Source organism: Desarmillaria tabescens (genome assembly GCF_030435595.1).
Source record: "Desarmillaria tabescens strain CCBAS 213 chromosome Unknown EV420scaffold_49, whole genome shotgun sequence".
Taxonomy (NCBI): domain Eukaryota; kingdom Fungi; phylum Basidiomycota; class Agaricomycetes; order Agaricales; family Physalacriaceae; genus Desarmillaria; species Desarmillaria tabescens.
In genome coordinates this window covers 21,164-284,128 of record NW_026848348.1, presented here as the reverse complement: position 1 = coordinate 284,128, position 262,965 = coordinate 21,164, and the positions used below count along the sequence as shown (strand labels likewise).

General features: G+C 47.1%; 85 protein-coding genes and 4 non-coding genes across 89 annotated transcripts; 50 read left to right on the top strand and 39 right to left on the bottom strand.

The window, feature by feature from the left end:
* Positions 1-3,527: 3,527 nt before the first annotated feature.
* On the top strand, positions 3,528-4,896 carry EV420DRAFT_1484303 (uncharacterized protein; the record flags this gene model as incomplete). Its single annotated transcript, XM_060470057.1, has 10 exons — positions 3,528-3,567; positions 3,808-3,851; positions 3,903-3,968; positions 4,047-4,202; positions 4,324-4,337; positions 4,386-4,452; positions 4,587-4,601; positions 4,630-4,759; positions 4,812-4,840; positions 4,882-4,896. The coding sequence occupies 10 exons, from the start codon at positions 3,528-3,530 to the stop codon at positions 4,894-4,896; spliced, it is 576 nt and encodes a 191-aa protein (XP_060325578.1).
* A 616-nt stretch (positions 4,897-5,512) lies between these two features.
* EV420DRAFT_1648387 (uncharacterized protein) lies at positions 5,513-6,624 on the top strand (the record flags this gene model as incomplete). Its single annotated transcript, XM_060478152.1, has 7 exons — positions 5,513-5,749; positions 5,837-6,005; positions 6,053-6,087; positions 6,147-6,229; positions 6,308-6,349; positions 6,411-6,559; positions 6,608-6,624. The coding sequence occupies 7 exons, from the start codon at positions 5,513-5,515 to the stop codon at positions 6,622-6,624; spliced, it is 732 nt and encodes a 243-aa protein (XP_060325577.1).
* A 544-nt stretch (positions 6,625-7,168) lies between these two features.
* EV420DRAFT_1245817 (uncharacterized protein) lies at positions 7,169-7,414 on the top strand (the record flags this gene model as incomplete). Its single annotated transcript, XM_060466689.1, has 1 exon — positions 7,169-7,414. A coding segment is annotated over one exon (246 nt), but the record flags the coding sequence as incomplete, so codon positions are not given.
* A 4,112-nt stretch (positions 7,415-11,526) lies between these two features.
* EV420DRAFT_1717429 (uncharacterized protein) lies at positions 11,527-13,500 on the top strand (the record flags this gene model as incomplete). The annotated part of the gene is made up of 18 exons (XM_060479715.1): positions 11,527-11,582; positions 11,638-11,716; positions 11,763-11,776; positions 11,827-11,928; positions 11,981-11,990; positions 12,047-12,064; positions 12,118-12,143; positions 12,211-12,225; positions 12,300-12,318; positions 12,373-12,397; positions 12,453-12,628; positions 12,689-12,795; positions 12,847-12,906; positions 12,961-12,988; positions 13,039-13,096; positions 13,154-13,178; positions 13,227-13,341; positions 13,400-13,500. 18 exons carry the CDS (start codon positions 11,527-11,529, stop codon positions 13,487-13,489), a joined length of 1,023 nt encoding a protein of 340 aa, XP_060325575.1. The 3' UTR covers positions 13,490-13,500.
* A 2,100-nt stretch (positions 13,501-15,600) lies between these two features.
* EV420DRAFT_1572133 (uncharacterized protein) lies at positions 15,601-15,910 on the bottom strand (the record flags this gene model as incomplete). Its single annotated transcript, XM_060474345.1, has 1 exon — positions 15,601-15,910. Exon 1 carries the CDS (start codon positions 15,817-15,819, stop codon positions 15,601-15,603), a length of 219 nt encoding a protein of 72 aa, XP_060325574.1. The 5' UTR covers positions 15,820-15,910.
* A 2,322-nt stretch (positions 15,911-18,232) lies between these two features.
* Positions 18,233-22,469, bottom strand: EV420DRAFT_1484300 (uncharacterized protein; the record flags this gene model as incomplete). The annotated part of the gene is made up of 16 exons (XM_060470056.1): positions 18,233-18,430; positions 18,511-18,653; positions 18,816-18,852; positions 18,978-19,133; positions 19,479-19,544; positions 19,694-19,772; positions 20,275-20,294; positions 20,348-20,427; positions 20,625-20,644; positions 20,702-20,785; positions 20,961-21,139; positions 21,468-21,513; positions 21,679-21,751; positions 21,955-21,973; positions 22,105-22,151; positions 22,298-22,469. The coding sequence occupies 16 exons, from the start codon at positions 22,467-22,469 to the stop codon at positions 18,233-18,235; spliced, it is 1,419 nt and encodes a 472-aa protein (XP_060325573.1).
* Positions 22,470-23,162: 693 nt separating this feature from the next.
* EV420DRAFT_1648384 (uncharacterized protein) lies at positions 23,163-23,456 on the top strand (the record flags this gene model as incomplete). Its single annotated transcript, XM_060478151.1, has 2 exons — positions 23,163-23,252; positions 23,304-23,456. 2 exons carry the CDS (start codon positions 23,163-23,165, stop codon positions 23,454-23,456), a joined length of 243 nt encoding a protein of 80 aa, XP_060325572.1.
* Positions 23,457-24,318: 862 nt separating this feature from the next.
* Positions 24,319-26,677, bottom strand: EV420DRAFT_1648383 (uncharacterized protein; the record flags this gene model as incomplete). Its single annotated transcript, XM_060478150.1, has 8 exons — positions 24,319-24,582; positions 24,631-24,762; positions 24,813-24,989; positions 25,038-25,364; positions 25,412-25,679; positions 25,733-25,857; positions 25,910-26,309; positions 26,391-26,677. 8 exons carry the CDS (start codon positions 26,675-26,677, stop codon positions 24,319-24,321), a joined length of 1,980 nt encoding a protein of 659 aa, XP_060325571.1.
* Positions 26,678-26,800: 123 nt separating this feature from the next.
* Positions 26,801-30,064, top strand: EV420DRAFT_1622636 (uncharacterized protein; the record flags this gene model as incomplete). The annotated part of the gene is made up of 10 exons (XM_060475832.1): positions 26,801-27,113; positions 27,164-27,669; positions 27,764-27,935; positions 27,993-28,107; positions 28,273-28,408; positions 28,461-28,636; positions 28,742-28,784; positions 28,833-29,132; positions 29,181-29,361; positions 29,415-30,064. The coding sequence occupies 10 exons, from the start codon at positions 26,801-26,803 to the stop codon at positions 30,062-30,064; spliced, it is 2,592 nt and encodes an 863-aa protein (XP_060325570.1).
* Positions 30,065-30,137: 73 nt separating this feature from the next.
* On the top strand, positions 30,138-30,785 carry EV420DRAFT_1648381 (uncharacterized protein; the record flags this gene model as incomplete). Its single annotated transcript, XM_060478149.1, has 1 exon — positions 30,138-30,785. The coding sequence occupies one exon, from the start codon at positions 30,138-30,140 to the stop codon at positions 30,783-30,785; it is 648 nt and encodes a 215-aa protein (XP_060325569.1).
* A 403-nt stretch (positions 30,786-31,188) lies between these two features.
* EV420DRAFT_1648380 (uncharacterized protein) lies at positions 31,189-32,790 on the top strand (the record flags this gene model as incomplete). Its single annotated transcript, XM_060478148.1, has 9 exons — positions 31,189-31,347; positions 31,408-31,421; positions 31,470-31,642; positions 31,695-31,720; positions 31,769-31,875; positions 31,927-32,163; positions 32,217-32,284; positions 32,345-32,446; positions 32,492-32,790. The coding sequence occupies 9 exons, from the start codon at positions 31,189-31,191 to the stop codon at positions 32,788-32,790; spliced, it is 1,185 nt and encodes a 394-aa protein (XP_060325568.1).
* A 2,504-nt stretch (positions 32,791-35,294) lies between these two features.
* EV420DRAFT_1484297 (uncharacterized protein) lies at positions 35,295-38,316 on the top strand (the record flags this gene model as incomplete). The annotated part of the gene is made up of 10 exons (XM_060470055.1): positions 35,295-35,376; positions 35,670-35,818; positions 35,992-36,007; positions 36,105-36,203; positions 36,267-36,380; positions 36,993-37,141; positions 37,205-37,228; positions 37,494-37,532; positions 37,641-38,234; positions 38,293-38,316. 10 exons carry the CDS (start codon positions 35,295-35,297, stop codon positions 38,314-38,316), a joined length of 1,290 nt encoding a protein of 429 aa, XP_060325567.1.
* Positions 38,317-41,658: 3,342 nt separating this feature from the next.
* EV420DRAFT_1484296 (uncharacterized protein) lies at positions 41,659-44,344 on the top strand (the record flags this gene model as incomplete). Its single annotated transcript, XM_060470054.1, has 5 exons — positions 41,659-41,876; positions 42,051-42,710; positions 42,989-43,347; positions 43,501-43,688; positions 44,000-44,344. The coding sequence occupies 5 exons, from the start codon at positions 41,659-41,661 to the stop codon at positions 44,342-44,344; spliced, it is 1,770 nt and encodes a 589-aa protein (XP_060325566.1).
* An 857-nt stretch (positions 44,345-45,201) lies between these two features.
* EV420DRAFT_1648377 (uncharacterized protein) lies at positions 45,202-45,813 on the top strand (the record flags this gene model as incomplete). The annotated part of the gene is made up of 1 exon (XM_060478147.1): positions 45,202-45,813. One exon carries the CDS (start codon positions 45,202-45,204, stop codon positions 45,811-45,813), a length of 612 nt encoding a protein of 203 aa, XP_060325565.1.
* A 5,553-nt stretch (positions 45,814-51,366) lies between these two features.
* On the top strand, positions 51,367-51,975 carry EV420DRAFT_1648376 (uncharacterized protein; the record flags this gene model as incomplete). Its single annotated transcript, XM_060478146.1, has 1 exon — positions 51,367-51,975. The coding sequence occupies one exon, from the start codon at positions 51,367-51,369 to the stop codon at positions 51,973-51,975; it is 609 nt and encodes a 202-aa protein (XP_060325564.1).
* A 117-nt stretch (positions 51,976-52,092) lies between these two features.
* EV420DRAFT_1648375 (uncharacterized protein) lies at positions 52,093-53,440 on the top strand (the record flags this gene model as incomplete). Its single annotated transcript, XM_060478145.1, has 4 exons — positions 52,093-52,535; positions 52,585-52,602; positions 52,945-53,083; positions 53,135-53,440. 4 exons carry the CDS (start codon positions 52,093-52,095, stop codon positions 53,438-53,440), a joined length of 906 nt encoding a protein of 301 aa, XP_060325563.1.
* A 9,231-nt stretch (positions 53,441-62,671) lies between these two features.
* On the top strand, positions 62,672-62,946 carry EV420DRAFT_1648372 (uncharacterized protein; the record flags this gene model as incomplete). The annotated part of the gene is made up of 2 exons (XM_060478144.1): positions 62,672-62,719; positions 62,788-62,946. 2 exons carry the CDS (start codon positions 62,672-62,674, stop codon positions 62,944-62,946), a joined length of 207 nt encoding a protein of 68 aa, XP_060325562.1.
* Positions 62,947-64,119: 1,173 nt separating this feature from the next.
* EV420DRAFT_1572096 (uncharacterized protein) lies at positions 64,120-65,134 on the top strand. The gene is made up of 4 exons (XM_060474344.1): positions 64,120-64,570; positions 64,622-64,721; positions 64,773-64,918; positions 65,030-65,134. The coding sequence occupies exons 1-4, from the start codon at positions 64,481-64,483 to the stop codon at positions 65,069-65,071; spliced, it is 378 nt and encodes a 125-aa protein (XP_060325561.1). The 5' UTR covers positions 64,120-64,480; the 3' UTR covers positions 65,072-65,134.
* Positions 65,135-65,677: 543 nt separating this feature from the next.
* Positions 65,678-68,940, top strand: EV420DRAFT_1717414 (uncharacterized protein; the record flags this gene model as incomplete). The annotated part of the gene is made up of 1 exon (XM_060479714.1): positions 65,678-68,940. Exon 1 carries the CDS (start codon positions 65,782-65,784, stop codon positions 68,938-68,940), a length of 3,159 nt encoding a protein of 1,052 aa, XP_060325560.1. The 5' UTR covers positions 65,678-65,781.
* A 789-nt stretch (positions 68,941-69,729) lies between these two features.
* EV420DRAFT_1717411 (uncharacterized protein) lies at positions 69,730-71,624 on the top strand (the record flags this gene model as incomplete). The annotated part of the gene is made up of 8 exons (XM_060479713.1): positions 69,730-69,913; positions 69,966-69,991; positions 70,040-70,083; positions 70,136-70,147; positions 70,204-70,446; positions 70,500-70,567; positions 70,628-70,737; positions 70,796-71,624. 8 exons carry the CDS (start codon positions 69,730-69,732, stop codon positions 71,252-71,254), a joined length of 1,146 nt encoding a protein of 381 aa, XP_060325559.1. The 3' UTR covers positions 71,255-71,624.
* Positions 71,625-75,414: 3,790 nt separating this feature from the next.
* EV420DRAFT_1249217 (uncharacterized protein) lies at positions 75,415-75,795 on the top strand (the record flags this gene model as incomplete). Its single annotated transcript, XM_060466711.1, has 1 exon — positions 75,415-75,795. A coding segment is annotated over one exon (381 nt), but the record flags the coding sequence as incomplete, so codon positions are not given.
* A 993-nt stretch (positions 75,796-76,788) lies between these two features.
* EV420DRAFT_1572081 (uncharacterized protein) lies at positions 76,789-79,504 on the top strand. Its single transcript, XM_060474343.1, has 15 exons — positions 76,789-76,901; positions 76,953-77,012; positions 77,071-77,364; positions 77,424-77,506; positions 77,631-77,725; positions 77,846-77,863; positions 77,956-78,028; positions 78,085-78,122; positions 78,174-78,198; positions 78,359-78,426; positions 78,474-78,580; positions 78,641-78,701; positions 78,827-78,889; positions 79,043-79,132; positions 79,187-79,504. Exons 3-15 carry the CDS (start codon positions 77,282-77,284, stop codon positions 79,259-79,261), a joined length of 879 nt encoding a protein of 292 aa, XP_060325557.1. The 5' UTR covers positions 76,789-76,901; positions 76,953-77,012; positions 77,071-77,281; the 3' UTR covers positions 79,262-79,504.
* A 236-nt stretch (positions 79,505-79,740) lies between these two features.
* Positions 79,741-80,863, top strand: EV420DRAFT_1572072 (uncharacterized protein). Its single transcript, XM_060474342.1, is given in 4 exon segments — positions 79,741-79,868; positions 79,922-80,423; positions 80,480-80,535; positions 80,552-80,863. The coding sequence occupies 3 exon segments, from the start codon at positions 80,202-80,204 to the stop codon at positions 80,661-80,663; spliced, it is 390 nt and encodes a 129-aa protein (XP_060325556.1). The 5' UTR covers positions 79,741-79,868; positions 79,922-80,201; the 3' UTR covers positions 80,664-80,863.
* Positions 80,864-83,609: 2,746 nt separating this feature from the next.
* Positions 83,610-84,397, top strand: EV420DRAFT_1648366 (uncharacterized protein; the record flags this gene model as incomplete). Its single annotated transcript, XM_060478143.1, has 4 exons — positions 83,610-83,914; positions 83,968-84,001; positions 84,045-84,173; positions 84,221-84,397. The coding sequence occupies 4 exons, from the start codon at positions 83,610-83,612 to the stop codon at positions 84,395-84,397; spliced, it is 645 nt and encodes a 214-aa protein (XP_060325555.1).
* A 1,337-nt stretch (positions 84,398-85,734) lies between these two features.
* EV420DRAFT_1717390 (uncharacterized protein) lies at positions 85,735-88,354 on the top strand (the record flags this gene model as incomplete). Its single annotated transcript, XM_060479712.1, has 14 exons — positions 85,735-86,146; positions 86,198-86,297; positions 86,349-86,490; positions 86,549-86,558; positions 86,621-86,634; positions 86,683-86,855; positions 86,908-86,933; positions 86,982-87,025; positions 87,076-87,087; positions 87,145-87,387; positions 87,441-87,499; positions 87,559-87,668; positions 87,727-88,122; positions 88,166-88,354. The coding sequence occupies exons 1-14, from the start codon at positions 86,057-86,059 to the stop codon at positions 88,352-88,354; spliced, it is 1,608 nt and encodes a 535-aa protein (XP_060325554.1). The 5' UTR covers positions 85,735-86,056.
* A 774-nt stretch (positions 88,355-89,128) lies between these two features.
* On the bottom strand, positions 89,129-89,946 carry EV420DRAFT_1648364 (uncharacterized protein; the record flags this gene model as incomplete). Its single annotated transcript, XM_060478142.1, has 3 exons — positions 89,129-89,510; positions 89,561-89,636; positions 89,688-89,946. 3 exons carry the CDS (start codon positions 89,944-89,946, stop codon positions 89,129-89,131), a joined length of 717 nt encoding a protein of 238 aa, XP_060325553.1.
* Positions 89,947-93,620: 3,674 nt separating this feature from the next.
* Positions 93,621-95,695, bottom strand: EV420DRAFT_1768012 (uncharacterized protein; the record flags this gene model as incomplete). The annotated part of the gene is made up of 19 exons (XM_060480949.1): positions 93,621-93,843; positions 93,892-93,992; positions 94,051-94,165; positions 94,213-94,237; positions 94,295-94,352; positions 94,405-94,432; positions 94,487-94,546; positions 94,598-94,704; positions 94,766-94,811; positions 94,861-94,876; positions 94,936-94,947; positions 95,011-95,035; positions 95,090-95,127; positions 95,183-95,208; positions 95,265-95,290; positions 95,344-95,361; positions 95,424-95,433; positions 95,486-95,587; positions 95,652-95,695. 18 exons carry the CDS (start codon positions 95,693-95,695, stop codon positions 93,903-93,905), a joined length of 846 nt encoding a protein of 281 aa, XP_060325552.1. The 3' UTR covers positions 93,621-93,843; positions 93,892-93,902.
* Positions 95,696-100,572: 4,877 nt separating this feature from the next.
* EV420DRAFT_922266 (uncharacterized protein) lies at positions 100,573-101,507 on the top strand. Its single transcript, XM_060484001.1, has one exon. It carries the CDS (start codon positions 100,803-100,805, stop codon positions 101,463-101,465), a length of 663 nt encoding a protein of 220 aa, XP_060325551.1. The 5' UTR covers positions 100,573-100,802; the 3' UTR covers positions 101,466-101,507.
* Positions 101,508-101,657: 150 nt separating this feature from the next.
* On the top strand, positions 101,658-101,813 carry EV420DRAFT_1277031 (uncharacterized protein; the record flags this gene model as incomplete). Its single annotated transcript, XM_060467998.1, has 1 exon — positions 101,658-101,813. The coding sequence occupies one exon, from the start codon at positions 101,658-101,660 to the stop codon at positions 101,811-101,813; it is 156 nt and encodes a 51-aa protein (XP_060325550.1).
* Positions 101,814-101,909: 96 nt separating this feature from the next.
* On the top strand, positions 101,910-103,183 carry EV420DRAFT_1571983 (uncharacterized protein). The gene has a single exon (XM_060474341.1). The coding sequence runs from the start codon at positions 102,169-102,171 to the stop codon at positions 102,769-102,771; it is 603 nt and encodes a 200-aa protein (XP_060325549.1). The 5' UTR covers positions 101,910-102,168; the 3' UTR covers positions 102,772-103,183.
* Positions 103,184-104,877: 1,694 nt separating this feature from the next.
* On the bottom strand, positions 104,878-106,625 carry EV420DRAFT_1571981 (P-loop containing nucleoside triphosphate hydrolase protein). Its single transcript, XM_060474340.1, has 8 exons — positions 106,588-106,625; positions 106,160-106,535; positions 105,930-106,110; positions 105,650-105,875; positions 105,530-105,593; positions 105,379-105,471; positions 105,180-105,328; positions 104,878-105,120 (listed from the first exon to the last, which is right to left on the bottom strand). The coding sequence occupies exons 2-8, from the start codon at positions 106,365-106,367 to the stop codon at positions 104,947-104,949; spliced, it is 1,095 nt and encodes a 364-aa protein (XP_060325548.1). The 5' UTR covers positions 106,368-106,535; positions 106,588-106,625; the 3' UTR covers positions 104,878-104,946.
* Positions 106,323-107,623, bottom strand: EV420DRAFT_922223 (uncharacterized protein). The gene is made up of 5 exons (XM_060484000.1): positions 107,490-107,623; positions 106,929-107,438; positions 106,803-106,873; positions 106,588-106,749; positions 106,323-106,535 (listed from the first exon to the last, which is right to left on the bottom strand). Exons 2-4 carry the CDS (start codon positions 107,423-107,425, stop codon positions 106,673-106,675), a joined length of 645 nt encoding a protein of 214 aa, XP_060325547.1. The 5' UTR covers positions 107,426-107,438; positions 107,490-107,623; the 3' UTR covers positions 106,323-106,535; positions 106,588-106,672.
* Positions 107,624-108,059: 436 nt separating this feature from the next.
* On the bottom strand, positions 108,060-109,651 carry EV420DRAFT_922138 (uncharacterized protein). Its single transcript, XM_060483999.1, has 5 exons — positions 109,559-109,651; positions 109,311-109,508; positions 109,209-109,257; positions 108,885-109,155; positions 108,060-108,831 (listed from the first exon to the last, which is right to left on the bottom strand). The coding sequence occupies exons 2-5, from the start codon at positions 109,503-109,505 to the stop codon at positions 108,411-108,413; spliced, it is 936 nt and encodes a 311-aa protein (XP_060325546.1). The 5' UTR covers positions 109,506-109,508; positions 109,559-109,651; the 3' UTR covers positions 108,060-108,410.
* Positions 109,652-113,141: 3,490 nt separating this feature from the next.
* On the top strand, positions 113,142-113,773 carry EV420DRAFT_1277025 (uncharacterized protein; the record flags this gene model as incomplete). The annotated part of the gene is made up of 3 exons (XM_060467996.1): positions 113,142-113,339; positions 113,391-113,445; positions 113,505-113,773. The coding sequence occupies 3 exons, from the start codon at positions 113,142-113,144 to the stop codon at positions 113,771-113,773; spliced, it is 522 nt and encodes a 173-aa protein (XP_060325545.1).
* Positions 113,774-115,040: 1,267 nt separating this feature from the next.
* EV420DRAFT_1484279 (uncharacterized protein) lies at positions 115,041-116,157 on the bottom strand (the record flags this gene model as incomplete). Its single annotated transcript, XM_060470053.1, has 6 exons — positions 115,041-115,077; positions 115,134-115,303; positions 115,388-115,551; positions 115,611-115,714; positions 115,806-115,828; positions 115,966-116,157. 6 exons carry the CDS (start codon positions 116,155-116,157, stop codon positions 115,041-115,043), a joined length of 690 nt encoding a protein of 229 aa, XP_060325544.1.
* EV420DRAFT_922058 (uncharacterized protein) lies at positions 115,954-116,926 on the top strand. Its single transcript, XM_060483998.1, has 6 exons — positions 115,954-115,998; positions 116,071-116,331; positions 116,385-116,413; positions 116,537-116,617; positions 116,666-116,718; positions 116,767-116,926. The coding sequence occupies exons 2-6, from the start codon at positions 116,208-116,210 to the stop codon at positions 116,792-116,794; spliced, it is 315 nt and encodes a 104-aa protein (XP_060325543.1). The 5' UTR covers positions 115,954-115,998; positions 116,071-116,207; the 3' UTR covers positions 116,795-116,926.
* Positions 116,927-117,548: 622 nt separating this feature from the next.
* On the bottom strand, positions 117,549-117,713 carry EV420DRAFT_1252007 (uncharacterized protein; the record flags this gene model as incomplete). The annotated part of the gene is made up of 1 exon (XM_060466732.1): positions 117,549-117,713. A coding segment is annotated over one exon (165 nt), but the record flags the coding sequence as incomplete, so codon positions are not given.
* Positions 117,714-117,842: 129 nt separating this feature from the next.
* EV420DRAFT_1277029 (P-loop containing nucleoside triphosphate hydrolase protein) lies at positions 117,843-120,340 on the bottom strand (the record flags this gene model as incomplete). Its single annotated transcript, XM_060467997.1, has 10 exons — positions 117,843-118,007; positions 118,063-118,211; positions 118,261-118,353; positions 118,416-118,479; positions 118,530-118,755; positions 118,809-118,989; positions 119,051-119,367; positions 119,449-119,636; positions 119,696-119,765; positions 119,817-120,340. Coding segments are annotated over 10 exons (1,977 nt in total), but the record flags the coding sequence as incomplete, so codon positions are not given.
* Positions 120,341-120,970: 630 nt separating this feature from the next.
* Positions 120,971-121,055, bottom strand: EV420DRAFT_t235. The gene has a single exon. It is a non-coding gene; the product is annotated as a tRNA-Ala (tRNA).
* Positions 121,056-123,764: 2,709 nt separating this feature from the next.
* On the top strand, positions 123,765-126,047 carry EV420DRAFT_1622635 (oxalate decarboxylase; the record flags this gene model as incomplete). The annotated part of the gene is made up of 19 exons (XM_060475831.1): positions 123,765-123,845; positions 123,868-124,085; positions 124,138-124,211; positions 124,265-124,288; positions 124,338-124,380; positions 124,436-124,463; positions 124,527-124,544; positions 124,595-124,651; positions 124,706-124,795; positions 124,847-124,888; positions 124,941-124,974; positions 125,030-125,107; positions 125,174-125,366; positions 125,428-125,472; positions 125,527-125,603; positions 125,662-125,682; positions 125,735-125,794; positions 125,850-125,878; positions 125,937-126,047. The coding sequence occupies 19 exons, from the start codon at positions 123,765-123,767 to the stop codon at positions 126,045-126,047; spliced, it is 1,323 nt and encodes a 440-aa protein (XP_060325540.1).
* Positions 126,048-126,405: 358 nt separating this feature from the next.
* EV420DRAFT_1571956 (uncharacterized protein) lies at positions 126,406-128,240 on the top strand. Its single transcript, XM_060474339.1, has 2 exons — positions 126,406-127,643; positions 127,695-128,240. Exons 1-2 carry the CDS (start codon positions 126,480-126,482, stop codon positions 128,073-128,075), a joined length of 1,545 nt encoding a protein of 514 aa, XP_060325539.1. The 5' UTR covers positions 126,406-126,479; the 3' UTR covers positions 128,076-128,240.
* A 488-nt stretch (positions 128,241-128,728) lies between these two features.
* EV420DRAFT_1622634 (uncharacterized protein) lies at positions 128,729-130,503 on the bottom strand (the record flags this gene model as incomplete). The annotated part of the gene is made up of 9 exons (XM_060475830.1): positions 128,729-129,088; positions 129,143-129,214; positions 129,246-129,317; positions 129,413-129,473; positions 129,511-129,681; positions 129,733-129,953; positions 130,012-130,231; positions 130,285-130,324; positions 130,374-130,503. 9 exons carry the CDS (start codon positions 130,501-130,503, stop codon positions 128,729-128,731), a joined length of 1,347 nt encoding a protein of 448 aa, XP_060325538.1.
* A 1,485-nt stretch (positions 130,504-131,988) lies between these two features.
* Positions 131,989-134,225, top strand: EV420DRAFT_1622633 (glycoside hydrolase family 79 protein; the record flags this gene model as incomplete). The annotated part of the gene is made up of 11 exons (XM_060475829.1): positions 131,989-132,042; positions 132,071-132,263; positions 132,319-132,398; positions 132,427-132,498; positions 132,549-132,636; positions 132,695-132,831; positions 132,993-133,075; positions 133,125-133,450; positions 133,560-133,839; positions 133,892-134,010; positions 134,038-134,225. 11 exons carry the CDS (start codon positions 131,989-131,991, stop codon positions 134,223-134,225), a joined length of 1,620 nt encoding a protein of 539 aa, XP_060325537.1.
* Positions 134,226-135,024: 799 nt separating this feature from the next.
* Positions 135,025-135,442, bottom strand: EV420DRAFT_1571948 (uncharacterized protein). Its single transcript, XM_060474338.1, has one exon. It carries the CDS (start codon positions 135,430-135,432, stop codon positions 135,238-135,240), a length of 195 nt encoding a protein of 64 aa, XP_060325536.1. The 5' UTR covers positions 135,433-135,442; the 3' UTR covers positions 135,025-135,237.
* An 88-nt stretch (positions 135,443-135,530) lies between these two features.
* Positions 135,531-136,825, bottom strand: EV420DRAFT_1648351 (uncharacterized protein; the record flags this gene model as incomplete). Its single annotated transcript, XM_060478141.1, has 5 exons — positions 135,531-135,953; positions 136,007-136,244; positions 136,299-136,314; positions 136,367-136,739; positions 136,796-136,825. The coding sequence occupies 5 exons, from the start codon at positions 136,823-136,825 to the stop codon at positions 135,531-135,533; spliced, it is 1,080 nt and encodes a 359-aa protein (XP_060325535.1).
* Positions 136,826-139,184: 2,359 nt separating this feature from the next.
* Positions 139,185-140,830, bottom strand: EV420DRAFT_1571936 (uncharacterized protein). The gene is made up of 6 exons (XM_060474337.1): positions 140,637-140,830; positions 140,410-140,587; positions 140,079-140,356; positions 139,946-140,024; positions 139,566-139,894; positions 139,185-139,516 (listed from the first exon to the last, which is right to left on the bottom strand). Exons 2-6 carry the CDS (start codon positions 140,504-140,506, stop codon positions 139,400-139,402), a joined length of 900 nt encoding a protein of 299 aa, XP_060325534.1. The 5' UTR covers positions 140,507-140,587; positions 140,637-140,830; the 3' UTR covers positions 139,185-139,399.
* Positions 140,831-141,827: 997 nt separating this feature from the next.
* Positions 141,828-142,438, top strand: EV420DRAFT_921783 (uncharacterized protein). The gene has a single exon (XM_060483997.1). The coding sequence runs from the start codon at positions 142,011-142,013 to the stop codon at positions 142,359-142,361; it is 351 nt and encodes a 116-aa protein (XP_060325533.1). The 5' UTR covers positions 141,828-142,010; the 3' UTR covers positions 142,362-142,438.
* Positions 142,439-142,562: 124 nt separating this feature from the next.
* EV420DRAFT_t234 lies at positions 142,563-142,649 on the bottom strand. Its single transcript has one exon. It is a non-coding gene; the product is annotated as a tRNA-Ala (tRNA).
* On the bottom strand, positions 142,609-145,535 carry EV420DRAFT_921769 (peroxisomal oxidase). The gene is made up of 14 exons (XM_060483996.1): positions 145,226-145,535; positions 145,094-145,172; positions 144,894-145,048; positions 144,516-144,839; positions 144,421-144,462; positions 144,215-144,372; positions 144,144-144,163; positions 144,055-144,089; positions 143,849-144,006; positions 143,590-143,801; positions 143,173-143,539; positions 142,946-143,118; positions 142,795-142,891; positions 142,609-142,743 (listed from the first exon to the last, which is right to left on the bottom strand). The coding sequence occupies exons 1-14, from the start codon at positions 145,302-145,304 to the stop codon at positions 142,693-142,695; spliced, it is 1,950 nt and encodes a 649-aa protein (XP_060325532.1). The 5' UTR covers positions 145,305-145,535; the 3' UTR covers positions 142,609-142,692.
* Positions 145,536-146,981: 1,446 nt separating this feature from the next.
* On the top strand, positions 146,982-148,577 carry EV420DRAFT_1751550 (uncharacterized protein; the record flags this gene model as incomplete). Its single annotated transcript, XM_060480373.1, has 9 exons — positions 146,982-146,999; positions 147,056-147,293; positions 147,348-147,430; positions 147,485-147,545; positions 147,596-147,715; positions 147,768-147,885; positions 147,939-148,017; positions 148,070-148,175; positions 148,224-148,577. 9 exons carry the CDS (start codon positions 146,982-146,984, stop codon positions 148,337-148,339), a joined length of 939 nt encoding a protein of 312 aa, XP_060325531.1. The 3' UTR covers positions 148,340-148,577.
* Positions 148,578-149,941: 1,364 nt separating this feature from the next.
* On the top strand, positions 149,942-151,844 carry EV420DRAFT_1648347 (uncharacterized protein; the record flags this gene model as incomplete). The annotated part of the gene is made up of 18 exons (XM_060478140.1): positions 149,942-150,006; positions 150,067-150,145; positions 150,204-150,217; positions 150,271-150,375; positions 150,423-150,432; positions 150,488-150,505; positions 150,559-150,584; positions 150,641-150,666; positions 150,716-150,723; positions 150,773-150,872; positions 150,926-151,032; positions 151,087-151,187; positions 151,236-151,295; positions 151,352-151,379; positions 151,451-151,508; positions 151,562-151,586; positions 151,635-151,743; positions 151,803-151,844. The coding sequence occupies 18 exons, from the start codon at positions 149,942-149,944 to the stop codon at positions 151,842-151,844; spliced, it is 981 nt and encodes a 326-aa protein (XP_060325530.1).
* A 3,096-nt stretch (positions 151,845-154,940) lies between these two features.
* On the top strand, positions 154,941-156,525 carry EV420DRAFT_1717322 (uncharacterized protein; the record flags this gene model as incomplete). Its single annotated transcript, XM_060479711.1, has 5 exons — positions 154,941-155,207; positions 155,263-155,701; positions 155,762-155,863; positions 155,892-156,046; positions 156,099-156,525. The coding sequence occupies 5 exons, from the start codon at positions 154,941-154,943 to the stop codon at positions 156,216-156,218; spliced, it is 1,083 nt and encodes a 360-aa protein (XP_060325529.1). The 3' UTR covers positions 156,219-156,525.
* Positions 156,526-157,466: 941 nt separating this feature from the next.
* EV420DRAFT_1648345 (uncharacterized protein) lies at positions 157,467-158,749 on the top strand (the record flags this gene model as incomplete). Its single annotated transcript, XM_060478139.1, has 4 exons — positions 157,467-157,733; positions 157,796-158,234; positions 158,283-158,566; positions 158,624-158,749. The coding sequence occupies 4 exons, from the start codon at positions 157,467-157,469 to the stop codon at positions 158,747-158,749; spliced, it is 1,116 nt and encodes a 371-aa protein (XP_060325528.1).
* A 344-nt stretch (positions 158,750-159,093) lies between these two features.
* EV420DRAFT_921349 (uncharacterized protein) lies at positions 159,094-159,900 on the top strand. Its single transcript, XM_060483995.1, has 5 exons — positions 159,094-159,194; positions 159,245-159,377; positions 159,430-159,652; positions 159,702-159,827; positions 159,883-159,900. Exons 1-3 carry the CDS (start codon positions 159,164-159,166, stop codon positions 159,623-159,625), a joined length of 360 nt encoding a protein of 119 aa, XP_060325527.1. The 5' UTR covers positions 159,094-159,163; the 3' UTR covers positions 159,626-159,652; positions 159,702-159,827; positions 159,883-159,900.
* Positions 159,901-161,918: 2,018 nt separating this feature from the next.
* EV420DRAFT_1717306 (uncharacterized protein) lies at positions 161,919-166,452 on the top strand (the record flags this gene model as incomplete). Its single annotated transcript, XM_060479710.1, has 24 exons — positions 161,919-162,406; positions 162,455-162,771; positions 162,811-162,823; positions 162,876-162,944; positions 162,991-163,163; positions 163,218-163,328; positions 163,392-163,467; positions 163,521-163,593; positions 163,646-163,654; positions 163,711-163,743; positions 163,799-163,816; positions 163,865-164,169; positions 164,225-164,415; positions 164,470-164,502; positions 164,556-164,568; positions 164,618-164,634; positions 164,687-164,726; positions 164,780-164,828; positions 164,860-164,866; positions 164,924-165,292; positions 165,347-165,527; positions 165,578-165,848; positions 165,904-165,949; positions 166,005-166,452. 24 exons carry the CDS (start codon positions 161,919-161,921, stop codon positions 166,058-166,060), a joined length of 2,958 nt encoding a protein of 985 aa, XP_060325526.1. The 3' UTR covers positions 166,061-166,452.
* Positions 166,250-168,462, bottom strand: EV420DRAFT_1648342 (FAD/NAD-P-binding domain-containing protein; the record flags this gene model as incomplete). The annotated part of the gene is made up of 11 exons (XM_060478138.1): positions 166,250-166,412; positions 166,473-166,678; positions 166,737-166,942; positions 166,993-167,134; positions 167,184-167,264; positions 167,319-167,391; positions 167,445-167,492; positions 167,545-167,852; positions 167,905-168,095; positions 168,130-168,182; positions 168,239-168,462. The coding sequence occupies 11 exons, from the start codon at positions 168,460-168,462 to the stop codon at positions 166,250-166,252; spliced, it is 1,695 nt and encodes a 564-aa protein (XP_060325525.1).
* Positions 168,463-169,222: 760 nt separating this feature from the next.
* EV420DRAFT_1276989 (uncharacterized protein) lies at positions 169,223-171,185 on the bottom strand (the record flags this gene model as incomplete). Its single annotated transcript, XM_060467994.1, has 4 exons — positions 169,223-169,579; positions 169,636-170,441; positions 170,497-170,871; positions 170,918-171,185. The coding sequence occupies 4 exons, from the start codon at positions 171,183-171,185 to the stop codon at positions 169,223-169,225; spliced, it is 1,806 nt and encodes a 601-aa protein (XP_060325524.1).
* A 2,418-nt stretch (positions 171,186-173,603) lies between these two features.
* Positions 173,604-177,759, bottom strand: EV420DRAFT_1622626 (glycoside hydrolase family 115 protein; the record flags this gene model as incomplete). The annotated part of the gene is made up of 21 exons (XM_060475828.1): positions 173,604-173,659; positions 173,715-173,760; positions 173,815-174,085; positions 174,137-174,317; positions 174,372-174,880; positions 174,934-174,973; positions 175,027-175,049; positions 175,155-175,189; positions 175,212-175,428; positions 175,491-175,702; positions 175,737-175,796; positions 175,921-175,953; positions 176,074-176,146; positions 176,201-176,276; positions 176,331-176,453; positions 176,507-176,679; positions 176,727-176,795; positions 176,898-176,960; positions 177,020-177,220; positions 177,269-177,600; positions 177,718-177,759. The coding sequence occupies 21 exons, from the start codon at positions 177,757-177,759 to the stop codon at positions 173,604-173,606; spliced, it is 2,835 nt and encodes a 944-aa protein (XP_060325523.1).
* Positions 177,760-179,665: 1,906 nt separating this feature from the next.
* On the bottom strand, positions 179,666-180,306 carry EV420DRAFT_1751541 (uncharacterized protein; the record flags this gene model as incomplete). The annotated part of the gene is made up of 3 exons (XM_060480372.1): positions 179,666-179,968; positions 180,040-180,175; positions 180,275-180,306. The coding sequence occupies 3 exons, from the start codon at positions 180,304-180,306 to the stop codon at positions 179,666-179,668; spliced, it is 471 nt and encodes a 156-aa protein (XP_060325522.1).
* Positions 180,307-182,330: 2,024 nt separating this feature from the next.
* On the top strand, positions 182,331-183,684 carry EV420DRAFT_1648338 (uncharacterized protein; the record flags this gene model as incomplete). The annotated part of the gene is made up of 9 exons (XM_060478137.1): positions 182,331-182,348; positions 182,398-182,635; positions 182,683-182,765; positions 182,817-182,877; positions 182,926-183,045; positions 183,099-183,216; positions 183,270-183,348; positions 183,401-183,506; positions 183,569-183,684. The coding sequence occupies 9 exons, from the start codon at positions 182,331-182,333 to the stop codon at positions 183,682-183,684; spliced, it is 939 nt and encodes a 312-aa protein (XP_060325521.1).
* Positions 183,685-184,199: 515 nt separating this feature from the next.
* Positions 184,200-184,602, bottom strand: EV420DRAFT_920882 (uncharacterized protein). Its single transcript, XM_060483994.1, has one exon. The coding sequence runs from the start codon at positions 184,516-184,518 to the stop codon at positions 184,300-184,302; it is 219 nt and encodes a 72-aa protein (XP_060325520.1). The 5' UTR covers positions 184,519-184,602; the 3' UTR covers positions 184,200-184,299.
* Positions 184,603-185,591: 989 nt separating this feature from the next.
* Positions 185,592-187,366, top strand: EV420DRAFT_1767988 (uncharacterized protein). The gene is made up of 9 exons (XM_060480948.1): positions 185,592-185,800; positions 185,851-186,088; positions 186,140-186,222; positions 186,277-186,337; positions 186,391-186,510; positions 186,565-186,682; positions 186,736-186,814; positions 186,869-186,974; positions 187,030-187,366. The coding sequence occupies exons 1-9, from the start codon at positions 185,783-185,785 to the stop codon at positions 187,143-187,145; spliced, it is 939 nt and encodes a 312-aa protein (XP_060325519.1). The 5' UTR covers positions 185,592-185,782; the 3' UTR covers positions 187,146-187,366.
* A 630-nt stretch (positions 187,367-187,996) lies between these two features.
* On the bottom strand, positions 187,997-188,519 carry EV420DRAFT_1648336 (uncharacterized protein; the record flags this gene model as incomplete). The annotated part of the gene is made up of 3 exons (XM_060478136.1): positions 187,997-188,023; positions 188,074-188,221; positions 188,278-188,519. 3 exons carry the CDS (start codon positions 188,517-188,519, stop codon positions 187,997-187,999), a joined length of 417 nt encoding a protein of 138 aa, XP_060325518.1.
* Positions 188,520-189,812: 1,293 nt separating this feature from the next.
* EV420DRAFT_920715 (uncharacterized protein) lies at positions 189,813-190,868 on the top strand. Its single transcript, XM_060483992.1, has 4 exons — positions 189,813-189,888; positions 189,943-190,296; positions 190,348-190,600; positions 190,657-190,868. The coding sequence occupies exons 2-4, from the start codon at positions 190,066-190,068 to the stop codon at positions 190,659-190,661; spliced, it is 489 nt and encodes a 162-aa protein (XP_060325517.1). The 5' UTR covers positions 189,813-189,888; positions 189,943-190,065; the 3' UTR covers positions 190,662-190,868.
* Positions 190,869-194,152: 3,284 nt separating this feature from the next.
* Positions 194,153-196,329, top strand: EV420DRAFT_920792 (uncharacterized protein). Its single transcript, XM_060483993.1, has 3 exons — positions 194,153-194,350; positions 194,413-194,502; positions 194,552-196,329. Exon 3 carries the CDS (start codon positions 194,564-194,566, stop codon positions 196,175-196,177), a length of 1,614 nt encoding a protein of 537 aa, XP_060325516.1. The 5' UTR covers positions 194,153-194,350; positions 194,413-194,502; positions 194,552-194,563; the 3' UTR covers positions 196,178-196,329.
* A 152-nt stretch (positions 196,330-196,481) lies between these two features.
* On the bottom strand, positions 196,482-198,942 carry EV420DRAFT_1648333 (palmitoyltransferase AKR1; the record flags this gene model as incomplete). Its single annotated transcript, XM_060478135.1, has 7 exons — positions 196,482-197,176; positions 197,226-197,338; positions 197,392-197,519; positions 197,570-197,703; positions 197,753-198,011; positions 198,063-198,773; positions 198,823-198,942. 7 exons carry the CDS (start codon positions 198,940-198,942, stop codon positions 196,482-196,484), a joined length of 2,160 nt encoding a protein of 719 aa, XP_060325515.1.
* A 1,002-nt stretch (positions 198,943-199,944) lies between these two features.
* EV420DRAFT_920627 (uncharacterized protein) lies at positions 199,945-200,980 on the top strand. Its single transcript, XM_060483990.1, has 4 exons — positions 199,945-200,226; positions 200,295-200,659; positions 200,724-200,868; positions 200,925-200,980. Exons 1-4 carry the CDS (start codon positions 200,224-200,226, stop codon positions 200,949-200,951), a joined length of 540 nt encoding a protein of 179 aa, XP_060325514.1. The 5' UTR covers positions 199,945-200,223; the 3' UTR covers positions 200,952-200,980.
* Positions 200,981-201,725: 745 nt separating this feature from the next.
* EV420DRAFT_1484253 (uncharacterized protein) lies at positions 201,726-202,525 on the bottom strand (the record flags this gene model as incomplete). The annotated part of the gene is made up of 3 exons (XM_060470052.1): positions 201,726-201,968; positions 202,016-202,305; positions 202,363-202,525. 3 exons carry the CDS (start codon positions 202,523-202,525, stop codon positions 201,726-201,728), a joined length of 696 nt encoding a protein of 231 aa, XP_060325513.1.
* Positions 202,526-202,782: 257 nt separating this feature from the next.
* On the bottom strand, positions 202,783-204,770 carry EV420DRAFT_920597 (uncharacterized protein). The gene is made up of 9 exons (XM_060483989.1): positions 204,398-204,770; positions 204,108-204,348; positions 203,971-204,053; positions 203,853-203,913; positions 203,684-203,803; positions 203,509-203,626; positions 203,375-203,453; positions 203,214-203,319; positions 202,783-203,156 (listed from the first exon to the last, which is right to left on the bottom strand). The coding sequence occupies exons 1-9, from the start codon at positions 204,413-204,415 to the stop codon at positions 203,041-203,043; spliced, it is 942 nt and encodes a 313-aa protein (XP_060325512.1). The 5' UTR covers positions 204,416-204,770; the 3' UTR covers positions 202,783-203,040.
* A 3,179-nt stretch (positions 204,771-207,949) lies between these two features.
* On the top strand, positions 207,950-209,844 carry EV420DRAFT_1571813 (elongation factor 1-gamma). Its single transcript, XM_060474336.1, has 5 exons — positions 207,950-208,063; positions 208,114-208,285; positions 208,441-209,113; positions 209,167-209,521; positions 209,578-209,844. Exons 1-5 carry the CDS (start codon positions 208,013-208,015, stop codon positions 209,584-209,586), a joined length of 1,260 nt encoding a protein of 419 aa, XP_060325511.1. The 5' UTR covers positions 207,950-208,012; the 3' UTR covers positions 209,587-209,844.
* A 1,828-nt stretch (positions 209,845-211,672) lies between these two features.
* EV420DRAFT_t236 lies at positions 211,673-211,762 on the top strand. Its single transcript has one exon. It is a non-coding gene; the product is annotated as a tRNA-Ser (tRNA).
* Positions 211,763-211,992: 230 nt separating this feature from the next.
* On the bottom strand, positions 211,993-213,441 carry EV420DRAFT_920401 (uncharacterized protein). Its single transcript, XM_060483986.1, has 2 exons — positions 213,243-213,441; positions 211,993-213,195 (listed from the first exon to the last, which is right to left on the bottom strand). The coding sequence occupies exons 1-2, from the start codon at positions 213,290-213,292 to the stop codon at positions 212,028-212,030; spliced, it is 1,218 nt and encodes a 405-aa protein (XP_060325510.1). The 5' UTR covers positions 213,293-213,441; the 3' UTR covers positions 211,993-212,027.
* A 1,161-nt stretch (positions 213,442-214,602) lies between these two features.
* Positions 214,603-215,245, bottom strand: EV420DRAFT_920458 (uncharacterized protein). The gene is made up of 2 exons (XM_060483988.1): positions 215,148-215,245; positions 214,603-215,095 (listed from the first exon to the last, which is right to left on the bottom strand). The coding sequence occupies exon 2, from the start codon at positions 214,991-214,993 to the stop codon at positions 214,697-214,699; it is 297 nt and encodes a 98-aa protein (XP_060325509.1). The 5' UTR covers positions 214,994-215,095; positions 215,148-215,245; the 3' UTR covers positions 214,603-214,696.
* EV420DRAFT_920435 (uncharacterized protein) lies at positions 214,920-217,097 on the bottom strand. The gene is made up of 15 exons (XM_060483987.1): positions 216,808-217,097; positions 216,617-216,752; positions 216,544-216,564; positions 216,454-216,492; positions 216,358-216,403; positions 216,299-216,308; positions 216,247-216,249; positions 216,105-216,193; positions 215,845-216,050; positions 215,742-215,797; positions 215,611-215,692; positions 215,448-215,554; positions 215,316-215,398; positions 215,148-215,259; positions 214,920-215,095 (listed from the first exon to the last, which is right to left on the bottom strand). The coding sequence occupies exons 1-15, from the start codon at positions 216,993-216,995 to the stop codon at positions 215,008-215,010; spliced, it is 1,266 nt and encodes a 421-aa protein (XP_060325508.1). The 5' UTR covers positions 216,996-217,097; the 3' UTR covers positions 214,920-215,007.
* Positions 217,098-217,331: 234 nt separating this feature from the next.
* On the bottom strand, positions 217,332-219,017 carry EV420DRAFT_1648325 (secreted arabinase; the record flags this gene model as incomplete). The annotated part of the gene is made up of 15 exons (XM_060478134.1): positions 217,332-217,343; positions 217,394-217,432; positions 217,490-217,515; positions 217,571-217,631; positions 217,681-217,762; positions 217,813-218,004; positions 218,061-218,118; positions 218,168-218,178; positions 218,236-218,249; positions 218,302-218,357; positions 218,409-218,448; positions 218,500-218,535; positions 218,588-218,633; positions 218,690-218,807; positions 218,861-219,017. The coding sequence occupies 15 exons, from the start codon at positions 219,015-219,017 to the stop codon at positions 217,332-217,334; spliced, it is 948 nt and encodes a 315-aa protein (XP_060325507.1).
* A 2,083-nt stretch (positions 219,018-221,100) lies between these two features.
* On the bottom strand, positions 221,101-223,289 carry EV420DRAFT_920282 (uncharacterized protein). The gene is made up of 4 exons (XM_060483985.1): positions 223,163-223,289; positions 222,899-223,107; positions 222,668-222,840; positions 221,101-222,617 (listed from the first exon to the last, which is right to left on the bottom strand). Exons 2-4 carry the CDS (start codon positions 223,095-223,097, stop codon positions 221,346-221,348), a joined length of 1,644 nt encoding a protein of 547 aa, XP_060325506.1. The 5' UTR covers positions 223,098-223,107; positions 223,163-223,289; the 3' UTR covers positions 221,101-221,345.
* A 1,082-nt stretch (positions 223,290-224,371) lies between these two features.
* On the bottom strand, positions 224,372-225,559 carry EV420DRAFT_1571796 (uncharacterized protein). Its single transcript, XM_060474335.1, has one exon. The coding sequence runs from the start codon at positions 225,491-225,493 to the stop codon at positions 224,525-224,527; it is 969 nt and encodes a 322-aa protein (XP_060325505.1). The 5' UTR covers positions 225,494-225,559; the 3' UTR covers positions 224,372-224,524.
* On the bottom strand, positions 225,547-226,864 carry EV420DRAFT_1571794 (uncharacterized protein). The gene is made up of 2 exons (XM_060474334.1): positions 226,071-226,864; positions 225,547-226,012 (listed from the first exon to the last, which is right to left on the bottom strand). Exons 1-2 carry the CDS (start codon positions 226,523-226,525, stop codon positions 225,946-225,948), a joined length of 522 nt encoding a protein of 173 aa, XP_060325504.1. The 5' UTR covers positions 226,526-226,864; the 3' UTR covers positions 225,547-225,945.
* On the bottom strand, positions 226,865-228,153 carry EV420DRAFT_1571790 (uncharacterized protein). Its single transcript, XM_060474333.1, has 3 exons — positions 228,028-228,153; positions 227,797-227,978; positions 226,865-227,744 (listed from the first exon to the last, which is right to left on the bottom strand). The coding sequence occupies exons 1-3, from the start codon at positions 228,103-228,105 to the stop codon at positions 227,000-227,002; spliced, it is 1,005 nt and encodes a 334-aa protein (XP_060325503.1). The 5' UTR covers positions 228,106-228,153; the 3' UTR covers positions 226,865-226,999.
* Positions 228,154-230,636: 2,483 nt separating this feature from the next.
* On the top strand, positions 230,637-232,712 carry EV420DRAFT_1571773 (uncharacterized protein). The gene is made up of 19 exons (XM_060474332.1): positions 230,637-230,735; positions 230,784-230,862; positions 230,926-230,939; positions 230,989-231,087; positions 231,135-231,144; positions 231,209-231,226; positions 231,284-231,309; positions 231,357-231,382; positions 231,443-231,480; positions 231,535-231,559; positions 231,611-231,622; positions 231,674-231,689; positions 231,743-231,782; positions 231,829-231,935; positions 231,992-232,051; positions 232,107-232,134; positions 232,184-232,241; positions 232,293-232,317; positions 232,366-232,712. Exons 1-19 carry the CDS (start codon positions 230,668-230,670, stop codon positions 232,541-232,543), a joined length of 927 nt encoding a protein of 308 aa, XP_060325502.1. The 5' UTR covers positions 230,637-230,667; the 3' UTR covers positions 232,544-232,712.
* A 1,051-nt stretch (positions 232,713-233,763) lies between these two features.
* On the bottom strand, positions 233,764-235,285 carry EV420DRAFT_1751524 (uncharacterized protein; the record flags this gene model as incomplete). The annotated part of the gene is made up of 6 exons (XM_060480371.1): positions 233,764-234,047; positions 234,112-234,187; positions 234,478-234,493; positions 234,602-234,834; positions 234,867-235,023; positions 235,088-235,285. 6 exons carry the CDS (start codon positions 235,283-235,285, stop codon positions 233,798-233,800), a joined length of 930 nt encoding a protein of 309 aa, XP_060325501.1. The 3' UTR covers positions 233,764-233,797.
* EV420DRAFT_919928 (uncharacterized protein) lies at positions 235,186-236,882 on the top strand. Its single transcript, XM_060483984.1, has 6 exons — positions 235,186-235,536; positions 235,591-235,632; positions 235,689-235,939; positions 235,989-236,067; positions 236,123-236,454; positions 236,524-236,882. The coding sequence occupies exons 1-6, from the start codon at positions 235,422-235,424 to the stop codon at positions 236,782-236,784; spliced, it is 1,080 nt and encodes a 359-aa protein (XP_060325500.1). The 5' UTR covers positions 235,186-235,421; the 3' UTR covers positions 236,785-236,882.
* A 230-nt stretch (positions 236,883-237,112) lies between these two features.
* EV420DRAFT_919779 (G protein-coupled receptor 89) lies at positions 237,113-239,127 on the top strand. The gene is made up of 8 exons (XM_060483983.1): positions 237,113-237,269; positions 237,319-237,585; positions 237,638-237,940; positions 237,988-238,090; positions 238,143-238,197; positions 238,250-238,419; positions 238,469-238,681; positions 238,737-239,127. The coding sequence occupies exons 1-8, from the start codon at positions 237,163-237,165 to the stop codon at positions 239,046-239,048; spliced, it is 1,530 nt and encodes a 509-aa protein (XP_060325499.1). The 5' UTR covers positions 237,113-237,162; the 3' UTR covers positions 239,049-239,127.
* Positions 239,128-240,142: 1,015 nt separating this feature from the next.
* On the bottom strand, positions 240,143-240,573 carry EV420DRAFT_1252918 (uncharacterized protein; the record flags this gene model as incomplete). The annotated part of the gene is made up of 3 exons (XM_060466747.1): positions 240,143-240,334; positions 240,395-240,472; positions 240,523-240,573. Coding segments are annotated over 3 exons (321 nt in total), but the record flags the coding sequence as incomplete, so codon positions are not given.
* A 2,982-nt stretch (positions 240,574-243,555) lies between these two features.
* On the top strand, positions 243,556-245,857 carry EV420DRAFT_1571749 (uncharacterized protein). Its single transcript, XM_060474331.1, has 3 exons — positions 243,556-243,816; positions 243,874-245,371; positions 245,424-245,857. Exons 1-3 carry the CDS (start codon positions 243,640-243,642, stop codon positions 245,561-245,563), a joined length of 1,815 nt encoding a protein of 604 aa, XP_060325497.1. The 5' UTR covers positions 243,556-243,639; the 3' UTR covers positions 245,564-245,857.
* Positions 245,858-249,320: 3,463 nt separating this feature from the next.
* EV420DRAFT_1484239 (uncharacterized protein) lies at positions 249,321-250,697 on the top strand (the record flags this gene model as incomplete). Its single annotated transcript, XM_060470051.1, has 10 exons — positions 249,321-249,338; positions 249,389-249,498; positions 249,542-249,630; positions 249,684-249,766; positions 249,824-249,884; positions 249,935-250,054; positions 250,112-250,229; positions 250,285-250,363; positions 250,419-250,524; positions 250,582-250,697. The coding sequence occupies 10 exons, from the start codon at positions 249,321-249,323 to the stop codon at positions 250,695-250,697; spliced, it is 900 nt and encodes a 299-aa protein (XP_060325496.1).
* Positions 250,698-251,790: 1,093 nt separating this feature from the next.
* EV420DRAFT_1484238 (uncharacterized protein) lies at positions 251,791-253,173 on the bottom strand (the record flags this gene model as incomplete). The annotated part of the gene is made up of 6 exons (XM_060470050.1): positions 251,791-251,801; positions 252,061-252,085; positions 252,327-252,404; positions 252,512-252,805; positions 252,925-253,020; positions 253,105-253,173. 6 exons carry the CDS (start codon positions 253,171-253,173, stop codon positions 251,791-251,793), a joined length of 573 nt encoding a protein of 190 aa, XP_060325495.1.
* On the bottom strand, positions 252,147-252,237 carry EV420DRAFT_t233. Its single transcript has one exon. It is a non-coding gene; the product is annotated as a tRNA-Asp (tRNA).
* A 5,602-nt stretch (positions 253,174-258,775) lies between the features above and the next one.
* EV420DRAFT_1314164 (glyoxal oxidase N-terminus-domain-containing protein) lies at positions 258,776-261,319 on the top strand (the record flags this gene model as incomplete). The annotated part of the gene is made up of 14 exons (XM_060468625.1): positions 258,776-258,903; positions 258,957-259,025; positions 259,085-259,247; positions 259,293-259,430; positions 259,489-259,523; positions 259,578-259,595; positions 259,651-259,715; positions 259,769-259,955; positions 260,014-260,314; positions 260,375-260,549; positions 260,610-260,664; positions 260,718-260,848; positions 260,903-261,149; positions 261,214-261,319. 14 exons carry the CDS (start codon positions 258,776-258,778, stop codon positions 261,317-261,319), a joined length of 1,818 nt encoding a protein of 605 aa, XP_060325494.1.
* Positions 261,320-262,965: the final 1,646 nt, after the last annotated feature.

Sequence of the window (262,965 nt, the reverse complement as noted above, 5' to 3'; positions counted from 1 at the left end):
TATTATTCGGTGTTTATATTGTTTGCAGATGGGTTGGATCAGCCTGGATAATGCATCAAACAATGATACAATGATGGCTTTCCTGGAGATACTAATGCAATGTGGAATTGAATTTGATGCAATCAAATGGCATATCCAGTATAACAATCATTCCAGTACTTGCTGCCTTTCTAACTGTTGTTAGCTGCTTCACCCACATCGTCAACCTGGCTTGCAAGGCTGTTTTGACAGCTATCACAAATATTGACTATGCCCATGATGATACCGAGTTTGTTCTGCAACCAGGACGACCAACAAATTTTATGGCCACATGCAGATGTGATCCGATTGCTACTGCTCGTTCCATTGTATGGCTCATGAGTCTTAGATAGACCCATTATAATCTTGGACTGTCTGATGTTTGCTTTTCAGGTTTGTGGCTCATCTATAAGGCATCAAATTTTCTCAGAGATACTTGAATCTCTGCACATTGATAATCTTCAATTACTGCAAGATGTTGTTACATGCTGGTCATCGACTTTGCTCATGATTGAACATGTTCTATATCTGCATCCAGTTAGTTCTCTCCTTACATCATGTTTGTATTGCTCTCATCATTGATTAAAGGCAATTGATAGCTTCCTTAGCTCTCGAGACTTTCCTGAATTTCATAAGTATCAACTGAGTAGTGCAGAGTGGGGTGCTCTTTCTGATTTCAAAGATATACTTGCTGTGCACTTATTTTCATTCAGGAACTTCCCAGCTGACATTGCTTCCCAGGTTCCGCATGCATTTCAGCAAATTCTCTCATGTGAAAAGACGCCATGCATTTCTGACACCATCTCGGCATTTGAAGCAATGCAATTAACATGGGAGGAACTACAGAAGGAAATGCCCCATGCTGCCAATGTTATTGCAAAGGGCCTTGATAAACTTGCTGAGTATTGTAATCGAGTTGGCAATGTTCCGATCTCTTCCTTGGTGATACGTATGTCATTCTCTAGCTTTCAATTCTTTACTCACATCTTAGTAGTTATCCATCCTGCATACAAGCTTCAGTGGTTCCAGAAAAACTTTCCAGAGAAAGTTCTTGAAGTCAAGGATCTATTCATAAATACAGTGCGAGCTTTATGTCATCTATCATTGATCCTTCCTAACTTATTTTGATAGCTTCGGAAATACCACAATATGCCAAATCTTCACACACCAGTGCCACTGACAACCTCAGATTCAGGAAACCTGCTTATTCGTGCTAGAAATATCTTACGTTTGGACAGGCATGCTAATGCTACCAGTCCAGAACTGCAGCACAGCCTTGATGTTGAGGTTGAAAGATATCTCTCGGATCTGATCAGAAGTGATGTATCAATTCTGATGTTCTGGCAGGTAAGCATGCAATGATTTAGCTACTTAGTCTTTAGTATTGATGTGTTATATCAGGAAAATCAGAAGTGTTACCCAACAATCTTTTCATTTGCACTAGATGTTCTGCCTATACAAGGCACTGCTGTGCCCTCTGAGTGGGTATTCTCCAGTGGGAAAGAGACTGATACTCTGTGGCAGAATCGGCTAGGTGCTGATTCAATGGAAGCACTACAGATGTTGAAATTCTCAGTAAGAAAAGGGCAGGGCTTGAATTTTATGGAGGGAACAGATGAAATGTCAGAGATTCGTGAGCTGGAGTTATTAATTGAGCAGCAGACATCAATTCCGGAGGATATGCAGGCATTTGTCAAAGGCCTTGTCTTAGAAAAGGGCAATGACACATTTTAATTTATCAATTGCCTTATTTATACATTAGTCTGAACTCAAGCCAGCTAAAGCCGAAGTCTAGCCTGAGTTCAGGTAATAATTTTGGCTATAGCTGACTCAGCTAAGAGCAATTACCAAAGTCAGAATAAGTCTAGCTGAGCCAAGTTTAGCCGAGTCGCAGCAACACTAGACCTAACATGGATCTTCTCATACATAAAAAGTACTTGCAAACAGCTTGTTACAGTACAGCAACAAGTACTAGTAAATGCAGGTACACCTATTAGGATGTATGAAAGTACTTCAAGTGGAAAAACCACTAGGTGCTTGTTTTAGCAGACCTCTTGTAGTACCTGCATTTTTAGATGAGTCAGAGCTTGTGTTGTGAATGAGAGTAAATCTGCAAAGTAGATGTTAGTATATCTGTAGATAGAGTAAATTGTTACCTTTGCTGATGTATGAGTAAGAGTAGAGAATGAGAATAGAAGAAAAGTTCAATCAATTACCATGTAAGGATTCGCTTGAGTCTTTGAGTCTGATTAACCTATCAAGGTTCAGCAATCCCTTAAGTTCACCTGTAGTAAAGCGTAAAGGGGTTGTAAATTCAAAGTAAGTGAACTAATACAATACCATTCATATATATATACTAGTCATAGAAGGGAAAAGAATATTCTACTGTGTTCTAGCGAAAGAGAATGAGCAAAGGTGACTCAAAAAGGGGAATCATGGCGAAAGAAGATATTGTAGTCAAAGGTATGTAGGTAATACCATAACAGCTTGCACAAATATTCTTGCTCATTCTCCCCATATTCTTCAGGATGCTCACTCATTTTATCAGTGATACAGTCATAGATTCTAGTACATTCTACATATTCTGGTAGTATAAAAGCCTTGTAGTTAGTAGAGTATTGCTAGCATGATACATTGTGTTGTTGCAGTTATTGGGATGTGAAAGGCATCTTTGAAGGATTGTCTTGAGGAAATTCAGGTGCTTGAGCCAAGATTTGGTATGTAATGTGTAAAACACATTTCTTTATCATTGATATAAGACCATGGCAGGTGAAGAGGCAAGTGACACAAGTTCAACTCGAGCTGAATGCAAATGTGACAGGCATGTCACACACTTGTGAGCATTTGCGTTAGTAGTCGAACACTTGCGAGGAACTGGAGAATGCTTGCATTGGCATGTGAATGCATGCGTTAACTTGATCTATGCATGTGTTCTTATGATTTGACTTGCATTAGGACTTGCACTGGTTTTTGTATGAAAAATTTGTGCAGAAATTCCATGCGACAGCCTACAGGAACCTTGTGGATAGGTAATTGAATGTATATTGGGTCTCTAACAATTCATATCACACTATTATCTACCTGTAACAGCTCCCAGATCACTTCAAGAGCTGATAAAACCTTTCAAACAGTTAAGTGCCTAAAGCTTGCTCGCATCCATATATAATAGCATGCAAGTATGATGACATAAATGCATTGATACAACTGCAACTGAACGCATTGGAAATGCAAATGAATGCAAGCTTGCAAATGTCACTCGCAAAATTCTCCTGGCCCACCTGGGAATCATGTTGTTGGGATTTGACAATCTGGCATCATGCCGAAGATGCTTATTAAGGTAGAAGTCTTAGGAAAAGCATGGAAAGTTCTAGTAAAAGTACATTTAGTATAAAAGTAGGTACTTTAGGGTAGATCCTCATGCGTTTGCAGAGCTCAGCCAAGCGCAATACTATTGGCTTGCTACTGCACATGTGATACTGGGAACAAACCGATACCCCATTTTCCAACACATGTCTTGGTGGTTACTATGGAGCATCATAAATTCTACTAGTGCGTATTGCCACAACGGCATAATGTAATGTCCAGAACTGGTATTCACTGTGTGGATATTGCCATGGATTGCTACCATTGATGCCTTGTTTTGCATTGCCACTGCCTGATCTCCATGTACTTTGTTGCTTTGATTGCCATCTTCTGTCTGGCTTGTTCTTCTTTCACCCTCATTATCTTCCACATCTAGTGAAATGCGACCTCTCCACCTTGCATGGATGCTAGTGGTGCCTTTTATAGTCTCAGTTGCTGCACAGGACCTCATGCTCTTTACATCCTGGAAAGTGAATTACGCTTCTCTGGTTGACAAGAGAAAATGCTAATACAAAAACTAGAACCCTAACATCATGTTGTCTAAGGATGGCCGCATTAGCATTCCAAGTGCTGCTCTTGAAAAGGTGGTTAGCATGCTCCAACCTAATGGGAAATTCGGTGGTGCATTCATTCACCCCATATCCAGCATTGAAATTTTTATTTAGGTATCCTTAGATTCCACACACGCAACATCTAGCAGGCTTTACACACAGATAGCTGAATTTGATACACTGACAAACCAAACCAAGTACAAGGAAACATTAAAACAAGGTTTTATGCTGGCAAAGTTGGATAATTCTGAATTTTTGAACACGATGTCAGTATGTTCTCAGTATACTAAGCTATGGATCGCTGCTGACCAACACTTGATTTAGCATTAGTTCCGTTTCCTATAAACACTTTCTGAATCACTGACAACACCATCATTGATATGGATGATAGCTAAACTATGGGCTGTGAGTTATTTTATGTGATGATACTCTTCTGTTCTTCATCTTCCATAGGAATTATGGATATGCTGCAGCTTGGGATTACATCACTTATCAAGACCCAGACTTCCTCAATTTTTCTGTGACTTCATGGACTTCTGTGTTGTGATATTCTGGTGACACAGCATGTCTCAGCATGCTTAGTAAGAGAGAATCTGGAGGAAATGGGGAGAAAGTACTAGATTTAGGTGTAAATAGTATAAATACAAGGCATAGGCAAGGAAACTCCTTGTGAGTTTGTCTACCTAGTGACTAACAGCCTAACAGCTGGAGTGCAACTGCATTCAAATCACAATATTCTGCAAGGCATTACATGATATCTAAGGAACAAGCTGCATCAGGAACCACAGATGTTAAGCAATTCAATCTCAGTACCTCATGTCCAGGCAGTGAGTGTTCTCAATGGCTACAGCTGATATGTTTACTGATCCTGCTTGACAGCAACTTCTTTAGTGGGTGGCACCTATTGGGTGAGTCATGATCTACATCAATGTTTAATTGATTCATTAAGAAACTAGAGCACTGATTCCAACAAGCCAAAACTCGCTAGTCTAGCCTCTGGGTTCGTTTTCTTTTCCTTACCTTCGCTTCATAATTAACACTATGACACCACAAAAAGCAAGGAAAGTTTACCTACCTTTATATACATTTGCTTTGTATATATCCCAATATAAATATTAAGTGGAGTGGTATACCTTAATAAACAAGGTGTAGGGTTACTGTGGGTTATTATGTATTTCAAGGGTCCTCAGTCGGGATTACAAGGCATTTTAACTACAGCATATCTTGAGTAAGATTTGTTTAGAATCATAATGAATTGACAACTAGTTTACAATTCAGCAAAGCCCAAATCTAGTTCCAGACCCATCTCATTGTCATCATCATCACAAACATCATCCAGTTCTGCCTCAGCAGTGGTAATTTTAAGCTAAAACATTCCTGCTATAAAGTGCTGCCCCATGAAAATGTGCTACAGTGCATGTCAACAGCAGCAACAATGAGCGTACAAGGCAAGCACCAGGTGCAAGCAGGAGAGTTATGCTGTGACAGACTGGCCTGTCACAGTGACAGCTATGACTGACATGACTGATGTGTCACAAAGTCACATTCAACAATCTACCTTCCCTTCTCCCAACTCCACCATGCCTGCAATTCTTGCATCCTCTTGCTCTAAGACCTCCAGCTCCAGCAAGGTCTCAAAGCCATCCAGTAAGGTCTCAAAACCTCCTAGCAATGTCATCAAGCCTCCCAGCAACACTGTCAAGCCATCCAGCAAGGTTGTCCCATTGGGCAAGACATCACAGAAAAAGTCAGCTCAGATCAATGGGCCTGTTCAGCATGCACCAACATCACAAGCCAAGCTGAGTGTGACAGTGCCTGTTTGATAAGTATTGGCACCAAAGGATACAAACAAATCATCACTCCAACAATGATTTCTGACATCTCAAACATCCAATGGTATCAAGATCGAAGACCTGGAGGATCATGTAGATGATGCATCTGGGAATGAAGGACAGAATTTTGAGGAAGGTGAGGAGAGCACTAATGAGCTAGGATTTGGTAGCCTCGAGGACGACATCCTAGATGAGGGCAAGAGTGAGGCTGAAGGAGAGAGTGATGGTGAGAGAGAGGATGGTGAAGTTGGACAGAAACAGCACAACTTGAACACTCAACCAGGTCAGAGGAAGAAGAGATACCACCATGGATACTCAAAGAGGTCCATCTATTTCTGAGATATATGTGCATATATCCCGCTGATTTTCACCTCACAGACAGAATTGGGTCCTTAACATGTGCCATATGATTGGCAAGGTTATTCCTCATGTCGTATCACTCTTTACCCCAGTAGATGTCATTATGTGGGCCAGTGCTAAGCTCCAATAAGGCTCTTGCATGTGTACTCATCTTTTCTCTGCTGATTTTCAGCTACTGATTAGTCTTAGTCTTAATGTCAAAATCAAGGACCTCCCATACAAGAGGTGTGTTCTATAAGCTTTCATATGAAGTCATGACTCTTTTACTCACACAGTTTTGTCTCAGTATAAAGGAATCTCGAGGCACCAACATGAACAAGATTCACTATGACATTCTAACACTCTGCCTCAAAGACCCAGTCAATGGTGTTATCACACCTCCAAAATCAGTGCATAAATGCCAACTAGGTTCTCGATGCTCTCACTTAGACTTTTGTATGCTGTTCTCACTCACTGCTATACTCCCTTTCTGATGTCTTCAAGTTTATTTTGCTGCATAACTCCCACTTTCGATCACCTATTTTTCCTGATGATACTGTTATTGCTCATTGTACTTCTATTGCTTCACGTTACTGTATCAAATCATGTCTCCCTACTGTAGTTCATAATGTATTTGCTTGGCCTGTCTATGACCATGATTGAATTGAGAGTACCAAAGAACTCTTCTTGACAAGTGTTCATAAGAGAAGACCATCTGTTGCAATACATTTGTAAACTGCTTGAATGTTGATCAATGGATATTACCTCAAGACCACTGCAGGTCAGGCTATAAGGCTACGTCATTGTTTATTGGGTTTATTAGTGATAATATTCTGGCATATATAACAATTACAAAAAATCAAAGTTACATGGGATAGCTGTATAACTGAAGTCATCGTTGGCTGTGTTTATAATAGTATCCCTCGATTATTTGCCTTTCCGAAGAGTATTCCTGGTATATATGTGTTAGTATATAATACATTTTTTCTGTGGTGGAAATCAGCTCCTTTCTTGTGCAAGCTTCATAACCTTCCTGGATTCGTGCTCGCCTGATTGCTATAAAGTGTTTCGGCTCTGTTGGCAGAAGCAACATCCCATCAGACATATCTCAATGCTACCATCGAGTCAGCCAATTTCATGCAGTCGCATCTTCTCAATCCGTCCAACATTGTAGTTGATTCTATATCATCAAAATTAAATGATTCTTGCTCTGTTGACCCGATGCTGGTTTCGTACAATTCTGGAATCTTCATTGAAGGACTGGTTGCCCTAGTGGATATTACTCATAACACTTCAACTGAATCCTTGTATGTTCTAATAGATTCTGACTGTCGACATAATTGAATCATGACTTGTGCTAAGTTACGCAGCACCATCGCTACAATCGCTAGATGGCAAGGAGAGGGCGGAGTCATAACTAGTACGTGTTTTGTCTGCAACTTCATCTCTGGACCTCATGGAATACCCTGGACAGGACCACCGAGTACATCGTTCTCCAGTGATAACCAAACTGTAGCAATAAGCTCGTTGCTCAGTGCAATACAGCTTGCAGAAGATCAGGCATCGTTGACATCAAGTGATGTTCCCACTTCAAGTGCTACCGCTAGCTCAAGTACGAGCACATCCCCGCTCCCGATAAAGAAGAGCCTGGCTGGAGCGATAGCCGGCAGCATCGTCGGTGGACTTGCAGTTCTTGCAGCAGTAACTGTGGGTATTTTACTATTGCGTAGACGGCGTCATCGAAGCAACAAAAAGAGCCATTCTGTTGTGGACAACTCTTCGCCACGAATGCTCACACCATTCACAGCTACATCTATTCCAGTTTCTTCTGGGATATCATGAGAGTCTCGTATGAACCAGAAGAAACATGCTAGATATACTGTGGGTGCGAGCAGAGCAGAGTCTTCTTCATCTTCATTGCTGGTGGAAAGAGACGTGACGCAGAGAAGGATGGACGTACAGACCGAGTCGACCACTCCAGTTCGTCCACCAAATCCACTGCAGGCAGAGAGTAGGGAGCATATGCTGACGGAGGAACTGGTGAGGCTGCTCAATGAACGACTGCAGCCAGGTTGATGGAATGTCTCTGACGATGAGCCACCGCCAGAATATCACGAAGGACGGACTACGTAGAAATGGTTGTGTGATAGACTCGATACTGGACACTCTTTCGCAAATGCCCTCTATTATAATGGAGTTTCTCCGGAATCCTCACGACGCTCATTTTAACAAGGCGTAAGTATCGTATTATTTCCCAGCACCACAGACTTGACATGGCATTGCGATCATACAAACTAGGTCTATGCGCAAAGTCAACAGGATGATTGGTAAGACGAGTCAAAGCAAAAGGGGGATTTGAACTCTTATGATATACCTCCGTGTACTCCACTCAGATGCTCCCAGAGGAAAGGTGCAGTCCCTCCCAAGATGGCCTAAATGATTTCTTGTACCTGAACTAAGAGTAGGTTTGTAAGCAAGGACTTGCTAATCGAAAGGCTCTTGTTATAATTGGATGATAAGCGAAAATAATGTCCTCACAGTCCACCTGAATCCGCGCAAAGCCTTGAAAACTGAGATATGATTGGTATATGTATCCCGGTAACCATATGATGCCATAATGTGTGGGAAACCGACCCCTGCATTTGGTTCTAGCATCGAGAAAGCAGTTTTATCATCGAGATAACGAGGTTCGACCTGTGATAACCGAGCCCTTTGATAACACGTCCCCCGGTACTAAAGCCAGCAGTTAACAGAAGGTACTACTTTTACTTTGCAAAACCGCAGGATGTAAAGGCCGCAGGTTCCGGCAAGGCAGAGATTTGAAACTTGGTACACATATAACGAGTACCGCAGGTGCACACCTCTCTCGTGAGCAGGCTATAATGGAGAAGAATTCACATAGTAGGTAACCTTTGGCGATGCCAAGTCTTTCAAAGGGACATCAAGTCATCTGCTATCAAAATTCTTTGTTTCCTTTGATGGCTCTCATAGCTGGTCCGATGCATTGAAAGGCCGGCTGAGTTTATAAAATTAGGAGAGCAATGGAACTGATCGTTTTAGATACTCACTGCGGCGACTCGATAGGACGCGTAGGTTTTACTAGGTAGATCGGAAAAGGCGTATCCGGTCACACAATAATAATTGAAAATTTGTTTACATACGAGTCTTCAATGATATGGTTCAGGATATCGGGGCTGCATCGATGTCCTGTGTATTCAGAGGTGCACGCGAGCTAGTGAATAACAACGGCGCTAGAATATAGAATAAGACAGGATAAAAGGATACCGATTTTAGGTGCAGGCTCGAAGATCTTACCTTTCGGCTTCAGAATTAGTAGCAATCCATCAAGAGGGCTTTGTCATTTCGACAAGCCACGAGAAATTATTATGGCCATAGGATTATAATCCATCCAGAAAGTGAAGAGTGTACTTACGATGCCAAGGTTCTCTTTCTCAGAAGAGTCGGCAGAGGAAAACTCATGGGAGATCTCGATCTCGACAATGTGGGAACCGTGGTGATGACCGTTCACTCTTTATTCGGGGATCGGCATGCTATGTCAGAGGAGGAGGAACACCATGGGAATCTAAGCTTCTTTGACAACACATATTAGGCCCGAATTGTTGTATCCGTCCTGAATATAGACCAAAATACATGGCAAAGTCGTGTTATCCAGAGGCCGGAAAGAATAGAAAGTCCTCGCACCCTGACGAAAGTACCCCACGTTTGAACTCTGCAATTGTTTGCTCTTTGTGGAAAAGCTCTGTATAACGCACGAAAAATAAGAGAAATTCAACACAGTACATCGCATCAGGACAATATTCATGCCAGTTACGTGCATATTGTGTCCAGTTTGGAGAGTATTTGTTGTGATCTGGCTTGAATTCAAGCCTGAGGGAGTTGGTCTGTTGTTTTTAGTCCGACATCCGTTACAACGGGTACATCAATTGAAAAGAAATAAAACAAGCAATATTTTTTGTCTATCTGGAAGAAATAAGCAAGAAAGCAAGCATAATGGATCAGACGACATGTTGGTTAGTTGCAAAAGCAATAGAAAGCAAGCTGGGACCGGGAAGAAAATCGGTCGACAACATCAAGCAAGTACAAATACACCGGATTGAATTCCCGGATTCTTTTGCCTTTTGCCATCATCACTGCGCTCGCCGTTGTGAACTTGCCATGCTTTCTCCCTCCTTCTCACCCTCTATGCCTCTGGGATTATTCTGTGTCGTACATTTCTCATCGCTATTCATCGATACTGACAATGTCTACAGGCATCCGCTGTATCGGCCCGTAACGCGTAAACCTGCTAGACTTGAACATCCATGAAGACGACTTGCTTGATGATGCCCTCCTTCCCTGTCACTGATATTCGTCTATTCCACCTGGTGAGACTCTCCCCTCTGTACAGTGCTGGTCACTGAGATTACAGGCATGTAAACAGTTTCACGTACTCACATGATTACACGATATATGGACAAACACTTTCAGACTCGACATCCTTTTCCAACAATGGTTACCCATATTCCCTCAATAACACCAATCTCGACCGGCATACATGTCACGCCTGCTGACTGGGCTATTCCTCTGATGCGAGGGAGACGGGCTGCACCACATCGCCTGTATCTGAGATCAAATTCATCCCAGGTATCAAAGAAGGAGCGGTATTTATTGGGTTGAGCAGATCCAGAGTCTGAAATGTGTATTACCGTGGCGTTGGATAGGTAAGTGCTCATTCGTCTGATGAATGATGGCTAACTTATGTATGTCACAGAGAATCGCATATCTGCATTTTGACAGCTTAGGGACCTTGCATGAAACCATCATCATCAACCTCTGCCAATCAGCATTACCGGTGAAGTAATGTCTCTCAACGACAACATCTCCAGGATGCTCATCTAACTGGAAGACTTGTGAAAATAGCTGCCTCGATGGCATAGGCGACTTGTAGGTAAGTGTCACCGAGTTTGAACTGCCCACGGAATCATCAAGTCGTCACTGATCGAATTGCCAACAAAGAAACAGTGGGAAGTCATGGATTTATCAGCGCTTCACGTTCTCGAGGCAAGCTCATGAAGGGTCTTCTCCCCCTTCTTCTTTAAATGTGTTATCTTTAATACAATATGTACTTCATCATGATATGAAACATCAGCTATCTCAAGGTACGAAATAGTTCGTATGTAAGAAGTGGCTATTTCTAGTACCCCTGATAAATACCTGCTGATGCCCACGTCTTCCAGGCGTAAACATTGTCAAAGTTAGGCCAGGTTTTGGCATCATACCACATGGATCTGATTGTTATCGTAAAGCTGTTGTCAGTTCCAGCGCTAATCGTTGCTATGATGGACACCACGTACACCTATAAAGTTGATATATGGACCTTGAGATTCCTAGTCTATATCTTGTCCTGAGATGCAATATCTGCAATGTCCTTACCACAGACCCTTGGTGCTATCCATATTGGTGCTACATTGGGTGCTATGTGCGTCCCCTTCATTATGCTTTCCTTTTTGTCATACAAGTGATAATGACGGTAGATTGTTCGGTGTCACGAATCTTCAAGCAATTATCTACTACAAGAAATACCGAAATGACCGGTGGTTTCACAAGAGCACAGTATGTTACTCAACCTTTCGATTATTTTCATGCTTATGGGAGTTAGGTAGTGTTACTTTGGTTGGCTCATCTTATGAATCAGGACGAGTACATACTAGACTGTTTAACAGGGTCTTTGATGCTCTTCACGTCGCTTTGAGCACACAGTTGTTATATGTCTTTATGACTGAGTTTGTGGAATTCGACTCATCGTTCCTTGATTCTACTCTGTGGTACGTCTCCGAATAGATACGTAACAACCCTTTCATCCAAAGATTGTGGTAGGAGCTTCCAGGTCATTCATTCCTATTGCTGCCCATCAAGCTTGCTAATAGTTTCCCATGAATTTAGCTACAAATAGCTATCAGCGTATGTATCCAGGTTGTAATTTCAATCGTCGTGCTCAACGGTGTCTCTTCCAGGTATTTGTTTCCGTCGGTGTTCAATTGTAAGATCTTCTCGGACGGTTATTTTTCATGAACTCATCTGTCGCTTTAACCCCAGCTTATATACAGTACGGCTATGGAAATGTCCGTGTATTTCAATGACAATCACCGGCACTAGCGGGACTTAACTGCTTCACAGTTGGCTGTCATTTTCACAGATTTGCCCCATGGTTTACTGTGCGTACTCCTTTCAATGCTCAAGGGTTGCTTCTACTACTTACTAACACCCAGTTTATGGCCATGGCTGCCTCGTTTGGTGAGGTTATTTTCCTTCACATTTCGAGTATCTTGTTTAATTATGTTTGCCTTAGGTGCTGGAATCTGTAAGGCCATGATTGAATTACCAATGATATCGACTCGAGCATTGACGTCTTTGATGCAGTTTTCATTTATGACATGTAGGAAATACTTTATTCCTGCATCAGCGGCTCAAGTTATTCTCTTTAGATACAACGTAGAATTTTGGATGGGTGAATTGGTCACGAAGGTATGTGGTGGTTAGACTTGGACTGCCGGAAATTCTCTGAGTTCTCACGCACATATTTAGAGATCAACCTGCACGTTCTTCGTCACGCTTGCCCTATCGGATTTTGTTATAGCTATCTGCATGTGTTATTACCTATACAAGAGCAAAGCAACTACTGGTTTTTCTATGTGTGTCCTTTCCTCTCAGGAAATATTTCAATGTTGACACCAGTAATACAGCACAGCTAGTATGCTTCTTGGTATAATGCGTCTCATTCTTGTATCGGGATTAGCTACCAGGTAAGCATCGTCTCATAAATATTTCCCGTTAAAAAATCTCAAGGATGAAACAAGCGTATGCTCGCTACTGGTTCTTATTACGGTATTCATTTCCAACACTGATTCTAGCCACGACATTGACTTTAACTACAGTATACTACTTCGCTGTCTTCTCTGTTCTACATAGCAGTAGATTTCATCCTACCAAAACGTCGGTATACAATATTCTGTCTAAATCATCTATGATAACTAACAAGCTACTTCATAGTCTACATTAACTCGTTCCTTGCTATGTATGTTGGTCCTCTCATGTTCATCGCTTAAAGCTCACCTTTAGCTAGGCTGAACCGCCAGCAAGAACATCAAGCAAACAACTCACGCACACAGTATGAAGGTTATTCAAACCCTCCTGTTGTCCACATTTCCCAAACCACAGAAAGTAGTATCGAGGGAACAGTATGTGTCCTGGTCATAGTATTATCGCTGTGCTAACGTTTTCTTGCAATTACCGAAGACTGTCAACATCCCACTGGCGGAGATACAACAAAGCCATTCGTCCGATGAGCTGGATCGAACAAAGAGAACTCTTACTTGCGAAGTTTAACGATAACGACGGTTTGGGACCTCTTTCTTCATACCGATGGCCCCTAAAAAACGGCCAATATTCTCATCAGGATACAATTTATGCCTCAATCTCATGACACGCTAGTACAATAGACATGTTTTGAGGATGTAAAATAGCTAAGTGGTGATTTCATATTTAACGATCTCAAAACGGCCCCATCAATTTGCTGGATCCTTCGATTAGAGCCCGTGATTTGAACTGTCCATATCTCTCCCTCAGTGAACTACAATACTATAGAAGTCATGAACAAATTGAAAGAATGAAATGAAAAGTAACATACTCACTTAACAACCTTGTTCAATGTTTAGACTGTCTTTTCCTAGAGGAGGCGGATGGTTGAAGGAGCCTATGGCATTAACCAAGAGAGAACAGCCGCATTCTCAGCCCATGTCAGAACATAGTCAAGCCAAATTTGTTGGAGTACGCTGTTCAGCTCAGATAAGCGGGACTCCGGGATTAGCAGGGAACCCTCGCAAACGCGCGAGAGGCTCGATTACAAGGTATCCTACTTTATATACTAATGCTAAATTTAGAAAATATACTACGGAAGCGCGGCGCATTTGGTATTTCAACAAAATTCTGGGTTGCCATAGTCATTTACACAAATATGGTAGAATCATTGTAAGACGGCGAGCTATGGTTCTTTTTATAGAAGCAAAAACGAATGCATTGCCGTGACATCAGGGTAGACTTCGGCAGTGAGGATATCTGCCTTTATACTAGATTGTGCTGTAGCCGCGGGCGCTAATGCAAGTAGAAAGAATTCAGAAATTCACATTCAACATGCCATCTTTGTTAGCCGTAGAAACAAGCATTAGCCTTGAATGTAAGTTACGGCATGGTAGAATGATAATGTAAAAGGGAGACTCTGAACCCATCAGATGTACAGGCTGACGATCTGGGTTCACAAGGAAAACACCAGCAGAAACCTGGTGCACTTGTTACAGCAGGTGACTTCTTCCTGTTCTCCACTATCGAGGCCAAATCCTCGCTCTCAGGATAGATAGACGAGAATGTGAGAAATTCATCTCAAACTAACGTAAATGTACCATCCCCAAATCGTCTACTCGAAACAGAGCGTTTCTGTTCTTCCCGTGTTGAATGTAGTCGTATTGAAAAGGATACGGATCACTGCAGAAACTCCCTAGACCTGTGACCGGACCCCTACAATGAGCAAGCGTCGATGTAGGGGACCTGTAAAGCTGACTTTTAATTTATAGGCGACATGGTTAGGCATTTGCTGAGGCCCAAAAAGGCCATTTGAGTCGTTACCATATTGGGGTTTTGGTGGTGATCGCATCCATTTCGTTCAGATACTATCGCGTCTCGATGCGCAGCCATGTATTTTGTCTTCAAAACCTCGTATTACCATCTTTAAACTCGTATAATCCATATGGAGACCTTCTCAATTGTTAAAACATTATCTGACACCCTTGCATCCATCCAAAATGCCACCCTTGAGTCGCTTCACCATCGTATCACACAAACCATTGATTCTGACCGTGTCCCCTTCACGTACATCTGCTCATTACCCAAGGGTCAACAACTCATCTGTTACTGCTTCATTCTCTTGGCGTTTTTCGTGACATGTGGTCGAGAAGCTCCAAGAGAAGTCCAGCTCCGTGCCGCTCTTGCTTCTTATGAGCGTCAAGACTGAGCGGTCATTGCAGGGACAGGACCTTGGTTTTGTGGCTACAGATTTTGACGCAGTCGCCTTCTTGGGCTTTGGATTGAGGATGAACTGGGTTGATGAACTGGCAGCTGTTGGCGCTGCTGAGGATGAAATGGGAGTATAAAAGACATGTGTAGAGCAAAGAGATTCTTCTGGTAATGGATTCGATTGCTGGACCATGGCTAACGAAATGTACAGAGCAAAGTCGCATCGAGACACAATAGTATCTGAACAAAATAGATGCGATCACCACCAAAACCCCAATATGGTAATGACTCAAATGGCCTTTTTGGGCCTCGGCAAATGCCTAACCATGTCGCCTATGAATTAAAAGTCAGCTTTACAGGTCCCCTACATTGACGCTTGCTCATTGTAGGGGTCCGGTCACAGGTCTAGAAACTCCCGCATTCCATTCAAACTAGGGATGTGCACCGTATCCGTAATACAGTGGATACGTATGGCACACACGGATACGGGTCCGTACCGTTGCGAGTGCGAGACTGCAAGGTACCGTACGGTTCACGGTACGGTGAGTACCCGTAACAACCATACGGGACAAGCCGTTACGGCCATATACGGCAGCTGCAACTGATATCAAACCGAAGCCACTTTTGGTACTCCCTTTCCACTTTCTCATCTGAAAATTGCTTGCCACGGTAATCTGTCGAGTGTTTCAACTTAAATAATTCAACCTGGTACAAGGTACGCCAATTACCTGACCAACCTACTCCAATGAGCCATGCGTAGTCCCCCTCTCTCTATGACAATTTGCATTTGTCTCAGCAATGTGCAAGTTCCCGTCGTCAATCTGTTTTTTTACAAATCAAACCAGTACCGTATCCCCTGGCACGATGCAACAAACTCCGGAGTATTAGATGTGCATACCTCACTCATTCCTTGCTTAGGTTCCCATTGTTGTCCACACTCACTGCCACTCTTACGATACAGACCACCAAAATGACTTTGCCCACGCGATTCATGAACACAAGATGTGTAAGTCTCTTTGATTCCCTGAAAGACTTCGAAACTGACTGTTTTTATAGTACATCTTCTTTTCTCTACATGGAGACGACAATGACTATTAGTATTATGCTGCGGAGAGCATGCAGGTCTTTTGAGTGTATTCTACGACCGTAATACGGCCGTTACGTCCGTACATATACCCGTACGTACCGTGAACGTCGCTTTTCTTGCTCCTACGGTACGGACACGGTCCATCCGTATCCGTATCCATCCGTCAGGGGTACGGCCGTATCCGTAACGGTACGGTGCACATCCCTAATTCAAACGTAGGCGCTCCTTTCCTAGCCACCATGATCTTGGCGTTTTCTTGTGGCGGTAACAAAGAGGAAGAGATACTGCTTCCCTGAGCACATCAGAAAATGATGTGGAGGAAAAGAGGCATTTAGGTTCTTGGCCTGATCAGAGCCAGTCGAATACAGTGCCCTGCGGCATTGTGTTTGAGATATATCTTCGGAACGTGAACAAACATCCTGTCTTGACTCGTGCATCGTCTGCGTCATCAGCTAACGAGTCACCGAGGCATCCTGCATACGTGATCAGAAACGCAAGGTGAACGACGAGAAGAAAGCGCGCCTTGAATGAAGAAAAACAGATGCCACGAAAACGACGATTCCAGTGGTCCGGTGATGGCTGTCCTGAAGACACATATTAGGACCCGGGAGGGACTCGATTGGCCCGTCGCTGAACCAAAAGGTGGTTGGATAGACGTGAGCGCCCTTTGACACCAAAGACTCTGCGTATACAAGGTTCCCTAAATCGGCTATCGCAGGCTATAGCCTGCGATGAGAAAGTGCTAGCACATCAACGTCTGCCACGAAAACTGCGCCACCTGAGCCACACAAAGGTCGGCTTCAAGCGCACCGATACTAGATCATGTCGTCACAATGATGGCATCTTATGGGAGTTCTTCCCACTGATGATCTCCGGACAAACATTGCCCCACCCCACAGAAGAGCAGCTGAGACCCGGTCTCTCGTCCGCCGGATATTCAACGAGCTAATGCTTCTCTCCAGGGTGCGGTAGGTTTGCAATCATGAGTGGAGGAAGCCATGTCCAGTAGATATGTTCGTGTTGGAGCCGGGATCTACGAGACGATATTCTGCAACAAAGGGTGATCAGATAATGACAAAAGATAGAGGAAAGATCGTACATTGACCAGAGAGCTGTTCATCCAAATCATATACTATTCGCAATCTCCACCATCCTCAGCAGCAACAGCATTCGTCTGGTTCTTCAGTTGGATATATGCTCCATCAAGATATGATGCTCATGTAGATCCCAAGGCATACCTTGAGCGCTCCTACAATAGGAACCGGCTGAAACCCGCTAGTATGTGATAAACATAGCAGATGCTCTTGGCTGAGAAAGCGCTGATGCGATTTGCGCGGTTTGAACCTGAGGAATGTCACGGGCGCGATGTACACCGGTTTGATCATAACGAAGAGTCGCGTCTACAAAGCGGGTGCTGCTTTTGTAATGAATTTGTAATGAAGGTATGTGGTTCCGAAAAGATGGTTCGTGTTGTATTTGATCAAGCTGACGTTGGTTTCATCAGCAGAATATAAACATTTTCCTATTACCATGACATTGTTAAGTGGAAGGCGTGTGAATAGGAGAACAACGTACTATTTCTAACGTCTTCCCCACAATCCAATGCGATAAGACTTTTTTACCGCCGGGAATGACCGCCGCGGTCGAGGTAGTGGGTCTGGTTCTTGTGCGTATCGAGCTGGTATCCGTCGAAACACGTACATCAAGTGAAAAGAAATAAAACAAGTAATATATTTTGTCTATCTGAAGGAAATATAAGCAAGAAAGCAAGCAGAATGGAACAGACGACATTCCTAGTTAGCGTTGCAGAAGCAAGCCGGGACCGGGAAGAATCGGCCGACAACGGCAAATAAGTTCAAAATACACCGGATCGAATTCCCGGATCCTTTTACCTTTCACCACCATCACTGCACTCGCTATTGTGAGCTTGCCGCGCTTTCTCCCTCCTTCTCGCCGTCTATGCCTCTGGGTTTCTTCTACATCGTACATTTCCCGTTGCTCTGTCTCACGGCAGTAGTGCAGGGCCATTCATCGATAGCGACAACGTCTACAGGCATCCGTTGCATTGGCCCATAAACCTGCTGGACTCGAACGTCCAAGAGTACGACTTTCTTGACAATGCCACCTTTCCCTGTCATGACATTCCTCCCTTCCACCAGGTGAGACTCTCCCGTCTGTACAGTGGTGGTCACTGAGATTACAGGCATGTAAATGGTTCCACGTACTCGCACGATTACATGACGTATGGACAAACACATTTAAAATCGACATCCTCTCCAATGGTTACCCATATTCCCTCAATGACACCGATCCCGACCAGCATACACGCCATGCCTGCTGACTCGGCTACTCCTCTGACGCGAGCGAGTGAGACGAGCTTCACTGGATCGCCTGTATCTGAGATCAAATTCGTCCCAGAAGCCAAGACAAGTGGATACTGACCGTATCAAAGAAGACGCGGTATTCACTGGTATGAGCAGATCCAGAGTCTGAAACAAGTATCACTGTGGCGTTGGATGGGTAAGCGCCCGTTGATTTGATGAACGACGGCTGACTTACGTATGTCACAGAGAACTAGGCCTCTGCATTTGGAACCCTACACGAAATCCACTCCATAGATATCGACCTCCACCCGCGACGCAATATGCGGAGGTGGTGTGGATGAGTGGGTGGGGCGATGTGCGCGGAATCAGTATTATTATATACTAATACCTGTTGTACCTTGCTATTGAATACATGCGCGTCCTTGCTTGCGTCTATAATCCGCCGTGCTATGCCCTCTTCCAAAAACCGCGCGCTTGGGAAAATGACGCATTGACGGTTGCTGGTGCGGATATCAGGTCCTTGTAACCGCGCACTTAGGAATCGATCCCGCATCTAAGTATAGCTATTTATTTTCCTATCTCCGCATTTTTGGCGAACGACCCACAAGTCAAGCTCCTTTGCGTACGTCATCACTCCCTCCTAGCAGAACACCACCCTCCCTTCACCTCTTTCAGGATCGTAAAAAAATAGTCCATCTTTGGACCTGCCCAAGATGGCTTCAGACTATGACGACCCTGCCATCATTCCTTCTGACCGCTATCCACATCCGAACTCACCGCAACACACACAAAACAAAATGATATGAACAGCAAGATATGCACTTCTGACCGTGTTTAGCCAACCTCGACTACGAGCCGTTATTAGGAAAACACGCCAAATTGAAGAATCCAGGCTTACCGTAGATCCCGTAGATTGGCCTTCGCAACGTTTCCGAGTCCAAATTTTTGATGCCGACAATGAGTCCTAAAGGGAAGAGATCGTGAGCGAAATACGAACATGAACAAAACCTTACTGACGTTCAGCGGTACGCGTTTATAGCTTTCATTTTCATAGCTAACAGACCGGAAAAATCAGCAACAAATCAGCGAAAATGATCATAAATGACAACTTACTGAACGCCTCAGGAACAAGGTCTTACCCTCCCCACGAGACTTTCGCTTCGGAAGGTTCGGGTTCTCACAGAACCGAGTCCTAAAAATGAGGTTCCCAGTCGTTCTAAACAGGTGAAATTCGTGGTCACAATGGCAGACTAGCGACCCAGCAGAGGTTTGGTTCCGTGAGGATTGAAGGCACGGTTTCGACTTAAACTTGTAAAAATAGCGCCAAATCAGGGCGTAAGACTTATGACCCGGCTGAGGTTTGGCTCCGCAAGGTTTTGACCTTGGGATTTTCGAGTTTAGATCTGCCAAAAAGTGAGCATTTGCCGCCCTAGACGAAACTCTAAATAAATGCCATACACGGTGTAAATGTGTTCCATTTCCTCCGCAACGGCTTCGTTCTTAAACATGAAACCGAGAAACAATGAATAACAAACTCACTGAAGAAACGTTAACGTTTGCTGACCTTGCTCGCCAGACGTCGATCCGTATACTCAAAGGCGGGGGGGGGGTATGTTTGACAACGTCCAAAAGTCTTCAAGCTAGCTATCGGGGATGGCAACGAGCAGAAAGCAAAACAAACCCACCATTGTTACCTTGGTCTGCGGATGAAGATCTGTCGCCTCAAAGTAAAATTTAGTGAAACTAACGATCCAATATAGTACGCACCCACCCTTGCTCGCGGGGGATGTCGATACATCGTCTTGGTGCAATATCGAGACAATTTAGCCTCCAGGAAAAGTTTGATCCTAGAAACATCAAAATACGAATAAATGAGTAAGACTTCACTGAAGAAACACAAACGGTAGCCTACCTTGCTCACTGGATGTCGATCCATATACTCAAAGACTAGCCCCCGCCGTTAGCTTATCTTCATGCCCAAAAGTCTTGAGCTAGCTATTAGGACGACGAGGTGCAGAAGCCAAAACAAATACACTGCTGTCACCTTGGTCTGCGGACGAAGATCTGTCGTCTCGAAATAAAATTCAGTCAAACTAACAATTCAACGTAGTACACACTCACCCTCGCTCGCAGGACGTCGACACGTGGTCTTGGCGCAACATCGGAACACGTTCGCTTCCCGCAAGGCTTAACGTGTCATCATGTCTGTGTTATGCTTAGGTTAGTGTATGAGATAGGATGAGATGCAAAGATGTACCCAGGGTACTTCAAAGTCTGCCTTCACTTTGAAGCAGTGCACTCATCAGCATGCACGGCCTGAAAAAGTACAGCGCCTGTAGAAAATAAATAGCAATGTCTGCATGGAATCTGGGAAACTTACTTTGACGTATCACACCCTCGATGCTTCCCTCGGGATTTCAGCGCACACAAAGAGCCGTGTTTTGAGGGTCGTGATGTGCTGTCTAAATAAAACATGTCGCTAAGCATAATATGGGGAAAAGACAGACGACCGAGATAAAGGGTGGGTACCAAAGCCAATGATATGTTGAGATTCAATTCCTGAAAGATAATGGAAAGGAGGAGAACGAATTAGACGGAAAACTAATGCACGGTTTGCACGGTCATGGTGGTAGAAAGGAAAGACGCGGAATCACAGAACCGTCCCAATATGAGGGTATCGACGCCAGAGGCCGTGATGGACATCAGTTTGATCAAAATGAAGAGTCGCGTCTACGAATCGGGTGCTGTAGTAATGAAGGTATCTGGTTTCGAAAAGACGGGTTTTGATGCATTGAATCATCCTAGCGTCATCTTCATCAGCGAATATCAAAATTTTCCTATTGCCGTGCTGTTAAGTGAAAGGCATGAGAATACAGGTACAGCATACGTTTTGAATGCCTTTCCCGATCCGGTGAGACAAGTCTTCTTGATAGCTGGTTTCATGGGTGTGAGAGAGACGGTCGCTGGCTAGAAATATCCTCGTCGGGACTCGGCCCATGGTTCTCTGATTCGAATCGATAATAGCCGATGTTTGCATTATTCATTCACTGTGTACTCAATCATGCATTGCAGCTAATGGATATTACGAGAAAACGTACCGTCTCCATAACTCAGATCTCTCCGTCTTAGAAGGCCATGACACTTGAAGGAGCCTCCTGGTGCACACATGGCCTGTAAGAGCAAAGAAGCCCAATTGAGGTTACCCTTGGCGTGTCATCACTACTACCGGATCCCTGTCCATCGGCAATGATGTTGCTTCCCAATATGAGAGGCTTGTGGAGAGCGAAAAAGTTCCAGAAGCGAGCATACAGACGAGTAAGGCCCTACTATGCGAACTGTTCGGTGGAATACCAGTAGAGGAAGACTGTACGCACCTGCTACGTTGGTGTTATACTACAGTAGTGTCCTTGACGTAAAATTTATGTATTCCACGGGTCAGAATTACTGTCGGTGTTTCAGTGTTTCTCCGGTATTAGTGTATACAACTTAGTCGATGGCGCCAATATGCCCAGTGGTCCTCGCACCTGTTCGCGTTTTGAGGCTAATTCGTTGTATGTGTCACGAAGATAGACTAATTATACCGCAAAACCGTGTTAGTCGGAAGGACGCTCATTTACTCCTTGGCTCCTTAACTGATGTCATCTCGGCGCCTCATCAATCCCGACAAACTTTGTGAATATTCAGCTTTATTCAACGTCTCTTCCTCCCCCAGCCTACAATTCGGCATGAAGATACTCGATAGCATTCTTGCTGCGACATTGGTCTCGACTCCAAGCCTGCCGAACTGATGTCTGGTATCATTGTTGTCTTGTCCGGATTCTGCATAAGCCCGGATACTGACGGCTCCAAGTGCTCCAGTGCCGTGATTCGAATCCAGTCTTGTTGCCATTTTGCCGTGATCAAATCCCGTCTTCTTTCCAGCGCATCATTCATCTCGTCTTTCGCTCCGCATTCCCATTCCTTTCCGAGACATTAGTCCATCGACACGCTTCCTGTCCCTCCCATGTGCGCACTGCTAGTGCTGTCTATACTGTTGTGCGATGCAGCCTGTGGGTTCGACCTTAGGACAACTTGGTTGCTGAAACATTGATATACACGCATCTATTTTGCTGAAGATCCGTTCTAATGTCCATTTTCATTGATTATGCTACCAGTTGATGTGCCGGTGAAGATCTTCGACTGAGAGCGATCAGCATCAAACTTGTGGTACTTTATGCGAGTACTCAATGTAGATAGTGTATATCTTTTTTTCCTAGTCCTACTGCTCAGTATAGTCTTCCAAAGACCGGTTGTGCACCACACATGAGGGGCTGCTGTACGGAATTCGTAATACCACTTTCGAGTGCAAGGTGTCAGAATTAATCTTGGCAACATCGACAAAAATATATATCCACTTCCTCGTGCTCTGTAACCAAGGCCTTAGCTCATTGTTGCCTTATATACATAGCCCTAACATATCCCTCAGACTTCGCCGATATCCAAATTACTTAGTGCCTTGATTCCCATCTTCTTGCTGGATTCCTCATCTCCCGCTCACTATTCCCATTATCTTGCCGGATACAGACATCTTTAGTCTCTAGAAATGCCTACTCTCCTTCTTGTATGGATGCTGGTCGCGTCGTTGATAGCATCCGTTGCAGCACAGGATCTCATGCCGTCTACATTCTGGAAAGTGAGTGGCGCTTCTCTGGTTGACAAGGTCAAACGCTAACATAAGAACTAGAATCCTAACATCACATTGTCCAAGGACAACCGCATCACCATTGCGAGTGCTGCTATCGAAAAAGCGGTTAGCATGCTCCAGTCCAATGGGAAATTTAGCGGTGCATTCATTTGTTCCATGTTCAGCATTGAGCTTCTATCTAAAGTATTTTAATTTCTCAGATTCACTACTGTACTATTTCAACCGTAAGTTCACCTAACGCCTAACAGCAGACTCTGAACTGAACTTATTTCATATGCCCTAATGCCTAACACAGGTGTCTGAACTGACATCTGTGCAAACTGAAATAGGGCTAAAATTTGCCTCGTAGATCTAAATTTTCACCTGTAACTACAATAATGTGTGTAAATCTAATTTCCTCCAGCTCCTAGTCTTCCTGCCCCCCAAACTTCATGTCATGCCAGTTGTCCTCAAATTGCTTAAGCGGCTTCTTTTTTCTATGCCCACGGCCCAAGGGTTCATCTTCAGCTGGACACAAAGATTCTGGTAAAGGATCAAGAGTATGGTTCTACAATTCAGCACGCTCGAGGCTCCTACCATCATTCTGTGTCAATACTTCTTTGTCATGATGGTTGGCATCATCAGCAATCTCGCAACTGCTATAGGATGCATAGGATAGCCCTGCCTATGCCACCCTATATTCTATAATGCGGTATAGGGCTATAACGGGGGTGCATGATTTCTATAACCATAATCGTAGGGCTACACCCTGCATATACCACCTGGTCATAGATCTATACCTCGGTTATGCGTCACTCACTGATATCGAATCACTAGTATCCAGTTCTTTCGCATCGTTGCCACGCCGTATGTCAATTGAGACAGGCATTATATTCGTTAAATGATGTACCAACAAAGCACAAAAATAGCAATCTAATCGACTACACTGTCTTTAGTTCGTCCATAGGAGACACTGCGTACTATGACCCCCATTGAGGCTTGAATCTTCACTGGCACTTCAATACTAGTAGCTGCATGTAAGCACTTTGTAGTGAGGATGGCATGGCACATACCTTTACTCAGACATATCCACTTCATCGCTTTCTTCCCCCGAATCTTCATCTGAGTCTTCATCATCCCCTTTCCTGCCTGCGCTAAACTCCCGGCAATGCAGGTAAATCTCATTCCATTTCTCCATTGATAGTGCCCGGGTGTTCTTGTAATGCTGCTTCGCTATTGCGCCCCAAGGATCTTCGCCGAAACTGTCAGGAGAATTCTTGGACTGTTTTCCGGCCAACGTGTTGACCCCTTTCTTCCAGACTTGCAGCGCACGCTTGACCTATGGATCTCATTAGCAACCTTGCAGCAAATATAAGTTCGCACATACCGCTGCGGCAGCAAGTGCCAGTGCGCCTGCTGGTGGTCCAGATGTAATCGGAGTGTGGATGGTACGCTGGACGTGGTAGGCCATCGTTTCAATGATAAGTCGTCCAAGGTAAGCTCCACATCCATTGGCCGCCTGCAAAGACATCTCAGATTGCTGCAGTTAACACATTGGATGCGATGCACAGAATTCTCCGGCTTTTCATAAATGAACCACTTGTTCTTGGCTGCGTTTCGAACCCATGCAGCTCGCTGTTCAGCTGTCTTGCATTCCTTGAACTCTGCATACTTCCAGTTTCGAGATAAAGCCGTCATGGCAGCCTTCCCAATTTCACTGTGATGTGAGCAGATTTGCGTTTGTATCTGGGGCTTGTCAGCTTAATAAGAGACATAGAGACACAGTCTACATACCACACCCATGATAGCCGGATGCTCTGCATGAGGTTCCTTCTTCGCGTCATCGAGATACTTGGGCAGGTGGGCAAACGTGTCAGTCCATAAGCGAATGACGGTCGGCCTCAAGTCAGAGTGGCTGTTGGCGCTGAAGAGGTTCTCAAGTGTTGCAGTCCAATCTAGGATTGGTACCACCACATTCTGTTTGAACAGCTTGACATCAGCAGCAGTGGGAAGAGGCAAGTCTTTGAACTTCCATGCGGTCTTTCTCGACTTGGGTTTCCCATGCTCCGTCCCATCAATTTTGTTGATGTTAGCTAACTCCAGTTCCACCGTGATGGATTTCTGACAAATGATGTCAGTTGCTGTTTGCTCGTCTTCATAGCACATACCTTTTCGACCTTGATGGCATGGTTGGTTGCCTGGGCCTTGACATTACTCTGAGACTTGGACTTTGCCTTTCTTGCTTCTCTGACAACCTCAACATCATCGACTTCGTGAAACTCACCAATAGCCTGGGGCTGATTTTTGTCTTCATTATCCCCTGTACTGGAAACTGCCAGCGAAGTTGTAGATGCCATGGGCTCGCTTTGTTGGTACACCTTCTCCCAATTGGACATGAGGCCACCAATGCTGTTGGACTTGGGACGCTTAACCGGACTGAACTTTGTGAGCATTTTCGATCCTGTGAGCATACTAAGCATACCACTGACATTTGTTCATTATCAGATCCTTGAGGATGCTTTTTAGTCTGGGCAATTGGATAGACAGCTGGCTTTGGTGCAACTGTGCGAAGACCCGTTATACTATTGCGAATTTCCAACTTGTCAACAGAAATCTGTGCAAATGTGGGTGTTCATCATGATAATGCAGGCAGAAGATTCACTTACCTTGGTTACAGGGCGTTTCTTGACCTGCTTCGACTCAGGCTGCACTGGTCCCTCTCGTTCCTTCAGTTTGGAGCCAGCCTTCTTCATCTTGCAACGCCGGAGCAGAAACTTTTGGAATAGAGCTTCCTCATCCTCACTAGGTTCATCACTGCCTGATTGTCCCTCCACATATGCATCATCAGAATCGTCTTCTTCAACCAGTACAGGCATGCTCGAGTCCTCTATGGCGGGTAACTGCTCGCTCTCAGATGCCAAATCAACATCCATCCCATTATCTGCAAGACCATCTGACTCAGACGTAGCCACTACAGACACCGGTGGAAGATCGTCCATAGATTCAGCATCATCTGGCCCCTGTTCATCAGCAGGAGGAAGCTCAGCTGATATACTCAATGGAGAGCTGATTACCAGAGTGATGGCTCATGGGAGAACGTTAACAGCTGTGATGGCTTTTTTGTTCGATGATTTGACTGTGACACACTGGCGGGAAGGAGCAGGTAAGCCTTTCTTCATCAAATCAAGATCAGGATGAAGGGAGTAGATTGCCTTATCCTCTCGTGCACTTGCATCCTCCAGAGCAGCAATTTTCCTTTGTGCCTGCTGCTGCTGCTCCTTTCGCTGTCTCTTTTTCTCTTTGTTAACCTCCTTCTTATGCTCCTTGGCTTCAGTGCATTGGCGTCGAGTGTCAGCCAGCTCAGCACGAGTGTGGGGTATTAATTCTGAGGGAACCATGCTGGCTACACCATGGGTAGACATATGGGAGGCCATGGGTGAGGGGAGAGATAGAACTTGCGCGATCGCCTGAAAAAAAAATTGGTAAGCTGAATCTCCTGTTCCACATTGGTACTAGACATCTGCTCATAGGTTCTCTCTCTCATTTAGCTATAGACAATGGTTCGGCATCAATGTACCTGGCCAGGGTGTATTTGTACATTCAAACGAGCTGGTGACCTCACTAAACACATCAATTCAACTCATCATCGAGCACCGCAAATCTCACCAGCGGTTCAAACTGATCCAGACAGCAAGTCATCTGACTCTGAACTGAGACTGATCTCCCCAACCATCTTGCCAATAATCAACATTGATGAGGGCCTGGACATAGACGGGACCACCTTCGTCTCACCACTGCCAACTTCTCCTACACTGCCTGGACAGCCACCCGAGTCACAGGAGAAAAAACTTTACCATCCTTATCTTTCTGGTATGTTATCACTTTGACCTGGCTACCAGCACACTCATTGATCTGTCCAGGTGAAAAATGTGATAAAGACAGTCAGCCTTTGCCTCCAGATAGTCCACCCCCACCTCTCGCTGCCATTCCAAATGTCTGGGCCCTGTTTGATGGAGAAGTTCAGTTTCATCCGGCCGATTTCCTCTTCCGCAAAGTCAAGATGTCACAGAGAGATATCGATGAACTTATGGACTTGTGGGCCCTTGACCTGCACAAGCATGAGGATGATGCACCATTTGATAACCATCAAGCTCTTTACAAGGCTATTGATGAAATTTGTGTTGGAAGTGCACCATGGAAATGCTTTCAGACCGTTGTACCACCCAATCTCGGTGCAGATGCTCCAGACTGGCAGAAGCAGCCATATCAAGTATGGTTTCGTGACCCCGATCTGGTCATTGCCAACATACTGGCGAATCGGGACTTCGAGAAGGAGTTCAATACAGCACCCTACGTGCATCTCGATGCTCACAATCAATGGCGGTGGAGTGACTTTATGTCTGGGAATTATTCATGGTGGCATGCAGTATGTACCTCATTCTTATCTATCTGAGTTCTTCACCTCATTTTGTTATTGCACCTTTCAGACCCAGATTTATGAAGCAAACAATGATACTGAGGGTGCCATGTACATTGGTGTAATTCTCGGCAGTGACAAGACTACGGTTTCAGTTGCGACAGGCAATGTGGAATATTACCTGGTTTATCTTTCCATCGGAAACCTCCACAACTCCGCTCAACGAGGCCATCATAACGGGGTTATACCAATTGCTTTCCTTGCCATTCCTAAGTGTATGCTCTTCCATTCAGCTGCCCTGGTTTGTTAGCTCACCAAGACGGCCATTGTAGCGGATCGGAAATACGACCGTGACCTTGCCTTCTGGCTTTTCAAGAAGAAATTGTATCACCAATCTCTCACAGCTATACTCCACTCCCTGCAGCCTGCAATGACCGTACCAGTAGTGTGACAGTGCCCTGATGGATTTTATCGGTGGGTAATCTATGATCTGGGTCCATACATCGTCGATTATCCAGAGCAAGTTCTTTTGGCAGGGATTGTCCAAGGCTGGTGCGCCAAGTATGTGACCTATCAATGATGTTAAATAACACAATTAACTGGTCCTTGTAGGTGTACTGCTCCTGTGACCAATCTGGATGGATCAGGAGATCAGCGTTCATGCACACATACTGAGGCTTTACTGGAGTCTCTTGCTTGGCAGGGTGATGTGTTATGGGACAATTATGGCATTGATGAGGATATTCTGGTAGGCGTGTTCTGCCATGCTTAACCTCACTGATATCTGACTGGTTAATAAGCCGTTCACCTTCAATTTTCCTCATGCCGATATTCATGAGATGATGTCCTCGGACCTTCTACATCAGATTATCAAAGGGTCTTTCAAGGACCACCTGGTGGAGTGGGTGTTCAAGTACTTGGTTGCCAAGGAAGGAGAAGCCCGAGCAAATGCTATCATGGATGATATAGATCACCGGTATGTGTTTAGACCTGCCCGGAGCCATTCCAGCTAATGTCTGATCCCTAGAATTGCTGCAATGCCTCCCTTCCCTGGGCTATGATGATTTCCACAGGGTCGAAGATTCAAGCAATGGACTGGGGACGATTCAAAAGCCCTAATGAAGGTAAACATTGTTCAATTTCGTGATGGCAGCTTGCTGAAGTTTGGCCAGGTCTACCTAGCTGCGGTTTCAGACTATCTCCCAGAATCCATCATGCGATGTCTCTCAGCATTTATGGACTTTTATTATCTCGTTTGGCATTCAGACTTCGATGAGACTATGTTAAAACAAGTCCGAGACACTATCCAATGTTTTCACCATTACCGTGAGGCTTTCAGAGTGGCTGGTGTGCATGAAGACTTCTCTCTTCCTCGACAGCATGCCATTGTGCATTATCCTAGCCACATTATGGAATTTGGTGCTCCTAATGGTCTTTGCTCCTCAATCACTGAATCGTGGCACATTACTGCTGTCAAAAAGCCATGGCGATGATCCAATCAATATAACACTCTGAGTCAGATGTTACTCATGAATCAACAGCTCAACAAGCTTGCAGCTCTGCATGCAGATCTAGTTCAGCGGGGTCTTCTTGAACCTTTGCATGTGCCTCTGCCAGATCCATTTGATACAGGATTGGAGGATGAAGGCGCTGTTGATGGGGATCGCATCATGGCAGAGGTTTCATTGGCTAGGACCGCAGGTATGAAACTCACTGTGCTACCCTGTCATGCAACTAAGACCATACTATGCCAGAGCGACTATATCCCAGAAATATTGTGCAGCTGGGTCACTATGTAGGACAAGCCGATTTGCATGAGCTTACACAGCGATTTCTCTACGAGCAACTGACAGGAGAATCTTCTGATCATGTCAGTCTGGACGAATGCCCTAAAATCACCATGCTGATATCTGTCTTTCATTCCACCACTGCAACATTCTATTCTCCTAGTGACATCTCTGGCATCAGGGGCATGTGCCATGAACGTATACATGCCACACCATCATGGCATGGTTATCCTCGATATGATTGTGCTCTTGCTGTCACCAATGAGAGGGAGTTGGGATTTCGGGGCATGAGTGCTGTTTGTATTTTGCTCTTGTTTTCTTTCAGACACGAGGGCACAGAGTTTCCTTGTGCATTGGTGCATTGGTTCAAGAGGCATGGTCATAGCCCAGACCCTAAAACGGGCATGTGGATTGTACAACCCAAGTACCAGGGTGTTAGGTGCAATGTGGTCGTCACTGTGGTTCATTTGGATGCACTTCTATGTGGTGCTCATTTGATGCCTGTGTTCAGAGCTAAAACATTACCACACAAGTTTCATTATTCACGTTCTCTGGACTGCTTCAGTGCATTTTATATCAGTAAATATGCAGATCACCATATGCATGAGATTGTTTAATATAATAAAAATAACATTATTATCATTTTTCAGCAGGTTCCTGGCTAGTGCAGCTCTCTCTCCTCCTCCGACCATGCCCGCTGATGACCCATATGCCTTTTTCAATACTCCTGCACGCCCCCACAGACTGGCGCCTTTAACCAAGGAGCATCATTGGAGAGTTATGCAAGCAGCAATCAAAAGTCGAAGATTAGGCAAACTGTACGATACCATGCACATGGTTATTTTCAGCGTAACAGGAACCAAGGCTGACAACATCATACCTAGCTCGACCAAACCAGTGGATGTGCCAAAGAAAAAGTCCTACTTTGTGCAAGATGAAGACTCAGAGGATCAATTTGTAATGGCATCACCAGGAAACACGAGTGGCGATTCAGAAATCGACATCCAATACAACAGTCCTAGCACCTGGGACTTCATGATGCTCGATCTAGAAGTGTCAAATGGCTCAACTCGCATTCTACAAGCTCTTGAGGGCTTTCGTGTGTCATTCGATGTGGGGGTCATCTCACACAACTTGAGGGCTGGGTTGAAGGAGACACGGGAGGCACTGCACAAGCTCAAAAGGCTGGCTGATTGGATTGACAATGCAGACTTGAGGCAGTGGCGAAAGGCAGAAGAAGAGCATCAATGGCTGTGGAAGGGCTGGGAAAGATTTGTAGAAAAGGAGAACCACAAGCCTGAGTCGGAGAAGGTCCAGGAAGGTTATGCCAGTGGCTGAAGATATATACGAGGGCCATATAACAGTGAATTGAATACATGAATGAGAACAATTAACTTATTAACTCTCAAATAAGCGCAGTAGTATACTACTACTACTAAGTGACTAAACTAGTACCAGCTCACATAATGGTATGGTAATTATAGGAGTATAGAGAAAGTAAATGCCGGTGTGACCAAGGAAATACTCTATACATGCTATGGTACCTATAGCCTCTATAGGATTGTAAGATTGCTGATGATGGGCCATGCTGGCTGAACTGAACTGAACTCATAAGTCCTAACGCCTGACATCAGTGTCTGAACTGACAACCGAATGAACTACTGTCCTAACACCTAACAGTGGCTGAACTTACGGTTGAAATAGTACAGTATACAGAACCCCCGGAAAGCTTTACGCACAAATGGCCGAATTTGATAGACTGACAAACCAAACAAAGTACAAGGAAGTGTTGAAGCAGTTTTTTAAGTTTGCAGAGTCGGTGCATTCTAATTTTTTGAGTAATCCGTATGCTCTCACTGTATCCTCTGGGTTGCTGCTCACTGACCTTGATTCGAAAAGTGTTAGACTTGTTTTGCTAAAAGTGTTTTTGTATAATTGACAATGCTATTCTCGACAATAGCTGTACTGTGGGCTGTGAGCTAGATCATGCACTGACATTATTGCCATGCTTACTTTCTGTAGGAATTATGGATATGCTGCAGCTCAGGCTTACACTGTTTATCCAGACACAGACTTCCTCAATCTGGCTGTGACCTTGTGGACTTCTGTGAGGAAATATATGATATCTGATGAGAAAGCTGCCTCGGGTACCACAGAAGTCAAGAACTTCAATCTCTCATCATCATGTCTGGGCGGTGGGTGCCATTGATGCCTACAACTGATCTGTGTACTGATCCCTGTCGACAGTAACTCTAGAAGGCGGCACCTTTTTGGTGAGCTTTGTTTTACATCAATGCCTCATTTATTAATAAACCGACCAGACCAGTGATTCCAATGACCCAATACTCACTAGTCTAGCCTCTGGGTTCGTTTTCTTTTTGTTTTATCATTACCTCATGGCCAACTCTGAGAATTCAGCTTCTTTCTTGTATATGTGTCATAATGTTCCTGGAAGCGGGCATTGCTGACTGCGATAAAGCGTTTCTGCTCTATTGGCAGAAGCAACATCCAATCAGACATATCTCGATGCTGCCATCAAGTTGGCTAATTTTATACAGATGCATCTTCTGGATTCATCTAATATCATAGCTATGTCATCACAGTTAAATGAATCTTGCTCAGTGGATTTGACAGCATGCCCCTACAATTCGGGGATCTTTATAGAAGGGTTGGTCGTCCTAGCTGACATCACCCATAATGCATCCACTAAAGCCTTGTATGTGCTAATAGATTATGATTGTCGACATACTGAATCATGACATTTGATAGATTAAGCAGTACGATTAGTAACGTTACAACTTACCCACAATGGCAAGGATTGGACGGAGTCATCACTAGTACGTTCCTTTGCTCATAACTTTATGTCATGCACTCATTGTTGTTATCTGACAATGAAGCTGAAACAACTGGAGGGCTTTACATTGTATGGGCCCTGGCAGCACTATATGAATGCAACATGACATCCTCAGATCTTCGAGAATATATCAAGGAATACATTGGTGTGTAAGTGAGCCTGCATAAATCTACGCTTCTGACACACATAGCTTATTTCACTCTGGTGCAGTATAATGCTGTCATTAATCAGACCACTTCAGGTGGAAGTAACATCTACGGATTACCCTGGACAGGAGCACAAAGCACCTTGTTCTCCAGTGCTGGCCAGACTGTAGCAATAAGCTCATTGCTTAGTGCAATACAGCTTGCAGACGATCAGCCATCATCGACATTGAGTGATGATCCCACTTCTAGTGGCATTCCAACTGGAGCGATAGTCGGTGGTGTCATTGGTGGACTAGTGGTCTTCACGGGTATAATCGTGGGCATTGTTCTCCTGCGTAGATGATGGAACAATGCTCCTGTTGTTGTGAACCAGCGCTCCCCACAAAGACTCACACCATTCATGGCGACTTCAGTAGAACACCATATGAACTGGTCAGTGGAGAAAGATGCAGCAGGGAGAAGGATGGATGCACAGGCTGAATCGACGACTCCACTTGAAGCTGCCACAAGTCCACAAAATCCGTTACCCAAGAGAAGAGAGGATACACGTACAGAGGAACTGCTGAGGTTTCTCCATGAACGACTGCAGCCGGGCTGATGGAATGTCTTGGAAGACGAGCTGGCACCGCCAGAGTATCATGAAGGACAAACTATGTGAAAGGTGTTGAACTCTACTGGCTGTGACCATATTAATTATCTGTGTGCGCAAGAACAATGTGAATATGTACGTACAATTGGTGAACAAACCGAAAAAAAGGAATGTCAAGTAGTGCACTTGCTTAGTGAGCACACAGTTATTATCACCGCCTGCTTGTCCCATGAAGAAAAACAAAAGCTACCATCAGCCAGATTCTTTGCAAGCTCCGCCTCAATTCTCACCAACACATTGTCCATCAGTTTTGACAGCATCTCCAGGGCTTTCATATTCACTAGCTGAGTAAGTATAATTGCACCCATGTGGGTCAGATTGCTAGCTACTCACACAAGAAGGAGAGGCACAATAGTCGTTCCGAGCTCTTTGGCGATCATCCGGGGGAAATCCCTAACTTAGGCTAGCGAGCCTTATCCTTGAAATTTCTGAATTGAGGTCAAACCAAGAACCAGAAGTATGCTGAGTAGGTGACCACTACATGAGATCTAGAGGCATCTAAGCCAAACTCACATAGAACCCGGGACCGAGAAGTCCAATTCAAACTACACAAGCCGTTATCTGACAGGATACTAAAAAAAAACGGGAAATAAGAATAATTTCAATACGGTGACCACGAATACCTGCAATTTCAGAATGCCCCATCTCTGCACTATCCGCCGATTGTTGAAGAAACAAATTTGAAAGTTCTTTTCATTCATTTTTGAGGGTTTGTGATATTACTGTGTTTATGATACAAGGCAGAGAATGACCGTCATCTGCACAGTAATTGAACTTGGGGAATTGCTGTCAAGATGGCGGTGAGTACTATGGTGTGTTGTTAGCTCACTAATTTTTGCTTTGAGACGACAGATTTTCATCTGCAGAGCAAGGTAACGATGGTGACTTTATTTCAGCATCCACTCATTGGCGGCAGTAGAGTCCTCTTCATCTTCAGGGGTAGTGGTGAGAGACCCGACACAGAGATGGATGGATGTACAGACTGAGTTAACCACTTCACTTGGTCTGCCAAATCCGCTTCATGCAGAGAGTAGGGAGAATCTGCCGGCAGAGGAACTAGTGACACTGCTGAATGAATGACTGCAGCAGGGCCGATGGAGTGTCCTGGAGGACAAACCACTGCCAGAATATAATGAAGGGCAGTCTACGTAGAAAGCGTTGTGTGTCTACAGAGATTCAATACTAGACACTGTACTGGAGATATCATAATGGAGCTTCATGCCTTATTCATGAAACGAACATCACTCTAACTATCGGTTTATTCTCATGTTTACGACGTATATCATGGGTGTCAAAATTCTGATGAAACATCAACTCTATGTGGGAAACAGAAGAAGGACCACACCTGCTCAACAAACTTATTCAATGTTTACAAGTGACCTACCCTTTACCAAAACATTTAAAGGAGGACAATCCTACATGGACTATGTAAATTGTGTCAATGCATGCTGGGTCTGAAAAGAGAAAAACAAAACCCGACAATGCTGGATTATTTGCAAGCTCTACCTCGATTCTTGTCAGCATACCGTCAGCCAAATTTCGAAGTGCCTCCAAGGCCTTCATATTTGCCACCACTCATCCTTCCTTTGTCACATCGAGTATAGCCCAATGCATCCGTGTTCAGATTCATGACTGCTGACATAAGACAGAGACACAAATGTCGTTCCAAGTTTGTCAACAGTTTTATAACTCTGTGAGAGTATTTTTGAAACATTGGAATTGAGGTCGAACTGAAAAACAGGGTACATGATGGCAGCATGTGAGGAAGACATACTTTTCTGGTTACTGGACCGCCAGCTTCTGATGGGCATCTTGCTTGTCAAGTGTACTATGGCAAGTATGAGTAATGGATACATGATCATTGCTGCTCTGTATTAGGAGCATAAAGAACAAGCAGATCTGCAAAGTCTATAGAATGATCAGTAAGGCGAGTTAAGGAGATGGGATGGTACTTACAGCAGGCCTCCTCAAATTCATGCATACTTTACTCAGATGTTGCCCAATAAAAAGCCCAGCCTCATGAAGTAGAAGTGCCGAATGGTTTCTTCTATTGGAATCGGAGAGCGGGTTTACAGGCAAATACTGCATTTGAAATGCTTGTTATTATAGTCATGACAATAGGCAAAAATTGTGTATCAGAAGCTGAGCAAGACTTTCTTGAAAGTCTTCGATGATACTGGGATCTGATTGAAGTCACAATGAGTGAGCATCCTACCTTGGCTGGAATGGTAGCACCTCCATACGTCGATCCTACAACAAAAGTTGGCATGATGTCCCAAAGTAAGAGAAGCGGCACTGAGGATAGCATCTGCTTTGACACAAATTCTGGTGTTGCAGTGGTTCGCAATAATACTACCAAGTCAACAGCAGTCAGCTTTGTTTTGATATATAACAGTGATGTTATGGATCTTGTGTCTTTTCCGGTCTGCACATGAGTCAACACATGCCTACCCTTGGCCTTCTTGGCCTTGACCTTAGCTTACTGGTATTTTCTGTCATTTTCTCTTACTTTCTCTTACTTTCTCCTTCCTTCTTGTGAATACTAGAATAATAATGACTTATTTCCTTACTAGTAGTGATGTCCGGGTCAGGCTTAAAGCCTGCTACCCAGCCTGACCCAGCCCAACCCGACCCTGAAAAGCCTGGCCCTAGTGGAGGGCTTTGGCAGGCTCAAGGCTCAGGTGTCGACTTCAGAAAGCCCAAGCCCTGGGCTTTCGGCCTGGTAATCTGAGTCACTGTTTGATGCTGGACGGCATCCGTTGCAGTGCTGACTGATCCCAGCCTTCTTTACTCTCGTGTCCATGGTCATCTCTGCGCTCTGACTCTCACTGCGTGAAAACAATGAGGGACACCATCATACCAAGTGGTCTATGTAATGAGATATCAGAGATGTAGGTGGAGACTATATCAGGTATGTCCTGTCATTTGAATTTCATCTCTTTGGTGGCTGATAAACTGTACAGTTCTTACATGATACAAATAACTTGTAAAATACTGAAAAATCGTAGTAATTGCTTTGTCCTTCATGCTTGTGCGAGATGAGCCTGATCCTAATCTTATTGTCAATGGAAGACACAATCATCAGCGTCCTCAGCACTATGGAGAAAGTACATCACCACCACCACCCTCATCATCGTGAAAATGTGGTCCTGACAATCTGAACCCATCAGGCGATGATGAGCATACTGCTGTGCCATCTGTACCTCGGCAGTCCAAATGCATACGTACCAATGATGAGACCCTGGAGGAATGTGATGAGCCTGAGGTGCCAGAAAAACAAGCAGGTATGTGAAAAGCCTGGGCCTACTACCCAAGCCTGACCTGACCCAGTGAGGGTCAGGGCTTAGGGCTCGGGCTCCTCAAAATCTCAACCCAGGCCCTGAATTACCCAGCCCAAGCCCACAAAACCCAGCCTGACCCGACCCGCACATCACTACTTACTAGTGGTATATAAGTATTGTACTTGCCATTGTATTGGAATCTTAAGCTAATTTTACTCATCTTCGAAGTCCACTTAATTGTGTGAACTAAGCATCTCTGATCAGTTATGCCAAGCACTTGCCAATCAATTGCTTTCCGACTATGCCTAGCACTTTTCAGAGACCCAATCAGTTATGCCTAGTGCTTGCTGACGCCCTCGTTAACTATGCCTAGCGCTTGTTAGCACCCTTATGGATCTCTCTTGGTGGTTGGAACTTGGCTTATGGACATCCTCACTCATGACTTGGGTTTTACTTGAGTACTCATTAACTTGTGTATTAGCTCAAATACCCTGATTCTTAACATTGGTGGACACATTGGGATCACCTTGTAGAGGGAATCGTTTTATTCATTATTTCCTACTCACTTCAGCACCTTATCACACCTACTCACCCTGAATTCAATTACTATGCTAGGACCCATTTCAACAATCCATTTATCTGCTTCACAATGTTCTCCTCCAACTCAGCATATGCCTGGTGACTCGCTCAGCTTTCCAGATCCTCCAGCACTGCTTGTGTTTCCAGTTGACCCAGCTGACATTTCCAACACTGGTAGCTGGAAGGTTACTCGCTTGTGGCCATCCTGTGTTCCCCTCTTTACCTTCACAGAACATTCATGTTTGCAGGAGCATAAGGATCAGATTATAAAGGTACTTAAGCTCAGCAAGAACAAGAGACTTGGGAATAACCTATGAACCACCAGTGATTGTGTATTGAAGCATAACCAGTACACTGAGACCTTCTCGGAAGAAACACGCATGCTAGATTTCCTTCTTACATCGGTTTTTTCCTCTACTACATTCATGAAAGACATCGTGTACAAATTGGATGAGAAAATCTATCAGGATCTTCACACCCTATTAACAACTTGCCATGCATTAGCTTTCTCATCACTCAATAGCTTTGGTTATTTAGATCTCAGACCACCTGCATGGGCTATTGACACTGCAAAAGGTTTGATGGCCAACAATTTTGAGTTAGTTGTATGCCTTTCAGTATCGCATTTGGGTCAAGCATTTTCTTCATATGCTTGATTATGTCTATGACTGGAATAAACTTCAGACATGTGTATACTTAGACAAAAAACTGCTGGCAGTTCAGCACAATGCTGACAGAGCACATCTCAAGAAAAGGGAGTATTACCTTCCTGCCATTCCTCCTGTATCACATCCTAATCCTTTCAAGTCAAAAACCTCTTTTCAGGCCTCGGCCTCCAACTTGAATGGGGGGAGAGTACACTATGATACTACAAGAGATGAGGAACAGTATTCTAGCAACTCATGGACCACTAAAATACGAGTGCCCCACCGAGCTCAGATTTCTGAAGATTTAGGTAGCCGAAATCCCTCTTTGCACAAGGGAAATTGCCAAGGATGTTCTCTTAGCAATCCTGGCTTGGATCAAGGTAATAATGATGGAAACCAAGGTCCATTTCATCGTGATCCAGGCTATTCACAAATTCTTGCATGCTCTGCTTACTCAGAGTATACCAGCATCGCCTCTGACACTGCGTTCAAAGAGACTGAGGCTAACATACCTACTTTCAACAGTAATCCAAACCCGAGGGATAGTTGTGAGAACAAAGTCATTGATACTCTGGCCTGGAATAATAACATCGGCAATCCAGTCCTTCCCTATTCAACCAATAACCAGCAGGTGAGGGCCAGCTCATACGGGTGGCAATTCAGAGTCCTATTTTGTGTCACACATACAGGCAAAAGATATGAAGAATATCTAAGCTATACTTGGCAAAAGAGTACAGGACATTCATAATTAAGATTCCATATTATCTACTCAGATGTGTTGTATGACAATCCCATCAATTCAGTAGCTTGTGCAAGTCAGAAACTATGATAGAAACAGTGGCAATATGACCTATATCACTGGTACTGGAGCCAAGAGCTTGAATGAAACAGAAGATGTCAGATTAATGATTCCGAAAAATCCGTGTAAAGCATCACCTGCAATCACACTAATATCACAGGACATTATGACCATGACAGTGCAAACAAAGAGGTACTGACCTTAGCAAAAACAGCAGGGATTCCTACAACATCAGATGGCATATTAGCCAGAACAATGATACTAGCCAAACACGATGTACATACCTGCCATCCTCTGGCCTGCCGCCTATTACCTGATGACTTTATTCTTGAATATGTCGAGATGTCATTATATCTCACTGCATGAGAAATACAGAGTTTTAGGTCAAAGAAGGGTAAACCTGGGAAGGAATACGTACCTAGAGTGTGGCAGCATCGATACAATTGAAATTGGAGGTCTTCTGTCACCATCAAACAAGCTAAGAGGAACACTGTCTGGTCAGCACTGATTGTAACCAGGCGACAGAACAAACCCTTACTCAAGGGATGTATAGTGGCTTTACTTGAAATTCTACTGAGGTAGCCTCGAATTTGTACAAGTGTGCACCCACAATTCAGCCTGTCTTAACATCACACAAAGGGGAGACACCACAGTGAAGACTGCAAATGAGATAGAAAGCTCAGGTAAATATTGGTGGTTGAGGTGGGATCCCAGGACTGGGAGGATATATAGTGCCAGTCATAGTCATGTGAAGAGTATTAGTTTCTCCCATGGCAAGTCGACACCCAACAATGATAGGTCGGGACTGACTTCCTAGTTGTGAAGTTCTCATACTAGGGCTACATCTGTGCAGCATAAAGTGCTTAGAGTTAGTATCAGCAGAGGCTATCAAATATATGTGTTGGAAATGCTTACCATGCATACAGACAATCACTCCATCAGGATTCGGGAACCACATGAAGTACTGTCACTTCGATGACCTTCTTTACATGCTCTCCAAGGCAGTAATTAATGAGTGGGTACTGTATGCAGTGCTGAGGAGCGTGACTGTCAGATTATGCTATATATAGGGCAATCATGCATCTGTGTCCTGTTAATGTGAGCTGAAGTTTAGGAGCAGGAGAACTAAAAGGAATTCACCATTCATCCAGAAAAATCAAAGCAGAAGGATTGAGCCCTCTTTGACTGAATGATGCCAGTGTACATGTCTAAGAAGCAGCGAGCTTGTTTGAATGTGCCATGACCTGGACCTCTCCAAAGGAAGTCCTGTCAGTCCATCCCCTTCAAAACATTCAAAACTTGATGCCGCTTCCCACCACCAGTCAACCAATGAGAAAGAGGATAAATGACAGAGCTTCGAGGTGTGAACCTAGTTGACCATCCCTTGAGGGTGCTACTAGAAAGGTCATGAGCATTGCTATGTGGATGGTGCTTGAAGAGACGGCATACCAAATGGTGTGGTAGGATGCAAGAATTATGTGCTTGGCAGATTTGAAAGGCATTGTGGAGCAAGCTGCAACTTAGACTAGTTTGGGTTCGAAGGATGTTTGTGTAGAAATAACAAACCCATGAGTCGTTTTATATACAATAGCGCATAGTGACCTGATGGTCCTGTCAGGGAAATTTATTTCAAGAACAACACAATACATTGCTGAAACTTTGTGTTGGGAGTAGAAACGCCGGATTCCTTGAAAATCACAATCAGCACTCCTGAAACGTTCGATTTGATGAAAATGAGCCCAAGATCTGTGATATCAATCATACATTCTATGCATCGATGGGCTAATCTTTCGTAGCAGGTATAGAGATGTGAACAAATCTAACAGATCACCTGCAAGAGAATCAAACAAGATCCTGACAAATAAAATCAGTTGCCGGGAAGCAGGTGGGTATCACAATATTTGAGGATACAGCACATGATTTAAGCTCAACTCTTTAGTGGCCATAGAAGTAATATTTATATTCCAGCAACAGCAGCAGAAATTTGAAAAAAAAAATCTAGAGGCAGAGCTGCAGTTTATCCCAAGATTCAAGTTGCTGTGGTGGAAGAAACCATGGACAGAACACTGACAATTTCTGTCAAGCTGTTACTGAAAAAGAAAATACAGAACATAAAGGATAGAAAACAAAACGGCAATATGAAGCAGGCTAGAGGGAATGTGATGTAGCACAAGGGCAAAATGTGGAGCCAGAAAAATGCCAGAATTGCCATCCATGAATAGAAAATTTCCCACAGAGTTTCATGACAGCATAATAACCGAGTATCCTATATTCATAGGACTTGGAATGAGATTCGTACCTTCTGGATTGATTCAAATACACCATGTGCACCTTTTTCTAAGAAGGTGAAGTCCAGTTTACCATGCAAAGTGAGACGTTGCATAGATAAGCTGAATGGGTGGCTACAGAGGGTATATTGTCAGCACATGAATTGGCCAGTAGAAAAGAGAAAGCATGTTCAACCGCTATTCAGATATACCTTCTTTTGAAAGAAAGATGTGACAGCAGGAGCAGCAGTAGATGGTTTTTGTCTTGATATCCAAAAATCCATCATACATTCAGGTTCGGATATTACTTTTGTCTCCCAAGCTGCACTTCGGATGATTTCTACATGGCAAAGGGTTCGCTTTATACAGGTTATGGAACAGACTGGTCAAATTGAATGTCAACTACTCAGTCAACTCCTCACCAAAGCCAAAAGTGATAGAGTGCCATCCACTATTGATCTGCAGCATCAAAGCATTGAAGTTTGTGCCTTACCGAAGGCTGTGAATGAGTTAGCCAACCTTGCCAAGTTTCAGTCATATCATCAGACCCATAGATCTTGTCTTCATTCAAAGCATCGACAAATACCAGAAGAGGTCGGAGCCAAAGCCTGGCTTATGATACCTGTTGAGAGTACAAGCCATGACTGCAGGTACAGTCATACAGACTCTTAATTAGTTACTGATTGTAAGGGACCATACGGACTAGAGCATAGATCTTTATATATTTACGCATGTTTGGTATCGTCTTCGACTAATACCCTTATCTACTGATAACTATGCTTACTAAAGAGTAGTTCTATTTCTTGTACCAGCACACTGTAGTTGATCAATATACATTGGTCATAGCTACATCGTGTGCTTCAAGACTTCAGACTCTCTACACTTTTTTAGCTATCCAGCTATATTCAGCAACTACATCTTTCAACCACTGCAATCTCCCAACGAAAATTTTCCTTCGATGCTGTAGAAACTGTACACGTCAGACAGACATGGCGCCAGCTCTGCGATCCCAGACATCACAGGACACAGTCGACACACAGCCAATGACTACAGCAAACACAAACACGAATAACAAGAAGCAAAAGAATAATAACAAGAAGAAGACGCTCGCGTTTGAGCTGACGCAAGCACAAGATAGTGAACACATATTTGAAGGGAAAGTCCAAGAGATGGGCAAGGAGATTGACCCAGAAGGCGAGAAAGATGGGTCATACTCGGTTGAAGGCAGCTGACTACGAGTACGAAGAGGTGTTCCCAGTCCAGGAGGGAATGGTAGGTGATGCCAGTCAGCAAGGGGAGACTCGGATTGACCACAAAGGAGCTCACCGAGGACAGGATTTATACCCTTAATGGGATTCCAACTTAACTCTACGTTCAGCAGTTTACGAAACTCACCAGTTATGAAACGTACACCACTTCCCAGCGATAGCCCGTGGCGACGGAATGAACATCTACCCCTGGCTTCAGAGACCTTACAGCAAGAGAACAATGCGCATACAATGGGAGGTCCTGGCACAGAACGGACAACGGACACAGCACCAGAGCCCGACGTTCCGGAGGAAGAACAACCAACACCATCATCATCAAAGCCCATGGTGGCCATATCAGTATCTAGTGACGACGAGTCGACCTTTGGAGATGCGGCCACACACAAGGAAGTGATGAAGATGCTAGACGACGATGAATGCGTTAAGGCAGAGGTGCTCCGTGACCTAGGAGAGATGCGTCCAGCCGAGATCACAGTGGTGAAAGCATTTGCGCATGGCCAAACCAAGAAGGTGTTTGAACGACTCGGATTTACGGATGTAGCATCAGACTCCAAAGAGTTCATATCGGAATACAATGCTAACCTTGCAACGATCCTGATTGGGAGAAGTTTCTGGTCTGATGATAATGGGACCAATCAACCCAGGCCAAAAGTACACTCATTTGCAGAGCAGAGGGCTGTCATACAGAAACGTATGGAGAAAGGCAAGAAAAAGGCAACAATACAGCGCCTCGATGAGGAGATCGTGCCCAAGAAGGATAATAAGGGAAACACGTCGTCTCCAAACAACACCGAGGGGAACCTAAACATTAAGGTCGAGACGCCCGGAAATACACCTGGAAAGAAAATACCTTCTTAGAAGAGGAGGAGATGAGGGCCATTAAGAACAGAATCACCTATCAGCATATCCGTAACAGCCAAATTAGAGATGGAGTGAATCCCACCATCCCGGACCAAGGCATCATATTTGATGAGAATAACAACCCGTGGCTATGACCCGACTTTGGGGAATGGGAAAACGATGACCACGACAAAGGTAACTGTGGCAACAGTGCACCTGGAGGTGGCAGTGACCCTGATGATGATGATGACCCTGATGATGATGATGATCCAGATAGTAACAAGGGTCCCCAACGGGATCTGTTCACTCCTAGACCATGGCCGAGAGCAACATCTGCCGCGCCCTCATCTCAGGCCATAGAGGCAAAAGTACAAGACCAGGAACGATGGTTCCAAAAGATTGTCGAATTCATAAGAACGAACTTTGAGAAACGTCTTCAAATACCAGATGGCCTCAAACCACCGAGATGGGATGCCAAGACAATGACGAAGTATAATGGATCGGAATCCAAGGATATGTTTTGGCAATGGCTTAAGAGCGTGGTATTTGCGTACAGATCATCACAACTAGGTGGACCGGAGAGAGACGAAGAATGAGTCCTCATCCTTGACCTATTGCTAGAAGATAAGGCAAAGACCTGGTTCCAAGAAAGGATAAGCAGGATTAACGAAGCCTAAGCCAACATTCATGGAAGTCATAGTTGAGATGTACAGACTGATTCAGTTAATGAATCAGCCCAGCAAGATACTCGTGATGCATTTAAGGAGGCCAAGTGGGCTGATGGTGATGGCAGGGTGCAAGGTTGGCATGATGCAATCTTGAGACTGGTTGAAGACATGGATGTCGCCCCAGACCAGTACACAATAAGAGAGAAATTCATGGAGGGATTACCAGACTCGATACGACTAAAGGTCTTTGCAGACAAAATGTCTATCGAATACAACTCTATTGAAGAACTTGTAGAGTCGGCTCTAGACTGCTGAGTACATGGTCCGGACTCAGAAATGATTTTCGAAAACTAATCGCATGAATTGTCAAACCGAAAAACTTGACTGAGACTGAGAAAGGGAAGGCAGTCAGCACCAGAGCAAAGGTTCCGCTTCCATGGATTCCAACAGAACAACGGGAATATCAGATACTCCCAACAACGAGAGATTCGTCATAACTGCTGGAAAGGAGAGGATGAAATATAAACCATGAGGAACCTGGCCCTAAGGCAAAGGCTGACAAGGAACCTGCACGAGATGATCTGAACTCGAGAAGGGTTCCAACAAGGGACAACACAGCAAACCGCCAGAAACTGCGGACCTGTGTGTTACCAGTTGTGGAGGCATCGGACACTGTTGCAGCTAGTGAAAAGTGCCCAGAATTCGGCAAGAAACCGATGCAGGCACAGATGAGAGCAGCCCATACAATAATAATGGGGACTATGGAAGGTTTTGATGAGAGCGAGCACGACAATCTGAGTGAGGATCAGATGTCACCCTGGGAATCGGAGAAGGAGGAGTTTGACACCCTCGAATTCGAAGATTATACCGGGTTCTCTGATGCCAATGATGACTGGTGATATGTTGGGACCCTGAGAGAACACAGGCAATGTACGAGTACACAGCCAGGTGTGGGATCAGACTGATGAGGTCGTATATAAGAGGACCATAATGGCAACAAGGGATGACACTTGTGAATAAAGAGATTCCCCTATCAGAATTTGGGGGTGCTGTACCTGCAAAGACTGAGCAGACCACCAGGACCATCAGACTAGCAGCAGTATCAGAACTAAGACCAGAAGTCCTTGGGGATAAGGAACATACACCTCCGAAACTGGGGATTGAAGACAATGGTACGCGTCCTGAAAGAACCGGGTTCACGACCAAGTCATGTTGAGAAAAGATGTTTGGTCACATACTTGAATGTGAATGGGCTTGACGCACTAACATTATGGGACAGTGGAAGCACATCCACTGCTATGTCCCCATCATTTGCAGATATCTCAAAGGCAAAGGTCTTCCGCCTAACGAATCCTGTTGTATTACAACTTGGTACAGGTGGGGAGCTGATCAAGGATAAATTTCGGAACCAGGTCACACATCGTATCAGAAGGATACACAGGTGAAGGATATTTCGATGTAGTAAACATCGACAAGTACGACATAATCATGGGGACACCATTCATGCATGAACAAAATGTAATCCTGGACTTCAAGGAGAAATGTGTCAGTATTGGAGGGATCACAATCCCAGGAAAAGTCGTCGACAGAGAAGAGGCAGACTTAATCGCCCTGTAGACACCGACTACGGAAACCAGATCTGCCTAGACCTTGACTCCATGGCCGGACTACAGTCGAAACAGTGACTGATGATGAGGACAAGGAGCCTAGAAGGGCGAGAACGACTGAAGAATGCTCAGAAAAAACACAAAACAAAATGGGAGTATGGAAAGGATGGGACATGGACAGGGAGTACTGTCAACCAACATCATCAAAGGTCCTAGTGGAGGACCTAGTAACAGATAAGGATGATGAAAAACATTTTAGAGACTACCACATACACCCAGAGTCGGCAGAAAACCAAGACAATGAACCTGCGAGAAAGGGCAGGAGATTCTGGGATTGGCCTACCATGCAAACCCATAGAGATTGGCCTGGAGACCATAGGATGCCAGACGAGTGGAATATGATGATAAAGGACATGTGGGGACTAAAAGGGGACCAGGCTAGGGGAATCCCGACTGAGACGATTGGACCCATAGAATTCACAAGAACCAGATACCCAAATGAGAGTGAACGGTGCTCAATACAGGACGGATTGAGTATAGCCCCAGATTGGGGTACAGCAGAAAGCACACGGATAGCTGCGATGATTGAGAAGAATGAAGATCGGAATCACCGGAAGCCAAAGAAACCGGACAAGGACCGTAAGGGCAAGCATCGCCAGACGGTTTTCTTGGAGGATGATATCCCAGCACTGAAACAAGCATGGTATGAAGAGTATGAGGAATTGCTACAAGGTGTACCAGAGACAATGCTGCCATTTTGAGAGGTAAATCATGAAATTCCTCTAATCGACCCCACAATGAAATACCACTACCACTTGCCATGCTGCCCCAACTCTTTGAAGGCTGAATTCAATGAGAAGGTAGAAAAATACACTCGCGCTGGGTGGTGGAAGTTAGCATCCACCAGCCAAGCCACACCTATGTTATGCCTGCTGAAAAAGGATCAACATTTATGGACTGTCATTGATTGTCGTCAGAGAAACGAGAATACTGTTAAAGACGTTACACCCATGCCGGACCAGGATGGGATAAGGGAGGATGTCACAAGAGCAAAATACAGATCAAAAATAGACTTGTCTGACGCTTATGAACAAGTCAGAGTAATCGAAGACGATGTGTGGAAGACCGCATTTGCAACAATTAGAGGAACATATGTGAGCGCAGTAATGCAACAGGGTGATTGCAATGTGCCAGCTACTTTTCAAAGATTAATGACCTCCATATTCCAAGATGTGATTGGGGTATTCATGCACGTGTATATAGATGATATATTCGTATTCTCCGACTCCATAGAGGAACACCAGGATCACCTCAGAATCATTTTTGATAGACTGCGAAACCAGCAGTTATTTTTAAAATGGAAGAAGTGCGAATTGTATGCCAAACACGTTGATTGCCTAGGATACATCATTGATGATGACGGCCTCCATGCAGATGAAGACAAGATCACGAGGATAATGGAGTGGAGGATGCCACGGAGTTACCACGACATACAAAGGTTCAGTGGGACTAGTCCAGTACCTGGCGATTTTCTTGCCAGATATCACTGCATATACTGGGCCACTACTTGCGATGACCCAGAATGGGAACGCATTCAACTGGAGACCTATACATCAGAGGTGCTTTGATATGATAAAAGTTACATGCAATAATACTCCGATCCTAAAACCAATCCGACCCGAGGAAGGAGGAACCCATATGAGTCATATGCTGATGCATCCAAATCAGGAACTTGGTGCGATGTATGGGCAAGGTCCGACATGGCAGACATGTCAGTCCGGCAGGCTTCATGTCAAAGAAATTCACAAATGTGCAACATAACCTACCGAGTGCACGAGCTGGAAACGCTTGCAATTCTAGAAGCCCTCCTGAAATGGGAGGATAAGTTAATGGGATACAGAATACACGTAATTACGGACCACAAAGCACTCGAATTTTTTAAGACACAGAATCAGTTGTCTGGAAGACAGATGTGATGGACTGACTATATGTCAAGATTTGACTTCGATATCACATATGTGAAAGGGGAAAATAATAAAGTCACCGATTGCCTCTCAAGGTATTATGAAAATGACACAAAAGATGATATCCATGGCATGCATGAATATGTACGGGCAGACATCCGTGTCGACCCAACAGGGGAGGACCTCCCCCCAGACAGACTAGCAGAAATGACAGAGAGAACTGGTGGAGATAAGAGCCATGCAAGAGGAAACTAGGAGGCTGCTCCTGGTGATTGCAGGAACACCACGTGAATTGCGAGATGTTCAAGCTCAGGATCTGGCCGACTGCAACAACAGATCCACTGAGCGAACTGAAACCAGGATAACGACACTGCACCACACAGCAGTTGAGGACATAACAATTGAAGACATGCTACATACCTGGCCCTAGGACAACTGCACACCACCATTGAGTCTGACAAATTCATATTGGCTATCCGCAAAGGGTACGCAGACGACAAGATGTTCCGAATAATATTGGGGGCACCTAAGGAACACCCGCTATTCCAAGTCAGAGACGACTTGATATGGATGAAAAATCGGAGAGGAGATGAGGTATTATGCATACCCAGAATGTTACTCATAGACAAGTCATTAGTAGGGATTATTCTCGAGCAAGCACATAGCTCCCTGGGCCATTTTGGGTATCAGCGTACATCTGAATATGTTCAGAAGGTGGTACTGGTGGCCTCGACTGGTACACGACACTAAAGAATTTTGTCAATCATGTGAAGCATGCCAGAAATGTAAAGGCACCAACAAACCACCAGCCGGCAAGTTACACCCACTCCCTATTCCGACGAAACCTTGGGACTCAGTGGGAATGGATTTTGTAGGTCCATTCCCAGAAGTGAAAACTGGATGATGGACGGAAGTTCAATTACCTATGGGTAGTTGTATGCCAGGATGACCACAATGGTACACCTGATCCCTGGTACATACAACGATGACTGCGAAAGGGTTGTCCAGAATATACATGAGGGAGGCCGTAAGACTGCACGGCCTCCCCAGCACGATTGTAAGTGACCGTGACCCAAAATTCACCTCCAGATGGTGGAAGGGAACTGCACAGAATCATGGGTGCAAGATTACTAATGTCAACATCAGTTCCACCCACAGACAGATGGACTTACTGGAAAGAATGAACAGATCTATTGGTCAGATATTCCGAAGTGGAGCTGCGACCTGGATCAAAAAGACTGGCTACAGAGAGTCGATATGACTGAATTCACCATTAATGCGAGCATAAGCAGCACAATGAGATACTGCACCGTTTGAAATAAATGGAGGATACATGCCATCCATGATACTGGGAAATATGGGAAACTGCACCGATAGTGCCAGGGGATATGGAAATTTGCAGAATCAGCTCTGCAGAACCTCGCAGATGCTCATGATGCTATTATAGAACAGCGAGTATTCCAATCACACCATGCTAACAAGAAACGAGGTGCTGAACCCACAATCAAAGCTGGCGACCTCGTATATTTGTCTACCAAGAATTTAAACCTGCCTAAGGGTTGTGCCTGGAAACTATGCCCAAAATACGTAGGACCATACCGAGTCTCGAGAGCTATACCAGAGACGTCGATGTATATGCTGGAATTGCCAGCTGCACTTCAAGAAAGGCAGATTCACCCCACATTCCATGTCAGCCTTCTAAGACCATACCAAGCAAACAACGACCTACTGTTTCCCAATAGAGCACAACCAGACCCATACAATTTTGGGACTCCTGATATGGCAGAGTGGTTCATGGACAAGATAGTGGGCCACAGACATAATAGCAAAGGAAGATTAGAATACCACGTGCAGTGGAGCCTTGGCGACATGACCTGGGAACCGCACGCAAACTGTAAAGAATTGGCTGCACTTGACAGGTACCTGGAGACGATGGGAGTCAATTTGCCTAACCAATTACCATGGAAGGAGAGTGGTGGCATCGGAAGAGTAGAACCCGGACCGAGAAAACATGGTCGACCCCCAAAGAAATAGGCGCAGATCCTTGATAGAAGGTCGAGGAAACTGGGGAAAAGTTTTCACCTACCTATCCCACTAACCACCACCATCAACAACAAAAATGATACTGAAATCCGCACATGCTTTCACCCTTTTGTGCTTCACACTCAGAACAATGGCGAGTAGTGAAGAACCTAATCCGAACACCCTGAACAACCCAAACGGGAATGGCATCAATCCATTTTGGCCCTGGAACATGGCCAGAAATGCACTTCCACAGGCGGGGAACGAGCCAATGTTCCCAGTACCTTTCAGGAATTTCCCTCAGAACAACCCAACGAATGGCCAAGGAGCTCAAGGAATGCAGATGAGCTGGCCCAACCCATATGCATTCCAGGTGTTTGCACCCCATGGGTTTATGCCTGGACCAGCCGCATTGTTACGATTTATTCATTTTTCTTCGTTTTACTCAGCCTGATTACTCATATGCGATCACAACGGACACATTCTCACAGTACTATTATTAGTCTATCAACGTGTATTTAAGTAGAGCCTCAGCTGGACTAAACCCCAGCTTCGGCTAAGGTTTAATCTACCCAACTCAAAGCTCCCTGTTTCGCGACTATCTAAGTCCTCAATCGACTTCACACATCTCCTTTGACCTCTAAGAGCATCGTCCACCGAAGTGCGAGTGGCGATCCTTAGTTGATCTAAGTCAATTAAAGTTGGTTGTTGACACGCATTCTACGGAAACTTCATGCACCAAGTACCGGTAGCAGCAAACCCCAACCCAGGATCAGTGATTGGAGAGAGCGGAGCCCAGCCTGGGCCCAGCGGTGAGGACGAGTCAATGACTGTGGACAAGAACAACAACCCTGATGTGGTTGCAGGTACTAACAGAGATTACGAGGCTGCCGGGACGAGCTCGACGAACAGGATCAGGGATGCAGAAAATGCGGTGGCGGGACCATCTCAGCTGAGACGTGCACAGACCATACACCCCCCCCCCCCCCCCCCAGACCAGCTGACACAACGCCGCATGCCAATAGGTATGGGATGGACAGTGCGAGCGAAGAAGACGAACCTCAATACCATGATAACAGGAAAGGGAAGAAAAAAGCGTCGAGGCAGGAGCTTGAAGCAGACGAACACCAATGCCAACGGGAACACCGAGACAATCGCCGCAGGGTGGCCGAGAATGAACCCATTCCTCAAGAGATAATCAAGATGCAGGAATGTGAGCTGTGAAACATTGGCACCGGAAATGCTGGGGATATGGAGGCAGCACTGTGGGACCAGATATCGCTCAACCTTGACCTGATGAAGAGGTTCAACGAGCTAGAAAAACTGATAACGAAAAGGCAACTCTCACCTACAGGGGAGGATAATGGCACAGCCAAACGACAGAAGGAGAGCCAAGGGAGCTCTAGGGAGGTGAGACAACGTTGTGAGGAAGAATTTGACTGATTCTTAAGAGACGATGATGATGAATCAGGAAGCACAAGGCATTGGACCCCAAGAGGAAGGGGACGAGGGCACCATATGGGGGGGGGACGGCCCAGAGAGGGCGCGTACACACAAAAAGCCTGAGATACACGGGACTACCATGACGTATCTCGGGACTACTGAGACAGCCAACTGCAGAATCGACCACCGAGACTCGATCCGAATTCAATCACCACTATCCCCAGATGCAACCTACCCATGGCACCAGTAGAGAAGCACGACACGTATCTGGAGTCATACGACAAACGCAGATTCGGACATATCATAGGAGATAGTAGGATGCCCATAGAGGACAGGATAAAAGAACTGTCGGCACTGCTCCCAATGATGCCCAGACCAGATGGCACATACCCGCCACGAATGTTGTCATGGCAGGATATCGCAGAAGATGATGACAGTGAAGCATCCGATGACCCATATGATGACAAACTGCCATACACGGCTGAACAAAAGCAAAGATGGTTTAAACATAGACTGGAGCTGCATCAGAGGCAAACAGGCAGGTTGCCGACATGGCTAGGACAATTCCGGTTCAGCGATGGTTCCTCCGCAGAAAGAGATAATTTGTTTCGAGGAATGTACGGCCCAGGTTTCACTTACGATCGACGAAACAATATAATGTATGCCGACGCAGCAAGAGCATTTGCTGATAGAATGGAATATCCCATTCCACACAGAATGGGTTGTAGACCAAACCCGAGAGGATTCCCAATGACAGTCAGGGAGGTCAGGGAATCAATATGATACATATACAACCACACACCAAAATGGCAAACCATGCTGAGATTGCTAAGCGAATTCCAGAGGATATCGACATCAGTGATAGCACGATACCGGGATCTAGCAATGCACGACGTTATTGAACAGTTCCAGATGGACAGATGCATGGGAGAACTGGCGAATGACTTACCACCACCAGCCCACATTCCGTTAGACCGTGCATACAGGCGACCAGGCAGTAGCAACATAGCAGGAGGTGCCGGGATGGTTCCACCTGTGAACGGCACAATTGATGACTGGTGCCAATACGCAGCCCACCATTTCAGACCGGGAGGCCTGAATCCGCCATCGGGAATCACAATGGATTTATCGTATCGGGTGAGCTACGCTAGCATTTGGGGAATGCTACTAGTCAGATTCCTTCACCCAAGAGATGCAAGAAACTACTACGCACGATACTTCACAGCAATCACCTTCCGTCCCAGGTATTACATGGATTACATCGAACAGTGGAATCGGGACCAACCAGATAAAGTACCTATCATACTTGCTACGGAAAGGACTATCCTCCAACGTATGATATTCAACGGTGCCACGGAAAACTTGGCCGAAGTCGATGTGATACGACACTTGGCTGACTGCAGTATCACACAGGAAATGATCGACAGCGCCTATCCATGGGCAATGGTATGGGTGGATCAGCATCAGTCGATACATTTCTGGGATCATTATTAATGACTGGAATCATCTCGTCAACGACATCTCAAAAGATTCAGAGAACCAATGATCATACCAGAATTATGCGGATGGTGGTCCCCAGACTTGGGGGACACACACCAGATACAAGCTATCATGTACTACGAGAGATACGTGCATCAGCCCGATAACCGCAACCAACGTCAAGGAAACCCTTACTGGTTGCTGAGGGGGGAAAGCCCCATGTTCACGTATATTAACTCGTTCCCACCAACCGTCCCCGATACCCCAGCCCTACCAGGTCCTGAAGTGAGGCTTGACCTGAGCCAGGACGATGTCTTGATGATGGCTGCTACTGAGAAGGCAGTGGAAGAATGCGGTACCAATGAGGGATCGGAAGCCATGCCTAATGTCACCGCCCCCAATCCTATAGTTGATGCAGTATCGATTGTCATGGCTAGAGAGCCACACCAAATCCCACTTCTGGCGGAAACTGACGACGAGATGTCCAATGTGCATGCAACTAGTACAACCAACAAGGACAAGCTTGGTGTAACAGACAACGTCGCAGCTTCAGAGGACAGACAGAACAAGCAAGAGTGACGTCCGAACGAGCACCTTAGAAAAATGGTCTCAATGATCGCCTAGAGGCGATCTGAAGGGGGGGTATGTAAGGGACCATATGGACTAGAGCATAGATCTTTATATATTTATGCATGTTTGGTATCGTCTTCAACGATACCCTTATCTACGATAACTATGCTTACTAAAGAGTAGTTCTATTTCTTGTACCAGCACACGTAGTTGATCAATATACGTTGGTCATAGCTATGTCATGCACTTCAAGACTTCAGACTCTCTACACTGATACAGTCAATTTTCGCTTTTTTCACAGCCACACATCTTAGCGACCTACCACCTGCTAAGATATACATTCTATTCTGTCCTTACAGTCTGATCCTCCCTGTGCTCATCTTGTCTCACTTGTTCACCACCGTGTCCTCCCAGTTATCCCCGGTCCACTGCTCAACAGGTTATGGGCCCTGGTGACATGTCTTCATCTACTTCTACTGTCAAACTCCTCAACCTGCCCCATCTAAAAGATGACAGCACAAACTACATCCTATACAAGGAACGGATTCCGAATGTGGCCACATCCAAAGGACTTAAATGAGTCCTGTATGGAACCACTAAGAAGCCCATGGAGATGACAGAGATAAACGGAGACTACTACCTACTGGGAAACCTCACACCCTTATCCGATAACAAAGTTGAAAAGCAACTGACTCTTCAGGATGCATATGACCAGAAGGAGGCACAGGTCCATGAGATGATATACAAGACAATCAGCACATCGACCTTCATGCAGATCAAAAATGAACCCACCACCGCTGCAATGTGGAAGAAGCTCACTTCCATCTTTGAAGAGAAAGGCATCTCAACACAGGAGAACCTGCTCAACAAGCTCCAAAACCAGCATTGCTCTGATGATGGAGATATCTGAATCCACCTCACCAACATGTCGAGGATGAGAGAAGAACTTGCTGCAATGGGGAAGTCCATCAGTGATGACTCTTATGCCACCTACATCTGAACATCACTCCTGACAAGCTACAGACCCATGCTTGAGACACTTGACATCACCTCACAGATGATTGGCAAGCCTGTATCAAGCAGCCTCCTGATTCAGTGAATCCAAGAGACCGCTGACCAAAGGCAAGTCAAGAAGGACATTGACGAGTCTGTACAGAACTCAGCACTGTTCTTGAGCAACAGTAAAGAGAAAGGAAAGGGTAAAGGAAAGGCTACTGGGAAGAAGGAAGTGAAAGGGAGCAATAACAGTCTGCACTGCAACAACTGTGGCCATAACAACCACGTTGAGAGGGACTGCTATAGAGAAGGGGGAGGCAAAGCAGGGCAAGCGCCATGGGACAAGGCTAAAAAGATGACTCAAGCCAACACAGCAGAGAAGGCAGATGATGAAACACCCATAAACCATGGATTCGTGGCCATCCTAGAAGTCAACACCCCCATCCTCAAGTGCACATCTGACTACCAAGAGGAAGCACAAGTCCTTGCAGCCTTGGGTGATGACACAATCTGCAAGATTGTCGACACCGGTGCAAGCAACCATTTCACTGGCTACCGTGAGCAATTCAAGAACTTCACTGCCATTAAGCCAATCCCCATCAAGGCAGCAGATGGTCGAACGTTCAGTGTGACAGGTAAAGGAGACTATTCTACCCAATTACCAATGGGACCCAATCAAAAGCCAACACCTGTCACCCTCCATAATACCTACTACTCACCTAGCATGGCATTCATGCTCATCTCAGTCAGCTGCCTAGATCAAAGTGGATATGCACTCACCATTCACGATGGTAACTGCACTATACAAAGCCCACAGCCAAAATGCAAAATGATTGGTGTCATCCCAGTAACCAGAGGCCTGTACTGCATAACTGCTCCTAGAGCACCTCTGCCCATGCCCAATACCTCCATTGCTGCATCAGCTGAACACCTCATAACTATGAGGGAATTTCACAACCTCATGGGCCATCCAAGTGAAGCCGTTCTCATCGCAATGGCAAAATCTGGTTCAATGCTTGGTATCCAAGTCAATCTAGGAACCAAGGTTGGGTTCTGCCAGGCATGCATTCAAGCTAAAGCTGCCTGAAAGCCCTTCCCAAAGATCAGTCTGGGGAACAAAATGGCAAAAGCATATGGTGACAAAGTTGTGACAGATGTCTGGGGACCTGCTGACACTGAGTCAATCAGCGGTCACAAGTACAGCAACACTTACCAGGACATCTCATCACAGGAGGAAAAGGTCTACTTCATGAAGAAGAAGTCTGAATCATACTCACACTACCTGAAGTATGAGCCTTGGGCAAAGGTGCAACATGGTGCAAAGAACATACGGATATTTGGCTCAGATTGAGGGGGAGAGTTCATGAGCAAGGAATTCAAAGACCACCTCGATCTCACTGGAATGGCATGCCATTTGACTGTCCATGACCCATCCCAATCCAATGGAATGGCAGAGTGTGGCAACTGCTCGCATCTTGAAGGTGCTTGAGCTATGCTTATCAAAGCAGGGCTACTGCCATATCTACGGGCCAAGGCTGTATCGCACAAAGTATGGCTAAAGAACAGGACACCCCACAGCGCATTAGAGGGCAATATCACCCCACATGAGAAGGCGACTCACCAGAAGCCTGACCTCTCTCAGTTGCATGAATTTGGGTGCTAGGGCTTCGCACTGTCACCGTATAGTATGGTTATACAGGTGCCATCATACGGGTACCATACCCGTTCTGTCTGGCAAAATAACTTGCCCAGAGATGGACGGTATACAGACATCCTGTATACCATTAGCAACTGTATAAACATGGCCGTCATACAGTAATCGACGGCCGTGTATGTATCTAAAAATAACTGTCATCAGATCACACTGTACATGTGTTTGCCATACACTTAACATCGTACCACGATGTGCTGGCACCGCAAGCTCTTCAGCGCTACCACCCGATCTTCTTTCACTCGCTCTACTCAAGCTCTAACCCTTACCAGCATAGAATACTTTATATTTCCTGCTTCTGCTGCCTCTATTCTACTACTGTTTCATCCTTTGAGTTTGACTACCCACACATATTGCACAATAATTTGCCCCCCGCTGGCCTGTGCACCTGTCAAATACTGCTGAATTTTAAGCCAGAGGAGTTCACGAAAGAGTATATAATGGTCCTTTTTCACAGACTTACAACCACATTCTGAGCATCATGACAGATCAGTGTGCCCTCAATGCCAATGGAAACTTGAAATCCCCCTCAAAATTCAATTTTTATCACGATGCAGATGACGACGTGCCCATGGCAGGACCTGGAGCTGCTCCGAAGCCCCAAATATCAGGTATGTATTATTCAACGGCCATATTGATGACCGGCACGGCCATCTATATACCCGTACCGTACCGTCAACATAGTTCTAAGAGCATTGACGGTACGGTTACGGATCAGCCGTCGCCTGTCACTGTACTGTGGCTATACAGCCGTATACCGTATACGGTACGGTGCGAAGCCCTAGTACAACCTATTCCGAACCATTCCTGAATGCTTGAAGGGCAAGCAGCTAGTGTGCAAGCTACTCAAGCCTCTTTATGGGAGCCGCCAGGGCGCAAACGAGTGGTACAACAAGCTGAAGGCTGTCTTCACACAACTAGGGTACCAAGTATGCCAGTCAGATGAAGCAGTGTTCTACAGATTTGATGACGACAAGTACACTATCGTCGCTGCCACCACCGATGATTTCACCATAATAGCAGACTCAGACAGATCTGTAACCCTCGTCAAGAAGCAGCTAAGCAAGCACTTCAAAATGACTGACCTCGGCACCCTTCGCTGGTTACTTGGAATCAGCATAAAGCATGACCTGGCCGCAAGGACTATCACACTAGACCAGCATGGCTACATCGACGCAATAATTAAGGACATGGGTCTGGAAGACGCTAGATCAGTTACAACACCGCTCAAGCCCGGAGTCGACCTTAGCTATGACTCACCTTCTGTCTCAAAGACTGTCCTATCACCTAACGAGCAAACCCAATACCAAGTCACCATTGGCAAGCTGATGTATGCGATGCTTGGAACATGCCCTGACATTGCATTTGCCGTGACCACCCTCTCCCGCTACATGGACGAGCCAAGAACAACTCATTGGCATGCCGTCCTCCGTGTCTTCAAGTACCTGAAGGGCACGATCCATCTCATCCTCATACTCGGAGGCAAAAACATCTTCCCAATCGGATACACAGATGCCGACTGCCCCACAGAGGACATGATTGCCGATATCTTCACGAAGTCGCTACCTCGGGTCAAGCTGGCCAAATTTCGCGCATTGTTGGGCCTAACGGAGATCTAGCAGTCGAGCTCGAGGGGGAGTGTTGAGAGTACGAGCCATGACTGCAGGTACAGTCGTATGGACTCTTAATTAGTTACCAATACAGTCAATTTTCGCTTTTTTCACAGCCACACATCTTAGCGACCTACCGCCCGCTAAGATGTGAGTACATTACATTTATTCATTACCTTACCTTACTGACTCGTAGCAGATACATTCTATTCTGTCCTTACAGGTATTGTACATCCATACTTAGCGACCTACCGCCCGCTAAGATATACATTCTATTCTGTCCTTACAGTCCGATCCTCCCCGCGCTCATCTTGTCTCACTCGTTCGCCACCGTGTCCTCCCAGTTATCCCTGGTCCACTGCTCAACAATACCTGCAAAACTACAGCCAACCGCCGGTCATGATAACCAATTTCTTGATGTATCCCTTACATCCTCGGCAAATGCTCCCACGATTCCTATCACTCTGGAAGCCACGGTGACTGGACGAGATACAAATCGACTACTCACAAAATGTTCAACAAGTGGCGAGTTCAATATAGCATCTTTGAAGCGCAAGCTATTAGAGAAGACCGAGCGCAATCAATTAATTCAGAGCATCCAGCTCAACACTAGTTCAAACAGCATACTGCGCCACATTTTTATCACGCGTATTGCAGTCTCTCACATCCTCACTTTCGGAAATGCCCAAACTAGCTTTCTAACACGTTTGACGGATCTAGCACTGACTGTGGCACAAACCGAAGTTCATACGAGTGTCGCTCAACATAAATGACACATCATCCATGCACCAGGAAGTGATCCTGAAGTCGTAAGCATAGCCACAGAAGTCCTAGCCAATAGCGACCAACGCCGTCAGGAAAGAAGTAAGTACACTAGACCCTTGAGCAGAGAGATCATGAATATTTGAGGGAGGTTCACGATCAAGCTCAGTATTGCCGTTGACAGTAGAAGTGAACGAAACTCCGACATATCTGGAGAGGAGCTAGGATTGCGCCTAACAGCAAGTGCGAGCAAAACAACGCTGGGAAATATGCGACGGCTAAACAAAGTTCATGATCAATACCATCATCAATATCGTTCCCGTTTTGGAAACAGCTCACCGGCAACTACGAAAGTTAATTCCCTTTGCTACTCTCACACGATGAAGCCGTCCGCTATCCACATATTTCTCATACAGCATTCTGGCACATCCTGCGACGGAAAAAATTTTGAATCTAGTATAAATATTAAACCAGGAACACATCATTGGGCTCAAATGTTTCGTCAGTATTTGAAGCGTTATCCGGTACAAAGAGAGCTCCGACATCTAGAACGTGTCGCTAGATTATCGACCTGTGTTTACTCCCTGATGAGGCGATGTTTCCTATTTTTCAAACAACACATCAGCTGAGAGATTCATTGGCAGCAAGGAGAAGACTCACCCTATCACCTCGTTTACCGACTCTCTGTCCTTCGTACTTCAAACATCTGCTGTTCTCTAACAGCAATAGGAAACTGGAATACAACCAGTCCTGTTCGTATTCCTGGCAAGGGGTTTTACCACATTCGTAAGGGAAGCCAAAAGATGAAACGGCGACCACGCACCACACGAAGGAGTCGGCGTATTAGGAGAGTGCGTAATCCGCATCGACTTGCTATCCGAATTAAGGCGCAGACGTTTCCAAATGCCGCCTCCAAAGATTTTAGCACCGCCTCCGAACGCAAACCCATCACGACTTTCTTCAATTGCCTTCCCGGCTTCACTTTCAATCTTGCAGATAAGGAACTTGGAGAAATTGCGGCCCATCGAGTTTTGCATAAAGCCCAGAATTCCCGATTTCCATCGATCCTTACTGTGCTACGGGATGTTATAACTGGCCTCAGGGATCGACAGCAGCATCGCCAAAGGATTCTGCACTCACCTCGATTGGAATTCCCTTGTCTGCTTATTCCGGAATCAATTGGTTTCCCCAGGTTTTCTGCTTACCTCCACTTGTCAATGATAGCAGAAGTCGCAGCGAGTAAACAAGAGTTAAAGCGACTACTCACAGAGCATCCACAGTGTGTCGCATTCAATACAGTATCATGGAAACCCAATTTGACAGAGAAAACTGAAAACAATCAAATAAATCGGCGTGTTCAGCTCATCACTGGTTCAAACGACGTACCCGGTGACCTTTTTATCATGTATATCGCATTCTATCCCATCATCCCTTCTGGACATACAAAAGCCAGTCTTCTAGCGCGTTCAAAAGGCCTAGCACCGATTGCACAAGTACCAGAGGTTGATACAGAAGTCATTGGGCGTAGGCGATGTCTACATACATCAGGAAATGAAGTGAACGATGTTGAGACCTCAAGGCAATGCACAAAGGTGGACATAATCTCGAGCGTGAATGGAACGATGGTGGAATCGATTAGACGGCGAAATGATGGGGCCCATCATCAATATCATTCCCGTTTTGGAAACTGCTCCGAGGAACCGGCTCTTGCCGTTTCCCCGCTTCATCGCACGAAGCCTTCCTCTATTCGTGTATTGTCCGAGCTTCGTTTGTACCCATCCAAGCATAAAATAAGGTCTAATCCACTGCAAATGTTGCCCTTAGGTATTTACCCATATACATGCTTGTTATTGCGGAACAAGTTTGTCATTTACTCAATCTTCGACTCATCGACTCATGTAACAGCAAAAGGCCTATCGGTAATGCCATTTCCAAAGGCAATTAACCTTGTGCTCCATACGTGAAGGGTGTAGAATCGCCTTGATTCCAGGATTCGTGAAGTTATGGCCACCATCAGCAGAACAATTCAAATCTACAATACTTACCTGGTCTAATTCTTTTCATTCACTTGGTGTGTGCCTCGTTCCAGCATATGTAGACTGGGAGGGCCATGTTATGGATCTCGTGTCTTTTCCGGTCTGCACATGAGTCAACACATGCCTATCCTCGGCCTTCTCGGCCTTGACCTCGGCTTACTGGTATTTTCTATCATTTTCTCTTACTTTCTCTTACTTTCTCCTTCCTTCTTGTGAATACTAGAATAATAATGACTCATTTCCTTACTAGTGGTATATAAGTATTGTACTTGCCATTGTATTGGAATCTTAAGCTAATTTTACTCATCTTCGAAGTCCACTTAATTGTGTGAACTAAGCATCTCTGATCGGTTACGCCAAGCGCTTGCCAATCAATTGCTTTCCGACTATGCCTAGCACTTTTCGGAGACCCAGTCAGTTACACCTAGCGCTTGCTGACGCCCTCGTTAACTACGCCTAGCACTTGTTAGCACCCTTATGGATCCTTCTTGGTGGCTGGAACTCGGCTTACGGACATCCTCGCTCATGACTTGGGTTTTACTTGAGTACTCATTAACTCGTGTATTAGCTCAAATACCCTGATTCTTAACAAGTGAAAAGCATACATGTCGTCATGGTAGGGTGAAAAGGCTTTATTTATGTTGGTCAAGGTCAGCTGTCGCAGCCAAATTACACAGTAAGCATCCTTCTGCAAAGTAGAGGTGTATTATCACGCCGTTCCGAAGTGAAACGGGTAAGGAGATCTCTAAAGCAAGATAGGTTCGTGACCAGGCTAGAATGGAGGAAAGTCCGTGTCGTAGGTAACCTTTGGCAGTGTTGTATAGCCTCCGGGGACACGCCCGATACTACGAGCACCCAAGGACGAAGCCGAGGACACCGGGGCCGTGTTGATGTCCTGTGTATCCAGAGGCGAGTGCGAACCAGGTGATAGCAATAGCTGCAATAAGGACAAAATCAAGATACTAATTATAGAAGCATAAGTATTTATGGAATATTACATTTCCCTTTCGACTTCAGAGTGGCTAGTAGTCCACCAAGAGGGTATAGTCATTTGGGCAGCTGCGAGAAATGTTTGTGGTCAGACTTGTAATCCATCTAGAAAGTGAGGGGTGTGCCTACGATGCCGAGGTTCCTTTACTCAGAAGAGTCAGTGGGGGAAAACTCATGGACGATATTGATCTCGAAAATGCAGTAATCGTAGTGCTGACTGTTCGCTCTTCCTTTGGCGTGCTAGATCGGAGGAGAAGGCCGTGGGAATCCAAGCTGCTTAGTCACCGGTGTACTCGGCCCGTAGTTTACCTTAGACTCGAACGTCCATGAATAACATGCTCTAGAACTTGCCTGACAACCCATTCATCTAAACTATCATCTTCTTCTCTGTGCTTGATATCCTTATTCTCTCTAGGTGAGAATTCTCCAACTATATAGCGCTGGTTACTGAGATTACAGACATCTAACAGTTCCATGCGCTCACAAGGTTACCGGACCCATCATATGGGCAGATGCATTCGGACTCGACATCTTCTGCAATGGTTTCCCATATTCCACCGATGATTCCGGTCTCGAACAGCGCACACGGTGTGCTTACCAAATCGCGTCTCGATGACTCGCACGTCCTTGTTTATCCCCGAAAAGCGAGATGCCATTCACCGGGTTGTCTACAACCGAGATCAATTTCGTCCCATGGCGGCACAAGAGTAGGTATTGACCGTATCCAAAGGGATCTGGTCGGCCCCTTGACGATCTAGGATTTCGAGCGTGTGCACAGGTGCTGCCCGTGGTCACTGAAAGGCGCGATATTCACTGGGCTGAAGCTTAACACGGATTCAGAATCAGAGACAAGCGTAGCAGTGGTGGTTGTATGGGTAAGCGCCTATTGATATGATGAACGAACGACGACTGACTGGGACAGGTCACGAAGAGTTACACTGCTGCGCATGGATGACAATGGGACGTCGCACGAGATTTGTTCCATCGATGTATATCTTCTCCCTGTCAACCTCACTGGTGATTTCATGGCATTCAGCGATGATGTCTGGCATATGCTGATTCACAACTGGAAGGTTAATCCTGCTGGACTCGAACGTCCAAGAGTACGACTTTCTTGATGATGCTTTCTTTCCCTGTCATGGTATCCCTCTCTTCCGCCAGGTGAGACTCTCTGCTCTGTACAGTGGTTGTTACTGAGATTACAGGTGTGTAAACAGTTCCACGTACTCAGATGATTATACGACATATGGACAAACGCTTTCAGACTCGACATCCTTTCCAATGGTTTCCCGTATTCCCTCAATAACACCGATCTCACCGGCATACACGTCACGCCTGCCGACTCGGCTACTTCTCTGATGCGAGCGAGACGAGCTTCGCTGAATCGCCTGCATCTCGGATCAAATTCGTCCCGAGGAGCCAATACAAGTGGATACTGGCCGTATCACAGAAGTCGCGGTATTTACTGGGGCAAGGAGATCCAGAGTCTGAAGCGAGTATCACCGTGGCGTTGGATGGGTAAGCGCCCATTCGTCTGATGAATAACAGCTAACTTATGTATGTCACAGAAAATCGCATTCCTACATTTGGACAGCCCAGGAACCTTGCATGAAACCATCGACATTGACCTCCGTCCAGTCAGCATCACTGGAGAAGTAATTGCGAGCGTTAGCGAGCATGCGTTGACTACACGAGGCCCCGCCAAATTCATTCGCCAACCACGAACACACACGCTGGGCAGATTCCCGCCTCCCCGGGAATCGTCTTTTTTGTTCGCATCTTCTTCAATTCTTTATGGATTCCTTATGGTTGCGAGATTCAGGTGGCACAAGGGTGTATGTATTGTGCTGCAGCATCTCAACGGGCGTCGTCAAGCTTATCACCGTGGGCCGGTTCTTTTCTGTTTCCGCCACTATGTTACAAGAACATGACTTGGGCCGGCACAAGAGCCTCCCATATACCGACACTAACGCTCGCTCCTGTGGGTCCCCCACTATCCATATAATATCTCACCGAAGATCGAAGACATTTCCAGGATGCTCGTTTACAACTGGAAGCCCGGCGAGAACTCCCGCCTTGATAACGTAGGTGACATCTAGGTAAGCGTCCTCTAGCTGTTCTAACCACCCTTATTCATCTCTTCCACTCACAGAACGACCACTCCATCCAAGTTATATTCACTGCGGAAACCATCCTCGTCATCCTCGCGAGCTCCATCAACTTCTACACTATCCCTCCCGTCCTCACCGGGAAAGCACACACCTCCCTTGCTACTTCTTCGGATGGGTCGACGGCGCCAACGCCACACTGACCTCCATCTCAATCTGAGCTGAGAGCGACAATCCCTGGGCATCAATGCATCAGAGCTGAACTCGCTCGAACTCTACTTATTCTCTCTCTTTCTCCTGCTAACCTTCGCCAGCAAAATATCTCCCGATGCGGTTCGCTTCCATCCACAGACGTCATACTCAGGAACCGTGGAACCGCAGTATGGATCCGGCCCCATGATCGTGCGATGGTCTCCCACTGGAAAGAACACGATGGCTGCGAGACGCTCATGGCGGACGTATTCTCCAGACTGCTAAACCCCGCTGCGCAAATCGTGTTCGTGAGTTATACACCCACACCCTCAATAACTGGACCGCATTGGAAAATGATGGGGAGCTTGGGAGGATTGCTCTTGGGTCGGCGTTTTGGAAGACTATGATTGTTCAGTCGTAATCGGAATATATAATCTTCGTGGCATCACGTCTACTACTACGGTTTGAGTTCATTCAAAGGATCACGACATTGACTATAAGGTGGTTTTGAATCCATTTACCGTGCATCAAACAAATGGAAGTCAGGCCTTGGTTCCTGCCTTCCTGCCTTCTGCGAAGGCGATTACGCTTTCACTATAAGGCGCGGGGTTGTTTGGTGGGTCCCTGGAGAACTTTAAAACGAACAGGTGCAAATACACCGGATCGATTGCCGGACTCTTTTGCAGGTTTGCTCAGTTCACATTGGAATCACTCCTAAGTAAAGTATTAATGCGTGTATACCTTTGTCCCCGTCCCGTTTCCTCCCTCTGGTGTTCTTCTATTTTGTGCCACTCTATCGGATAGCACTCGTTTGGGCCAGTCATCTACGAGTCTCTAGGAGTATCGGCTGCATCGGCCCGTAATCCTGGTGGACTCGAACATACCTGAATGCGACCTACCTGATGATACCATCGCCCTTCCCTGTTCCAGATGATCTTCTGCCCCCCACCCCAGGTAAGCCTCTCCTCACAGTGCTGTGCTGATTACTGAGATACCAGGCATTTATACAGTGAGTCCATTCGCTCACGAGGGTAACCCATTGCCTGGACCATGCAACCTGTCATTTATATGCAATGATACATGCGTATGTGTCTGCTTTGTTCAAGTATTGTTCTAATCTCCGTTTCTAGCCTGATGTCATCTTGGATGGCCACTAGCCTCATCAACCTCAACCTTGATGTGCTCTGTGCGAGCACTCAACGACAATATTCGATCTTACCTGTTTTCCGTGTTCTACTGCTCAGCATAGCGTTCCAAAATCCGATCGCGCACCACTAGTAAGGAGGCCCCTCTACTAAATTCTTATTACCACAAATCCACTTTCGAGTAAGAATCAAGAATCCTCCTTGGAACATCAACAACAATAAATATCACCTTCCTCGTCCTCTGTAACCAGGGTCTGATATCATTGTCACCTTGTTTTACATAGCCTCTGGCCGATCTCCAAGTTATTTAGTGCCTCGATTCCCATCTTCTTCCTAGCTCGCTCATCTTCCGCTCATCATTCCCATTAATGTCCAAGACAGACATATCTAGTCTCTAGAAATGCAGTCTCTCCTTCTTGTACGGATGCTGGTGGCACTGTTTATAGCGTCGAGCGCTGCACAAGACTTCACACCATCGATTTATTGGAAAGTGGGTATCGCTTCTCTGGTCGACAATAGCAAATGCTAATACCAGAACTAGAACCCTAACATCACGTCGTCTAAGGACGACCGCATTAGCATTGCAAGCGCTGCTCTAGAAAAAGCGGTTAGCATGCTCCAGCCCAATGGGCAATTCAACGGTGGGTTTTACTCAAATTCCAGCATTGCGCTTTCATTTTAAGTATCCTCAGATACCACATACGAAACGGCTGGCAGGCTTTACGCACAAATGGCCGAACTTGATAGACTGACAAACCAAACCAAGTACAAGCAAACGTTGAAACAGTGTTTCGCACTCGCAGAGTCAGTCAGGTCTGAATTTTTGAATCAGTTGTCAGTATGCTCTTACTATACCTTCTCGATCGCTGCTGACCGACCTTGATACAGTGTTAGTTCTGTTTCCTGCGAGCAGTTTCCGAATAACTGACGGTGTCATTCTCAACAATAGATAGAATATGGGCTGTTGTTATGGATATTGGGTACCCACTGATTCGGTGCATGAGTCAACACATGCCCGAACTCGGCCTTCTCGGTCCTAGTAGTGACTCACTCGTACTTTCTCTTACTTTCTCTATTCTTCGTATTGATACTAGAATATTATAGAACATTGTAGAATAATAATGACTCGAACATTTCCTTAGTATATAAACTTGTAGATAACATTGTATTGGGAATACTTGATCAATCTACTACTTCCAGTACCCTCACACTGCGTGAACCCTCAGTTACGCCTAGCGCTTGCTGAACAACCCATTGGATACGCCTAGCGCTTTCCAATACCAACCCGAAGGTTACGCTTAGCGCTTGCCTTCACCCACGGCCCGTAATAGCTTCGCGCTTACAGGCCTTCTATATCGGTAATTGCTCCGCGCTTACCGGCTACTTCCCTCAGTAATTGCTTCGCGCTTGCTGATTTCCTTTATTTCGCAAACTGGACCACTCAGGTCTCCTCACGAACCCTCGCCGGAATCCATTATATTCCCTAACGACGTACATCACTCCTAATTAATCTTACCTCGCTCCGATCACCGCTCCTTGCCTCGTGCTAGCATATCCGGATTTCGGCAGATCCATAACATTGGTGGACACATTGGGACCTGAGTATAGGTTCCCATTTGTTATACTTTAATTGCTTCCAAAGTAACGTAGCCGGTACCCCGTTATATTCATCCAAATCTCTTCAGTCGTCTCCAACTTGAAATGACCTGGCCAAAATCTTCGTTCCGTCCTGACCCTGGTGGGAAATACTGTTCTTGTCGCGCCTGCAAATCCTACAACATGACTCGCCATCAGGAACTATTTGCTCCTCCACCTTGGGAAAAGCATTCTTGTCACTCCTTGAAGGGCCTACCCATCAGTCATATGCCTCGTACCAGGAGGAAACGACAGCGACACTCGGATGAGGAATACAGTACTCTCCAGGTAAATCTTCGTCCTTTTGATGGCCCGTTTGCACATGGAACCTTTGATGAGGACAATGAATTTGCTGTTGACATGCGAAATGCTATATGTACATCGATACCATCTTGTGAGCTTGTACGATTCCCAGAGCTAGTATCTCGTAAAAGGGTAGCTCTGAGAATACTCAAGAACAGTCTGAATGTCAAACTCGGACCTAGTCATGCAGTAGGAGTCACTCGTGACCAGTACGAGAAAACATTCCGATATGAGTTCGAGCTCCTAGAAAAGTTATTGAGACAGACGTGGGCTGTTCGTATATCAAATGGTGATCTCGGAGTGCGCATTGACTCATCAATTTTCTCCCGCTTACAGGCTGCACTACGACAGCGAAAGCGGCAAGCCAGTCATTCTCTTGTTATACACGAGATAGATCTTGATTGTCCTTCATGGGGCCAGGATATTAGTCTCTTTATGACCGAGAATGATTTCGAACTGTACTCCCTCTGTTTTCGGGCATCTATTGAGTATTTTCTGGCAGAAATGGATAACCATCATGATTGGGAGACTGGCAAGCCTTGGCCCACACTTGACGAATGGAGAAAGCATGCTGGAAAGCTGACGCACTCAATGCAGACGATAACAGATAAATCAGAGCAGCGAAATTCCTCGGCAACCGGACACCACCCTCGAAGCAAAGTGAGCAAATCCCCATTCTCACTCAAGCCTAGCCCTGTTCTACCATCAGTGAAGACACGGGAAGTGGGCTTCCTGGATGGTCCTTGCGATATATCCATGAAGGGCGAGACCGAAGGTAAACACCAGCCACAATCTTGGCAATCAGCTGGTGGTCGTAATAGCGATAGGGAATCGAAGGATCTGCCTTCCTCTCGGCAATACACAGGGCTAAGCCTTGAAACCGAAGACAATCAATTTGTTGCTTCGAGTAAGTCAGCTCCGACCCTTTCATCTGCGTATCTCCAACGACCTGCGAGCCGTACTGTTGGTCCTTGCGACTTGAATGCAATGGCTGCAAAGGAAACCAAGCCTGAGGTTGCTCCTCACAAGTCTCACTTATATACAGATCTGCGAAGAGATGATGGTCACTCAGGAAATGTACGAGACGTGAATCCGACTCATCTGCCTATGAAACCTCAGCCACCTAAAGGTCTCGCTAACAGATCTCTTGAAATATCCCTCACAACTTCGACGCCTCCTCCCATGCTGAAGGTTCCTTCCGTCATTGGTTCGAAGCCATCGAAAGGGGGAGGGAATCAGCGTGTACTTCCAGAAGGAATTGCAGCTCAGACACAGCAGCGTGAGACAAATGCTACAAAGGATGAGAACCATACCACACTAAAAACATCGACACTTGCAGATCAAACAGCGAACCCCAATTCGATCATGAGCTGCACCGGCAGTCCACGTATCATGTCAGTGATGGTCACTACGGAAAGTAAACGACCTCAGTCTCAGCAGAAACACAAATCTGAAGGTGTCTTCGAGTCAGAGGACAAGATTTCCCACTGTCGCGATAACAACACTAAGCAAACAGCGTACAAGCCAGTCAAATCGGAATCTCCACCTCAGATGCATGCCAAGCGAAGCCTTCATGAACGTGACCATCATTCAGTGAATCCATGCTGTGGAAATCCAACACACCTACCTACAATATCTCAAGCAACTACAGGTCCTTCCGACGGATCTCCCAAGGCATCCGTCACATCCCCGATGAATGATATCCTGTTAAATTATCCTTCCGACGTCATATTTGTGCAGTCTAAAGGAAAAGGGAATCAGCGCATACTTCCTGAAGCAATTCCGACTCAGATGCAACAGAGCGAGACGAAAGCTATGAAGGAGAACTATGCCTTGCTAAAGAGATTGACGCCTGCAAGTCGAATAGTGATCCCCATGAAGGATAAGGTCGTGATATCTCAAACTGGAGAAGAGAAAGCGCCGAGCCGGAAGATAAGGAGAGCATTGGAAAGAGAGCAGAAAATGACGAGCCAGCAACAGCCAGCACCTTCAAAAGTCGTGAAGACTAAACTCGTTCAATCGTCACCAGAAGGTAGAGTCGTGGAATACCCACCGCCTCTCAAATTTGAGAGAATAACCTCAAAGACGTCGCCAGACATAGCTGCAGCGCCGGGTCGGCTAGGGAACATCCAGCTCGGCACCAGTCTAAACCACATACCTTTCTCCATGATTTATATTCATATTGCCATCTGTCCCACTCTATCTTCGGGAAACTCCCAAGCCAGCTTGCTTGTGCATTCAAGTCTGGCGCTTCCGGAAATTGATCCAAGTGTTGCCATAACTGAACAGCAAAATGATGAAGCATCGGAATTTGAAGCGAAAGGTATAATCGTGGACGTAGAAGCCTTCGCAAGTGGTAAATGGCATAATCGGGAAAGAAACCGGCACGTCGGAGCAATAAGAAGACTTGAAGATTTGATTCAGGATCTGGGTGCAAACATGCAACGCACAGTCCAAATCAGGATCACATTGAATATCGACGAAGGAAAGAACGAAGGAACATCGAATCAATGCCAGAACCTAGACACAATCTCGAGAGTAAATGGATTAATCGCGGAATCGACGAGACGGCAATATCAAGGGGCCCATCATCAATATCATCCCTATTTTGGAAAGGGTTCCCAGGAGCCGGCACACGCCGATTCCCAACTTCACCGCATGAAGTCTTGGCCCTCTTGGGCTCCCTCTAATCGTATGTCACCCGAACGACATCCTGACGTCTCTGGCGACAGAAACCATTTCGAAGTTACTGTAAAAGTTGACTCAGGACATTTATCCGCAGATTCACTTGCAGTGCCAGATCAAGTTCAAAATGCGAATTTCAACCTAATCCTTGACTCATCTGGCAGCGAGAAGTCTGTACGCAATGAGATTCCCGAATTTGATGAACCTTGCCCTCCATACGTGCAGGGTGTGGGATAATCTTTACTTCCATGTGTTCGAAGTTACAGTTGTGACCGACAACCACGGAACATTCAAATCCATAAGGTTTGCTTTTCTAATTCTTCAATTTTTCTTTCCCTTCACCTCGTTCAGGCATATGTAGACTGGGGGGGCTGTTATGGATATTGGGTACCCACTGATTCGGTGCATGAGTCAACACATGCCCGAACTCGGCCTTCTCGGTCCTAGTAGTGACTCACTCGTACTTTCTCTTACTTTCTCTATTCTTCGTATTGATACTAGAATATTATAGAACATTGTAGAATAATAATGACTCGAACATTTCCTTAGTATATAAACTTGTAGATAACATTGTATTGGGAATACTTGATCAATCTACTACTTCCAGTACCCTCACACTGCGTGAACCCTCAGTTACGCCTAGCGCTTGCTGAACAACCCATTGGATACGCCTAGCGCTTTCCAATACCAACCCGAAGGTTACGCTTAGCGCTTGCCTTCACCCACGGCCCGTAATAGCTTCGCGCTTACAGGCCTTCTATATCGGTAATTGCTCCGCGCTTACCGGCTACTTCCCTCAGTAATTGCTTCGCGCTTGCTGATTTCCTTTATTTCGCAAACTGGACCACTCAGGTCTCCTCACGAACCCTCGCCGGAATCCATTATATTCCCTAACGACGTACATCACTCCTAATTAATCTTACCTCGCTCCGATCACCGCTCCTTGCCTCGTGCTAGCATATCCGGATTTCGGCAGATCCATAACAGCTGTGAGTCATATCTTCTGCTGACGGTGTTTTGTTCCTCATGTTCCGTAGGAATTATGGATACGCTGCGGCTCGGGCTTACGCCATTTATCAAGACCAAGACTTCCTCGATCTGGCCGTGATATCATGGACTTCTGCGAGGCGATTCACATTATCTCAGGAGCAAATTGCTTCGGGCACCACATATGTTAAGGAATTCAATCTCTCAACCTCGTGTCAAGGCGGTGAGTGTCACAAATTACTACAACTGATCTGTATACTGATTCTGGTTCACAGCGACGATGGCGGGTGGCACTTATTACGTGAATCACTTTTTACATCCACATCTCGTTAATTAATCAACACGCCAGATTACTGGTCCCACTGACCCAATCATCTCCAATATGGCTACTGGGTTCGTGTACTTTTTTAATTTTTTGAATTCTTGGCTAACTCTGTACGACCAGATTTTTTCTTGTGTGAGCACTGTAATCTCCTCTGATATGGGGTATACACTTAGCTGACTATGACAAAGCGTTTCAGCTCTATTGGCAGAAGTAACATCTAACCAGACGTATCTTGATGCTGCCGTCGAGTCAGCAAATTTCGTACAGTCGCATCTTCTCACTCCGTCCGGCGATGTAAAGCAATATATATTGTCGGATTTAAATAGCTCTTGCACGACATCTCCAAGGGTAGACGCTCCCAGTACCGGGATCTTCGTTGAAGGATTGGTCACTCTAGCGTATATCACGCGTAACGTGTCAACTGAAGCCTTGTATGTGCTAACAAACTCTGGTTGTCAACATACCGAATTGTTACTTCTGCTAGATTACGCAGGACTATTTTTGCCGTTGCAACTGGTACATTATGGCAAGGATTGGACGGAATCATTTCTAGTACGTCTTTTTGTCCGTAACTTTATGTCAAGAGCTCATCGTTCTTGTTTCGCGGTAAAGCTACGGACACTGGAGGGCATTACATCGTATGGGCCTTGACGGCGTTATATGAGCGCAATAAAACAGCCTCAGATCTTCGCGAGTACATCAAGGAATACATTGGCGTGCAGGTGAGCCCTCATAAAATCTACTTCTCTGGTTTACAAAGTTTATTTTACTTTGGCGCAGTATAATGCCGTCATTGAGCATGCCACCTCAGGCGGGTCCAACATATACGGATCACCCTGGACAGGACCGCCAAGCACGTCATTCTCCAGTGATAACCAGACTGTAGCAATAAGCTCGCTGCTCAGCGCAATACAGCTTGTAAATGACCAGGCGTCGTCGAAATCGAGTGATAACCCCACTTCAAGTGCTGTCCCTAGCTCAAGTGCAAGCACATCCCCGTTGCCAACAAAGAACTCGACTGGAGTGATAGTCGGCAGTGTTGTGGGTGGACTGGCAGTTGTTGTGATTATAATTGTGGGCATCCTTCTCCTGCGTAGAAAGCATCGTCGAAAAGGCGACGGACCATTTTGCTGTGGACAACTCTTCCCCACGAATGCTTACACCATTCATGGCTACATCAATTCCTGTTTCTTCGGAGATATCAGCGGAGCATCATATGAACCAGGCGAAACATGCTAGATGTCCCTGGGGTTACGAATACAGGAGAGTCCCCTTCATCCTCAGTTGCAGTGGAGACAGACACGGCGGGGAGAAGTGTGAATGTACAGATCGAGTTGACGACTCCACTCGGGGCTGCCGCGAGTTTGCCAAATCCGGTGCACGCCGAGAGAAGAGAGGATATGCCTACACAGGAGCTGTTGAGGTTGCTCAATGAACGACTGCAGCCGGGTCGACAGAATGACTTGGATGATGAGCTACCGCCAGAGTATCAAGAAAACCAGACTATGTGAATGGGATTATACTCTACCGGCTTCACATTCTCGTCTGCAAAATTTATCTGTTTGAATGTTGTGATTGCTGCATAGAAGTGTCAAAGATATTACCTTTCTACCTCGGATTTACTTTTCATCCGAGAGGTTTGGTAGTCGGAGAGCTGCGAGAAGGTGAAAGTTTGAAAGGGTGAAAGGCCTTGGCAGGAACGACTCGACTCGTTCTAGAGTGTATGGTGCCTGCAAAGTTCTGAGCATCTTTGATACGTACTGGTCCTGGGGCTCGTGCTTTTCAAGCTGAAACTTGAGTGATGGAGAGGATAGAACTTAGAAGTAAAACGATGGGACTCCAGTTCATATCAAATGCAGTCGGCATGTTCCCAAACGAACGACCCCAAAAATGGGCTGGAGACTTTTCTGGATCAGCGTCAAAAATCTGTTAAAATAAGAGACAGTAATAATTCACCCAGACCTTCGTACACAGCCCGGATTCCAAATCCTCAAATGCGGTCCTCACACCAAATGGCTTGATCTCAACTTGATCTTCGTATTGCATAACCAATCTGGATCGCCGTAATTCCGCCATTGACTTGCTACTCATCGGGCTTTGATTCCTTAGATCTTTCAAAGCAATCTACATATACATATCAATGTTCCGTCGCACGGGCATCCGAGAAAAGGGATCACCGAATTCGACTGATCCTCGCCATTATATTCATCTCCCAGAACTTCTTCTAGCGGATAGCAACCACCCTTACCTACCCAGTGACTTATCAAATATCGCACAGCTCCTTCTGAACATATTTAGATCAGGTACCCGTACCGCCAATGTGTGTGGGCTAATTCATGAGGATGGCGTCATCATTGGAAGGAGTGAAACGAGTTACGAGAACAGAATGAAGCGAGCGATGAGTGTGCACATCCTCCAATGTGACAGTAGCCGCATTTTGACTTCCCCATGGCGACGGAGAAAGTGTTGGTTGATAATCTCTTCCTTGTACCAAGGCGAGGCATCTAGCACATTCTATCCCAACTCAAAGGAGAATTACCAGGGTGCGTGGTGTCGTCGAGTTGCTCCTATTTTATGGCTTTTAATGTTGAGTGTTGTTCTGTTAGGCCCTGCCGAGATGCATTTCTAAATGAAGAGAATCCGCGTCATAGCTTTAATACGAGTCAGGACCGCTCCTCAGCATAGAAACACGTTGGTTACCAGTCAAACAGAGGACAGTTTTTCCATCTTATTTCGCAGATCATTCCAGGTTTCGAGGTATAGCATTAAAATCAGGACAGGATAAGCTAACGTCGAATTCATACATCAGACGATATTGTTTCATGTTGTAGGCGGAACAAGAGGTGACTGAACCAGCATAGATACAAGATGCCGACCTCGGAAAATAGAAGAGGCTTCAATTTGCATCGACTGAGTCCTGAACGCGTCACTGAGCATCAAGGGAGTGTAAAAAGATAGAGTGCTCGAGTACCTGTGGAAGATGCGACCGCAGCTCACTCCAACTTACGAAAAAGAAACAAACGCGCGTGGCTCGCCAGGTCATTCAGCGAGCATTGAGTCCCTCAGATATAATAATGGATAATATGCCTAGTTAGCGTTGGAGAAGGAAGCTAGGGACCGGGAAGAATGGGCCGACAATGTCAAACAAGTTCAAATACACCGGATCTAATTACCGAATTCTTTTACTTTTCACCATCAGTGCGCTTGCTGTCGTGATCTTGCTGTGCTTTCTCCCTTCTTCTCGCCCTCTATGCCTCTTGGATATTTCTATGTTATACCTCTCTCGTTGCTCTGTCTCGTGGCAGTAGTCCAGGGCCAGCCATCGATAGGGACAACGTCTACGGGCATCCGCTGCGTCGGCCCGTACGGCCGTAACGCGTAAATCTGCTAGACTCGAACATCCATGAAGACGACTTGCTTGACGATGCCGTCCTTCCCTGTCACTGATGTTCGTCTATTCCGCCAGGTGAGACTCTCCCCACTGTACGTAGCCTGGTTACTGAGATTACAGGCGTGTAAACAGTTCCACGTACTCACATGATTACACGACATACGGACAAACGCTTTCAGACTCGACATCCTTTTCCAACAATGGTTACCCACATTCCCTCAATAACACCGATCTCGACCAGCATACACGTCACGCCTGCTGACTGGGCTACTCCTCTGATGCGACCGAGTGAGACGAGCTTCATTCAATCGCCTGAATCTAAGATCAAATCCATCCCGGGGAGCCAAGACATGTGAATACTATCACGGAAAGAGTGGTATTGACTTGGGTGAGCAGATCCAGAGTCTGAAACAAGTATTACTGTGGCATTAGATGGGTAGGTTCTCGTTCGTCTGATGAACGACTGCTAACTTATGTATGTCACAAGAATCACAATATCTGCATTTGGACAGCTTAGGTCCTTGCGTGAAACCATCGACATTGACCTCTGCCCAGTCAGCGTCACTGGAGACGTAATATCTCTCACTGAAGACATTTCCAGGATGCTCGTTTACAACTGGAAGCCCGAACTCCTACCCTGATGACGTAAGCGTCATGCAGGTAAGCGTCCTCTAGCTGTTCTGACCACCTTTATTCATGTCTTCCACTCACAGTACGATCACTCCCGATGGTGCCAGCGCAACCCCTACCTGCATCCTCATCCGCTCCGAGAGCTGACAACCCTGGGCATCATGCATCAATGCATCGGAGCTCAAGTCATTCGAACTGTACTCCCTCTCATCCTTCCCGCCAATCCCTCACCCGCAAAATATCCTCCCGACGCCGTGCTCTCGATGCACAGACGTCATACTCGGGAACCGTGGAACCACAGTATGGATCTGGCCCCATGATCGCGCGATGGTCCCCACTGGAAAGAACACGATGGCTGAGACTGCTTATGGCGGCTGTATTCCCCGGTCCGCTCCACCCCTCCGGACAATTCCGCGTTCGAGAGGTATGCTCGAACATGCTCAATAACTGGATTGTGCTGGATTATGATGAAGAACTCGGGAGGATCGCCCTTGGGTCGGGTTTGCGAAGATTACGATTGTCGAGTCGCAGTCAGAATATATAATTTATTATTTCGTCGGCCTTTTGCACGCAATGAAGGGTTTGGGCTTATAACACAACGTCCGGGATTCAATTACCATCATTCCGTTGAAATGAAGACACTGCTTGCCTTGCTTAGGCCACGCTTTTAACATTACATCTTCCTGCGTTATTGAACTTGAACAACCTTGCGACTGACGCATGGCTGGTGAGAGAATGACCAAGAGTATGTACATTTCGTCAACTTCTATTCCACGGCCTAATTCTACTGATATCCTGGACAGTCCAACGTCGTAGAATTGAATGGCAGAACCGGTATAGCATGGATGTTTTTCCACTATTACTCACCGAGGATGAAATGGTAGGTGTGTAGAGGGAAAAAAAAACAGGCAGACGAAATTAATGTATTTCAGGCAGAGCGGGCATGACCGTATCAAAATCTGTCCTTGGTCACAATCTCCGCCCTGACTGAGATCGGATAAGCAGAATCGTCCATTCAACTTCCAAAGCAGCGCCCTTTCGCTGGTAGAGTGCCTGTCGTATCATCCATCCTCTCTCACCGACATTCCCTGTGCCGACCTTGGTACTCAGGGACTCATAGAGACGCTCAATACCACCCTCAGAACATCCTACACTCCTGACTGCCCGTCTATATGCTCCCGTCTCTTAGGAAAACCCTGCTTCATCCTCAGAGTACCACACGCCTCATCCTTACGCTCTGTTCTCAAATCCTGCATCGCCTAAAGCTATGACTTTGGCACCGTATATGCGCATCTCCGCCCAAGAAATGCTACTACGCTCACGTGAAGAGCGGGACAGGGATATGCGACGAACCGTGCTATTGATCATATGCCGTTCGGTGCCTCCCCGATGCCTCTGGAATCTCTACAGTAATCGGGTAGTACCAGAATGGGTTATCCCCAACTGGGGGAAGCTATGGGAAATATCACACGCTTGGGTGGATAAACGCAACCAGGTCGATGTTCGGACACCCATCAATGGGTACAAATGGCTCGTACCCATCCCAAAAGGCGCCGACCTGAACCACATCCGTATTGAAATGTTGAATCTGGGAGCGGAGTATGTATGGTTAGATGTTCTCTGCTTGAGGCAGAGTGGGCCAAACGAAGATCTGCGCAAGGACGAGTGGAAGCTGGACGTACCAACTATTGGATATGTCTATCGCATGGCTGAAAGGGTACCGTGTTACTTCAGTGGGTTGGGGCGACCCATGAGCCTGAGTGTCAGCGCACGGAACATGGACGGCGATCATTCTTTGATGGAGAGGAAGTCATATGATATGATGACCATCAGCCTCTCTGCTGGCAAAGGCGTGGTTTGGCGCATCATTCAGAGGCAGGATCTAAACGTGATCAGCATCAAGCGAGTGCGGATAGCCTACCAAATCCTAAATCAATGACTCATCATCTGAGAATACCTCCACAGCTTCTGCCGAGCCTTGCCGCCGCGCGACAGCATGAAAAACGTCTGTATCCTTTTCATCCAGCAGGCTTCTCAGTTCGACTGGCGACAGCGTGCTTGTGTAGGTACATGTTCGTTCACTGAAATATCCACTGCGCAAGCCAAGGTAAAGCCTTTGCGTAATTCGAGAAACCACGGGATGGGATAGATCAAACCCTAAAATTTTGAACAGTGACGTCGATTTCACTGTCGATGCGTCCTGTTCCCCTGTTGCAGCTACGACCCAAAGTTAATGGAATTTTCCCACAACTCGCTGTTCTTAATGCTGATGACAGCAACCTGTGAGAAACGTGACCCAACGGTAGTGGGAGCGTTGCCATTATTAATATCCAGTCACCGCATGGTAAGAACTTGAAGAAGCGTTTCATTTGAACGATGATCAGAAAGGATCGCACCCCAATTCACTCAGACGATTCAATGGTAACAATATCAACTTCATATCGAACTTCTTCTCATTGATTTGTTCGTATGACCGAAAGAACGATATCGCGGACTCCGAGTTGAATCAGTGAACACGAGGGTGGCGAATCAGGCTGTGCAGCGCTTTTCCTTCCTAGTGAAGTGATTTCCCTTCGGAGTGTGTAGGTCGAGGGGTCCCTGGCCTCCCATACCTCGAATGTGAGAAATTCATTGAAAATAAGGCGCAAAGTTCAGGCGGGAAAGAATGGGAAGAATGCAGAAGCTTAGAGGTGCCTCGCGCGTCTCTGATCCGTTCAGAAACGGCAGGATCCGGTCCGGAACTACGCTTTGCGTCACCACATGGTCCTCGTTAGACCTGTAACTAATCGTCTTGAATGGGACTTGATCATGAGCTTGCCTCCCATTCAAGACGATTGGTTACAGGTATGGATAGGCTTTACGTCTGTATGTGTGCATGTCTCGGAAATATCTGTTTTGAGCTCAAAATTTCTCTAGTAATAGATAGCTATCTTCACCTCCGCTTCCAAATCAGAGCTGTTCAGACCCAGAATCTCGGTACAGTCTCTTCCTCCAAACTACTGCAATGACATACTATTTGTTGTTTTCGTATTAGGCGTCTCTGTCCGTTCAAAACTTTTGATCGCGTCATCGAGTCGAGATGCACTTGGTTCTGCGCTATTTGATGATTCGGAACCAATCTATTCGCTAGTTCGACGATCCGGAGCTCCTGCTGTGAACTCTGTGATGTCGTTTCGAATGAGGCTATAAGAGGCTTAACACCTCCAGGAACATAGCTCTCTCCATAGTTGACTTTGTACCCTGCAATGGCACCGCAAGCACCCACCGTCGTTCCATCTTTGGGAATGACACTTGGATCAGTCTACATCGGCGCTATAATCGCAGCGATGTGAGTAAACTTTGGCTTGGCATTTTTCTTTACCGACCTTTTTTTCTCTCCTCTAACAGTTTGTTTGGAATAACGAACCTACAGGCGGTGATTTATTACAAGAAGTACCCAGATGATTGGTGGATATACCAATACTCCGTGAGTCAATGTCTTAGAATTCAATCCATGGCTGATAATTCTATAACAGGTTGCAGTTCTTTGGTCAGTTCTGTTACCATTCTACAGACACCCCTTCTGAGAACATACGGCATGATTTAGGACTTTAGATGCTCTTCACGTCGCTCTGGGCACACATGCCTTGTATCACTATTTCGTTGATTCCTTTGGTGATTACACTGCACTCTATGATATCATCTGGTACGTTGCAATATGATGATATCCGTGGTTCTTACTGATGGATTTCACGGACAGGAGCTTCAAGGTATCTACTTCCGACCTTCTGCCATTATAACTCTGTTTAAATAAGGTCTCATATCATCAGCTCCAGATACTGTTCAATGTATGTTCTCCGTGTTTCTTCCACTCCTCGTGTTAAGCGTTCTTCCGTCATAGATGGTCATCATTGTGGGTGTTCAAGTGTATGTTCTGAAGTATCCACTGAATGCAACCAACCGGGTACTAACAACTCCGATATTCAGGGTATACGCTGTTCGCATTTGGAAACGTCCGTGTTTTCACTTTCTGAATAGTACCTGGCGAATGGACTTATCTCACCTTCAGTTGGCCGTCATTTTCATAAAATCCTTCCGTGGTTTGTAGTACGTGCCTTCGCTCCCAAGACAAAATCTATCCCTGATGTCAGCACACAGGTTCTAGATGTCGTCGTGGCTTGGGGTGAGTCGTGTAGTCGGTAGTTCATCGGAATTCCTTTATTCACACCCATCCATCAAGGCACCGGGATATGTAGGTCCTCTTCCCCGTTCCGTATTTCCCGCATTAATCTGTGCTGCATAGTTGCAGTCTATAATGCGTAAGCAAAGGGTTGTCTTCTTAGATTTCCTGACTTATATGCCCTTTGACAGATACTTAATATCGAGTTTCTTATCGGTACCCAGCATTAAGGTGCGATTTCAGTCTATCAAAAAAGGTTCTGGCCAAATGTATTCTAGATATCGATATGCACTGTATTTTCTATGGCGGCAATTTCCGATTTCATCATTGCATTTTCGATGTGCTACTACTTGCGCAAAGGCCTAGAAGGCACAACCTTCTCCAGGTGCGGTATTTACACCCCTCAGAGACTGATTCATGGACATCACTGAGTATGCGACCCTAGCACATCTGCAATGATACTTAGTCTAATGCGACTCATTGTGATATCCTGGATTGGCTACGAGGTAGGATTTTTTCTGCAATTTGGCTGATGAAAAGTTCTAATTGCCTGATAGTGCATGCTCTCTGCTTACACTCATCACGGTACGTCGGCCGTCAATGTTAATTCTCTATCTGACCAGAACTACAGTATCTCGCAGGGCCAGACTCTCTTGTTTTCCTCGGGATCGATTTTATCTTACCAAAATGTCAGGTTGCTTTGATATCTTTCTTACTTTAGGCTGAGCTAAACCTTGTTTATCACAGTATATATCAACTCGCTGCTTGCTATGTAAATTGCCCAGTTTTTCTCAATGTCAGCAATGTCGGCTGGAGCTGACAACGTTTAGGTTGAATTCCCGAAGAGGACTATCATGCGTCCTCGAACAACAGGGATTCTACAACGAAAGTCTTGAGATTTGCATCTCACAACTCTGGGGCCGACACCGAAGAATTGGTACGCCCCGTATTTCTATTCGCTCCGAAAGGCGTGTTCACATTCTTCCACCAGAATATTAGTACCCCAATGCCGAGCCCGGTTCAGTCCTTGGAACGTGATAAGGAACATCCTGATTCTCGTGTATGACTAGCAGTACCTGAGTCGAAAATCAGCATATTCAAGGCAGTTTTTTAATTCATAAAATGGGGATCAGAATTGTGGAGGTGGCGGTAGGGATCATACAGGATTTCGAGGAAACGTACAGTGTCTATTTATGGATGATCGTTGGGCACACCACAGAAAATGGTCAACATTTATGAGCATGTACAAACCGAAATTACTCCTAAGAAAGCTGTCTAACCCACCTAACGTCTAATAAACAATCTCAACGATAGACTTGGCTATAAAGATGTCTGACGTACCTCAATTTTATCGTAAGCAGTATATATGTCCAGATATAATCCCATATAATCCTGGTAAACAGGCATATACCTTTACGGCCTGACCTGCATTAGCCTCAAGTTAATATCACTTCATAAGAGTTTGGGCAGCTTAGAATGATTATTAAAGACATTACCGCCAGTTACTCTTATATACGATAGCATTTTCAATAGACGGCAGCAGCATTTGATGAACACGAGTATATTATTGAATGCGGCGATGAAACCACCAAATACAAATTACATACACTAATACGAAGTGGCCAGGGATACGGGTACAGAGCATAGCCACGCATTCGAGGTGCAAAGCAAACCTGTATAACAATTTGAGTGAGATGTGAACGGAATAACAGCAGAAAAAACTTACAGAAAGGCTAAATGCAACTTGTGCAGGAGCATAGAGATGCCACTGAACATCAAAGCATCGGACCCAGCCTCACAAGTCACAATAACGGGTAGTCATCTTCATGATGGGGCTCTTAGGCAGACAATTATCTTGGATGTTCATTGTGATCGGTATCCGTATGTATCGCAACGACTTTGCCTAAAGAGCGAAATCAGCGAAATCACAGACAAACAGTGAGAAGACATATTTTCCAACCGTGGGGCAGACTCTGATATTAAAGAAACCACAAAAGTCAGAGTATATGCGCATACATGCTTTCGAATTTGCGTACCTTGTTGTATATCTACCATCCTTATTGTCCTCCTCACCTGCCTATCCTTCTCATTGCGAAACATTGTTCAGCGCTTCGTGGGCATGGTCGATGTGGTACTGGAAAGAGCAGTTATTATACGGCGGCACGAAGGGAAACCGATGCCAAAAGCACCTCCAATCAGAAGTAGCGTCACTCGACTCCCTCTGTTACCTGCAGGTATGAAAAACTCGGTAAAATGTACACTACAGAGCAAACAGGAGACACACCTCTGCCCTCGAGTACCGCTATTATGTTCTCGGCATCGCCGTGACCTTCATGCATTGTGAATGAGAGAATGAGTGTGTTCATCGTCAGACGAACCGTAGGCACTGCCGCTGCCAAGATCCTTGTTGTTGCCATTGTCTTGCTCCATGTCGACCTCATAATCAGCTTCGTCATCTTCAGATCTGAAGTTGGTGGAGTCGGAAACCGTTTTCTCGCTGGTGGTTGGGAAACCTGGCGATGCTCGGCATTCTTCGATGCATTCTTGGATGTGCTCGAAGGTTTTCTGGGTGGGAGTAGCTTTTCTCGATGGCTTCACATGTGAAGAACTGGAGAATGTGGGTTTGGGGATGGCAGGGAAGATGGCGGTAGAAAGAAAAGCAAAGATCGCGGTCTGTCACGTTCATGTGACATGACGTTGCACATCACGATACCGATTTTAGAAACTTGTTCTCGCCTGCCAGCCCTGTCACCGGCGGGAACATGTAGCATCACAACTGCCAGCACGTTCACCCAACAAAATCCTCCTCCTATGAATCTCTGTCTTTAGAATGTATCTGTCATCCTTCCTTTTGCCCCGAGTCTACAACTCTGCAAGTTTTGCCATGACGATGTTCCTCTATGACCGGATTGCAAAGCTTTTACAAACCTAAATAAACCTAGACTGAGATTTCTAATGGTTATATCCTCTTATGAACCTGACTGAGAGGATTAAAATATCAAGTATCCCAAAATAAACACATGGCTCATTTATACAGGTATATGAACATGCCTTATCTTTATATCGGGCTATATACGAAGTCATCTTATGTATAGGCATGTAACCTTTTCTCGCGTTTTGTGGTGCATGTGCACGTTCTCTCACCACTATCAGGTGGCCCGAGTGAGTCATTGTCGACGATGTCGGACAAACCCCATATTTTCTGGGAGGTTAACGTAGAAGCAAGCGTTAACCTTCAATGTAAGATACGGTGCGGTGCGGCATGATGATGAAAGTAAAAGGCAGACTCGCAGATGAATGAACCCGTCGGATGTAGGGGCCGATGATCCCGGTTCACAAGGAAAACACCAGCAGAAACCTGGTGCGCTTGTTACAGCGGGTGATTGCTTCCCGTTTTCCACTATCGAGGCCAAATTTGATACCTGGCTCTCAGTTTACATGGACGAGATTGTGAGAAGGGTCATCTCAAGCTAACGTAAACGTATATCCCCAAATCGTCTTTTCGAAACAGAGCGCATTTGTTCGTCCCGTGTTGAATGTAGTCGTATTGAAAAGGATGCAGATCGCTGTAGAAACTCCCGCATTCCATTCAAAAGTAGGCGCTCCTTTCCTAGCCACCATGATCTCGGGGTTTCCTGTGGTGGTAACAAACAGGAAGAACAGATACTGCTTGCTTCTCTGAGCACATCGGAAAATGATGTGGAGGAAAAGAGGCTTTTGGTTAAGTTGGCCTGATCAGAGCCGGCCGTACTCAGTGAGTGCCCTGTGGCATTGTGTTTGAGATATATCTTCGGAACTTGAACAAACATCCTGTCTTGAGTTGTGGCACCATCTCCTTCATCAACTGATGAAGTCGGCGAGGCATCCTGCATGCGTGATCAGAAACGCAAGGTGAACGACGAGAAGCAAGCGCACCTTGAGTGAAAGAAAACAGGTGCCACCAAAATCGATTGCAGTGGACCGATACAGGCTGTCCTGACGACGCATTTTAGAACCTAGGAGGAACTCGATTGGCCCGTCGCTGAACGAAAAGGTTCCTCGGGAATCAGCTGCGCAAAAAAAGGCAGTTAGATAGACGTTAGCGCCTTCTGACGTCAAAAACTTTGAATGTATAAGGCTCACAAAATCTGCTCTCGCAGGCTATAGTCTTCGATAAGAAAGCACTAGCACATCAACGTTTGCCACGAAAACTGTACGGCTAAAACCACACGAAGGTTCAAGCGCACTGACCCCAGATTACGTCAACCCAGCCGTGGCATCTTATCGGAGTTCTTCTCGCTGGTGCACTCCGGTAGGTGCAACCATGAGCGGAGGAAGCAATGACCAGGAGAGAGATGCTCGTCTTGGGGCCAAGAGAAATTTCTGTAACAAAGGGCGATCAAGTAATAACGGAAGATAGCGGAAAGATCATACATTGACCAGAGAGCTGTTCATCCAAATCATACACCACTCGAGATCTCCACCACCGTTAGTAACAACAGCATTCGTTTGCTTCTTGAGTTTTCTATATGGTCCATCAAGGTATGATGCTCGTGTAGGTCACAAGGCATACCTTGAGCGCTCCTACAATAGGAACCGGCTGAAACCCGCTAGTATGTGGTAAACATAGCAGATATTCTTGACTAAGGATGCGCTGATGTGATCTGCGCAGCTTGAGGCTGAGGAATATCACAGACGTGATGGACACTGGTTTGATCACAATGGAGAGTCATGTCCATGAAGCTGGTGCCGTTGAAATGAGGGTATCTGGCTCCGAAAAGACGGTTCCTGTCGCGTTGAATAAAGCTGATGTCGTCTTCATCAGCAGAATATCTTAGTGGATGGCGCCAATATACCCAGTGATTCTCGCATCTGTTCACATTATTTAGGCCAATTCCTTGTATGCGTCATGAAGATGGACTAATTATACCGCAAAGTTGTGTTAGCTGGAAGCTGGAAAGAATAGAAAGTCCCCGCAACATCACAAAACTACCTCAAACTGGAACTCTGTAATAGGCGTCTCGGGTTTACTCTTGAGTGGTAAACGTTAAAACGTAGATAGTGGCCATAAAATAAGATCAAGCACAGCATTTCGCAGGGCAAGACTCATGCCGGTCAACAGTATATGACTGCGGGCAGTTTTTGCGGTCGAGATTCTTGGTCTGACTGTTGCACGTGTTGGCCGGTATCCGTCGAAACACGTACATCAAGTGAAATAAATGAAACAAGGAATGTATTTCGTCTATCTGTAAGGAAAAATAGGCAAGAAAGCAAGCAAAATGGAGCGGACGACATGCCTACTTAGCGTCGGAGAAGCAAGCCGGGACCGGGAAGAATCGGCCGACAAAGGCAAACAAATACAAATACACCGGATCGGACTGCCGAATACTTTCACTTTTCACCACCATCACTGCGCTTGCTGTCGTGAGTTTGCCATGCTTTCTCTCTTCTTCCAACCCTCTATGCCTCTGGGATTCTTCAATGTTATATCTTTCTCGCTGCACTGTCTCAACAGTAGTCCAGGACCCGTCATCGATAGCGACATCTATGAGCATCCTCTGCATCGGCCCGTAAACCTGCTGGACTCGAATGTCCATGAATACGACTTGCTTGACGGTACCGCCTGGACGAACACTTTCAGACTCGATATCCTCTCCGATGGTTACCCGTATTCTCTCAATGACACCGATCTCAGTATACGCGTCACGCCTCTGATGCGAGCGAGACGAGCTTCACTTGGGTGAGTAGATCCAGAGTCTGAAACGAGTATCACTGTCGCGTTGGACGGGTAAGTGCTCATTCGTCTGATGAACGACCGCTAACTTATGTATGTCACAGAGAATCGCATATCCGCATTTTGACAGCTTAAGACCTTGCATGAAACTACTGGCATCGACCTCCGCCCAGTCAGCGTCACTGGAGACGTAATATCTCTCGACGACATCTATAACTGGAAGACTGGTGAGAACAACTACCTTGATGACGTAGGCGACATGAAGGTACGCGTCCCCTAGCTGTCCTAATCACGCTTATTCACCTCTCACAGTGCGATCACTACAATCAAGTTATCTTCACCATGCAGACCATCCTCCTCGTCGCGTACTCCATCAACTTCTACACGATCCCACCCATCCTCGACAGGAAAGCGCACACCTCAGTTGCTACTGATTCTTTCGGCTGGGTCGAGGGCGCCAGCGCAACACTGACCTCCATCTCAATCTGATCTGAGAGCGGCATTCCCTGGGCATCAGAATTGAACTCGTTCAAATACTGTTCCCTCTCTTTCGTCCCGTCAACCGTCACTAGCAATATATCTTCCCGGCACGGTGCGCTTCGATGCACAGACGTCATACTCGGGAACCGTGGAACCGCAGCATGGATCCAGCCCCATGATCGCGCAATGGTCTCCCAGTGGAAAGAACACGATGGCTGCGAGACGCTTATGGCGGCTGTATTCTCCGGACCGCTCAACCCCACCGGACAAGTCCGCGTTCGAGAGGTGTGCTCGAACATCCTCAATAACAAAGAGCTCGGGAGAATCGCGCTTGGGTCGGGGTTTGGGAAGTTTACGATTGTCCAGTCGTAGTCGGAATATAATTTGTTATTTCGTCCCCCTTGTGCACGCAATGAAGGCTTTGGGCTTAGCGTTATGAACAGCGTCCGGAATTCAGTTATCATCACCCCGTTAAAATGACAAGATGGGCACCATGCAATCTCAAATCTGTGAAATCTGCATGCCATCCATAATGCACGCTTTCTCCCTCTCACTTCCTTCCACCCATTCGAGCTTCAACGATTCCATTTCCATCACACCCGCTTTACGGAAGTCTACAGGGACTCCCCTCCCTATCATTATCTGCTCCCGAGCCTTTAGCTGATGATGACACAATCTGTGTTCTTTCCAGAATCCCCCCCGCGACAGCAGAGATGACATCGCTACCGGGGAGTGGCATGGATGTGATCGATTTTTGAACTATTCTTGCTAAGTGCTTATCATTGATGCCGACCTCATCAACCTCGAACTTTGTGAATAACTCAGTTCTGACGATCTAACTTCCTTCTCGCCTAGTCCTACGACTCGGCATGCGGATGCTCGACGGTATTCTTGCTGTGACATTGGTTTCGACTTCAAGCGTGACGAGCTAGTATCTCGTATCATTGTCGTCTTGTTCGGATTCTGTATAGGCCTGGACATTGATCTCCAAATGATTCAGTGCCGGGATTTGAATCCCGTCTTGTTGCCAGTTTGCCGTGATCATTCATCTCGTCCTTCGCCCGGCATTCCCATTCCCTTCCAAGGCATGAGTCCCTAGACATGCTTCCTGTGTCCTTCCCATGTGCGTACTGCTGGTGCTATCTATATACTGTGGTGTGATGCAGTCTATTGGTTGGACCTTAAGACACTTGATTGCTATAAGCATTGGTATGTACGCGTCTATTTTGTTAAAGATCCGTTCTGATGCCCATTTTCATTAATTAGGCTACCAGTTGATACATCGGTGACAGTCTTCGAGTACTCAATGTCGATAGTGTATCAGTCTTTTCTTCCTAGTCCTACTGCGCAGTATAGTGTTCCGATGTCCGGTTATGCACCACACAGCGGGAGCTGCTTTACGGAATTCGTTAAATACCACTATCGAGTTCAAGGTGTAAGAAATCTTCTTGACAACATCGACAAACACCTTCCTCGTAGTCTGTAACGAAGGCATTCAAACGAACTTCTTTCCTTCCTTATATCATTGATGATTTGTTTCACATGGCCCTCGGGCGGCCGATCTCCCAGGTATTTAGTGCCTCGATTCCCATCTTCTTGCTGCCTTCCTCGTCCCCCACTCACCATTCCCATTATCTTGCCAGATACAGACATCTTTAGTCTCTAGAAATGCGGTCTCTCCTTCTTGTATGGATGCTGGTCGCGCCATTGATAGCATCAGTTGCTGCACAGGACCTCACGCCATCTACATCCTGGAAAGTGAGTGATGCTTCTCTGGCTGACGACGGCAAATGCTAATGTAAGAACTAGAATCCTAACATCACATTGTCCAAGGACGACCGCATCAGCATTGCAAGTGCTGCTATCGAAAAGGCAGCTAGTATGCTTCAGAACAATGGGCTATTCAACGGTGTGTTTCATTCATTCTATTTCCAGCATCGAGCTTTTTAAGTATCCTCAGATTCTACACAGGGAACAGCTGGCAGGCTTTATGCACAAATGGCTGGATTAGATAGACTGACGAACCAAACAATGTACAAGCAAACGTTAAAACAGGCTTTCGTGCTGGCAGAGTCGCTCTATTCTGAATTTTCGAACACGATGTCAGTATGCTCTCAGTATACTAAGTTATGGATCGCTGCTGACCGACGCTTGATTTAGTGTCAGTTCTGTTTCCTACAAACGCTTTCCGAACTGTTTCCAAATCACTGACAATACTATTCTTGATGATAGCTAAACTATGGCTTGTGAGCTAGGTCATCTGCTGATATTCTTCTGTTCTTCATCTTCCATAGGAATTATGGATACGCTGCGGCTCGCGCTTATACCGCTTATCAAGACCCAGACTTCCTCGATATTGCTGTGACTTCGTGGACTTCTGCAAGACGTTACACGATATCTAAGGAACAAGCTGCGTCGGGCTCCACAGATGTTAAGAACTTTAATCTCTCAACCTCGTGCGAGGGCGGTGAGTGTCGCCATTGACTACAGCTAACCCGTGTACTAATCCCAGTTCGCAGCGACAATGGCTGGCGGAACCTTTTATGTGAGACGTGCTTTACATTGCCATCTCACTAATTAATCAATGGACTAGAGCATTAATTCCAGCGACACAGCCCTCTCCAGTCTGGCCTCTGGGTTCGTGTTCTTTTTTTCTTTTCAATTCACGGTTAACTCTGTACAAGCAGCTCTTTTCTTGTGTGAGCACCGTAATCTTCTCTGATATGGGGTTATACACTTGGCTGACTACGACGAAGTGTTTCGGCTCTATTGGCAGAAGCAACATCCAATCAGACATATCTCGATGCAGCCATCGAGTCAGCCAATTTCATACAGTCGCATCTTCTCGATCCGTCTAATATCGTAGTCAACTCTATATCATCGAAGTCAAATGATTCTTGCTCCGTAAGCCCGACGCTGTTCTCGTACAATTCCGGAATCTTCACTGAAGGATTGGCGGTCCTAGTGGATATCACCCGTAACGCTTCAACTGAAGCCTTGTATGTGCTAATAGATTCTGACTGTCGACATACTGAATCATGACTCGTGCTAGGTTGCGCAGCACTATCACTACAATCGCTAGATGGCAAGGAATAGATGGAGTCATAACTAGTATGTGTCTTGTCTACAACTTTATCTCGCGATCTCATCGTTGTTATTTGGTGATAAAGTTCCTACCGATGGAGGGCGTTACATCGTACGGGCCCTGGCAGCGTTATATGAGCGGAACACGACGTACTCTGATCTTCGTGAATATATCAAGGAATACATTGGTGTTCAGGTGAGCCCTCACAAAATCCCCCCTCCTGATTTACATACCTTATTTTATTTTGGTGCAGTATAATGCCGTCATTGAGCACGCTACCTCAGGCGGGACCAACATTTACGGATCATCCTGGACAGGACCACCAAGCACGTCGTTCTCCAGTGACAATCAAACTGTAGCTATAAGCGCGCTGCTCAGCGCAATACCTCTTGCAGACGACCAGGCATCATCGAAACCAAGTGATACTCCCACGAGCACAGCCCCATTGTCAACCAAGAAGAGCCCGACTGGAGTAATAGTAGGCGGTGTCATCGGTGGACTAGCGGTCGCTGCAGCTATGATCTCAGGCGTCCTTCTTTTGCGTCGCCGACACCGTCAATGGAACAACAATCCTCTTAATGTGAACGGGCACTCCCCACAGATCCTCACACCATTCACGGCGACTTCAGTAGAGCACCATATGACCCTGGTCAGTGGAGAAAGATGCAGCAGGGAGAAGGATGGATGCACAGGCTGAGTCGACGACTCCACCCAGGGCTGCCACAAGTCCGCCAAATCCGCTGCCCACTGAGACTCAGAGAAGAGAAGATACACGCGTAGAGGAGTTGCTGCGGTTGCTCCATGAACGACTGCAGCCGGGCCGATGGAATGTCTCCGAGGATGAGCTACCGCCAGAGTATCACGAAGGACAGACTATGTGAAGGGTGTTATACTCTACCGGCTGTGATCATACCAATTGTTCGTTTGTGCAGGATCAGTGTGAATATGTACGTGGCATCGACTACGATACCATAGCCTGAGGATTAATGAACAAACCAAAAGAAAGGAATGTCAAGGAGCGACGTAGCGTGCCTGTTCAATAAGCGGACAGTTATTATTGTCACCGCCTGCTTGGCCCATGAAAGGAGAAAAACAACCTTCATCATGTAAAACGGCGGGTAAAGGCATGAACAGGAAGCTTTAGGGAGTTCGGGAGTAGCGCCACTGGCACGACAATGAAAGAAAGACTCGTGTTGGCCGGTTCAACCAGAAATTTATGGTAGCCGCAGCTGGCGGGAGGATACGAGCAACTTGCACACTAATAACTAACTTGGGATGGGAAAACATCACTTGGGCCTGTGCGATTTTTTACTTGCCATTACGCCGATACAACCAGAAAAGACCACTTGCACCTGCAAACGCCCATACGAGGACAGTTATATGGACATCTTCTCTCACGTTCATACAGCAATAATCCCGGGGGAGGCAAGTCATTACGGCAGTCCACATGCATTGTCCCGTAATAGTATAAAGTACGAACATGTTCATGAGGAAGGGAATATGAGAGTGGGTATGGGTATTGTACAGTATGGATGATGGTTCCAGCGATGATTAAAAGGGGCCAATGCAAGAAGTTCGAACGAATATGTGTGCGTGGGGGCCGCCAGTGAGTACGTGAAATGGTCCAATGTGAGATAAACAGGAAAAAGAACGAATCAACAAACAGTCATGCCGCCGACGAGGACACCTAGAACTACAGCAAAGATGCTCCAAACGACCGACCCACTAATCCCCACCACCTTCCTGCCTAGAGCGGCGTTCGATGAGGCTGAAGAGCTCGCTGGCTCGCTGACAGTGCTGGATACCGTCCTAGTGCTGGTAGAACTGGGTCCTGTAGCTGTTGTCGAGCCCGTTCCCGTAATGGTACTCGACGATGATGAGGTTGTACTCGAAGAAGAGACAGACGTGACACTGAATGACAGGGACGTGCTCGTAGATGCCAAAACGCAGAATCTCTGCGCAAGGGTCTCAGACATTGAGAGCTCGTCGGGGCATTCACCCGTGACGCAGTCCGTCAGGCTTGAGGTAAAGTTGGTACTATCCTGACTGTCAGTCGAGGTCGCAGAACAAGGGGTACGGCGACGTACCTTCCGCAATAACAGTTAATTTGGGCCACACTGGTGCAGTTGGCATCGGCTATGGAAAGCTGTAGACAGTTTGTTACTGCGGAGGTGGGCTTAGTTCAAGGAATAACGAAAAGGAATAGCGACGCACCGCATGTGGAGTACCCACTGAGACTCGGTAGCTCCGCAGAAAGCGTCGAGCTGGCGCTCAGACTTCCACTACCGCTACTACTCGAAGTCCTACTCCCGCTCACTGATGAGCTTGATGCCAAGCTCGTCGGCTCGCTAATCGCGGTTCCAGTAACGCTACCTGTGATGCTTGTTAACGTTGTCGTGGATGACTGCGCTCGGACGACTGCTATGAGACAGAGCAGCGAGAAAGGTATAATACTGAAGAATCCCAGAGACATAGAGGGCGAGAAGGAGGGAGAAAGCACGGCAAGGTCGCGACAGCAAGCGCAGTTGATGGTGGTGAAAGCAAAAGAATCCGGGAATTCGATCCGGTTTATTTGTACTTGTTTGACGCTGCCGTCCCATGTTTGCCGGCTTGCTTCTGTACTTACCTCCACCGCTAGGTTTGTCGTCCGTTCCGTTCCTCTTGCCTTCCAGCTTATATTTCCAAATAGAAATTTTTAATTGCTTATTTCATTGCTTTTCGCTTGATGTACGCGTTTTGACGGATACCAGCTCGACATGCCCAACAACAAGATCAATTATCTCGACCGCGAGAACTGTTCATCCAATTGGCCATTACATGCTCGTAACTGGCATGAGTATTGCGCTGATACAAAATTCTGTTATTTCTACTATTTGAGGGCCGCCATCTAGAATTTACCACTCAAGAGCAAACCCGAGGCGACGCTACCGAGTTCCAGTTTGTGGTAGTTTTTGTAATGGTAAGAAGACTTTCTGTTCTTTACAGATTCCGGCTAACAAGAGTTTGAAGTATAATTGCTTCATATTTACGACGAATACAACGAATCAGCGTCATGGAAGCGAAAAGCTGGGAGAACCTGGCTTATTCGCACCATCCACCAAGTTGTATAAACTACCGTAGAAAGGCTGATACGCCGACGGTGATGTTCAACGTACGGCACGAGGATGTGCTACGTCAAGGACGCCTGATTAAGGCAGGAGTTCGAATCAGTGCGTCGAACTCTTATTCTTGTTCCTTACGCCGAACTTAGCAACCATAGGTGATTGTTTATATTATACTGGGGAAGAAACCACCAGTTCTCAAAGACGCGCCTTTCTTGTGAACAAGGTGCCTGAGTTACAGCAGCGCCAGCGTCATAGACGCGACTAACGCGACTCTTTATTACGACTAGACCGGGGTCGACGCTGCCTCTGATGCTCCTCAGGCTGACGAATAGTCTCAAACCACGTAATACACGACCAAGCCTTCTCAGCAGGGATCATCTCCTTGCCATGACAATAGTCTTGAGAGCAGTCTCTGGAGGACCCAGCCGCATGAACAACAGCGTATCAGGTGGTTATAGTCTTTGGCTACATTCATTCTAACCGGATGGATCGCGCAAGAGGGTCCCCAACTCATTCGTAGCGACGGATTGTGTGCTCTTTGTATCAACTGAAGAAGCCCCATGCCGCGAAAAAGCGCGATGTCAATCTCTCCTACTGGCCGGCATATGTAGGTGATCATCTCCATGACCTGCTATTCGTCCTGACCTCTCCCGAGGCGCCTGTCTCTGGCCCCTATTTCCCTTCTGCCAGCCGTTAGCATTGGGTCGCAACATCGATTGCTAATGGAAAGAGGTCGGATAGTGGTGATGGCACGTCGAGAGTAACCTCGATCGAGTGTGTTTGCTCCTGCGCGTCATGCGTGCACCGGGAGGCACCTTCAAGCTTCATGGCCCCAAGACAAGAGACCTGATCTATAGAGGCGGTACATTTTCTCGTCACAATCATCAGCCGTAATGCTTGATTGTGTGCACAGGGAATGAAATGAGAGGTCACACGTCGGCGAGGACCTTCCGAGGCGAAGATCGACGACCACCTCATACCCATGAAACCAACTATCAAGAAGTCTTGTCGTGCTGGATCGGAGCAAGACAGTATGTTGTGGTCTTATTCCCATGCCTTCCGTATCATGATGAAGATGGCGCCAGCTTGATTTCGAGCAAATAGACACCAATTATCTTGGAACCGGATGCTTTCTTTGTAGCAAACCGGCGTTGTAGACGCTACCTTCCAACATAATCAAACCGGGAGTCCATCAGGCCTCTGATATTTCTCAGCCTTGATACTAGCGGATCTCAGTCGATTCCTATCATAGAAGCGCTCAAGGTATGCCTTTTGACCTACACGAGCATCATATCTTGATGGAGCATAGAGCGAACTGAAGAACCAAACGAACGCGGTTGCTGATGAAGATGATGGAGATTGCAAGTAGTGAAGGATTCGGACGAACAGGGCTCTCTAGTCAACATATGATCTTTCCTCTGTCTTTTGTCATTACTTGATCGGCCTTCGTTGCAGAAACATCGTCTCATAGAGAAATTTCTCTTGGCTCCAACATGGACATCTCTACTGGTCCTTGCTTCCTCAGCCCATGATTGCAGACTTACCACACCCTGGGAAGAGGTGTTACCTCGCTGAATATGGGGACGAGAGACCGGGTCTCAGCTGCTCTTCTCGGGGGTGGGCGTTATGTTTGTCCAGAGTGCATCAGCGAGAAGAACCCCGATAAGATGCCACCGCTGCGATGACATGATCTGGTATCTGTGCGCTTGAAGCCAACTTTCGTGTGGCTTTAGATGGCGCAGTTTTCGTGGCAGACTTTGATGTGTTAGCGCTTTATTGGCGTAGGCTAATCGCTTGCGATAGCAGATATCAGGAGCCTTATACACTCAAAGTCTGACTTCAAAAGGCTCTGACGTCCATCGAACTGCTTTTTGCGCAGCTGATTCCCGAGGAACCTTTTGGTTCAGCGACGGGTCAATCGAGTCCCTCCCGGGTCCTAACATGTGTTGTCAGGTCAGCCATCACCGGTCCATCGGAATCGTCGTTTTGGCTGCATCTGTTTTCTTTCGCCTAAGGTGCGCTTGCTTCATCATTCGCCTGCGTTTCTGATCACATATGCAGGATGCCTCCGCGACTTCGTTAGCCGATAATGGAGACGGTGCCACAGCTCAAGACAAGACAGGATGTTTATTCAAGTTCCGAAGATATATCTCAAACACAATGCCGCAGGGTACTGTATACGACCGGCTCTGATCAGGCCAAGAACCCAAAAGCCTCTTTTCCCCCGCATCATTTTCTGATGTACTCAGAGAAGCAGCGTCTCTTCTTCTTTGTTACCGCCACAGGAAAACACCAAGATCATGGCGGCTGGGAAAGGAGCGCCTACGTTTGAATGGGATACGGGAGTTTCTACAGCGACCTGCATCCTTTTCACTACGACTACATTCAACACGGGAGGAACAGACGCGCTCTTGTTTCGAGTAGACGATTTAGTGATGTACATTTACGTCAGCTTGAGACGACCTTTCTCACGTTCGTGTCTAGTTATCCTGAGAATGAGGTAGCGAATTTGGCCTCGATAGTGGAGAACGGGAAGAAGTCACCTGCTGTCATAAACGCACCAGGTTTCCGCTTGTGTTTTCCTTGTGAACCCGGACCCTCGGCCCGTATATCTGACAGGTTCATTCGTCTGCGAGTCTCCCTTTTACTTCCGTCATCCTGGCGCACCGTATCTTGCATTCAAGGCTGACGCTTGTTTGTACGGTTGACCTCTCAGAAAGTACGGCATGGCGAACGCAAATTCCTGAATTCTTGCTGCTTGCAATAGCACCCGGCTACGGCACACAATCTGATATTGTCAAAGCTTAGCTTGTTATCACAGCGATGCATTCGCGTTTGCTCTTGTATGTAAAATTACAGCTAACTGCCTTAAAATACTACTGCCAAATTAGCGCCAATGACTGCTGCAACCCAGAATTTAGACGAAGGGACATGATATCCCGGAAGCTATGTCCTGACGGGCGGAGAAATGCAGCTGTTCTCTCTTGATTAACGCCAATCACGGCTTATTTTTGGCTCTCGCACTAACTATAGTTACAAGATTGACGTACAGAGGTGCCGTTTCAGGTACGTTACTTTCATGATTTATTATAGTATCGTAGTTCACTGAGGGAGAGATGCGGGTAGTTCAAAACGTGGGCTCTAATTTAAGGATCTAGTAAATTTGTGGGATCGTTTGAGACCGTTACACACGAAGTCGCCACTTGGCTATTCTACACTCTCAAAACATGTATGATTGAGGTATAAATTGTAACCTTATGAGCGTACTGGCAGTTTTGTTAGAGGCCATAGGTATGAATAAAGAAGCCCCGTACCATCGTTACCGTTAAACTTCGCAAGTAAGAGTTCTCTTTGGTCGATCCAGTTCATCAGACGAATGGCTGTGTTGTATCTCCTCGAGTGGGATGTTGATATTCTTTGGTAATTGCAATGAAACGTCAACGCAGCGATAATACTATGACTCAGACACATACCGTTCCCTCAATACTACTTTCTGTGGTTCGGGAAATGTGGACAACAGGAGGGTTTAAGTGACCTTCGTACTGTGAGGGTGACTTGTTCGCTTGATGTTCTTGCCGGCGGTTGAGCCTAGCTAAAGTGAGCTTTAAGTGGTGGACATGAGAGGTCCAACATACATAGCGAGGAACGAGTTAATGTAGACTATGAAGCAGCTTGTTAGTTAACGTAGATGGTTTACACAGAACAGTGTATACCGACGTTTTGGTAGGATGAAATCTACTGCCAGGTAGAACAGAGAATACGGTGAAGCAGTATACTGTAGTTATTGGTCAATGTCATGGCTAGAACTAGAGGTGGACAATGAATACCGTAATCAGAACCAGCAACGAGCATAGACTTGTTTCATCATGGAGTTCTTCTAATGGAAATTTTTTATGAGATGATGCTTACCTAGTAGCTATTCCTGATACAAGAATGAGGCGCATTAGACCAAGAAGCATACTAGCCGTGCTGTATCACTGGCGTCAATGTTGAAATGTTTCCTGAGAGGAAAGGACACACGTAGAAAAACCAGTAGCTGCTTTGCTCTGGTATAGGTAATAGCACATGCAGATAGCGATAACAAAATCCGATAGGGCAAGTGTGGCGAAGAACGTGCAAGTTGATCTCTAAATATGTGTATGAGAACTCAGAAAATTTCCAGTGATCCAAAGTCTGACCACCGCATACCTTCTTGACCAAATCATCCATCCAAACTCCTGCCGGTGCATTGTATCTAAAGAAACCAATTTCAGGAGCTGATGCTGGAATGAAGCATTTCTTACGTGTCATATATAAAAACTGCGTCAAAAATGTCAATGCTCGTGTCAATATCGTTGGTAATTCAATTATAGCCTTACAGATTCCAGCACCTGTGGCAAGCATAATTAAACAATTAAACAAGACACTCGAAATACGAAGGAAAATGACCTCACCAAGTGAGGCAGCCACAGCCATAAACTAGGTATTAGTAAGTAGTAGAAGCAATACTTGAGTATCGAAAGGGGTGCTCACGGTAAACCATGGGACAAATCTGTGAAAATGACGCCCAACTATGAAACAATTAAGTCTTGCTAAAACCTGTGATTGTTATTGAAATACACGGACATTTCCATAGTCGTAGTGTATATAGACTGAGGTTAAAGTGACAGATGAGTTCATGAAAAATTTCTGTCTGAGCAGATCTTACAATTGAACACCGACAGAAACGAATACCTGGGAGAGTCACCGTTGAGCGGGAGGATTACGATTACGACCTAGATACATACGCTGATGGTTATTTGTAGCTAAATGCGTGGTAGAATATTAGCAAGCTTGACGGGAGCAGTAGAAACTAGAAACGAATGACCTGGAAGCTCCTACGACAATCTCTGGATAAAATGGTTATTATGTATCTATTCGGAAACGTACCAAGGAGTAAAATCAAGGTACAGTGCATCGAAGCTCCCAAATCTAATGAGAAAGAAATATAACAACTGCGTGCTCAGAGCGACGTGAAGAACATCAAGGGCCCTGTCAAATGGTCCAGTGACTACTCATTATGATTCATGAGATGAACCAACCAAAGTAACGTTACCTATCTCCCATAAGCATGAAGATAATCGAAAGGATGAGTGACATACTGCAGTCTTGTAAAACCACGGGTCATTTCGGTACTTCTTGTAGTAGATGACTGCTTGAAGATTCGTGACGCCGAATAATCTACCATCACAACCACTTGTATAAAAGAAAAGAAAACCTAGTGAAGGGGACGCACATAGCAGCCAAAGTAGCCTCCGATATGGAAAGCACCAAGAGTCGTCGATAGTAATGCTGGGTCAAGGTAAGTGCTCATTGCAGATCAGATCGAGGTTCCTGTCAAGGTATAAAGAAAACACTAGGAATCTCAGGGCCCGTTCAACTTTATAGGTGTACGTGGAGTCCATCATAGCAACGATTACGATGGGCCCAACCACACCTTTACGATAAAAATCAGATCCCAGTACGATGCCAAAACATGGCCTAACTCTGACAATGTTTAGGCCTGGAAGATGTGAGCATCAGCGGGTATTTATCAGGAGAACTAGAAGTAGTCACTTCTTACATAGAAACTCTCACAGCTTGAGATAGGCGATGCTTGATATCATAATAATGTACACAGCGTATTGAAGATAAGTAACACGTTTCAGGAAGTGGGAGAAGACGAGCCTGATGAGTTTTTCTCGAGAACTTGAAGCGCCGATAGCTCATGAGGTCCTGCTGTGTCTCTGTTGACAGTTCGATCAGTGATGATTTGAGGCTGCATTGTGGCAGTACCTACAACTTGGAATGAGTGTGGTACACAAGGGAGCTGTACCAAGACGATGTATATGGGCTCAAATAATCTACAAATGTAAGTCAGAAGATACGGATTCAAGGCGGAAAGATAACACCCATCCATTTCCGAGGACACTTCAACAGTGCTCTTTACGATCAAAGGCGACCGGTGACTCCGGCTAAGCGCTAAGCCGTGATGATCATAAAGACATCAGCCAAGAAGAGATCATGAAAATAGACCACGCACCTTTCTTGTCGCAACTATCAGATTATAGCAGCGCGAGGTAAATAAACAGAGCTTGTGTATATCCTCAGCTTCGCATACTGTCATGGAGCCTTTGATGATCCGACTATACATCTCGTATACGTCAAAATCACAGCTTGTGATAACAACAGCGGGGCGTATATTACGTTCTTCCACGATCCACATTATCGACGCAGCATTGCGACCAGAATCATCGACTCCCAGATAGGCGGGCCTATAATAATTGCATCGAATTTCAGATAGTTTGTATCAACACACGGCTAGAATTCAGGGTGACATCAGACGGGGAAAGATTCAATCAGATGAGCGGAAGCCAGAGCTAGCCAGAGTCATGTTCGATTGGCTACAACCAATGGCGTAAGGACTGCTTTGGAGTCGCCTCTTGACTAAAGGAGACAGCTGATATCAGTCGCTGAACATCCACGCAGCATAGTAGCATATGGAATAGCCCTAAAAGTCGCGAAATTGTAGAACACCAAGCTGACGAAGTGAAGACGCGTTGTTGGCTTTTGTTTGTTTCACGCCACCAGCTACCCTGTTCTCGGCCCGGATTTTGAAATGGTTTTGCGTTGCTACTACCAAGTGGCTTCCAATCGATGCATCAAGTTTTATGGTTTTATCCATTGTTATCTCTAAGTGGCTCATACTAAGGCTCGCTGAGTGAGCTAGATCAGTCGCGATGACATCGATGCCTCGCGAGCTGCACGCGTTTATTTCTTTTTTGCAACCTGGAGTGAACTGCGATCGCATCTTCCACTGCAAACACTCGAGTACTTTATCCTTCTACGTGCTATTGATGCTCAGTGCCGCGTTCAGGACTCGGTCAATGCAAAAGAGAGCTTCTACACTCCATCTAGGTCGTTCAGTCATCTCTGGCCCTGCCTACACATGAAACGGTATCGTGTGATGTATGACTTCGACGTTAGGTTATCCTGTTGACTAATTTCAATGCTATACCTCCAAAACTGAGATGATCTGCCAACCAAGATGAGAACGCTTTCCTTCCTCTTTCAACCGGTAATCAGCGCATCTTGAAACTTTGTAAGAAAGATAAATTTATTGGCATGGCTGTCGAGTTCTATTTCTCCATTTGCAGCCACATCATATACACATGTATAATGTATGAGGTAGAAACCTGAATGTGCCGGCATCAGGAAAGATCAGCCAATCGAGCCGGTATAGCCAGAGACGCCCCCCAGCGAATCTCATTTGAACAGAAACTGGTGAGCAGTGTTTCCATACTAAGGGGAAGTCCTGACCATCTCGTCTTTATAACTCGTCTCATTCCTTCCAACCACGACGATATCTCATGAATTATGCCACGTATCGGCGAAACCTGACATAACTTAAGCACGTTCAGAACAATCAGAAGGAGCTGTGTGATATATGATAGGCCACCAACACAGTACTGAAGGAATCTTACCTGGGGGAGCAGAAGGATATTGAGGATAGAGAGAGGCGATGGTATCGTAAGGCAGGTCGCATTCATCCATGTTCGTATCCACCAGAATTACGAGCGAATGCAGCCGATGTTCGTTAAATGCTCACTGTTGAAAAGTCGGAATGACTGCCCCTGACCGAGTGCTAAAGACATAGAGGGCGAGGAGAAGGGAGAAAACGAGACGATGGCACACTGGTTACACGTGTAAGAAGTTTAGCAGTGATTCTGAGTGAGCAATTATTATTGAATGCAGTGCTGAGAGCTCGGCATTTCGATCCGGTCTATTTGCACCTGTTTGACATCAGGGGCTAATGTTTCCTGCCCTGTTTCTCCCTCTCTCTTACCAACACAAATCTAGGTATGTCGCTCATTCCATTCTGCCAGAATTTTTCTCTTATTTTTCATACAGATAGACAAAATTTACTGTTTTTCATTTCCATATCCATGACCAGGCTTAATATGCATGACAACTGGGCGACACCAATTTCAAGAGCTGCTCGTCAAACTGGCCATTACCTCGCCTCTAGCTTGAATATGCTTAGGATGCGACGGAACCATCTGCTTAAGTGCAACCGTCCAGCCGAGAGAAAATCTGAGGTGCCATTGTAGAGTTTCAGTGCTGGGTGATGGTGCGAGGGCTATCCATCCTTTCCATATTCTGTCTAACACGACCCCGCAGTCCATCTTCATGCCGGAGATGACTCATGGCTACAAGGAAGCAAATGGATGCAAGGACCATGATTGTCGCGAGCATTGACTAATCTGTATAAACTGTCGAGGCTTTGCTGGAGATGATGTCGACCCGCAGCCCGGACAATTATATGTCGTTCGGAGGGAAAGCGGCCTCTGGAGGGTCTGATTCCATACATGCTAGCTTGGCAGGCACGTAGGCTTCGCCGACATACTTAGTATGTCTTCTCATCTCCTCTCCGCCGGTTTCGTTCTCTCATTGCACATACAGCGGGCCCTACGAACAGAGTCGCTTTCTACTGGCGGCAGGAGTCAAGGAGACCGATGAGTAATGACGTTCGGGGTACGGTATGGTCTCTCCTCCGCCTTTTGTTACAATCCGCTTACCATTGCCGCAGAGATGTCACAAGAGAGTTCATGTTGGACTACAGCGCGGACTCGTTCTCTTCCCAGAGAACCCTTACTTCTACCGCAGAGGACTCGTAATGGAGAAACACATGCAGCCTACGCGAGGCGGAGAGGTGCTGGTTGGCTGACCGTAGGAACGAAGGATCCGGTATCGGTGCACCTTTTAACAAAGCGGAGGAGTTCGTGTCCTGTGACGAGACAATTGCCTCAAAGCGAACCAGTGACGATGATATGGTGTGAGGGCACTCGATGATTCTCGAAGCCGACCTTCGTTGATGATGCGGCTTTCTTGTTAGAGGATGGTTTGTTATCCCTTTGTTATCATGGGCTGCATCCTCTGATGACTAATAAAGGGAGCATTATACCCTCAGTGTTATTGGCCTCGAAGGCTGCTCAATTGCTTTCGCGCAACGTATTAACGACCCAGCTAAATCTTTCGATAATCGTTTCGTCTGGACAACAGTCACTGGATTGTCGCCTTTAGGTCTGCTTTCCTGTGTTCAAAGTATGCTTGCCTATCTCGTTCGCCTTTCGTTTCTGATCGAGTATGTAGGTCCTGTCGACTTGGTTCACAAGGGCGACGACACCTAGACAGGACATTCGCTCACATCCGGAAGATATATTCCAAACCTGATGCCGTCGCTTGTTGTGTGGGGCCACTATAGGGCGCGTGCATCGTGAGTATTCGGGTGTTCTATCTATGATATGAAGTCATTTTAACACATATCGTGGGCATCCAGCGATACGTTCGATAGGTTATCGATATCTTTGGGCGTCTATCTTCGCGAAAACCCGGCTGATGGCGACATGATTTGTCGTTTTGCAATCCGCATAGTTTTGGTTTTTTTCTTCTTCCCACGAGGTCAGCGTAATAGCCTCGGTCGGGTCCGCAACCTAGTATGTGTGTCTATCCTCATTCAGCTATCACCAGGGATGGACTTCCTTAGAGATTCACCAGACTATGAGCGAGAAACGGAAACGGAAAGGATACGTCTGGATCGCCCTGAGGTCGTTCTCTCTGATGCCGGCCGGGGGGGGGGGGGGAGATCGACCATTTCACTTCCTAATCAACGGGCCTACCGTGCCAGAGAACCTGTCATATCATTCGCTCTGGCCAACACTCCCCTGCGTCAACCTCGCTGTCGTCGGATTACTGGAGAAGCTTAACACGATGCTCGACGCGTCATACACGCTAGACACTTGCTTCTCCTCCGACGAGTGGCCCCGCGCATTTAGAACGTACGAAGCCGATGCCGCTAGATAGAGTTCTCGAAAGCTCCATCATGCAAAACTACGACTTTGGCACTGCTTACGCTTATTTGCTCCACGGCCAGAGGAAATCTACCCACCACCACACCACGACCAGGAAGCAAGCACTAGCCGAGGCATACCGCCTGAGCAATTCTATGGCTCCAGCAAACCTGATTATGCACAGCTCAGGGCCTCGACTCCTTCGAATATTGGCGCTACACCCGGCTTTCAACGCTGCTTCTACCACCTCACCATCAGACCCAAACGGCAGCACCATGGCCTTGTGGATTGGTGACCTTGTTCATGTTTTTGGTTGTTACGTCCGCTGGTGGTCTCCTTTGTGAAGGAGCTCACCAGTTTGGTGGTACTCGGTTGTTATGTCCGCTGATGGTCTCCTTTGCGAAGGATCTCACCAGTCTGGTGGTACTCGGTGTTTCGTTCACAGGCAGTCTCTTTTTCGAAGGAGCTTGCCTGTTTCGTGTTCTTGGTTCCCATTTCATTGTTTTCATGGGCTAAGGCTCGAGCATCGCTGCAGGCACGCTGTTCTGCGAAATAGCGGACCTCGTTTGTTGTGCTCACCTGATGCTTGCGTTTCGTTCCTACAGTCTGTGGTTCTTTGTTTCTTGGTGGATGATTCGTACGCTCCCATTGTGCTCGATATCTTCTCACTGCTACTGACCTGTAACTTTCCATACACCCCATGGTCCGTGTACCATGTCTCACTTTCCCGTTACGTATTTCTCATTTGTTCACATGTTCTTTCATCGTCATTACTGACGCACATGTCTCATGAGTTGTTTCATAATACTCCTTTGGACGGCAGTGATTCCCAAAGGAGTCATACACTGCACTGGATTTTCGAGGTACACGTCAATGCTAACTGTTTTCATTCAATTGTGTACCCTGCGAAGAGTCGCTACTCCGCGAGACGCACTCAACAGTGTGGTTACAATGGTATGAGCCTTCGCAGCCACAGCGCATGGTTCGCCATGTCAGGGCTGCGGACCCGGCCGTTCCTTATTGGGACCTGGCGCCGATAACATCACCACCACCACCACCATCTCCAGATTTAGTGACGAAGTGGACCAGAACAGGCGACAAAATATAATTATCGATGGCTTGATCAAGGGGTTCGCAGCTGCGTTCCCTCGGCACGTCTGGGACCTGTATGCAAATCAAGTGGTGCCATACTGGATTGCGCAGAAATGGTCTGGGCAATATTGCATACGTAGATGGGTGAGAGAGATCGCGTCGACGTGCCGACACCCATTAACCAAGAAGAGTGGCCGATGCCGATGTCGAAAGATGCCAACCTCCACCTCATCCGGACGGAGGCGTTGAACCTCCGAGCAGAACATGTATGGTTGGATGATCTGTGTTTGAGGTAGACTGGTGACCGTCTCTCCGATCACCGGCACCCTTGACGTTGCAGAGGGTTACGAGTCTAGCAGGCAGGTGGACGGGAGGAGCTTCTGCACATGGAGGAGTGGAAGGTGCCCACGATCGGGGACGCGTATCAGTTCACTACGAAGATGCTACTTCAGCGGGCTGGGTCGGCCTTTGAGTCTGAAAGCGGGCGACTTCGAGAGTTAGTGGTGTTGGTTTAATCGAGCGTGGACGCTACATGAGATTGCCCGCGACCCGCTCATTGACCAGCGATAATGTCATGATGGAGGAAGAGGTGCGAATGAGGTTCCGTCGACAACTGGAACCGTTGCAGGAGATGAAAAGAAACACGACAACATGTTTGGATTCCTGTCGGAAATGCGGAAATGGTGGTCAACGCCTCTGGATAAAGTCGCAGGCTTGGCACACAGTTGCTGCATCTGGTGTGTCCCAATATACCGTGAAGATCAGTCGGAAGAGGAGGCCTGGACAGCGCTTGTGAATGCGATGTCTGTTCGCAAACGGGCATACTTGCTTTTCTTTTACCCTGAGCCTGGGGATGGAGACATATCTTGGCGACCATCGTGGAGGCAGGTAATGGCGAAGCCGCTTCCTTCGCTTCGCCGGTACAGTGTATTGCAAAATAAGGTGGAACGCATGGAGAAAGCAGATGTCGATGTATACAAAGGACCCCGTATCGACTCGGGTGATGTGCCGAGGATGGCCGACGGATCACAGGACGGGACGCCTCAGCAGGGAGAGTTAGTCGTCAAGGATGATAGCGGGACTCTCCACACAATCCAGATCGTCGCTGACCATGCGTATCCAATACTCGATGGCGTATATACCCTGATAGGTGGTAAAGCCAGATTCGATTATCTGTCTGAGAATTTCGAATACGTCTACATGAGAGACTGGGTAGTCGGGCGGTGGACACTGGAGGCAGGGCGGGAAATTTGAGAAATTGTCGGTGTTTAGTATTGCGGACGTTGGAGAACGGAAGAAGCTTGAGAAGCTTAGAGTTGCAGATCCCGGTGCTAAAACTGTTCTTATTTGATTCTATCAGGTTTAAAGGAGGTCTAATGGTAGTGAGATGGGATGGAGAATAACGCTGTATGAACCTGAGAGAAGACGGCGGTCATGGAGCATAACGAGGGCACTTACATGCAGGTTGATACTTCTCCAATACTATTCGCATTTAGATATGGCTTATCCGGTCATACCCTCATTTGCATGATACATTTTAAATAATTGAACGACACGAGGAGGGCAAGTAGTAATCATCATGGTCATGGCACACCTGAAAGAAGTCTGGGACACCGGTGGAGTCGGGGCATTTTAGTACGCTACCGTCGACGACGACAACTGGTACGGGCTTGACAGACGTGTCAGGATCGACTGCTACGAGTGCAAGTGCCAGCCCCTCTAATACCATTACCGGCAGCATCACTTCCTCACGCTACGTCTTCCTCTGCTTCGACTTCGAGTACGTTCGTTGCACAATCCTTCAACGCTACTACTCGTTCAGGTGCCGATATGGGTATCACTGGAGCCTTGGCCGCGCTGTTGGGGTGTATCATCGCTTTGTAATTTTAAAACATTCGTGAAACTTGAAAGTCTTGCTATTTATATCCTATTTCACCAAATTTATCTATGGGCCCTTTGGCGCAATCGTAACCACCATAATCGTGACTTATGATCTCGGTTCAAATCCGAGAGGGTCCCACGTCGAATTGTTTCTTTTTATGTTCAGATATCTGGTGGTACTATTTCTGAATCTTGGATCTCTCGAAACTCCGGGCCTACCGCCTCAATCTTAGCTTTTTCAGTTCTTAGAGGATTTTGTTTTGTCGGAGAGGCTCTGAGTTCGAGCCCTAGAAGCAGTCTTTTTTCGTTGGGAGAAATTTGCATTCTGCTCTACGCTAATGTCCTGGATACAATGGACTTATTGACAACTTACCGGTGTTCAAGGCAACTTGAAAACAATAAGTAACTCACCCACCTCCATCGCATTCCTAATTGTGCTGTAAGCGCACCCCCGGTTCATGCCATCGTACTTATCCTAGTCTTCATACAATCATTTCCGTAGTATATACATTGGTATTACAAACCAAAACAATACGAAACTAGATAGTCGAAATACAAGTGGTCGGTCGTGATACATTCGTGCGACGTGAATGATAAGGTCCCATTAGATGATATCATAAAAAGCAAAACTTTATTGTCTGTCTTATTCGGCATACCACCGGTCTGGGAAATTTTTACGTTCAGCAGCGACGTTCCAAGCTGCCTGTTGTGCTGATAGTGATGTTGCTCCCATCATTCGACCTGGGACTCGTAATGAAGAAACGCTCAAACTCGGCTGAACGGTACGAACAGCGGGCTTCTGCCGACCCGCACTCCCACTGTTGTTCGACGTCGACACCAATGGTGGAAAAGCTCGCTCAAAATTTCGTGTGGAGGCGAGGATATTTGCGTACGAATCTTGATACGGTGTCGTTCCCCAGCTTCCGAGTGGTGCCTGCGGCGAAGAAAAACTTGGTGATGCAGAAATAGCCTGAACCTTCCTGCGAGGAAGATCACGAACGGTTGAATCGGCAAGCCTGTCCCAGACTGTACTCTCTCGACTGTTTGAAACCGGCATCGGCGAAGGAAAGCTTCGCCCTTGAGTCGAAAAACTCGGACCACCATTTGTGAGGTTAGTGGTTACCGTAGAACTTGAAGCAGCTTCTGGGTATGGATGTTGACGTGGAAAGAGCGCTTTCACATCAAAGGTAGGACGACTCCGAGTCCCATTAGGTGGAACCGACACAGAAGATGCAGCGACGACAGGTGCGTGTTTCCCCCTAGCATCCGGCAGGTTCACCAGCTGTTCTGCAACATCTGTGCATTCCATCCAGACTCTGTCACGAGCGAGTCTACCAACGAGGGTTGACCGGCCGGGTCCCAAGAGGAAAGTACGGCTCGAGACGACAACAAGACCTCGTTTACATCGTGTGAGCATGACGTTCATTCGCTGGTCAGAGCGTAGGAACCCTGGATTCCGGCATCGGACAACGGAGACTAGGACGATATCTGCTTCGTTTCCTGTGTGTATGACATAAGCTACAAGTGCCAAAGTACTAATTGCGCGCGCTAGTTACCTTGGAAACTATCGACATTGAATACCCGTTCCCAAGGCAGGCCTTGGCCCTTAAGCTCTTTTTCTATGGCCGCTCTTTGGGCGTCGTACGGAGTGATGACACAAAAATCATGATTTTTGTAATAAAGCTGAACCAGGTGGGCGATCGTGTGAACCTCCGCCTCATTCTGGCAAGGAAGAAATATCAGTTATTTCGATCCTCAAACAGAACGGTAACAAGACCTACCATCCAGCTGAAGCCAGATTTCTTCTCAGAGCCGTATTTCGTGTTAATGAAGGCGATGCAGGAAGGATCCGTTACTTCATGTTCTGAGCGTATTTGATTGTGATAGACTTCTTGAGAGATGAAGTTGCCCAGTGGATGAGGCATACGGTCTGTGCGGAAAGATGAGACACCTGATATACAATTAATCATCGGCACGTACATTGAATATCCAAAGTGTGCGCTATATCCTTCAGGTGCTCGATGTCAAAGATGCATTGCATCGATGGTGCCTTTTCCTTTCCGTATGGCGGGACTGGCAAGCGAGAAACATGAGACATATATCAACACAAAGATATCCAGGAACTTCTTACGCTGTTTTGGATCGCCAAAGAAGCGGACTTTTTTCATCACATCCTTAAATTTGACGAACATGTGCTGAAACAAGGTCCAGTCAGCTTGCAATTCATGTTACAAGGCGAACTGTCGCTGGCCATATAATCGAAGACATTGATCTGAGAAGCCTCGTCGACAATAAGAGTCCTTGGTGGCACTATGTCAAACATCCCATTTTTGTCGAATCCTGGATTCGAGGCCATGCTTAGCGTTGATAGGATAATGCTCGATGAGCCAATAACCCTTCGTAGGCCCTTCGGATTGTTCGGAAGTTCGTCCCCGCGCAACAATCTGTCCTCAATGTTTGTGTAAAGATGTTCATGCCTACCAACAGGAAATCAGTAAGGATATATGACAATGACCAGGACCTTCGCTTACCACTCGACGTAGAACTCTTTGGATACGATGATCTTGAAATCAACATCGGATAACACCAATTTCTCTGCAATGTTCTTCACGGCGACGTTAGAGTGAGCTACAATCCACGTTGGTAGATTACTTCGTCCCCACATCTCAGCCGCTGCAGAGATAGTCGACGTTTTCCCTGTTCCAGGTGGACCTAGTAGAATTCATTAGTCAATAAGATACATGTATGGACCGTTCCTCACCATGGACTAGGACTAGCGGCCGGTTAGACATCATAGCTGACACCACCTCTCGTTGCGACTTGTTCAATTTCACGGAAGAGAAGGAGGACGTCCGTGTATCAGAGAGAACAAGATTTCTTTTGTCCTCCCCGCTCGGAAACCAAAGCATCCTCACGAATTCGGATTGCCTGATATGACATTCGCCCTGTAAAGCACGAAGCAGGAGCATGTCGCGGGCCCTTTCAGCATTCGTCGGTCTCTCTCTGCCAATGACTTTAACACCGGTCACCGTTCCGGAAAAGGAGCCTGAAACGTTGATATGGGTTCGTTTACCGTATGCTTTCGTTGGCCGCCCTCTGAATTCATGACCGTCTGAGGTAGTCAAAACGACTGCAAGCTATCACCTTATTGTTAAAAACGGAACAAAAAATAAGGCATGAAGTCCATACCTGTCTACCTGCGCATACCCGTGTCTTGAAACGGGAATTGTGTAACTGCACTTGGCCGCTGCTATCCACATTAACTTCGGTGAAGTCATTGGAAATCTCCGTCGGTTTGACACGTTCCAGAATATCGACCTGGGACAGTAGGTGACCTAGACACTCGAGAACCTTGATGTTGAGATAAGTGCGGTTGGCAGTATTGAAGGGCAAGGATAGCTTACCTCCCGTTTTAGCCATCGAGTCTCGACAGGCTTGGATTAGAGGTGTAGTACTCGTATTCTTCTGGATGATACTGAGTTTCATATGTGAGTTGATCCGCGACATGAAGGAACACGAGCAGTGCTTACATAGCAGAGATCCACGCCCGAAAGCAAACCTTCCTGAATAACTCATCTTCCGCCTCGCCGAGCTTATCATTCCACAGACTGTCCACCATGAAACCGTCAAACTTGGCTTGACGATGTTTCAGAAAGGAGCATTCGAAGGATAAGATAGATGCCCGGGAGATTTCGATCGGAAAGTGGACAAGTCGATACCTTGTACATGGCATTTCAAACGGCAATGAATCTGAATAGCGAGCCTGTGGCATATGGAATCCAGCTAGAGCAGGCTTCTTCGAGTACAGCAAAGTGCAAAGCGAGTCGTCCTTGGAAAAAGTTGTGTCCACCGTTGATAGGGAAATGACAACGACCTCCTGAGGTGTAGCAACGGCGAGGTAGTCCATATCACGGCCTGGTGCTTGGACAATGGATAAGCCTAAGCATTTCTCCCTCAGCAAGGCTTCGGCGGCGCTAGCTGCCTGTGTGCAGGAGTAATGTCGAATTCGTATTTCTTGCACGCTCATGAGGAAGAATGAACTGTCTGAGGGTATCCATGAGAATGTGACAGTAAGAAAGGGAGCGAAGTACCTGCGTGCACGTTGAATCAGACCGGGCGCTAATCATCCTTCCCTCATTGGTGCATACCCTGTAGATGGGAAAAAACGTTAACTTCGATATCTCAATTTCGTATTGCGTTGCTATTCATAGTTGAGGCTTGAAATTTTAGTATTGACGGTTCAGTTTACGAATAATATACCACCTCTCTTGACGAACATGCAACGGCACCGGAGAACAGTGGCGAAAGATCGTATGCTCTTCCTGAGTTGGAACCTCCAGGAATGAACGTAACACCGGCAAATCTGGGCCATCTAGGCGGCGTTTCCCGTAGGATGAGATTCTCTGGCGGGGGAAGAGGTATATATCGTTGCGTTTCTGGCAAGGCTTGGTGAGAGAGGGGGCGGTATTGTCACTAAGTTTGAAGTAATGCGGAAAGTAATCGATATACGGGAAGAGAGGAAGCAGTAATCATGGTGGTAAGGTTGAAGTAACCGAAAAAGAGTTTTAGGTTACCGGTGGCTGTGCCTCATTACTTGTGCCCACAATGACCCACACTCCAACCTCAGCATCACTCAATGCATCCTATTGGCGTATTATTATCTCTATAATGGGCCACATTTTTGGCGCTTTTTTGGATATTTATTAGTCGTACAGTCATCTACCCGACTGGCAGCTCCCTATCCCAACTATCCCTGTAGAAGAGCACTCTCGGTTCAGGATGTCACTCTTACCCGTGCTTGAACTGTTCAATAATCATTATATCGTAGTTTCGGCCGACATGTACAATAAGCGCCTCAGGGATTGCTCAAATGGAACATCTTTATGCTGAACTGCGCTATCATTTGGCGTCGACATGGCTATGAATTCGCATCATATTTGTTCAGTGCTTGGAAGGTATCTAAGCGAAAAATCGAATTGGAGAGGTTAAAAAAGAGCCGGAAGGATCATATCTCAAGGCGGCAGCCGTATCTTCCCATCTTCTTCGAGGACACCTGTTCCTCGGACTGAAGCCTCGTATGCAGGAGGAGCTGGTCCTCGACTGGGATCAAACTCAGTCGTCGACGATACTAGTCGAGTCGGAGGATAAGAGGTAGTCGCCGCATATGTCGGCTGACCCCAGGTACTCGGCCCGTACACCCCGATAACAGGATGACGACGGCGTCTGCGGCGCCGAAGGTATAGAGCCAGTGCGAATATCGATGCCACAAGAACGAGCGGTATGACAACCGCGGGAGCCACTACAGAAGCGACATTCGAAGATTCGGAGGAGACAGCATCTTCTGGGTCCGGAGTTCCAGTCTCGGTTATTCCGAGGCTTTCCGTCGCCGTGGAATAAACAGTAACAGAACCATCAGGTTCTCCATCATCGTATCTTTAGAACAGTCAGACGCGAATTGGGTATGATGAATTCAATGAATCGCTTACGAGTAAGTGATCGCATCAAGAAGTACTAGAGACTGCTGTGTGCTATTCGTATGACCGTTCTGTAGCCGGAACGTATGGAGCCCAGCAGGAATACATGTGTTGGCGTAGACCGTACTTCCGTACTCGTACGTCGAAGTAGAGTCGTTGGCTATATCTCGTGCGAACCGGCCGACGAGCGCGCCATCGATAAAGAACCTCATGTCAGAATGGCCATTGAGCGGTGGATTGCTGGTACTCTTGACAAGTATACAGTCGACATAGATGGCAGTACCTTGGCGTGTTTTGAGTACTCCCAATGTCAGGCATGATGCCCATAGAACGTACCATTGAAGGACACTGATACTCTATGCGGCTCTTTGTCTCCAGGTTGGAACTGGTGAACGGATCAGTTTCGAGATTATCATACATTCGATGGTGCAAACTTACCGTAGAGTCATGCCATGTCCCACGCACAAGTCTATCAGTGTCCAACTTGGCCGTACATGCTTCGCAATCCGTGCCATCTACCCACGCGTCGGATGGCGTATACGTCAAACTTAAATTTTGGTCGTCCACCGTAACATTAACGAGTTTCGCTTGAACAGCAACGAAGGCAACGAAGAGGACGTAGACCCAAGACATTGTCTGGATGACCCAAAGGTCAATGATATCCAGGAGGAATGACGAAAACATACCTGGAAAGACGGAAGTCAGAGAGAGTTCGCGAACGAAAAGATGGCAGCATCGTTCGCTTCACAGCAGCCACGAGCAGTCACCTTGGGAAACATATATATAACACCCGAAAAGTCCGAGCCTCAGTTCCTGCCCGCGTGGACGCGTAAATCAGCTGAGAAAAGATGACAGCATGGCACAGAGGACGCCTATCTTTTAGTGGGGGATTCTTCTTTCGTCAAGTATTTGGTTATATTTCAGAACTTCCGAGATCCAAAGAATACTAGACTTGATGATGACTGTGTAAGAGAGACTGACTTACGGGCCAGAGTTACCGATGAACCGTTGACACGAGAGAATCGATGGAGTTTGATCGGCTCTGCCAAGAGAAAAATCCGCACAGGTCAGCATTCTCTCGCGGAGGATTCAATAGCATGCTGCTTGGAAGTTAAAAATTGACATTTGCATTGTCCGAATGAAGCCAGGACTGCGATGCCCGTATATAATAATATAGTGGTGAAACCTGAGAAAAGACGAGCACGGCAAAAGCCGGAAAAAGTCCGGGCAAAATCAGGGTCAGGTGACGTCATGAGGGCAGGTCTGACCGCGCTTTCCTGAACCAAGATTCAAGCTCAAGAGCAGCCAAGAACATGGCGTAGTCACCAACCGTTGACGAGGCCAAGAAATACTCCTTGCTACGCAATTTTACATGTGTATGCTTCTATTTTGTTCAAGGGCGTTCTTACTAGTACCATTGGCGAGATCCAGGATCCCAACCAGGCTGATGTGCCTCTTCTTGCACACCTTCCTGGCTACTACTGACAGCGGCTCGCCTTATCGAGTCTATCGAATCTATTGGCTATTCGAATGCCCGTTTTGATCGCCCAGGCTTCTTCTTGGCTTACTACCACTTAACAACTGAATATTGAACAGTGAACACCCGATGGCATTCTTCCCGCGGCATTGCTTTCGAGTCCAAGACCGTGGAACTTGCGTCCGGTATCACTGCTACTCTATTCAGGACCTTCTAACGATTTCCAAGTGCATCACCTATCATTCTTCTTTATCATTCCCGTCCGGGACTTTAGTTTCACGGTGCCTTTATGAAGTGGATGCTGTTGGCGCTCTTTATAGCGACTCCCTGTGTTGCGAAGGACCTCACGCTCTTTGTCTGGAAATTTACCGCCCCTTATCTGGCTGACGACGACACATGTTGATACAAAAACCAAAAACACAAACATGACGTCGCCCAAGGACGACCGCATTTGTATTGCGAGTGCGGCTCTGGAGAAAGCAGTTGGCACGCTCCGATACAATGGAAAATCCACCGGTACGTTTCACCCCGGGCCTGTTTCCTGCATCGTGCTTCCATCTGATTAATATCCTCAGGTTCGGCATACGAGGCGCCTGGCAGGGTTTTATAGCACAAATGCCCGAATTCCCGAATTTCTTACGAAGTACAAGCAAACGTTGAAGCAACGCTTTGTGCCACCACAATCCGTAAATACCGAATTTCTGAACCCGTTGTCAGTACGCTCTCACTATACCTTGCGTTAGTTCTTTTTCCTGGAAGCTTTCTCCAAATAACTGACGATGCCCTTTTGATAATAGCTAAACTATGGGTTGTGAGGTATGCGATACCATTGGGGTGCTTATCTTCCGTAATAATTATGTATACTCTGTCGAGGGTGGACTAGCCGTCCTCGCAGTCATAATCACGGGCGTCCTTCTCTTGCATCGTCGAAGAAACGACGTTCCCCCTTGATGTGAACGAGCATTGCTCACAAATACTTATATTGTTCATGGTTACATGAACTACACTGGCAGCCTCGTCGGTGAGACCAAGAGGGTATCCTATGAATCAAGCGAAATATGTTAGGTATTGCCATCCGTGGCCGATAATAGCGTAAGCGGGGAGCCGTCTTCAGGTGGTTGTGGGAGAGCATGTTGCGGAGAGAAGATCGGATATACGGACTGACTCGACGACCTCACAAGCCTTTCGCAGTGTTGTAGATCTGTGGAATTCTATGCCCTCTCAGAGAAGAGAAGATATGCCCACGGAGGAGCTGGCAAGGTTGTTTACTGAACGACTGCAGGCTAGTCGATGGAATGACTTGGAGGATGAGCCACTGCAAGGTTATCGGAACCTATCGAAATTCATCATTGTGCAATTAACATTGAGAAAATCTGTAGCTAGGCGAGCATTGGATATTAAAAAGACAAACAGAAGTTCAACCCTATATCAGACTTTCAGCTTATCTATTCAATACGATCCCGGAGTTTGGTTACGACCGAGAGTCGTAGTATTCGCTGCTACCAATACGACGGAGGAGAAGTGTTGGTAGAACAAACGATCTAGGGCATGGGGGAACGGTGTTTCGAAATGTCTTTCGGACTTCCCGGGTACGCGTCTGATACATGAATGATTAAAGATGTCAGGGGTCATGGTTTCGTCAGACTGGGAGAAGATTACGAATCTAAGTATCATCCATGAGAGTTATCTAGACAGATCTTTCCCGCATAGTAATGATGGGGTCAAATGCAAGGACTGAACTCCGGTGGGGAAGATGCATGCTTTTGGCTCGGGGCACATAAGCGTTGTTATTAGTAGCTTAGCGTAGATAAGTATGATAGGTTCACAAAGCAGCTCATTCTGCATATTGATACCAGATGTCACAAGCACACGAACCGGCATCTCATTTTCAAGATAATTCTTTACCTCCGAATACAATAGGACTTTCCATTCGCTGCAGAAGGCATACCGCAGGTTTTCTGGGCAACTATAAAAGCCCTGCCACCGAGATACCATGAAGATCGTCCGGTAAACGGAAGTTAATATAACGGGTAAGAAAGGTCTCGGCAAATCCCGAATCCCATCTTGATCCGCTCCCATGACCGCAAAGATACTGCTTCCGAATCGTTGAACAGGCCAATCACGCCAAAGGATAAATAGTTCCATTTTTGAATGCTCGAAGGGAAATATTTGAACTCCAGTTATGTTTGTCGGCGCATTGACGACTTAGTTGCTGGTCAGATCATGAATCTCTCATGATGCTTAGGAAGAAGCGGATACCGTCAGGAGTATCATTCCCATCATTCCCTTTAGCCAAGGAATAGTGATTTGATGGGTATGTCGGTGTTCATTGACAGAGGCAGATTTCCAGTATTGCGGCAGGCAGGACGGCTCGTTGGAATTTCTCTCGTCGAACGCTTTTTTCCAACTTTCGTTCTCGAAACATTCTCCCTTCCTCATCAATATCTTATTAAATTTTTTGTAATTACAGGGTGGTTTTGATCAATGTTTTGATCATTCACCCTTCCTCCCAAGCAAAGACACAAATGAAACTTGGGTTTTGATGCGACCAGGACCCTCCTGAGTGACAGGCATCAGCTTCTCCTGTCTACATAGCTTAGGGACATGTCGTGGTTCTTGTTTATATCTCCCATGAAAATGGTTTCTTCTTCCTTTCCCCTTCCTTATCCACTCAGTTCTCGGTGAGCCCCTAAAATCAATCATTTTTCATACGTGCTGATATCTTAGTGTCGGCAGCGGCGCTGAACATATTTTCTGTTTGTACACTATTCTGCTTTTCTCAGATGTTAGGCATGCATGTCTTCCAGTTTATTCCGCTCTACCTCATAGCGACCGTGCATGCAAAACTAGTGAACGTTACTCTTGACGATCGAAGCACGGGGTTGGTCTATTCCCCTTTGAATTCATGGGCCGATGGTGCCGATTGTCAGCCATGTTCAGCTAAACCGGATATCAACAACCTCGTCAACGGGACATGGCATGATGCAACAGTACGTATCATAGTTTCTCCTTTCTTGATTTGTTATGACCTATTTTCGTAGTACTACCCAGGCAAGAATCAGCCGCAAAATGTGTCTCTTTCTTTTAGTGGTGAGTGTCTTACAGTTGCTTAGCTTGCCCAGTCCGCTCAGCTTTTTTTTCTGCTTATATAGGAGTGGCTATCTATGTTCAGTGCATATTAGCCAAGAATTCTACCAGCCCTCCTATCAACGGGCATGCTGATATGCGATTCTACATCGATGACGTGCTAGTAGGTCAGTTCGGGCGGGATATACCGAACGACTCTGCCGAGAGCTTCGAGTACCACGTACCTGTTTACAGGAACACGTCCATCAACGCCGGCCTTCACTCTTTCCAGCTACAAAACGGCATCAACGGTGGGGAACAGTCCTTGATCCTCCTTGATGCGATCATTTATACGTAATTGCCTCATCCCTTCATAAATTTGGGCGCGGATTGATTGATTGGTGTTCAATAACATCAGGTATGATAACGGACAGTACGACTCTACATCGACTACCGCCTCTTCTGTGATTGATACGACTGGGATTGCAAATGCAGATCCGTCCTCATCATCCTCATCATCCTCGTATCTTGCCTCCATTGTCGCACCTGCAATCGCTGTTCCCCTCACTGTCGCGGTGGTGGTTCTCGGACTGGTCCTGTACTTTCGACGCAGGAAATGCATGCGACATCTTAGGGAGCAAAGCGGAGGCTTGAGCTCACAACAAAGTAGATGGAATTGTGCGGCGGCTACTCCATTCCCTCCGCCCACCACAGCATCTTTTGTTCCATCTAACAATGACGAGTTGGCATCGTCTTCAAATTTTACTTATCACGACGCGGAACCACCTGCATACCGCGAGACTGATATAAGCACTGAGCCAGGATCAAGGGCTACGTCACTCGTGCCAAGAAGCGGGAAACCACGACGAGGATGACCTTAGGTTATAACCGGAAATCCACGCATCATGTTCGCTACATTTTTATTGATATCATCATGCAAGTTTGTAAATAAACTCCCTTCTTCTTCAGCGGCTTTTTACCTGGTCTTTGCTGCTAATTGTTCCCAGGCGTGAAAGCGTGGCTGCCTTGTGCCATGCTCAAATTTAGAGGAAGGAGATTTAAAGCCTGACAGAAGAGATAGCGGATAACTTCGGAGGAATACTCACAGATTACAGTGGAGACTCGATACCCATTAGAGGAGGTTGTACAAACCGAGAGCGGGTGATTGTATTGGGTCATAACAGACGCTCGCTGTCAGCGTTGCCTTAATGACAGCGGCGCCGCGGCACGTGGTTTCAACAGCTTGATTGCAAGTTGCGATGGGACTTGCTCTCCCTTCTTCTGGTCTACTCGCTGCTCGAAACAAAGAGGCAGAAAAGTTGGCCCGGCACGCGCACATGACGGTGACAACAATGTACGCAGTCTTCCTTTAAATTCCTTTCTCTATTATTAAATGAATTGACCTCATTATGTTGCAATCAGAGACGTCACGTTAGTGAAACTGCTTACTGGAGAACTGAATGTCTGTATGTGAGTATTTCGAATGATATGTTCGACTCCGTCACATTAGTCGCGAAGGTACATTTTGATGCTCCTACAGTTCTTCCGAGTCCTCGCAGTCTCGCAGGATTCTTTGAGTTTTTTTTAGATGTACGTTACGTGTACACCCTCCATCCCTTTGGGGACTACGAGAAGCTCAAACGAGGGTCGTGTACGTCATGACTGTCAATTTTACTCTCCCAGATTTTGACATCAGAAAACTGCAGAAATCAACACACCTTACAAATCTGCTCATCGTCGCATCGTTGCTGGCTTTGAGCAGAAAGATGGTGGTAACAAAGTCTCTCTGTCTTGCATGAAGATCGTCACTGCGCTCTGCATGCTTAATCCACAGTATCCTCTGCATTGGATCCCGAGCCAAGAGGGGCGAATCGATGATGACACCGACCTAAACTAGATGGCGCTAAATGAGATGTTACAGTCAACGAATCCAATCCCACGTGAAACTCTGGATCTAGGGCATTCCTCTCACCTGGAAGAATCCTGCTCGTTCCTCAAAAATACAAATGGCGACACCTGTGGTTCTTTCTTCGCCTATTTTTTGTAACTGTCTTCTTACATGTTCTGCAGTATCAAGCTTCATGAATGTTCTTGCCCCAAGGACATCCTCATCCTCTTGTTTTAATGGATCCGTTGCTGGATGCATCGGTTCACCAGATCAAGACAGAGGTAGTCAGATCTACGGCAATTATGACCCCCCCCGGAGTATTGGAAATAGCTCTCCGCCTTTGCCTCCTTCATTTCATCCATCTTTTGATGGTAGAGGTGGACTGTGCTCCGAGTGTGGTCTCTCACATTACTAATGATCGACAAAATGATCGGCGATTCTCGAGGAAGGCGAGTCACCAAGGCGCTGCGTCTCACCGATCCATCGCGTTTGTGCCGCTCACCGGATCTTCAGACTAAGCGCTGACTAGGCACATCTTAGTTCTAGCTTGGAAGAGTAGGCAACCCTTACATCCACACATGGTGATAACACTATTCTGTGGATACGAGTCGAAGTTGCCGAGTCAAAGGCCTGATTTTCTGAGTCCGACCCTTCCTCCCTACCTGAAACGTAGATGAAAGTGCTTCTAATCTCCGGTACGGAACCCATTCTCCGAGCCGGGATTTCTGGCAATCATGGTTGTAATATCGATAATTGAAGTCATTCAGGGTTACAGTCGGACTGGGGACACGCTCAGCACAAGTCCGGACTGGAAACGGAAGGTCCCAAACGGATAATCCCGCAAGGCCCTGCATCGCGACGACATCTGCTTGCTTAATATGCTTTGTCAACTTGCGGAAGGGTAATGCGTAGGTTGTTTAATTTCTGTGGGAATTCGTTCCATTCAGTACTGCCAGTGACCCTGTTTGGCTCTTGGGTACCTTTCCCCAGGCCGTCCTGTATACGGAGGTTTTCCCATATTATTTCAGGTCAATCATATGCCTTCGTTACATTCTCCCAGTATTCATAATTGGTCTCCCAGGGAATTGGTTCCAAATCCCTTATATAAAGGTACTAGTGTGTGCAACTGCTCAGTTCAATCCTACCCCTCGCAAATTATCTTGTCTATGAACGCACTCGTAGTTCGTTTCTCAGTACATTTTCATGGATACTCACTGCATGTTGTTTATCCAGATCGGCTCGTCTATTTTTTTCTACAATTCCTTCAATCAAGTCGTTAGAGGCGTCGTTGAAAACACCAGTCGGATGACAGATGTGAGCAAAGTATTGTTATTTAAAATTCTTCAGCTGACATGCCACTAGGGTACGCAAATGGTCGTAATCAGATGCGACAATGGAAGGATCATAACCTTACCGTGAGCAACTCGCCCATACAAGTCGCGGTAGATTTAATGTGACTGTAGATCTGCAAGTGTAATACAACTAGGGTAGCCGGGCATGCAAGGGTAGTTAACACTGTTTAGTCGATAAGGGCCGCGACTATGTCCTTACCTCTTTTTAACGATAATGTTAGTATCTCTAAGCTTTCCTCAGAGTTCGCGTAAATTAGTTAAATGAATTGATGCAACTGCGTGAGCGCCTGAGGTATTGGCCACGAGCTAACTGTTTCAAGAAATTTACTAGATGACACAGGAATAACATGATCTCTACGCATGAAAATTTGGATTATGGAGTGTCCGTGTGCTCGCAATGTCATATCTCTAGGTTACTTGTTTCCTTTCCTCGGCGCTAAAAGCGCGAACCTATTTGCAGACATCTTGGGCATTATCACAACACCACCGGCGTGAACCTTTCTCTTCCGGCCCACGGCAACGGTCCAGTCACCTTCAGTATCATGAGCTGATGACGCTTTCAACCCCATTGGTACTCGTGCCTGTGTCGAGCTAGAAATGCCTTGTAGTGCAGAACTCGGTGGGACTCTCGTGGGAGCTATACGAGCTGGTATCATGGCGTGTCCCGGATGATTGTGCAATCTTGCACTTCCTACACTACTGGAAGACAGTGATAATACAGGAAAGTGCTGCGAAAGATGCGGTCCAGTGGCCGGTAAAGTTCTGGCACATGAAGAGATAGCCTCAGAACTAGGATATCGACTCTGGAAAAGTGCTTTGACATCGAAATTTCGACCTCTTCCATCCAGTGGAAGTGTTTCAGGAGATATTTGAGGAGGTGCGTGTTTTCCCTTGGCATCAGGGAGGTTTACACGCTGTTCTGAGACAGCGGTCCATTCTATCCAACGTCTACCACGAGCCAGTTTACCAACGAGAGTCGATTGGCCAGGCCCCGAGAGGAAGGTGCGGCTTGCGACGATAACGAGTCCTCGTCGGCATCGTGTAAGCATGACGTTCATTCGCTGGTCGGAACGTAGGAATCCGGGTTCCCGACATCGGACAACAGAAACCAACACGATATCCGCTTCATTTCCTGCACATCTAGCATAAGTTTGGAGTTCGTACACACACCGCAATGTCAGATTACCTTGAAAGCTATCGACATTGAACACACTCTTCCATGGAAGGTTGTTATTCTTGAGCTCTCTCTCAATAGCGGCTCTTTGCGCGTCGTACGGCGTGATAATACAAAAGTTTCGGTCTTTGTAATATGACTTGACCAAATGGACGATTGTGCGAATCTCTGCGGCGTTCTAAAACGGGACATCAATGAATTACTTCTCTGAAGTAAAAGGAAAAATAACGTACCCGCCAACTAAAACCTGAATTTTCCTCCGTTCCTGTTTTAGTGTCGATAAATGCGATACAGGATTGATCTTTTATCCCGTGCTCCGAGCGAAGTCGATTATTGTAGACTTCTCGTGAAATGAATTCGCCAAGTGGATGGGGCATGCGGTCTGCGAAGATGAGCTGCCTGATACCGGAGCCACTGTGAAGAATGCTCACACTGAATGTTCAAGAAGTGAGACTCGTCCTTCAGATGGTCAATGTCAAAGATACATTGCATCGACGAGGCCTTATCTTTCCCATACGGCGGTACTAAGCAATAAACGTGAGATAAGTTACATTCTATCGACACAAAGTTATAAAGGAACTCTGACGTTGTTTTGGATCTCCAAAGAAGCAGACTTTTGTCATCACGTTGCGAAATTTGAAGAATATATGCTGCGACGAAGTCTAGTCATTTTTGGTTCTTAAGATGGATTGTCACCGACCATATACTCGAAGACATTGATCTGAGAAGCTTCGTCAACTACAAGATTCCTCGGCGGCATAAGGTTAAACATCCCATTTTGGTCCAGCGCCGGATTTGAGAGCATACTGAGTGTTGACAGGATGATGCTTGATGAGCCGATGACATATCCCAGCTCCTTCGGATTTTTCGGAAGCTCGTCCCCACGAAACAGTTTATCCTCAATCTTGGTGTAAAGATGCTCGTGCCTGTCCAATGAGAAGTCAACGAGAATGCACAGCAAAACGAGGCCTTTGCCCACCATTCGACGTAGAATTCCTTGGACACGATGATTTTGAAGTCAACATTGGACGACGCTAGTTTTTCTGCAATGTTCTTCACAGCAACGTTCGAATGAGCTACAATCCAAGTTGGTGATTTTATCCGATCCCAGGTCATAGCCGCTGCAGATATGGTCGATGTTTTACCGGTTCCAGGTGGACCTGGAGAGATGTATATAATCAACACCCTACGCAGCCTCGTATTAAGTGAATGACTCCATACCATGGACTACGACAATGTGCTTGTTAGACACCATGGCTGATACTACTCTTTTCTGCGATTCGTTCAGCTTCCCAGCCAGAAGGGGTGGTATCGGATCGACAGCGAGGTAATCTTCCGCATCTTTATCGTTTGGAAACCAGAGCATCCTCACGAATTTGGAATGCCTGAGATGACACTCGCCCTGTAATGCGTGTAGTAGAAGCTCATCTCGTGCTTTCTCCGTATTCGTCCCTCCTTCCCTCCCTATGACTTTGACACTCGCCACTGTTCCGTAGAAGCGACTAGGGACCTTGATTTCGGTTTGTTTTCCATGAGATCTTCTGGGTGATCCTTGGAACTGGTGGCCGTCCGACGTGGTCAAGATAACCGCCAGCTTTTAACATAACATCAGAAACGACTCAAATTTAAGACATGAGCTACGTGCCTGTGGACTTGGGCGTATGCGTGTATTGAAACGAGAATTGTGCACTGTCAGTCGGCCATCGCTATCCATGTTCGCTTCCGAAAAGTCATTGGAGATCTCCGTGGGTTTGGCGCGCTGTAAAGTGTCGGCCTCGGATAACAGACGGCCTAAGCATTCAAGAACCTTTGGGATTATGCTGGTCACTATATGGTCTGGAGTATCGAAGGGAGAGTATAGCTCACCTCCCGCTTCAGCCATCGAGTCTCGATTGGCTTGATAAGGGGAACAACATTCAGATTCCTAGCGAGAATACTATGGCCTATGCATGAGCGTAACGGCATGCATAGATATAGAAAATCTCACATAACAGAAATCCACGCTCGAAGGCAAACTTTCCGAATGCTTTCATCTATCGCCTCGTTCAACCTGTCGTTCCAAAGACTATCCACAGCGAAACCATCGAATCTGGTCGCCATTGTTTCAGAGATGAGCTTCGACGGATAATAGGGATGGCTGGGAGATTTCGATCTAAAGGTAGACAGGTCGATAGCATGAACGTGATAGTTCAACTGACAAAAGAGGCGGATTGAAAGTTGTGGCATATTGAACCCAGCAAGTATAGGCTGCTTCGCGGAGAGTAAGGTGCGAAGAGCTTCATCCTTAGGGAAAATACTGTATTTATCTGCGAGTGAGATGACGGCGACCTCATCAGGTGTCGCAATGGCAAGGTACTCCATATCACAGCCTGTGGCTTGGACAATAGATATACCCAGGCATTTTTCGCTTAGCAGGACTTCGGCTGCACTCGCTGCTTGTCGACGGGGGTAGTGCCGAATCCGTATTTCCGCGCGCTCTTGGGGAAGAAGAGATTGCTTGAGGACGTTCATGAGAGTACGACGCAAGAAACGAGGCAAAGGTACAGTGGGCACGAAGACTCACGCCCGGCGCTAATCGTCTTACAAGGCATTTTCTCCCATGAGTGAGTATATCACTGAGGTGAGGGAAAATGACAGTCCAGGTTACGAGCATCTATGTTGATGTATACCTCTCATGGAACAGAGCGCTGGTTGTTCGGATTTCAATATATTCAAGATTCTGAGAAGGGGAACGGCAACCGACCTGGGTGTATGACTACTCGTCGGCAACGGCAGCAGTGCCGGCGCTGTTCCAAATTTAGCGTCCCTGAAGCATGCACGAGAGCGATCCTTTAAGCTTTATGCATCGAGAATGCCAAGAGATTTTCGAAGGTAACGTCGGTCCAGATTCCACAGAAATCTACAGCCCTGCAACTCTGGGCAAAAAAGAATTAATAAAGCGAAGAAGGTCGTGTCGGAGTATAAAAACGGAAACTCCGATTCCGAGAAGAGGCTGAAAAATCAATCTCATGAACCGCAGGTTTAAATTTTAGAACCTACATTCTCCGTAGTAACATTGAACACCCAATTCATTGCAAGTCGATACGCTGATTCCTAACAATTACGAAGATTCGGATGACAGACCAAGCGGACCAAAATTGTTGGACACATTGGGAATTGAACCCAACACCTCCCGCAACTACTAACATGCTAAGCGGGCGTGATAAACCAACTACACCATGTGCCCATATTAATATTTTTTTATTTGAATATCTCTAGCAAAGAAAGGAGCCAGACTTGTTCTCTGTGTTTGGCATGTAGTAGAAATGAAGGTGGATGGGGATCTCTCAGTAATCCAATATTTAACTTCTCTCTCCTCCCTTTAAGTTAGTTTAATCAATTCATCTCCTACAAAAACCCTACACCTATAAATCAAGTGTTATAGTAGATGACATCCTCAAAACCCAAATACTGCAATCCACGCGGAAGGCAGCGAAATAGCAGCTTCCTCCCATCATGCACTCAACTCAGGAGCTGTACTTAAACCTGTACAGATCCGAAATAGCGGGGTATGCATCCTTCACACGGTTTTTTGAAACAAGCATTAGCTGATTGATTCATGCAGGCTTTAATTAGATGTAGTGCAATATTCAGATATATCATAAACAAACTCTGCAAATCAATTTGAATTATTGCTATTTTGAAAAATGATGAGATTCCGAAAAAAAAAATTAAAAAGTTTTGTGCCCTGCTAAAAGACCTATGAGCCCACACTCAGAGGGCTATGACAATCGATGTCATAGGTTATTTCGTCGATAGTCATGGGTTGTCTCAGATGGTGCAGGCTGAGATCGGGCTGGCATTGGGCGTGTCAAAACTTTTTTTCTTTTTCGAGAATCTCATCATTTTTGAAAATAGCAATAATTGAATTTTGAGCAACTTCTACATTCCTTCCATCACCTCGGTGCTTTCTTCAAATGATTCTTTCGACGTCCGTCAGACTGACCCTTACTTGCAGCGATATAAAACACTCTTCGAATCAAATTCAAAAATAAGTGTGAGACAAATTAGATTCCTAAAATCGCCATCCGAATGGCATTCAATATGAAGGAAGGAAGGAAGTTGGTTTTATTAGTCGTCGGAAGAAGTGGCTTCGGTGACCGGGCCGGCGGTCAAGTCACTGTGTTTGCCAAAACGCTCACTTTGCTTGTCTACTGCTTCCGACGCATCGCTAAACCTTGACCTCGACAGTCAAGTGTGAATCGCATTTCAGTCAGAGAAACCCCCTTGTCGGACGGCATTGTTGTGTAGCGGTTGTTCTAACCCTCTGGTTCTCTGTTGTCATGATACCACTGCAACCATCCGGGATCCCTTCAATGTTGATAAGGTATTAAAGCATGCGCTTTTATCAATTCAAGTTGGTAGGCTCTCAGCTCCCTTAATTACCAACAATCGCTGAAAATGGAATTCTCGTTAGCGCCTCGGCGGCTTCACCCCCGATACCATTCATACGACAGATAAGGCTGGACCTCGTGGGCCCCGAGCCCGAGAGACAAAAAGAGTGCTACTAAAAATTGACGAACTTCGTAAATGATTCACTTTTATCGTGACGTGATTATACTTCTAAAATCGGCATTACGCGCCTCAATTAAAAATAATTTCCCCGACCCTGTACATTGAAGGGACCGCTGAATTGCTCGCGATGGACCTCGTGTGCAAGGAAGGAAGCCCCAAAATGGTATGGAAAAAGACTAAAGCCTCATGTTTCAGTCGTGCAGCCTTCACCATTGGCTGCTATTGGGTACGTACTAAGTTACGATTACATCCTCCCCGTTGTTTCATCTTTGTTGTATAAATAGACCATGATGATCTGGATTTTCCGAACTTCGACCTTGTGGCCCTGCGCAGTACGAGCTACGTTATCTTTTGCGGCAAATGCTAACCACACCAGAGAATACAGCGTTGCTTTGTTGCATGAAGGACCAAGTAAGCTTGATGGATATAAAGGTCATTGGACCAAGTCGCGGGATTGTAAAAACCTGCAGACCATGCACCCTACGCAATATTCCTGACTTTAGAAATGCCGATATCGAGGACGAACTCATGAGAAACGCGGTCTACGCACCGGTCAGAAAGAGGGAATGGAAGGTTACTGCGCTGTGTGAGGAATTCTAGGGGCGCGAGGTGCATGTGGATGTCATTATCAATCCACCGAGAGTAGATGTGAGTGCTAGAGTGCAGCTATAAATAGATCAACAGCAGATGGTATGGTCTATGATAGAAGTTGGGATTCGTTTTCCCTCAAACGTTTCTCTCAAGCAAGTTCCAAGCAAAATCGGTGACTAGAAGAACGTCAAATATCCAAGTAATACCTTTCAACTGATGACTTTCTACAGTAGTCAGAATTACCGATTCGCCTTCAGGTACAGTTACATTTTTAGAACGGACCGTCGTGAGATTTCTGATTAAACTGTGATGACTTCTGACTCGCCCTTTGATAGGCAAACAGCGTTATCCGGTCTATTGAGCATTTAAAACGCTCATCTTTACTCCGTCCGAGTCTTCCCTGCAGAGTCTCCCTCTCAGTGCCCTTCCAGGGGTGATTTCGTTGGTCTGGATCCCTTTCTGTCCTCCCCTGTCACCAGACCAAAAGTTTACATCTTTTCTCCACATTTCCCCTTCCGAGCGACTCGCCACATGTGTTGTCCCTCGAAATGGTAGCAAATATGGACATGACAGCTTTATTCTATTCAACGACCTTATGTCTGTGAACACTTCGACGCGTAATCATCCGCGTAATCACTCCATATAGGCTTAACTCTCATCCGGACAATTACCCCGCTGGACAGTATTCGCGTCGGCCAAGCCAATGTGGAAGCACTTAAAATCTCTAGCCAAATTTGGAGTCCCCGTCTCGAGGTCCATCCCTGATCGAGTTCTTCTACACGGTGTAACGATGTTCAAAGCATCCCCCTTCGTTTTGCTCCTGGTGTTCGTCAAGCTCGTCACTTGCGCCCCCGCGTCGGCGAGCGGCACAGTTGCTAGTAACGCTACTGTAGGCTGCGAGCTCCACCGTGTCTGCAGCTTCGTCTACAGCGACAGTGGAGTACGTCACCACGGACCCCAACGAGGTGCTTTGGAGCGAGGACAGTGACCCGTCTACCGTCAAACCTGAACGCGGCACCCTGGGCGCCTCCGTCATAGGCCCCGATAACATCCCCATCGACCTACAGAATCCTGATCTCATGGCACCTCCAACCACTGATTCGGGTACTGTGTAAGCCTTTCTATGATTCTCATTGCTTAATTCATTCTTACCTTGGACCTAGTATGAACGCGAAATGGCCTATGTCCTTTAGTCACAACCGGCTGCAGACGGGTGGTTGGGCGCGTCAGGAGAATAGTAAGTTGGTTTATGAACATGTCTACCCTTCTTGATTGACTAATACATGACAGTCGGTGTGATGCCGCTCGCTACAGGTATTGTGATCGCTAATGTATTGCGCTGCCATCTGATACACCCCTTTAGAAATGGCTGGCGTCAACATGCGGCTGGAACCTGGAGCTATCCGGTAGGTACCTACACGTCGGTGCTGTGGGAACGCGATACTGACAGAAGACGCTTAGCGAATTGCATTGGCATAAGACTGCCGAAGTACGTGTTTGCTTATATGATGACCGAAACGTATTCCAACCTCATGTTTTTGGTATACCACAGTGGGCCTACGTTTTGAAGGTGTGTAGCATTGTGTGTTCGTGATTACATTCCTGACCTCCTTGGTGAAGGGTTCCACTCAAGTATCCGCAGTCGATGCTCAAGGCCGCAACTATCTAGCCACCGTCGTGAGTCGCACGGAGACAAAAGTTCTCAGACTTCCGTTCATGATTTATTACCAGGGCCCTGGCGATTTGTGGTATTTCCCCGCTGGTATTCCTCACTCCCTACAAGCAACTGGCGACGACCCCGATGGTTCAGAATTTCTTTTGGTGAAGTTCTTTACTCAGCTTCTTTGACTAAGGCACTCATCTACGATTTAGGTGTTTGATGACGGAGATTTCAGTGAAGATTCTACGTTCCTGGTTCGTGTGATACCTTTTACGTTGGACCGCGCGTTGACTTAGCAATCTATAGTTGACGGACTGGCTTGCCCATGTTCCCATGGAAGGTGGATTAATCTTACTGCTTTAATCCGTATTGTACAGCTGAACCCCGCCTACTAGTCATCGAGAGGAACTTCCAGGTCGATAGCTCTGCATTCGCGCATATTCCCAAAGAAGAGCTGTACATTTTCCCAAGCAGTCCGTATCACTGTCATCAATTGAACCACGATCCCTCGGATCACTGATCGCATCTTCTTCACACAGCGCTCCCTGGCTCAGATGACTCTGGTCCGGTTAGTCCTCAAGGAACAGTACCCAATCCTTTTTCGTTCGCTCTATCGACGGCCAATGCTACTGTGACTTCCGGCGGCTCCGTGAAAATCGTGGATTCTACAACCTTCACAGTGTCAACTACGATCGCTATGGCGGAAGTTACTGTTGAGCCTGGTGCAATTCGGTGGGATTATTTTTGTTCGCCCGTGCCACATCTACTTGTCTAACACTGTATATAACTTTAGGGAACTTCATTGGCACCCGACTCAGGATGAATGGAGTTTCTTCCTGTCAGTACGGGTCTGTATTTTTAAGCATCTATTCTGATGTCTTCTCTCGTTCAGCGAGGGAGAAGCTAGGGTTACGATCTTTGCTTCCCAAGGCACCGCCAGAACATTCAACTATCAACCTGGTGATGTTGGTACGTGACACATGACTGGGATATCTGTTTGTTCTCGCTAAATCAAAGACGTTACTAGGCTATGTTCCTACTGCTATGGGTACGCTAACCAGCTTGATATACAGTCAACTCTTAATGAAATCCTTAACCAGGTCACTACGTCGAGAACATTGGCAACTCTACATTAAAGTTCCTTGAAATATTCAAGTCAGGTAAGAAGGTTATCTCAAACTAGCTTGTTCGAGTCTCACGCCATGTTCTCCCCAGATCGTTTCGAAGATATCAGTCTTAATCAGGCGAGTTCTCACTTCTATGCGATTACTTTCTGACTCGCTGATTATAATTTTTCATTAGTGGTTGGCTTTGACTCCTCCAGACGTCGTGAAGGCTCATCTCGACTTGTCTGACGATACCATTTCGAAGCTCCAAAAGGTGAAACCCATTGTTATGGGAGCTTCTTCTTAGATATAGCATGGATGTATATGATTATTTGAGAATCGGATCGCTTTATATGTATGCGTCTTAGCATACATCGAACAAGACTATTCCACAAACGAAGCAGGCTCTTTGGATGGTGAATAGTACAAGCCATGGCTTCATTAAAGGGCCAAACGATGGATTTTAGCACAACATACTACATAGTGCTGAAGACAAGTATCCTTGTTGTGATCGTATTCAAATCTCCCATTGTAGTCCGTACTGAGAACTGGGAAAAGACAATAAGACAAAGAGTTTAGAATACCGGCTTGACCCAAGTATGGTAGGGAGCTATGGCGGTACTTCGGACCGAGACCTTTCATTGGATTTAGGCGCCGCGGCGGTCCCTTTCTAATTACGATCATCCCTGAGAAAATTTCGCGCCAACTTCTTTTGCTGTTGACAGCCAGACTACTCACCATGTCGGCCATTCGCCCCCGTTCCCTACCAGAACTTGTGGGCACCCTAGTGAACGAAAATTTCATTCATATCTTCCAGCAACTCGACGATCCTAAGGATCTCTTTCATGTAATGCAGACATGCACTAGATTCAGAAACCTGGCTATCCGAGAGCTATACAAGCACATTCGCTACACCGATATAATCTCTTTCAACTCCAATACACCATTCTGGTGTGGAAGGGACGACAACATGCACGAGATACCAACCTCGGTAACCCTCGACAGAATGCTGCCACTCAACTTCAAAGTACGTCCTCAAAGCGCGTATATCCGCGTCTGGACCAGACTGTTATCTTTCACCTCACTCGATACCCTTTCTTTTGCGAACTGCGCTCTCCCAGAATCCGAATCAGTATGCTACCTGCTTGGAGGCATGCAAAACCTCCGGACGCTGTCTTTCAAGCACTGCATCTTTGTTGAGAGGCCACTCCCTTTCTGCAAAGGCTACGGTCGCTTTCCTGGGCTTCCAATCACAGACCTAACCCTCCTGTACAACCGCACGTTCCACACAGTTCCGCCACACGATGACCAAATGTTCTCCCCAGAGGGTATTACACCACACCTCCAATTTGCCACTGCTGCTACCCTTCGTTCACTGACCATCAGTTGGGATAATACTGTCTCGTCCTTCTTTGCGAATTACACACGAGAATATTCCTTTTCCTCTACGATCGATAAAGTGAACATACATTTCTCGGATCCTCTCCCAGACGGCGGACATCCGTTCTTGGACATCCACGAAGTGACAAAGCAACACCTTGGAAAGTTCCTCTGTGACGGATGTGGGGGGATCACTGAGCTGGGACTGTACGGTCCCACGGAGCGATATGTCGCCGGTGATATCGACTGTGGTGACTTCTCTTACTTGGAGAGGTACACAGGGCCAGCCACTTTGATAGGAGCTATCACCGGTCCGTTGCAGGAACTGGTGTTAAGTGATTTGGACCTTGACGTCGGCAAGGTTACTCCCGCCCTGGAGGTAGTGGCAGCGAGAAGCCCCAATCTCATCAAGCTAGATATCACGATCGCTGTATGGGATATGGAGGTTCTCTATGCGGTTTCACAGCTATTTAGTGATCTCAGGGAGCTCAGAATCAAGTACCACGACGGGTACCCCGACGAAGTAAGTTCAAGTTTGTCAATCCGCACCTTTCGCCATCTAATGGTTCGCTAGGCCGCAATTGTGAGCATGCCCTCTATGTTCTTCCACGGATTTGTCAACATGACGACGCTGCACATCTACAACCCTCAGATGCCCGTTGGAAGGTATGCATGCGATGAAGGAGAAAGGTGGATCCATGTTCCTTCCTTGAATCTCCCCGGGATTCAGACGGTGTATGAACTCGGACCCTGTGCCTTGGAGGATGTGTTGGATCTCATGATGGGGTGGATTAAGACGTGTCCGAAGTTAACGGAGATGAAGTGGGAGAAAAATAGGATTTTGATGAGGACGTCGACGAACAGCGAGGATAAGTGGTATTTCAAGGTTGGCCCCCAGCCGACGACCGTAATTAAGTCTGTGTCAGACCCAAAGATATGGTACTCTAGGCTTTGAAATTATTATATCGATTGTGCTAAACGGAACGTATACGCAAAATAGCTTGTGGGGTCAACGGTTCAAACCTAAATTCAACACTACAAAGCGAAAGGATTTGGGAACTGCATAAAATGATATCAACACACCCAGGGTCTTAGACGAGATCTGTTTTCATGAGGGCCGTTAGTAGCCAAACCATAATTTGTGGGGCGTTCAAGACGTGGATAAGTCGAGAAGTCTTGTTTGAAGGAATTGTCCGTGCTTTAGGAATCATTACGCTTCACTCTTGTTTTTATTGTGCTCCATGAAGAGTCTCTACTCCGCGAGACATACACAACCGTGCGATCAAAACGGTACGAGCCTACATGGCTACGGCGCATGGCTTGCCATGTCAGGGCTGTGGACCCGGCCGTTCCTGATTGGGACCTTGTACCGGTACCAACACCAACACATCATAAAGTGAAAAGTTGGCTCAGCACATCAAGCAAGAAAAACGTGGGCATAATGAGTTCATTCGTGAATGAGGATAACGTTCGATTCTTGATATTCTGTATTGAAGTGCCGCTGCAAGTAAATAGTACAAGATTGCACAAAATATACATAAGGATCACGAGTGCTACATAGGCTTACTTTTAATTGACAATATTATATTCATTTATGCAAACCGCCGTTTATGGCGCAGAATCCGCCTCTCCGCCTTCGATCTTAACCTTTTTGGTGCTCTGGACGGCGGGCGGGCCGCCGACTCCGCGCACTCCAACATCCGGCCCGCCGTCAGGTTCTACAGCGCGTTTTCGTTTCTCCCCTGCTTGCTCCGGGCCGTCTTCCCCTACCCACATCCTTCCTAGTCGCTCTCCCGTCTGCTGAAGCCGCCCCGACCACTCCTTGCACCACGTCCTCGACCACGTCCTCGACCGCCCCTTGCACCACCCCGCCCTCTTCCTCGGATTGGTCCGCCTTCCTCCGTGTTCCGAAGGACTGCCCGAGCCGCCGACCTGAGCACGTTCAATTTGGAAAGCCTTCTCTTCTTCCTCTGAAAATGATGAGTGAGAAAGGGAGGAAAAGATGGAGGGAATGAAGCGTACCGCCAATAGGTGGACCAAGGTCAGATCCTGGTCCTCCAGCTTTTTGACACCGTCTTTTACTTTGGTGATATCCTCAGTCAGTCAGAGATTTGCTGAATCCGACGAGACCGTGATTGTCGCCACGTTGATACTTGATGAACGGGGTCTGACCTTCGAAAAGGTCCCGGATGGGTTGCTGCAATGGTCGTCAGCGAAGAATCCAATGAACCATGGCATCATGACGAACCTTGAGCGCATTGAAGGACACGTTATCAAAAGGCGCCTTCAAACTTCAATGTAGGCGCCCTTAACGAAGGGGATTTCCTCCTCCTTCACGGTTCCGACGCCCTTGCTGTCGGGGAGTGATAAGCAGCTTGGTTCCGAGATACTCGAGATAGATATCCTTCTTCTCCACTTCCTTCTTTCCCTCGTTCGTCTTCTTCTCGTTTTCCATGTTTTTGAACGCGTCGAATTTCCGCCGTGTGATGAGGTCCTTGCGGAACTGAGCAGCTTTTCCAGTGAGGCCTTTTTCTTTCACCTTCATCTGGCAATAATCCTCCCTGTGAATTTCCGTCAGGACGAACATGACGCAGTAGGGAGATTAGACGCACTTAGACATAATCACCAGTTCCTTCCCTTCCCACGTTGGCTTGGGGTCAGCATTGAGGAACGTTTCGACTCCGCTCATCTCGGTGAACTCGACAAATACAGATCCTTTGAATCTTTTGTGCTCATCCCTGCGCATACGCACTTCGTTCGTATTTCCGTAGAACTGGAAGAAATCCTCCAGGACGGGATTGGAGTTTCGAGTTTTCTTCCTCAGTACCAAATCCTTTCTGCAGGTCGCGAATAGGTCAGAAGAAGGTGAGAAAAGGCAATACTGGACGTACGGCATACACGCTACGCTCGAACTGCCCCACTGGTTCCTTGGGCTCCGTCCTTCGTCGAACTTGTTTTCCCGCCTCATCCACCTCAAGAAGTTCACTGGCTCGAAGGGCATCTGGTATTTTAGCTAGCAGAGGAGCGTATTCGCGCATCCGTTTGAAAGACGTGACGATGTCGAGAGGTATCCAGTGTTCGGCATCTTTGGCGTGTAGTGTCCACATGAACCTGTTCCCGATGTTCGTCGGCGGTGTAAATAGCAAAACAAATGGTGTATTCACCTATCATAAGGCAGATTGGAGTCAGCAAAGTAGAACTCGACTGCAAAGAGGAGTCAGACGGAAGGGGGGAGAGGAGTTATTAGGCTCACTCTGCCGGACGGCTTTGTCGAGTTTTATCTTTTCTTCCCCTTCATTCATGATGACGTCAGGCGCGGCCGTTACTGCAGGATCAGCATCTACAACTACAGCTGGTGCTTCGATCATAGTCTCGTCGGCCATCGTCGTGGGGGGAGAGGTGAGAAAAAAATGTCGACGGCAGATCTAATCAGTTTGGTCTCACGTGACCGATAATATTGTGAATAATTTAATCCAGAAACCTGTTTTTATTTAAAATTATGGTTTTTATTCCCGATTATCATCAGCGAACCATCAGTACTCGAATTCAACATCTCTTTACCAACCATATACCGAAACAAATTTCACCCTGCATCCCCCATCTCCCACAACATTCCAGTTAATACCCTGACGGCAGGGAGCCTGATATCAGGACCAATTGCGGTATATATTTTCATCCTAGCATGGTTGGTTCTATTGGACTGAGATTCTTCTTCAGTACTGTTAACGTGGTTTATTTAAACCATACATTATACTTGTACCCAATGTAGCGGCCACTATGACGCATCAAATCATCTTTGTCGACAACGAGTGTTACCTTCGCCTCTTCCACCTTCTGTGAGTTCTTGGCAAATTCCGTTTTGTCACATAAATCGTGACAGTCAACTGTGTTCCAGGTACCCAGCTAAGACCACACATTGAAAGCGGAATTAAACATATACACCGGCCCGTCCACGCGGCAAAGAGGCGGAGTAAGTACCATGTGTACGTTGAACGTTGTCGATGCTGGTGAATGCTACTTGATTACGGTGAGGCATACCGCTTATCATCATACAAGGCATCCGCTGAAGGAATGCATAGCCAATATGTGTAAGGAACTCGGTAGCCCACCAATGAAATTGACCTTATGACACAAGTCAAGGTTCCTAATACGATATAGTGGCCTTCATGTTCATTGGACTAGAGCATACGGCAGACCCAAGCTCTTATCTCGTTCTATCCTCGCGTTATTATGAAGGCGGTGCTGGTAGGTATTGCCCTCTCCAGATAATCCGCCATATAGCTGAACTGTCTTCCAGACCAACAGCAGCGGCTCCGCGCGGTGAAATTGCGGAAACGGCGAACGATGTCCTAGAAAAAAATGTGAACATCCTGCGTCAGCTCGGGGTTCTGTCTTCTAAGCGGAGGAGAAGCGGTCAAATCTTTCCTACTGCGTTACCTGGTGCAAGAGCGTAGCGGGCGCTTCTTGCTTTAAATGCTGCAATATAATATGTTGACCACTCTCTCCAGTCGCAACGCCAACATCGATTATAGCCGCAATCCTCATGCAAGGGGCCTTGAGGCAGTGCCGCTCGGTTCGGTTTTACAGGGCCAACAATGTCTCCGACCGGTTGGGCACGATACTAGGTCTCTAAATCCCGCTCTCTGGACTTTTCAATTTAATGCTAGCGGCAATACCTGCCCGGTATGTAAAAATAGAACCCGCATAAATTTGAAGCTTATTTCCAAATTCTAGATCCCCCACCGAAATACCCTCTCGTGAACTATCCATTCTACCCACCGCTAGGTTCACAAGATGAGCATCACATTCCTCACGAAATATGGGATGCCTCATCACCATAATGAGCCTAGGCCCTGTTCTTTTTCGGGATGGCGTCGGCGCAAATCACTGTGTACTACCAGCAGACATTTCAGCACACTCAAGTGACGTCTACAGTTTCAACTTCTGCAGAATCAGCTTCGTATACCGGAGCAGGCTGCATATGACCCCACAATTCTCGAGGCACCTGCGATACCTGACCCATTACCTCCCTATGCAATTCGATATCGAGCTCCAGAACCGGGAACACATCAGGGATATCGATACCACAGACTTGGCAACTTTGTCGGGTTCTCTATTGAAATGTCCGTGACCAACCAGCTCCGTGAGTTCCCTTCCCTTTCTGGTCAGTTCATCTAGCTGATATATTGTTTTCGCAGTGGGAAAGAATTCGTCATATATACAAGTGCCGTTCCTGAACCTGATGGCAAACCTTGAGAAGAGAGGAGGGAGAGTGAATGTTCGTATTGGCTGGGAACACGCAAGAGACAGCAGTTCTCGTCGAGAGCTTAGATGGTGGAAGGATGATTCATAAAGATGTTGAGAATGTTTCCAACCCCGTACGTCAATCTTCTGTTGCACTGGGAAAACACTGATGCGCCGTCCGTAGACGGAAACACCGCCTTTAGACTATACGACAGATTTGTTCTATATCATGAGGAATATCTCCGACCTTGTTAATGTCTACTGGTATCTTGGTGCGTCTGCTACATTCTTGTTCTGCATCCAGAATGCTCATATCCTCATCGATTCCAGGCATCCCCTTTTACAACACTTCTGAATTCCAGCTTGCCATCGCTGAACAAGGACAAGCTATTTTGGGTGACTATCTTCTTGGTCTTCAAGCCGGTAATGAACCCGACCTTTATCAGCGCCACGGACATCGCTCCGATGTACGTCAACAAAATCTGCCTGGAGCTATTCCCCTTACATTGTTTGCAGGGATACCAGCCGTCAGACTATGTGTCAGAAGTTGGCGAGCTCATCTACGCCATGACGATCGATGCTAACATCAAGAGCCTGAATAACCTTATTGGTCCAAGTGTCGCAACAGGCGACTGGACACCCTGAAATGGTGTGGGATACGGGTTTTGTTGACATGTACAACGATAATCTAGCATACCTTTCTGTGGAACAGTACGTTTCTCTCCTTTCGTCTACCAGCCAAACCTTCATCTGGTTGTAGCTACCCCTCGGACAATTGTGCCGCTCAATATGGTTCGAGTTATGGGGAGGCTCGCGACCCGCAGATGATGTTTCCACGATACCTAAACCATACGGCTGGACAAGCCCTCGCGAAGCTATACTTGAATTCGACCAGCTATGCCCAAAACAAGGGGAAACCCTTGATAATGTTCGAGACTAATACGGCGTCGTGTGGTGGATTCCCAGGAGTTAGTGACTCCTTCGGTGCAGCGCTATGGGGGCTGGATTACGCAATGCAGTTGGCGTATTCGAATTTTTCGGGCGCTCTGATGCACGTCGGAGGACAGGGTGTTTATTATAACGTATGTCCTTAGCACCCCTTAGCGATGATGGCACTAATTTAATGGAATAGCCTTTTACGCGTATGTTGCCGTAGAAACACCCTCTGAGAATACTATACTGATTCTACGTACAGCACCTCCAACGAATCAGTCGACCTTCCGCCAATGGACGATTGGACCCATATACTATTCGGCGCTAGTTATTGCCGAAGCACTCGGATCTTCAGAGAGCGGTTCACAGATTGCAGACCTCAACGCTAACGACGGGAACATCTACACCCCTGCGTATGCAATATACGAGAGCGGTAATCCGGTTCGTGTGGCGCTGTTCAACTACATCACGGATCCATCGGGGGCTAGCAACTATACGGCATCGATATACGCTGGCGAGAATGTGCAGCAGGTTCGAGTCAAGTGAGTCTCCTGCAAACCTTCACAGTTCCCATCTGATGCATAACTACCATAGATACCTCAGCGCAGACTCCGTATCCCAGAAAGGTTCCTTTAAGTGGGCTGGGCAGACATTTGGGGACCACTTTGCTTCCGATGGGCGGTTGATGGGTGACGAGGACGTGCGGACCAGTTGTCTGTAGCGTGTCAGTGTGATATTAGTGTGCCTGCTCCGGGGTTCGCATTGGTGTTTCTTCGTGCATGATGAAGTAGTGGACGTAGAGACACAGACTTTCCCGACCACGGTGCAGACGAGGACGGTCAATACGGCGACGGTGGCGGAGGGTGTTTTGGCGACGAGTAATGGGCATCATTGGGCGGCAGGTGGGGGCATATGGGAGCACGAGTAAGGGATCACTGAGAAAGAACAGCGCTAAGGGTGTGAAGGTGGGAGACGGGTAGGTTGAGCGTTGTGGTGATGCTGAGTATCTTAATGGGTGTGATTCTGATTGACTGGTCCACTTGTTTTGCATGAACCTGGGATACCGTTTGTATATTAATAATATTGGGACACGCATCTCTACACCAGAGCTACTGTACGCAAGTTTCTTTGTATTTGGGGCATATGGTCTGAATTAGAATAATATAATGGTTCATGTAGATTCATTGCAGCTACCGTAAAGACAATGAAACGTAGCGATGAGATCTACAACCCTCAATGGGAGTGAAACTATGTCGCCGCAATTCTGGGAAATATCTCTGTTCATTGCGGACTTTTCTTGTATTCAGCGTCAAGATTATCCCTCAGTACTCCTTCATTGTAGGTATAAAAGAATGTCTGAGCTGCCAAGATTGGCGGGAGTCGAACAGCTGTTGAAATGAATCTTCAGTCCGACAACAGCGGACTGAGAATCCTGAGTTAGAATATTTTATAGTAATATGTGCATTCAGGATACTAGTGAACCATCGAAACTGCTGGATTTTGATCAACAGATATATGCAATCATTGACATTTGCCAGAAAACAGGGCCGTTCAGAATCCAACGACTTAAAACATAAGATATCTGCTACAAGGGGTCTTCAACGTATGTTGCCAGAGAAAGTGGTTCAAATGCGCGCCACCCCGAGCAGGGTAGAAATCAAAAGCAAAAATAAGAAAAAAAGCCGAAAACAGTGCGTACGTAGCAGTCCGGGGCTGTAGGTTAGGTGAATAGAAATCAGGAAACCATGTAGCTACTAGTCCATAAGATCTACATCTCCTACATTAACATTTAGTGAACGATCAGACTACTGAAAGATAATTTAGCTACATATTACTGGGTCATGGCGGAGCAATACTCTAGTTCTTTCTAGTCACTATCTGGATTGTTGTCGATGAGCGTAAACCTCCACACCGTTGCTTAGGGTTATGAATAGCTATGCTCAGAAAATAACGGAAATACAAGCGAAAGCAGATATAAAAAAAAAGAAATTACGAAGCGAAGAAGAATTCGGAATATAAGGTAAATAACCGTCGTTTACTGCTAAAAGTACTACGGTTGTAGTCATAACTACTAAACAAAGCCAGAGAAATGATGAAAAAAAAAATGAAAAGCGACATGAGACAGAAATCCACATTCACATGGTTCAATAGTAAATGATTTACCTACACCCAGGAAGATGCATGATCTTTCCCATCCCCTCGTCCTGCAATCTGAACTAGCCGTGTCGCCATTTTATTCACACTTTCCAGCGTAAACGCAATCCCTCCAAGCAGCGTACATGAGAACCACAAAACATTGTCCTTCCGGGCTTCCAGCAGTCCATGGCTCAGTATCAAGCCACCCTAGTGGATTAACAGCAGGCGTGACGGTCCCATTTGCAGTAACATGTGGGTTTCCTTCAGTGTCATTCCCAGAAAGAGTGGCCCGAACGTCATCAGCCCATGAGATATACGTCTGATTAAAAGACTCGGGCTGCAAGACAGCCATACGATAGATAACGGAGGCGATCATCGATGTACCACTGATCTCGCCAAACCCGTGACCGTCTCCTCGTATGTCGTCGACGTAATTCCGGACCAATCCTTCGGTGGTTGGGGATCCCATAATGCCGTCAACGATTTCCTTGATCCACTTCGTCAAGTTATCGATTGCTTCCTGGCGTCACGAAGCGAGTGAGGCTACAGGTGCTTCATGATAGTCGCCAACACACGAGCCATTCCTCCAGCCGCCCAGCCATTCCCTGTGCTCCACAATCCAACGTCCTGGCTCTGCGGGCCGATGATGTGCATCCATACACCATCGTAGGACTCGCTAGAAATATTAGTAGCTTGCAGTACTTCACGATAATATCCACATTGTTTATACGACTCGTGGAGAAGAGATACGTTCAACGTGTCAGCGGCATAGTATGCGATGAAGGGAGGCGCCATGTAGATGAAATCGCTCCTGAAAACATCGCTATCAGTCTGATTGCGATAACGAGAATGCAAAGACACCAACCAGAGTTCAGCGACATCTGCTCTCTGACTAATAGCACCATTTTCCCATCTGGGTGCCTGCCCCAACACATTCTATTTCCTCCCGGAATGCCTCCGCATAGGATTCGTTCGTCTTCCCAATCAACCAGGCAAACACGCCCAAGCTCGCCGGATCCCCAACCGCACCATCGCCATTGCTCAATCCATTAGCTCCAACACTCAATACAATATTCTCTTTGGCGTACGCGAGCGCCTTGACGGATGAAGGCAAGTACGACTCGGCTGGTAAAGGAGTCTGGCCATAGACGGACATGTTCGGGTTGTAGAGTTCGAGAAGTGCTTCAGATGCGGTGTCGAATTCCCAGGAATGTGAGGGAAGAGATTCTGCAAGAGCCGCAACCGATGCGATGTCAAAGCCAGGAGAAAGGGCAAAGGGGTCCGTAGCGAATGTCATCGGCGCGACCTGTAAAGGGGTCATTATGAGCAACGATTCTCAGTGTATAGTGGAGGAAGACTGACCGCCAAAGCAAGTAATATGCCTCCATTCATATTTTGAAGATGTTCAATATAGTAGAGCAATATGAATTCGTCTACGAGGTTGAACTGGAAAAGCTTGGCTGGGATACAGGCAGGCCTTGAAAGTGTGCTGTGCGGTACTTATAAAGTGTAAGAATGAACTTGGCTTTCCGGAGGGATATCGCAAACACCGCCTAGGCACTACCGAGAAATGCTGACCATGTTACCGAATTGTCATCTGAGGCCCGCCCCTGCGCAACAATGCACATCGCCGCCGTTACGACGTGCGCTCAGGCCCTATTGGCACCGCCTATGTAGCGCAGAAAACGGCTTTAGATATATATATCATGGCAGTACACCCGGAGGACCCAATCCGAGATTTGGACGATTTCGAAGAAGATGCATGACCAGATGCTTTCTGCAAATTCATGGCTTCCTATCAACACAGTCTATGCCCCTGAGGGTTAAAAGACGTTGTAGATCTGTTTTAGAATAATCTCGCCAAGTTTTGTTTTGACCTGAAGAAAGGACACCTGCCAAGTAAGCAATTCAGAACTCCGGTGCACCGTGTGTGTGGACTCCGCAGGACATACGGAAAAGCCACTAAGACCGACGTACCAAGGACTACAGTTTTGGAGCATGCTTTAAACACTGATGACGCCGCTGTCCCCGTTGGCAAACAAAAAAAAACGGAAAACGACCACCGGGCAGCTTACCAAGCATAGAACCACCGTAGACCACCGTCCGACGGACACGGCAATAGTTCCCTGCAAGTTCATTGTGGTCTATTTTCAACTTTATTCGAAGCCTCAACATTCCTAGAAATATGGTACTTACTCTCTGGAAGACGTTCCAAGGTTTCAAAATTGCGCTCGCCGCTACGCAGTGCGGCCCAGTACTAGTTGCATCTCCCGCAAACGCCATCCTTTTTCTTTCAGACAAAGATGTTCCTTTCCATGCGTGGCCATGATAGGAATTACGGGACGGTTGGCACGGGTGCTCAAACTGTATAGGGATTCTGGATCCAAAAAAGGAAGCGGGTTCAGTCGGGGTCGCTAGTATATGTGTTTTCCCTTGAAAGCTGACCTGACAGATATTACTATCTAGACCGATATTGGTCCGAAAAATCTTGAGGTTGCATAGCACCGCAAAAATACGGTCGACGGGTATGGTCATGACCCGTACCATTGACACAATTCCAGCCCACATAGTGGTGGTACGGGTCAGCCGTAGTATTTGACGGTCATATCCGGGCATTTTCTATTACGTACTCTGATCTATACCGTTACCTTGCTTGCCAAGGTCTCTCCAGGTCTATTACCCGCGCTTATTAATCGGGAGATATCACGTGCGACGGAATCACCCGATAACACATGATGATGTAGACTGTAGTCGTCAGTCCTGTCTTCGTGAGCCAGCGGGTATTGGTGTACTACTTCCTCAGCAATTGTGATACCTCACTACAAGATGCCTTCAGGGCAAAAGGTGTCCATGTCTATAGCATCGTTAGCAAAGACATTGTCAAACAACTACCAGGGATTATCCTAAATTTCCTCATTGAAACACAAACAAAGGGTATGATTCATATCACTCCATCGTCGATGCTTTTTCTTCATAGCTTCGTAGAAACTATCCAGGGCAGACAGAAGGATATCTACAAATTATCTTTGGCCCTCGGAACCAGGAACATCCACATCCTTCAACTTATCCATGAACACTGATTGCATACCTGGGCTATCACGAACCGATCTTTTGTGATAGTATAAATGTCTGTACTGGGGCCTTACCGGTGGAAATGATTTTCAACCGGCGCCAGGGAGGTAAGTATGTGTACTTGCAATTGACTTGCAAATATTATAAATGTCCTACCAATTCAACATGAATTTGAAGTGCAAGAGCCTCTTTGATAACCGCTAAAGCAAGGTATCAAAGTCGTCAAACGACGACCGCTAGTATTCAGCAGAGTTTAGCCTCATCATGATATCTTCCCTGGACACGTGAGTGCAATGCACGGTCCGATGCTGCCCAAATTTGAGATCATTAAGGATCATCCCAGGACTCTGCTGAAAGATGTCGGTTCCATGGATGGCTTCAAGACGACTTTGCTCCGCGTAATTGTATGGATTTTATCCGCGGGACTAGTACATTCCAGGCAGACTTCCTCAGGATGACGTACAATATCTGGTGACTAGTATCTCCTACCCCGGCGTTTAGTGATAAGCATCTCAAGTAACTTTCAGGAACAGTCGGCTAGCTGCAAAAGAACGTAACATATGCGGTCGATTTTGTACAATGGGTTTGTTATTCGGGTACATTCAGAACACTGATTGTCTCGGAAATCGGATTGATCGGACTTGTATTTTTATCCCTTTCGCGCTATGATAAAGTATATCTCGCCAAAATATTTCATAGATACAGATCTTAAATCGAATTTACACGAATTTACTGCATTTAGGACTGGTATCGGCAAGCGCTAGCATTCGCGAGAACCTATAGACCGTGCGGTTTCGATAGCTGAGATGAAGATTCGTGGATAACCTTCATCGCGATATTGAGCACCGGAGTAGAAGTGCTGTTGACCGGAGTGAAATCACCATCAGCACTCTTCTATGCAGCGCCCTTACGAAATCGAATAAAGGACACTTCTCCGGCACTGGCCACGGTCTCCTTCGACAATGCCTGCCCTCGAGCTACTCGTAAAATGATGAGCAGGGGCGTTATTCCCTGTCGAAACGGGTAAATAAACGATAAGGAGGGACAGCATCAAGCTCACCTCAATCATAATCATCAACGGGACAAACAAGCTCGAGGCGGTGTTGTTTAGACCGTACAATATTATGAAGACAAAGGAGACCAGCGCGTATGGGATGGCACATTCGATCATCATCGCGGCCACTCCTGTATATGCGCCACCATACTGAGGTCCCAGAGAAGATTGAATCTTCCTTCGCATGAGAAGGACGCGGGAAACGATCATCAAAGTCACCAGGAGGTTGAAAAAGATCGCTAAAGACCAATAAGGGACAGAAAGATCAACAATCTCTGACGCCCAGAGACCGGCTCCCGGAGTTGCAAGTCTGAGGACCACGAACACGCCCAATACTTCAAAGACGTTAAAAGACTTTACAGCGATAAAGTGCAGTAACAACTTACTAGCTACTGCCAAGAGAACTAATCCTGGAACTACGATAATCATCCACTGATTATGGTAGACGACATAGCAGCGCCAAAGCTTCAATTTTTAACAGATCAGCCTGGTGAACTCGACAGCTAATCTTTTACGTACCATGCAAAGGTCGGCCAATATAGTGAGAAGAACAGAAGCCGCGTTTCCCAACGTTTGAAACTTCTGGTCCTGCTGCTCGAGTTGGTAAGCAAGGGGACCTCCGGGGTAGTTGCGTTCATCGATCCACGCCAGCTCATTGAAGTGGATGTTGCAGGCTGTATAGATAGTGGAGAGGACGACGATGAAAGAAATAAAGACTATCGTCTGCCAGACGTAATGCTTCTTGGACGAATGCAGGATATGATACGCCGCAAGGAAAGCAATTATCAGCTGACCGCCTATGACTTTTCAATGAGCTATTGAAGAGACCAGAATCGAAGTTGAAACGAACCGTATGCCATGGCGCCAATATGAACAGCCGCATTCAGTACCTGTTCAAGCCAAAGAAGGGAAGCAGGTTCGTCCGTCCTGTAGGGGTCTCTGGGCATGTGCATGGTTGTGTGAATGTACTCGATTATGGTTACATTTTGTACTGGGAAGTCTCGTGGCAGGATATGCGGGTCGTCAAGCTATCGCAAGGTGAATCTGGCATTGAACATCAGTGACTCTCCGACCCGCGCGATACTAATGCTAGACAGACTGATGCTAAAAGGAACATCAGATGCTTGTCAGATGCGACAATGTGGGTACAAAATGTCAGTCCTCGCCTGGAGGCAATGTCAGTGTTGACATTTATCAGCAACTGTCGGATGTTTTCCATTGGTTTGCCATGTACTTACCACGACTTGAAAGTTGATCGCGACGGGCTGCCTAGTAAAGGCGCCGAAGCTTCGGAAACCTTTGGAAGACTTGATTCGAATTCTTCACGTGCCGTTCACCACATGCCGAAGACCTGCCGACTGATAGAAGCCCGTCCCAAAGAGGCAGGAATGGGCCGCCCATCCGAAAGAATCGGTGACGTTAAGGAGCCGGAGCGAATGAAATCACACTCTGGCATTTCTTCTAGAGGACCGTCAAAGTCGTGCTGGCGATTGCTGTAACACAACTTATACTGCATGGACTCAATCAAACTTGCTCCAGTACCATATGACGTCGGATAGGAATACGCAACAGCAACAGACCTAGAAGACCGTATACTCAAGCGTCCAATATAATGTTGGCAATCGTCGGGCAGCGCTTTTACGGAGAAACTTGAGCTTGAACCATGAATGCATGAAGAAGCATGCCTACGAAGCGGTGCTGGGCAGCGTGATCATTGATGATCGCGTTGGAAGCAGGATCGGTATTCGACTCTTTGACGAATATTTCTGTATCCCAATTACAACAACACGCAGTACTCAGCTCACTGAAAGTCGATGTACGCAAAGTGGTGGCGCTCCGAGTCGTCGGAAATGTCGAGTTACGAGCTGCTCTCTTCGTCTAATAGAGATACCGGGCCAGATACAACGAAGGACAATGGGTGCATTTCATCTTCTGGTAGGTGTAATGCAATTGACAATCGCTTTCTATTTGTTGACAAGGACTGTTATATAGGCCACAATAACAGGAGAGATCGCTTGTCGTTTGGGCGTGCATAGCAACGCTGCTCTCTTCCCTTCTCGCATTTTCCCTGGCTATTCTAAGCATCGGGAAAGACAACCGCAGCTGCAGCGAACAAAGATTCTCCCCAAGCCATCACCCAAGCCAGTATATCAACTTTGACCGCATTTTTCGCGACAGACAGGCGAAAGAGATCCCATGTGACCAGATTATCGTGAACTTTCCTGACGTCGTGGCATTGGTGAACAAATCCTGATATTGCACGCCTTGTGTCATGAGGATACGAGCCGCCAATAGGCGCGCGATTCTTGGATCTGTGTATCCGGACGACCGTCACATCATCGTATCAGCGAATGTCAGTCTCTGTTCGGCGTAAGCTCTGCACAAACGACTTGTACTAATCGCAGTTCCTAGACATCCACCATCGTACAATTTGTCCATCTAGATTACGGTATGGAACATTGCAGCGTGATGTTCTCTTTGCCCCCACCCAGTCGTGGATTTGATCCGGAAGTGGTAATCCAGGAGGAGTCATCTATCGATGTATGGCTCTTAGATTCAATCTGGTCGGAACGGCTCATACGCGTAGCAGCGGGGGAAGTGGTGCCGAGGAGAAAGACGTTGGTGGCGACCATTCGACCTTACGGTGGCAATCAGACGGTAGAGCGCTTCTACTGTCCCTCGGGAGGTCATACGATGCTCGAACTCGCGTGCTCAAAATCCAGCAGTCAGCCCTGTCACCTGGAATTTTGGCAAAATGGGGAAATTTTCCCTCCTGCAGGTACGCGATTGGATGGTACTTAGAGTACACAAACGAAACTGACCGAGCTTCTAAGGCATATACATAGTACAAGAGAGCAGTCCATGTAATTGACTCTTTTGAACGATAATAGATAGGAAGGATGTCATCATCTCTCACCGATAAAGTAAAACGAAGCTTGCAGACTGACGGATGAATCAGATTCATGACAGACACATAATGAGTAAAAAGAAAAGCAAAACAAGTGGACACATTGGGAATTGAACCCAACACCTCCCGCAGATTTCAACAAGTGCTAAGCGGGCGTGATAAACCAACTACACCATGTGCCCATATGATGACATATCACCGCAGCACACACCTCGCGAGAGCGTATTACAACTTCGCTAACTGTCTTCCCCTCGCAAGTATATGTTTGATAGACTCCTGTCGGCTACCATTAGAGCATAAAAGCTGAGAGAAATCGTAGACACCAACCTCGTACGCCTCGGGTACCTCCGTCCGATTTAAGGGCTCCGTCTGCACCCGGGCCCAGAGCGCTTCGTACACCTTTCCGTCATATACACCCAAGGCACTACACCCGACATCATCAGACCCACTCATGATCAAGATAAAATAATAGACAGACCTATCGAGTTCCCAATCTGAAAATCCAAATGCATCCGTAAGTCCAATGGCATTCGGGAGCAATTCTTGACAGGTCCTCGAAATCGCCTTGCGCAAAGTCCTAGTCTGGTCACTGTTGATGAGATTGAATGTTAACAAGTCTGTCAAGGATCCTTCAACTGCCGAAAGTAGGTACTGAGCCAGAGAATCCTGTCAATATCATCAAGCAAAGGATAGAGGCATGCTTACAAGCATAAACAACCCTTTCAACACCAAGGCATTATCGGCTCTCAACGAGCTCTCTACAGTGCTGATCATGCCCAGTACCTGCGTTGCTACGAATGCCTCAGCAACGCCTTTCGATACCCGCTGCGTGATACTGGTGTCCGAATGATCATCTGTTTCCGCCGCATCCCTCACCAGCGATGCAGCACGCCATTCAAGTAGCAGTACAACCTCGTTTGGGTCCTGCCACGAAGGAACAGGAACCTCTTGTCCTCTGTGGAGAAGTCGAAGATACTGCGAAAAGGGCGAAAGCGACGAGCTATCGTTCTTTGAGGATTTGAGTGCTGCGCGCAGGACCTGTTTATCTAGGACAAAATTCTCTCCTTCAAATCTGCCGATGCCTCAGTGACGCCATACACTCCAAAAAAAAGAGGTGCATACGTCACACTGGGAAGGTAATCCGCATAGATTTTGCCTACTCCTGCAAAGGCACTGTATCCATGCCCTCCCATAGACCGTCTCGCCGATTCGATGTCGTCCATAGTTGTCGCCGTACACAAGACTTTGAGTCCGCTGGTGATGGCATGCATTTCAGGCAACATAGACATATCTCCAGACGCTAGCTTCCGCGAGAAGGCGTTGAACGATTTCAACTACAGGATGATTAGCAGCTGTCCTATTAACCCGAACAAGGACATACCATGTTTCGTCCCAAGAGCATATACACGTACGCTCGCGAGAGGATAGTTAGTAGTCGGCCATATACGGACGGATACATGATAACTTGATGCTCAAGGCCATCTGGCCCTTTCTCCCCTTGTCGACGTACAGTGGCATACCGTATGGCGATCGTAATAGCTATTCTGGATGTCAGTAAAAGTTCAGAGTCCTACATATCAGACACACCTCGAGCTACCGCAGTCCCTGAATGATGTATCATTCTACAAACAAAGACATCAAGCCAACGCCGGAATCTTAAAGTGAGAGACTCGTACCCAGAACGTATGTACATCATCTAACAATAACATCTCAGTTATGGAGCAATTCAACGAGAGACGATCCTTACTCCGCCGTAGCTCAGTTTCGCGTGAGGTGGTTTGACATAAGTACCGTCTTCAGTAACCTGAGCGAACTTGGAGAGCATGTTTTCCTTTGGTATCCGGTAGTGCTCAAATCGTGCGTAACCATTATCAACAGAATTGTATCCGTTCATAGCCTTCGGGCCTGTTGAAAGTTTAGAAGATATATCATCCAAGTCCCTAAGAAACGTACCGATATCACCTGCAATGATGCCAGGCAAAAGCTTATGGTCGTCTGTTGAGCCGAATGAGCAACCTGGATACTCGGGAGCAATAGGACAGACGAACCTAAAGATCGAAGCGGCACGAAGAAAAGATGGGGCCCCATATCCTTACCCCCAGGCAGGATCAGCTTTGCTTGTAATACTCCGTGAGTCGCGGTCTTCCCAAGCGCTCCAATCCACCATTTCGTACTCGTAAGCGTAGGCGAGTGAATCTCGAACTCCTGCGTCTCTGGAATAAAAGTCGCCGTCGTTTCTAGCTGAGTGACGTTGGAACCGTGGCCGAGCTCTGTTTGTAGGTAACATCCAAGGACGCCACGAGTAGCCACCAATTTCCCGTACTTTTCCAAAAGGATGGGTGATCCTTGGCCACTGATGACAGGTTCAAAGGCTAGAAATATATAGATTGGTGTGACGGAAATCATAAAGATAATACCGAACGTACCATCGCTATGTAAACCTGAAGGAAGGCGGTCATCTAGTACTGAAAAGGCGACTGCGGTATCATCTTTCGTCCATCCCAAATCCTGCTCGATTTGATATATGCGATTTGTTATCCGTTGCCCACGATGGTATGCTTCCGTTCGTGTGATGAAAGGTCTATTTCGTATGAGGACAGAACAAGATATCCTCTTCGAAGCTCACCTTTTCGCTTTGTCAAACACAGGGTCATTAGAAAGAATTTTTTCAATTCTCTGCTTTTGCTCCCAGCGCTCGAGCCCATCTACGTCATATATGAGCATTTAAAGGTAAAATACCAAAACGAAGACTACTTGCCGTATACCAAGTTCCTCACTGCTGCAATATCGATGGTACTGGCCTCGCGTGCATTCTTCATGTCGCTGGCGTTCTGCATGGTGGAAGTTGATAAAAAAGCGCTGTCAGCGTTCGGCCGAGTTATATAAATCTATTAATCCGGCTTGATGGGTAACCGAACCGAAACGAAAACCGGAATCGGATGGAAGACTAGAAATTTCGCACTCAACGGGTAAGATGTTGTCTTTTCCTGCATAGCTGCGTCATGAATGGGAAAATCGAGGCAATATTGGAGAGCAATGATATGGTCGTGAACTGAGAGGGAGAAGTCACAGGTATCACGCTTCTCGTCACAATAACACGTCTGTGGCGTGGGAACATGGTACTTCACCCTTTTTTTGCATGGATTCCGGTGTCAATATTCTTTCCAAATTTCTCCCTTGGAATTCCTTACGCTTGATGGTTCAAAAATGAAGCACAGGTCCTGATTGGGTTCTGAGATTTCCTCTCAGCTAAATTCCAAGCGGCTCAAATGGTCCAAATATCTACAGGCTACAAGTACCACTGCACCGGTACTAGGTACAATTTGACGAGGGAACAACAAGACCTTAAAAGGTTTCGTTTCAAGACGCTCTTTCTCCGTCCTTAAACGCAGGCCGGTAAGACGACACGAAAAACTTTCCCCCCTTTGAAAAAATGAGATTAACCTTACAGCTTGTTTTACCGCTGCCAGAATCAAGGCTGAAAAATCCAGTCCGAAAGTGAAACTTGTTATTTCTTATTCCCCCTTGGCCTCAATGGCCAGATCAATGCAAAAACCAATGGTGCGTGAACGTTCGTGAAACAGCAATGCCGTACTTCAAAATACACTTGTTTCGACTGGACAGTAATTCATTGATGACTCCCACAAGCACCGCATCTTCAATTGAGTTTCGATTTTGAGAAGGGATCCTACTGAGATTCTACCGCCGCTCTTTGCTGATACGTTCAAATTCAAGTTCGAAATATAGAGAACGTGCGTTCCAGGTTGTTTGTCACAAGGTTACTTAGTACTGACCGACTGTCTACCCCAGAGTCTGTCTATGTCTTACATATTTGTAGGCAGTAGCCGGCTGATCACTGATTCTTTCAAGCCCAACCTTCGTCGTGTGTCTGCAATACTGCTGTCCCCTTTATCTGTAGCCGTAAGAACGTTGGTCTTCTTTGAAACATTGCGCTTGATCTTCGGGTATTTTTGCCCTGCTGTGGAGCGCCTACAAGCAGCAATACGATATAGTTAGCTTTCGCGACATGAGATAGGACGCCTTTAGATCGGCATATTGTCGATCTGGGGTGCCTGTCGTCACGCGGCGTGGAAACAGTAACCATGGGCTGCGAATTACATTTTAAAAGCCATTGGTGAGCTCCTCACACAGAAGCCATATTCGTTGCTAGCTGGAAAGCTGCTGTGGATTTATACGATTCCTTTGTCTATGTGTTGATCTCTCTTTAAGGCAGGGTGATTTTACACGCGACGCAATGCATGACCTTGGACTTTCCGACGCAATCATTCTCGCCGATCACAAAACATCGCATCACGGCCCAGCGCTCGTGTACCACATGCTCGATGTGCAATTCGTAAGTCCACTCCTTACCTCGCTCAGGTCATGAAACCAGTGATAAAGACATGAAACATAGCACTTCACGTATAAAAGCAGGTCGATATGAGGTCTAGAGGATCATCATCCTTCGTTTCTCTTCATTCCTTCTCTTACTTTCCTTTGCACTTTACTGCACGATGTTCACGCCTGCTGCCGTGAGTGCCATCCCATCCTATAGCCTATCACCTGGCCTAACACGCGCCGATTCTAGTTTATTACTCTTTTGACTGCCCTTTCTGGCGTCACTGCTCTGCCTTTCAGCGAGCTTGTCGGGATCCTTCCCAGGGATATTGCCCACATCGCTGTAGACGAGGCCCGTGGACACTATCTCGCCTTCAAGCGGGATGGTTCTCTCTACGGTAGATATCCTGTCGATGCCGAGTCCAATGGTCTCGAGCGCCGTGCCGCCAGTCAATGTGGGCAGCTCTCAGTCGATGAAGCCAAAACACGTCAGTCAGAACTCTCTCTTCCATATTCTATGACGCTAAACGCCATTCGTACAGTGCCGGGATGGAATGCCATTGAGCAGTACGCCAACAATAACTGGGGCGATGGCTCCCGCACCGTTGTTACGAACCCTAGCGATGTGAGATCCGCTGTTTCCTCGCTTCATACGGTCATTGCCTGACTATTCCTCCAGTACGTCGACAGCCCTGCCCAGGTCTGCATTACCGACGACGTTGTCGAGCTCAGTTTCTCCGGTACGTTCAACTGTATCATTCTTTCTATTTTGATTCTGATCCATGGACAGGTGACCCGGTCTGCCAGACGCACACTACCACTTCTGCGGGTAGCCTTGTTGGTACCGAGGGTGAAGTCGACATCGAAGTCGACCAAGGCTTCAACACTGATACTTCTTACACCGTCACTAGTATGTTTTCTGATCTCTCTTTTGGCCATTCCATTATCGATTTGGCATCCAGCTGCTTCAACTATTGGCGTTTCCGACACGCTCTCCGTCAAAGTTGGCGTTCCAGAAGTAGCAGAGGTCACTGAGGCCCTGACCATCTCTACCGAAGTTACGGATACCACTTCGAGCACGTACGTTGTACTATCTTTGAGACCAGAGTGCATACGCTAAGACAAGCTATTAGCTTCGACGTGTCCTACAATGACGTGAGTAAAGTTACTATCAAGATGACTGCTCCAGAGGGCAAGACTTGCACTGCTACGGTTAGCTTTTTTCGTCCCAGTATTTACGGTTAGCTGACTGCCCCCATCTTAGACTAGTACCAAGACTTGTAACATCCAAGCCACTGGAAACATCCGTTATCTCGCAAGTGGATGGGTTTGGTTCAACTACGACGACGAGACTGATGGTCACTACAAATGTTTGTACATTTCTACCTCTGTTTACGGGGTCTGACACATGATTTCAGGGGCTGTTAGCATCGAGGCGGTCCTCACGAACCAGGATGACCGCTCCAGCTTCGCCGAGTTCAAGGGCTCTATGGCTGCGAATACTCAGACCAGTTACGCGGGCACCTGCGTTTAAACGCGTCTCCATGATTCCAAAATTTAAGCTTTAAGACTTCAGCTTTATACGGGCTTTATATGCATTTTTTTTTCTTTTTAAATTCAGGCATTGATATATATTACTTTATTCTTCTTCTAGCTCGTATACCATTACTTTTTACCGTTCACAATACATGGGCTTTCCTGCGTCGTTATCGGACGCAGGCTTTACATCGGGGCCGAAAGCTTCTGACAAGTGAATTACCGAGCAAACTCATAAACGTGATTCACACCGACAATCTACATAATTTTCATTCAAATCGCACCAATCATCAACGTTTCAACCACCACATCATGATAATAGGTGATGTTTGTTAGAACACATTCAAGTTCCAGCCTTAGGTCGAAGCGTGTGAAAATTCTGTGAAGGGTTCAAGAGCTCATGGCACAGCCACGCCACTGGCTAAATTTGAACACCCATCCCATTTAAAACAAAGCGCAGTCTATCGTTACATTCTTGCTGTTTCTGTTCGTCGCCACTTTTTGGCGCATCTTCCGTATCACCTAATACCCAAAGCAATGGGTAACATGTGTTTCATGGAAAACCCCGAAGAACAGCTTATTTAACTGGCGCCATGATGCCCACAAAAAAAGTCCGTACCCTTTTTCTATACGCAATTTTTATCAAGGTTTGTTCATGCTATTAAATAAGAACTCGTAGATGATCCGTTCTCTATGACCACCGTGGCAGAAAAACTCACGTGGGGCACCGGTTCAGGCTGATATATCGTCCGCATCAATGTTTCTCGGGTGGTATTGGTGAACATAGCAACGGAGGCGCTTTGTGCGTCGAATGTAACCGTCAGCCTATTCACTGGCCATATCCAGAAATCTTTTTCACGGATGAGTCCTGCTTTTCTCTGAAATCTATGTCTAGGCATGTGGGACGCATATTGATTGTACTCGGAAATCAGGCGCTTTATTCTTCTTTGGTGCTCACAAGGTGCGTTATTATGTGTATCAAATGCTGATCAGTTGTACCGGAAATTTTCTCGGTGCGGGAAAAAGAACAGATCATCATTCTCATTGCTGACAATTGAAAACACGGTTCCTGCTTCTCTAATATGATGCTAATTTTGCGGTGGATTACAATGAATTTGATGTCCAAAGACCACCGTGAACTGACCTGCTGAAGTCACTGGGCTACCTCTAACACCGAGAGAATCATTTTATCCGGATGGCTTGAGCCACCATCTCAGGAAGCCTTGAAGCAGGGTGCGCTTTACCATTTTCACGTTGGTTTGCATGTTAAAACTTGCCAGTCCATCTCCTGTATCCCCTTCAAGTTCACAAACTGTGGCTAGACCTCAAATGTTGCTTTGATATTCATCGATGTCGATCCGTTGATTATCGCATTTGAATGCTCTGCGCTGGTCTGACTTCCGACGATGGCGTCAACTGTGTCATCCGCTACGAGTTCACAGCTTCCAGCACCGCTCGTTGTCTTCCATCTCATGATGATCAGACCGAATTCAATACCCGGATGGGCACTCTTTTTTACTCAAATAGCGGAATACAATCCTCAAGTTTGGTATATTCTATAGCCCAGAGGCTGTGATTTTTTCTCTTATCCTCTGCCTCAATGGTAAACATATCGCTCGACAATACGCTTGGTGTATTCTTTATTGGTGCTACATTGTCCAACATGTAAGTTTCGAGTCTAGTTCTCACCGCCAGCTTAATGAATAATGTGTCTGTCCCGGGCAGTCTGTTTGGAATAACAAGTCTACAATCCGCAATATACTATAAAAATTACCCTAGTGACGGATGGATCTATAAAGTCTCGGTAGGAGCGCCCATCATGCAGCTCGGAAGATGATACTGATTCTGCTGACAATGAACAGGTGGGGATTATCTGGTAGATTTTCTGGACTCAACGTGCATTTTGAAGTATCTGAAATTCATGCATAGGGTCCTGGATGCACTCGATGTTGCAGTCACCACCCACGCTTCATACTTCTATTCTATTACGAACTTCGGCCATCTGCCAGCTCTTACTCAACGCGACATTGTTTGGTATGTTCCAGTTGATTATCTGTTCTTCACTGGTTTATTTCGCTTAGGAGCCTTAAGGTTTGTGTTCTGCTCGATGCGGATCATAGTATCTGAATCTCACGTTTAATGATAGCTGCACATCTTGCTTTGTGTATGTGCCTAATCGTTCGGATCTATTCATTGCAATTCTGAATTTTTATTCAGGTCCTCGTCCGAATTTCTGTTCAAGCGTGAGGAATTACACTTTACCCGTTCGCGTCCAGTTTCAAATTCGTCTCCTGTGCAGGGTGTACGCTCTACGCTTATGGAAACGTACGTTTTCGTCTTGATGCCTAACGTCGCCTTTAACCTGTACAATCAGTTGGACAAGTCCTTCATCGAATCCTACCGTGGTTGACTGTATGTGAAACGAATTCAGGTTATCGTTACTGCTGGCAATGCTGGTACGGAGAAACCTGCAGTGCTCGAGTATAACCCCGTTATTGACAAACATAACTCCTTGCTAGGTTGCGGGATATGTGAGTCTTCCTACCACCATTTGCATGATATATCATTCTGATTCATCCTGTAGATCTTATTAAAGATGTGTATGAACTTACCTTTTCCTCGCTATCTGTTGCCGATAATATTTTCAATAGCTATTTGGTATCCAGCTTCTCCAAAACACCGACCATTGAGGTGCGCTTTCGAAAGCAATATCATTCCAAACGCACCATCTTACTCCGATGTCAGAGCGCTCTTATCTCCATGTTTGTATCAAGTGTAGTAGCCGAGTTCGTAGTATCTATCGCTATGTGCTACTGTCTGGACCGGACTACTTCAGTCTTTCCCAAGTCAGTTGTTGTTTACGCGTTTTGAATACTTGTTTAACGCCCCTACAGCACCATTACGACACTTCTCACATTGATGCGGATGATTCTAATGTCAGGGTTTATTACCAGGTAGGCAAAGTCAATTATATGTTTGTTTCGCGACCGCCTCAATCTGGCACACATAGCTTTTACTCAATTGTTATTCTCACTACGGTATGCGGAATAATTTCCGAGCCGTCCTGGTGCTTGATCAACAGAGTTTGGCGCTAATGCATACGCCGTAGTTTCTCCTCTGGCCAAATACTCTCATATTCCTCGGCGTCGACTGTTTACTTCCCAAATGTCAGTCAATTTGACTCGGAGACATCGTACTGACCTTGGTCTTTATTTTTTAGTATTCATTAACTCCTTGTTAGCTATGTACGTATTAAACTTATGACGCTCATGGATGTTCACTTACGATGGCAGGCTTAATGCACGGAGGGAGTTCAGAAACGTTGACAATTCCTTCCGCCTACCAACGATTGTCTCTTCAGGATTGACATCTGAAAGCGCGAGCGGCCACCGTGCGAATAACGTATGTTTCTATAATCCGCATTTCCATTCAATATAATTGATATAACGGACTTATAGCAGGCCACTGTTGTATCAATGAAGATTGAATCGGAAACTGTTTAATTCTCACTTATTTCTCATTGCATTTGAGCCATTATCTTCGATCCTGACCACATGCAGCCCATGTTTAGACTACTGTAACCGCTTGGTAACCTCCACCACTGCATCGCGTCCGTTTGATATTTGATATTATCATATGCTGTTCATCACATAGCCGATTTTTCTTGACTCAATGAACTTACTTCAAGTCTTCAAACTTGAACTCCAAGAACAGCATATTCTTCACGTGATCATCAACGACGCGAAAGTGGTGTGGCAAAGATTTGCTTTTCCCCAGTTGGCAGTAGCTTGCCTAATGCGACTATGATCTTTCCTTAGGCCTGAGGGCCCTTTCTAACTTGTTGTGTCCAGTCTATTACAAGTGCCTGCCGCGTGCCGAGGCGAGTACGACCTTGCTGAATCTTGTCCTTGAACCCTATTGCTGTCTCTTTCGAGTCGACCTTTTCATTGGCAATGCTCCCGACTCAAAACATGTAAGGAAACACTGAAAGCGACGATTCCTCGTCGGGTTGATCTACGTAAGTCATACCAATATGTTACGAAGTGTTTGCGTGGCACGTCTGCTTCTTTGAACACCGATATACCAGTCGTATACCTCGCAGATCATTTGTACATTGAAAAATCCACACTGCATAGTGCCAAACCATCTCTAATAAGAGTCCCCGAACTCAGACCCATAATCTATTCCAAAATTCCGACCGGTGTCACGACGCCGTGCGCTCGTTCGCCAGATGTCGATACGTCATGTCCGCGCAAAAGTCGTCGTCCAGGGAGAGGCTGGGGTGCGAGGTGTACAATAACAGCTAGACGCAAAGGATCTCGATCCGTAACGAAGACAGTCGACATCGTGCGACGTGCGTACTATGTCCAGTTTACCCTAGCCCTATACTCCTTGTATCCCCAACAATACCCCGACGCCATGCTCTCGCTTGCCGGACGTCGATACATGGCGTCGAGGTAAAACCAGTCCCTCCTAAGACTACCTGCCGTCCCTACCCTATGCGAAGTTTCGCCGTGGGTGTGTTCACCGGTTTTGGAATACATCGTCTAGGCGCAGACGTCTTGCTTGCCGGAAGACGATCCATTGTCTCCAGCCAAAACTCGGACACCTACACACCAGGATGGGGTGGGGTCATATTTCGCGCAGTCTCCAGGCATACTCACTCCCTCCTCGCACCAGACAGGAGGCAACGTCCTCTTCTACTTTCCAACAACGCACGTTACTAGCCATTGAAAGACCAGCGCAGCGGGAACAGGTAGACGTCGTTGAGTGGTAGGGGATGACGCAATATCGGAAGGGAATGTCCGACTGAAGGAGGGTCGTGGGGATGGGTCATTGGGTTGGGGTTGATGTCGATTTGTCATAGTGTGGTGGATACGTGGCAAGTGGGAGGAGAGAATAGCAGAATCTAGTGAACGGATAAGGATCAATGGCGTAGAGCACTAACAGATGTACTCACCAGTATCATATTGGACTGCGTGCATCATGCGCAAACCTGAATATAATATATCGATGGCGGCTGAAAGCTTCATCAGGACCATGAACAGTAGATGGGCGAGCTCATTCCCATATAGGCTTACGAGATAGGTGGTCCAGGCGATCACACCTAGCTCCGCGGTCCTGGTCATCCTTGGCTATTCCCTCTGCCAGAAAAGCATTCAGTTTCCACTCTGCCTCGCCTTTTCCTGTATTTTCCCCCTGGACGAGCTCCTTTAGTACCTCGACTATCACCTTGTGGTCCTTTTACAAGCTTGTACCGATCCTCGTCTTGCGGGCTGATATACGTGATAATGATCTTGTTGGGTACAATGTTCTCGTGTATTGAGCATGGGATGCCAAAGGGAGACTTTCCCTCTGCAAGTGTCCAGAGACGAAGTTAGAAAGTGTGCTTCTTGTTGGTGGCAAGAAGGACAGATGCAGTGTTAATTGTGCTAGGACAGCACAGCGAGTAGTACTAGTCCTCGTAAGTGGAACAGACTATAAAGTGCGACGCATGAGCATCAGCGAAGGGAAATACGGAGAAGGTATTAGTCACTCACGATCCAATTCTTAAGCAATTCTCCAGATGTTCAGGTTCAAACGTTCAATATTCAATGTTGCGAGGCGACTTTTTGAAGCTAGTGCTGCAGGTGCGATAGAGTCGAGATGGTAAACGGCTGAGTACTGAGTACTGAGTCTTGACATGCTGCACGGCTACGTTGTATTTGTTTGGTTTTGGCAGATGCGAGAGTAGGAAGAGGACTGCTGGATTGAGCACAGCCACCTATTTGTACTTAATTGCTTTTGGCAGACGACGGAAATGGAAACTTTATGACTGTGGGTTGACCTTGCTTTTCAGCAAGGTAATGCCCACAGTGTACATGTTCGTAGCAAAAAAGAACTTGAACTTGAAATACCCTTCGCTGAAGGTATTTCTTCCCCCGCAAACTTTTTCCCGACGACCGTACTGACGTATAAGTTCAGATTTAATTTGCCGATGACTGTGGTAGTTACCGTGGCGCGATGACCATTGATCCAGAATTCACCGCTTTTCCTCACCACAACTATGTTCAGAGATAAGTTCGCCTTCTGTGGACGGGGATCGAAGACGTTATTTGATTAGAATTGAACAGAATGGAAGCGGATCATTCTAATAAAAATTCCTCCTCCTCCTCAAGCGTGCACAAGCCGAAGATGTGCTCTTCACCGCGATGGTACGGCCGCACGAAATGGAATCGAGTTTCAGGGTGCCTCCGCGCGTTTATGTATGTCCCGTCCCTATGCCTAGACCCCCTCTTTCGGGTACGGCATAATGGAAATTACCCTCGGGGTAGGTTGCTGATTCAGCGTTTATTGCAATTGGTAATCTAGCTTCGCTGACTGATTCGCCGCCCTCTACACCATTACAGTGTTACACCCATTTGCGTGTTTTCCGACCGTACCGGTAAATACGGCTCTCCTCGATGAATCATCAACGCCCAGGGACAAGACGCGTCTCGATGCGTTATGAAGGGATCGATGACTGGACACCACCCTAGGGTTTACGTTGCGGTATAAAAGTGCTCAATCCGCTCGTCAGGCTTTCCTTATCGCGTATTCATCGCGTACACAACACCACCATGTCTACCAGCAGATTATTCCAGCCCATTACCGTTGGACGTCTCTCCCTCTCTCACCGAGTCGTCTTGGCTCCTATGACGCGACTTCGTGTGAATCCAGTTACATTTTCCCCTTTACTACCTTCAGTGAAGGATTACTATGTCCAACGGGCCAAGGTGCCAGGCACGCTTCTCATCACCGAGGGTACAATTATCGCGCCCAAAGCCTCTGGGTTTCCGGGAGCACCAGAAATATGGACTGAAGAGCAGATCTCCGCGTGGAAAGAGGTGGCTTATTTCTGTTTAGTATAGGCATTCCGCTAACCTGACTTATGTCACGTAGGTCGTCGATGGCGTACATGCCCAGGGAAGCTATATCTACCTACAAATCGCTGCTATGGGACGTCAGGCATCGCCGGATTTCCTCAAGTCTCGCGACCCTACGTTCCCACATGTAGGACCTTCGGCGCTGCCGCTTGCACCTGGCGCGCCTATCCCCCGTGAGATGACTAAAGAGGAGATCAACGAACATATAGAGTTCTTTGGCATTGCTGCGGCCAATGCGGTGCACAAGGCTGGGTTCGATGGTGTTGAGGTTCATGGGGCCAATGGGTTTCTTGTGGATCAGTTCTTACAGAGCACGAGCAATATTAGAGATGATGAGTATGGTGGGAATGTCGAAAAACGGGTGAGGTTCCCATTAGAAGTTATTGAACGGATAGTCAAGGAGGTCGGGGCAGATAGGGTGGGACTTAGGTTGAGTCCGTGGAATCGCAGTGCAGGTGCATATTGAATCTTGATCGTGATAATATGTCAGGATGCTGATAGACTCTTCTCTATAGGAATGCGAATGGAGGACCCTATACCGACCTTTTCGCATCTGGTTACGCGGGTAAAGGAGGTGTATCCTGACCTTGCATTCATGCATGTCATCGAGGCCCGCAGTAGACGGTTTCACTGATTTGTCCCCAGAAGATATCAAGGAGTTCGAAACAAATGACTTTATTAGAGAAATTTGGGCACCTAAGCCACTCATTTCTGCTGGTGGTTATACGAGAGACTCGGGTACCCAGACCGCCGACGAGAAGGGAGATCTTATTGCTTACGGCAGATGGTATATCTCCAATGTGGGTGTTTCTTTCATTGATTAAGAATGACTGGCTCATTTTATTTAATTAGCCTGACCTTCCGACGAGATTAGAGAAGAATATTCCGCTTGCGAAGTACGATCGTCCTACGTTTTATGTTTCTGGAGATACCAGCGGTGTAGGATTTACTGACTATCCATTTGCTCAATGATTTATATATATCTATGATCAAGCTTTATAGACAAGTTAAAGGTATTAGATTATTCAACATACAACTATGAATTCATTTCACGTTCTGGATTGCCGATTCTGCCACTGTACGATTTTTAGGTCTTTTCTTTCAGACCTTGAATAATTTCATGATTTATTGCAGTCCGCAACTTTTTTGGCCCCGTGATACTATCGACAGACTATTTTCCGACTCTAGTACACGTCTCGGAATTGTCGCCAACTATTTGTCTTCAACCTGAGAAGAAAGCACGAATACCGCACAAAGTCTTGTCTGTAGAAAGAGATAGGGTTGAATTAAATTAGTATCATTGGACATCATGATAGTCAATTACGTTTCTGTAACAGTAAGCCTGAGCAAATATTTTAGCGCAGCGGTAAGTAACTGCGAAGACAAGCGAAGACTCGTTCAAGACTGGTTTGTCGCCTTTGCGCCTTTGCCTTCCTGCGAACTTCACTTTCGATTTTTCAGACTCTTGCATAGTATGATGCATACTGTTTCGTGGGGCGCCCCGTATATTCACAATCGCGGAAATCAATGAATAATTGATTGTTGAAGCTTGGACGAAGCTCAAATCTCAAGGTGGCGTTTGCCGGCTCGGACTGATGCTCGCTGCCGGCAATTGTGAAGCCTAGTTTACACGCCACAGGCGCGCAAACAGTCCGTGACTTCACGACCGCTGTCAGACAGCGACCACCTGGCCCAGTGCCGGCACCTAATCTCATCCCCTTCATCCGACCCTCCTGAAAGGTAAATCTCAGACTAGCTGTTGACAATGTAGACGAACTGAACTACAAAGCCTTTCATCACGGCTTTGTGCAGCGCGCGCGCAATCGTCTAGACTATTGGCTTTGCAGTATCTCCCCCGCACTTTGCAGTTTCCATGTCTAGATTCCCTCTTTTCAGGTACAGCGCGCTGAGTTTTACCCTTGGGGATCAGGATAAGTTGCTGATTCAGCCTTTGTTGCAATTAGTCACCTAGGACAACGACTGATTCACGCCATCGGATACACTATCTTTAATACATTAACCGAACGCCCCGGACAATACGTTATTTGTCCTGACTGAATCAGTAGCACCGTTCCAGGGGCAACAAGACGCGTGTCGATGCCTTACAAACGGTTCAGTGGTAGGCTACGGTCGTCGCTAGCTTGAAGGGTCCCTGTTAGCACTCAAGTATAAATATGCTTCTATGAACCTATGGAATTTTCTTCATACAAGGGGTCAGCAATGTCTTCCAGCAAACTTTTTGAACCAATCACTGTTGGACGGCTTTCTTTATCTCGCCGAGTCGTCCTGGCCCCTTTGTCGCGGCTTCGCTCAGACCTGACCACTGCTGCTCCCTTACTCCCTTCAGTACAAGAATACTACGTCCAACGCGCTAAGACTCCCGGAACACTTCTCATCAGCGAGGGCACAGTCATAGCACCCAAAGCTTCTGGGTACCCTGGAGCACCAGAGATCTGGAGTGATGAGCAGATCGCTTCCTGGAAAGAGGTACTCTATTACTTCGAATTAACTCTTGATTAACTCATTTCATTAACACATACATTATGCAGGTCGTCGACGGCGTACACGCTCAGGGAAGCTATATATACATGCAAATTGCTGCTATAGGGCGTCAGGCTTCTCCAGGTGCCCTCATATCTCGTGATCCCGCGATCCCTCATGTTGGAGCATCAGCTCTACCCCCTACGCCTGACGCGCCCGTTCCTCGAGCGATGACAAAAGAGGAGATCAAGGAACATATAGACTTCTTTGGCATTGCCGCGGCGAATGCGGTGCACAAGGCTGGGTTTGACGGTGTCGAGATTCATGGGGCAAATGGGGTCCTTGTTGACGAGTTTCTACAAAGCGTGAGTAATGTCCGGGATGACGAGTATGGCGGAAGTATGGAGAACCGAGTGAGGTTTCCATTAGAGGTGTTGGGGTGCATCGTCAAGGAAGTGGGGGCGGACAGGGTAGGAATCAGGCTGAGCCCGCGGAGTCGTAATGGAGGTAAGGTATATTTTCTGACACGAAAGGTTACTGATAATTCTTTTGTAGGAATGGGAATGGAGGATCCCGTACCGACATTTTCATATCTGGTAACAAGGGTGAAGGAATTATATCCTGATCTCGCATACGTTCATGTTATCGAGGCTCGTGTCGATGGTATCACTGACCGGACCAAGGAAGAGATCAAGGAGGTGGAGAATAATGTTTTCATTCGGAAAATATGGTCTCCTAGACCTCTCATTTCTGCTGGTGGATATACGAGAGAGACAGGAATGCAAATTGCTGATGAGAAGGGTGACCTTATTGCTTATGGCAGGTGGTTTATATCGAACGTAAGCCCATGCTCTTCATTCAACTGTTAATTTTTGTAGCTCATTTTGTCTTGTTAGCCTGACCTTCCTACGAGGTTGGAAAGGAATATTCCCCTCACAAAGTATGACCACTCGACGTTTTATATGCCTGGAGATGCGAGCGGTGTAGGCTATACTGATTACCCGTTCCGCTCAGTGAATTAGATATTTGTTTGTAGGTTCAACATCCGCTAGTGCCAACACATGATGATACCCAAATACCGTTCTCCAGGATATTACCTTTATTGCACACCATAGAACGAACATTTTTATCTTCCTAGTCCGACAGATCTTAATTGACTTTCATGATGTAAACAAGTAATCTGCAACTATCGCTAGTTGAACCCAAGTTAAACCCCAGTCGTTCCTCAGATCATTGCACAATGAGTTTTGCTTCTATCTACCTATGCCTTCAAGTTATCCTCTGAGTTTTCGTTAAGAAAACGGGAAGTTCTCGTTATTCCGGTGCTCTCGGTCCGCTATTCCGTCTCTTTGTTTGGTTTCGATCACCAAACTTTACTGCACGCTGCGGTCATCACATTCCTTCATCATTACCACCATCATCTTCTTCGACGAGCAATGCCGACTATAGCTGCAGTTGCGCCTGGAGGTGATTTACTTACCTTTAACCTTATACGGACCTTCTGACTTGGATTGCAGAGCCAAAAGCATCACCAAAGCCACAGCCTATCGGAAATGTTCCTATGATTCTTCTCTTGACAACGTGTGTCGCTTGTGTCGTCTTTTTACTGTGGCGGCGGGCGAACCAACTCAAATCTGTGATATCCCATCAGTACGGCTCATATTGACTACACCTCGGTACTATATAAATTTGCTCCCTCTAGACTGAAGACATGGCGACAAACGGAAGGCCAGATACGATTAAGTACTGACGATGGTCCTGCAGCGACTGAGTTTCTTGAGGATGACTATGATGATGATGATAACGAAGACCTGACGTTGGTGGAGGATGTGGGGGGGAGGTTGATGCAGAAAAAGTCTTCCGTTGCCGAAGCAGCGCAGAACAGGAATGCAGGCTGAACGCATTTCTATGAGTGTATAATTATGGTACGTGGCTTCATCATATAATTCGATCAAGCTAATTCTCTTTCGGTAGATTAGATTAGGATTTATACCCCATATAATGCCAACTGCTAATAAATTCAAACGTTTGCGGAAAGCACTTCTGTCGTGTCTCTGTTAGCGATGCTACACCTTGAAATGAAGACTATGTTCCTTGCAGGTGTTTCCGTGTCCTTCCTAGTCACGATTTATTAGTATTGACGATGTTCTTGCAGTGAAGAAGCGTTTGGTGGGTGAATATGATAATGACAACGAGGACCTGACTTTGGCGGCCGAGGAGAGGTTTTAGTAGATGCATGCTCCAAGGATAAGGAGCACTTTCTTAAGCCTCTGCAAGATCGTCGAGGCTGATTGACTTTGCCAAGCCCTACCAGGCTCCACTTTTAAAGCACCACTCCACCACAATGACCGTCATCGCGCTACCACCACTGGCATACCCGTCCACTACCCTGTTCCACCCACCAACAGCGTGGGTTTCTGGGCAGGAATTAGCTTGGGTGAATGCCGAGTCCTGTCACTCGACCGACGCCTGTGTTGGACGTCAGCCCATGGCCCGTGCGCCATGTCTGACGATTAGAAATCTCATCGCCCATCAAACCCGCTTTCATGTTTTCGAGAACGGTGTCTTGCATACAGTTTCCTTTCTTCAAGCAGGGCTTTCAGACCTTCGGGCACATCTGTCTCACCTTTGCTGGTGCGGACGACTTACCGAAGGCGCTGGATATCCGTGTTCATTCCCATAGCAATCACACCCCCTACCATCGACCAACTTAACTACCACCTATCGTGCATCATGGCTCCTTGTTTCCCTTCTTCACGTCCAGATACTCCGCTTGAGTCATCTCCCCCGGCTACCTCATCCTCAAACGATCGCAGATTATCTCCACTCACCAATCTTCATGTTCCAAAGGAATGCCACCTGCCACCTGTCTCCTTCGTTGGCTATGTCACACATCGTCTACGTCTCCATCCTGCTCATCTGCGCTGACCCTCTTCTCCTTCCAACCGCAGTTCGGAAGTTACGCTTTGACGACCTCGATTGTTATGTCCACTGGTGGTCTCCTTTGTGAAGGAGCTCACTAGGTTCGTGGTATTCGGTGGTTACGTCCGCTGTTGGTACCAAGGAGCTCACCAGTCTGGTGGTACACGGTGTTTCGTTCGCAGGCAGTCTCTTTTTCGAAGGAGCTTGCCTATTTCATTGTTCTTGGTTCCCGTTTCATCGTTCTCATGGGCTAAGGCTCGAGCATCGATGCAGGCATGCAGTTCTGCGAAATAGTGGACCACTAGTGGACCTCGTTTGTTGTGCTCACCTGATGCTTGTGTTTTGTTCCTACAGTCTGTGGTTTGTTGATTCTTGATGGATGATTCTCATTCTTAAAGGAGTCATACACTACACCGGATTTTCGAGGTGCACGCCAATGCTAACCGGTTCTCCGTACTCGATCGTGCTTTGTTATCTATGTTCTATCTCATCCCCATCACTTTTCATGCAATTGTGTACCCTGCGAAGAGTTCTACTCTGCGAGACACACTCAACAGTGTGATTATAACGGTATGAGCCTTTGCAGCCACAGCGCATAGTTTGCCACGTCAGGCCTGTGGGCCCGGCCGTTCCTTATTGAGACCTGGCACCGGTAACACCACCACCACCTGGAGTGAGTCCATAGTCCCGTCTTATTTGCAGTGCCAGTTTTTCTGACGGAAGCTGAAATTTGAAGGACGTGCGGCAAGGTGTCTCATCCTCGTTCCAATGTTAGAGTGAGATTTATGAAAAAAGAAATCTTCTGCTCCTGAAGCGACACAGAGCAGGAATGGAAATTGGATGTATTTCTGAATTTACAGTTTTGGTATGCGGTCTTTGTCATACAATGAAGGCGGCTGATTCTTCCTCAGTAGGTATGCCATGTAATGTCAGTGTCAGCTGATAATGTACGATTTTAATCATCAAGGACCGGGAAGTGCTGCCTATACCAGCGACGCTAAGGCTTCAGCTGCAGCAGAATATGTTCGTGAGTGGTTCTGTGGCTTGTCAAGTCAAGATATTTTGGGTTCGCTGATCCCGATAATACAGCGCGCATAACCACTTATTCTTAGTCCAACATCTTTGATAAAGTCTTCCACCGAATAGCCGCCGGCCCTCCGCTTCTCGCCATATGACTTGCTCAACTCCTCACCTGCCTGGCGAAACGTCCGAGGTTTCCCCACCTACATATATCTTTAAACCTCTTCGACGTTCTTGTCGAGGTTCAAGATGCTGGCGTTGGTGTTATTTGCATCTCTCACCGCCACTTTGGTTCGTGCAATCGGCCAACCGAAATGCGTGGCGACCGAACCTTCTCCTTCGACGTTTTCTGTCTTTCAGCAGGGTCATGCTTCTACCATCCTCCTCTCGGCCGACGAATGGCAAGGTGTTCAACTTGCAGCAAACGACTTGTCATCCGACATCGAAAAGGTCACCGGTGTTAGGCCGACCGTTGCGAATTCGAGCGACCAGTCACCCTCGCATCCCATCATAGTCGGTACATTGGGAAAGTCAACTCTCATCGAACAAGTTGTGAACGTGACCGGTTTGAATGTCTCGAGTATCGAAGGCCAATGGGAATCGTTCATGACGGCCATCGTCGACAACCCGATATCCGGAGTGGAAACCGCGTATGTGATTATAGGATCTGATAAACGAGGGACAATATACGCGTTGTATGAACACTCTGAACAAATGGGGGTGTCTCCGTGGTATTGGTATGTCCTGTCATCTTGTCAGTTAACGTTCATTTATTCCATTTTTAGGTGGGCAGACGTGCCTACGGCGGGCCGCTTAGAGATCTTTTTGATATCATGCGCTCATGGACCGCCTACTGTGAAATACCGAGGAATATTTCTGAACGATGAGCAACCGTGTCTGCAAAACTGGGCTGCGGAAAAGTTTACGAATGGAACTGGTGCCGCGCTGACAGGCTCGCCTTTCAATCATTTGTTTTATACTAAATTGTGGGTCGCCCGTTTTGTTCGGCCTGATTTCGTCGTGCCGACAGCTTCCTCCTTTAGGTATAAGCTCTTGCTTCGTTTGAAGGCGAATTATCTCTGGCCAGGTTTCTATCCTTTTTGTGTGTCCACGAGGCTGAAAATAACTCTTTATTCTTAAGCACAGTGGAGCAGGTATGTTTGATAGTGCGTTTAAGTTCATGTTCAATATATGATATATCTTTAGTGCTTTCGCTGTCGACGATCCTGAAAGCCAGCGACTGGCTGATGTCTACGGAGTCGTGATGGGTACCAGGTAAGTAAGTGCTGTACCTAATATTCTAAGACCTAAAGGATCGCAGCCATGAAGAACCTATGACGCGGTCTACGCCGGTTGAGTGGGATCTATTCGGCACTGGCGATTGGAATTACACGACAAATTCTCAAAACATTTATCAGTTTTGGGTGGAAGGGGTCGAGCGTGCAAAACCTTATGAGACCATATACACCATAGGCATGAGAGGCGCTGGCGATCGTGAGGAACAATAGTTATGCCTCCTCTGTGCTGGTGCTGATAATTTCGGAACAGTTCCCTTGAGCGAGACAACTAATATCGAACTCCTGGAGAAAATCGTCGCAGATCAACGACAAATCTTGACTGACGTTTTTTCCAAATGTGAGCGTGGAAACGATCCCTCAGGTTTGGACACTATGTAAATTCGACACTTCTCTTGGGAGACCCCTCATTCATTTGTTTCCACAGACCAGGAGGTGGAGGGCTACTATGACGATGGGATGAGAGTCCCCGATGATGTTACTCTTCTTTGGGCGGACGACACGTTAGTGACTAGCACTAAAGGTTGACTTGGTTCTGATCACATGGGGATGCTAGGTGGGGAAACATGCGCCGCTACCCCGTCGAGAGTGAGCGGAATCGTAGCGGAGGCGCCGGTGTTTATTATCATGTAAGAGGGTTTCTTAGGTTTTGAGTCCTGTGCTGATGCTTCCCCGTCATAGTACGATCTCGTTAGTCTGTTCTGTGAAATGAGTAACCGAAGATACTAATAGTCTGAGTAATATAGGTTGGCCCTCCCAGAGATTACAAATGGATTACTGTAAGATCCCTTCCAACGCGAAGATATTCCGGGAATTATTTATTCTTTTTCGCAGACCACTCAACTATCCAAGGTGGAACAATATTTGGCCTCGCACGGAAGAAGTACTGATCACCTTCAGGTCTATGAACAAATGTCGATAGCAGTGGAGCGCGACGCAACACGCATTTGGATAGTCAACGTTGGTGATCTCAAGCCATACGAATTATCGACAGAGTTTTTCTTATCATATGCGTGGGACGCGTCCCTCTGGAACCCTGATAACCTGAACACCTTTGTGTCGAGTTGGGCACAACGAGAATTCGGTTTGTCAGTTCCTGACGCTGATATTGTGCAAGACGTCATCGCCAATCTGACGCGGTTCAACGCGAGACGCAAGCCAGAGCTCTGGAACTCGACGACATATAGTCTTGTCAACTATCGGGAGTAAGCTAGGTCTTCCTCCCATTTATTGGTGATACCAACTCGAGGGTCCTTGCAGGGCAGAAACCGTTGTAGCAGCATGGGATACGCTTGTCGGTGCAGCAACAAAGATATACGATCAACTTCCTGAGGAAACGAAACCGTCATTCTTCCAGCTGGTCTATCATCCAGTCGTCGCAAGCGCCAATCTGGGTAAGATGCTCATCTCAGCAGGACTGAACAATCTACGTGCCTCCCAAGCGCGTCTGAGTACGAATGACCTTGGCGGACCAGGTGCAGGAGTTTTTTGACATTGATTATGAGCTGGAGACAGGAATATCACTACGCTGCTTGATGGTGAGTAGATTCGCGAACCATTGTCTTCTGTTTGCTGATAATTTGTTGCGTAGGTAAATGGGATCAGTGAGTGTGTTCGATGTACATCGATACCATGCTCTGACAGTGGTGACAGTATGATGGATCAGACGCGTCGGTTCCCTTTTCAGATACCATATCACCCGATACTGAGTCTTGGACGTAGATGTTGGGTATTACTATTGGCAGCAGCCAATGATGAATTCGTCAGTCGTCTTTTTTGCTCATCATAGACTTATTCCTAACGCGGTAGAAATAGAATGCCTCCCATCACGCGAGTCCCGCCAAAGAAACAAGCCTTGGCTGGTGTAATGAGGATCGCACCTGAAGGCACATTAGGAGCTTGGTTCGTCCACACGCTAACCATACTGTACTGTTGCGGACTAACCAGTTATGACCCTAGGCCTGGTGATAACCCCTAATCAGTGTGCACAAGGATACAACTGCCCTCCACCAACAATTGTCTTGGATTCCTTCGATACCTTCCAGAATCGATTCATCGACGTGGGCGCCGGTGGTCCTGTCCCGTTCACATTCAGTATCATCACCAATGCATCCTGGGTAGTGCTCAATGCGACTCATGGTGAAGTGTCACCAGAGGATCCAGAACAACGCGTGTACATCTCTGTGTCCGACTGGAATACACTCGATGCGGGGGACTCCTATGCTAACATCACGTTCACCGCACATGCAGAAGGCCAACCTGATCTCTCTGTACCTGTCTTCTTCGTTGCCCATAATACAATGCCTAGCTTGGCGTCTGATTTCAGTGGTATGCTTCTTCATTTCAGATTCGACGGGGACGACCTGTCTGACGTTCTGTTAGGATTCGTGGAAGGTGCAGGAGTGGTTTCGATGGAAGCTGCGCATGCGATTCGCAATACGTCAGTTGATGGCGTCTACTGGAGAGAGTTGCCAGGCATTGGACGCACGCTCTCTGGGATGACACCGTGGCCTCGAACTGGACATGATGGAGGGAATTTTACTGCAGGTTCAGGACCGTCTCTGTAAGTTTCTCGGCGTTGACCTGACCCGGAGGTGCTTATTCTGTTTCTAGGGAATATGATTTCTTCACCTTCAACAACATGACTGAGGCGACGCCCGTGGCTGTATATGTCTCTCCGTCACTGAATGCGAACGGGCTGGATCGACCTCTCGGGGTCGCGATAGCGCTAGACGGGGAAGTCATATCGTCATATTTCATACCTCCCTCCGCTCCGGGTACCGAGCCAGCAGCATGGGGCGGTTACGACGGGTTTGTCGCTAACTCTATTGTTCCGATACAGTTATCATTTACCGGAATCGAACCTGGCTCACACACCTTGAAGGTTAGTCATCCCTTTCGGTGACTTGTATTTGCTCTAACGCTTTCGGTTCCGAAAGATATTTATGATCGAGCCGGCAGTAGTTGTGCAGAAAATTGTCATTGGTATGCGCTTGCGTTTGTATGTACGTATAAATGCAGCTGACACTAATTGTCATAGATGTCGGTGGTCTGGAATCAAGCTATCTAGGCCCTCCCGAGAGCATCTTAATGTAATTCATATGAGGACCGTCGTTGTTTTCGCTACTTGCTAAAAAATAATTTACACAAATAATAAGTACTTTTAGATACACCGATCAAGATATTAGAACTGACGAGGACTATTACGTTGTCAGAGTTATCAGAATCGTACTGGGGCTACATAGATATACATCCTCCATCCCTCCATTGTCGAATAATCCTGGTTTACACGGGTTGCATTCTTTTGACCTGCCGTTCCCAGGTAAGGGAAGAAATACACATAATATCAATCGTTTTAAAAGGCCAGGTCACCCAGTTCCCACCCGTTCGAGCGGGGCCACTTGTCAGACCCATATCATCTAGGAGATCGTCGGTGTATTGCGGCCAACTGTGGCGCATCGTAAGTTCACTGATCCATCAAAACGAGGTGAAGAAAAAAAAACAGTACCTCCAAAACGCGATATCAGAGCAATGACTGGGATTGGTCCAGTGCAACATGTCCGGATATCTCCGGCGAAGCCACGCCGAAGATCGTTCAGTGGCTTCGATAGCTTGTCGGGGCGAACGAGGAATTTCGAGGAAATGATCACCGAGGAAGTATGATGAGATCCAATGAGCTGTGGTTTCGAAAACAAACCCGTTGTTCGTGGAAAACTGAGAGGGAGCGGTGTTAGAGTGGAGGACAACGGTGATTACATGACTTTCCGCTCACCACTGCACCGTTGATCGCGAAGTCTCGCTTGAGGATATTCTTCGCGGGAACTATGCCCCGATACACGCAGGACGTCCACTGTCTGCTATCGGGATGCGTGGTAGGCGGGTCCTTCAGAGACGTGTACTCCCACTCTTTGGCGTATGTCACGTCAGATACGTATTGCGGAGGATGGGAGCCCAGGCCGAGCTCATTAGCGGTTTCATCTGCGACAACTCGTGAGACGATATTGCTAAGAAACGAACGGGCATCTCACCATCAAATATATGAGACCATGATGATTGGTATCCGGTAGCGAGGACAAGAGCATCCGCGCGAACGGTGCTGCCATCGCTTAGGACGATCGAATGACCGTCGTCACCGAACGCAACGGCACGAGCAGGCGCAATGATACCAATCTTGCCATCGTTCGCAAGCGAGTGGAAGCCAGTTATTACGTCGAGATACCTCGTCGTTGACGCGCAGACTCCAGAACACGTCTTGCGAAAGTCGTAGAGGAGAGCCCTCGGGTATGTGAAAAGCGCGGTACTGCAGGCAAACGTCGCTTAGCAAAGGAATCAGTGATAGGACGCGACGACGTACTGATTGATTTTGAATATAATTAAAAAGGCCTCGAACGGTGCGACCTCCTAGCCACGTTTTGTGTAAAAATCGTCTAAGCGACGCGCAAGTCAGGAACATGAGTGACATGATAGATTATGTACGCACTCCAAATTACTCCTGAGCTCAATATGAGGACTGAGGATACCTATTAACCTAAAATCCAGCTTCAGTGAGGGATAAATGAATGACAAGGGACGCAACGCACCGACTCTTTCTAACAAAATCTGGTATATGCATGTCCGACGCGACAAACGCATCCGTCTTCTCAAAGATCATGGACACGTTCCGTTGGCGTCCTTCGTGTGCCAAGTACGCTGCAATATCTTGCGCCGACTTGCCCCCTCCAATGACCACCACAGAACCAGGCCTCTCATCCGACACGGGTCTCACAGCACTCAACACGTCGTCCAGCCGCATACGGAAATCCGAAGAATGCACAATCGGGCCCTTGAAGCCTGCGAGCTTCGCAGATTCGGGGTTAAACGCCCTCGGTATGCGGGGTAGATGACATCCCTGTAGAAAGAAATGAGCCGTCTGGCACTAAATGGCATAGAAATGCATTCACCCCAGTACAAAGCACGACACGGTCAAACCCTAGGTCTCGCACCCCATCCTTGTCGCGTATCGTGACTACCCAGTTGGGCGGTTCAACTGCAAAAGGCGGTGTTGGTCTTCTCACGTTGATGACTTCAGTGTTGTAGCAAATGTGGTCTTTCAGGAACGTGTCGGCGAATTTCTCCATGTAGAAGAGCATGTCTTCGGCAGCTCAGACGGGTATCGCTGGCTTTACGGTCAGGGTGGCGGGGCATGGCAAGAGGAGAGAAACGATAGTCGCCGTAAACACTAATAATGCTCTTGTTATCAGGAAGAACGACGAAGAGAGGGAAATGGAGACACACTTGTTGATAAATACACCTGAATACACTTTATTATACTCCCATACGCCTCCTGGACAACTATCCTTCGTCAAGATGTGCACCTTAGTGAACCCATCCTGAAGTAAAGTGTGCGCCGTAATGAGCCCTGCAGCGCCAGAACCTATTATACATATCGACTGGCTGGTTCGGGGGTTGTGAGCGTTGATTTCTGCCGCAGAAGCATCATAGTAAGGATTGTCGAACATGGTGATAGTGGTGGTAGTGGATCGCGCTAGAGGGTGTCATACGAGGTCCGGTCTTTGGGGAGAGCGCTTTTTCAAACATCTAATTGACAACGGTGGTAATATCAATCCGAAGAGAGAAGCATTCACTTTTTTTTCCGAAAGGTTCCGTCGCGACGTTCTGGTTCCTCGGTCTGGACTGCGGCAAGGGTGCCGATTGGGCACGGCTGTTTGGAACACTGGCAGCCTGCATCAAAAATATGTGACACGGTTAGGTCGGTAGGCAGTCAGCGAAAAAAAGGTCTATTCGTAGTTGGAATTCCTCGTTCAAAAAGTAAAAAACACATCCGAAGACATATAGACGCACAAATGGGAAGCTGGACCACTGATATCGAATATATTTCATGGTCTCTCGATCAGGGTAATCGAGCATACCGGTGCCTGCCGAAGCGACATTCGGGCCTTGAACTGTCCTGACCCTGAGATCATTATCGAGTGATTGGTACCAGCTAATCCGATCCCTCGCAAGCGAGAATAAGAAGCTAGCAGTGCGTGCCTTGCTTCTTGTTGCTGAATCTTACAGGTTTCAAATTTCCACCACCGAAATAATTTGCAAATGTTGTACAAATACAAGCTCGCGTCGAGGACGCGATAAAGTTAAGCCTATAAAGAGAGTAAATGAATATACGTCGAACCCTGAGGCCTGTATGCATACCCGAAAGGCCAAGCACTGCTCCCGCTCACACGGAAGTGAAGAGAGCGAGCTCCCCGTCTGACCCGTCCGTCACTCTAGGCCAGGTATCTCATAATCCATCGGGACGTCCTTCCTCTCCAACCATGCCGTGTCTTCCCCACCCAGATCGACCCCTTTGCCACAATCCAGTCGACGGCGCGTCGGGAGTTCCTTCAACTCCACACCAACATCATTCCTCACCACCGCATAGTGCTCCCCATGCCACCCCACGAAATCCAAGGATGGCAAGGAAAGGGCAATACTTCGTGCGGAAGAGTTCCAAATATCAGTTTGCACTTTGAAATCCTTGTCAGACATGAGATTCGGCTTTGGCCGGTGTTTCGCCGCACAATGAAGGTGGAGAAACGATAACGACGGGAATTTCGAGAAGGATCCGCAATGTTCGTTCTAAAAAGTGACATTTCCGTGAGTCTAGGACCAGGATTAATTGAATAAGAACCGACCAATGCTTTGTCCGACACGACAGTTGACAACCGAATCGCGTGCATATATGGGGGTATACTTCGCACTAGTGCCTCGACCGCCGTCTGGTTCAGGTTCGCGATCCTTACCCCAAGCACTCTCAGGCCCGCCAATTCCGGAAGGACGGCAAGCACCAAGTCCCATGGGCAGCTCCCTAAATCCAATTTCCTTAGCCCCGTACGCTTCCTCAAGAATTGAGTTACACTCTGATATAGTGTCAGTTCATCGTCGTGCCCCACTAACACAAACCGGAACGCCTCGAGATGGGGCAAAAATGTGTGTTTTCCCTCCAATATGTGGTCGCTGGCAAACACCACAGAAGCCGAAGTAGGCTCTTCGAAGGTTCCATGCAGGGTCAGACTCTGCAAGTTGTGCGCATGTGCGATACGCGCCAAAACGACGTGAGAAATTCGAGTATCCACCAGGTCGAGATGGGTGAGATTCTTGATAGTGACGCTTTGGAACGTGCTATCCCAGGAATGCGTTCGCGCAAGGTAAGCACCCAAGATCAAATGTTTGAGGGTGTGCTCGTTCTCGTCAAGGACCTTCCGCACTTCCCCCATGTCGGCGAACCCGTCGTCATCTTCGGCCCGAAGCGTGAATTTGTGGAGATTTTTGAAGGCGGAAACGCCGACGGCGTCGAAATGCCAGCCGATGAGTCCTAGACTTTGAATGCGGGAGTGGCAGGAAAGGACGTGTTGCACGACGTCTGCGCGCATTTCGGGATACCCTATCCATTCAAAGTCACGGAGCTCTTTGAATTTCGGGAGCGCCGTACGAAGGGCTCCTGCAGACTGGATGTCATTCCCCCCAAGTTCTGCGGTATAAGATCAGAAACGTACTGGTCATCAAATCCAGAACATCGGACTCTTCGTACGCCCAGTGTATCCTCAAAGACTTGATCTGACTCGCAAATACTGGGTCCTCCTTCACTCGATCCATAAAATCCAAACCTCGAGTGACGTTCTCCTGGTCGTCGCCAAAGTAGAGATCGACCGTTCGGAAAATAATGCGTACGGCAATTTCCCTGTGGAACGCAGATACGAACAGCCATGTCCGAAGATGATACCGGGGGATATGATGCGCTATTCGGTCCCAGATTTCCGGCGGTGCTCTTTGTGAGGCGGGTTCGTCCACAAAGTGTATACGCCTGTCCCTTCGGAATAAATGCTGGATTTCTCGGTTCGACGGATCCAAGTTCAAAGCAGCTTGGAAATCTACGGAACATAAGAAACGATTCTCAACAGACAAAAGACTACGCACCTTGGTGGGCCTTCTCAAGCAACCTGTCGCCGGCCAGTTTCCTCGCCTTCCCCCTGGCTAGCAAGGCCCTGGCCACCTCCTCCTGAGGTAAATTCGGCGTCCTCAGATACACCTCGAGGTAATTTTCCACGTCGTCACCGTACTGTCCTGACTCTATCAAAGCCAATGATGTATCGAGGAGAAACGTTGCCTTCCTCGACGGAGGTAAGGCTTGGACGGCCCCGAAGACGGTGGATGTAAGTTCGTCTTGAGGTCCAGGAGAGGACATGATGGGAGTTCGAGATACCACGCCACGTTTCTTGGTAAACGGCATGGGAAAACAAAACCAGATCAACGGTTTGGTATAACTATTGGCTCCGTGTCATCCAGTATGAATATATACTGGCAAAATGAGTGCCATTTCACAGGAAACAAGCGGAGTAAACTCACATTACGGGCCGTCAGCTAGTATCTCTGGACCAAGTCGGTGATAGAATCCCTGAGAACGAACATACAGCAGAATATGGAGCCAGATATCTCTCCGTCGTTGTTGGAGGATCGCTCGACGTCGTCGTTGATGCCGCACGGCGACGTGGAGGTAAGTAATGGTGGTGGTTAATAGTAGAGTTCGAGAATCATGTTCAATTTCCTCACTGCGAAATTTCCCCAAAAGCTCCCGTTTTTGGATAATATGTACGTCATATCTATTTTTGCGCATAAAATATCCTTTTTAAGCTTTTACGAGGAACATCATTACCTGCAATTGCCTGTCATCACTTGAGGCTGTATATCTTCGAAAGCAGTATTAGGAGACTCAACGTTAAACTGCTCATTGATAATACCGCATTTTCCAACCAGCTCTTGGCACCACCAGGTTGATCCAAATGGTAAGTATTTACTACATTCTGCTACAATTAGTTTCTTACATCGAGCGTTGTATTCCGAGTCCCATCGACAACAGATGTAATATCGAGAAATAGCGGGAACGTACTGCTATAATAATGTCTCTTGACCCGTCAATGATATCGGTAAATTATTCATTGAGTAAATAGATTCTCATCGGCCTCTGTTCTTGACTTTCTAGTATATGCAGTCACAGAAATGAGAGGCTTAATTGACCAAATCATCCAAACGAATCATACCAGCACCGCAATTCTAAAGACAGAACTGACAGCATACCCCATCGGCTCTCAACGTCTTTGCTACCAGCTTAAACCCTTTCAATAAAAATCTCACGCAATTAACGCGATTCTTCATGTTTCTGCCATATTAATCATCCCGAACATCGTTCATAAGTAGTCGTCGACAAGGAACTCAGATGCACCCTGGATCTTGACCCAGCCTTCAAGTGCATCGAATTCGTCATAAAAATGCCAAAGCACTACTATCTATATCCTCCTTGAATCCGTTTTTATTATCTCCCGTTAGACAGACGCGCTAAAGGGGGTGACATTGCCGATATCCTACATACAAGAATGCAGAATTTAAGTTCGGTGAGGCCCAGACTCCTTCCCACTCTCCTCAATGGGGGGTAAAACTGCTTCGCAGTATGTCGAGACCCTAATGTATTTTTATCTTATCTTATCAATACACGTGACTTGCATAAATTTCTTGAACCTTATTTTTTTTAACCCCCCATTTCGGAGACTGGCGTCTTTTGCGGTGGCGTGTTGCGCATGTTTGGCTGAACCTTCTCCTCCTGCCCATTTCGCTGCCTTTTGTTGCTCCTGATATTGCCTTGTTGGCTGCACGTAGTCTATGTACCGTATTTAATTTCATGTTGTCTCATTTTCAGAATAAATTGTCCTTGTTCTGAGTTCTCACCTGTCTTACACTGTCCTCCGAGTGAGCTATCTGTGCATACATTTCAGCATGTTATGTTACATGCAGCATACCTTGGCTAAATCAGATTATAAGCATTCTTGAACAAAACAACGTAACAATACTTGACGTCTTGGTGCAGGTCCTTCGAATTCAGGAAGTACGGCCACTGAGGCAAGGGAAGGTTCAGCCAAACATGTGCAACGCGCCACCGCAAAAGACGCCAGTCTCCGTAATGGGGGGTAAAAAAAAATAAGATTCAAGAAATTTATGAAGGTCACGTGTATTGATAAGATAAGATATGATGTAAGCTATTCGATACCCCACAGCTGCGAAGCAGCTTTTACCCCCCATGAAGGAGAATGGGAAGGAGTCTGGGTGAGGCCCCGATCTCGGGAGTGTCTAACTCAGATCGGGAGATATTACTGTCGTTCGAAATTTTAAATGAGAAAATGACGGAGATCTCACCAACACATAAAGAACTATCCTGCGTAGGACTAAGCCTTAAGCGACAGCATATTTAGCAGTCATAGGCCAGTTTGTAAAGCATCCGAGACGCGCTCATGGCGTCCTCTGTGAATGGTGTGAATGAAGATCAGAGTTAGTACGATGGATCTGAGATCACGGTCACTGACGATTAGGCTGGATAGAATCAACACCGAGGAATAGGGAATCTGGCCAATCGAGAATTATGGCTTAGATTATCAGCATTGAATTGATCCCAATCGAATTATGAGATGGATGGATATCTGTTCAGCTGCAATACGATTCCAATAACTGACAATGCAATAGCCCGCGTCAGTCCTGATATCTTGCTCAGTGTATGTGATTTACTTATTATTCGTGTAACATATTTAGCAGACAGTTCAAACAATGGCGGCATGCATTACACAAAGAGACTCTCGGGAGGGCCTAGATAGCTTGATTCAAGCCCACCGACATCTATGACAATTAGCGTCAGCTGCATTTATACGAACTCACAAACACAAGGACACACCAATAACAATTTTCTGCACAACTACTGCCGGTTCAATCATAAATATCTTTCGGAACCGACCACGTTAGAGCAAATACAAGCCACTGGAGCTCTGACTGACCTTCAAGGTATGTGAACCAGGTTCAATTCCGGAAAATGATAACTGTATTGGAACAATAGAGTTGGCGACAAAACCGTCGAGACCATCCCATGCATCCGGAAGGGCACCTGGGACGGCAGGAGGTATGAAATATGACGACATGACTTCCCCGTCTAGCGCTATCGCAACACCAAGAGGTCGATCCAGCCCGTTCGCATTCAGCGATGGAGAAACATATACAGTCACTGGCGTCGCCTCAGTCGCGTCACTGAAGGTGAAGAAATCATATTCCCTAGAAAGCAGAATGAGTATCTTCGGGTCAGGCCATCACAGAGGGGCCTACAGAGACGGTCCTGAACCTGCAGTAAAATTCCCTCCATCATGCCCAGTTCGAGGCCACGGTGTCATCCCGGAAAGCGTGCGTCCAATGCCTGGCAACTCTCTCCAGTAGGTGCCATCAACTGACGTATTGCGAATCGCATGCGCAGCTTCCATCGAAACCACTCCTGCACCTTCCACGAATCCTAACAGAACGTCAGACAGGTCGTCCCCGTCGAATCTGAAATGAAGAAGCATACCACTGAAATCAGACGCCAAGCTAGGCATTGTATTATGGGCAACGAAGAAGACAGGTACAGAGAGATCAGGTTGGCCGTCTGCATGTGCGGTGAATGTGATGTTAGCATAGGAATCCCCCGCATCGAGCGTATTCCAGTCGGACACTGAGACATACACGCGTTGTTCTGGATCCTCTGGCGACACCTCGCCATGAGTCGCATTCAGCGCTACCCAAGATACATTGGTGGTGATACTGAATGTGAACGGGACAGGACCACCGGCGCCCACGTCGATGAATCGATTTGGGAATGTATCGAAGGAATCCAAGACGATTGTTAGGTGGAGGACAGTTGTATCCTTGTGCACACTGATTAGGGTTGTCGCCAGGCCTGGGAGTAAGTGGTCAGGTCGCAATGACTGCACGGTTTGGGGATTGACGAACCAAGCTGCCAATGTGCCTTCAGGTGCGATCCTCATTACACGAGCCAAAGCTTGTTTTTTTGGCGGGACTCGCGTGATGGGAGGCATTCTAATTCCATCACGTCAAGAAGAAGCTTAGAACGGGACAAATACAGGACGGACGAATTCATCATCGGCTGCTGCCAATAGTAGTACCCGATATCTAGGTACCATGCCTCAGTCTCAGGGGTTATGGTATCTGAAAAGGGAACTGACGTGTCTGATCCATCATACTGTCACTATTGTCAGAGGATGACATCGATGAGATTGAAGACACTCACTGATCCCATTTACCTACGCAACAAATTATCAGCAAACAGGAAGACAATGGTTCGCGAATCTACTCACCATCAAGCAGCGTGTGATATTCTGTCTCCAGCTCATAATCAATGTCAAAAAACTCCTGCACCTGGTCCGCCAAGGTCATTCGTACTCAGACGCGCTTGGGAGGCACGTAGATTGTTCAGTCCTGCTGAGATGAGCATCTTACCCAGATTGGCGCTTGCGACGACTGGATGATAGACCAGCTGGAAGAATGACGGTTTCGTTTCCTCAGGAAGTTGATCGTATATCCTTGTTGCTGCGCCGACAAGTGTATCCCATGCTGTAGACAACGGTCTCTGCCCTACAAGGACCCTCAATTCAGTATCATCAGCAGGTGGGAGGAAGAACTAGCTTACTCCCGATAGTTGACAAGACTATATGTCGTCGAGTTCAAGAGTTCCGGCTTGCGCCTTGCGTTGAATCGCGTCAGATTGGCGATGACGTCTTGCACTATATTAGCGTCAGGAATTGACAAACCGAACTCTCGTTGTGCCCAACTCGACACAAATGTGTTCAGGTTATCAGGGTTCCAGAGGGACGCGTCCCATGCAGTATGATAAGAAAAATTCTGTCGATAATTCGTATGGCTTGAGATCACCGACGTTAACTATCCAAATACGTGTTGCGTCGCGCTCCACTGCTATCGACATTTGTTCGTAGACCTGAAAGCGCCTAGTGTATCACTGTATGTGCGATGCCGGAAATCAGCCCACCTTGGATAATTGGGTGGTCTGCGCAAAATATAATTAGTTCCGGGAATATTTTTGACTTTGGAAGAGAACTTACAGTAATCCATTTATAATCCCTGGGATCGCCAACCTGTGTATTTAGATCAGTGGGAGTAAGGCCTTCAGTCCCCTTTCATACAACAGTGACTAACATAATCGAACTATTGCGCAAACGTCAGCAAAGGTATCAAATACCAGAAACTATCCTTACATGGTAGTAAACACCGGCGCCGCCACTGCGGTTCCGTTCGCTCTCGACCGGAAAGCGGCGCATGTTTCCCCAGCTAAGGATCCCCGTATGGTCAAAACCAACTCAATCTAAAATGATAGGCACCAACTTATCATCCGACCAAAGCAGAGTAATATCATCAGGGACTCTCATGCCATCGTCATAGTAACCCTCCACTTCCTTATCTACGGATAGAAATAAATGATTCGATAGCCTCATAATTAAAGGCGAAAACTTACATAGCGTCCAAACCTGGGGGATCGTTTCCACGCTCACATTTGAAAAAACGTCAGTCAAGATTTGTCGTTGATCTGCGACGACCTTTTCTAGTAGCTCGATATTGGTCGTCTCACTCAGGGGAACTGTTCCATAATCATTAATATCACGTAGAGGTGGTATAAGGATTGTCCCTCACGATCGCCTGCACCTCTCATTCCGACTGTGTATATGGTCTCATACGGTTTTGCGCGCTCGACCCCTTCCACCCAAAATTGATAGATGTTTTGGGAATTTGTCGTGTAATTCCAATCGCCGGTGCCGAATAGATCCCATTCAACGGGCGTAGATCGTGTCATCGGTTCTTCATGGCTGTAGTCCCTAAGTCTTAGCAATACTGACGTACAGTCATTATTTACCTAGTGCCCATAACGATTCCGTAGACGTCGGCGAGTCGCTGGTTTTCGGGATCGTCGACAGCAAAGGCACTACAAATCATATCATATATCGAGGATGGATCGAATCAGAACATCGAACATACCTGCTCCATATTGCTTAAAGAACAATAGTAAAATTTCAATCATAGAGACGAAACATAGAAATAGAAACCTGGCCAAAGATGATTCGCCTTTAAACGAAGTAAGAGCTCATACCTGAAGAAGGAGCTTTCAGTACTACACATCAAGCCCGAGCAAAATGACGGGCGACTCACAGTTTAGTATAAAACAGATGGTTGAAAGGTGAGCCTGTCAGTGCAGCTCCCGTTCCATTCGTAAACTTTTCCGCAGCCCAGTTCTGCAAACACGGTTGCTCATCGTTCAGAAATATCCCTCGGTATTTCACAGTAGGCGGTCCATGAGCGCATGATGTCAAAAAGATCTCTGAGCGGCCCGCCGTAGGCACGTCTGCCCACCTAAAAATGGAATAAATGAACGTTAACTGACATGCTGACAGGACATACCAATACCACGGAGACACCCCCATTTGTTCAGAGTGTTCATACAACGCGTATATCGTTCCTCGTTTGTCAGATCCTATAATCACGTACGCGCTATCCACTCCGGATATCGGGTTGTCGACGATGGCTGTCATGAACGATTCCCATTGGCCTTCGATGCTCGAGACATTCAAACCAGTCGCGTTCATGACTTGTTCGATGAGAGTTGACTTTCCCAATGTACCGACTATGATGGCACGCGAGGGTGACTGGTCGCTCGAATTCGCAACGGTCGGCCTAACACCGGTGACCTTTTCGATGTCGGATGATAAGTCGCTTGCTGCTAGTTGCAACACCTTGCCATTCGTCAGCCGAGAGGAGGATGGTAGAAGCATGACCCTGCTGAAAGGACAGAAAACGTCGAAGGAGAAGGTTCGGTCGCCACGCATTTCGATTTGGCCGATTGCACGAACCAAAGTGGCGGTGAGAGATGCAAATAACACCAACGCCAGCATCTTGAACCTCAACAAAAACGTCGAAGAGGTTTAGAGATATATGTAGGTGGGGAAACCTCGGACGTTCCGCCAGGCAGGTGAGGAGTTGAGCAAGTCATATGGCGAGAAGCGGAGGGCCGGCGGCTATTCGGTGGAAGACTTTATCAAAAAAGATGTTGGACTAAGAATAAGTGGTTTGTGTGCGTTATATCGCGGGGAACAGAAGCGACCCCAGAAGCTACAGGGAGACGAAGGAGTCGTAGACAGAGAGGACACGAAACATATTTTGGATTCTGCAATTCGTAATGCTTCGCTGAGAGGAGCACCTCTCGACAATTTGACATTTAAACGAGCAGGGATCCTGAATCTTAGCGATTGGCGCCCAGGCCCGGCTTTGAGGGCTTGGGTTCGGCTTCAAGGAGGATCAGCCTGAGGTCCGAGATTCACACAAGAGTGGGTTCTGGGAAGAATAGTGAGTAAAAGCTGAACCTATTGCTTTAGATACCGACCTTGTGCAATATGAACCGTGGTTTCAACTTCTCCTGGCGGGAGTGCTCCGTTATATTGTCGAATTTGCTTTGGCTTTTCGAATGACTGTTCTGTGCGTTTACGATGCGTATTGGTATGTTTGATTCATCGGCATCAAAAGGCCATGTAGGGCGCTATGAAACCGCTTAGGTTTCAGCCCGGGACTTGGGCTCGAACACTTTTCAAGCCGCCTGGAAGGCCCAGCGTTTTTGGGACAGGCTTCCCCCACCACCAAGGCAAAAAAAGCAACTGGATGATAGGACTCATGTTTCCTATAGGCTGTAGCTTTCGTGACGCTTTTCGTTCTGCAATACCAGTAAGAAAGGCAGGAAAAAGTTAGAGCATGGATATTACTTCTAGCCACAACAATAGAAATGCTCGGCGAAGATGATGGGTGGCAGTATTGAACAAGGCGACGTTACAGTGGATCAAAGTTTAACCAACAATGAGTCGGAGTACCGGTCCATGCACCGATATTTTCCTGTCTATCAGTGTCCTGGTTACTACTGTGTGTATCTTGGACAACATGCCATATTCTCTGAAAATCGAAACTCTGCTGCAAGGAGACCTGCGGGGTCAGCTCACGTGCCGCATTACTAAATAGTACAGCCTGTATACAGTACCTGCTACCAAAGAGTTGAAAACAAAACAAGGAACTAAGAAAAGGTAAGAGAATAACATGACAGTATGTAGTAGTAGATCAAAGTGTACACCAGTCAGTTCACGATGGTATTAAGAATTTCCAAAGTTCCAGTAATGATTACAGTTTCAGCGCATGTCTTCTACGAAGTATTGGGCCCGCCAATAAATGTCTAATTCACCGAGCAAATGGGTAATCAGTATAACATACACCGCTCACGTCTCCAGGCATTTAAAACGTAGAGCGGTCGTACTTTGTACGACGAATATTCTTTCCCAACCTCGCAGGAAGGTCGGGCTAACAAAACATGATGAATACGAGGATCGCTGGCGGAAAGAGGAGAAGAGGCTTACATTCGATATACACCACCTACCATAAGCAATAAGGTCGGCCTTCTCATCAGCAATCCGCAATCCTGTCTCTCTCGTATATTCACCAGCAGAAATGAGAGGTCTAGGAGCTCATATCTCCCGAATAAAATTATTAGTCTCGACCTTCTTGATCTCTCCCTTGGTCCGGTCTGTGATACCATCGACGCGAGCCTCGGTAACATTGACATATGGATGATCAAGATAACTCCTTCACCCTCCTCACCAGTTATGAACACGTCGGTACGAGATCCTCCATTCCCATTCCTACAAAATAAATATCAGCAGCCTTTCGTGAAAGAAAATATAACTTATCTTCAGCGCGATTCCACGGGCTCAGCCTGAGTCCTACCCTGTCCGCTCCCACCTCCTTGACGATGCGCCCTAACACCTATAATGGAAACATCATTCGGTTCTCCATACTTCCGCCATACTCGTCAACAAGGACCCCATTTGCCCCATGAATCTCGATACCGTCAAACCTAGCCTTGTGTACTGCATTCGCCGTGGCAATGCCAAAGAAGCCTATATATTCCATAATCTCCTCTTTCGTCATCGCTCGAGGAACGGGCGCATCAGGTGTAGGGGGTAGAGCTGATGCTCCAACATGAGGGATCGCAGGATCGCGAGATCTGAGGGCATCGGGAGAAGCCTCCCGCCCCACAGCAGCAATTTGCATGTATATATAGCTTCCCTGAGCGTGCCGTCGACGACCTGCATAATGTATGTGTTAATAAAATGAGTTAATTCGAAGCAATAGAGTACCTCTTTCCAGGCAGCGATCTGCTCATCACTCCAGATCTTTGGTGCTCCAGAGTACCCAGAAGCTTTGGGTGCTATGACTGTGCCCTCGCTGATGAGAAGCTGTTCCGGAGGTCTTTGCACGCTGGATGTAGTATTCCTATATCGAGGACAGTAAGTGAGCAGCAGTAGCAAAATCAGAACAAAGCCGTAACAAAGGAATCAGGACGACTCGATGAGATAAAGAGAGCTGTCTGACTGTGATAGGCTCAAAAGGTCATTGAAAGACATTTGCAGGTGATGGAAGACTTTCCAAGATTATGAAAGATCTTTATAACTGAACCGTAAGCGATGAGGATACCAGCCCAACAGCACGCTACGTCATGGGAATATCCTCCCCCGAACTTGGGCGCGCGGAGTGTATAAAAATCAGTCAGATAGTATATCTATATCACTGAGTGCTATGAAAATTGAATCAGCGGAGGCTGAAGGGTAACAGTCATTTCATGGTACTTCCCTTTCAATAGAGAATCTAGGCATCGGGAGTAGAGGGAAAGGACGAGGAGTGCCTTCGGGCCCTTGGTGAGCGCGGGCATTGTCCGATACCGGACGGCGCCATTTCTGGAATGGATGTAGTCGGGTTGAATTTTCTTGAATGACCTTCAATATTTACAGTCAATGGAGCTAGGCATTGTAAAGAATAGAATGAACTTAATCACTGAACGAACATGGTAATCGCAAGACAAGCGACCGTAGCGAGGGCCAGATATAACAAGGTTAAGTCAGCCGCTTCCGAAACGGTACCTGGGCTTGATCAAAAAGTTAGTACTTGCATGAAGGAGTGCGGATGCAATGCGTAGGGAGTGAAGATGGATCGACAAAGTACTCGATCCCCCCACTAATGTCAACCTTCTGAGCAAATTGAATATGATCTCTTCTGAACGCGAATCCGCAGGTTGCCATCCCGGCAATAAAGGCCAAAAATATAACGGTCATGGAGCAAGGTGCTCCTTATCTGGGCTATGTCATTGGTATAATGCTGAAAATCGAGACTTAAATTGCTTACTATTGTTATCAGTTCATTTATTTGCAACTTTTTGCATCAGTACTTGGCCGAGCTATGCAGCGGCCAGATCAGCTCCAAGTCTTCGACGTTTTATCCTGCAATGTAGAGCAGATACGAAGGCAGCCCATAATCATCTGAATGAAGTTTTACCTCAACGCTGGGACCACTGAAGACCAGCATTGCCATACTCCGCGTCCTTCGTTACTTGTTTGAATGTGGTGTCTCCAAAGATAGTCCATCGGCTCCGGGGAGTTAGAATTGGTGAAAATGGAGTGCGAGCATAAAACTAGATAGGGCCACTTCATCTACGGTGACGATGGCATGCACATGGCCCTGAGCCTTAACGCGTCTGTGGCGTGAGAAGTCGGCCTAACTTGCCGGGACCGGCCATCTTGAAGACCATGTGCGCATAACGCTGGCATTTTCGAGCCCTACAGTCTTCATCGATTGACTGCGAACGATTTCTACCTCACAGAGTACGCTGTATTCCATATAGTATTTTGCGTCATACTGATTCTAGGTCAGCATCTGACCTGTTTCGGCGAGACAGTCAATGATTGATTCGACGCATCTTGTGCGGTATCAATGCCAAGCTTCCAAGCTTTGTTACAATCTGATTCAAAATGAAGAATTCGAGTTTGAAGAAACCGAGACTGAATTGTCACCCCAGGGATTGCCAAGGTTTACTCAGGTGCCTGTTTCATTACTTAGATTCGTCTCTACCTCAAGCGAAGCACCACTTCTTACTCTTTTCAATGATGCTGGGCCCTCTACTATGTGGCCAGGACAGAAACCTCTTGGGGACTGAAATTTCTCATAGTATAGGACACTCTCGCCGGAATATTATAGTGTTGCAATTGCAGTAGCCGTTACCGTGCTTGGCGTTCGAGACTACGTCCACGCATGATTTTCGCACAAAACATCTCTTATCTATGCAACAGGCTGTGTAATATACCTGCCCAGTGATCAACCTTGATCATAATGACGATCGGAAACATATCCCGACAATCCAAGCTCCATATGCTCTGTATGGGTGTGCGCGCCGCTCCGAAATGTCTAGCGAGCAATTTGCTATCACCATGTAACCACCGATAATATTATGGAACGCGGCTTCTTGTATAAAAGCACGTCAAATTCCGCAGAAACGAATTATCACTCCTCGCTCACTGTCTCTTGTCGAGCCTCGCTCTCTTCGATTTAGCGAAATTTCCTACTTTTCTGTTTACTATCCTTTCCATCTTCCTAAACGATGTTCGGCACTGCTGCTGTGAGCACCAACCTATTCTTTGCATCCTACTCTGTTAACACCCTCCCAGTTTATCGCTTTTTTGGCTGCCCTCTCTGGCGCTGCTGCTTTGCCTTTCAGCGAGGTCGTCCAGTCCCTTCCTAGGGATATCACCCACATCGCTGTTGACGAGGCAGAAGGTCACTACCTCGCTTTCAAGCGCGACGGTTCTCTCTACGGGAGGTATCCCGCAGACGCCGAGTCCAACAATGTTGATCGTCGTGCCGCCAGCCAATGCGGACAACTATCCATCGACGAAGCCAAAACTAGTAGGTTTTTTTCTTGCTTCAGTTATCCAATGCTAAGAAATGCTCAGTTTCTGGGTGGGATGCTATTGAGCAATACGCCAACGATAACTGGGGCGATGGCTCCCGCAACGTCGTTACGAACCCTGAAGATGTAAGATTGATTCTCTGTTCATGAAATCAATGATCTGATCCTCTTGTTTAGTATGTTGATCGCCCTGCACAAGTTTGTATCACAGACGACGTTGTCGAGCTCAGTTTCTCCGGTTCGTTTACAGTTATAGCACTTATGATCTTTTTTGACTTGGAGACAGGTGACCCGGTCTGTCAGACGCACACTACTTCTTCTGAGGGTACCCTCGTTGGCACGGAGGGTGAAGTTGATATCGAAGTCGACCAGGGCTTCAACACTGATACTTCTTACACCGTCACTTGTATGTTTTCGGGTCTCTCTCCCCGACTGTGTCTTTACTGATCTCATATTCAGCGGCATCGACGATTGGTGTTTCCAACACATTGACAGTCAAAATTGGCGTTCCAGAGGTAGCCGAGGTCACCGAGGCCCTGACCATCTCTACCGAGATTACTGATACCACTTCGAGCACGTACGTTGCACATTATTTGAGGCTACAGCACATATGCTAAGACAAGCCTTCAGCTTCGACGTGTCTTACAACGACGTGAGCAAGGTCACGTTAAAGATTACCGCTCCTGAGGGCAAGACTTGTACTGCTATGGTGATTTTCCTTTCGATCTAGTACCCCCAATTCACTGACCGCTTCATATCAGACAAGCACCAAGACCTGTAATATCCAAGTGACAGGAAATATCCGCTATCTCGCGACCGGCTGGATTTGGTTCAACTACGATGACAAGACTCAGGGCCACTATAAATGTCAGTAGTGTTAGCGCGTTCAAGTGCCTGGTTTTGTGGTCTAACTTTGATCGTTTTTTCAGGGGCCATTAACATCGAATCCGTCATCACAAATCTGGATGACCGCTCTAGTTTTGCTACGTTCAAGGGCTCTATGGTTGCGAACACCGAGACTAGCTACGCTGGCACCTGCCAGTAAATTTAAGGTGGCTGCGGAGGTCAAGTATAGTAAAGTCGACAATACAGCCGACTTCTATTTGGTTATCTATCGGGCGTTGATGGACGTTATTTATTCTTCTACGCGCAATATTGTACCATTAGCAATATACACACAACTTTTTTTCTGGATATTCGCATATACGGTTAGAATATTTCCTTGCCTTGTCCATGCCCAGATCCGCAATGTCTCAGCACGCCTTTGGTTCTCTAAATATGCATATGCATCCGCCTCCTCTTCAAATGAGGACGCCTTGTCGATGACCGGACGTGCAGAGTCCGGCAAAGCACACAATAGCCTATTCACCGACTCAAACCTAAATGTAAGCATAGGTCGAATGGAAAGAGACGAATGTAGGCACAAACTCATTATGCAACAGAGCCGACCTAATTCCATGAAGGACGATGGACTTCACGATACAAAGCCCAACGAGACTCACCGTGGTTGCATTTTCTGCACTGCCGCTATGATATGGATAACCCTGCGGAACGAACGGCTGCTATCGATTTCTCAAAGATTCTCAGTGCACCGACCTGAGGGATATAATAATATCAGCAACACGAATTTGAGCGAGAAAGGCATACCTCCAAAACACGATCAACCCCCCTTTCCCCTCAACACTTCTTTATTCCAGTCGGATGTGGTGTCGTCATTAAAAATGTAGGTAGCTCCTACTTTCTTTAGAAATTTCAGCTTAGCATTAACAGAAGACGTCATGATCACGTTGGCACCAGCTAGAGGTAATGAAGAAAGCTGCAAACAAGGGCTACATTGACGAAAAAATGAAACGAAGAAAGCTGAAAAAGAGGAGGACATTCCAGTTGTTCCAAGGATGTCGAAGAAGGGTCGTGTCCGTGATTCTGCATTCAGAATACCTGACTATCTCGCCTATAACTTGAAATCCGTAATAAGTAGTGACAGGAATCGATCATTTCTTGCACTTTGCTTGCAATTGCTGCCAGACCAGGTGTTACAAGCAAAGAATTACCTGAAGACTGAGGAGGAACGTGGGTAAGGTGGGAGCAAGATTACCCACTGATCAACTTGGAAGATAATTAAACGAAAATAGTGTTGTTTAGAATGGAGCAAAACGATCGCGTTGTTTGGCAATGCCCGTGGGGACAAACAGCTGAAGAAAACACGACGAGGCTGTGACACATACTTGGCATTTCGGAATTTTTTGAGCTGTTCACACATAGAGACTTGTGTGGCACGGTAGCAGCTCGTAGTCAAAAGGAACAGCAAACAACGAGTCAGGACTGGAACTGAGCCCTTGACGCGTTTGTGGCATGTGAAATCGGCTTTGAGTTGCCGACACCGGCTAGTACCGGATCTTCTTCTCGACTGTTCCATCCACCGTTGGCGAGCAACGAATTGCAGGTTTCAAGCTCAACCCCAAGCTTCAAGGACTCATTGCGAACTGCTTTCTTTGATTAGGATGGTACGTGAAACCATGCGCCACAGGATGAATCAGCACTGACTGATTTCGATGACAGGCAATCATTGATGGCTCTGATCTCTTCGTAACAGTGCCAAGTCTTGTTGCATTGACGAGAGGTGTCCAGACTGAGCTGGCACTGTCAGTAATGCCAAATTTTCTGTATCATCACTCAAATTCATCCCTTACCTCAGGCGAAAGGCATTTTATCGTTGGAAGTTCTTTTTTTAAGAGTACTTTATGACTTTCCCCCCCAATGACTGATACTTGCGGATGGCTGGACTTTTCATGAGTTTCCGGAATATCATCATCATGGCAGCTGTTGCTATAGTTCGTGCTCGAGTCTTTGTTGGTCGATCGGTCTCAAAGGTATCCTTTATCCACACTACAGGCAGTGCAATCTCCTTGTTGATCCGGTCGATCAGAAACGCACTGTGAGTTCGAAGTCCATATGCCGTGAGTAAATGTTACCTGCTCCACTGCTGAAAATTTGAAACGTAGCTTCTGGAGTATAAAACCAGGAGGGAATGGGCGTTAGAGCATTGTCAGCGCTACAGCTACATTCTCTTTTTTGACTTTCGCTCCTTTTACTGAGAGACCTTGCCCGTCTTTTCGTTCTATCCTCCTGCATCTACCTGCACGATGTTCACTCCTATGACTGTGAGCACCTATGTTGTCTTTCATGGCAGACTATGTTAATATCTGTCCAGTTTTTCACTCTTTTGACTGCCCTTTCTGGCGTCACTGCTTTGCCTTTCAGCGAGCTTGTCCGGACCCTTCCTAGAGATATCACACACATCGCCGTTGACGAGACAAGAGGTCACTACCTTGCCTACAAGCGCGATGGTTCTCTCTACGGAAGGTATCCGGCCGATGCCGAGTCCAGCAACGTCGAGCGCCGCGCTGCCAGCCAATGCGCGAAACTTTCCGTTGATGAAGCCCAAACCCGTAAGCGGTCCCTTTTCCTACCTACTTGATGCTAATCATTTAACCTTGTAGTTTCTGGATGGGACGCTATTGTTCAATACGCCAACGATAACTGGGGTGCTGGCTCTCGCAAAATTGTTACAAACCCCGACGATGTAAGACCAACTTTTCCTTCGTAGAGCTGATGACATGACCATCTACCCTGTTAGTATGTTGACCGCCCTGCACAAGTCTGTATTACAGACGATGTTGTTCAGCTCAGCTTCTCCGGTTAGCTTTCATTTATGTTATTATTAATTCCGTCCGTTCTAACCTCAAGACAGGCGACCCAGTCTGCCAGACACACACGACTTCTTCTGAGGGTAGCCTCGTCGGCACCGAAGGAGAAGTCGACATCGAAGTTGACCAAGGCTTCAATACCGATACTTCATACACCATCAGCAGTACGTCTTTCTGTCTTTCTCTATAACTGTTCCCTTATCGATATGATTACCCAGCTGCTTCAACTATTGGTGTTTCTGATACGCTGACCGTCAAAGTCGGCGTTCCAGAGGTAGCCGAGGTCACTGAGGCCCTGACCATCTCTACTGAGGTTACGGATACCACATCTAGCACGTAAGTCTTTTTGTGTTTCCGATCCTCAGTGACCGGTCTTACTTGTTCTATAGCTTTGATGTGTCCTACAATGACGTGAGCAAAGTCATGATAAAAATGACTGCACCCAAAGGCAAGACCTGCAAAGCCGAGGTCTGTATCCTCTAGCTTGTATTGATGGGATACATCATGACCATATCTTCTTAGACCAGCACCAAGACCTGTAACATCCAGGCCACTGGCAACATTCGCTATCTCGCGACCGGCTGGGTTTGGTTCAATTACGACGACAAGACGAAGGATCACTACAAGTGTTAGTAGTCATGCAGGTGCCTAGTTGCGTGGTCTAATTCGGGTTCTTATTCTAGGGGCAGTCAACATCGAATCCGTCCTCACGAACCAGGATGACCGTTCTAGTTTTGCTACCTTCAAGGGTTCTATGGTTGCGAATACGCAGACCAGCTATGCTGGAAACTGCGAGTAGATGCAGCGTCACGACCGCTTCCACAGATCGGATGTTTCGATTCTTATATGGTTGTCCATTGTCCGATGGTAGATGTTATCTATCCTTCCATGTATATCATTATACATTGAAAGCATATTCACTGCTTCCGGAAATTCACCTATGCATTTGTATCACTTCCAAACTTCACCTGACCAGTCACCAGATATTCACCGCTTCTTTGCTGGCTCTCTGGTCATGCGGTAAAAATTTCATCATGGTTCAACGAAGAAGTGTTGGCCGGGGATCGAAACCAGTTTCTGCAATAGTAATAACCATTGTGCGATCAACACGTATCGTTTGGTATTATTATAACACTTCGTGTTGACCAAACATCTTCACGCTCTGAATTCACTATTATCCTGATAATAACGATGTCGTATGTTGTCAAATCTTTTATATACATATAGGACTATGACGCCAAATAATGCGGGACGAAATCCTGCCCGAGAGCTGGGTAACGGACTTGATTTTGACCCTCATTATTTGGACATCGTAGGTAGGAGGATGATGGTAGTGCACAGTGAGTTCGGAGATAGCAGTTCCTCCTCGGCCGCGGAACTGATTACCCGGACGACATAAATAATGCGTTATAGCTGTGGAAAGATAGTCAAAAAGCTGTAGATGTGTAATATATAAACGGAGCCGCACCTAAAGAGAAGGAAGACAAGGAAAGTAAACCAAGAAGCAAATGAGAGGGATATTGACCATAGTCGCGCGATAAGCTCTAGCACCGCGAGATCCATGAGAAAGACCCCTACCAAGAAGGAATGAGGAACGGCGCTGTAAATGATTCTGTTAGTATGCGCCTTAGGAGGTACAACATAATTTGCCTAGAATCTGTGCCGGCGATTGTACGTCTGCAGAGTGGTTCATGGAGCATAAAAGACAAGGAAATAATCGGACATACCACGACCTGGCGCCTGAAGTCCCTAACTTCCCACAAAGACCTGTAGATGGCCATACTTTTTCCACGGACCATTGCCCAAGCGTCGGTCCATGGGTACCTGCTCGACAGCCTGGTCTCTTCATGCAAAGCATGGAACGAGTCCTCCAGTCTAGAGAGTTATGACTCAGATGTCGAGCCAAGAAAGCGAGTGTTCATAGCACTTACCTGTAGAATCTGTCCCACAGTGCTCTGGAGATATCTCTCCCAAGTCGGCCAGCCTCGATTAGATCCCCGTGAGCTCCTTCAACCTCGCGATCAAGGATATCAATTACGGCTGATGGGAGGGTCCACGATATGAGCTCCCTAAGAATGAGCAGTGCATACTGGATCGGAGAATCATCGTATTGGAAGACGGCTAAGATGAGATGAACTAGCAAAAACGGAACCAGCGTGAAATGTTGCTGCATGGAGGGAGACTTCGCTTTGGGCTTCTGGGAGGTGGGGAGAAGGGAAAAGGTCTCCTAGAGGGCTGTAGGGACTCGAAGTTACATATATATATCGGGAAGATATCGATTTATGTAAATACCCTGCCATGAGGAGATTAGCTTGAGCGACATAACAGCATGAATATACGCAAACGTGTTTATTGGTTTCTGGGTTATCATACCATGAGTAAAGGATCGCTATTATACGACCGTTTGAGTTTTTGTATGATGGCAGCTCGCAAAGGGAATGAAGAAGGAAGAATTTCGCATTTCAAAGGCTGAGGACAAGGCTGAAGCCGAGATTTCTGGTATGGGCTGAGGTGATGTGGATTAAAGGGAGAAGAACCAGATCAAAGCAGACACGTACGAGATACGCCTTATTATCGTTCATCACGAGAGGAAGCTTGATGACGGCATTAGCTCCTCATTTAACAGAGGAATATCCGTTCGACAGACAAGTAAGAAGAGATCATGCATAAAACCAACTAAGACTTGTTGTCACTCGGGATTCTCAAAGCAACTTGTCTAGAAAGGAATTGTTAGAGCCATTATCGACCCCAAGCAGAGTGTTGTTGGCAGGAGCGACAGAGCAGGGATCAAGAATAAAATTGAGATGCCGAACAGATAGAAGTTGAGTGATATTTAAGTGCAGAGTCAATCAATGTTTCGCCCGTGATGAAGGCCACATTTCCAGCTCTGGCCCGGCGGGCCCAAGAGGCATTTTGCAGAGACATGTCGTTTTCAAAGCGGATTAAATTATAGCAGAATGCCAAAAGGATCTCTGAAAATCATTTCCCTAAAGCATTGACTCGGTTTGTGCCGAAGCGATTATTTAAATGGATGAAAATGAGGAGGAAAAAAATAACTTCGACCTGGGTCCGGGAGATGCGGACCGGACCTCCATTTTGATGAAGCGTGGGAATCAAGCCGCCCCTGCATTTACCACCTTCCATCGCGTACCGTCGTCTCTGTCAATACTTCGACGCTTTGGCAACTCGTCATCGTACTCTTCGATGCCTGTATAGACTTCTGCATCGCAATCAGTGCCCAAATTTGCCCCATGGAAGGTTCGTGATGCTGAGTCAAGCCAGCGACCTTTCTTGCAGGCAGCATAGTATGATACTGGCCATCCCTGATATTAGCGCCACTTTTCTCACTGGCGTGCTGAAAATCCTGGCGGGCGAATGTTCTCTTCATGTATCGTGCGTGAGTAAGGGATAACGGACTCTTATGACCGACATTACTCGTTTTCGTTGGGAGCATGGCTTTAAGGAAGACTGTACTGCTGGAAAAGGATATTTGATGGCCCGAACCCTTCATCGACGTGTAATAGAGGCTGGCCTAGACAAAGGTGAGGTTCCTTGCATGAGCTGGTCATTCCGCAAATGCTGACAGTACAATGAAGGTCTTTGTCTTCGCAGTTACGGAACAGGGCAGGAATAATACTCATGGCAATGAGTGAAAAATGCCTTTGTACTTTTCAGGGCATCGACCGAGGATATCGCAGTAGTGAGCACTGGTTTCCTTTATGTCGCTCCTCAAACTAATTTTCATTGTAACAAAGAAGCCAGTGGCAATCTTTGATTCTTTCGTTACTGAACTCATAAAAGACGGACTGATACCCTCTGTTGCTATCACCATCATTGAACCCTCGAAGATGTCAGAACCCACCAACGTAGACAACAAAGTCGTCATCGCAGAGCGAGGCGACCAGCGTATCGCCATACCCAAGACTGCCTTTGTAAAAAGGTCATACTCTGTACGTCAATGTCTCTTCTGGCCATCGTCTAACTTTTAACGTGCATGGCAGTCTTTTCAAGCCTACGCAAACCAACAGCTTGATACGGTCGGCACTCTCGTCACACGGTCGCTCATAGGCTACGAAGGACAGGACATGCACGTCCCGAAGCGAGACTGGACAGAGGTGCAACCACTGATCCACTCCGTGCAAATACAATCACCCCCCCCGCCAAACACGGGGACCTGGGATGCGGTATTGAAAGCTATGACCTATGTGGTGATGATCATGGCTGCCATGATATTCGGAAAATTTATCGGTTTTTGTACGTGCCCGTCTCCCTCTACCCTGTTTGCCATCAGCTGATTGAACAATGTTTAGTTTGAAGTGATGACTCAAACCAACGTTGATATATGTATTCGCGACGTTTGTTTTGTTATGTGATTGACGATTCAATGACATGTGTGTGTATGTATACCATCCTTCCTCTTTTCGTCACGCTCCGCAAGTCGTCTTGAGGGGGTAAATACTATTGACTCTTTCACACCAAACTGCTTTCTTTGCCACTTTGCCTTTTTCGATAACATTGCCGGTCCTCGCGTTTGGGGGAACGTAAAACGCGTCACTGAGAATCTTCACAGCGTCATAGGTCATAGGTCAGTAGATGTGAAGAAAATCGGGGATCTGGTATATTTGCCGAGCGAGGGTTGGATCAATTGTCATACCTTGACTCTTATCCTAACGCCGAGGCCGGGTTCGTTCATCACAAGGTTAGTGCCGCGCCTGATTCATGTCTTGAAAGCGTCTAAATATTTACGTCCTAGTCTGGCGATACGACCGGTTCCGTTATATCGATGTCCAAGAACGGAAGGATTTTACAGAAAAGCAAAGTTGCAACGAACGTATACTACCCTGCGGTCTTCGAATGTCAGGGCACAGAGATCTCGACTGAGGTCGAGCATTTTGTCCGCGCAGTACGTTTCAGCCCCACAACCTTTTATACCTATTATGGCTTGACTTTCCGCTCATGTGTCGAAAGCCTGATATAGTGGCGCATCATGGGTTTGTTGAAACCAACACCGGCATGGCGTTATTCACACAGCTGTGAATGTCCGACGTTCGTTACAGACCCGTCGATAACCCGAGTCTCGCTCCAGAGTGCCTCGCTAGTCCTTTCGCTGGTTTCTTGTCCAGTTTCGGGATGTTTCTCTATATGCTCCAGTGAGGAGGTGACTCCTAGCGTATATAAAACAGTATTATACCTCGAGAGTATGTTGGCCGAAGACTCAGTGAGTTATGATACGGGCAATCGATTATTCTTGTTCGAGTTCATATCCGATTCATAACAGATGCATACAAGGACTCGACAGGCTTCACGGGATTCTTCGAAGCCATTCCACCCTTTGAAGAACGAAGAAACAATCGACCATATGCTAATGACTTGACGGACCTATTATTACTGGGGCAACGCCACCACCTCTTGAGAAGCGGTGGCATTGTATGTTTTGGCCTCTAAAGCTTAAAGCTTGTGCTGTCGGAGATAGTGCGAGCGAACGCCAGGTATGGTTCCCATTGGTGGAACTCCAAAATAGATGGAAGTGTGCCATTCTTCTGCCTCCGTGAAGAGATGAGTGCTCCGGCGTTTACCCGTATCTCACGGATACCGAGTTCGACTTCTAGGGTCAGCACGTCGTGTTGCCGGCGGTCTGGGAAGCTGATGGCATAGTGAGTACGTTTGCTTTGTTTTGTTGGCAGTAACACTGAAAACACGAATGAGCTCAGGCAAAGAAGCCATCGTGGTGGCGCTTTTTCTTGGGGGCTTAGCCGTATGTACAGCGGAATAACGCCTCTCCTCATGCTCAATCGTCAACAGCCAGACAATATTATACTGCCGCCATCAAGGGTTCGGGGCAATGGAATGGACTTCAACACGACGTCTCTCTGCAAGATGAACCTCCACATGGTTGTACGACATTCAATCAAGGAAAATTGAATCGAACATGATATCATTTCATGTATACTCCAGCCACATCAAGTTGGCGCAGCCCTCAGCTGATATCAACGTGGGCGCCTGATAAATACCGGTGCATTAGCCCTATGCCTTGCCAACATGGAAGTGACGCCACAACAGGCTATCGCGTGTGTTGGGAAAACGGCCCGCGGGCTATTAACCCTGGCCCATGGTTCTTCGAGTTCCTGATCAAGAATGATGCCTCCCGGTTCCGGATGAAAGAGTGCGAGACTTGGGAAGGCGGGCTTCAATTCTTCAGTCTGTGCTGGAGAGAAAGAGTGCACCAAGCTGTGTACTAGGGAAGAGGCTACCCTGAGGTCCCTGCATAACGTTTTCTAGCTTCTACGAGAACAGTCCGACTGCGTATCCATGTTTGTGCCACACTCACAAGGAGAATACCCGAGACCGGACGAGTCGAATTTCTGGGTTCGAGGAGGCATTCACATGTTTCGAAGGATATCCGGTCCGACACCCAGACAGTTCGTGGAAATAGGGTTCTCCTCCATAGCCTGACAACCCAGTGGCGTAACAGTGGTCTTGACAAAACACTTGAAGGGTTACCGGTTAGACCATAAGGATCGGCAAACCTCCAACTAGCAAAATATCCAGCGAGCGATCGTTCCTGTAAATATTGATGATACGGAAATCTGCGGCATTGAATAGTACAGGGTCGCTGTATTAACCCGGACCGGTACCGTGAACCGAAGACCGAAATGACAGTGCCTTCAAGACATGGAACGCCACTTCCCCTGGTAATATTATCTCAGAGGTGAATCTTTACGGATACCAGGTGATACTGTGACAAAAGGTTCTCACACTAGGATAAATGGAGCCATTCAGCTAACGAGAACCTGATACAGGTGGTCTATCTGACCTACCCCGCTAGGGGCGGGATTTCCACAACAAGGAAAGCTCGGTACCCCGCCCTTGGTGGATAGATATCAGAAGAAGGTATCATATCCTGGAGAGTCCCGAAATTTCATTTCGTTTCATAAGTCTGTCATGCCGATCCGGATCTCAAGGAACTGCGTCAGCTAGATGAAATATGATGCCTGGAAGAGAAGTGGTCAACTTTGTTATCGGGCCTCGGGATACAGCGAATAACGACATCGGCGCCTCAGCCGGTAGAGCTTGTCGTGTCTTGTCCTTCAGATAGCCAGAAAGAGGTTTCGGTAAGAACAGATATACGTATATTGCCATGCTGAATTTTTTGCTGTTAAAGCTCGGTGTTCTTTCGCGGCCCGATTCGGTCAAGAGGAGCGCGTCGAGCCACGAAAAAAACCCTGGGCTTGATGATACGAGATATATACGCGCTCAAATCGCGCACGCGCAGCCTGAATGCCAGGATAAATTTCGGAGGATATGGCAGATAAGTAGCACGAGGCCAGGGAGGGTGGGTCCTTCAATATTCAATGGAGAAAGGATCTACGGATGTTCACGATGACGAAGGCACTTGCTATCCTTCATTTCAAAGAGAAGATAGGGTCATGCTACCCTCAGTCAGAGTGCGGCATCTACCATGGCGGCGGCGTCGCCGAAAAAAGCGCACAGTTTGGCTATCGGTGAAGATGAACACTTCGTCGAACACTACACAGAAACGTGGTCCAGCGGATTCTCAGCCAAGCCAAGAAAGACAGACACATAGAGACCTGGTGGAAGGGGGAAATTCCGTGGCGGAACGTATACAGTTTGGGGTATCATGGCACGGCCTCAAAGTATGAATGACAGCGAGTTTGGAAGGCCCCAGTGGATATCCCGCCAGTCCATTGGTTCAGGTTGTATTATATCGGAAAAGGAAGCTGCCACAATGTGGCGTTACTGGCGCTGCCGTGCGTACTAATTCAAGCGTTCGTGTGGTCCAGATTGAGTGGCGGACTCGGAGTACCTGGTGTCAACTTCCCACGTGTGTTCCCGATCAATCGGCGATTCGCGACCCTGGCGCGACCTTCATATTTTTATTCCTGATCTCGTCATTGATGAATCTTTACACCTTTCCTCCCTCTCTGTGCTGTTACAGCCTTCCCGCTTTGAACAGTGGATTTCAACTCGCGCCGGAATTTTAATGTTCGCATCTCCCCCTTACTCCTTCATTCGATACCATTCATACTAACTGGTACCTCATGCAGACGCGTCTTATCTGACTTATCAGGTACCGGGACAACGCGAAAAATATCTGCAGATGTGGATGTTGATGCCCTACTAATTTATCTCTTAAGGTGAGCTTCTCATGATTATTACCATCAGACGTTCACAGAAGAACTTAAGTGCTTTCCGTAGATGTTCGACTGTTATACGTGCAACACCTGCGGCAGTCATTACGACCCTGCTCCCTGCACTCACGACATATTAATACCGGACTCTTTATACGCGCTCTGCAACACTAACGATCCACCCCCATCTTCCGAAATTCCCCACCTCATGAACTTGCAACAAACCGTTCACGCTGCTCAAGAAGAACTCGAATTCGAGATACGCCGCATCATGCTCAAGCTCCACGAAAAACGGAGAGCCTTACAATGGCTCACCAACGACCTGAAATCAGTACTATCCCCTATCCGCCGACTTCCTGCCGAAATACTCATGGAGATCTTCCTACATGCCAATCCTCTCCGGGTCACCGACACCACGAGCGATCCCTGGATCCTCAGTCACGTTTGTAGCACTTGGCGAACCGTCGCGACGGTCCACTGTCCCGAGCTCTGGTCTGACATCACCATCACCCCATCCTCCTTCCGGCGCAAGGACTCATTCTCCCTTCTCCAAACCGCCCTACACCGTTCTGGTCTACGTGACCTCTTTATCCAATTCAGAGATGGCGGTAAACAGAAGTCGAAACGAAAAGCCGTAGCAACAGTCTTATTCTCCCTAATAACCCTCGAGTCCAACCGTTGGAAGACTGCGCAGCTCTCCTTATCTTCCGAACGCTTCGGAGCGCTCTCGACCATTCGTGGCCGTCTCTCACGGCTGTCCCAAGTAAATTTGACTTACATCGGTGACCAGACGCCGCCTCTACGTATCGATGCCTTCGAGATTACCCCCCGGCTCGAATCAATCTCCATTGAAGGATTCCAAGACGACCACATCGACACCATCATCCCCCTCTCCTCACCAAAACTGCGACAATTCCGTGATGACCGCGAGCTCGGAGATAACGCGCTAAACGCCCGTATGTTAGAGACAGTACGACACTCTCCCGCTCTACAATCTTTCCACGTATATCACCGAAATCGATTTGATCCGCGTTCGACACTTCCTGTCACGCCACGCATCGAGAATGCATCCATCCATACGCTGCAGGCATCGGAAGGCGCCTTGCTCCGGAGCCTGCGCCTACCAGCCCTCAAGACGCTCTGGTTGGGTACCGATGAGAACTGCATGCTGCCATGTCCGGATGACGTTGTCGCATCACTGCAGGTTCTCATCTCCGTCTCCCAATGTTCCCTCACATCCCTCATACTCACACAAGTATCGATCACTAATACTCCGGACTTCATTCATCTACTTCGGCAGATGCCACGGCTCGAAGAACTGGAGATGTTCTTCATTTTTTGGCGGGACGAGTACGATAACACCATGCAGCGCGTCATCTCGGAAATGATTGAGCCTTCGCCTCAGCCACAGGCTCTCTCAGCCCGTCATGCGTTGCTACCGGTTCTAACCGAATTTACTATCGAGGTATTTGACACCACGGATTCTCAGGGCGTCCGGTTTATAAATGATGTATTCGTTGACATGATGTCGACGCGGTGTAGGACGTATGACGCGCCCAAGCTGAAATACGTAAGAGCCGAGATACGTAGTCCTAATCCCCTTCCCCTCTCAGCTGCAGCTACGAATAAATTACAAGAACTATTTCATGACGGACTGGAAGTCACGATTCTTACCATGTAACATAGCTTTTCCTACGATCGTAAAGAATGAATATATATACCCACGCTATTTTTTTTGACGGAAGATCTTCAACGCCCTGTGATATATTTCAATAATGCTGACAATCACTACCCACCTAACTACTGGAAAACAGCACCGAGACAACTACCGGTGTACATTTTGGACCAAAAAGTCCAGCCAAACATTGAATGAATATATTTGTCGGGACGAATAACGCTGATATCGATACAAATTTGAGCATAAAATCCGAAGAGTTAAATGGTAGCGTACAAATTTCTGTAGATATTAAGACTAATACAAAGGTCTATACCTGACTAACAGGTTCATACGCACCTCTACTACTTCCTGCTCTCCCCATACCCAACCCTAACCCCATGAACAGCCCCTTCCTCGCAGTCCTCTTCGCCCCGGGTTCATCCAGTTCGTCCTCCCTCTCTCGCCTCCTCTTTGCCTCCCGGAATCCTTCTATGGGCACATCATACAGCTTGTCATACTCCACTCCTAATTCTTTCCCAGCTGTCCAAAAATCTTTGCAATTGCCCCACATTCCCAAATCGAACGGATTGCTTGCTTTACCCGCACGAGCGAGCCCGTCAACCGCTTTGCCTTTCGTAAACCTGTCAAAGCCCAAAAGGTTCATCAAAAATCCGCCGGCACGATGTTGATGCTCCGGCTGTGGTGACACAAGCGCAGTATCCTCTGTGCTCAAGCCTCGATGGCTGTGACGGTGTCCCATCTGTCCATTCATGCTTGCACCACCACGTCCTCCCATGAAGCCAAACCTTCCCAGGTTGGACACTTCGAGAGTAGTCATCTGCCGGACGATCTGCCAGATCTGGGAGGCGAGGAGGACGATGGTCCATGAAAGCTGAAGAGTTGCCCAGGCCGTGACGGCGACGAGGAAGGTGTCGTACGATGTTATACGACATAGATCTGCGGTTAGAGGGCACGAGGGCGAGATGTCCGCCGGGTCCATAGAGAGTGGTATCGTTGAGAAGACTGAAACGTAATTAGATTCAATAGTGCAAAAGAGTCATTAGATCCTTACATTGATAGGCGAGATAATCGAAAGAGATGATGCCAGTGACAAGCATCAACACAAATATCACAAACTGGCGATGGTTATTGAAACCCACGCAGTTCCAAACCCATGGACAATGACTAGACAAGGAATAGTCAGAGCACGATCACGCGGCAGAAAGGGAAAAAAGTACTGGTCGCTGCGGGCGATACACCGGTCACATATCCGACAATGCTTCGATCGCAGTGGTTTACGAGCCATGCACTGTATACAGAACGTCTGACCATTCAGTCTACCCTCAGAAGCAAGGTCCTCGATAATCTGCACACAAAATGAGGAACACGTGACGATACTCATGGAAGGAGACTCACCGTTTTGAGCTCGCCGTCATTGACTGGCTTAGGACACGTTCCTGGATCCAGCATGATAGAACGGAAGAAATTATACGCGCATAGACCAAATGAGATAGCAAATGTCAAGTGTGCGAAAGCGTGTGATTGCGTTTCTGCGACAAAACATCAGCTTCGGTTGAACGAAACGAACGAGGCGCATACGTTGTACAAGCCTCGTGAACCAACTAAACAACACCCAGACCATCGATCCGAAGATGATCCCGGCAAAGTAGGGCGTCTGTTGCACACTGTCTGTATACGTGTTGTTGTTCAGGAGGACACGAGTGACGATATGATGCATCCCAAAGAACTCGGCCATGGCCAGGAGGAGGCCAGTATACCACGGTAATATCGTGACGGTCATGAAGATCATGTAGAAGAAGATTGTTGGTATGATGAATATTGCAATTTTGGTATTCCGCTGCAACTCGACTGTAAGCCCAAGATATTCGACGAAAATCACGATACTCACTTCACTCAAAGGTTTGGGTTTCTTGATTCCATACTCGTTCATACCCCCCTCTTCGAGGGCCCGTTTCCATGCTCCAAGGCTCTTCAATTCCACTGCCATCTCTCTCGGCGTCCGACCCTCCCCATCTTTAGCAGTCAGGTCCGCACCCTTTTCGACCAGCCGCCGTATGATGACCCGGTTCGCCCTAACCACCGCCCAGTGCAGTGGCGTTAATCCAGCGTCGTCTTTGGTATTCGGATTGGCACCGTGCCTTAACAACAGATCGACTGACAATGCGTCACCCTGATATGCAGCCCACATGAGGGAGGTGTGACCTTGCGAATCACGCGAGTCCACGTTGATGGGCTGATGGAGCAGATACAGAAGTGGCATGACAGACGATGAGTGTGTGACGAGGTGTAGAGAATTGTAACCTTGCGAGTCGGTGATGGTAGGGTCGGCGTTGTGGAAGATGAGCAGTTGTATCACGTAGAGGTAACCATTACGGGCCGCCCACTGCAAAGGCGTAGCAACAAGGTCTCCTCCTAGCGCATCGACCTCTGCGCCTTGCTCGAGGAGATACCGACAAGCTGGTACTTGAGCGTTTATTGCCGCCCAGTGAAGCGGGGTTATGTTCTGGTCGTCACGGTCCGTTGCTGCCGCCTTTCCCGACTCGATGAGCTCTTTGATAAGCTGGACATCCCCTCTCTGGGCTGCTACGAAGATATTGGCCTGTATTACACGTTAGACATAAGTCTTTGAAGAAAATGCTGTGTTGCACCTCTGCATTTATTGGTGACGCTTCTGCAGATGGTGAGAAGGAGATATTCGTTGCAGCGACAGATTCCTGATTCACTAGAGAAGCAGATGGCTCAGCCTTCCTGCTCACTATGTCGTCCATCGACAAGGTAAGGGCGGTGGTGGTAGTGGTGGAGGAGAAGGAGTAGTGGCATAGCCACATCCTGTTTCGTCATTGGTTGCCTGATGACGTCAGCACGATGACAAACCCCCAAAAAATTGAAGTTCGTCTCGTAACTCGTTGTAGCATCCCGAAAGTAAGTACCACCGATCGATTCTCAGTGTCCCACTATATCCAACCAGGACTCGCGTTTGTAGGACCCTCTGGCAACCAAGAAAAATGATGTCTAAAAGAATGGGAAAAAACCGAGGCAAAAGCCGCGCGTCGTCATTTCAGAAACCGAGCCTCAACTGATCTCATCGTCCGTTTTACAGGGTGTTTGATTCTAGGGTATCCCAAGGAGCCTATTCATGGAAATAATGTTCTCGCGTTTTTATATTACTTCTGACAGGTCAGTAGCTTTTTCTCCCACATCATCTGCGACTGAGGCGTCGTTGCCATTTAAGCGTCCGAAGGTATATTTAATCCAGAGGTGTATGCTACTAGGTGAATGACAATCCCTTTTTTTTGCATCCGCCTCCATATATCAAGCCGCTGGCCGGAGTCTCAGCGCGGCGATAATAGAACCTCGTCTCTTCGCTAGAAATCATTACTCCGATGCATGATGTTACAAAATGATGCCAAGATAAATGCTTGAGAGTCGAGGACATTTCGTGACGATTTTTACCATAACGTGCACATGAACTGTGGCGTTTTTTAAACTCGAGGACCGCCGATTTTGTGGTCCGTGCTCATTCCTCACATCTAACTGGATCCTTGGCTTAAACATGTCTCCAGCATCAAACCACCACTTTTCGTGCCCGCGTATTGCCAGACCTAGGTGTACCAGACAGCTGTGCGCACCTATTACGCATATAAAAATTCGATGCTACTTTGAAGATTTTCGGACTTATCATTCCTCCTTTTTGACGCCCCACCAACCGAAACTTCGCAACACGGCCATCCTATCTCTGTTCAACATTACCTCCGAGAAATGTCAGGAATCGATGACATTAGCTTTCGCTTCAAGCCCAGAGCTCGTCGCCATGGAAAATCCAGGTGGATATCGAGGTTAAAAGTACCGTCATGCCGTACCTACGTTAGTATCAAGCTTCTTCTGTTCATCCACAGTATGTGGAAGCAGTGACTACCATTGTTCTTCCAACTTTTCCTCCTTGCGTAACGTCTCCTCATGAAACTCCTAGGATACCATGAATGACGAAGCACTCAAAGTATGAGGCCTGAGGTCTTGATGAAATTTCCTGTATCACGCATTGCAGCCAAATGGTCGGTGTTTTGAAATTGCTGTTATGTGGCTGAATCTAACTCATCGTGCCATGATTTTACCTCAAAAGATACATCAGGGTACCTCCGCACCGTATAAAGCTCTACTTTTTGATACCCAGAGCGTTTCTAAAAGACCATTGCTAGTCCCATCCCTTGCGGCAAGCACAAACTCTCGTCGAACGCAAATGTCGGTCTCAGGATCGCTCTTCTTTCAGTGCTTCTCCTTGATCATTATGTCTCAGAGCTTGTTGATCCAATACGCAGTCTTCGTTATCACCATGATCAGCTTTCTTCTCTGCCGGGGTCTGCCATCCCGGGTCCTCTGCCTCCTCATCGCAGAACTTGATATGGCGCGGGATGAATTTGACAGCGAACTCGAGAAAGGACACCTCCTCAAGAGGATCAAGAAGGCTCACAAAAAGCGCTACCAGATGTAGGTGCCGCCATTTATGATTTATCGCTCTTATTTTGCTGATGCTCGCACTCTTTCCTCTCAGATTAGAAAGAGCTGTGGCCGAGCACGCGAAAGCCCTGGAGTCCTGCGATGACCTTTACAAGGATACGAAAGCCTTGTTCCGAGGAAGGAGTTTTGCACTTTATTGGTGTCTGTACAAAGTGAGGTGTTTCAGAGGGCAAACCATGGTACGTGAAGTTCGTTATTCTTATTCAGGTCTTTCATCTTGATGTCGATATCTTAGACGCTGAAGCGGCGACGTGACATTTAGACTTTCCACAGTGCGTCGTTGCTTTGTTTGCGGTTTTGATGGCGCTGATAATCGAGGCTACTTCTGTATCAGCCATATCCTACAGTTCACAAAGGGGAGGGGTACTGGTCGTTGCCTCGTGACCGTAGAGAGCGCGTCATGCGGTAGTGAACAATATTCCTTCCATTTCTTGGTTTTGCATCGTTTGATTTCTCCTTGCTTGCTCGTGAGTCTTCTTTTTCTCAATGTCTACCACCATCCGTTGACTAAGCAAGTCGGCAGGTTTGTTTTATACTGAATACCGTCACCGCTCGGTGATTTTCCCTTCGCATTGGTCTCGCAAAACTAGGTTCTACCTGTAGGGCAAATAACATCGGTCATGGATGAGCACTACTCTCTGTGCTCAGCTCTGGCCGATGCATCTTGCCCTACAGCTTGTAGGACGTATCGATCCCGGATGAAAGGATATTATGGACTTATCTCACTTATGTTAGCACAGACTTGCTGCTGATTAGAGTGAACGGTTGGGCCAAGATGTCACTAGAATCAGACTCTAATTCAATGCGTAATGTTTGTTAGTTTGTCATACAGGATCTCAGTCTCCGTGCGTGACCGAAGCAGATAACATCGTAATGCAAAAGTACTGATAAGTACGTCATGAAAACTGCGTCGGGCCTCGACGGCCTTTTCCGGACATCTTTTTCTATTTCACGTTCATGGTTCTCCGCCGGTCCTAAGTACGTCAATCAGCGATAGGGAACACCTTCGACTTTCGAGATACTAGACCACTTACGTTTATTCGCTGGCCCCAGTCACAAAGATACGGTTCTGTTGCCCGGAAATGAAGCCTTGTACCAGCAGGGTTTCCGGTGCCTCTCCGAACCATTTCAACTCTACGTTCACCGCTTCATAGTCTTCCGACAACCGTATTCCAGACTTCTTCAAGGATTCTATGTCGTCGTCAGGGCCAGGAGACTGTCGTTTGAATTCGCTGGAAGCCATCCTGGCCTTGATCTGAATGTCAGAGAAATCGAGGGGCTGGCATCTCCTCAGTATAGTTCGCAAATAAATGAAAGGTAACGCACTGCGTCAAACACCCAAACTCCAGCCTCGCCCTCGTCTTCAGGATAGTCGTTGGTAATGATGGAGGGAATGTCTTTCATTCCCTCATCCAGTAACACAACGAGCGATGGGATAGTGGCAGGGCTGACCCGGATAGACACTCTGTCGCTGCCATTTTCACCCTGCTGGTGCAATGATACGCTTCCATCTTCTTCCGTTCTTTCGTCGAGCACAATGAAGAAATATGGATGATACGGATTACTCGTAGACGAGAACTTCTGCAAGCAGAGGGAGGCTAGCTCATCATCACCCACTATGTGATACGCAAGGTTAGTCCCTCCTTTTCGTGCGAGGTTTCAGTGATACTCACTTTCGCTGAAGCTCCTTGTGACATACACTCCAATCACATCATACCACTCCCTCCCCTTCGCGCACTCATCATCAAACTTCTCAATCGTTGACAGCTTTATCCCAGCCCTAGCGAATCCAGCTATGCTAGTCTTTTGGGCGCGTTCGATATCAGTCAGAGCCATGAGTGTAACTTAAGCAACTGGTGAGGAAGAGAGGAAGAAAGAAACAACGCTCGGGGACTCGCGGATATCATGCGACCATCATTACCTGTCGCCGGTTCTATTTGGGGCATCCATCATTAAGGGCTGTGGAGACTGATACTATTTATTAGGTGATATCTTGGAAGCGCCGGAAGATGCGACTCCGGTATTCTCTGGAAGTTGGACACCATCACATCATGATAAGACAGCTGAGATTTATGGCGAGGATACTCTAGCTGCTGAATCATTATAATCCACCCATCTAAGGCGCCTTACTATACAAATTGAGTGGATAATCTAACACGAATATTCAGAAGGACAGTGGATGTATTTAATATATAAATTATTGCAAGCAGAAGGGTAAATAAGATTAATTGACGGCCTGATTGATAACCAAATAGAAAGAAGGAACGTGTTTGTATCAGCGCACATTACACGTAGCTCAAAGGCTGCAGTTTTATGCCAGACCTGCACAATCACCAATTGTGACTTTACATTTATTGACAGTTTCCAGCATAGCTGGTGTAGGTATTCGCAACCATAGAGCCCTTGAAGGTGGCAAAGCTGGAGCGGTCATCCTGGTTCGTCAAGACAGATTCAATGCTAACGGCCCCTAGAACAAAACACGAGTTAGACCACGCCACCATGGGTTGAAAGTGGTATTACGAACATTTGTAGTGACCCTGTGTCTTGTCGTTGTAGTTGAACCAAATCCAGCCGGTCGCGAGGTAGCGGATGTTACCAGTGGCCTGGATATTACATGTCTTGGTGCTGGTCTGTGAAGGAATGGTCATGGAGTTACTTGTCAACACAAGGTGAAACGAGACGAACCTGAGCATTGCAAGTCTTGCCTTCAGGTGCAGTCATCTTTATGGTCACCTTGCTCACGTCGTTGTAAGATACGTCGAAACTATACGCCGACCGAGTCAGGTCATCGACAGGTGGAAACGCGAAAAATGACCTACGTGCTCGACGTGGTATCGGTAACCGAAGCAGAGATAGTCAACGCTTCTGTCACTTCGGCTACCTCTGGAACACCGATTTTAACGGTAAGCGTATCGGAAACACCAATCGTCGAAGCAGCTTAGTAACCGTATCAATAAGTGAACAGTCAAGGAGGAGAGAAATGGGAAAACGCACTGCTCATGGTGTAAGAAGTATCAGTATTGAAGCCTTGGTCGACTTCAATGTCGACTTCGCCTTCTGTGCCAACGAGAGTGCCCTGAGAAGAGGCGGTATGTGTCTGGCAGACCGGATCGCCTATCTTAGGTTCAGGACAGTGTCAAAAACAGTATAGCTGAAAACCAACCAGAGAAGCTGAGCTGGACAACATCGTCCGTGATACAGACTTGTGCAGGGCTGTCGACATACTAAAGAAGAGTCAGAAGGTTAAATCATTGATCTCATGAATAGAAATTTGGTCTTACGTCGGAAGGGTTCGTAACAATGTTGCGGGAGCCACTGCCCCAGTTATCATTGGCGTATTGAACGATGGCATCCCATCCAGAAACTGATAGGGTACTCGATTAGCGTCAAGAAATACAAATGCAAAGGGACCACTTACGGGTTTGGGCTTCATCAACGGAAAGTTGCGCGCATTGGCTGGCGGCGCGACGCTCGACACTGCTGGACGAGGCATCGTCAACCGGGTACCCCCCGTAGAGAGAACCATCGCGCTTGAAGGCAAGGTAATGACCTTTTGCCTCATCGACAGCGATATGGGTGATATCTCTAGGAAGGGACCGGACAAGATCGCTGAAAGGCAGAGCAGTGACGCCGGAAAGGGCAGTCAAAAGAGTGAAAAACTGGACAGATATTAACATTGTTGGAGATAAATGACAGGAGGTCACTCACAGCAGCAGCGCAGAACATCGTGCAGATGGATGTGAAGGATCGTAGAACGAAAAGAGGGATAGAAAGAGACCTGGGGTAGTGAAACTCGTGAAAGAGAATGTAGCTGATAATTCTCTGCAATGCATTGCATTCAACTTTATATTCCAGAAGCTAAGTTTCAGGATATCAGCGGTGGCCGAGATTACACGGAAAAACATTCAAGAGATGTTTCGAAGCAGCGCGCTCGCTCACGTCGACCACCTGGACGTCAAGATCTCGGGACGTGTTTCTGATCGACAGATCGTCCAGCCGTATCACTAAGGCGTATTGCACCGTCGGTAGCGTAGATGGAAGATGCGTCGGTAGATGAAGATAAGTCCGAAACTAGTCTCAGGAACATAGTGACTGGCTGCCATCCTATTCTAGCAACTCAGTGAAAGTGTAGGTAGACTTCAGGCATGGGCGCAGAATAGGCGTCAGGTAATCTTGAGATAGGACGGCAAAGTGCCTTTTGCCTGAGGGAAAAAGATGAATTTGAAGGGCTGTTGAAACGAAAGCCGGGTATTACTTACGGTGCCAGTTCAGTCTGGACGTTCCCTCGTCGGTTGATACTGTTACAGAGAGATCAAGAACCATCAATGATTGACCATCTCGCCGCAACCTGGTCAGGATGCTTCCGAGTCGTACGAGACGCAGACTTTCGTTTCTGTAATTTTGTGTCACGTTTCTGATTAACAAACAGTTTAAAGATGAATCCTTGAAGCTTGGACTAACGCAGGGTACTTTCGTCCGACTGCCAAGGAACCTGGACGGAGTAAAAGGAAAGGTATCGGCTTGATATGCGGCATCTGAAGCCGATTCTCACGCCACAGTCGCAACCCTCAGTTTCCCCGGCCATCATATGTTCCTTACAACTACCATTAATCTCGGCGCCCAGCACCTAACTCGTTCCCTTTTCCTCGCGCGGACTTCGAAGAGTAATTGATAAAGTTTCAATGAAAAAATCGATTTGAGTCTACTCGGACCAAACAGAACGGCATTAATCGGCCCTCTTGAAAACTATCACAAGGACACCGAACCAACACTTTGTTGTAAGCTCATAATTATTGGAAGTGGCTTGTATCATGCAGCAATAAAGCTGTAGATTACGTATACTTGTTCATGCGTACAGCGAGTTCGAGCCCCCCACCCCCCAGAAAGTAACACTCTAGACACTTTCCGGGTTCTACCACTTCCGATATCCGAATCACGTGAAACGCAGCCTCCCTTTCTAAAACATGATCAAGTCACGCACATTACCCCCTCTAAAATCACACGACAAATCTTATCTCTCCTTGCCATTCTGGGCATCGGTTCGAGGCCCTTCCAGTGATCTTTCGAATAAGACAGGGAAACGGAGTCGCGTGCCGCAAGGCTGCCGCCTGGTTGGGACCCAGGTGTAACAAAATGGAGTGGTGATCCAAGCACACCCCGGCCCGGCACATCGCCCCCGCATCAATTGATCACACTGTGTTGGTGATCTTGGCCGAGTAAGGCAGGTCTGGGAAAGAGAGACCGGAGAAGGACTGGGATTGATGGAGTTTGGTGGGAAGTAGGACTAGGCCATGAGAAGGGTCTGGTGAAGAAACGACGGTGACGGATAGATTGCGGCCATTTCTCGGCAGAGGTCAGGATTTCAGTGGAAAAGGTGGCAGTGCGACGCACAAATTTCGAGGCGAGATATTGTCCATTGTGCACACTTGTTGTTTATCGATGACATACCCCCGACGGGAGGGGTACTTAGTAGTTACTATGTATCACAATTGAGGGATCTATGAGTACTTCTCTATGATGTGAAATCACTCTTAGGATTCGTACGGGGGGAGCGTTCCCATGAGGATTTGTCTAAAGAGAAAGAGAAGGTCCCGATTCCCAATTAGAACTTTATTCGCGAATAAATGGTGACTCAAGGCCTCGGAGATTTCGCCTAGATATGGTGATGCCCATATTTTCTGCTTGGGTGTACCTGCACTGCCTATAACGTAGATAGAAGACGAGTTAGACGAAGATATTCCGAGCTATTCTCGAGCCCGGACCAGTAGTAACTGCTGCCATCATGTTCCAGCAGCTCATCCACAGGCTTTATAGTCGTGGGTAGATAATTCTACAAAGCAATCCTTGGGATAAGGACCTTCCAACATCAAGGTGCTTCTTGCTTGAGAGAAAGGAAGGCTGTTGAAACGGCAACCTGGACACTGCTCGCGGTACGAGCTCATCTGGACAACCATTGTTGATGCAACACGCCTTTGATACTATCACTGCGAAGGGACCAGAACCATCAATGATTGTTGAACGCCTGCATCCGCATTCGTTAGTAGGCGTACAAAGGACGGTAACATTTCGTCGCTTATACTGGCCCGTCCCCGCCAAAACTGAGATCAAAGAGGGCCATGGATTGAAGATACTGACAGTCTTCCAATGACAGCGATGGTTCACTCGGTGTCTTCTACTAGATCAAACATCCAACGGCGCGTATTCCTCTTAAAAAGCCCTGAGAAAACTGGTCAGTTTACAAGACAGACAAAACGAGAACTTAAAAAGAGCCTACTGGATATCAGCCATAACATCGTGAACATCCCGTAGTTATCTTTGTACCACTTCCCATCGGGCGAAGCAAGGCGGATGCCATCGAGAGCCATTTCAAGGAGTACACTGAGTGGGTCGGATGGTTAGAATGATGGTGGAAAGTCAACGTCCCTGCTCACATTTCGTCCAGGTCACTGGGCAGTGTAGCAGTCGGCCTTTGAAACGTCAATACGAAGAAATACATGAAGCTCTCTTTGTAGAGAGGGATCGGGTCACCACTGGCACGTCGTGAACAATCTCTGCCACTCTTCCTTTCGGTGACTGGCCTGGTTTAACAGACCTAAGTATGCCTGATCAAAAGGCCCTCAAGACGGTCTGGGACGAAGGAGGGAATCCGGGACGAAGGATCGATAAATCGATATCCAGCCAATGCAATGTTTGACAGTCTAACAAGAGTCTTGCTCTGCGAGTTGCTCACAAGCAAGAGGACAACCAGCAGAAATGAAGCATCGCGGAGTAGACGTTAGTGGAGGATTTTTGTGGGATATAAACTTTCCACTTAAAAAAAAACTCGGGTCGCTAGGCGGTCTTTATGTTCGTGCAGTCTTTGGCAACTTAGAAAGGTGCCACTGCATATTATCAAATAACATTGTGAGTCATACATACGATACACATTCATGAGCTATAGATGCCAGGTTTTATTTCCGATTATTCTAGAGTACCTTTAAAAATCTGTCGGAATTCGGGAAAAGAAAGAATACAAGGACGCACCATAGAACAGTATATGTTTGATAGTGCTCTTCCAGAAGAAAAGTCGAGAGACAAACATTTTCGATTCATGATTCAGGGTAAGGCTCGCGTAATGCCCTAAGCCCTAGTCGCGTGTGGATAATCTCTTGACAGAAAGACGCAAAGAAGACGTGAATCGATATCGATTTCGGCTACTAACCGGCCCTAAACAGACCACGTGATGGCGTACCTTTCTGAATCACAAAATTTTCCTTCTTGAAGTCTCTCCACCACCACCGCCGTCCTCACGACTTTCATATTTTCCTTTTACTGTAAAAAAAGATGTCGACGCCTACCTTGTGGACAATTCCCATCCAGCGAAAGGGCAAACCGGTACGTGCAGCGTAGCTTTGATCCATATCGATATCTAAGATGTCCTACAGATCCGGGCTGCAGCCGTCATTGGAGGAGTTCCCTTTAAGCTCCCGGATGCTTATACACACTTTGAAGACAACTTGAAGCCTCCGTTCTTGGGGAAATTCCCTCACGGAAAGATCCCAGCATGGGAGGATGGCGATTTCTTACTCTTTGAGTGGTCTGCGATCGCTCGATACGGTGCGTAATTGCGACATTTTTGCATTCATTTCGTTTCCTAGGATGAGATTCATTCATTCAGTTATCCCTGTCTTAACATCCGTGTCGACAGCATTTCTAATTCTCTGATTTCTTTCTTCTCTGTTACGATGGATACTGATGTCTTCGGTTCCCAGTCGCCTCGAAAGCTCCCAATTCCAACTTACTCGGCTCGACTCCAGAGGAAGCTGCTCAAGTTGACCAATGGATCCACCTTGCTGAGAGCGAAGTCGATATCTATACCGTTCTTACCAACGATGTCTGCAATGGCAAAATCGCTGGCTACTCCAAGCCTGCCCACACCTACTTCCTCGAGAAACAACTTCGTGCTCTCAAAACTCTTGATGCTCACCTTGCTAAGCACACTTTCTTCGTCGGCGAACGCATTACTCTTGCTGACCTCAGCGTCGCTGCTTTCATCCAATACGGCGCCGGCATCAGCATCGACGCCTCTGTCCGTGCCCAGATCCCCCATCTCATCCGCCACCTCGAGACCATCGTCAACCAGCCCCAGTTGAAGGAGATCTATGGCCCTGTTAACTACACCGAGAAGGGTGTGCAGTTCGTTCCACCAAAGAAGGAGAAGGCCCCTGCTCCCCCCAAGGAGAAGAAAGTCGAGGAGAAGAAGCCGAAGAAGAAGGAGGTTGAGGACGACGATGCTGATGAGCCCGATGTCCCTCCCGAGCCCAAGGTTAAGAACCCCCTCGACGACCTCCCCAAGTCGTCGTTCAACCTCGAGGATTGGAAGCGGGCGTACTCTAACAAGGACACCCGCGGAGCTGGTGGGTCTATCGAATGGTTCTACCAAAAGTGAGTAGCATTCTTTTTCTCTCTCTCATCTCCTTGTAACTTATCTTCTTCAGCTTCGACGCCGAGGGTTTCTCCATCTACCGCGTCGACTTCAAGTATAACGAAGAACTCACCCAGACTTTCATGTCCTCCAACCAGATCGGTGGATTCTTCAACCGTCTAGAGGCTTCACGGAAATACCTCTTTGGTTCCGTCGGTGTTTTGGGCCAGACCAACAACAGCGTGATCAGTGGTGTGCTCATCCTCCGTGGGCAGGATGTCACTCCCGTTGTGAACGTTGCTCCTGATTGGGAGAGCTACAAGTACGAGAAGATCGACCTCAAGGATGACAAGCAGAAAGCCTTCTTCGAGGGCGCTCTCGCTTGGGACTTGGAGCTCGACGGCAAGAAGTGGGTTGATGGAAAGAACGTATGTCGTTTTCCTCTACCTAGCCTTTTGTCGTATACTGACATAATCGTTTGTAGTTCAAGTAATCTGATACTTACCTTGACGACTGTACTCATGTTGTTGATCTGTTACCATCTGGGGTGTTGTTCGATAGAAAATGAAAAAGAGTGTAACATATTTTTTGAATGCCAATTGGCGCAGGCCTGCTTACTCCCATACCTCATAAAGCTATGAAGGACAGTTGCTCCACGTCGACATGCCGAACATTTTTTCGAACAGCCTCTCTGACTATTCCTCTTGATATCTTCGAGTTTTATCCATTAAAGCATTATATTGAGCCGAGAGTTATGACAAGCCTTCCGGGATCGAGGGACTGAGAACGGCAAGTAACTACTTTATAAAGCACAGCGAACCGACGTTGATTTGGATTTGCATAGTGCATAGTACCGCCCTGGTCAGTGGGTGAGTGGCGAGGCCATTGTATACGTCAAGTAATCTTTATACCTGAAGCATTTCGTCGGTGAATCGGACAGCAACGAAGGAGAGAGTGGGAACCAGAGGAAGACAGCGATGCAACAGGATACCTTATATGACCAGTGGCCATGATATTGTATTCCAGTTCCATCGGCTTCAGACCTGGTCGACGGCCATAATTTTGCATTGAGCTACTGTCGACGCTAGGAAGCTTACTACTGAAGGAAAGTGGATTGATATATCATTGACAAGGGGGCCGCATAGCCTGTCTCCCCTACTAGGAATGTCTGCTACCAGTCTTCTTCCAGCAAATCTTCGCCTTATATCGCGGCGATGCTATCGGTGAAAGAAGCCCTTAACGATCTTACCTTGATATTGTCGTCGCGCAAGGTGCTTAGTTAGTCTGGTGCGCCAGCCTTACACTCACAGTCCGAAGCCCCAGGTGATGAGATAGCCACATAAAGACAGCTCTCCATTTCTGGCTGAAGGTGTGTTGTGTACGTCCGGTTCCGTGCAATAGCCGTTGCTTACGCGTTAAAAGCGATGTATCCACCGACGTAACATAAATATCCCGAGCTATTTCAGCTCCTCCGTCCGATCCGTCTGTAAATTGATCATTTATCCACTGCGCAAGTGCCTGACTGAAGCTGCGCGCTGACAGGTTCAATCTATGACACGAATAGCCCTACTCCTTGAATTGTAGGTGTCGAACGGACTCCATGTCTAATGGTCCTGGTGCGATCAGAGTGTCACTGCAGTCCCCCCGAAGAATATCTACAGGGAAGGGTGCCAAACGCCATCTACGCGTCGGCGCGATCCCACGGCTTCGCAGCTCGTTGATGGACCCAGGACTGCGGATACATGTGGTCGGGAATTCCGGTGACACTGAAAGGACGGTTCCTCATTGATTCATCAACTTAATCTCTTACTACTTTTTTACCCCGCTGCCAGCGATGTTAAGCACCTTCCCGTTATTCCTCCTATACCTGTCACTCTTTAATATCCATGGAGGTATATTTCGTTACCCTTATCCTACGGGGGTAAAATAATAACGGTTCCCGTTTCAGTCCTCTGCCAGGGATTAATATCCTGGCTCCCTCTCCTCCACCGTGATACCAACGGACACTTCTGCCGTCAACATTTCGTACATTCCCGATGACTGTTCAACTGATTGTAAAGTCCTGGTATCCATCGTTGTGAGTCGCGCACCATTGTTCTACCGAGCCTAAATATTGTGGGACTCATGGGACCCTGCGTAGGCCTGCGGAGATAGCATGAGTTCTTGCCTTTGCTCGACCAACTACAATGCCAGCGTATCTAATTGTCTTACCTGCTTCACGAGCGCGGCTTCGGGTGATAACGAGGAGGCAATGCTCGAGGAGTTGGATGAGCGTAAGTAACATGCCTCTCCATCTTTGTTTTCAATCTTACAGTCACTTCAGTGTACTCCGCATGCGAGGTTGCTACTGCCGAAGCTGATGCGGCGACAAGTGGCGGAATCAAAGAAGATGCTATTCTAGCGGGGATGATGATAACTGCTTCGTGGACACTGATGTTTTGGCTCTGACCCATGGCCAGAGATGTCATTTGTCATTCGCTCGTTCCTACTACACACTCCATATTTATTTTTGGTACATTGTACGAAGTAAATGAAAGATACTTTTCATCTGAGAGGACGCAGACAATTAGCATGTACGAGGCACTATAGCCAAGTGGTTAAGGCGATAGATTCGAATCAACTCAATCTATTACTCTCTGAGTGCGCAGGTTCAAATCCTGCTGGTGTCGTTTCTTTTGCGATGTCTTGTTTTTACTGCAATTACCAGAATCCAGACACTACTTTCAAACTTCAAGCCAAGAGCCCGACATCAAGATTCCATTGGACCGAACTGTTTAGCAGCGAAGTGTCTACTATTCAGTGCCCACCGATATGAATCCACTAGAAATATAATTTACATTCATACGTATCTATATAATATGTAGTCTTCTAAAGTACGCAACGGCCTTCAAGTACAGAAACATAAAACTCAAGAACATAGCGGCGCTCCCAGGTCTACGCATGCACGCGACTGTGATAATTCACACTATACGTTCCTACGTACCCACTCCACTCCGGTCCGAGCTGGCACATTAGCTCCTTAATAATTCCGTCCCACTTTTCCTTCCTCTGGGCCCACCAGGATGAAGGGCAGTTCGGATCTGTGTTTTTCCGCTCCATATTTTGCATGATGACACAGTAATGCGCCATAAGCAACAGGGCCCTGGGGCGTCGTTCGAAGAAGAACGTCAAAAATCTGTCTGAAACGCCTGCAAACCACGCAAGGAGCGAGTAACCCTGATATTGAGGGATAAACGATGTCTTCCATGCGAGCTGCAGTAATGTAAGAGCCCACTGGTAGTCTGCTGACACTTCTTCATCAGCGACTTCTTCTGGATCTGGGGCGCCCGGAGTGGGGAACGGGAGCGTGAACAGGAACTGAGGGAATGTATCTCCAGACTCGGGATCTGGTAGCGATGATAGTAGTGCTGAAGGAGACAGTGGGAACCTACTGGATAACGGACCGGTCACACCTTGGGGAAGGGCTGGCCACTGTTGACATGTTTTAGTCAAGACTCGAAGGACACGTAACCAGTTCCGGAACCGTGAGTTGGAGGAAGTCAATGAAGGAGGCGATATAGCGAAGCCATATATGACGATTACTGAGAGGGTGAGCACGAAAGGGATAAGATTAGGGCTCTCGAATGAGGGAATGGTGAGCCCCGCCAATGCCGCATTGCCGTGTACGGTGGCCACATGGGAGTATCGTCCGGCAGTCGGGCCCGTAGGGTCGACGGAATAGAGGTGGAGGGCAGAGACCGCCAGGATAGCATGAAGAAGATGAGAACCGTGAGCAGTGAAGGAAAGTCTCGGTACTGCAGTGTTCCAAACGCTATCCAGATTGATTTCATTGACGAAAGTGAGAGTGTAGCACGTCATGCTGGTGTAGTGATGCATAAGTTCTAATGTCCGCGTGCTGAGAATAAAGGAAGCATTGGGATGCTGAAAAGTAGAGAGACTCGAAATCTCTTTAGGCCGTCGACGCGACAGTGCAGTTGACACAGAGGCAGGCGAAAGCTCGTGTGTCAGGCGATGAGTTAACGAATTTGAAGGTTTTCGGTGCCCAGGTGCAATCCACCTTTCGTTTTGTGCAATTTCCGCACACAGGATATTCTTCGTCGCACTGTAATCCATTAAGTGCATGATTAGCAACGGTGCGCGGATGCTTACCTTGACCTTTCTTCGCTTGCACGTAGCACAACCTGTTCGTGACTTGGCATGGGGACGAATGGCTCTACCAGTCATTTTTGAGGTCAGTTTGCATATTCTTGGACGGCAGCGTCCTATATCTCGACAACAAACTTTGATGATGGTCGACGACGAGAAACAGATGTGAAATCATCCGATCATTTCAACCACATCACGGACGCCGAGCCTGGACACGATGCACAGAGGACGAATTTTTTTGCGACTGCTGGAAGGAATGGCAGTGTAATACCGTAAATTTTTCGGATTCCAGAATGTCTGAAATACAAACAACCTTCAAATGGTAGCTTTGTCAGTCGCTTTACGGACTTAGATGCTGAGGCGAGCAGATTCCTTCCAAGAGCAGCTCCTCCGAGTGAAGAAGAATATTGCGCTTGACAACAAGCCATCACTGCGGCAGATGGTACACCATCCAATACTTTGGTACACAAGTAGCGCGAAGGCAGGTGGAATCGACAGTTTAGACATCGCTGATATACAATTGAAGCCGATTACTCTTTCATGTCAATCTTCAGCATTTTGAAACATATGAACAGCGGAGAACGCCACGTTGTTGGAAAAGACCGCCTATCACTTGGAGGGAAAGGGAAACAGAGGAGACATGATGGATAGAAGAAAGGTGAATGTGACGTGACACGATTGTATAACTCGAAAGTGAGCGGTGACCTTCAGCGCTCAAATTTCCATCGTTACATCTGATTCTTACACACGCACGTTGGTGGTATCATGGTCACATCAAATCGACCACATGTTGACCATCAAAACTCCTCATCGACATCTTCAATGTCTGTACCAGTTTTCGTATTTAATTCTGACCCTGCGAAGGATGAACTTCATCTAAAACGCTTACTCTGGGACAACGTTAATCACGATACACAAAAAGTATTTTGAACCAAAGTTCAAGGTCCTGCAGCATCGGTTCCATGCGGCGGAATGTAGTAACATGGCGCGTTATGCGGTCGTATACATGTCTAACGGGAGGCACCTGCAGTGTTAGCTTCCGGTTCGTTTCAAATAGAAATAAAAGGGAGCCCAGATATAACCATGTTTCCAGGCTGTCGCAGAGTTTCGTCTGTTGGATTCCAACGGAAGATTTCGAGCACTAATGGACCGAGGTACCAAGGTATCTCAGTAACATTCGGCAATCTTAGCAGTCGTTGGGCATGAGGCAAACGTAACATCGGGTTCCTTCTGACCGCGTCATGGCGGGAGTATTCGTCAGCTGCTACTTATTCACGATCTCCTCGTAGCGAACTGTCTGTTATGTTTAGTCAGAAACTCATGTGGTTGGCTGAACGAAAGCATACCTTCTATAGAAGCGTCTCCTTCTGCTCCGGGAGTAGGGGGGTTGAGAGGAGAATGGGCCTACCCAGTCCAGTCGTATGAGATGGACGTTGCCGAACAAGAAGCCTGAGTCTTTAAATTAATAGAAAGGCGAGCGTAAAGCCTGACACAAAGAGAGCTTGAGAAGGACCACCCGAAACTGCATTTTCCGGAATGGACGCTGCAGCTTGTTGGTCCACCTGAACGATCCAGCAAGTGTTTTGCAAGCATAATCCAAACATTCGACACAAATACAAGGTTGGACTTCGCGTGGCAAAAGAACGAAAGGTCAAGGGCGTCAGATGCTCTGAACAGATGGATTCATGACAGCAACAAACAGTCCAACTTAGAAAAGCGAACGAGAACGAAGGCATAAAGAGCAGTCGTCTCATGGTCTGCTGGTAATTCACTCAGGATTGGGATTCTTCCCTAACAATGGCGTACTCTCGTTTATAGGAGAGGAAATCGAGGCATTCCTGCGACGTTCGACAATTCTAACAACTGTTTAAGCACGAATCAAGTGAACGTCTTGCTCCTTTGACTCACCCCTTCATGAGAGCAGCGTTCGTCAGCCGCTTAGCACGACGCTTATTGACGTTATCTTCGTAGCGATCGGTTTCGTCAACAATCTCCTCGGTGATGATTTCTTCGATTATGTCTGCAAAGGTTAAGCCGTCAGCCCTCTTGATTAATGGGAGCTGGACAGAAGCAGACCTTCAAGGGTAACAACCCCGATTGCACCACCCGCTACTCCCGGAGTATGTGATATGAGAAGAAGATGGGCTCGCCCGGTTTGGCTAGAAGACGGTGAGATGAATACTGCTGCAAGAAAATTGGCATCCTCACAAATAATCCAATGCATGGAAGCAGTTGATCGAAGGGTGAGCCTCAGGCAAGATAGACAACGCAAAACTAGACACCGGGAGGGCTTGGGCGGGATCGTAGTTAATCAGCTGTGGGAGATATGTATGTCTAAGGCAATAAACTGGGGACAAATAAACGCACTGACCTTCTTGACTAATAATAGCCCAACAAAAGCCAACGGGTTGTCGGGTTCGTGTACCGGGAAGCGCGAGTATCCGCTCATTATACTGTGAGGCATTTCAGCAATGAGGACGCTTCAAGAAACAATCTACGAACATCTTGTCGACTGTGCTGTGGTCCAGTATTGTGTCCTTGCTAAGCGTAACAGTATCCTATAGCACAATTAGCTCTTGCAATGCCATAAGAGCCATATGCTTGCCTCCATCCTCGTCATTATTTCTTCAACATTTTTTGAGTTGAGTTCCAACACGCCACTCAAGATGGATATTTCGTCGTCTCTCAAAGGCTCCTCTCCAGTGCGATGGAATTCTAGAAAAGATTTTAGCTCTGCTTTTCTGTAGGTGTGTGCCTCGTTAGCGCCAAGGACATAGTCCAAGAGTTTGGCTATAGGATAAGCGACGGGAGCTAAGATGAAAATAAATCAGTGTAAAACCAACAAAATGGACAGGATGTTCCCACCGAAAATATACATCAACGCTAGTACGAATGGTGTGCATGCCGCGCCGATGGATAGGCCGTATCTTACACTCAGCGATTGTGGAATAATCCTGTAAATGACGCGTCGTAAGAAAGTATAATGCCTAAAAAGCTAGAGACGTACTCTCTACATCTAAATCAGATGATGCGAAGTTTGACGCGAGTAAAAAACGCACCCGAAGATGACTAGAAGGATCCATCAGCCAGCGGAAGCACTAAAATCATTAGAACGCACCGATAGCAGCTGTCGAAATTACTACAGCAGCCACACCTCCTCCGATCTGTTCTCAGGATGAGCCAAGAGAGCACTCATAATTTGTCAAAGACATACCGCGCCGTCAAGGAAAATGGGAAGACTCTCGTTGATGATCTGTAGGGGGACCTTCGGTCGCAATGGCATTGAGCTTGGGGGAAAACGCACGACATTTCCAAGGAGAAGGACCTAAAACACGGTATTTAGGAAGAAATCTCAAGAGAAAAGGCGCTGTACGAACAACTAATACCCAATGCCTTCCTTTCTGCATGAGCGCCAACACTTTCTTGGCATTTTTCTTCTCAACGGGGTCGTCGGATGAAGCTGACAGCACGCGTAGATGGAGTTCATCTAGACCCATGAGTCCAAGAGTAAGGCTGTAGTGAACTGTGAGAATGGTACGAGCGATATCGAGGGTGAAGGTAATCTCACCCAGCAAAGACACCGCCTAGCAATACAAGAACACCACTGATAATTATTTTGTACCAGAACTCCGGCGAACCACGTTCCACTGTAGGATGCCCGTTCGTGCGCAAGCCGCCATCGTCGTTGAGCTTGAAGGAAGGAAGAGCGCGAGCTAGTCCGTTAAGCAGAAGAATATAGAGAGACCGCCTTTGCATAAGTTATCCAATATGAGTTTACTTTTCCGATGGAACGACAATGAAGGTAAAAAGACAAGGGAACGTCGTGATGGTTGGCAAAGAAGATGGTCGCGACCAAACTTGGACCAAAGGCTTGGCAAACTGTAAATCACCGTTCACGCCGCACTTCGGCTCTCGGTCCGAACTCCGAGTGAGTAATTATCCCTTCCAGCACTTCCAGCAGATAGTTGATGCTCAAGTTGACTTGGTACAAATTGAAACAAGGTACTAAAAAATTAGGCCTCCTGAGTATCCTTTTCTCCGAGATAATTCTAACCAGGTTTCTTTGGAAAATGAGGTTATAATCCCAATCCTTCAAGCCACCACCTAAAGAAAATGATCAGATAACCTCATGCATACTCCCTTCACCTACTTACCGGCCAGCCTGTAGAAAAGTCGAGCCTGTTGATACCCAGCTACAGAAGGAAAAAGGTAAGCCTTCACTCAGCGCACGGGGACATTAAAGCACTTACGAAGCTTCCTGCCGAGGTATAGTAGTCTATCAAGATAATCAATCCTCTGCAAGCAAGACATAATGACGACTCCATGCTTACGGTAGACAAGGATGGGACCATCTCCATCTTCCAGGATATCTTGACCGCCGGGACCATAGATCTGTCACGGCTCAACGAAAGTTCGGCGACAAATGACAGTTACTACGCACTGCATCATGGCTCTCCAAGACCAAAGTTCCTCCGCCACTGAGTAGGGAAACCCCGCTCTCGTCATAGTACGTTCCCTCGATACTATCGCAACATCATCAGCTTTCAAACAGAGAAAAATATTAAGATAGTACCTTGTTGACCTCCCAACTCGGATATTGTACGTACTCGACGTTCCTGAGCAGCAGACGTCCCACGAAGTGAAAAGGTAGTAGTAACTTCCGTATTTGTAGATGCTACTGGCCTCGATAGCACCGCTTGCCTCTGTGCGTTGAGCCAGCGATGTTACAGAGGATCCCGAAGAAAGACCAGTCGAAGAGTTGAGTCTATAGTCCATGAGCATTGATAAACGCGCAGCTTTTCGCTTAAGACGGTGACGTACTTGATCATCTTGATTCCAGTCCAAAAACTGCCAAGACTGAGATACCAGGTGCTTCCGTCTGTTGGAAGGTCAATTCTATATCATAGTGAGAACATAAACGGACACACCGATATACAGACTATAGGATGTAAGGTTAGAATACACCGGTGTATCATTATGAAGAGGAAACATTTACTTAGGATCAATCGCCTGAAAGCCATTTATCAGTGTCGCATTTAGCCACGCGAAAAGAGCAACACACATTATAGCTGTCGCCCGTAGACGTGGATGTTATCAAACCCTTGTTAGTCCAGGACCCTTGAATACGATAATTAAGACCCCATGAAGATGCGTAGCCTGTTTACTCACCAGGAGCACCAGTCGAAGATGTTGCCAGGAAGATAGCAGACTAAGAGGCATTTTAGTCGGAAATAAAGACACGAACAGGACAAAAGCGCACATTCTGTGATCCGAAGCTTGACGCGGCATAATACAACTGGAGAGACGGGATGAGATCACACTTTGCATTGTCGTCGGGAGAAGCCTACCCAGAACTGACTTCCGTCATAGTAGCACTCCGGGGCCCACAAATTTCTACGGTCCGAAGAGGATGAACGACGCAAATACCGTTCTACGCAGTGATTACTGACCCGTTAGAAGTGAGTGTGTACTCATCGGTCCAGCTCGCGCCATCAGGCCATACCAGTCCTTGATAAGTGAATGCAGTCCTGTCTGTGGATGTCGTGATCGAGATACCGACGGCGGTCGCTAGGGAATACTGATGAGAACAGGCATACAAACGAAGCCAAAGCGACACCCACCAAACAAGAAATACGTTCCATCTTTGTCTTTACAAATTGTAGGGTCATGCGTACCCGTGCTACCGGTGACAACGCCAGGACTAACATACGCGCGACCAAGGCCAACGCAGGTCAGCGCAACCAGAAGGAACTGAAAGAACGACGATGAAGACACCATAATCAAGAATGGGCGAGATGTGAAAGCACAAGCACGGAAAGCTAGCCCGATTTTATAGCGGAATCCATGACTACAGCACCTGGAAGGCTCCGTGTCGAGGAGAAATACTGGAAAAATAGAAATGCAAATCCCGATGGGCTTGGCGCAGAAACGTCACTAGACGGAGTAGCAGGCGGCCGATTGTGTTCTTGGCAGAGGGAGAAAAGTACCAGAAAGCTTCTATGTGAGAAGTGCGCATCGAGTCGGTTGCCGGAATGGAGCGGATTATTCAGAACTTGCATTGGCTATCGGTCCTGGCAGTCCGCACTGTACCGGAAGCATATACCCGAACATACGCCGACAATCTACGAAGCCGTTTCTTTGAGGATTTATGGTGAGTCAACCAGCTATCTGTGCACGCAATTCGTCGAGCCGTCGACTATATCAGAGTCTGGAGGGTATCATAAGCTGACCTTCCTGGAGCTCGTGTGTTACGCCACTAATTCCAGAAGCTCGCAGAAAATATAGGTGCTGTAAGGCTCCAAATGAAGCACCTATCACTCGGCTGACGACGATTCCCTCCATCGTAAAGAACAACGAGTGGTCAGAAGTTCCCTCCGTCAGTGGTCCAAACCCCGCTTTTCGCCATAGCTCGCTTCCCTCAAATCCTGTTCGGTGCTTTCTGCAGCGCAATTCATTGTCTGGCCTAGTTTCTTCTGGGAACAGAGACACGACAAATGGGAAGGGAGAATGTTGGTTCGCTGCGTGAGGGAAAGACGCCCTAATTGCTCAGTCTGGCGCATAGTACCCCAACTATCTGCACAACAGCAGCAGTACCGACAAATTTTGTGCTGCTATAGTATACATTGTGGAAAGCCTCGATGTTCTGGACAGGTATCTGATGAATGCGCAGAGTTTTCGAGTTTCTTTAATGAAATGGAGGAGATTATAGGACGGTAGCACAACGTGATGCGGTATAGTGATCTTATTAAACTTCGGCGAATGTTTGTTTCATCCATCGAAGGCTATGGTGATAGTTGCGGCACTCAGGCAGTACCGCGAGCGATTAGATTGATTTACAGGGTCATGCTAGTTGCGCTTTGGATCGGGGAGCATAAAAGGAACTGCCATTTTCTTCCATGCTCTCTATAAGATCTGAAAAGGCACCCTGAAGGAATGGGACGAACTATATCGAATCGATTAAGCGCCTATAGGGGATAGCAAACGGAGCGAATATATAGTCTCCCTCGATCATGAGAGAATCACGCCTAGGCCATGAAGGATGAGAACAGTATAGCCACAAAGAAATTGGACTGCCTTACAGTGACTGACTGGACATGACTCGTCTGTCCCTCTGGAGGGCATTGTAATCCTCTCCTCCAGATACAAAGCCGTACTCGGGTAATGATGATAATGCATGGGTCGGAATAGAAAGCATGGCATGAATCCGACGTACACGCGCCACGATATAGACAGAATGCCAGAACGTCCCACCGTATCGAAAATCACTACCTGACGTCCACTCACAGAGTTGGGTGAAATACTCCTCCCATGTTGACCCAGGAATATCCGTACGCTGAAGTCTTTCAAGCAGACGAGTAATAGTATGCCAATCCGTGTCGTGAAGAAGCAGACGCGTAAGCTTCGAGAGACTATCGACGAATGAGAGGATTGTCGAAGAGCCGGCAAGATGAAGAGGACTGAAGGTATCGGTGTCGACCATACAGTTTGTAATTTGGCTAGCAAAGCGTGAGGGGACCCGCCTTGGAAGACCAGGGTCATGTGCATTCGCAAACCGGTTATACAGAGCAGGTAATCCTCCCTCCGCAATGAACACTCGAAGCAGTATGCTAATGTCATTGGGAAGGAGAAAAGGCGCTACTAACTCTTCCAATAGGCGCCATTCTAATGTCCAGTATTCTTGTTTAAAACTAGAGGTGTTGTCATCTAAGGAAGCGGGCGATAAGAAGCAACGTATTACGTTGGTGTAGAAGATTTCAACCGATGGTAGCTGCTTGAGTGAGGTGATACCGTCACTGGAAAGTAAGAATATGAAGCAACGCCAGTCGACCCTTCACTGACAAAGTGGCTGGAAAAATTCGGGATGAAGATATGGTATGACAGTCCGTCCGAGCTGCCATCTCTGGTTGTGGCAAGGGCTGTTCGGAGGTAGCCGGTGGTGTCGCCTGCAACGGGTATTCCTGCGAGGCAAGGAAAGCCTTTTTTTGAAGCATCGTTTGAACGGCTATGGACGTCCCGTGTAAGAGGCAATTTATGCCATGAACATTATTCTCAAGGTTTGACGTCAGCATAACGCGAAACAATGTGATAACCGCTGACAATGCTCGACTAGCGTCCCAGGAAGAGTCTGGATAATGCTGGGGAAGCCGTGGACCTGAGACCAAACGAAGGCAGTCGATAAATGTTCTGGAAACGTCGGTGGTTATAGATGACATAAAGTACCGGAATGGTGTGTGTATCGGCCAATACTTGAACACCGAAATCTTCCTGAAGTAGATTATTCTTCCATAGTTCCATCAACTCTATCACTAAGTGAATGGCAGGCGGTGACCCCCAATCCGCACACTTTAAGATAGAAACCCAGACATTCTGGGGTAGGACGACACTCTCTAGCATTGGCGAGCGAATTATCGCAAGCAGGCTAGTGGTGGTGTCCCGGAATGGGTTTGCTCTCGACGGGGAGTCTGAGTGGCGCCTTGGCAACGGAAGGCTCACTATTGAGTGCTGCACGTCTGGCTCCAGACCGCCTAGTTGGTCAAAAATAGGACCTAAGGCATTGTCGACATCAACAGTGTTCCGGATACGACTTCCGAGGATGGCTTGTAAGACAATCTGTTTAACAGAGATGTTCGAAGACGCCGAATACAGCCAAGATACGGCCTCGCTATCAATGGCTGCTGCCGCCTGAAAAGCACTGTTTCGTTCCATGTCTTTGATTGGGCGGGCTTTCGCTAAGCGCTTGTTGAAGAAGCAAGGAATAAGTCTTGAAACCATACCACGTGCGGCATGATACAATCCGGGAAGATGGAGCATTAACGGTGTTTTGTAAGGGCAATTGTGATAGAAGAGGGGGAGGACGAGGCAAACGACATATGCGACGTAAGATGTGGCCGAAATGGCAGCAACGGCATACGCGATAGCGATGTCTAATGTGAACAGATAGATCGAAAGACCGGCAAAAAATAGACCCAAGGCGATGTGGAGAAGCACCGGAAGGAGCTCGATGATCACTGGGACCTGCCACGTCTTCAAACCTATGTATCGATAGTGGCGAATGTAGCCACGGTCGCGAGGTAAGATATCCGAAATGATAGAGACGTATTGATGAAGCCATTGCTTGACCAAAATAGCTACGAGCGCTGTTATTAGACTGAGAGTCAGACTGACGAACCACAGGCTGTTCAGCCAGACATCTGCCGGTGATGGGGAAAAAGATATGGAAGGGTAGAAAGGAGAAGAGAGAATTGAGGAAGTGTTCGCTGCGCGTTGGAACCCAACAAGTTCGATGAGTAAAGAAGCAGAAACTTCTGTATAATCTGGTCGTAGTTTTTGCGATGTTTGAATGACGAAAGTGGTCAAAACCACAGAGAATAAACCAGCCTAACTGCGATATTAGTCAAGTTAAAATTTTGCACAAAGATGTCACTGACAAAAATCAAGAGAACGTTGATGGTGTCCTGATACAAATCTACCATTTCCCCATCAAAAATAAGGGCTTCATCCGTGTACGTCCGCCAGAATCTTCCATTAGCCGACATTTCCTCGCCGATAGCATCTTTCGGATACCGTGCGGTATAGTCATCTGGGATGGGGCCCAGTCTTGCTGTCACATTAGTCTGTTGAGCCTTAAATAGAACGAGATATTGGATTTCAGCACGTACTTCTGCCTGACGTTGTTCTGGTTCGATACTGACGGGTTCGCATCCCGAAATGAGTCGCAAATGAAGGATAGTTTTCTAGCACGCCAACGCTTCCTTCTTGACCATCTTTTGTTCCGCGATGCGCTGGTGAGTCCGCCGGACCATTTTCAGGTTCCACATTCGATTCAGGCAAGCATTCATGATCGTTCTCGTTCATCATGCCTTCGACACTATTCAATATAGAAATTCAAGTCCTCTGCTGTAGTTTTAAAGAGAGACACGCACCGAAGCAATAGCCAATGACTGTTCTGAACGAGCTTTGGAAAAGACGCTCAAAGTGGTGCTATGCTTTCTTGTCGACGGAACATTGATTTCGGGAGCATAGCCTGGTCCAGGTAGCAACAGAAATCTTTTGACGCTGACACAAATTTTGTCTGTTAGCATCGCCTTTCCGAAAGCTTGATGTTTGTGCAAGGACTACAGATATCTTCTAATGAGATGGGGGCGGGGTCAAGTTTCCATGCCGGAAACAGGTTCGGAGCTTCGGAAACAGCATGCATCTCCGGCTGGACCATATCTATTTGTGCATTGGGCTGTATTTCATGTGATATCAGAACCAACCAAAATTGACTGGCACATACCGTGGGGCCGTTACATCACAGGTTTTCACGATAAAACCTGCGGACAGATGTTTGTGCACGTTTTTCGAGAGCAGGATCCAGAAATGCGTATTTTCCAGTAAAAGCTAGAGATATTCGAGATGTACACAGTGCTGTGCTTATTATGCAAAGGTTGCTAGGAAGGATATCAGTCCAAGCGTCACAGGGCATCGGACTGAGATGACAAACTGCGGAAAAGGCAGCAAGTTGGTAATGACTCGATTCGGAAATGTTTCGATCACGTTATAGTCCGTGCACCTTGCCGGCCGCGCGGTGCCGAGGACCTCCGATCAGCCATACACTTAGTGGTTTTGCCAGCTCTTGTGAGCATTTATATTGTATGGCACCCGCCAAGTCCATGTCGCCTCGTGTACTGAGCGATGTCCCCTCCTCCAGCTGACCCACAAAGAGAGTCACACCACCTGGCACGGGTTGCGATTCTTGCGAAGTTCGAACCGCGATATCAATTTTCGACCCTGTAGAACTTCAAGAATTTCTTTAGAGAAGGAATCCAGTGTTCGTATGCACTCTAAGATCCATGAGTTTTACGAAATTATAACGCAGTTTACTAATTTCTCCTCGTGGGGCATGTGCCGAGACCAGCACCTACAGGCTACATCTAACTGCCAACCGCGCCTACTACCCAATTTCTCTGTGCCTCGTATACACGTCACAACCCCCCAGGGCAAACAGATTGTCTTTGAATGGCAGACTACACTGCCATTGCCCGTTTGCAACTTTTCTTCCTGATGCACAAATTGAAGTGTACTTGGAAAGAGCACAATCCCTACGGAGAGCTGAATTACCTACTTCAGCTCCCCGTTCAGAACTCAGATCAGAAAAGCATTTTCTGCGATTGCCAGTCCGTAAGCGTGAGCTTTTCTTCAGAAGCAATTGTACAAACTCGGATACGTTTGAACAAAGTGAAGTATAAATGAACACAAATATCGAGGCCGTGTTGGTATTACTATCCCCATGGTATCCTCACTCATTGCAGCGCTCCCCACACCCCCAGCCCAGCAAAGAACATGCCTAAGCCGACGACCATTCCGACATACACTCTCACGTGTGGTCTTCGAAAGACCTGCACCGCAGTCTGCAGGACTATCACCAAAGGAAACGTCCACCACCACTCGAGCACGGATGTAGGATGTGGCACATACGAGTACAGAGACGCGGTCAAGAATAGCGCCGTCCCCAGCGAAAACAACAGGGACCCTATGCGCTGGAGCAAGAACACGAACAGCGGAATCTCAAGGAATGGTTCCCCTAATGACTCTTCGAGCTCGGCTCGCGCTCGAAGGTGGGAAAGGAGGGAAAGGGACGTTGACACCGAGCTCGATCCATCTTCCTGCCTAACCAGTACCTCCTCTTGCTCCCTCTCCTCCAACGGCGAATACAGTCTAAACGACTTGTAGGCATTCCGTATACCCACAAAGGCGTCTGTCGCTGCCCACGCTAACCCCACAACCCAGACTCGCACAAATGCAGCATCTCGAATCGTCGGTATGGGGTACTCTGCTTGGTGAAGCACACCTAGCAACATGGGGGCAATGAAAATGAGCGCAGAGCGCACGGTGGCCCACAAAAGTACGCTTGTGCTCTCTGGGAGGTGATACGACAGCGAGCAGAGTGCCAACGAAGTGAGGATTTCGGGTAGAGGAAATGACATTTCGGAAAGTTCGTTATTTTGGGGTAATGGAAGGAGAAATAACGGGATGAGGCTGAGTGCAAAGAAGCACAGCGTCCCTAATGGTACGAGCAGAGTGTATAGACGGACATGGCGACTGTAGTGCGCAGGATCGTCGAATTCGTTCTCTTCAATGATTAAAATGTTGTCCTCTGGTACGCATTCAAGCGTCGTGGACGTTGAGCCGTAGTTGGGTACCTCGTCTTGCATGGTGAGAAGTGAAAATCGGATGTCAGGGTCGACGCGAAAGGAGGCAGTTGATGTCATCGATACCGGATACTCGGACCGATGACCTCGGGTGTCCCCCCTTCAACGTAAAAAAAGAAAGGAAAGCAAGGCAGTTGGCCTCTATGATTTGGTCAGTGGAAGTATGAAGTTACGTTTTTCAACTACGAGATAAAAATTTGAAAGACAGGGAAAAAATAACTGCTACAAAACAGATTAGTACAGGGGCCAGTTCATGCCTCAGAAATCCTGCTCAAATAAAAAATGGTAGTGGTAACGTACTTCCTCCCTCAATTCAGTGGCAAATCCCCACACTCCACCCCCGTGGCCTTGCTAACTTGCGTGATGATCAAAGCGAAGCGGCCGTTGACTTTCGGATCGTAGACCGGATTACCACCCTTACCCACAGGAATCATCCCTCGAGGCAGACTCTGGCTCATAGCCTTTATCACCGGTATCATATTTTTCTTGTGTATCGCCTCCTTTTTTTCATCTTATGCTTTTCTCCAAGCTGGATCATTTTGTTCCTTCGTACGCCAGCGAAGTGGGTTGAAACCATACCTAAGCAAGGTAAGAGAGAATATCAGACATCTATCACTTCGAAGGTGAGACGACTTACTCGGCTTCAAATTGTCTTCCAACATCGCTAGCAGGTATTCCGGCTTTTTTCCCAGCAGCTTCGTAATATTCGAAAATAGTCTGCACGTCCCCATTTTCGTTTAGAGCTCTTTGCTGATCCATGGACAAAGGCATTCGTTTTCCTTTGAGAAAGTCCAAAAGGCGACCTCGGAAGATCTGATAAATCCCTTTCAGGCATGGAGATTTGTTATTGAGAACATAAACAACCGCGTACCGAAAGGATGATCCCGATGGTAGAATTCGGAGTGACGGCATAGTCATACTCTCCACGGCCATAAAGAATGAAGAAACGGGTACTCTCTTTGTGGAATCGGAGCTAAGCAGCCAAGGGATTAGCTGGAAGAGTTGGGGGTGGAAGGTCGCTCCGTTCTTCGGGTTCATAAGTGGCATTAGGACCCGTCGGCAGGTCCAGAGTAAGAGGAGCAGACACTGCATTGCAATAGGCAGTTAACAGAGAAACTACATCATCAGGCTCGAAAGAATCTTGATGAGCGGGAGTGGCACTGTCGTTCGCCTCAGCCAAGAGTCGTTTGAGGCGCGCCTCTGATAGACCAGTTGTTTTTGCTACGCATGGCGTTCAGCATTTTCAGGCGTCCAAGAGGAGAAGTGAAGGTCTTGATCTCGGAGAGAACTTGCTCATCGGTAGGAACAACGGGCGACGCCATGAGAGATTGAGAGATGGTGGTAAAGGTGAAAGAAGCGTGTATTGGAAATGTCGTCGCATTACGGTCACATGTGCGTGATCAAGCGCGTCAAATGTCGGAAACAACAGGGAGCAACGTGAAGACAACAAAGACATCCTTATTCGGAAAGAGTAGGTAGAGCCGTAGTTACACAATTGTACATGGGGAGTTGATGGGGAGTATAATACAAGATCAATACATGAACAGACAAGAAACGCGCAACGACTCAGATCCCTTGCTCTGCATAAAGCTTCTCCAGCGCAGCAGACTGAATCTTCCACACCGGTTCACACAACTCCGCCAGTCTCGAAGCATACCCTTTAACTTGTTCATCAGATATGATAAAGTTCAAATCCTTCGGTTCCAGGGATCTTCCTGCGCCGCCATTCCCCGACCTCAGGTCAACCCACAACTTCTGAAACTCAGGCAAGAGATTATGCGACAAGAACCTCTGCCTTTCACTCTTCCCTCCGACACCTTTACCAATAGCGTAAAAAGTCCCTTGATTACGGTGCATCGCATACGGTTTATGAACCGTCAGGGATGCCGAGAGAACATCCAGGAAGAACAGCATGCGGACAGTATACCAGCTTTCAGGGTTCGCAAGCTTCATGATGACCGTAGCGCCAAACTTGATAGATAGGAGAGCCACCACAATTTGGGATATCGCGAGGAGGTCAGAGGAGGAACTGTTTTGCGTACGAAGGTGGTGGGCGTCGAGGAGAGCAAGGTCGAATTGGCGCGTAGTCAGATCCTCGGGAAGGGGCCTGAAGTTAAAGAAGGGAGAGGATATCATTTGTGGACCCAGTTGGAAGAGCGTGAGGTCCGCGAAGATGATCGTGTGTCGGTCACGGATGCCTTGCTCGATGAGATACGGGTGCCCACCGTCTGCCGGGTCGAGGGAGATACCAACGCCAGTAGATTGTTTGTTCTTCTTTAAGATATAGGTAGAGAAACCTCCCGGGCAACAGCTAATGATCGCGCTTAGGGAGGCCTCACAGCTCCAGAAACGTGACTACTAACCCAAGGTCCAGGAAGCGGAAGGGCCTCCCGGAGAAAGGAACGCACCACTTGACGTGGTCGTCAATCTGACCCATAATTTTCTTCATTTTCTTGAGCCACCTCTCGCTGAGCTCGAGGTCTGCATTGTCGGCGACTTCACGTTGATTCCGGAAGTATTGTTGGATAACCGGTGCACGCTGGCCCTATACAGAATCAGTTTAGATTGATAGAGCTAAGAAAAGCTGTATGCACCTTCCGTTTCAGCTGAGTAAGGTGGTGGAGATCGCTGCATCCACCGTTGATAAGTAGCGAACGAAAGTCCGTCGACATGGTGCTGAACCTGGTGGGTGGTGTCCAAGGTGTAACGAAGAGAAGCAAAGCATGGGATCAGCGTGCTAACTTCAGGCGCCTCGCCTGTTGTCCGGTGTCCGATCCGACGTGCGCCGGAACGTCGTAATACCCGGAAGGAAAGATGCAATACAAAAGGCCCCGGCTGTAGCATGTTCGTGGCTCGATCGGTCGTCAAGTGCAAGCCTTCCCAGAATTCAATCGCGGATCTTGTAAGCAACAGAATTCATTAACAAAATTGTAAGGAGATGCCATTGCCTTGGGAAACTTACATATTGTGCGGTGTGATATTTCGGGAGCGAAAGCAGCGCCTAGGTTGGCCTGTATAAGGCTGTTTTCGTAAGGCTATTGCAAGACTGGATGGTCATGGGAGCAATGAAGCGCCAGGATCCGAATCACCGCTCGAAGAACGCCGTCTCCAGAGAACTTGAAAATAGGCGCTGTATTTGCTTCGAGTATCTGCACGACGTGATGCTATTTTCGCTCTTCAAATCAGCTGCGGAGTTCGAAGAAGATTGGGCACCACTCCTAGAACTTATCAATCACACGGCCCAGAAACCAAATAGCCGATACGACTGAATTGGCGATCAGAGAGCAGGAAAGGTGGGCCTAACTGAATTGAATGCAAGGTCGGTGTATTTAGACACAATGAAATCACCTTTGAAGAAAAAATTAACCACAGATTCTATGGACTATCGGAGGAGATGTCGATGCGGTTCAACGGTTGAAGTGGGGGTAAGGGCAGGAGGACGGGAATGCGATCATGTGAACTTGAGGGCAGGTAGTTTCTTGTTTAAATCGTTGACCTTCGACTGCCGGTTTGATTTTCCTTCTCCATGAACAAGCTCTCTTTTGATATTTTTCTCGTGATCACAATACATACGCCACTCGAAGCTTGACCAATGTTTATGCCTCTATTTCGAGTCTTCTTGGCGGAATCACACGATCCACACGATCTGCATCAAGCATAGCTCAAATCATGCATCATTCGCCTCGGTTTTGGGGCTCGTTATCGATTGTGCCGCCCCCGTTGCTTCAGTCAAAGGGGCTCAAAATCTGTTCAGCAATTATTATCGTTTATCGGCCTGTCCATCTCTTCTGCTAGCCTGCTTCGCTGCCTTGCAGGTGTTTCAAGTAATACGAACACAGAGATCACCGCCTCCTACCATACCTCGGCTAGTATGGAAGCGGGTTATATCATGGCGAGTGCGCTTCAAGGATTGTTATTGGATGCCCAGATCCGCTCAGGTCTGCTGCGTCCTAGCTCCGAGTGAAGAGACGCCCGATGGTACGAAATCACGTCTATTTCCTCCGATCTTCGTTGAGCCAACAGTTGATAGTAATGATGCCTTACTTCAATGGCTTCTTATTGTCAATGCCAACTAGATCCGTAGAAGCTCTGTCTCTGTATCATTTGCTGGTCTTTGTACTGGATGTCCGCCGATATCACTTCAGAACGACCTTCATTTCTCACTCATACCATTAGTATCAACAGTGATGTGCAAGCTCTCGAACAGTTACACTGCTCTCCCCTGATGATTGGACGCCCATTTTATCTTCAACAGTCTCTCTAACCATCCTTGACGTTGCAACTTACACGCAACAAAGGGCGATTGTAGTGTCAAGGCCAGTTAGAGAAATTGACTGCGTTGACTGATGGTTCTAAATTAGATCTCAAACATGAATATTGTTACCCTTGCTCAAAGTTCGTAATCGACAGTTCTTCGGGACTTGGAATGCGTAAACGCCGGAATCGCCTGAACTTCGCGAAGATTCATGGTTGACTCTAGATCTGGGGTCTTAGAGACATGATACTCTCCCTTTGATTACCATTTGGCTCTGACGCGTCCGCGAATGCATTGTTACGCTCCAATCCACAGTTCGACGAGTATTAATAATCCGATCTGACACGCCGTGTATCTTACGAACGACATCGGCCCTGTGTTCTTGTCGTTCTTGCCCGACCCTCCTTCAATTAGTTCTAGTTTAGTATGGACAGGCGCTTGTCCTCGGCATCCATGGATTGCATTCAACCGTCGAGTTCTCAGACAGTGTTGTTCTCCAATATATCACTAAAAATCTTCCAACTGCGAACAAACAGTCCGACATCATTGATGTAGGAGGATGCTGACTACCGAGTCGCAGTGTAGCATCAGAATATCCATCATCTTAATGTGTTCTGTTACTATCAGAACCCTCGGGCTTTCAAGGAGCGGAATATGATCACTATGACTATTCTTAGTCGTCGAAACTGTTTGATGTAGAAAAGAGCAACAAGACGACGAGAGACTCCCAGAAGAGAGTGTCAGGGAGGTGGCTTGACCCGGTCGACTGACTAGTAGTTTAAGAGAAGTATACAGCGGGAAACTATTGCAGATGTGGTGATCATGCATTGGGCGAATATCACGGTCAGAGCTTTGTCACGATCACGATCACCGGTTAGCGCATCTGTTCTGTGTATATTTATCTTTTCACACTGTTTCTTGGTATATATACACTTGCTCCGCTGCCGCCTTCAATGCATCCCAGATCTTATACACCTTGATGTCGCCATATCCCTCCCTAGACAATACTTTAGGCGCATTGTACATCGGAGCTACCCTCGCTGTATTGTGAGCACTTTCCAGCCACATGTTTTACGACGGGTTACTTATATGCAGTCTTTTTGGTTTAACGAGCTTGGCGGCTGTTATTTATTTCTTCAGGTGCTCGAACGATTGGTGGTTTCATCGGTATTCGGTATGTGCATGTCATTCAGTTCGCTGGCAAAACACTCATCTGAGTCATTCCTCGGCTTGACAGGTAGCCCTGCTTTGGTGTGCTCCTCGTCCTTTTAGTCAATGTGCTTATCTTCATACATTCCAGGGCTCTTGATGCGTTTCACGCCGCGTTGACTACCCATCTACTTTACTTCTATTTCGTGAAGCATTTTGGCGATTTCGCTATGTTGGATATTCCTGTTTGGTAAACATACAAATCATGTGGTGAATTTTGCTAATCGTTTCTGCCAGGAGCTTTAAGGTGCAGTTACATGTTTGCGTTCTCGAAGGACAGGGCTTCTGTTAAACATTCCTTGAATCAACAGCTTCAATCAACAATCAAGGTATGTCATTCAACCAAAAAATGGTCTGCAAGTCTCGTGTAATAACAGTTGTTTCAGATGTTAATTGTTATTTGGGTGCAAGGGTGAGTGTTGAGTTCATAATTTGCGCAGAACTAATATCGGGTGGTAGTCTATATGCTATTAGACTGTGGAAACGTTCGTCCTTTCATCCCTCTCATTACTGGCATCACTCATCTCTGGGTACAACATTTATAGTGGGACGGCACTTTCCCAAGACTCTTCCATGGCTCGTTGTAAGATAATCTTTCATTCTAGATATTTTGTTGCTGATGGCAAGAGTACTTTAGTTTCTAGCTGTGGGAGCGGTATTTGGTATGTTACACATGTCTTTCTTGTTAACTGACTAATTTCATTTCTCACAAGGTGTTGGAATCTGTGAGATACCCTTCCTTTGCTTGAACAGGATGACTGACATGTTAGCTGTAGTCTCGTTACGTTATGCGTAAATCCCACTTTGCGACTCTACGCGTCGGATTCAGATATGACCTTTTGCAGATATATCGCACCCAGGCTCTCGGATTTACGCAACGAAAAGGTGTGCAGTCCTTGGATAAATTTATTCTATCTAACGGGTCTCCCAGGCTGCAGTTTATGCCATTTTCTGTGTGATACCAACATCAGATTTCATTATCGCCATTTCAATGTGTTATTACCTCTATCAAATGAGAACAGTAACGAGCCATTCGAAGTGCGTTGGTTTTGGTCTTGACTAATGACTGCTCTTTAACAATTTGAAACTTCTAGAATGGCTACCCTTCTTTTGCTATTGATGCGATTCATTTTAGTATCTGGAATGGCTACGAGGTGGGCACATCTCTTTCGGAGCTGGTTGCCTCACTGCTCATCTATGACCTGGTAGTACATGTTCGCTACTAAGCCTCATCACAGTATGTCAGCTCGCTCGAGTATTCGCCCAGTCCTTTGCTTATGTTGCAGTATATCGCTTGGCCGGATTCCCTTATATTCTTTGCATTTGATTTTGTTCTTCCGAAACGTCAGTCCCTTATATCCCTGTATATGCCATCGCTAATGAGACGTTTTGCAGTTTATATCAATTCCCTACTTGCTATGTATGTCCTTCGTCTCTGTTCCGATCCTTCGGACCTTATCGCATACAGGTTCATTACTCGGAAAGATCATCAGACGCAATTTCTGGGAACGGATTGCAACTCGGCAACTCCGACGCCTATTGTTTTTCGCAAAACGTCAGAGATTCACGGGAATGGCAGAGACGAAACGGTGTGTACATTTCCACGTTGGTCAGCTAGGGGTAAATCGATATTCACGCGCTTTTAAGAATGCCAGCGTTTCGGAGACGGTACTTATTCATGTATTGAATGCAGAGGAGGATGCGCAGGGAAACACCAGGGATGAGGTTTAACGTAAATTAGTTGATACGGGCCATGATAAGCTGTCTACGTATATAAATTAATAGTGTTTGATAACTGCGTGGCCTGGGAGATCGTCGATGACAGACGACAGCACTCACGTAAGGAGGTATCTGAAGGCATGCTACTTCGTTGTATGAGCCTGGAAAGTTACAAGTACCGCGCAACCAGCTTTATAGATACTCGCGGTACTTACTACTGGTGAGTTACAACGGTGAATAATGTCCTGCTGCTGTTAAGTAGCCTCAGTGACAACGGGGACGACATAGTACTTATTCCTGCTACGTTAGTAGTAGGTCTTATAGAGGGATGGTGGTAGCCGAGTTTTGAGTTTAACCCGAAGTCCGATGTCATAGAATTTTCTATTTGTGGAAGAAATTCACGGCCCAGCGCTTCAAATTTTCCGTTTAAGTCAGAATTTCGGGGTGGCACAGTCACCGCTTGTCACTGTTTACATGTGACCCTCTGTTACTATCACGCTTTCTGCGGCGTTGTTCGGCCGATCTTGCCAAGGATTCTGACTGAACTCTGAGAGAAAATGCGAGCTGGTGGCGGCATTCTGCCGCCACCGAGCGAGTCTTTTTCTCTCAGCAGCAGAAGCCACCACCACTGAGTGAATCATTTCAAGGGGTAGTACTCTCTCATTCATACTACTATTTTTTGAATGCTGACTATTATTGATTATGACTTTGAGTTTTTTCCGCAAGCCAAGATTTGAATAACCCTTGGGCCTTGATTCAATCTCTCCTGCAGGAATTATAGCCAGTAAACCTCGCAGGATCAATCAATTATACATAAACTTGGTTTATTATAAACCATCATAATTATATAAAGAACAAGGCTTCAAGAGGGGTCAACGTAGCAGGCTTTGCCCCTGATGTGGGCCTTGCAGGCGTTATAAGCTATCTAGAGCTTCGTAGATGCCTAGGCCCCCAGAAGCTCCCGCCAAACTTTGTCCGGATTTTAGCATATTTTAGGCCAAAAAATCGCAAGAACTTTGTCCACAGTTAACATATTTTGGGCCAATTTTGGGCTGGCGGCGACACCATCACCCTGACATCTGAAAAGGTATCAGTCCCGATTTGGATTTCTGACTCCTCTGCGCAATATTTTCCCGGAAAATTCCAACGAAAATTTGTAGTCATGTCGAAAACAGGTAAAATCAGTCTTCAGTGCTAGACGGCGAAGTCCGCGGATATAGCAGATTCAGGCGGCCGGTTCCGTGTGGGCCCGGGCCCGGGAGGCCCGAAGCGACTTTGTCCGAGTAGCGTACTTTGAGCCACAAAAGTTGCATATTTGAGGTCCGATTTTGGGATTTTTGCCGGACAAAGTTTGGCGGGAGCTTCTGGGGGCCTAGATGCCTTCCAGGATCGTGGACGAAGAAGTTGGCGAGGAGAGGGTGGTTTGGAACTCTTAGACATAAAACGGAGGTAAAGACGGAGGCAAAAATAAAGCTGATCAATGACGTGAACGTACTTAGGCTCGTTTACCAGCCGGCGTTTCGCTGCGCTGTCATAGCGAGTCTGACGCGAACGCGCTTGCATGCCGTCGGCTGGAGCTCAGCAAGTACTCGGAGTTTGAACTTTGGGCGACCCCACCAGCCCCGAGTGCCAAGGAAGGTCACGGCCCGGTTCTGTCTCCCATGCTCACTTCAAGTTCTGAAAACAGCAATGGCGGCTCGGGTCAGGCGTTTCACAAAGTTTCCCTCACACTTGCCCCATTGGCTTCCTTTTCTGTTAAATTCACAGCTCCTGCCAACCCTGCCTTCTGCCTTCAGCGCTTATAGCTTACGAGTCAACCCGTAAAATCGATTGTACGGATCCCTACTTGGTACTGACTCACCATTAAGAAGCATAGCCTAGATTATGTTGGAATTCTTCTGAAACTGGAGCTCAACATCATTCCGGCTTGCCGAAAAGCAATGCTACTGCGTCTGATTGTGGCCCCATTCACATCAGTGATTTACCGCGATGCTGAAATCTGCTCCCGATGGTGTAACACTTTCTTCGCGAAGCATTCGCGTGGTTATCTCCTTGAATGGAGTACGGTGGCTAAAAAGCTGGGATATCGTTACTCTTGATTTAAAAGGCATTGGAATTCGTGATTCTCCATCCTTGCGGCGTACGTTTATCATCGTCGGTTCATTTCGCAGGGGAATAAGCTCCAATAACACGTCGGTACCGTCGTCCCATCCTGTTCCTGGACACCACAATCACTGACCAAACGCTCACCTTTGATCCAGCTAAAACCGATACCGTTAACTTGTCCATCATGGGACTTGGAATCTATTAATGAACCCCAGTGAACCCCAGAGCGAACAGATGACCGATCACCCGAAAGAATTGAAGCTGTTCTGGCAGTAGCTTGGCAGTCAGGCACTGCGCTCCACTGCAAAGTCGCTGCCGCGACTCAGCGCGAATAGTCGTAGGCGGGACATATTTATGGTCCACACCGGTTGCTCCATAGGCATGTACGTTACGCGGCCCTTCCTTCCGCTTGTTCCAGCTGGACTGACATCATTTACGTCCCCAACTTCAGTTTTCGGACCGAGATAATACCATCCTGAGCGATAACAAGCACACAGACAAAAACTCTCTTGATGTATCATCCTGATCTTGATCTTCTCTATCAGATTTCTCAAGGTGGCCATCTCGAAACGTTTCATCGCCATCTCAACATCGAAATGTTGTCTTTGAATTTTCATCTTCCTTCACGTTACCAAAAGCGTTTCTATAGCCTGTATATAAGGTGAAAATCCAGGGCATTCCTAAAAGCTCTCTTCCACAATGGCATCTTCAAACTCAACAGACATTCCGCAATTATCTGACGATGATATCAAGTTTGTGTATGCCGTTAATGACGAGTACATGAACGAGCTCGTCATTCATGCACTTACGCACGGTATGTCTGTCTCTCAGTTGTATTCTGAACATAGTGTCTAATCTCTGGAGATAGGAATATACACCTGCGTATTAGTCGTCACACTATGGAGTATATGTAAGTTGTAACTGGGGCGACTTTTTCTATTATTCATTCAAGAGGACCGTGACTAGGCACCAGCAAAGTATTGACTTATGGCATGACCCGGAAATTTATGCTTTTCATGGTTGTGCTGTTATATGTCCTCGCTACAATCTACTTGGCCTTTCAGTGGTCATTCACTCAATACGCCTTCATTGAACACGGGCAGACATTCTGGTCGATATTCGTTGGACTGCAGTCCGTCACTGACCGTGCAGTGACTTTCCGACTGGTAGGTAGTATTACTGGGTGCATCAGTACTGTCATTGCCGACGCTTCAATGGTATGAGGATATTTCCGTCTAGTCTTGATTAAGTTAACCTCGCTCCCAGATATGGCGCTGCTGGATCGTCTGGGGGCGTCGGTGGTGGATAATATTACTCCCGATATTATGCACCATCTCTGGAACCAGTAAGCTGGCTCCCGTACTGTCTTCACCGTCACGCACTGATATGTCCCCTCTCAGTATTCGATGCGATTTCTACTTACCACGTCGTTGCCGACACGACCGAAGACCAAAGCGATTCATCTCCGTATGCGCTCAGGATTGATTGGACGATGCTTTCCCTGTCTTTTACCCTCGCCACGACCCTTCTATGCACGCTGCTTATTATCTACCGAATCGTTACCGTAGCAGGTGGGAAGCATGGCGCCGGTTTGCGATCATATCGCGGTGTTGTCGAAGTCATCGTGGAATCAGCCGCACTTTATTCAGCATCCACGATCGTCTATATGGCTTTCGTCGCCCGTAATGAACTGACGGGAGCGTATCCGAATGTGATCAACGCCTCCATCAAGGTTCGTTGATGATATCCATCTCTCGTAACCTTTGCCGTGAAGATCGGACTCTAATACAGTCTTACACAGGGAATCGCTCCTACACTCATCGTTGGGCGTGTTGCTTCCGGCCATGCGCGTCCTGATGATACATGGAAGGGGAGTGTCCTGTCCTCACTTCACTTCGGGGCTCGATCCCAGGCCCCAAAGAACACACAGGGAGAGGGAACCCGGACCGTCACATTCGTGAGCGACCTCAACTTGGAGAACATGAGCTCTTTAGAGAATTTCCAAGCTCGCGACGAAAACAAACTTCCGGCGGTCAAAGAAGTGCCTTTGCAGTGTGTATAATGCCAGTACGTTGCATGTAGAATTGATTCAAAAATCGGGGATTTTGCAAGCGTCCTATATTTGAGCGCTAAACTGTTTTTATGTTTACTATGGACGTTGTCGCAGGAGCTTAGAACTATTGGTATAACTTAAGTTTTAACTGATCTATGATACTATAATGCTTACTTCTACGCTGTGTCTGAGAAGACGAGAAAACTTATTTCGATGATGATAGTCCCCAGTGATTTTCCACAGTGCATGAAAATACGGTTGCAAACCTTCTATCTGCCAAATCGTAACCTAAAGGGTCCCGGCGGAAAGGTTGCGGAAAGGGCAAGAGCGGATTCAGTTAGCCACGCGAATCCCACGTGGCATTTCCGCAGGCACGACACGTTCGCAATGTGCCGGTGTACCAGCTTGACTTCCTACCACCATCACCCAATTGGCACTGCTCTACTACATGCCGCGACGATGATTATCGAGACAATTCTTCTGCTCGCCTTCCGGTGCGCCTTAAGGTCTCTACTCTGACTTCATACTCAAGCTCGACCGAAGGGGGGCGTTGTTCTTCGGATGCAGGCGATATATTCTGCGTATCTTGTACGAAGATTTGCAAGAGCTATCCTCTACTTCTGGGGAGGCAGAGGCTATTGAATTATCTCTTCCAACGTCAAGCACCTCGATAGTGCAACGGAGTCAGAAAACGGCGAAAGAAGAGAGGCATACCAGTATCTCCCACTCAACGTTCGCCTTGTGCTTCACAGAAAGCTGCACGTTGTTTCTCTTGCTGATGTTCCAAGGTTTGAACATATTCACTCCTAGGTAAGTACATCATATCACCTCAATGTTCACCTATCTCACACCCCCTTGTTAGTATCCGTGTCCTCCATTTTCGCATTTGCCTCCTTGTACTCCTTGTAATCATCCTCCTGGCTGTTCCCCTTCTCTTTTCATACATTATCATCTCACGGCCTTTACTGTCGTTTGTCCCTCCTTTGATATGTCTGTTTTTACTATCATTCATTCCGCTACCATCACCGCTCGACTCAAATCCGGATATCGATTTGATAACCGCATGCCTATCGAGGCTGATTGTCGTAGGAACTATCATTCTTGGTGCACTTTCTGGCTTTGGTGCGATGAGGAGTTGCTGGCTATATCTGCTCGCGCAGGAAAGGTATTGACGTTATATCTTTACGTTTCGCTTTACTGACGTTCTTTTAGGCCCATCCCAACAGATCGAGATATAGAAGTGAGCACAGCTGCGCTTGCACGGATCAGGGAGGACTTGAAGGCGCGAATGGACGAAGCGACGAGGAAGAATAGCGTGGGTTCCTTACATGTTTCTCCTCCGTTCCCCCAATGACGTGTTTACATAGAATGAGACTGCACCATGGTATTCGCGTGTCGTCAAAAGTTTTGGCAATGATGATAGTAACTACGCTGCTTCTTTGGGCCTACATAACCTTTCTGACCTTCATTTTAGTCTCTCAGGAAATATCCGGCCTTCAAGCGCTTGAGTATCAAATGGCCCTTGCGCTTGATGACAAGCGTGAACGTCAACGAGCAAATCGTCTCAGTCGGACCCTTTGCGGGCGAGCATGGAATCTCGGCGGGAAGGTGTTTGCAGTTTACTGCGTGATTAGGATTTTGAGCGTATGTGTCTTCTCCCTTCATCGTTCTTCACCTCTGACGCCCTGTGCAGTCAATTATCAACTTAGCGTTTCCAACCCTCAGGCGCACGTCATCCTCTTCCTCGTCAGAATACAACTATCCTGATCTCGTTGCATATCTTTTTTCGCTTCTCCTGTCTTATCCACAGGAACGTGTTGTGGCAGTATCGAGGCAGGTCGGCCTTGTCTTTGTTGGGCTCATCATATTGAGCAGCATCAGACTGGTATTACGAAGTGCTACGCGGGTATGTTGCCATCCTGTTCACCGTTGTTAAGAAGTGTTTATAATTCTGGCTGCAGGTCCTGAGGGTCACATCCCGGAATCGCGGCGCATCGTTAATGATGCTCTTACTGGCCCAGCTCATAGGCATATACCTTCTCTCGACGATCGTCCAGCTACGCACGTCATTTCCTCCTCCGTCTCCATACGCTGCAGCTGCGGACGATGACCAAGTCCCTAACGGGAAACCTACGAACCTGTTCTCGTTAATACCCGAAGGACAGGTGTTTGGGGGGTTATTCGATGCTTCGTTCCTCCTGGCAGCCGTGGCCGAGGGGGCAGTGGTTTGGATCGGGGACAAATTTGGTGCTAGTTCTGGGTACGACGCGTAAGGGGAGCCCTGGTCACACGCATGAGTGCCCAGGGTGTAGATGTACCCTTCGGATGGTCGGATGAGAGGCGCTTGTTTACGTCAATCCTGCGGCATGGGAATCCGTTATGCATCGGGACTTGTGTAACTGGAACGGATGCTCGGGTCATGACTACAGGTTTATTCTTCTACGGATATTTTCCTTCCGAGGCTGAATACTGGGGGCATAAGCCGGATGTGAAGCAGGCCGCGGACCGCAGGATGGATACGTCGTCGTCTGCATGATACTGTTGCACAGCCGAACCTTCGGACCGACGGAAAGACGGAATGCCCCGATGGCCTACGCGCCCCGATGGAAAACTCACTGTTCGCGGATGGTCGGAACAATAGCATACCTGATGTTCTACGTTGTCATGATGAATGACTGAACGACTTCCGCGGGATTCAGTGCTTCATCCCGTCGGGCGCAGCTTTGGATGTTAAAAACTAAAAGGCCCGGTTGCGTTCCCATCCACATTTCCGATCTTTACGTTGTCATCACCTTTACTTCATATGTCTGCTTATGACAAATGTGAAAGTGCAATATCTCGATATCCTCATTACTGCGAAAATACAATTCTTGTTATTTCGTCAACTTTGTCAATCATAATGACAGGGAACCTCCTTCACCTAGTGTATGGTGTGGCGGAGACTTTACAATCACGTCATTGTAAAGGGGCTGGTGTTCCGAGGCTATTTCTACAATGACAACGTAACTAATTCCTGTCTCTCAATCGTGTTAGTTGACGAATAGCGCAACTGGTGTTCAATCAGTAATGCACAATTACATATCCCCAATTTGGTCCATCCAAAAAATGATCAAGGACAACGCGTAGTGCGCGAAGAAGGTCCTTATCCCGGCACCAGCCGCGCAAACTGCTCAGTCAGGAGCGTCGCTTCCAACTGTACAGTGGCGAATCTCGCGATACCACAAGACTCGCTCTCGATGTGTTGGATGAGCGACGAGATGACCTTGAACTTCTTCCGCATCATGCGCCGGAGAGTTGAGATGCGAGTTTAGGGACTGGAACGTCCATGTTTGTCGCAGAGAAGTGGACAATAGGATTAACTGGGCCCTCGATGTGACGTGATGATGATGGGGGGTGAGATATCCATTGCGTGAATAGCGGCACTAGCATGATGTTGATTGATGTTGGGATTGCATCCGCCTGATTCGATGTGCGCAGCGATCTCAGAGGGCGCTTTGAACTTCTTCGAGCACATTGAACAAGGAATATCGGGTATTTTGTGGGCTCGGGAGGATTTGTGCTAGGGGTGATGGTTGGTTCACAGAACAGTGGATTAAATCGCTTGTATAGAATCGCGCACCTGTTGACAGGCCCAGTCACTGCTGAACAGACGGTCGCAAGTATAACAGTAATTATTGTGATGAGAGGCGCGTAGATGCTTCGAATTTTGTTAGTGAAATGTATACGTCGATGAGATCATGAACTTACAGAGTGAAGCGATTTTCTATTGGAGAAAAGGATGGTGCATTCGGTGCAAAACTTGTGATCTTTCTTTGCCTGGCAATGCATACTCCATCCATTGCGAGTGCTCAGTTTTTTGTAGCATTGAGCGCATTGGATCATAGTAGCTGACGGTCAAGGGCGAAGAGGGTGGGATCAACGTGTGTGCGAAGGAACGATGGGAAAATGAACGAAGCCATGAGGCCTGATCAATGGGAAAGGAAGAGAAGCTAGCTCACTGAACCAGCGTGTGCCTGTCATAAATAGAACAAGTGACCGTCGTTGAGCGCTAAGCAGCTTTGGATATGCCCTTATACCGCTCGAGGAGAAGCCTACTCCACATGCAATAAATCAAACCTTGAGGAGTATCCCGATCAGAAGACAGTCTAGCTGGAGAGCATATTCGGGAAAGTCTTGTAGAGGGTAGACTTATGCCACGAAGTGCATGATCACAATCCAGAACCAAGGAACGTTGGATCCTACTCATGAGAGCTACTGAATGGTACACCAGAACTATGAGCCGGAAAAGACTCTGCGCGAACGTTCGCACTTCTCAAGGTTTCGTTTAATCCCTGTGGGTCTTCGGAGGCAGTTACACACCAGGTAGAGCCAAAGGCTCAGGAATCTAACTGAACTGAAATGCTGCAATGGAAGAGACGGTAGTGAGATTGTAAGTAGGTATACAGTAGTATCAGAAATGTAAGGTTGGGATGATTTCCCACGCCTCTTCTCCCAAACCAATTTAGGAACGCGTACGTGACGCGAGTTATATTTTTTTGGCGACAAATACAATCATCTCTATTGGACAATAACTCGCCTGATGGCTTCAGTCTTGTAGGGAAAATTAAACGAGGCATGGGCAATAATCCTAGCCGTCGTGTAGCGCGTTTGTCAGGTATATTTTTTAGTATATTCAACAATTCTTCATTTTTGACGGTTTTAGATCTGCCGCTGTGCTAATAGTGCTTTTGCCCGAAAATCGTGAACTTTCCTTCTAGTAGGAGAACATTAAACCAAGATGGACCTGATCCTCGTTTACTGTGATGGTCAATGTTGTGTGCATGGAAGGTCCGAACACGCTTCGCGGTTTCCGATTGCTGACAGCGAATTCGCATGACATTCCTGATTACTCAGGTTACAAATTACAGCGGCACAAAAACACAAAGGCAATCTGACGAATTGGTGTTCACCGTCAGCACCTTGGTCACGATTATCGTCAGCATCACTCCGTCGGAAAAGGATGGTCGGATATCACACATCGCACTTACGTATAGTCCTCGACCGACTAACGAAATAATGCTCTTGTGGCTGTTCCATGCTGACACTCCAAGAGTCCAATCCATGATGACAGCTCTCCTATTACTTGCAGGAACCAATGCCTAGCTCTGGGTCAAGATAGCAGACTCTAGCTACATCTACATCATCCTCTCTCCATCTATCGCAGAGCTTGGATGTTTGAAGAATACAGCGACCGTAAAGAAAAACCTTTAGCTCGATGAAATGGCCCATCCAACGCCGTTCGATGTTGATGTCATCGTCTTCACTGGGCGGCACGTCTTTCGACAGGAGAGTAGGTTGGATGCGACCCTGGCAAAGAGGTCCTGAGGTATATTTCTTACGGGTTCACTACGCGCGCCTAGAAGACGGATAATCTGTATTTCCAGACTCCAGAAATTGAACTCGCCTTCTGTTGTTTTCAGCGACACGAGGAAACATGGGGCATCAAGATGGCTGTAGCTGGTTCCTCCATAGAATTACTTGTGTCGGATGATGTCGGAAGGGGTGGTCAGCGTGGTTTCAGCTTTCAATGAGATCTTTAGCGTTCAACGTTGCGAATATCGGGCCAGTCCACTATCCGGATATACGCATTTATCTTCCTGTAATGATCAACTCCAAAGAACCAGCCGCCTAAGCTGCATGTTTCTTGTATTGGACCTTCCGCTGATTCCCGTAAAAGGGGAAGTTATCCGAGTAGATCTCTTATCACTGTATCTTGAGCGGAATGGGACGTTCTGCAATAAGCAATCGTCCTGCCATAGTAGGCACTTTAGCCATCACATGATGATCGATCAAGTCCATTTGGGCGTTTCATGCCCAACGACTCCGTTGCCACTGAGTCTCTCGACTAAAATTCAGGGAATGACCGCCCCCCTTCCCCTCCCCCCTCCATTCTCCCCCTCGCCTTTTGACCCAGTTTTTAAGGTCAGTGACACTTAAATAGATAAGTTGCTGTCTAAATACGGAGCAAGTTTCTTGGTCCAACTTGGTACGGAGAACGCTAGAAGTATACCAGGGGGAACCTATGTTTTTTTTTACTTAACTTAGGGCGCTGATATGATTTCGAATCAAGTTTTGATGTGTGTTCCAAGGACCGAGACTACAATCCAGCATAAGCTAGCCAAATAACCCCTTTGTGTTTGATAGCCGGTTCACTCGGATCGCCATTGTATTTCTTTTCGGTGCACGGTTATCGGGCAACATCCAATTTTGGCGTCGCCCGTTGGTGAAGCCATTCAAAGGCACAGAGTAAGGCAGTTATGGGGGGGGGCGGGGGGCAAGGGACGTCTTCCTGGCAATTTTTGATTGTCATGGTCCTTCCGAGATGTTTGAATTCCGTACGTATGATTGATCGTATGATATACTTAACAATTCCTACGCCGCACCCTGCACCGTGGACTGGGCGTCGTGACCTTCCGCGGCAGAAATACAAATACCGAGAACCAGATCCTGTCAGGTCTTAGATGATGACGTGCGCCCCAGAGCCGAATGACGCATCCCCCCTTACACCAGGGGCAGCGTGCACCTAAAATTCAAATAAATCGAGCTCTGCGGAGAACCGGCATCCGTACGGTGCTTGACCAGCCGAGTGAGAGTTTCCTAGTAACACTACCACTTGTTCTCGTAATTCTACATATCGGAGCCTCTGTATGAGTCCGGATTCAATTAGTTTTCGTCGTACGAGCAGAGTTGATTGCCAAAATCGGAAACTATCACCCGCTTACGTGTTTCTTCTTTCGCAACCGCTGTTCTGGCGTCATTTGCAATTTCGGATTCGCTCTCACCTTTACCACCATCATCCGGACGGTTGACCACGAACGACGAGGGATGTTTTCCTCGCTCAATTCCTTTTTACCATCTGTGCTCCACATTAATGGCAATTCATCTCCAACGACGCCAAAACCGATCGTGATGGAGGAAGAAGACGACGAGGATGTACAGGAAGAGACCGTTGAAGGAGAATCGAAGACGGAGAGAAGAGAAAGGGAGAAAAAAGCCAGTGAAGTTCGTATTGATGTCTGTGAGATTTGAAGGCTTTGCTAACAGTTATATTTACTTCAGACATTTATTTTTGTACGGCCACCGCCTGCAAAGTCTAATCATCCATTGAATCTCCAAGTCCAACTTGTTCCACCGAATACCCGTGCACCAGGTCTGCCTACCCCCCGACAGTCCATTGACGATACCATTTCTGAAACCTCCTTGAGCCGTACCCAATCTAACTTATCTTCGACTTCATCTTTTTCCTCTGTTTCATCAACTGCCAGTGGGAGACGGATGATCATCCCCCTCTACAACTTGCAGGCCCATAATGTCATGACGAACATCATTGTCGACGCTGGGACCGACGCCAAAATCGCTAAATTCACCAAAAGGGGAATGGAGTTGATTGATTTGGCAGTGATGGAGCCCGTCGAGGTGTGGGCAGCGACGAAAGTTGACGTTCGAGAGCTGAAACAACAAGATTCGCGCTCGTCGACTGGTGCGCTGATGCCCCCGACCGGTCCCAGCCCTGCCTCGAGTGCTGTTTCACTGTCAAGCGCAGGCTCGCATGCACCATCTGCTGCAAGCGAGGACAAGGCTCGAAAGAACTTATTTGGGAGGATGTTCAAGCGTAATTCCAAGGATCCGATGCCATTGACACCCACGCCAAACACGACACCGACGCAAGCACGGCATGTTCGGAATATGTCAGCCAGCTCTACCCGTCGTTCGCCGTCACCCATCTTCCCCCGAAGATCTGTCGATGTACCATTGGCAGAGAAGGAGGAACCTGTAGCGGTGACGACAGCAGCCAATGTTCCTCGTGAAGTCTTGCTTCCGGCTACGCTTGGCATTCAGCCTCTGTTGTCAGTGTCAACACCGAACCCCGCGGCTTATCCTACCCTAGTCACTCTATTCACGTCTTCGGCTTATCCACCAGCTGCGAGAGGAGTTTTTAACGGTCGTGGACCCGCTATATACGTCTGGACCGTGAGGCGGTGGCTCAAGGGGGAAGGGGGCAGTGTTCTCGCAGGCATGTTGCGAGGTTCAAATCAGACCGCAGTCGGTGAAGGAAGCGAAGTTCGTGTCGAATGGCGACGGGGGAAATCGAAAACCAAGAAGGGCGCAAAGGCATCCAACAGACCCAGTACGGCCCGGAGAAAGCGAACGAGCGTGGGTAGTGTGAGCTCCGTATCAGCAACGAGTGCAGATGGATTTCCGAGATCGAAGACGGAAGAGGACGACGGGGAGGAGAGTGATCCGGAGGATTCGGAGACGCCGTGGACATGCACCGTCAAGGTGAAGCGCCTTGGTCCATCTTTACCGAGGACGTCGACGTCGACGAATAGGAATTCCCTTGCTTCACCCCGCCCTGTGAGTGAGTCACAGTCTGTGAAGCTCAAGGTCGGGACGCTTTCGCCGACACCACATCATCCAAAGGTGGTTGCGATGCTTAAGGTGCCGTACCCACTACCGGACGTAGAGGTTGAGCGGGTAGGCATCGTAAGGAGGAGGGTAGTCAGTCTCGGGGAGGGAGAGGGGGAAGGTGTCGGGAGAAAGGTTGTTAGCGAAGGCAGTAAGCATTGTCTCTTTCTCCTTCTCGTGTCGCGTCTCATGTCTTGTCATAGCTCCCACAGGCCTCGTATTTACAGCCGAGGAGATCAAGGATGTCGTTTGCAGCACGGGATTATGGCTCGTCGTAAGGGAGGGCTTCGGAGGTGTGGGCAAGGTCAGTCGGAAAGGCGACGGATGGAGGATAAGGGCATGAGATGCCTAATCTTTTTTAAATTTGAATGAGGATGCGGGAGAGATATTATTCGTGCGTATGCTTCTAAATTTGCGTTATTTGCTTGTTTTTTTTTCTTCTTCCATTATTATGTTGTTAAGTTCTTGTCTGTATCCATGAACGTCCATTCATTTTCATTTACATGTCCATACCCTAGTAGGGGGAGGGAGAGGTTAACGTATATATAGTATGTACAACAGCTTACTTATTTTAGATGATTTTCTCCTCGGTTTGGGTGAGTCGTGCTGGATGCTGTGGCAGAGACTGAATGCGCCGCTGCTTTTGGATCAACCTGCGAGCAGCCCTTTATGACCTGAGCGGAAGAGTGGTCTTTTTGGCATTGAAATTGGATCTGGAAGCTTTGAGGTGAGTATAAATGCTCACAATCATGCATAACAATTATCGATATGTAGACTGGACGCGCCATATTGCCAGGAGCGTTTTAGGTGCCGAGATCGAATCAGGGTTCCCACGCCTCTTGTTCTTGGACAACCATCTAAGGCGTGTTGCTTTTCGTTTCTCTCTCGATAGGCAGCCAAATGTACTCTTTTTCTCCGACATGCTGACCGGCTTCGTGGGGTGGGTTTGTGAGAGCCAGAAAAGCGGAACTTCTTTTTTGATTGAATGAAGCGGCAGGTCAATTGCCCTCCTTTGTTTTCTGAATGCTGTCATCGACGTTGGCCTGTCCTGCTAAAGAAGGCATACATATGCCGTATATTGTCTCCTGGAGCTTATATTGCCATGCCATCAACGTTGATCTCAAGAATGAAAGGGTGCCAGTGGCAGGGATTGCTTTTATTTACGCTCGTGACGATACACATGGCGACTCACAACAAGACGGCTACTCCCTATAAAGCGTGCTCGAAACTCTTCAAGGCATTCTCAGCACATTTATCTCCATGGACGCCCATCACACCCCCGCCGACCTCAGCGACATGTGAGTGCCATTGCGATCATCGATTCTTTTACACATTATTCTTACCATTTATCATGCTTAGTGTTATCCTTGAAATGGCACTGGATGGTATCTGTCTTCCTTCACCCGAAGGAAGGTATGAGGATAGCTACGAGGAGGCTATGGATGATATCAGGTAGGTCCCGTCTTGCTCTGGCAGACTTGTATGGCTCTGATCGTTATCCCTAGAGCCTTTTATGATGAATACGCGCCGCCGGTGCTTGAGTTAACAGACAAATCCAGCGAGCCGTCATTAACTTTCGAAGACTGGGAGTACCTGCAATCCATATGCCACTTTGATCTCGGCTTTGGCGGGGACGTCCCGATGTGAGCGACGAAATACCCACTCTTGTTCGACTGCTGACGAATTGCCATGGTAGGCTGGAGGATACCCCGGATTTCTTCTATGGTACGGATATGCAGGATTATTTTGATCATACGTCCACCGCATATTGAACTTGGAATCCATTTAACACGCTCTGGTAGGATATTCTCGGTTTGAGTTCTTGCATCTTCTCTTCGTCATGTTGCCGAAGTAACGGGAAATTTCATGACCTAATGTGAAGAGCGACGCTATGTAGTAGAGCAAGGATTGAGATATCCTTCAGGTAAATAGAAATCGTCTTGCGAAACAGCAAACATCTGCATGGCCACGTCTAGGTGAAATATTTGATTCCTTGGGATTCCGTTTATGGTGGACAACGTTCTAACTGCGACAAGTTCTCGTTCTCCATCCTCTGAAATGTTCTCCGTGCCGATTCGCCGTCCGCGTGCATCTTCTTCGTTCGAAGACGTAACCGCCTCGATTAGAGCCGTTCGATTCTCTCTATGATGAAGACAGTTAGGAAGATGACGGTTTTCCATGGCCTGAGAGCAAAAGCCGCATTACTGAAGTCATGATCTTTGTGAATCTTATTGCTGTAAGTAGTAATCATAGCGTATGAAAATTTGAAACCAACTTCAAGTACTTTCTGTTACCCTATGGGGAGAGTGTTGGTGAGGCTTCATGGGTGCACACTGTGCATCAGCTAGTCAGTGCCTATTGCAGTATGCAGTGCGCATGGACTGATGGCAAATGACAGATTAAAAACACTAAGTACTATGCACAGTGGAGTAAAAAGACCGTAAAAACGTCAACCCACTATCCAACTGGGAGTCGAACCCAATTTTCACGCGAACCCCACAGGATTGATGAAAGGTGCGTGTACTAACAACCGATACACTATCAGAGACCGAGGGTAACTTCTGTCACATTTTTTACAGTCTGTGAGATAAGTAGTGCATCCTTCGTTCTGTGCTCCCACGCCCCTTGAGACCAAGCAGCTGGTGCAGTTTCTCCCCGCTTGTTTTTGTACACTTCCACTCCAGAGCCTAAGGGGTCCTTAGAAGGCGCAGGAGTCGGGGTGACTGAGAACCAAGTACAGACTGTGTTTATTCAGAAAATTGGGCGCGTTGCATTGCATGACATTGTGTGGACCGTGCCGTCGTACCTTCCAGCGAGGCTTGGCCATGATATTCACAAGCCTGAGATTTAATACTACCCAGCACCTCTCACTCACCTCACCCCTCCCTACAGGGAGAAGTTGTCGAAAACACGTAGTAGTGGTCGCTGGAGCCAGCTACTCAAATGAATAGCCTCACCTCACTGGCTACTGTGCCACCTGAATCGTATAAGCACCCCTCGGCTTTGTTACCGCACCAAATCAGATTATCACAGAATTTGCTCATGGTACCGCCTCCTGCCATAGCCGTATAATTATGTGGTGCACTCAAAGCATTGGGTTGCGTGTCCTTGTGCCAGTTTCAAGAGCGGCGATAAAGCGTTTCTGTTTGGTCGGAGTCGACTCCAATCGATTTTTTCCTGAAACTTTTCAATTCTCTTCGACGTCAGGCGAGGAACGAGTTAGATGTTTGGGCGCCGACCATGGTGGTCGTAAGGAACATATGATGGCCGGAACTGGGGGTTTGACGCGCCTGTGGCGTGCGAATCGGCTTCAAGATGCCGATACCGGCCGCTTAAATGCCTTTTCTTCCTTTCTCCGTCCAGGTTGACAAACTACCTGGCATCCAACAAACCCAAGCTTCAAGGATTCATCGCGAACTGTTTCTATGGTTAGAACAGTGCACAAAATTCCATGAAAGTATGCGTCTCGTACGACTCAAACATCCGACTGGTTTCGGCGAGACGGTCAATCATTGATGGTTTTGATCTCTTCGTAACACTATCAACCGGAACGTCCAGGCTGAGATGATGCCGTAAGTAATGCCCAGCCTTTCGTTTCAACTGCCTTCAAATTCATCTTTTTCCCTCAGACAAAAGTCACTTTGCCGTTATCTCCAGATTTCTTGACGGCCTATTCTGCGCCCATGCCTGAAGTCTACTAAACTTTCGTGGGTTGCTGGAATAGGATAGCAGTCGTCACTATGGTCCGAGACTAGTTCGGACTATCTTTATCTACCGACGTATCTTTTATCTACGTTACCGGCGGTGCAATACGCCTTAGCGATACGCCTGGATGATCTGTCGATCAGAAACACGTCCCGAGATCTTGAAGTCCAGGTGGTCGACATGAACGAGCGCGCTGCCTCGAAACATCTCGTGAGTGTTTTTCCATGTAATCTCGGCCACCTGCTGACATCCTGAAACTTAGCTTCTGGAATATAAAGCTGGATGTAATGCGTTGCAGAGAATTATCAGCTACATTCTCTTTCACGAGTTTCACTACCCCAGGTCTCTTTCTATCCATCTTTTCGTTCTACGATCCTTCACATCTACCCTGCACGATGTTCAGCACTGTCACTGTGAGTGACCTCCTGTCATCGATCTCTAACAATGTTGATATCCTGTCCAGTTTTTCACTCTTTTGACTGCCCTTTCCGGCGTCACTGCTCTGCCTTTCAGCGATCTTGTCCGGTCTCTTCCTAGAGATATCACCCATATCGCTGTCGACGAGGGCAAAAGGTCACTACCTTGCCTTCAAGCGCGATGGTTCTCTCTACGGGAGGTACCCGGTTGACGATGCCTCGTCCAGCAGTGTCGAGCGTCGTGCCGCCAGCCAATGCGCGCAACTTTCCGTTGATGAAGCAAAAACCCGTAAGTGGTCCCTTTGCATTTGTATAATTGACCACTAAGGATTACCCTATCAGTTTCTGGATGGGATGCCATCGTTCAATACGCCAATGATAACTGGGGCAGTGGCTCCCGCAACATTGTTACGAACCCTTCCGACGTAAGACCAAATTTCTATTCATGAGATCAATGATTTAACCTTCTGACTCTTCTTTAGTATGTCGACAGCCCTGCACAAGTCTGTATCACGGACGATGTTGTCCAGCTCAGCTTCTCTGGTTGGTTTTCAGCTATACTGTTCTTGACACTGTTCCTGAACCTAAGATAGGCGATCCGGTCTGCCAGACACATACCGCCTCTTCTCAGGGCACTCTCGTTGGCACAGAAGGCGAAGTCGACATTGAAGTCGACCAAGGCTTCAATACTGATACTTCTTACACCATGAGTAGTGCGTTTTTCCATTTCTCTCCTCCTTGACTGTTCACTTATTGATACGGTTACCAAGCTGCTTCGACGATTGGTGTTTCCGATACGCTTACTGTTAAAATCGGTGTTCCAGAGGTAGCCGAAGTGACAGAAGCGTTGACTATCTCTGCTTCGGTTACCGATACCACGTCGAGCACGTAGGTCATTTTTCACGTTTCCAACTGCCGATGACCTGACTCGGTCGGCGTATAGTTTCGACGTATCTTACAACGACGTGAGCAAGGTGACCATAAAGATGACTGCACCCGAAGGCAAGACTTGCAATGCTCAGGTTCGTCTCGTTTCATCTCGTGGTAACAACCAGCTCAATGATCATTCCTTCGCAGACCAGCACCAAGACTTGTAATATCCAGGCCACCGGTAACATCCGCTACCTCGCGACCGGCTGGATTTGGTTCAACTACAACGACAAGACACAGGGTCACTACAAATGTTCGTAATACTACTTTCAACCTATGGTGGCGTGGTCTAACTCGTGTTTTGTTCTAGGGGCCGCTAACATTGATTCTATCTTGACGAACCAGGATGACCGCTCCAGCTTTGCCACCTTCAAGGGCTCTATGGTCGCGAATACCTACACCAGCTATGCTGGAAACTGCCAGTAAATTTAATGTTGCAATAATTGGTGACTGCAGGTCTTGCGTAAAACTGCCGCCTTTTAGCTACGGCGTCCGCTCGTTCCTTCTTTCTCTCTGGTTATCTGTCGGCTGTCGATCAATCTTATTTATCCTTCTGCTTGCAATAATTTATATATGGAATACATCCACTCTCGAGGTGTTTGAGCAAGAACCGATACCAACCATGTCGTCTCTGGCACCCTGAGATATCAACTCATCTTAGCTTCAGGCATGCAATTCTTCCATGATAGGGGCACGCCGTACTCCGGTTATTTCGATTCCGGATACTTCTTGTATGACGCCCCAATGCTTTGTATCTCCACAACACAGAAGTACACTCTTCGAGCCTGGACTTGCCCATGTTCAAATAGAACCGACGCGACATTAACATTATCGGAGCAAAATTTTAGCGTACCTCCCTACTCCGCCAGTGGGATTCAACCCGAAGTACATGTGCATAGACCTAAGCCGATACACTACTGGGGCATGTATCACTTTCTTTCACCCAACCAAGAGTGAGCAATCTTTCCTCGCGGAAAGAAACCCCAACGTGCACTATTGAAGTAATAAAACAAGTAAAAATATCCATTCAAGTGGACAATAGACATTGGATGTTGGGTCTCAGCGACGGCTGACAATGATTGAGAAGCTTGAGCACCATCGCCCGAAGCCTGTCACCCATCACCGTCGTGCCAAAATTTGAAAAAACAGGTTTCCCGGGGCCTGCTTTTGCCTGCAATCAGAGTCCTGAGTCTCAGACTCTCAGTCCTATCACCTTAGGGTTGCGCACGAAACCCTAGGTCTTGATGCACCTCGGTTTTGGACCGGTAAGCTACTGGTTAGTTACTGATACTTTACCTCCCCTCCCTGGAGGGTTTGTACTATCAAAACACCTACCTATGAGAGGGGTGGGTAAATTACAGTAGCTCACAACCCTTGGAGGTTTCGTCACCAGAATCGTGACTCGTCTAGGGTAGCGCACGAAACCCAGGTTTGATACACTTGGGTTTATTACCGGTAAGTCACCCCCCCGCCGGACTCCGGAGGGGTTTTTTGTAGAGGTAACTTACCTATCATATGACTACCAATTTGCTGTCAAATCAGCATAAGATTTCAATGATATTGTATGAATAGCATATTAGCAAAATACTGTTACAGGTGGACCATATTTCCGGTGAATTATAATACATGACTTCAAGAAAATGCAAAGACAAAAATTCTGGGGAAAAATCTGCATTGTGCAATCGCCGCGAGGCGTTCATGTGATGTTGCATGTGAGAGGTAAGTAACGGTATATTACCGTATCAAAAGCCCCCTTGGGAGGAGGAGTCAGTAAGAAACCGTAACTTACCCCCTTGGAGGTTACGTGCGCTACCCTATGAATCAGTGCTCAGTGCTGCTCAGTGAGGACTAAAAAATCCGTGTTTTATTTATCAACTCTCTGACTGGGAGTCGAACCCAGCTTTCGCGCGTCACAACTATTTCTCAACATGACAGGCGCGTGTACTAACCGATATACTATCAGAGACCGACTATTTGGTTCAAGTTGCCATTATGTGAGCAAGACTATTTCATATTTCTCAATTGCCTCAGGCTCTTAAACTGTCCGAAACGCACTTGTATCCACGACGAGAAGAACTCGACGAGGCCAGTTTTCAAGAATTGTCCATACGTGGTGGCATAGGTCCGGTTGGTCTGAATAGGAGACGAGGGAGACATGAATGGTGCACATTCTGCTCAATATTTCAGCTTTTCAGGACCAACCGTTGGTATTCGCCAGCACCCCTGCCGCGCCTACACACCGTCGTCAACTGTCCTGCCCTTGCTTCCAAGTGCGAGAGCGCGACGGTTTCGGTACCAATGACGGCGCTTGGATAGCGAAGCGGTTCCCATACCCAGAGGACAAGGAGCCTGGCAGTATGGTGGTCCACGAGAGGATGGATGGTAGGAAGGAAAAGCCAGTCGTGCAGTTGAGATAGTGACGCGACGCGAACCCCAGACGACGCTTTGGCTCGAGAAGGAATTGCCGATAAACTCAAGAGCACCCAGTGCATGTCGGCCAGTATCGATTGAAGCACACATTTGGAAGGAGCGGTCTAGCAAATATCTAAAGGTAGTCTGCACCAAAGGTCCTCGCCATCACACACGTCCCAGATCTCGTTCACGTCGCAACTACATTTCGAACCTCTTTGTCGACCTGGGTACTTGTGCTCACCACGCACAATGAGGAGCCGCTCATTATCATCCCAGCAACAAGGATCTCTTCCCCAGGCGACCACTTCTTCTCTTTTGGTTCAAGACTTCGCTGAGTCTGGGTAGTGGGCGGAGTAATAAGAGAATACCCATGTGAGTGTATCGTTCTCCGCTTGGTGGATTAGACTGAGTGGGAACCCACGCCAGTGGATTCTTCGCCTTCCCTTCTTACTCTCCAGCCAAGCTCAGGTCCAAAACAGTGACCGAACATGGATATATCCTACGTTCTGAGCAGGAGTCGAACCCACTCGTACCTAACAGACCCGACGCGCTACCAGAGCACAGGAAGAAGAAAGGTGCGTGCATTTGTCTTGTCTCTGGAATGAGACTAAACAGGCTTTATCAGTTGGTGCAGCCGAGGTGGAAGGACGTGCTGAAGTCCCTACGTCAGCTCGCCCGTCGGCTTAGAATGAGACATTCGTATCTCAAGGTCGCTGACATTTCATATTGCGCCTGGTTCTAGCAAGCTCCCGGGAAGAAGAAATTAACAAAGGATATCTTGGATTTTGATCCTCTCGCGCTAATATCAGTCGAAGATGACTAGCGCGCTTTTTATCATCTTGCGAGTCTCGGGTCGTCTTCATTTCAACTGCGCGTATCAAGGAAGGTACTTCGTGCCTCCTGCCCAACGGCTCTCTCTACCTGGGGCTGACTAACGACGGTTCGCCTCGCAATAACTGGAACAACGGTTCCCGTAAAATCGTTCCTACTAGCGAGGTGGGTTATTCTCCTTCACGAGCCTTGTCGTTATGTTGATTTCTAGACGGGTAATACGTTAAGGTTTCGACTGCCTAGCCACTGTTACCTTCTCATATTCATATTCATATACTCGGCCAAGATGAGAGATTTCTCAGAGAGCATTTCCGTGTCTCGCTGCGGCCGAATCTCCTAGGCGAGGATATATGTGAGATGGAGGAGCATGGGGTTGGAGGAGGAGGAGAACCGGTGGATCCGAGAGTTCTGGGAAGAGCGATTTTGGAGGATGTGTTGTTGTCGAAGGCTGAGGTGGATGGGTTAGTGGCCGAACTGCCACTCTTTCTATAGTACGTCCTCCGGGCTGGTTAGTTCGAACATTGTTTTAAATAAATATCCACAGAATTTGTTTTGGTACCTCCTGTATTGCGAGCACGAACTAATGAATCGTCCCTTCCCGTACCGATCAGGTGAGTAGAGGACCATCCATTTCAAGTTTGTTCGTTTGTCGACTGCTTTTCTTCTGGGACTAACAAGCGCGGCAGATATCATGGGTTCGCCACGGGTAATGCTCGACAGGTTGCTTTTCCGTGCAAGACCTCGCCAGGGCCTGAAGTACAATGCAGCAGAAGAAAAGAAAAAAAGACATGTGTATCGTAGTCAGACGGAGTTCTCTGACTGGGACTCGAACCCAGCTAGGTGTAACTAACTGATACTCTATCAGAGGTTACATGATAGCGCCGTCGTTGGTTCTCAAAATGGCAGTTCCGCGTCTTTTGCGGCTGGTAGGAGGAAACACACCACGAAGCAGGAAGGACTTGCACAGCAGTGCAGGTTCCTTCGGCGCGGAAGAAAAGATTTCTTACTAGGAACCAAAAATCTGTTTAATCCTGACTTCAATGAGAACTCTTACTGGGAGTCGAACCACGTATGAGTACGGCTAACCCATCTTCTACGATGGGGTTCATATATCAGTGTCGAACACTGCACTCTCAGTTCGTTTGATCCTCCTCCACGCGACGAGAACCAAGAAAAAACGTATGTGTAACCTTGATAAATACACGAAGTATTTCTGAATGGGAGTCGAACCCAGTGCAGCGTCCCAAAACGGCAATGGCATCTCTCTCAAGTTCTCTTTCGCCAGTCCCACGCCCGTCTCTATTCGCCATTTCAGCCTTACCCGTGAAGCGCGCGTGCAGTAAGAAGAGATGTCCTGATGCCAAGAGAGAGTGGGGTTGTTGGGAGCGCAGATAAAGAAACGTGCTATGCAGACGATGGTTTAGCGAGAGAGGATGGGCGGGGTCTGTGCTCGAGGGCGGGACATAGGGGCCCCAAAGCAAAGGGCGGTCCTCTCCGGTATTGCCCAGCCTGGGTCATAGCTCGCGGTTTTCAGCGTCTTCCGTTCCATGCCGTGTGTCCAATGCCCTCCAAACTGTCCTCCACTGCCGCCCCCTCGCTCTCAATAACATCCACCTCTACTACGGGTCCGCTTCTATTACCGAGACCCACACACCGAGATCATACACTTCACACACTTCCAATCTTCCCTCGCTTTGTGATATTCATCATCAAGTACCTTGGCGCATCCTGAGTGGGAGTGGAACCCAGGGCGCATAAACGAGGTGACTTGACTCCGGAATGGGTCTAATAGTTGTCCCTTGCAAGCATGGTCTTGGTGCTGTATTATCTCCTCTCTACTGCATGTCCCGCCTTGCAGGAAAGAAAAAGTCACATGCTCTGATGGAACTCGAGGAATGCTCTAACTGGGAGTCGAACCCAGTTTTGGTCCGTGCAGGCTTGATAACTGATATCCTATTAGAGGTTATTATAGAATTGAGAACTAAACGACGGTCATGGTGGTTCGGGTGTAGACCGCGCGGGAATTTGTACTCGAGGACTGCCCACATCCCGGTGATATCACGCTGCGACTCTCTCCTTTGGTTGAGCGCCTCAAACTTGGTAATTCGCTTTTTTGGCATTGAGATAAGGGTACCAGTGTGTTGGCTACCGCGCATTCCTCCAACACTTTCTGAGGTTTGTTGATCCGCTCCTAGTGTAGGGAGCAAAGCCCTCATGCGTCGAAGAAGAAAAAACAGTTGCATATACTACGGGAGACTCTAATTGGGAATTGAACCCTCCGGCCAATTTGCAAGTGGACTAGCCGGTATTCTATCAGAGATTACACGATGCGAGGGAGGATATTATGTAGGCCGCTTGAGAGGAATGAGGATGCACCGACTACCCCCCATCGTCGGCTGACCCATAATCAACATTGATTTTAGAGATGGGACGGAGAGGGAAAGGCCGTCAGTCGTGGGTGCCGGTTCTTGGGGAGGCTCGGGGGTTGTTGGTGAAGGCGGGTCGATGCTCGTTACTTCACACCACTCTCCTATCTGCGATGTTTCGAATGCAGGAGCACGCACTGTTTTTTTGCACGTCCGAGCCCACCTTTTTTTATGGGCTCTGTGCTATTTGATCCCTGCACCCTGGGGTGACGTCTCCCTTGGAGCGCGAAGAGGGTATCCCCGACTCAGCTGAATATGAATACTGGAAAGGTGACTTGAGTGGAAGAAAATCAAGCTCAGGTATGGACATTTAAGTCTAGTTCTCTAAATTGGGAATCGAACCCAGTGTAGAATCACGGAAGCCTAAAGTCGACTTGATTCCCCAAATGGCAGTCGCGTCTCTTCGCTTTTGTTTCTCAACCACATCACCACGATTTCGGCACCAGGATACGGAGGAGGGACGCGTTGGTGTTTATACCAAGAGGAGGGAACCGTCAATCGCAAAAAGAAAACCTGCCCACCTGGAACCTGGACAAGCACTGATAGGCTGTTGATGAATATTTGAATGCGCGAGCCAGGTGGGAGGAACGAAGAGGGCGGCTGGATTTAGATTGGGCGACGGCTCGGATATCGTTGACGGGAGTCTGCGCGCGCGCGTTTCTCTGTGCTCTCCACCCCGTTGCATCACCCGTGCTGAGCATGGCTCGAAGAGAGGGCTTTGGTATTGAGAGGGGGCAGGAGCTCGCCATCCATCGGTGTCGTGGGTCCGTGCAATGACTCATGAGGAACGGGAGATGATAGGTTCGTTCTCGTAGCAAGCGTCAGACTAGGAGGATCACGCAAAGTACGTGCATTTGACTCGACGGTGTGCACTAGCCTGACTCATTTTACTGCCAATAGGATGGCTGGCCAGTTGAGAATGGGTAGCTAGCGAGAAGGAAAAGCCAAGGAACCCCGGGCCATTGACTTGATGATTCCTCGATACACCGGGGAGATGTCGACGATTTCACGAATCAATGAAAGGACGGGGATCTGTACTCGAGGGTGGGAGGAGGGGCAAAGGGCGGTCCTCTCTAGTGTTGCCAAGTCCGAGTCGTTCGCACCATGCTTAGCTCGCGGTGTCGTGTTGGACCTTGCGCTCATGAGGAACCCTCCACTAATACTCCGTGTCTGGACCTTCTTCTCCACACCGCCCTCCGCTACTACTCACCCTCACGATAAATGATCTCACCCTCGACAACATCCGCTTCTATTGCCGAGACACATGCATCGGGACCGTACATCCCACGCCTTTCCCTCCGCGGGGCCTTCCTCGCATTGACGTTGGCGGCCCAAAAGAATATTCATCATCAAGTTGACGCGTATTAAGTGGGGATTGAAGTGCACCAGCTAGGGGAAAGGTGTGCGCGTTTGATATGGCAATCTGAAGAGAGCACTAATGTGTGCACCCAGCCCGATTCGCTTAGCCAATGTAAAGGATGGTGATGTCACTGCCAACGCGTTGAGTGCGGTGCGAGATGAGGATTGTTTCTATGTGTGTGGGACTTTGGGTTAGTGTCCTTCATCTCTCCGGTGAGCTTATTCTGACTTAGCTTCGGACACCTAAGGTAGTAGTATTATCATGATAGCTCGGACCGCGGTGTTCTAAAATCTAATTTACGTGGTGCCATATCTCCTCATATCACGAGCTCATCCGTAGTGAAAAAAAGTTGGGACTCGGTACATCTTTTCTTTGGAACTGTCTCCTCTGGCAATGGGTTTCTACTTGCCTGAGATGAGAAGCGATCCTCGTACTAGAGAAGGAGGGAAAAAATACAGAAGACTCTCTACGTCATTGTCCTTCATCGGGAGTCGAACCCGGACCGAAGCTATGTAGTGGGTGCTCCAAGTCGAGACATGAAAGCCGCAGAGAATTATACGTGTGAAATGGCTCACTGGAACGTTTCCGGTTCACCCATGTCAGTGATTTGATAGATTCATGCTACGATGAAGCCACGAAGGTGTTGGTATCAACTGATGAACAGAGCAGAAATGATACGTACGGCAAGAAATGAAAATTTGGCACCTGAGGCACTGTTAAGTTCAAGTATCTAACATTCACTAGAATCGGCTCCCATCTCGGAAAACTAAGAAAATTTTATGCCTTCTAGGACAAAACAACAGATACAAGGGACCAGGGTGGCAGGTGCGGAGTTTGCCGGTAACGGCAATCAACCCGGCACGAACAGAAACGGATTGAGTTCGCATTTCGAACTTCAACTTCACCATGTATGTCTAGTTCTCAACGTGAACCTCTCGAAGGTACCCTTGAGTCATTTTTGCTCCTCTGCTCAGGTCTTGTTACGAGAGGGCGTCATTCAGGCTGATGGATGCCATACAAAAGGCTATCTCGTAATTTTCTGTTGGCATTAATCAACCGCTCGGTGTTGCGAGTAAAGCAGCGAAACGACAATACCTGATCTATGACGAGGCTCGCTGGGTGTTACGGAATGTTCAAGGAGCGCTCGTCGCAAAGTTGCTGTGCTTGCCAGCAGACCCGGTGTGCGTTCTTGCCCTATTATTCATCATAACAACTGAATGAATCTTGCCGTAAGGTGCTTGCCAAAATATGGCAGATCGGCGCAGCCTATGCGCTGATACTTAGCCATCACCCTACTACTAGCCGCTCGTAGTCAGGTAACATCTGGTTCTATGTTTCTCTTAGTCCACGATGGTCTTCACACTCCGTTATTTGGCGTATGACTTGTGCTTGGTGGTTCTTTAAAACTATGAATACTAGTGGAAGGAGATCAGCCCAGTACATCACCTGGCTTTGCATCATTGTCTCTGTAAAAGATGGCTCGCGCGTGGTACTTGCATTCTGTTCTGCTAGCCGTTCTACCTTGGAGCTCTGCCGCACTTGGTCATGAATCCCTTGAGCGACGCGCTTTTGCTGAGGGAAACTGGTCTTTACTCCAACAAGGGTAAGTGGGCTCCTCCTACCCAATTAATGAGTTACAACTAATGCATTTCATAGAACCACTGGCGTTAGTGGGATGCAACTTGCAATCGTATCAGAAACCACCGCAATTATTTATGACAAAGTGTACGTCAATGTCATTCTTAACGGTGTCTATCAGAAACTCAAGGACGCAATGCTCAAAGGGAACACAACGCTCTCACCACGAACGGACATGTCGCATGGGCCGCTGAAATCGATCTCAATGCTCTAACCGTACGCGCCTTGAACCCTCTGAGTAATTCTTGGTGTGCAACTGGTAGCTTCCTCGGAAACGGTACCCTAGTCAACTCTGGTGGAAATCCCGTCGTCATTACCGGTCAGCACCTATGGGCATATTACTAGTTTGACAAGATGTTCACGAAGCTCTACGTAGGCGCTAACGGCTTGCAAGCCATCCGGATGTTCACGCCCTGCAATGATAAAACCTGTGATGTTTTCGAAGACCCCAATCACATTCACTTGACATCAAACAGGTGGTACCCATCATCCGTGAGTTGTTTTCTACAGCGCTTCCTCGTTGCTAAGCGATCATGTATGATATCGATAGATACGTATTGAGGATGGTTCTATCATTATATATGGGTAAGCCCCTGAGTTCATTCATTGTTAATAGCGCTGAATTTCACCGCCTTTCAGGGGTTCTGTTGGCGGAGGGTAATTAATTTCGCATATATGCCTCACTTCCTTTGGTTTTTACCTGTCAACGTAGATACATCAACTCAAACTCCATCAACAATCCTACCTACGAGTTCTTCCCACCAAAGAACATCAACGGTAAGCCTTCTATCAACGAATTGACATCCCTTCGTTAACCCCGTTTCTCGTAGGGCATAATGGAGTTCAAATCCCTAGCCAATTCCTTCGTAATACTCTTAACGGCAACCACTTCCCCATCATGATTTACCTTCCGGATGGCACTATTTTCGTTGCCGCGAACCAGAACGCGATGATCTTTAACTGGCAAGCCAACACTGAAACCGCTCTTCCAGGTATCCCTAACGGCGTTCGCGTAACGTAAGTTGCATACCCTCCCTCGTTCTTTATGCCTTCTTCACATCTTTTCACCAAAAAGTTCGCCGTTCTCAGCAGGCGCCACACTTCTTCCTCTCACTCCCGAAAACAATTATACCCCAGAAGTGATGATATGCGGAGGGTCGACAGTTTCCGATAGCGTGTCGCCATCGACCATTTCTTCGCAGACTCCCGCGTCGGCCCAGTGTTCCCGACTGGTTCTGAACGCAGCTGGTATAGCCGCTGGATGGCAGGTGGAGCGTATGCCACAGGCTAGGGTTATGCCAGAAATGGTTTTATTGCCAGATGGGAGAATCGTCATTGTGAATGGGGCACAAACCGGTGTTGCGGGGTATGGGAATGTATGCAACGAGCATCTAGGTTAGAATCCACCGACTTTTGCTAACAGAGAAATTTCACAGGTCGCCAATCGTGTTGGGCAAAGCAATGCCGATAACCCCGCATTTACTCCAGTCGTCTATGATCCATCTGCTGAAGCAGGTAGTCGGTTTTCATCTGCGGGAATTCCTACCACGAATATCGCTAGGATTTATCACTCGACTGCATCTTTGACACCCAATGGGACGATTATGCTTGGTAAAAAATATTTGGTCTTATGGTCTCTACATGATCTCATATGTCTATGCATTCTGCCAGCGGGTTCCAACCCAAACGACGATGTAACGACTACCAAGTATCCTACCGAATACAGGTGTCTATGTCGTATCAACTTAATGTTCAACTACTAATCATTCTTCTTAATAGGATGGAGTTCTATTCACCTCCTTACATGGCCAGACCTCGTCCAACCTATACTGGGCTACCTGCTGCAGTGAACTACGGCGAAGAATTCACTCTGAACGTTAATTTACCTTCATCCGCAACGAATGTCTCCGGTGCGCTTCATCCCTCCCTTCGTCTTCTCTAACCTTATATGGTACGCACTCAAGTGTCTTTGATGGACCTGGGTTTCGCCACACACGGGGTGCATATGGACCAGCGTCTGCTCAAGCTCGTCTCTTCCCTCTCGGATGGTGGTAAGGTTCTAACCGTCACGGGACCGCCCACAGCCAGACTATATCCACCTGGACCGGCTTACCTCTACGTTGTCACGGACGAGGGAGTACCGAGTTTTGGACACAAGACTATTATCGGGACTGGAGGCTCACCGCCGGTGGATGGGGATGCTGCGGCCAAGTGAGTCGTTAGAGTTTTATCCAGATGCTCCTGTTAACTAACCACATTCTTTGGCATTAATTAGTATGCTAAAGGCCTCCGTTGCGTCATTCGTAGCCCCTCCGCCGCCACCCACTGAAGGTGAAGGTAGCAATGTCGCCACTGCTGTAATTCCTGTATCAAGCTCTTAAGATACCTGCCCGAATTGCGTATATATACACGGAATCTCTCTATGTAGAGTATTAGCCAATGTGGCATCTATACTTCTCTTTGCCTATCGTCCGTACTAGTTTTTTTTCCCCATCATTCTTCGGAAACGGAGGATCAGGATTCCCTAACCCCGAACGCGAACGAGACCGTTCAAGCCTATAAGCTCCGATAGGATATCAATTAACACGCCCGCACGGACGAAAACTGGGTTCGACTCCCAGTCAGAGCATGATGCAGAACATCATCCTTTTTCCTTCCTAGGATTGCGTAAGGAGATCAGGAACGTCTATTAATATTAGACTCGTCAGATACACATGGCAGCGGACCAGCTAAATAAGTATGAGTGGGTTCAACTCCGTGATGATGACTACAATACGAGGAAGTGTACGAGGACGGATGATCTATGGTGAAGGCGGGTGCCAAGGTCCTGTTTCGTGAGGGCGATGTGGATGAGGACACAAAGGGAGACACCGAAACCACGGACCTGCCCTTCACTTCGCGTCCCACCCTCTTCTCATGGAACTCGCTAGATCATCGTCCGGTGTTCCTGTCGCACTCTGGACTGGAACTCTCCCTCTCTTCACGTAATGGCATATAACGGATTTAATTTGACGCGGCCCGAGATGCGCTAGCCATCCTCAACTGATATTGCCCCACTGACTGCAACGCCGGGTCCCGCCATCAAAGCATGCATCGAGTGTGGATGGTGTTTTGAGGATGGTAAGGTTAGAAGAAAGCAGGGAAGAGTAGTGCGTAATGACGTCAATCGTGTTGAGGCGAGTTCCCAAAATGGCAGTCGCGTCTCTTCCCTTCGCCTCGCAACCACATCGACATGATTTTGGCACTGGGATACCGTGCTATCAGAGAATACACTACCAAGCTCGCTTTCCCAAACTAGCAGTCGCGTCTCTTCCTTCTTTTCACCTCGCAACCAACACTACAAGACCAAGGAGAGACACGTTGGTGTTTGTGCCAAGAGGAAGGGTACAGTCAGTTGCGAAAGGACCTGCGCAAGGCCTGGACCCTGGAAAGCACTGATTCTGGAGGAGAGGCCATCGATGAATGCGAGAAGAGAAGGCTTTAACGTTGAGAGGGAGCAGGAGTTCGCCTTTCGAGCGCATATTCCTCCTTTGGCGTCTTGGGTCCGTGCAATTTTTCCGGGCTTGCTCTCATGAGGAACGGGAGATGATGCGGTCATTCTTGTATGGTGAATCGTAGCAAGCACCAGACTAGGAGGATTCTGACAGGACACGCAAAGTATGTGCGTTTAACTCGACGGTGAGCGCTAGCCCGACTCATTTACTGCCAGTAGGATGGCTGGCCAGAGAATAGATGGCTAGCGAGAAGGAAAAGCCAAGGAACCCCGTCGACTTGATGGTTCCTGCCTGCTAGACGATACGCCGAAGCGATGTTGATGATTTCACGAGCCAGGTTCAATGAAAGGACGGGGGTCTGTGCTCGAGGGTGGGAGGAAGAATCACGCGGGACGGCTGATATGTCCTCGAGACAAAGGGTGGTCCTCTCCAGTGTTGTCAAGTCCGGATCGTTCGCGCCATGACGCGGACGGTCGTCCAAGGCCACGGTGTTTTCAGCGTCTCCCTTTCCATATCGTGTTGGACCATGCGCT

Excerpts from the sequence above, each read along its gene's own strand:
- EV420DRAFT_1572096 (XM_060474344.1), top strand. The coding sequence starts at position 64,481 with ATGCAGTCTCTCCTTCTTGTACGGATGCTGGTGGCACTGTTTATAGCG. Across the intron at positions 64,571-64,621 it reads CACCATCGATTTATTGGAAA|AACCCTAACATCACGTCGTC; the intron begins GTGGGTATCGCT and ends TACCAGAACTAG. Across the intron at positions 64,919-65,029 it reads AATTTTTGAATCAGTTGTCA|ATAGAATATGGGCTGTTGTT; the intron begins GTATGCTCTTAC and ends TCTCAACAATAG.
- EV420DRAFT_1572081 (XM_060474343.1), top strand. The coding sequence starts at position 77,282 with ATGGCACCGCAAGCACCCACCGTCGTTCCATCTTTGGGAATGACACTT. Across the intron at positions 77,365-77,423 it reads GGCGCTATAATCGCAGCGAT|TTTGTTTGGAATAACGAACC; the intron begins GTGAGTAAACTT and ends CTCCTCTAACAG. Across the intron at positions 77,507-77,630 it reads GATATACCAATACTCCGTGA|ATGCTCTTCACGTCGCTCTG; the intron begins GTCAATGTCTTA and ends TTAGGACTTTAG.
- EV420DRAFT_1572072 (XM_060474342.1), top strand. The coding sequence starts at position 80,202 with ATGCGCATACATGCTTTCGAATTTGCGTACCTTGTTGTATATCTACCA. Across the intron at positions 80,424-80,479 it reads CACTCGACTCCCTCTGTTAC|CTCTGCCCTCGAGTACCGCT; the intron begins CTGCAGGTATGA and ends CAGGAGACACAC.
- EV420DRAFT_922266 (XM_060484001.1), top strand. The coding sequence starts at position 100,803 with ATGTCCGCTGATGGTCTCCTTTGCGAAGGATCTCACCAGTCTGGTGGT.
- EV420DRAFT_1571983 (XM_060474341.1), top strand. The coding sequence starts at position 102,169 with ATGTTTGGATTCCTGTCGGAAATGCGGAAATGGTGGTCAACGCCTCTG.
- EV420DRAFT_1571981 (XM_060474340.1), bottom strand. The coding sequence starts at position 106,367 with ATGCTCCTGCTTCGTGCTTTACAGGGCGAATGTCATATCAGGCAATCC. Across the intron at positions 105,472-105,529 it reads CTTTGGCGATCCAAAACAGC|TCCCGCCATACGGAAAGGAA; the intron begins GTAAGAAGTTCC and ends CTCGCTTGCCAG. Across the intron at positions 105,329-105,378 it reads GCACACTTTGGATATTCAAT|ACCGTATGCCTCATCCACTG; the intron begins GTACGTGCCGAT and ends CTTTCCGCACAG.
- EV420DRAFT_922223 (XM_060484000.1), bottom strand. The coding sequence starts at position 107,425 with ATGAGCGTGCAAGAAATACGAATTCGACATTACTCCTGCACACAGGCA. Across the intron at positions 106,874-106,928 it reads CGGGCGTGGATCTCTGCTAT|TATCATCCAGAAGAATACGA; the intron begins GTAAGCACTGCT and ends TATGAAACTCAG. Across the intron at positions 106,750-106,802 it reads CTCGATGGCTAAAACGGGAG|GTTCTCGAGTGTCTAGGTCA; the intron begins GTAAGCTATCCT and ends CTCAACATCAAG.
- EV420DRAFT_922138 (XM_060483999.1), bottom strand. The coding sequence starts at position 109,505 with ATGTCTTGGGTCTACGTCCTCTTCGTTGCCTTCGTTGCTGTTCAAGCG. Across the intron at positions 109,258-109,310 it reads GGACATGGCATGACTCTACG|TTCCAACCTGGAGACAAAGA; the intron begins GTAAGTTTGCAC and ends TCCGTTCACCAG. Across the intron at positions 109,156-109,208 it reads AGTATCAGTGTCCTTCAATG|GTACTGCCATCTATGTCGAC; the intron begins GTACGTTCTATG and ends AAACACGCCAAG.
- EV420DRAFT_922058 (XM_060483998.1), top strand. The coding sequence starts at position 116,208 with ATGCGTAGGTTGTTTAATTTCTGTGGGAATTCGTTCCATTCAGTACTG. Across the intron at positions 116,332-116,384 it reads GTTTTCCCATATTATTTCAG|GGAATTGGTTCCAAATCCCT; the intron begins GTCAATCATATG and ends TTGGTCTCCCAG. Across the intron at positions 116,719-116,766 it reads GGAAGGATCATAACCTTACC|ATCTGCAAGTGTAATACAAC; the intron begins GTGAGCAACTCG and ends ATGTGACTGTAG.
- EV420DRAFT_1571956 (XM_060474339.1), top strand. The coding sequence starts at position 126,480 with ATGTCGGCCATTCGCCCCCGTTCCCTACCAGAACTTGTGGGCACCCTA. Across the intron at positions 127,644-127,694 it reads ACGACGGGTACCCCGACGAA|GCCGCAATTGTGAGCATGCC; the intron begins GTAAGTTCAAGT and ends ATGGTTCGCTAG.
- EV420DRAFT_1571948 (XM_060474338.1), bottom strand. The coding sequence starts at position 135,432 with ATGTGGATTTCTGTCTCATGTCGCTTTTCATTTTTTTTTTCATCATTT.
- EV420DRAFT_1571936 (XM_060474337.1), bottom strand. The coding sequence starts at position 140,506 with ATGCCCAGAGACCCCTACAGGACGGACGAACCTGCTTCCCTTCTTTGG. Across the intron at positions 140,025-140,078 it reads TATTGGCCGACCTTTGCATG|CTTTGGCGCTGCTATGTCGT; the intron begins GTACGTAAAAGA and ends TAAAAATTGAAG. Across the intron at positions 139,517-139,565 it reads CGTTGATGATTATGATTGAG|GGAATAACGCCCCTGCTCAT; the intron begins GTGAGCTTGATG and ends CCGTTTCGACAG.
- EV420DRAFT_921783 (XM_060483997.1), top strand. The coding sequence starts at position 142,011 with ATGGAACATTGCAGCGTGATGTTCTCTTTGCCCCCACCCAGTCGTGGA.
- EV420DRAFT_921769 (XM_060483996.1), bottom strand. The coding sequence starts at position 145,304 with ATGCAGAACGCCAGCGACATGAAGAATGCACGCGAGGCCAGTACCATC. Across the intron at positions 144,164-144,214 it reads CGAAACTGAGCTACGGCGGA|ATGATGTACATACGTTCTGG; the intron begins GTAAGGATCGTC and ends TGTTATTGTTAG. Across the intron at positions 142,744-142,794 it reads AGGTACCCGAGGCGTACGAG|GAGTCTATCAAACATATACT; the intron begins GTTGGTGTCTAC and ends GGTAGCCGACAG.
- EV420DRAFT_921349 (XM_060483995.1), top strand. The coding sequence starts at position 159,164 with ATGCCGACTATAGCTGCAGTTGCGCCTGGAG. Across the intron at positions 159,195-159,244 it reads AGCTGCAGTTGCGCCTGGAG|AGCCAAAAGCATCACCAAAG; the intron begins GTGATTTACTTA and ends CTTGGATTGCAG. Across the intron at positions 159,378-159,429 it reads AAATCTGTGATATCCCATCA|ACTGAAGACATGGCGACAAA; the intron begins GTACGGCTCATA and ends TGCTCCCTCTAG.
- EV420DRAFT_920882 (XM_060483994.1), bottom strand. The coding sequence starts at position 184,518 with ATGTCCTCCTCTTTTTCAGCTTTCTTCGTTTCATTTTTTCGTCAATGT.
- EV420DRAFT_1767988 (XM_060480948.1), top strand. Across the intron at positions 186,511-186,564 it reads TACTTCATACACCATCAGCA|CTGCTTCAACTATTGGTGTT; the intron begins GTACGTCTTTCT and ends ATGATTACCCAG. Across the intron at positions 186,975-187,029 it reads GACGAAGGATCACTACAAGT|GGGCAGTCAACATCGAATCC; the intron begins GTTAGTAGTCAT and ends TTCTTATTCTAG.
- EV420DRAFT_920715 (XM_060483992.1), top strand. The coding sequence starts at position 190,066 with ATGTCGCTCCTCAAACTAATTTTCATTGTAACAAAGAAGCCAGTGGCA. Across the intron at positions 190,297-190,347 it reads TTGTAAAAAGGTCATACTCT|TCTTTTCAAGCCTACGCAAA; the intron begins GTACGTCAATGT and ends CGTGCATGGCAG.
- EV420DRAFT_920792 (XM_060483993.1), top strand. The coding sequence starts at position 194,564 with ATGTTCGACTGTTATACGTGCAACACCTGCGGCAGTCATTACGACCCT.
- EV420DRAFT_920627 (XM_060483990.1), top strand. Across the intron at positions 200,660-200,723 it reads CACAAAAAGCGCTACCAGAT|ATTAGAAAGAGCTGTGGCCG; the intron begins GTAGGTGCCGCC and ends CTTTCCTCTCAG. Across the intron at positions 200,869-200,924 it reads GTTTCAGAGGGCAAACCATG|ACGCTGAAGCGGCGACGTGA; the intron begins GTACGTGAAGTT and ends TCGATATCTTAG.
- EV420DRAFT_920597 (XM_060483989.1), bottom strand. Across the intron at positions 203,627-203,683 it reads TACTTCTTACACCATGAGCA|CTGCTTCGACGATTGGTGTT; the intron begins GTGCGTTTTCCC and ends ACGGTTACTAAG. Across the intron at positions 203,157-203,213 it reads GACACAGGGTCACTACAAAT|GGGCCGTTAGCATTGAATCT; the intron begins GTTCGTAATACC and ends GTTTTGTTCTAG.
- EV420DRAFT_1571813 (XM_060474336.1), top strand. The coding sequence starts at position 208,013 with ATGTCGACGCCTACCTTGTGGACAATTCCCATCCAGCGAAAGGGCAAA. Across the intron at positions 208,064-208,113 it reads TCCAGCGAAAGGGCAAACCG|ATCCGGGCTGCAGCCGTCAT; the intron begins GTACGTGCAGCG and ends GATGTCCTACAG. Across the intron at positions 208,286-208,440 it reads GTCTGCGATCGCTCGATACG|TCGCCTCGAAAGCTCCCAAT; the intron begins GTGCGTAATTGC and ends TTCGGTTCCCAG.
- EV420DRAFT_920401 (XM_060483986.1), bottom strand. The coding sequence starts at position 213,292 with ATGCCAAGTCACGAACAGGTTGTGCTACGTGCAAGCGAAGAAAGGTCA. Across the intron at positions 213,196-213,242 it reads GCAAGCGAAGAAAGGTCAAG|TGCGACGAAGAATATCCTGT; the intron begins GTAAGCATCCGC and ends AATGGATTACAG.
- EV420DRAFT_920458 (XM_060483988.1), bottom strand. The coding sequence starts at position 214,993 with ATGAGACGACTGCTCTTTATGCCTTCGTTCTCGTTCGCTTTTCTAAGT.
- EV420DRAFT_920435 (XM_060483987.1), bottom strand. The coding sequence starts at position 216,995 with ATGCAAAGGCGGTCTCTCTATATTCTTCTGCTTAACGGACTAGCTCGC. Across the intron at positions 216,493-216,543 it reads TCCTTCTCCTTGGAAATGTC|ATCATCAACGAGAGTCTTCC; the intron begins GTGCGTTTTCCC and ends GTCCCCCTACAG. Across the intron at positions 215,693-215,741 it reads CACAGCACAGTCGACAAGAT|TATAATGAGCGGATACTCGC; the intron begins GTTCGTAGATTG and ends AATGCCTCACAG.
- EV420DRAFT_920282 (XM_060483985.1), bottom strand. The coding sequence starts at position 223,097 with ATGATGAACGAGAACGATCATGAATGCTTGCCTGAATCGAATGTGGAA. Across the intron at positions 222,841-222,898 it reads CAGAACAACGTCAGGCAGAA|CAAGACTGGGCCCCATCCCA; the intron begins GTACGTGCTGAA and ends CTAATGTGACAG. Across the intron at positions 222,618-222,667 it reads TCAACGTTCTCTTGATTTTT|GCTGGTTTATTCTCTGTGGT; the intron begins GTCAGTGACATC and ends TATCGCAGTTAG.
- EV420DRAFT_1571796 (XM_060474335.1), bottom strand. The coding sequence starts at position 225,493 with ATGACATCAACTGCCTCCTTTCGCGTCGACCCTGACATCCGATTTTCA.
- EV420DRAFT_1571794 (XM_060474334.1), bottom strand. The coding sequence starts at position 226,525 with ATGCAGTGTCTGCTCCTCTTACTCTGGACCTGCCGACGGGTCCTAATG. Across the intron at positions 226,013-226,070 it reads GGAAGACAATTTGAAGCCGA|GTATGGTTTCAACCCACTTC; the intron begins GTAAGTCGTCTC and ends TACCTTGCTTAG.
- EV420DRAFT_1571790 (XM_060474333.1), bottom strand. The coding sequence starts at position 228,105 with ATGTCGACGGACTTTCGTTCGCTACTTATCAACGGTGGATGCAGCGAT. Across the intron at positions 227,979-228,027 it reads TTACTCAGCTGAAACGGAAG|GGCCAGCGTGCACCGGTTAT; the intron begins GTGCATACAGCT and ends GATTCTGTATAG. Across the intron at positions 227,745-227,796 it reads TTCCGCTTCCTGGACCTTGG|CTGTTGCCCGGGAGGTTTCT; the intron begins GTTAGTAGTCAC and ends CGCGATCATTAG.
- EV420DRAFT_1571773 (XM_060474332.1), top strand. The coding sequence starts at position 230,668 with ATGTCGCCATATCCCTCCCTAGACAATACTTTAGGCGCATTGTACATC. Across the intron at positions 231,783-231,828 it reads CGGATTTACGCAACGAAAAG|GCTGCAGTTTATGCCATTTT; the intron begins GTGTGCAGTCCT and ends CGGGTCTCCCAG. Across the intron at positions 232,135-232,183 it reads CGCTACTAAGCCTCATCACA|TATATCGCTTGGCCGGATTC; the intron begins GTATGTCAGCTC and ends CTTATGTTGCAG.
- EV420DRAFT_919928 (XM_060483984.1), top strand. The coding sequence starts at position 235,422 with ATGGCATCTTCAAACTCAACAGACATTCCGCAATTATCTGACGATGAT. Across the intron at positions 235,633-235,688 it reads CGTCACACTATGGAGTATAT|GCACCAGCAAAGTATTGACT; the intron begins GTAAGTTGTAAC and ends GACCGTGACTAG. Across the intron at positions 235,940-235,988 it reads TCATTGCCGACGCTTCAATG|ATATGGCGCTGCTGGATCGT; the intron begins GTATGAGGATAT and ends CCTCGCTCCCAG.
- EV420DRAFT_919779 (XM_060483983.1), top strand. The coding sequence starts at position 237,163 with ATGTGCCGGTGTACCAGCTTGACTTCCTACCACCATCACCCAATTGGC. Across the intron at positions 237,270-237,318 it reads ATTCTTCTGCTCGCCTTCCG|GGGGGCGTTGTTCTTCGGAT; the intron begins GTGCGCCTTAAG and ends GCTCGACCGAAG. Across the intron at positions 237,941-237,987 it reads TATCTGCTCGCGCAGGAAAG|GCCCATCCCAACAGATCGAG; the intron begins GTATTGACGTTA and ends ACGTTCTTTTAG.
- EV420DRAFT_1571749 (XM_060474331.1), top strand. The coding sequence starts at position 243,640 with ATGTTTTCCTCGCTCAATTCCTTTTTACCATCTGTGCTCCACATTAAT. Across the intron at positions 243,817-243,873 it reads GGGAGAAAAAAGCCAGTGAA|ACATTTATTTTTGTACGGCC; the intron begins GTTCGTATTGAT and ends TATTTACTTCAG. Across the intron at positions 245,372-245,423 it reads AAAGGTTGTTAGCGAAGGCA|CTCCCACAGGCCTCGTATTT; the intron begins GTAAGCATTGTC and ends GTCTTGTCATAG.